We start from the raw sequence: 271,096 nt of genomic DNA, 5'->3' as shown, positions 1-271,096 counted from the left end.
TAATTATACCCTCCATATGGTGGAGGGTATAAAAAACAAGCGTGTTCCTGTCTTAAATAGGTATTGTAATAACTTCACAACATTGTTTCCCAATTGAACAATATGGAACGACCTAGTTCACTACGTAATTCCAGTCGTCCACATTGCCGGTATGACGTTACTCATTCGTTTTGGAACTAGTACAGTGAACTAGGAACTCGATTTTCCAACTCTAATCGAAACAGATGCAAATGTTATAATTAATCTCTCGGATATCTTTTTATTTGTAAAAATCTTCCCCAGTCTGTATCAGCTTATCAGTTTGTTAGTTTTGTGGCAGCTGTTTTCTGTTTATCAAAATCTTATCTTTTTACGGAACTGTAGGTAATATTTTCTTTTCATTAAATCCAATCCGATGTAAAAATATCTTTTCCTACGTCATATATCAAATGTTCTTTTTAAAGCTTTATTCCTATGAAATGCACTTTGCAAAATTTTCCAAGACTTTTACAAGCGATTTAAAAGTTTAAGTTTCTCGTCATTGAACAAAACTAACTCTCAAGTACAAAGTGAACGTTTCCCAACTAAATGTTTGATCCCAATGAAACATATTGTCATCTGTGCAAGTAATTTTGATTTTTTCAACAGGCATCATGATAAGGATGCAATACGATTCACATGCAGATACCCTCTTTTACAGGAGCACTTCTTTAACATATGTTGAAATTGATGTAGCTATGTCCATCCGTCTGTCTGATTGTCTGGCTAATATGCGCGACAACATCCGAAACGTAAAATCAATTGTGTTCAATCTTTTTACATCGTAACATTTCTTCCAAACATAGATCACATTCGAAAATGGACTTTAGTAAACCAACACATTCTGGTATCGACTTCGCGATCACTGGTTGATAAATTTACTTAACTGGGTAGTGCTCTATAAGGACATAGCGCTGAAATATATCAACTTTAATATGTTCATGACCAAATTGGAGTAGTACATAGTGAAATACTAACTTCACATTGTAAAACTTTTATTTGGTTTGCTGGGATTATTCTGCCGTATCGTACCAAACTCTAAAGAATTAATTGCATTTTTTATTTAGAATATTTACTACATAGTATCTTAATTATTAAGCATCTCGCTCGTAGATTCATTAAAAGGAAATGTTTCAAAATTACTCCACAGGGTGCAATTACAAAGGATACAATTTAAGTATCCATTGTTGCAATGGCGGCATGTCAAACTGCAACAGTAAACTTTTTAAATGCAGCAGAAATTTAATTACTCAGCCTGCGATGATAAATATTTACAAACAAAATGGGTTAATTGGTCCCTAAACGCGAACGTTCGCAATGTAGGGAAAACCCATAAATTAAATTCATGAAACTATTTTGCTGGAATATAAAGTTTTAAAAATTACACGTACACACGTGGGTTGAATGAAATAAGATGGAAAGCATGTGAATAGAAACGAGTAAGAGTTAATTTAAAAGCTGCTATGCCAAAATGTATTATCTTGTACAACGGCAAGTATTTTATATTAATCAAACTAGATGAACCGATAGAGAGCATTTGTCATATTAAGCGACACCTGTATTTCATTATTTTGTCTTCAAATTCGCAATACAGTTTTTTAGGGTAAGGAGGGTAAATACTCTACATGTGCCACATCGAGATAATAGTATGTTTGCACGGAATCCGTTTCAGGCAATTTGAAGTCTGACCGGCTATCGAAAGGATCAATCGATTTGGTCCAAATTATGCATCCCATAATATTTTGTTCAAACTTAGATCATGTTCCCCGTGTAGCTCCCCTACAAAAGTTAACACATTTTTCTATACCCTCAACCTTTAAGTTAGTTGATAAAAACGATAAAAATGTTCCTCATCGAAATAAAATTTGGATGTCGTAATATTTTGTCCAAACTTAGATCTACTTCGAAGATGACCCATATCGACCCATATTCACCCACGAAAGTTCAAAACTTTTCGCTGAATTGGTGCGCACGATAACTCGAAGGGAGTTACCGATTTGGTTCGAATACGGACTATATCGGTTTAATTCTTCAGGAAAATTTCGGAAAATTGCAGTTTAAACTGCCCTTGAATAGCTTTTTTTCCCCCTGATTGCGACGGTACAAGTTTTTTTCGGGGGCAAGTTCCTGAGAAAATTGCCGAAAGCCTTACGGTCAACATGTGTAGCGGCTGGTGCGCACGACAGCTTTGACACCGGATACTGGGTGGGTTCAAACTTAGCATATCGTAATATTTCTGCGAATCTTACTTAAAGTTTGACAATTGTGCTGGTCCTTACGGCACCTCCTACAAAAAAGTTATTTTAAATGGAGCAACCGATTTGGTCCAAACTTTGGATCTCGTTATATTTTGTCCAAACTTAGTTCGAAAATTGGCTATATCGGTCGACTCTTAGGGTATCTCCCTCATAAAAGTTCAACATTTTTGTTCAAGTGCAGTTTAAGGTCTGTTCGAGGATCTTTGTGATTCCATGCTTTTTGATATAATGGTCTAAAAGGTCTAAATTATACGGTGCCCTACTGAAATAACCGGTGGGCGCAATATCTATGGAAAGGAATGACTCCCAAGAAAATCCAATTCTATAATGAACTATGTCCCAGCAAAAAATTAGGATCCGTTAGTCCTTATGTAACCCATTACAAAGTAATGTAAACTTTCCACATAACCAGGAAGCTAAAAAATAATGGGTTATTTTTTTAAAAAATTGTGTACGGTGGCACAGAGCTATATTTTTTGCCAGCAAGTTCATACGTAAAAAATAGAGCCACAAAATTCTGAAAATCCCCTAAATACATAATTTTAAGGGAAAATGATTTTGTTTGTGTAACCGGTAATCCATCTGTCCATAGAAGAACCTTCTCGGGTATATCTCTGTTGGCAAAGCCGACTGATATTTTTTTACTTGTTTCACAATAACTCTAGAAGGGATCAACCGATTTGGTTCAAACTTTACAAATCGTAATATGTTTTCAGACATACAACATATTCGAATATGGACTTTATCGATCCACTTCTTCGAGAACCTTTCATACAACATTTCAATTTTTTTCGCAAGAGTACAATTTAAAGAGCTTTCTCGGATAATTTTAAACTATTTTGCAGCAGGTTGTCTTCGCGTTCCTCCAATTAGGATGGAACAGTTTTTTTGGAGAGCAAGTCCCTTCTTCCTGAGGTAACGGCCCAAACATTCTAAAACCCCTGCCTAATATACGACTTGAGTATCCGATTTGGCCGAAACATTACACACGGTATTTTTTTTCCAAACGTGCATAAAGTTCCAAGAAGGTCGGACAACACCTTCGGGTACCTCCCCAACAAAAAGTATCAAGTAACATGTGCCTATTGGTGTATATTGTGCCATTTGTTTTGACGATTCATCTCGTATAAACTTTTGCAGCAGGATGTTGAAGAGGTCACACGAAAGGCTGTCTCCTTATCTTGAAACTCTTTTGGTAGTGAACTGTTCGTAGTGGTTCTTTCCTATTTTAACTGAGGACCGGGTATCAGTTAAAGTCATTTTACAAAGCTGAATGAGTTTTGCGGGGATACCGAATTCAGACATGGTTTGTAATAACTTCGAACGTATGGAGCTGACGAATCGGAAAATCGAAAAAAGTTGGTAGTTATCGATCTGGAGAAGACTTATGCCCCTATAGTTATAGAACACAGGATGCTCAGATTCCAATCATTGGGTACCCGTTCTTTCTGCCAGATAGTGCTAACTAGCTGATGCATACACCTTATCACCGGGTTTGAACAGAGCCGCTGGTAAGCCATCAACTCCTGCTGCCTTATTATTCATCAGCCGGTTTATTGCTCTCTTTACTATCTTCTGGTGTTGGATTTGTGGTATCTTCGTCATCTTCGCTATTATCGGATACAAACAGTATGTGAAATGTTATTTCATATCCTAAGCACACTATCTGTATTTGTTACAAATTACCTTGCTGGTCTCTAGAGGAGTATGTGCTGCTGCACCAAAGCAATCAGTTTAATGTTTCCCCCTGTGCGCTTTTCCACTTCTCACTTTTTCCTGCGGAAGAGACGTTTCTCCTCGCGCCTTTTCGCCTGATACCATCTCGTGCGATACGCGTTGCTACTGATTGTAGACCCCTGTATGCTGCATATTTCTCTTCGGTAGCAGTACGACACTCCGGGTCATACCATGGGTACCTTGTTGGAGTTCTCTGGTTTTCAGGTGTGGATTTTGCAGCTGTTTGCATGGATTGGGCAATACTTTGCCATCGTGCTGTGCAGTCCTTAGGCTAACGAGGGTATATACACTTTCATACGGGCAAAATGTGCTTCATCGAACTAATGGTTTTAGGCCCCAAGTATGTTTGGACGAAATCCGTTTCAGACAATTTGGAGTCGTCCGTCCGTTTGTCTGTCTGGTTGACTGGCTGGAGCGCACGATAACTCTAGAACTGGCCCAAAATTTCGACTTCGTAATATTTTGTCCAAACTTAGTTTAAGTTCAAAAATGTTCGGAAAATTGTGCGAACGATAACTCTTGAAGGTAGCAACCGATTTGATCCATACTTTGCACATAGTAAAATTTCTAAAATAAATAGATGAGGTTCCAATATTGACGATATCGGTCCACACCTTCAGTTTAAAACCTGCTCTCGAATCATTTTGATTTTTGTTGCAACATCTTGTATTCGCTGTCCCCATTACGACTGTACAAGTTTTTTCAGGGGCAAGTCCATACTTCCTTAAAAATAGTCTGAACGTTGTACAAAACGCTTATGGCATCATGTGTAGTGACTCCAGCCCGATAACTCTCGAACTGATCAATCGATTTGGTCCAAAACTTGGCCTTCGTAATATTTTGTTCAATATTAGTTTTAGTTCAATTTAGATTTAAGATGGTTAATATCAGACCACACTTAAAAAATGTTGCTTAAATGTCGCAAACTTTGGATCTCGTAATATGTTGTTCGAAAATTCTTTGGAAATTATACCGATGCTACGCCTTGTGACCGAGGAAATAAAATACTCGGGGGTGATCAAAAACTAGCCTAAAGAATGGCAGCTGGTCCTTTAGTACCTTTGGCGGGCAGAAGCTGTATCAGCTGGTATGGCCACCACTGGAGATCGGTTGGCGTGACAGAAATCGAAAACGGCGTCTGAACAGCGGAGAGCGGATGACGGTCTTGTAGCAAGCGGTTCGCTATACAAACGTACCTTTAAACCTATCCCGTCTAGGTCTCTAAAAGCTGGCAGCCCCAGCACCATCATAGGATACAGCAGGCCAATCACTTGCTTATCCGAAACCACAACCGATTAACGAAACATCTACAAGAAATCAAAATAACAACAATATCCCCACGTTGACGACTATTGGCACACGAAATCGGATTAGAATTGGACAATGGAACGCACAATGTGACCACGAAGCGTTGCCAGGTTGAAATGATTTTGTTTCTAAGTGGCTCAAAGTGTTAAGAATCTAACCCCGATACTATTTTATACAAATATATGACTTCAAAATAGACTTTTTGCCTCAAAAACCTGTCATTGGGCCCAATGTGGAACGTAAGAACGCTTAGGGAGACAACGCGCCTGGCACAACTTGAATCTCAAATAAAAAGGCTTAATATAACCATTCTAGGCATTAGCGAGATAAGATGGTGCAATAGTAATAAGACAACATCCTCAAAGGGTAATACTATTTTACATAGCGGCAAGGAGAATCGCAGTGAAAGTGGTGTAGGGCTCTTGATATCAAAAAAGGTGGCAAATTCGCTTAAATCATGGACTCCTGTCTCGGATCGCATCACATCCGCTCGTTTCCATACAACAATAAAGAATGTGTCACAATAGTACAATGCTCACCAACCGAAGACGCTGACGCTGTAGTCAAAGACGAGTTCTACAATCAACTTACGGCAACACTACATAGTATTCCGAAGAGGGATATACCTATCCTTATGGGGGATCTAAATGCCAAAATAGGTAGCAACAATGACGGTTTGAGCCATATGCAAACATATGCAAACATGCAATGGGTTCAAAAAACAACAACGGTGAACGCTTTATTGTAGTCTGTCAAACCTTCGACTTGGTCATCGGTGGCTCATTGTTTCCCCATAAGAACATACACAAATAGACATTGACATCGCCAACTCGCATAACCAGGAACCAAATAGACCATATATGTATTGGCCGAAAATGGAGAAGCTCATTGCAAGACGTTCGCTCAAAACGAGGAGCTGACATCAATAGCGATCATGAGCTAGTTGTCGATTCAATAAAAATCAAATTAAAAACCATAAAATACAAAAACACGGCAAAAGTGAATAAACGCTTTAATACAACTAGGTTAAAATGCGATGAAGTAAAGGAAGAAATAGGAAACACGTTAAGAATTTGCCTACCAGTAACCGACGACACGTGGGAGCACACATGCAACATGCTACGGGAGATAGGAAACAATAAAATTGGGTACAGGTAATATGAACGGAGAAAACAATGGATATCAGATACAACGTGGGACCTAATATTAAAAAGGAACCGTTTAAAGAGTTTGCAAAATAACAACTCGGACTTCAGATCCCAATGCAAAGAGACTACGAAAGCTGTAAAGAGCTCAGCAAGAACTGATAAAAGAAGGTATCTACTTATACAAAAACCAGCTTATCAAAGACGAACAGGGGAGACTGTTAACAACAACAGAAGACCAAACCCGTAGGTGGAGACAACACTTGGAAGCTATAAGCAACGTAAACGATGTTGAAGACGACAACATAACTACGAACAGCCACGGAAATGAATCAATAAACCACAACATAAACGTTGAAGAACCCAGCATAACTGAAATAAAAAACGCAATCGACAAATTCAAAGCAAAGAAAGCTCCTGGAGAAGACGGCATTCCACCTGAACTCTTACAAACAAACACTCAAGCATCGGCAGAAATACTAGCGCCGCATATACAAAAAGCATGGTTATTAGAACGACTACCAGAGGCGTGGACAAAAGGGACCATAGTAAAACTCCCAAAGAAAAACGACCTCAAGGACTGCAATAACTGGAGAGGTATAATACTTCTAAACACTATATACAAAATATTGGCTATAATAACACTGTGCAACAAAATGGAGCTCAAAGTCTGGGGGGTGGAAAATTCCTTTTGGGGATGAAAGCTCTTGGTGAGTATATACAGAACCCAGAAGGTCAGATCCGCCGTGAGTCGAACTTTTGAGATATGGCGTGTTGAATATTTAGCTGGAGACCCTATAAGCCCTCATATATTAGCGTTATATCTTTATCCGCTGTGGTTTTAGCTTATTTTTGAGATCGCATTTCTTCAGCCAAATCAAATGAGGATTATTTTCATAGAGCATTATTTCCTTCTATCTCGCTTCCTTCAATGTCCTTTTCGTCCTTTACTTTAAGAGCCGCCATAAAAGTACCACAAGATGACGTTTTTCAGCTTCGAAATGTTCTGCAAAAATGTCGCTCAGAAAATTTTAGGTACGGCTCTCATTGACAACAAATCGATTTTGTCGCGTTTTCGTGTAGGTTGCAGTGTATTGAGCAATCTCTTTAAGAAGAGCAAACAGGCTTCAGACCACATATAGAAGCTGTTTTGACCAGACCAACACTCTCCGCATTGTAATCAAACAATCCATTGAATGGCGATCACCACTTTACCTCGTCTTTATTGACTTTAAAAAAGCTTTTGATTCCATAAAAAGAGGCGCTATATGGAAAACTTTGAAAAACAAAGGAACGCCGATGAAGCTTATCCGCTTAATAAAAGCAATGTACGACAACACCGCCCTATACGCACAACACAACGGAACCATATGTGACCCCTGTTTCACCACTACTCTTCGCCGTAGTACTAGATGATATCATGTTGAAGCTGTTCCACAGGAAAAGGGGAATAATATGGGACATGCATAAACACCTAGAATACCTAGCATATGCAGATGACATTTGTTTATTATCTCACATATTTGCTGATATGCAACAAAAATTAAACGACTTAGCTGTAATGGCAAAACAAGCTGGGCTGGATATTAATATTGGTAAATATTTTGCAATGCGAATAAACAACTGGTCCGACTGCAGCTTCACGATCTCAAACCATCCTATTGAGTTTGTCAAAAGTTTTTGTTATCTGGGTAGCATGATGTCGATTGACATCGGTGTTGGCGACGATATTGACAACCGGCTGAAAAAGTCAGGTCAGCATTTGGCCGCTTAAACAAAATCTAGAGAGCAACGCAAATATCCCAGAATACCAAAGTAAAAATCTTCAACTCATGCGTGAAGTCAACACTTCTTTATGTCAGTGAAACATGGCTCATGTCAAAAACGTTAGCCCAAAAACTGCAAACCTTCATCAACAAATGTCTCCGAATAATCTGTGGTATATTTTGGCCAAACACTATTTCAAACATAGATTTACATACCAGGATGAGAGAAGAATATATTACAAAGCAAATGGCTAGACGGAAGTGGAGATGGATTGGGCACACTTTAAGAAAGCCTGTCACCAGTATTTCTCGTGCGGCTCTTGAATGGAACCCTCAAGGATCTCGACGTCCAGGACGTCCAAAAAACACATGACGCAGAACAATCCAAAATGAATTATCACGAATTAATAAATCATTCAATGATTTAAAAACAATATGTATCGATAAAATAAGATATAATTTTCTTGTGGAAGCCCTATGCTGCCAAGAGGAACAATAAAGAAAAAAATGCCTTGTGACCAGTGTTGCCGAATTTGACGATTTATCGTCATTTTGACGATTTTTTGGCCCAAAATTGAAAAATGACGATTTGACGATTTTATGGTCCAAAATGACGATTTTTCACGTAATCCAAAATTGCATGAAATAAAACACGATAACTATATTTTGACCGAAATTTCACGAAAGACTTTAAGGAGAGCAATGTTCCAAACTCGATTTTATGCGATTTTTTTGTAATGTTTTATAGCAATTTCCAGATGGATTGGCTATATTTAGGCACATATCTGGAATACAGGTATTTTCATAGTTTTTGCCTCATCATCGATTTACATCAGCTGAAAATTTTAATTTAGGATTGTTAATAGATGAAAATCTTCCTTGAAAAGTTTTCGAGATAAAATACTTCTTACAGATGCCCACTTTAATTGCAATTTTTGTCGCTTTCCGACTGCCCATCAACGAACATGGGCGATCACAGTGTCAAGCAAGCGACATTTGAGCTAATCTGTCATTCAAAATTGGCAATGTGTACCAAGCTTTACCTTGCTACATTTCTGCAAACTCGATAACCACAGGGAAAACTATAATCTTCTGAAAGCTGTTTTTATAGCGGTATTTAAGTGAGATTGGGTTAGATTTATTTCTGTGGGTTGTATATTTTACGTTGTTAGCGAAAAAGTCGCATTAAACGGTAACCCAACCTAGTTTTGGACCATGTTGACGATTTTTGACGATTTTCCAAATTCTGTTACCGATTTGACTATTTTTTTGAAGATTTCCGACCAAAAACTGTCGGCAACGCTGCTTGTGACCCTTTTTACAGCGATATTATGTTTTTCGTGGGGATTGTGGTCCAAAATCTCTGAGTCATACGGTGACCTACTGAAATGACTGGTGGGCGTGATATCTATCGAATGGAATGACTCCCAAAATACGATCACTTCCACAATGGACTATGTCGGTCCATTCCTTCAAGTACCTTCTCCGCAATACTTTTAAGATTCAATCCAAATATATTTTTAGTCGGTAAGTTCATACATCCACAACATCTGAAAACCTCCTAAATACATAATTATTGGGGAAAGGGACTTAGGAAGCGTAGCAAGTATTAGATTCGATATTGTCAATATGTGAACATTTCAATTCACACAGGCTGAGGGTATACGAGTATCTCTGTAGGCAAAGCCGACTGATACCTTCTTACTTGTTATACCCTATACCACAATGTGGAAAAGGGTATTATAAGTTTGTTTTGGTAAAAATTCATGTAACACCGCGAAATATTCGTCGGAGACCCCCAATGTGGTATACCAATCTTCATATCTCGACGAGATAAAGCGATTTTGAGATGTGTGTCCGTCCGTCCGTCCGTCTGTCCATTATAAATTGTAAACACGCTCCAGGCCGCAATTATGGACCGATCGTCACGAAATTTTGTATGGAGGTCGGGTTTAGATCAGAATAGATCCCTATTCTTATTGGTGATGATCGTGAAATATTTAGCGGGTGAAATGGACCAAAAACATAATATTTATCCAATTTTCTAGCGGCTCTGTAGGTCTCAATAATAGTCCTATCCACACGTAATTTTAAATAAGGTAAGAGTATATCACAAAGGAGAAGCTTGCAATTTGAGATGGCGATCGGATAAAATTTAGAGGGTTAAATGGACCAAAACTTTTGTGTGAAATTGTGAAAATTTTTAATATACAGCTTATATCTTAATTCCTGGAAGTGACATTCCGGACAAGTGAGATATACTTGAAAGTGGAACGCTTGACTTTTCAATTGTTGCCAATTATGTTGGTGTGCATGATCAGATAACAGAGTTACAGCCTAATATATTCCGTTATTTGTTTGTAGTGTAATAATAAACTCGCTAGAAGTCGCAATTATACATCAATAGTCACGAAATTTTGCACCTGGTAAGAGTATAGGTCGAAAAAGATACCTACACTTTTTAATGATGATCTGATATTCTTTAGCGGGTGAAATGGACCATTACTTTTGTATGAAAAATATAAAAATTTTATTTTTGGTCGATATTTTAATTCCTTGAGGACATATATATTTCGCAAAGTAGCCTACATATGGGAAAAAACTACAGACCTATCCTCTGATGTAAATTGCAATAAAGTGTTTGCTAGATAACGGGCCTACTGCCTAATATATAATGGGTTCTGTGTAGAGAACCACATTTTTATCCCATGCTACATATTGTCTCTCCAAAAGTTTATGTAACACCACGAAATATTCGTCCTAGACCCCTTATTTCGTATGCCAAAATTCATATCTCGACAAGATAAAGCGATTTAGCGATGTGTGTCCTTCCATTAAAAATTGTAAACAAGCTTAAGGCCGCAATTATGGACCGATTGTAAGGAATTTTTTAAGGAGGTTGGGTTCGGGGCAGAATACAAATGAGTAGTTTTTGCTGATCATCAAAAACAAAATTTTAACCAATTTTGTAGCGGCTCTGTAAATCAAAATAAAATAAAAAAAATAATAACTGAAGCATTTTTTTTATTGGGATAGCGTTTGCAATTTTGTTTTTTCAAAATAGTCTGGCTTAATCCCATTGTTGTTGTTTTACCAACCAAATTTTGGTGTGTGCATTCGTCAAAATTCGACGACACATACAAGTGGAAGAGGTTTGAATTGTTTTCGCAGACACTTTCGTCGGAGTTGTATGAGGTTGCCAAGGAAAAACTTCTCATTGAACTTTTTTCTTTGCTTACCTTTATACTTCGAGCTGACGATTGATGTTTGGGTATAACAAGTTTCTTGTTGAAGAAGTTATTGAAAAATAACTTCGGTGGAGAATATCCACAAACAAGAAACAAGGGAACTGATGAGATCCAGTGGCGTGGATCGAAACTATAGTATTCCCTGCCTTACCCCTTGGCGAACAATGCCAAATCTTTTCCACTAATAAAATAGTTGTTTTAAAATATTAAAACAACAACAATGGGATTAAGCCAGACTATTTTGAAAAAAAAAAAATAATAATAACCCGCAAAATTTTAAACAAAGTTTGAGTTTATGATGAAGAAGAAGCGTACAAACCAACGTGAAGATCAGATAATACTTAGCGGGTTAAATGGACTGAAACTTTTGTGTGAAATTGGTAAAAATGTCAATAACGTAGCGGTTAAACAACGGAAGTAGTAGTACTACATAAGTGGGTTTCATTACATTTTAGTTTGTGTGAACTAAATTTTCCTTTCCTGCTACAAAAATGTCTTTGTCATGCTAGATAACTTTTTGGTTTTGGTCATAAGTATTATACATTACATCTCTGATATTTGATAATTAAATGTTCACAATCATTGAAAAGAAGTTCCGTGGAGAGCGATTGTCCAGGGATAGTGGTATAGGGTATCCCATGGTCGGCTCCGTCCGACTATAGACTTTTCTTACTTGTTTTTATTTAATTCTCTTTCGAGTTTAGCTGTTATAATCTAAAAGGTACATTAAGTTAAGAGTCTACCGAAGTCCCATACACATAACCATGTATTTGTTCTTTTTCTACGAAAGTTTTGACAAGTTGAGGGTGACTTAGAACGCTAAGACGCCCAAGTTTATCCGCTGCAAAGTCTATGCGGAGAGTGAATTTCCCAACTGTTGGGACAAAGGTATCTCCTTTCCAGTTTTGTCATTAAAATCGCCTACAATAATTTTAATGTCATGGGTAGGACAACGGTGTTATGTTTCTTCTAAGTGCTCGTAAAATATAATGGTCTGTTCGTCCTTGTCTTAAGTGGGAGCATGAGCGCAAATAAAGCTGATGTTGAAAAATTTAGCTTTTATTGGAATTGTAGCAAATCTTTCATTCACTGGGGTGAAGCTGGAGACCAGATGTTTTAACCTCCGACCAACTACAAATCCGCAAACAAACTCATGTTTTGGGTCATGTCAGCTATAATACCGTACGTTACCTTTAGGTGTTGTTATGACACCTTTTCCAATCCATTGTATTTCATATATGGCGGTAACATCGGTTTTATACTTTTCAACTACAACAGCTAACAATATTATCACACGTGACCAATTCCAACGCCTAAAAGTAAATCTTGCTATACAACCAATTATTGCAATATTTTACATTTATTTTAACTAGAAAATAAAATAATCTTAACGAACATTTCATTCATATGATGTTTCCTAATTAATATTGCATGTGTATATGCCATACATACGTATAATGTAACAGTAGCAAGGAATTATAAATTTCTTGTCATGTAAACTAAAATGTAATTATTATTTATGTTGAATCGAATGAAATGAATGCATAGCTCACCCACGTTTAATTCCTTCAGAGCAAAATACGATACTACGAAATGAAATTGAACAGAAACACATTTATGCAAACATGCTGCATATGGTAATAATCAAATTTCTTTTACAAAACCATCTTAAAAAATGCGTATATAAGTAAGGAAAAACTCTGGTATAAAATCTGTTCACGTTCACAAAATTGACCTATGCGCGCAAAAGTTATAGCGATTTTATTCTCCTATAAAGAAAAAATATTTTAAAATTTCTTATTTGCTGTATTGAGAAAATTTATATACTCGTATATGTATATGGCATATCTTTGAAAATTTAACATAGCTGAAGCCAAGGTTTACCCTTCTATAGCTCGCGAATTGTGGTTGTATATTATACAAATTTAATGTTTTTGGATAAAATTAAATGTTTTTAAACTTGGCAAAAAATATTGTCATTAAAAGTTAATTTGCGTGGAAGCTGTGGCTATATACTATAAGTAAGAACGGCGTTAAGTTCGGCCGGGAAGAAACTTTTTATACCCACCACCATGAACTTTATTGTAGTGAATAGGAACAAGCACTTGCAAGAGAGCTCATATAGGGCGTCATCGTAGTTCTTTCCAAAACACGGATCAATATTTACAATTTTCCGAATTGAGCTTTTTAACTCCTGGCAACATACCATATTAAATTACAGCAATCTCGGTTCGAACATTTGAAAAAAAACTCTCGAAATACATAATATTGGTTAATACCAGCTAGATTTAGATCTGGATATATGGACAATATTTTTGCATAGTTGAAGCCAAGGTTTACACTTTTATAACTCGTGTGGTTGTATATTATACAAATTAAATGCTTTTGGATAAAATTAAATGTTTTTAGACTTGGCAACAAATATTGGCCTTAAAAATTAATTTGCGTGGAAGCTGTTTCTATATTTATGTTAAACAAGTAAGAGCTGGTTTAAGTTAGGCGGGGCCGAACTTGTTGTACCCTCCACCACGAGCGGTATTGAAGTAAAATGGAACAATTAGTTTAGTTTCGTTTATGAAGAATACTTAATACCAAATTTCAGAAATTTCGGTAAAACAATGTCGCTAACCTTCAAAATACGAAATTCAGGAGGTACCGTTCTGTGGGGGCTATATGAAGGCGAGGACCCATACAAACAAAATTCTAAGCGAAAATTTTATACCCCAACGAAGGCTAAGTACCAAATTTCAGCCATTTCGGTGTGATAATGAAGCTAAAACCTTCAAAACACCGAAAATCGGGGCTGGGGGAAAGTTTTATGCCACCAACGAAGACTAAATACCAAATTTCAGCCACTTCGGATGAATACTGAGGCCACAACCTTCAAAATACTGAAAATCGGGAGGTACCGTTCTATGGGGCTTCAATTTACTTCACCCTAAATGCGCACGATAACTTATAAAGGAGTTCTAAAACAGACATATCCAGTAGTGAGTAACATTTTTGGATATCCCCAGTGGAAATTTCATCACGATTTTATAAACTTTTGTACACTTCGAGTCATCAAAACTTAAATTTTTGAAAAGAAATGCGGATATCCTGTAGGGGCCGCCAAATTCATTGAAATTGGACAAACGTAACAAAAACATGAAATCGACCGAAAATATACATATATGGGAGATATTTTCCAATATGAACCGATCTCGATATAATTTGGCAAATTTATTTTTAGACCAACTCCCGCCTCACATTCCAAATTTCATAGAAATTGAACATACATAGGATGTTTGGTGCATAAAATACAAGAAATCGACCGAAAATATATATGGGAGCTGTATTCGAATTGGAATCGATTGCGAAATAATTTGGCACATTTCTGGAACAAATTCCGTCACACATTCCAAATTTTAGCGAAATTGGACATATATAGAGTGTTTGGTGCATCAAATACCTCAAATCGGCCGAAAATATATATGGGAGCAATATCCAAATCTAAACCGATTACGATATAATTTGGCACATTTATGTCTAGACACAATTCCGTCACACATTCCAAATTTAATTGAAATTGGACATAAATATCGTTTTTGGTGCATAAAATAAGGAAATCGGCCGAAAATATATGTATGTGAGAGCTATATCCAAATCTGAACCGATTTGAATATAATTTGGTAAATTTATATCTAAATCAAAGTCCGTCAAACATACCAAATTTGGAGATTGTATCTGTAATAGTTCTAAAGATATTTGCATACAAAATCTAAATTTTTTGGAGGTACCTCCGGTTTTGATGCTACATCTCCAGATCAACGCGAAATTTCAAAAAAATGATATAGCCTATTTTCATTCCGGGCCATGTAGCAATGTACTCTAATTTCAGTAAGATCTGTTCAGCGGGTTTCGAGTCTATAAAGCACACACAAACAAACAAACAAACGTACAAACAAATTTCAATTTTATATATATAGACTAGCAAAATGCCCGCTACTTCGTATGCGGAAAGGATATAAAAAACAAATAAACAATATATAATATGGAAATGACAAACACTGAAAATTTGGTCGCACTAATACCAATTTTAATAAATATTTATTTTTATCTTGGTACTGTACGTACCCCTTAAGTTCGATTTTCAAAAAGATCAGCCGTATCTCACCCTTACACATTAACAGCGAGATCAACGTTGCACACCAATACACACCCTAACTCCAAAAAATAAAAATTCCAGCACTGTCCCTACACCCAAAAACAAATTGAGTACCATTAAGTAATCGTATACTTATGGTACGTATTTCGACGACATATCTCAGCCATACACGGACATTAATACAAAATAATTACAGTAAATTCCATAATAATTACAGATCTCAAGATTCCAGCTGTATCCGTTCGTCCAATTCCAAATTGTACCAAACTTAGTATCAAGTCGAACTCTTCGTACCCATAAGTAAGATTTTCCAAAACTACCTCAATCCTTCACTTTAGTAGTAATCTTACTTCAAAATTTCAGGATTCAAACTCTATCCGTTAAACCAAATTAAAATTGTACTAAATTTAGAACAATTTAGAATTTTCGTACCAATTTTCAAAACTTCCTCAACGCAACAGGGCCACAATAACCATACTTTCAAATTGCAGGATTCCACCGCTATCCGTTCACCTACATACAAATTGTACTAAATTTAGTACCATTTAGTGCTTTTCGTAACCATAAGTTTGCTTTTTCAAAACAACCTGAATCCTACTCTTCGACTGTAATCGTAATTCCAAATTTCAGGATTCCAGCTCTATTAATTCACCCGAATCCAAATTGTATCAAATTTAGTACCATTTCTTTCCCAAACAAAAATTTCAGGATTCCAGCTCTACCCGTTCACCCAAATCCATATTGTACCATATTTAGTACCATTTAGTACTTCTCTTACCCATACGTACGACTTTTCAAAATTTCCTCAATACTACACTCCTACAGTAATCTTAATTCCTAATTCCAACACTATCCGTTTACTAAAATTCAAATTGTACCAAATTTAGTGCTTTCTGTACCCATAAGTACGAATTTCCAAAACTACCTCAATTCTACTGTCCGGCAGTAATCTTAGTTCCAAATTTCAGAATTCCAGCTCTATCCGTTCATCCAAATCCAAATTGTACCAAATGTAGTACCATTTAGTACTTTTCGTACCCAAAGGTACGAATTTCCAAAACTATCTCAATCCTACACCCCTACAGTAATCTTAATTCAAAACTTTAGGATTCCAGCTCTATCCGTTCACCCAAATCCAAATTTAGTACTGCTCGTAATCATAAATACGAACTTCCAAAACCATTTCCTTATTTCAACGCCATTTCCCAACCTTGATTCCCATACCAAATTTGAAGATTCTAGCTTTATCCATTAAAAATATGCAATTGGTACCAAATTTAGAAACTTTTAGTACTTTTCGTACACTTATTGGTACATCTTCCTAACTCTCCATCAATGACCATTCGTTCAAAATTTCAGATTTCTAGCTCTTCGCGTTTGCCTAATACAATGGATGCCATATTTAGTACACTTTAGCACTTTTCATACCTTTCTACGACGAATTTCCAAAAACCCCTTTACACAAAAACAAATTGTACCAAATTCTGTACAATTCGATTTTCCAAAACAACCTTAATCCTTCACTTCAACAGTAACCATAATTCCAAATATCAGGATTCCAGCGCTATCCGTGCACTCAAATCCAAGTTGTACCATTTGGTACATTTCGTACCCATAAGTACGAATTTCAAAAACTACTTCCATCTCAATCCTATACTCCAACAGCAGTCTGACCAAATTCCAGGATTCCAGCTCTATCCGTTCCCCCAAATCCAAATTGTACCACAGGTAGTACCACTTAGTACTTTTCGTACCCTTACTACCTCAGTCCTACACTCCAATAGTAATCCTAATTTCAAATTTCAGGACTCAAACACTATCCGTCACCCAAATCCAAATTCTACCTCTATAGCCTACCGCGAACGGGTTGCAAATTCTAACTCTTTCCGTTTACAAAAATTCATACTTTAAAGTAAAATAAATAAAATTAAAATACTTAAAATTCAGGATTCCAGTTCTATCCGTTCACCCAAATCCAAATTGTAACAAATTTAGTACCATTTAGTATTTTTCGTACACATAAATACGAATTTCCAAAATTTCCCCAATCCTATGCTCCAACAGTAATCTCAATTTCAAATTTCAGGATTCCAGCTCTGTCCGTTCACTCGAATCCCTATTGTACCAAATTTAGTACTTTCCGAACACATAAGTACGAATTTCCAAAACCACCCTCATATCTCAGTCCTACACTTCACAGTAATCTAAATTCCAAATTTCAGGTTTCCAGCTACATACATACGTTCACCCAAATCCAAATTGTACTAAATTTAGTACCATTTAGTACTTTTCGTACCCATAAGTACGAATTTTCAAAACTACCTCAATTCTACACCCCACCAGTAATCTCAATTCCAAATTTCGAGATTCCAACTATATCCGTTCACCCAAATCCCCATTGTCCCAAATTTAGTACCATTTAGTACTTTTCATTCACATAAGTAAGAATTTCCAAAACTTCCCCAGTCCTACACTCCAACAGTAATATCAATTCCAAATTTCAGGAATCCAGCTCTATCCGTTCACCCAAATCCAAATTGTACTAAATTTAGTACCATTTAGTACTTTTCGTACACTCAAGTTTCCAAAAACCCTTTGGTGCATCTTTCTTACTCTTCATCAGTGATCCTCAGTCCAAATTTGAGGAAACAAGCTCTATCCGTTCACCCAAATCGAAACTGTACCAAATTTAGTGCTATTTAGTATTTTTCGTACCCTATGTACGAATTTCCAAAACTTCCACAATACTAAACTCCATCAGTAATCTCAGTTCCAAATTTAGAGATTCCAGCGCTATCCGTTCACCCAAATCCCCATTATACAAAATTTAGTTCCATTTAGTACTTTCCGTACACATAAGTACTAATTTCCAAAACCACCCTCATATCTCAATCCTACACTTCAACAGTAATATTAATTCCAAATTTCAGGTTTCCAGCTCTATCCGTTCATTCAAATCCAAATTGTACTAAATTTAGTACCATTTAGTACTTTCCGTACCCATAAGTACGAATTTTCAAAACTACCTCAATCCTACACCCCACCAGTAATCTCAATTCCAAATTTCGAGATTCCCGCTATTATCCGTTCACCCAAATCCCCATTGTATCAAATTTAGTACCATTTAGTACTTTTCATACACATAAGTACGAATTTCCAAAAGTTCTTCAATCCTACACTCCAACAGTAATCTCAATTCCAAATATCAGGATTCCAGCTCTATCCGTTCACCCAAATTCCTATTGTACCAAATTTAGTACTATTTAGTACTTTTCGTACACATAAGCACGAATTTCCAAAACTAGCCTCATATCTCAATCCTACACTACAACAGTAACCTTAATTCCAAATTTCAGGTTTCCAGCTCTTTACGTTCACCCAAATCTAAATTGTACTAAATTTAGTACCATTTAGTACTTTTCGTACACATGATTGGTAATTTTGCAAACCATTTCCTTTTAGAAGCACCACTTCCCAACCTTGATTTCCATACCAAATTCCTATATTCCTATATTCCTGGGGCCTATTATTGATTTCATTAATTATTTAGCGATTTCTTCAAATTACAGATTTTGAAATTGAATAGTTATGACTGTACATCTCCATGTACGATAAAATTCTTAGTTGCAAATAAATCGTGGTAATATGCACAATTTTATTGCACTTTCATTGATTTGCAACATTTAGTTATTACCAAAAAGTGAGGTCCATACAGTTTTTAGTTGTTGTTATTTCTGGCCGATTTCTGAATTTATTCCCCTAATGTTGTCTTCAACAGCAACTCATTTGTTCAACAAACCCAACATCATTTATTGAAAGAATTTTTGTTTTAATTTTAAATTGAAAATCAAAATTTTTACAAATGCATCGTTTGTAATCATCTTTTCTAACTGTATTTTAACGAATGAAAATCTTTTGTGCGACACCTGTTATGTGAAAACTAAATCAGGATCGGTTTGTATTTTTCGCGTAATTGATGTTTATATCATTATCACCAACTGCGACATCTGTTGCAATGGAAGATAACAAATGTCTTGTCTTTCTATTATTTAGTGGTTTACGATAAAATAAGTGCGCCTAGAAGTAAACTACAAAATTTGAAATTATGTGTGATCGTTTACGGTATCATGAAGTTATAGCATTGTTAATTTGACACATGTCTTGCAGAGGGCCAACTAAGTGAATAAGTACGTAATGATAATGAAAAATAAGGAATTTTGTTGTTGTTATTTTTTGTGGTTCCAGGACGAATTTTCTAAAACCCGGCCTTATCTCGCACATTTGCATCAACAGTGACCCACTGGTAAAATTTCAAGCTCCTAGCTTTAGCCGTTTTGGCTGGGCGTTGATGATGAGTCAGTCAGTCAGTCAGTCAGTCAATCACTTATCACCAAGCTCATTTATATATATAGAAGAAGAAGATATAGATAGGGTCTCCGGTGAATATTTCGATATGTTACAAACGGAATGACAAATTTAATTATACCCTCTATATTATGGTGGAGGGTATAAAAATGGGTTGAAGCCAACGTGAATTTTTTTTGTTTTCTCTCGATTTGTGATTAAACCACACTTTTCACGACTTTCCTGTCAACGTAAAAGTAGAAGTCAACTAAATAAGGATCATCTCACCAATGTATAACTTTTCAGATTTTAAGTGTTTTGTTGAATTTTTCTTCTAAATTCATTCCGCAAACACGTTTTTCTAAAAATCATATATAGGATTGTAAAACTCGCGATTCTGAGTTATTTGATATATGTGTCGTGAATGTAGCCTACACAGCTTCACAGAAATCTGCATCGAAATACGAAAATATTATCCGAACATTTTTCTAAAAACCATATTTTTCGGGGCTAATTTTTACAACTGTCATTCGATTTCCTCGTACTTGATTGCAAATTTTAAATTTTTACGTTCCGGATCTAATAAATCACTACTCGTGAAATTCCATCTTATTCCAAAGTAGGAAAATCACCTAAATTGTTGTTGAAAATATCGCGTATTTTATCGCAATGAAAAACTAGTACCTACATCATCTTCGTTTTTGCGGAAACAGAGATTTAAAAACTTCACTGATAAGGAAGCTACATTCATTTTAGCCCAAAAATAGTGTGTGATGCTACATGCACGGTTCTTGATTGATCGCCTTGAAATACATATGGTAATATTCAAAAAAGTTTTACAATCGTTGAAGTTGAGGTTCACCATTTAATAAGTCGCGAACTGTTAATATATTTTAAAAATATGAATATATTTATATTAATTGAAGTGTTTTAGCCACGATCTCATTATATGGACCATAACAAATAATTTTCGTGGAAGCTGCGTTGGTGGTAATATAAAACAAGTAAGAAAAGCGTTAAGTTCGGTCGGGCCGAACTTTTTATACCCTCCACCACAAATTTCAGCCATTTCGGTGGATTAATGTGGCCACAACCTTCAAAATACCAAAATTCGGAAGGTACCGTTCTATGGGGGCTATATGATGGCTTGGACCTACACCTACTAATTTCTGGGGGAAAGTTTTATTCGCCTAAAGAAGACTAAATACCAAATTTCAGCCATCTCGGTGTGATAATGAGGCTAAAACCTTCAAAATATCGAAAATCGGGAGATATCGTATTATGGGGGCTATATCAACACGTGGGCCTATATAAACATTTTATGGTAGAACTGTTTCTTAGCCTCTGGAAACACAAAATACAAAGTTACAACCGATTCGTTGGTCAACTGGTTCTAATACATTCAAAATATATTAAAATGACGCGTACTTTATAAGGGGCCTTATGTGGGGGCTATACCAAACCGTGGACCTATATAACCCAACTTTGGTAGGAATGTTTTCTGGCCTCTGGAGACACAAAATACCAAATTACAACCAATTCTGTGGTCAAATGGGTCTAATACATTCAAAATCTATTAAAATGACGCGTACTTTATATGGGGCCTTATATGGGGGCTATACCAAAACGTGGACCTATATAACCCAACTTTGGTAGGAATATTTTTTGGCCTCTGGAGACACAAAGTACCAAATTACAACCAATTCGGTGGTAAAATGGGCCAAATATCTTAAAAATTCCTTAAAACGACGACGCGTCACGCGTCATTTTGTATGGGGGCTATACGAAAGCGTGGACCTACATAGCCCGCTTTCAATACCAAAAGTCCTACGTAAATATTAAATATTTTCCCAAAATTTCATCAACCTACGTCAATCCGTTCGGACGCTAGAGTGATTTCCACAGACGGACAGACGGACAGACGGACAGACGGACGGACATGGCTATATCGATGTAGAATTGCACGCTGATCAAGAATATATATACTTTGTGGGGTCTACAATGATTATTTCGAGTAGTTACAAACGTAGTGACAAACTTAATATACCCCCATCCTATGGTGGAGGGTATAAAAATGGGAAAAATGTGTTGAAGTAAACATGTTTTTGTGTTCTTTCTTGATTTCTGGCCAAACCACGCAAAGTTCAAACCTGTGGTCAAAGAAAAAACTAAAGAATACCCCTTGGGCAACATGGTTCTAGTGTATGACTTTTCGATATATACACTGCATCCCCCTAAAATCGATGCTGACATTTTGAAGTTTTGATTTCAGCGTTTTTCGATTTTTTCTTATAAATAGAGGGTGCAACTAGATAATAACCCAAACTAGTTAAAGGATTGTAGAACTTGCGATTCCACGTCGTTCGATGTATGTCTCATGAGTGTGCTCCGTACAGCAAAGACGTAAATTTGGTGCGTAAATTTTCTGAAAAAACCTATTTTTTGGCTTTAAAATTTACAACTGTCGTACAGGTACCCCTGAACCCCGCGTGATTTTAGTTTCTTTACGTGCCGGATCTAATAAGCCCTTCCGCGTTCGAATCCATCTACTAAAACGCCGGATATAGATAGATACCTTAAAAGTAGGAAAATCTGTAAAAATATATTTTGACAATTTCGTGAATTGAACCGCAATTTTCTTTAATTAGTTTTACATAAATGTAATCCTTTATACGCGATTATAATATATCCTAACAAGTAAAAAGTCGTTAAGTTCGACCGGGCCGAACTTTTTATACCCTCCACCATAAAATAGTCTTAATTAAAATTGAATAATTAGGGTCCTTTCACAATTTTAGGTGGAACAACTTTTCGACAATGGATAGACTCCTACTGCCTCCAAATATTGCTTAAATTACACTGTGAACACAAATGTTGGGGCAGAAATAAAAACCCCGAAGGACAGATGCACCGTGAGTCGAACTTCCGCGTTATGGCGTGATGTTGTTGATGAAGTTTTTGCAAGAGACCCTGTAAGCCATCATGAATTAGCATTATATCTTTGTTTGTTGTTTTTGTAGAGCACTTAAGCAACAGTGAAAAAAGATATAACACTAATTCCTGATGGCCCACAGGGTCTCAAACAAAAATTTCATCACGCCATAACGCGGAAGTTCGACTCACGGCGCATCTGTCCGTCGGAGTTTCTAATATACTCACCAAGGCCTTTCTTCCCCAAGAGGAATTTTCAGTGCCCCAGACTTTCACCTCAATTTTGTTGCACAGTGTTATCTAATCTAATCTAAAAAAAATGGGTTCAGCTAGGTGAAAGTTACCACCTACGGGACTATATCAAAGAGTCAACCGATCTTTAAATTTTTTGGCGGAAAAGTTTTATAGCTGCAGGGAACTTCAAGAGTCAAATTGAGGGTAGTTTCATCAAAACAATGTAGACCCTCAAAAATGGACCCATGTTGACGAATTTTAGTGAAGAAATTTCGTGACCACTGAAAATTCCCGAAAATCGGGAGGTACAGTTATATGGGGGGATATACCAAAACATGGACCTATGTATATTGACGATTATTTTTGAATAGACAAAATTGTAGCTAAAATTCTCAAAATACCGATCATTACAGCTAGTTCGGTTAAAAATTGCGGCTAAAGTTCTCAAAATGCTATACCAAAACATGGACCTATATTGACGATGTTTCGTTGGAGATGTTTTATGACCACTGAGAACTTCAAATGTCAAATTACAGCTATTTCGCTTAAAAACTGTAGCTAAAACTCTCAAAATACCGAAAATCGGGAGGTACCGCTATATGGGGGCTATACCAAAACATGGACCTATATTGACAATGTTTCGTTGGAGATGTTTTATGACCACTGAGAACTTCAAATGTCAAATTACAGCTATTTCGCTTAAAAACTGTAGCTAAAACTCTCAAAATACCGAAAATCGGGAGGTACCGCTATATGGGGGCTATACCAAAACATGGACCTATATTGACGATGTTTCGTGGAGATGTTTGATGACCACTGAGAACCTCAAATGTCGAATTACAGCTAGTTCGGTTAAAAATTGTAACTAAAATGCTAAAAATACCGAAAATCGGGAGGTACGGTTATAAGGGGGCCATACCAAAACATGGACCTATGTTGACGATGTTTGGTAGAGATGTTTCATGACCACTGAGAACCTCAAATGTCAACTTGCAGATAGTTCGGTTAAAAATTGTAACTAAAATGCTCAAAATACCGAAAATCGGGAGGTACGGTTATATGGGGGATATACCAAAACATGGACCTGTGTTGACGATGTTTGGTGGAGATATTTCATGACCACTGAGAACCTCAAATGGCTAATTACGGCTAGCTCGGTTAAAAATTGTAGCTAAAATTCTCAAAATACGGAAAATCGGGAGGTAGCGATATATGGGGGCTATACCAAAACATAGACCTATGTTGACGATGTTTGGTGGAGATATTTCATGACCACTGAGAACCTCAAATGTCAAATTGCAGATAGTTCGGTTAAAAATTGTGGCTAAAATTCTCAAAATACCGAAAATCGGGAGGTACCGTTATATGGGGACTACACCATAACATGGACCTATGTCCATATCCTTTGGGATATAAGTTTGTTGATCACTAGGAACCCTAAGTGCCAAATTATAGCTAGTTCGGTCTGCAAATGTGGCGAATAACGTCAAAATACCTCAAATCCGGAGGTACCGTTATATGGGGGCTATACCAAAGAGTGGACCGATATAGCCCATCTTCGAACTTGACCTGCCTATGGAAAAAAGACCCTCGGGTGCAAAATTTCAGCACTCTGTCTCAATTATTGCGGACGCTAGAGTGATTACAACAGACGGACAGATGGACATGGCTAGATCGTCTTAGAATTTTATCCTGAACAAGAATATATATACTTTATAGGGTCGCAAATGATTAGTTCGATGTGTTACAAACGGAATGACAAACTTAATATACCCTCCATACTACGGTGGAGGGTATAAAAAGGTGTGTCGCAAATTACGAAGATTCGGGCGTAATATCCCTATTTATCCCAAAATAGAATGTGGTGGGACATCCTCAGTTCTTGACGAATCTGTCTAAAATAATTTATATTGACGTATTTTTAATAGGCGGCCATTCGAATCGGATGCACCTTATAATCATATGCACATCGCGTAATTTTTGCCCACTTGAAGATTTTTTGAATAGTAAGATGCAACTGATGGCACACTTTGGCCGCTGAATGAAACATGGGAAAATCCATGCATATTGATAGACATGGACTCCATGTATCCGAAAAGCACATGCACCTCAACTGATTTAAACGGATTCGCGAATTATACGGTTTTTAACTTCTATGTTTTTTAATTGATTGTAATTTCAATATTTCTCTGTACTTCTTAATTCTATTGCTAATCACACTAAGCAAATATACTTTCATGATGACAAACTATTTTCCTTGAAGAAGTTTTAGAAAAATATTTCAGGCTTTGTATGTAAATTTAGCGAAATAGTAGAATAACGCCTAAAACTGTTTCTCCATTTTTTTGATTTAAACCAAAACATATATTTTTGAAATAATATTCCAACAATAAGTTTTTGTCTTTTGTTGTTGCTGTAATATGCAAGTTAAGAACCAATCTTTAAAATTTTGGTCTCACATTTTTCTGGGCATTGTCTAGATTCTGTAGATATTTTAAATTTATTTTTTTGAGATTTATATGGACTCTGAGTTAGAATAAATTAAATTTACTCTAAGATTTTCTCATTATTTGTTAATTTTTCGCGAAAATAAAAACAAATTTAGAAATATTTTAACATCAGCGGATAGTTATAACATTCTGTTAACGATTTACACATATATTTTCTTATTAAAACCCAAAGGGAATTTTTAAATATTTTTTCTTTATAAGGGAACAAAACCCCCTATAACTTTTGGGTGCAGCATCCAATTTTGTGAACGCGAACATATTTGAAACCACAATTTTTTTCTTAACCTAAGAACGAAAAATCGCGGATGTGCAATGATATTGAAAAGGAAATTTGAAATTTACCATATATGTATATCGATGTAGATTATTTCATTTAAAATTAAATTGATTGTTGTTAAAAGATAGACAAAAAAAGACAAAACTGAAGCATAAAATATGTTTGTGCATATATGTATGTACATTTTTCGCTAAAAATTAAATAAAATAATGCTAAAACATAAATCAATAATAAAAGATCCAAAGAAATGTTTGGAGACAATTAATTTTCTTCCAAAATTTTTTTTTGCAAATTTACGCGGATTTGTTGCTATTTTTTTAGGTGCGAAATATTAAAATCATTTCAGCCGATCTTGTGGTGACACTGAAACCGGATGCGGACAAAAATGGTATGCACTTTGCTCAAAATAGCAATGTTTTATATGTTTATTAATGCTAAGATGCAGCCGACGCTACATCTTAGCGTCCAAATTATATTTCGAAAAATATATACAAATTTAAAGATTTGATCTTGCTGTACATGAAAATCACATGCGGACAAAATGGTTAAGAAGCCTTATGATTTATGTCACCAACCCGATAACTTTCCTCAATGGGAAACCTTCCATGTGAATGTAGATAAACCAAAATCCTCCCATTTTATAAGGAGTTTCAAGAAAAACAAGTAAGAACGGCATTAAGTTCGGCCCGGCCGAACTTGTTATACCCTCCACCACGAGTTGTATTGAAGTAAAACTGAACAATTAGTTTATTTTCCTTTATGAAGAAGACTAAATACCAAATTTCAGCAGGTTCGGTAAAACAATGGGGAGGTACCGTTCCATGGGGGCTATATGAAGGCGAGGACCTGTACGGACAAATGTCGGGGGTGGGGGAGGGATAGTTTTATACAACTAAAGAAGACTAAACACCAAATTTCAGCTATTTCGGTGGAATATTAAAGTCACAACCTTTAAAATACCTAAAATCGGGTGGTACAGTTCCATGGGGGCAATATGAAGGCATAAACCTTCACCAACAAATTTCAGGTGAAGACTAAATACGAAATTTCAACCTTTTCGGTGGGATATTGAGGCTACAACCTTTAAAATACCGAAAACTGGGATATGCCGTACTATGGGGGCTATATTAAGGCGTGGGCCTGTACCGACATAGTTCAAATTTTAGCCACTTTGGTGGAATATTGAGGCCACAACCTTCAAAATACTGGAAATAGGGAACCGTTGTATGGAGGCTATACTAAGGCGTGGACCTGTACCGACAAGTTTCTAGGGGGAATGTTTTATACCCCTAACGAAGACTAAATACGAAATTTAAGCCATTTCTGAGGAATATTGAGGCCGCAGCCTTCAAAACACCGAACACCGAGAGGTACGTTCTATGAGGACTATATGAAGGCGTGGACCTATACCGACAGATTTCATATGGAATATTTAATACCCCAAATGAAGACCAAATACAAAATTTCAGTAATTTCGGTTGACTTTGTGGCCACAACCTTCAAAATACCGAAATTCGGGAGGTACCGTTCTATGGGAGCTATATGAAGGCGTGGACCTATATCGACAAATTCCTGAAGGAAAGTTTTGTACCCCCAACGAAGACAAAGTACCAAATTTCTTCCATTTCGGTGCGATAATGAGGCTAAAACCTTCAAAATACCGAAAAACGGGTGGTACGTGGACCGATATAACCCATTTCCAATACCAAACATTCTTAGAGTAAGATAAACTTCTATATCTTATATCTACCTTAAAAATTGCGAGCTGTATCTTGATTTCAACAGACGGACATGGTTATATCGACTTAAAATTTTACCCTGATCAAGAATATATATACTTTAGGGTCTCCGATGAATATTTCGATGTGTTACAAACGGAATGACAAATTTAATTTTACCCTCCATATTATGGTGGAAGGTTTAATAAAAGAAGTACTCCTATAGATTTTTTCAAATACTTTCAACCCTAGAATGCATATGAAAACTGTTTTTTCGAACCAAAATTAATTTTTTGTTACCCAGATCTGTGCTTAGTCCCAATTTACATTAGGCCATTTTCCTTGCGGCAATTATCAGTTTGAAGGAGAGAGGGGTGAGGCATTTGGCAACCCTATGCCTCTCAACACCCTCCCTCACCTACAAACTGACAATTGCCGCAAGGAAAATCGCCTAATGTAAATATGGACTTATTTTGGCATAAACTATTATCCCGTCCCTTCGTGATAACTTTTTAGTGACAATTGTGCTTATTAAAATAAATAGCGTTTTTATACCCTCAGCATTAATGCTAACGAGGGTATATACACTTTCATACGGGCAAAATGTGCCTCATTGGAATAATGGTTTTAGACCCCAAGTATGTTTGGACGAAATCCGTTTCAGACAATTTGGAGTTGATTTAGCCATGTTTGTCCGTCTGTCTGGCTGGATGGAGCGCAAGATCACTCTCGAACGGATCTCCCGGTTCAGTCCTAAATTTGGCCTTCGTAATATTTTGTCCAAACTTAGTTTAAGTTCGAAGATAAGCCATATCGGTCTACTCCTTCAGGTACCTCCCCCACAAAAGTTCAAAAATGTTCGGAAAAATTGTGCGCACGATAACTCTTTAAGGAAGTGACCGATTTTGACCATACTTTACACATCCCAATATATCTACCAGATATAGATCAAGTTCGAATATGAATTATCTTCTTTCGGGTACCTCCCACACAAAATTTGATTTCTTTTGAAGCAACTTGCATTCGCTGCCTTAATTACGACGGTAAAATATTTTTCAGGGGCAAGCCCATACTTTTTGAGAAAACAGCCCGAATGATCTGCCGATTTGGTCCAACATTTGACATTCGTAATATTTTGTCCAAACTTAGTTTCAGTTCGAAGATGGGCATTGCCGGTCAACAACTTCCGGTACTTCCCCCCAATATTTATAAAAGGTCACTATAATGGTATGCACGATATCCATTTAACGGCGCCACAAAATTCAAAAAAGACCCTAAATACATTCGAGCTGTCAATAGATGAAAGTTTCAATTCACATAGGCTGAGGGTATATCTCTGTCGGCAAAGCCGACTGATACTTTTTTACTTCTTATATAAGCCGAAGTAAAACCGCGATAACATTTGTCCGTAACAACATTTGTACTGTGAATTTTTTTCTAAACCTATGTACCAAAAATCGCTGATGTAGCGCGAAAAGAAAAATTTAAAATTTTCGAAAATTGAATATGAAAGAATTGGCAACATTTCCCATATATGGACGTTTGCGAGTAAGTTTTAATCTTCTTCTCCTATCTTCTGGGAACACAAAAATCCAATTAACGACCAATTCGGTAGAAAAATGTGAATAAAGTCTTAAAAAAACTTAAATGGTAGCTACGCTTATATGGGGGCTATACAAAAACGAGAACCTATACTGGATTTTCTGCAAGGGGTTTTTTTTTACCTGTATAAATGTCTTGTACCTCTAGCGAAGACTAAATACCAAATTTCAGTTATTCCGGTTGAATAATGTAGCTAAAACTTTCAAAACAACGAAAATCGGGTGGTACCGTTCAATGGGTGCTGTATGAAGACGAGGACCCAATTTCACCGACCCACACCGCCCAAAGTTTTATACCTTCAACGAAGACGAAATACTAAATTTCAGCAATTTCGGTGGGATATTGAGGCCACAGCCTTCAAAATACAGAAAATTGGGTGGTACTCTTCTATGGGGGCTATATGAAGGCGCGGACCGATACAGACAAATTTCAGGTGGAAAGTTGTATACCTCCAACAAAGTAACTACCAAATTTCATTCATTTCGGTGTTATATTGAGCACACAATGGGGCTAAAACCTTCAAAATACCAAAAATCGGGAGGTATCGTTCTATTGGGGCTATATGAAAGCGTGGACCTATACCGACAATTTTCAAGAGTAACATTTTGTACCAGCACACAACTTCCAATATACCGAAAATCAGGAGGTACCGCTCTATAGGGGCTGTATGAAGACGTGGACCTTAACCAACAAATTTCAGTTGGAAAGTGTTGTACCCCCAACGAAGACTAAACACCAAATTTTAGCCATTTCGATGTGATAATGAGTCTAAAGCCTTCAAAATACCGAAAATGTAGACGTACCGTTCTATGGGGGCTATATCAAAACGTATAGCCCATTTTCAATACCAAACATCTTAGGAGTAATAGAAATGTTCTTAGTATTAAGCTCTATCTTAAAAATTACGAGATGTATCTTGATTTCAAGAGACGGCGGACGGACAGACATACGGACATGATAATGTGGACTAAGAATATTATGCTGATATATGTATGTATATATAGGGTCTCCGACGAATATTTCAATGTGTTATAAACGGAATGACAAATTTAATTATATGTACTCTCCATATTATGGTAGAGGGTATAAAAACATATGCTGATAAAATAATAATTATACGAGGGTTGCACGAAAATTATCTAGCCGAGACAACACCGTGTGATGCAGGGTGCCATTCAATTTTTTCAAATTGAATCTTTGTATGTCGATAAAGGGCTATGGAAAAATGGTTCAATGGATTTTATCGGGGCCGACACTCGCCAAAAAAGGAAGGTCGGGCTGTAAAAAAACGGCCGTTGTGCCATTAAAAATTAAGCGGTGCTTCAAACGACGTTTATACGATCGTCACAGAATCTTGGATATATACTTGGGAGCCCGAAACAAACCAGGAATCGACCATTTAGATATTCGAAAGCGAGCCAAATTCAACGAAAGTTGTTCATGTAAGAAGTACTTAGGAGCAAATGGTCGCCTGTTTCTTCGGTAGCTATAATATTTAACATCTCCATTTTAGTAATGTTTTTTCATAATGAATTCTTTCAGAAGATTATTTGAGGTCGATTCAAACTGTTTTTGAAATATCTATCGTGAATACGAGTATATATAGGGAAAATATTGATAACCCAGATCGGACTTTGTAAAATTACGTATTTTAGTACTATAAACTAAAATAACGTCATCACGTTGAGTCATAGGTTCCTGATATTGTATGTGAAAATGCGGGTTAAGTCTATGGCTATTGTCCAGTGAATATATTTAACATACGGGTCCTAACATCCATGATTTTGGCATGGTCCTAAATATTATAATGATTGCAGCTACTCCTGCTCTGATAAAATTGACTGAATTATTTATTTATTTTCTTGATATATATTGTAAATACAGTCGAAATCGCTTATAACTAGACATCGGTTTTTTGCATGTTTTTTATTTCTTATCCGATTGGACTCAAATTTTGGATCTAGGCGTTTTGGGTCATATCAAAAATATGCAAAAACTATGCAAAAAATATGCAAAATATATGCAAAAAATATGCCAAAAAATATGCAAAATATGCAAAAAATATGCAAAATATGCAAAAAATATGCAAAATATGCAAAAAATATGCAGAATATGCCAAAAATATGCAAAATATGCAAACAGTTTTTGGGAGAAAATCGTCATAAAAGTCGTAAAATTAACAATTAAAGTTGGAAAAATCATCAAAAAAAACTTTAAAGTGTCCTAAATTAAGACCATTTAACGTCGATTTTTTAGCAGATTATTATGTTATTGATACCTCTTACGACGGTGTGGTGTAGGATATATGGTATTGTAATACAATTTTTGATTGTTAAACTATGCAAAAATATAAAATTTGATTAAACAGCAATCATTTTATGTTATTTTATGTAAATTCAATATTTTCTTTGTCTTAATTTGTAGCTTTAGGCTGGTTTCAACTCAAAGGGAAGAAATCGATGCTGGATTTTTTTAGGCGGGTGTTGCCGCCTGAACTGTTTACTTAGATTAGATTTTAGATAGATTTAAGATTAAGATTGGCAATTGAGTACCATTGGAATAAGTTAACACGTGCTACTGGGGCCTCGAAGTTATGAAAATCTAGTCTCTCTCGGCGGCACATATCTGTGGAACGGTTAAAGCTATTTGCCCGTATTATGCATTAACTTAAAGGCCATTCTGTTCATTTTATGTTCAAAAACAAAATGCGTAAGTATTACTGAATTCGACATAGAAAACCAGTGTCCCGATTAACGTGACTACGTACGTCTTAGGGCGAAAATGGAGCCTATCTGGGTACAGCTGACTACTTGGTTGTAATCTGTGGTGAGCTCGACTCGGAGTTAATGTGACTTTTTTTATGAATTTCGAACAGTTGTTCTCTTGTAAGTTTGGGTCGAATATTTCCGGAGAAGTTTCCATCTTCGCTTTGTCAAGATTTTTGTCGCCATTTGACTCTTTACGGTATTTTGCACTGTCGCACTAAGATGCCACAAGAGTTTTATCATTTTGTTCTTTTCTGTCTTTTTCGGTCTATGTTTTCTTATTTCAATAGATTTTCAATGAGGTCTAGGGCTTTTTTTATGCTAAACGCTTCGTAGAATCTGAAGAACCATCTGTCCCGAAAATAATCAAGCGCGGCTTCAACAAGAACTCTTAACCATGGAATTGTCATTGCTGCTGGACCCCTGTAAAGTGTCCTATAGGAACGTTAGTCGTATCATTTTATCTACAGTAGAAGCTCTCGGAGAAGACCCCAACATATATAAGATCTTTAGAAGCTTTATCCGTTTTTTCCAGAGAATAAACAGTGAAAAATACTCGCAACAGCTTCAAGGAAGGGTTAAGATACCCCAAAACAATGATATTTGCGTGCACTGGCATGGAAAACTATTACCAGGTATTCCCAAAACAGTGCAGAAAGAACGGGTTGCTGTTCTGGTATCATCTGGTGGGGGTAAAGAACAACTCCTGGGCGTTCCTGAAACTGATAGTAGCTCAGGGGAGAAACAAGACTTAGCAGTGTACGAATGCCTAGAATAATGGGGTCTTACCAGCTTGAGCAGATGTTAGGTCGAGAGCTCTGTACCTGCGTACAGACTTATTAAAAGTATTGTTGAGAGGGATTTTTGACTGCAAGTTTGGTAGCACATCCGTACATCAACCAAACATATTCACGCGATTTCTATAAGAATAGTTTGCGATTGACAAATCCATGTTCGATATAGGCGAGAATGTTTAAAACTACTTCCCAGCTGACTTCCCAAAAACAAGAGGTTGTAGAAGGACTTTGTGTTTTCATCTTTCGAGCCTGGTTTAACGCGCCCAGAACGTTTTTTATATTGTTTATTTATTTTGTATTAAACAACAACAACTGAGTGTTATAAATGAGAGTGTGGGTTATTGATTTTACAAAACGTATAATGAACAAGATAATGTTTATATAGTTTTAATATAGGATGTATTGGGTAAACATAATCAAGAGATTGAAAAGGATTGGAGACAATAGATTGAGTTTAATACAAAAAATAGTGAAAACGAAATTCAGAAATATTTTTAGGTTCAAAATAAGACCTAAACCGCATTGAAGATTTATTGAAATACGAAACAAATATCAGATAAAGGAAATAACAAAATGATAAATCATCTGTGGTATCTTAGTCCTGAACTTGTTGGCATGGCATTGTTTGATCTGATAGTTCAAACCACCGTAAAGAACCAAATGCGACAAATATCTTAACAAAAAAAAAAAAAGAAAATGGAAAAAACGACTTGGTGATGAACTCGACTCCTTGCTCTGCTATGTCGTTCACAAATTTCAAGTTGTTTACCATCCTTTACCCTTCCTGGTAATTGATGTTCTGTGGTCAAGTTGCAGGATCTTTTTCAAGAAATTCGGAGTTAATGCTTAATCTCTTGAACAACAAGTAAGTTGTTCTTTTGTTAGTTTGGTTTACCCAGATGACTCCAAAATCACATTATGTCAGTCCCTTATATAAATTTAAATATGAACAAAATGTAAAAGACATTTGTTTTCATTCCAAAAAATTGATAATATGGGAAGAAATAACAAATAATAAAAAAATAAGTTACAATGTTTTATTTATAAAAGCACTTAAAACTAGAAAATAATTTTTAATGATAGATTCTCTCAAATAAAACGCTTGCCGTTTAATATTGCCACAATTTGAATATTGAGATTTCATTATTAAAAATTATTTTCTAGTTTTAAGAGCATTTATAAATAAAACACTGTAACTTATTTTGTTAACAATTTTTTTATTTTTAACTTTTCAGCATTTAATTTTTTTGACCACTGAGAAGCTCATAACAAAATTATAGACAATTTAGGCCGAAATGTAGATAAAAACTGTAAAATACTTGAAATCGTGTTGTACCGTTATATAGGGGCTATAGCAAAACCTTGGCCTGAGTCCAACATTTTTGGTGAGGAAGTTTCTGTACCATTGGGAACCCCAATTGCCAAGTTATACCCAATTCGGCCTAAAAATTAAAACAGAATCCTTAAAATACTTTAATATGGGGGCTCTAAGAAAAAATGGATCCATATTGGTTTTGGTTTCATATTCATGTATTGTCATCCAAGTCTGAGAAGTGTGCAAAGTTTTAGTTCGATTGGTCAACTACAACTGTGTGGAAAATAAGTTACTAGATTTGAACTAAACAGACAAGTTAAATAAAACACTGTAAAAAGGGTTTTTTTCACAATAAACTCCATTTTCACCCTAAGGCGTGTTCAGGACATTGACTTTATTATCTTAAATTCAGTACTATTTAGGTATTTTGTTGTTCGGCAAGAAACATCAAGAAAAGTATGGCATTTAATTTAATGCATAACACGGGAAAATAGCTTTAACCGTTTCATAGATATGGGTCGCCGAAATCGTCAAATAGCCAAAAAATCAAGATTTTCATAATTACGAGGCCCCAGTGGCATGTGTTAAAATATTCCAATGGTGCTCAAACTTTAACAATCTTAAAATCTAACCAAACTAACAAATTTAGGGGAGTGCCGCATAAAAAATCCGACATCGATGTTTTCCCTTTGAGTTAAAACCAGACTAATGCAACAAATTAAGACAAAGAAAATATTGAATTTTACATTAAATATTTGACAATTTAACAAATTTTATATTTTTTAATAAAAAATGGTATTACAATATACATATAACGATATTTTTATATCCACACTGTGGTAAGGGGTCTCAATAGCACAATAATCTGCTAAAAAAAGCGACGTTAAACGGCCAACAATTCTAATCTAGGACACTTTGAAGTTGTTTTGATTATTTTTTCCAACTTTAATTGTCAATTTTACGACTTTTATGACGATTTTCGGCCAAAAACTGTTTGCATATGTTGCATATTTTTTGCATATTTTGCATATTTTTTGCATATTTTGCATATTTTTTGCATATTTTGCATATTTTTTGCATATTTTGCATATTTTTTGCATATTTTGCATATTTTTTGCATATTTTGTGCATATGCAAATATGCAAAATAAATACAAAATATGAACCTGCCATTGAATTTAGATTTCTTTGAAACGAATTTTGGTCCAATCAGAACCTCCGTATCTTTATTATTAAAAAATATGCAAATATGCAAAATCCGATGTCTACTTATAACATCGGTCAAGGGACCGAACAAAATCATAGCGTCCGATAGCGATAGTCGTTATATTATGTAGAGTGACTTTTGGGTATAAATACATTGTTTTATTACTTTTTCATCTATATGCATACGTATGAATGACTTAAAAACAAAAAAATAAAAAATAGTAAATAAATTTTTGAAGTGTTTCTACAGCTAGACATACCTCTGACACTGACGGTAGTTGAAATTCTGGTTCTGTAGTATCCTCAATTTCTTCGTTAGAATTGTCTCCATCTTCCAATATTATGTCGTCATTGAAAACATTGTCATCAATGGGAACTTATTCATCAATATCTTCTACGTGCTGGGAGAAATGAGAATGAAGATAAATGTCTTCAGGATCGTTTAAAGCACCATTGACAATCACGCATGATGAAAACAATTAGCAATGGCAGACGACGTTACATTTTCCCACCCTTCATCTAGCAATAATACGGCATCCAACACATTTAATTTCGTAATTTGATCCTTTTCTATTCTTGCAGGATAGTGGATATTTTCCGATTCCGGCAATGTGATTTTAATACACCTTGGTCCAACCACCAGTGGTTCAACCCCATCTTCGAACATGTTGCGCATATGTTTGGTATTTTGTTGTTGTTTGAGTTTGAAAAATATACATACAACAAAATATAAAGAGAATTTTTTCTTCTTCATATGGTTCGACGTTATATCCGATAGCAAAATTCAAATATTTCACAAAAAACCGACGTTACAACCGATATGACGTTACAAGCGACGACGTTATAAGCGATATTTATTTGTGTGGAATATAAAGGACAGAAATTTGGGACTTTTGGATTTCGTCGTTATAAGCGATATGACGTTATAAACGACGACGTTATAAGCGATTTCGACTGTACATATTTCATTTTTTCGGCAACTTATATGGAAATTTGATGGAGAATATTTTTGTCTTTGACGTCTTCTATCTAGAATGATGTTTTGTGGGACAAAACTTAATAAACTCAGATAAAGTACAACATTAACCCTAAAACGTGACTTTTGGCAGATTCCTGGCGTTTAGGTACGATTTAGAGTTTTGGTGTATTCGGGGACCTATAGTAAAATTTTGTTACAAATAATTTTGTAGAATATTTTGATCTGAAACGATCACATTTTAAATGAGTTTTTAAACGTTTCTGAAAAGGACCAAAAAGACCCCTTTAGTGACTCGCATGAGGGTTCATTTTTTTTCATAAAAAGATACACCGCATTGTTGTCAGTAATATTGCCAAAGACACTTTATACCTAAAATACTAGGATCCCAAGGAATCTGATGTCGAATATTTCAAAACCTGTAGAAATGGGCGGAACTTGTCACACCTATTTAGGTTACTTCCCGACGTAAACTTTGAAAACGCCGATACATGTGTCTTCTTTTTTCGGTCCTCTTTCATAATTTGACCGAATTGTCTTGTAATTATTTTTTGTGTTGTACAGGTTAATATCAGCTGTTCTAATTCATGGCATCACCATACATTTATACACATTCAGCTGTTCTAATTCATGGCATCACCATACATTTACACATGTATGTACGTCATTGTTATTATTCTGGCAGATAAATATTTACTTTAGTTTAATTTTATGAAATAAGTTTCATTGCGGTTTTGAACTTTCATCGAGTCACGAAATGCAGACATTGCTTTGGTTTGCACAAGTTTCTGTCTAGCTCAATATGATTGGCCCATAATAATTAAACAAACAGAAAATTAATTTATTATTAAAACGAACAAAAGAACATAAAACAGATCAAAAGTAAGAGAATAGTCTTTTGTTGTAGTGGAGGGGGAGGTGAAACCAAGTTGGTGGTTAATGAAAGACGTTTCATTTTCAATATGTTTATGGAAACCAAGAAAAGGTCAAAGTCTTTGTTGCAAAACCTCATGGTCTTTTTCCATAGCTGTAGTTACCGTAAGGGGAGAATATAAGACGATTACATGAAACTCTTTTCAATACATAATAACCTACACTTATTTTTAATTTTATAAAATAATATGAAAAATTGATGATAGGAAACATAATAAATGTTCTAAATTTATTTTGCTGTTGTAATGAATTGAAAAAGTAAAAAATATTATATTTCCATGCTAAAAAGGTATGCAAGAGTATAGTTAAATAGTAATTATTGCATTCTAAATAAATTATTAATATAATTTTCGCTGTAATAAACAAAATTATAAAAGTATTGCATTTCAAGATATTTCACTAGTTACACATGTTTCGTTTCTGGGCAATCTTTAGTGCAATTCATGATTACTTCTATGATATGTAATTATCTTAATAAAGTCACATTCCCATTTTGATTCTCATACATATGCAGCATGTTTGAATAAATGTGTTTCTATTTAATTACAGTTCGATGTATCGTATTCTTCTCCGAAGGAATTAAACATAGATGATGTATGCATTCATTTCATTCGATTCAACATAAATAATAATTGCATTTTAGTTAGTTTACATGACAAGAAATTTATAAGTCCTTCCCTGCAGCAAATGTCAATAGTGAATCTATACTGACTTACTACTGACATTGTCAACAGTACTACTGACAAACTGTAGGCAACTCATGTAATTTCCTATAGACACTTTGTATGAACGTGTCATTCGAAAGTCAGTACTGACATTGGAACTAGTATGTCAGTAGTAGTCAGTAGTTGTTGAGGGACCATGTGTTGACATTGGAGGGAGTGAGTCAGTAGAGACATTGGAAGTAGTGAGTCAATAGAGACATTGGAGGTAGTGAGTTAATAGTTCATAAAGGTTCATATGGAGATATTGGACATCTTTGGCCTATTTGGAAATGTTTATAGATTAATAAGACGATAAAATATATTTATATTTAATAAGACGATAAAATTACACTTTTGTTTAATTAGTATATAAAAAACATAAAAAGTACAAATTGCATATTACAGTATTTTTATACCCTACACCACTATGTGGAAAGGGTATTATAAGTTTGTTTTGGAAAAAATTCATGTAACACCACGAAATATTCGTCGGAGACCCCCAATGTGGTATACCAATCTTCATATCTCGGCGAGATAAAGCGATTTTGAGATGTGTGTCCGTCCGTCCGTGTGTCCGTCTGTCCATTATAAACTGTAATCAAACTCCAGGTCGCATCGTCACGAAATTTGGTATGGAGTTCGGTTTCATATCAGAATAGATCGCTATTTTAAATGGGGATGATCGTGAAATATTAAGCGGGTGAAATGGACCAAAAACATAATTTTTATCCGATTTTGTAGCTGTTCTGTAGGTCGCAATAATAGTCGCAAAAATGGCGAAAATTCGAACAAGGTAACAGTATATGACAAAGAAGATGCTTGCAATTTGAGATGGTGATCGGATGATGTTTAGAGGGTTAAATGGACCATAACTTTGTGAAAATTGTGAAAATGTTTAATATACCGGTTATATCTTTATACCCGGAAGACACATTCCGCCCACGTAAATAATATTTGGAAGACCAACTCTTGCCCTTTCCATTGATGCTAATTATATTGATTTACGCGGTCAGATAACAGAGTTACAGCCTAATATATACAGTTTTTTGCTTGAAGTGTAATCATAAGCACACTAGAGGTCGCAATTTTATAGCTCAATAGTTACGAAATTTTGCACGAGGTAAGGGTTTAGGTCGAAGAAGATGCCTACAATTTTGGATGATCATCCGATATTATTTAGTGGGTGAAATGGACCATTACTTTTGTATGAAAAATATACAAATTTTATTTTTGGTCCATATTTTTATTCCTGGATGGCATATACCGGCAAAGTAGCCTACATATGGAAAAATAAATACTGATATTTCCCCTGATGCAAATTTCAATGATGTGTCTGCTAGATAACTGGCCTACTGCCTAATATATAATGGGTTTTGTGTATAGAACCACAATTTCCTCTCATACTACAAATTGTCTCAATCATGACAGAGAAACTGTCAGTTCAGTTGTCGAATTGAATTTTTATACAATTATTGCAGCATGGGGTCGCTTCGCCACCTATTTTATACCCTCAGCCTTTAGGTTAATACAAATACTCCCTAACGGATCTACCGATTCGAACCAAATTTTGCACTTCGTAATTTTTTGCCCAAACTTAGTTTAATTTCGAACATGGGCTATATCGGTTCACTCCTTCGGGCACCTCCCCCACAAAAGTTCAAAAGTTGGTCCAAACTTTCCATATATTATTATTCCTTCCAGATATAGATCGGTTAAGACTATATCGGTCCACACCTTCGAGTATCTCCCACACAAAATTTGGAAAAGTGAAATTTAAGAGTCCTATCGAGTCGTTATGTTTTTTTTCAGCAGATTGTCCTTGCGGCCCCCTTTACCATGGTAAAATTGTAATGGCAAGTCCATTATGGCCGAAAAGGTGCAAGAAACCCTGAAAAACAAGCAAGAAACCTAACTAAAATGGCAAATCCGCAAGGTAACTCTCAAGGGGATTTTCTGATTGGTCCAAACTTTGCACATCTTGTTATTTCTTCCAGTAATGTATCAGGTTGGAATATGGACTATATCGGTCCGTCCTTCGAGTACCTCCTACACAAAATTTGGGAATAGTGCAGTTTGAGGACCAGTATCGGATCTATTTGAATTTTTTGAAGAAGATTCTTTCCACGGTACCTATTGCAACGGTACAATTTTTCCGGAGTAAGTCCATACTTCCTCAGATAATGGTTCAAAGTTTCCAAAAAATAATTCTCAAACTTTTTTAAAAATCAGAAGTTAGCTTACTACAATTGATTTGGTATAGCCTTACATTACGATACCTACAAAATACAATATATATGGTAATATTCAAAAAAGTTTTTCAATCGTTGAAGTTGAAGTTCACCATTTAATAAGTCGCGAACTGTTAATATATTTTATAAAATAGGAATATATTTATATTAATTGAAGTGTTTTAGCCACGATCTCATAATATGGACCAAAACAAATAATTTTCGTGGAAGCTGCGTTGGTGGTAATATAAAAAAATGGGAAAAATGTGTTGAAGTAAACATGTTTTTTTGTGTTCTTTTTTTATTTCTGGCCAAACCACGCAAAATTCGAACCTGTGCTCAAAGAAAGAACTAAACAATACCCCTTGGGCAACATGGTTCTAGTGTATGACTTTTCGATATATACACTGCATCCCCCTAAAATCGATGCTGACATTTTGAAGTTTTGATTTCAGTGTTTTTCGAATTTTTCTTATAATTAGAGGGTGCAACTAAATAATAATCCAAACTAGCTAATAGGATTGTAGAACTCGCAATTCCACGTCGTTCGATGTATATCTCATGAGTGTGCTCCGTACAGCTTCCTAGTAATACGAGTCCAAAGGCGAAAATTTGGTGCGTAAATTTTCTGAAAAAACCTATTTTTTGGCTTTAAAATTTACAACTGTCGTACAGGTACCCCTGAACCCCGCGTGATTTTAGTTTTTTTACGTGCCGGATCTAATGAGCTCTTCCGCGGTCGAATCCATCCACTAAAACGCCGGATATAGATACCTTGAAAGTAGGAAAATCTGCAAAAATATATTTTGACAATTCCGCGAATTGAACGGCTATTTTCTTTGATTATTTTTGCATAAATGTAATCCTTTATACGCGATTATAATATTTGCAAAAAGGTGTGTCACAAATTACAACGACTCAGGAGTAATATCCCTATTTATCCCAAAATAGAATGCGGTGGCACATCCGCAGTTCTTGACGAATCTGTCTAAAATAATTTATATTGACGTATTTTTAATAGGCGGCCATTGAAATCGGATGCACCTTATAATCATATGCACATCGCGTAATTTTTGCCCACTTGAAGATTTTTTGAATAGTAAGATGCAACTGATGGCACACTTTGGCCGCTGAATGAAACATGGGAAAATCCATGCATATTGATAGACATGGAGTCCCTGTATCCGAAAAGCACATGCACCTCAACCGATTTAAACCAATTCGCGAATTATACGGTTTTTAACTTCTATGTTTTTTCTTTGATTGTAATTTCAATATTACTCTCTATTACTTATTTCTATTGCTTATCACAGAAAGCAAATATACTTTCACGATGACTAATTACTTTTCTCGTATAAGTTTAAGCTAAATACTTCAGGATTTGGATCGAAATTTAGCGAAATAATAGAATAACTCCCAACATTTATTTTTCAAATTTTTCGTATTTAACCAAAAATATATTTTTGAAATAATTTCCAACAATAAGTTTCCGTTCTTTGTTATTGCTGTAATATGCAAGTTATAAACGCGATCTTAATAATTTCTCACATTTTTCTACTCGTTGTCTAGATTCTGTATGTATTTTCAAATTATTTTTTTAGAGATTTTTTGGACTCTGATTTAGAATAAATAAAATTTATTCCCAGATTTCTTCAATATTTGTTGATTTTCCGCGAAATAAAAATAAATTTAGCAACTATTTTAGCATCTACGGATAGATATCAAATGCTGCTAACGATTCATATATACATGTTCTTATTACCAAACAATAGGAATTTTTAAATATTTTTCTTTACAAGAGAGTAAAACCGCATATAACTTTTGAGTGCAGCATCCAATTTTGTGAACGCGAACAGATTTGAAACCACGATTTTTTTCGTAACCCATGTACCAAAAATGGCGGATGTGCTCGCCAAAAAAGTTTTTAATTTTTTTTCTATGTAATTATAAAGGAAATTTGAAATTTGCCATATATATTTTTTATACGGCATAATTATTGCGTTTGTTTTTTTTTTTAGATGCTGAGGGTATATCACCGTTAGCGGAGCTGACTTATACTATCTTACTTGGTGTGTAATTGAATATGAATATTTTTGGGATTTATAACTTTGTTTGCATGCAATCTATTTGAATTTCTATTCATTATTAGTTATTTCTATCGATATAAAATATGTATATAACCACAATGAACTATTTTCGAAATGCTGTGAAAATCACAAACCTGCGTGCATTACCAAGCATATGTGAGGACGATAGATCTTCAATTAACCCACAAGCAATGTGAATTTTCCAATTTTGGCATATTGTTTAGAAATGTATAATTTATATACAGTATAGTCTCGATAATCCGGACACCACATGTTTCGGCGATGTCCGGATTACCGAGTAGTCACAAAAACATATAATTTGTAAATTAAAATCATTAATATAGGACGTTTACTAGATAATAAGCTGACATCTTAAGTAAACGAATTCATATTAAGCAAATATCACGGGTTGCGACCATTTTAATTGGCTTTCCTGGCTACCAAATTTACTTCTTCATTTTACTCCTCCAGCGTAATTTAGGTGACATTTCCAATGCAGGGCTAGTTTAAATCTTCCGTATAATTGGTGTATATTTTTTCATAGTTTTTTTTTTCAATGATATAAACTTTGTAGCCCATGTACACGTAATGATTTTCAGTATTCATGGGACAAGAGCCTCTTACGACTTGAGATATAACTTCAAAATTCAAATGCACTCATCTCATTATGGTGAATATATTTTAGCCATTTCTATGAATATCATCAACTGACTTTATCGCGTCGTCGAAACCAAAAAGGGCATTGTTTAATATAATGTTAATTTATTGAAATTTCTATACAAGAACAGCGATTCTTCAACTCATTTTTGAGGTACTGAAAAAACCCGGTAAAATTAAAATGCTTATAATTTCGGTAATTAATTATATTTTCGGTAAGTTAGTTAGTGGTCGTTAAGTTTTGCCTATCAAAAAATTACTTAGAGAATCTTAAAAAATCTAAATCTTAAAACTAAGCTATTAATCCCAACACTTTAAATGTTATAAACATTTCTATGTCACATATCATTGGAATACAATACACAGTTCGAAGGGACTTTCTCACTAATCGGATGCCTAATAAACTAATTCCGTTAGAGGAAAGGAAATCAAACATCGATTTTTAAGGGAACTAGGCTACTCAACACTTGGTTTAAAATAATGTTGCTTATCGTCATCCATCGATGGTTGAAGGGTAGAAAATTATTCGACAGAGTCAAATATCTAGTTAATTCCATATTGACTGTATAATTGAGTCAACAGTGGCTAGCCAGAAAGACGAGATGTGGACCGAAAAACTTAATTTTTCTTATTTATACATCAGTTGCTAGTGCTAAGAACGAAAACGTCAAAGAAATAAATTAAAATCTAATACTCAAGATAGGAAAAAATATTGATGTCCGGATTATCGAGGTACGAAAAATATGAGATGTCCGGATTACCGAGTCTACAATGTAAAAAATTCTAGTGTCCGGATTACCGCGTTGTCCGGGATATCGAGACTATACTGTAATTGTTCCACAAATATCCCAGTATGGACAAGGGAGGCTTATCTTATACCAATGGATTCATGTTATGTCATTGATATGTGACGTATTTTTATCGCCGAATCCGAAGGCGTGTCCTAAGTTGCCACATGTACAGAAGTTTTTCATGGCTGAAATACTCAGGAAATATCGGCAGCATTACAAAGGGGTATTATGCCACCGTTGAAAATTTGATGTGGGCAGGCCTGGGAATCATACCCGGATATTCAGCGTGCAAAGTGGTTGCACATAGCTAATTCCTAGAGGTTGTAGTGTAGGGTATCACATGGTCGGCCCCGTCCGACTATAGACTTTGCTTACTTGTATAGAATTTTAATATAACTTCAATACGGGACCATTCTACATAAGTCTAAGTTAAAATTTGTAACTAACTGTGTTTACTTTAACCCACATATGACGAGTGTACTACATGTAGTACACCTATTATTGGTAGGTTTCTGTGCTTATTTTACGTTAAATTTTCTAATAAACTTGCTGAGGCGCTACAGAACATAACGGTGAACAAAGCGTACTTTGATAAGTTTTGTCTAGAGTAATTGCTTGTACGTATTATTTGGGATCAAAGATTTCAGTTTTGTGAAATTTGAAAAAGTGTGAAGATGCCACGAAATCGGTGCGAAAAAAATGTATATGCATATTTTATTTTTGTTGGTTTTTTTTGTTTTTCTAATTGTAACAGTTGTAAAAATCAATACGTAGCAAAAGTATATGTCAAAAAATTAATTATATGTGATTTTAGTTGACATATTTCCTTGCGTACTACATGTAGTACGTTCGGCACTTGTGTGTAAAAAATAAAAATATTATTTTTACAGATTTTTATCATTAAATGAGATAATATGGGCCTTAGAAGAAATATTTGAACAGTTTTTGCACGATTTTAATGGCATCGCAATTGCGCCCGCCGAAGATGTGAATACGAGGGATACTAGATAAGTTTCTGGCCTAGGCAATATCGCTCAAAAACGGCCGTTGTGTCAGAAAACATTGATGTCGTGCAAGAACTAATAATGCAAAATCGTCATGTGAGATAGAGGCAGCCTTGGTAATTTTTTGTACCAGCATACATTCGATATTGCATGAACATCTGTCCGTAAAAAAGGTTTGTTATCGTTGGAACCTCCACAATTTGACAATCGCTCAAAAAAAACTCGTGTTGATTGGTGCAAAAAAATGTTGAAAAAATACGATAGCGGTGCTTCAAAAGACGTTCATACCATCGTCACAGGTGACGAATGATGGATATATGCGTATGAGGCCGAAACAAAACAGCAGTCGACCATGGGGTCTTCGAACAGGACCCAAATCCAACTAAAGTTGTTCATTGAAGAAGCACTTCGAAACAAATGGTCGCCTGTTTCTGCGGCTAAATTGATCATATGGCGACTATATGGCTTGAAAAACGTACGACGATAAATTCTGAGTGGCACACCACAATTTGTTTGATGTCTTCGGAAACGAAAAAGAAAAGTAGAATCATTGTGCACCATGACAGTGTGAGCTCTTACATATCGACTCAAACCAACGCATTTTTGAGTGGAATTTATGGGTCATCCGCCGTATAGCCCTGACTTGGAACCCAATGTTTTCATTTGATTGCCGCACATCAAGAAAAAATGTGTGGTCAACGATTTTCGTCGCTAGAAGATGCTGTTGAAGCGTTCAAACCCCATGTTTTGGAGATGTCTCATCCGGAGTGGAAAAAGTGCTTCAACAATTGGTTTGAACGCTGGCAAAAGTGTATAAATCATGATGGAGAATACTTTAGAAAACAACAAAATTATTTTTGTTGATAAATATTTGCGTTTTCATTATTAGGCCAGAAAATTTTACAGAAGCCCTCCTAATTATAGATGAAGATCCTGGAGCAGATGAAGCGAATTTTAAAAATTTATCTCCTCCATTATTAAATGTTGAAGTTGATTTTTTTTCGAAATCTTTATTTCACTGTTTCAGATAGCGATGACGATATTGCACTTGCGTTATTGTAACAGATCTTGCTTTTTTATTCTCACTGACGGCTTGATACGTCAGCGAAAAGAGCGAAGCAAAATCTGGAAGACATCGATGCTATGTGATCAGGAAATTTTACCTAAAACCGTGGAATTGTTTTAAAAAAATGTTGATGGTGATTTGGTGGAAGTTATTACTCAATTCTCCAGTGACTATGCCCCAAACATAATAAAACTACATTTGTCTTTTGCATACGTATATGCCGAGTGTACTACATGTAGTACGGCCTTAAAATCCATGTTAGAAAATATTTTTCTTTATTGTTTCTTCAGTTTTGTAATATTATGAGTCAGAATAACACTATTTTCGAAAATCACGAAAATTGCTGCAGTAGTCTGCCCGTCGGCATATCCGGGTTAAGTTAGTTAAGTAAAATATACCTCACATTTTCGTTCAAAATTTAAAATCAAAAATTTTATAAGACAAAAATATAAAAAGACATTTAAAAGTCGTTTTGGGAGCGGCAAATTTCTCGCCGAACGACCTTAAATACGCGTTTTTGTTATCGGGTACTGGTACTGATGTAGCCTGAATCAATTTCGATACATTGATCTCCGTTGAAGAAGCAAATAACCACCACGGGGAAGAACCAGATCCACGTCGTTCCTAAACCAGCACTCCGATATATTCATATATTTAAAGTTTAATTCATGAAAATTGGTAAAATATTTCAAGCGATGCCCAGAAATCATTTATGTAACAGTTGTCTAGCTGAGGTTCTGACACTGATTTCTCACTCAGAAAGCCTCAATACCGGAGAAGATTTGAGAACTCGTAAGAAATCACACTAGAAGATTGTTTTCAAATCAATCACTTTTAACTTTATCCTACATAACATTGGTATTTTTTCCTTAGTACTAGAAATGCGCCAATTCCGAAGAATCGTGTTTTTTTTTAATATGACAAAGAATAATGAATTCAATTCGAAATTACACTAGAATAATTGATATTATTCTTCTTTCGATTATATACAATTAACGATTCTATCTTCCTTATCGAATTTCTAAAGTCACCATCCCCACGACTCTGCGAACACAATCCACGTAATATTCGTATAAGATCAAAAAAGACTGTGTCAATTGCCTCAAATGGAATAGCGACTGTATTTCTTAAATATTGCCGAATCACTCATTCGACATTAACACTTAAATATTCGGTGTTGGATAAAATTATTTTTTTTTTCGACACAAAAAATGTATAAATACTGTTGCTGAAACTTTTCATAATCTCAACGTGATTCTGAAAATAATTGTTACTTACAATAGCTACAATTACTTGAGTAAAAGGTCACGGTTTTTAAATATATGAGGACGAGAAATATTGTATTGAATTCATAATCCACAATTTACAAATTACACCTAATAATACAGCAAACATTCTACGTCGTCCTAAATACATCAAATCTAAGAATTAACTCCAATTTATATTTGACATCTGCAAGGTGATAGCAATCTCATAGAATACATATTTGAACTCACGTAATCAATACCCGTCCGCGAGAAGAAGTTCACCGGGTGCACCTGTCTTAAATAAAAGAATTACTGCTATTTAGGTATGAAAAATAAGCTAAAATACTCAAAACAGCAAATATCATCAAAGCCCGTCCAATGAGGGCTATACCAGAACGTGGACCTGTGCTAACGAGTTTCTGTAGAAAATATTTGTAGCCCCAAAGAAGACTAAATACTAAATATATGAGTAAAACAAATATTATATTGAATTACATATATGTATATGTATGTACATTGTAAACCAACACAAAGATACGTGGATATTTGAATACTAACTCACTTAAACGACTAAAGTAAAGCTATCCCTTAACTATTTAATACGCCATAATTGTTTCGTAACAAAAAGCGTAATAAATCCTCTTCTCTTTCTTTTTATTCTTCTACATGGATTTCATTTCACATTGTTTTGTTTAAAATAAATCCATATTACATTTTTTTGTCGTTAAAATGGCATTATCAACTAATACGCTTTGTGCTGAGCTTAATCGTATTAGCCAGTTTCATATTGCAATATTTTTTTAACAACTAGCAGGATCCTTATGCATGGAAGTAAATATCAGTGAAGTATACCGAGGGAAGGAGCAATACACAGGACACATTTTAAACTCTTCATTAAACAATTTCAGTGGGCCCCCTCAGCTATTCTTTTGACCAGCATTTATTATTTATGGCTAGCATATATTGTTCAACACATGACGGAGGCTAACAAAAATATTTTATACATATTTGTTTGTTCACTTTTTGCCGTTTTGTTGATGTTAAATATTTGTTGTGGCCTATAAAACAAAAATAAAATATTTTTTCAGCTGATTTCGAACCGCAGCTGTTAAATTTAATATCTGCTTTGCGGCCAATTTGCATAATAAATTTTATTATTATCCAAATGTGGATGGGAGATAAAAATGTGAATACGAGGAATTTTTTCGGATTCACAAAAACACACATCGATGCCACAGTGTGTGTGCGTGTGTTTGACATGTCAGCAGATTGTTGCATTCTTCTGAACTATGGTGTCAATATTCAATTTAATATGAAAGTGTAATAAAAATCTTGAAATGTGTGAATATTTCGAACGCTGTGACAACAATCAAAAGTGAAATGTTTGTGTGACTTGAATAAAGTGTCAATTAACTTCACATATGTATGTACATTAGGGTAATGACCTTTTGCCTTTTTTTCTCAAAAATGATTTCCTGTATAGAGGAATGAATGAACTTTTGTCTATTAATGACTAAATTAACGTTTATTTCATTTAAGTGTTAAAGAAGCAAAAAAACGTTAAGGTTGGTCGGGCGAGTGAAAAGTGTTTGCGATTACGAGTATTTGAAGAGTACGAGTTTTGTAAGAAAAAACGAGTGTGAGTGAAAATGCTCGAAAAAGACTACGAGTTTACTCGAAGAGTAAAATCGAGTAAAAATGAATTGATATATTTTTGGAAAAATTTTTGTATAGTGTTGGTGGGAAGTTTATTGGGGGCAAGTTGAGGGGGGGATAAGTTGAGGAGGGCAAGCTGAGTGGATGGGGGTGGGTGGGGGTGCATGTTGAGGTGTGGGGGGGTAGCAAAAGAATAAAAATATGACTAACAAAAAATCAAATTGGTAAAACCATGGCAGAACTACCAGGTAGTGGTATCACACCAGCTGATCGAATATGAAAAGTCAAATCCCTTTATAAAAAAATTATTTTTGTTGTAATTTCCCCAACAACATAAAGAAAGTTTTGACATAACATATTCAAAATTTTACGATGCCACTACCTGGGTAATTGTGCCATGGGTAAAACACAATTGAATAAGATATAAAATTTTAAGAAAAAATTAATATAAGTTTAAGTATGGAAAATAATAATAAAGTTGTAGAACTTTAGATAATAGAAAATAAATGTATTAATTTGTGATGATTTGTATTTCGTTAGGTATATTATTCCAAAGGCGTATGGTTCCTATATACAAATGTCTTTCAGAGACGAAACTCCGTTGTCTGAGGGGAATTAATTTCCTTCCTCTGTTGGATTGAGCAAATTGCAGTTTCTCAAAGAGGTATTTGGGTTTTTGGTTAATAATAATTTTGCTCAAAAAAATAAGTCACTTCGTTTTAAGAAGAGTGTTAAGACTGAATCCGTAGAGGGAATGTGTTAAATGCGAAATATGATGAGTTCTGTTAATACCGTATACATAACGCACTATACTATTAAATGCAACGTTTAATTTTCTCAAACTCTTTGACGTGGTCTGTCCAACTTAAAGAACTATGAAAAACGATACCTAAATTCTTCGCGCTGGCTACAATATCAATTTTTCTTCGATAATTAAAAATATTTACATTTTGGAACTTAACATTTCGATTCTTTTGAATTAACAAGCATTTTGACTTATCAGCGTTTAACAACAAGCCATTCGAAGTAGCCCAATTGTACACACGGTTAAAATCTGAGTTAAGTTTTTCGATTTATATTGTTAACAGGACCACTTAAAATGATCTGGACATCATCTGCATACATCATGACTTGGCTGTGCAATAATTGATGAGGGAGATCATTGGCGTACAGAGAGGAGAGTAGTGGTCCAAGGATAGAACCTTGTGGAACACCCTTTGTTACCAACAGAGGTTCCGAAAACGTGACTCCCACGCAGACAGATTGTGTTCGATAGCAAAGATAAGACATTATCAGGTTTGTAGCTGTGGGTGTAAACCTAAAAAAACGCCGAAGTTTCGTGCAAAAATTAGTATGATCCACAGAGTCGAAAACTTTCGAGTGGTCCAAAAGCACGAGGAAAGTAACATTGTTCATATATATTTTGCTTCTAATTGACTCAGACACTTCAACTAATGCAGTTATGCAGCTGTGGTCCGCTCGAAAACCAGATTTTCTATCAGATAATAAGGCCTCACGTTGTAGATACTCTAACAATTGCGAATGTAGGAGCTTCTCAAAAACTTTAGACAAGTAACATAAGATAGAAATGGGATGGAAGTCATGATTCGATTTTGGAATAGGTATGACTTTAGCATGTTTCCATATGGTCGGATACACACTTAATGTTAGAATTAAACAGATAAGTGAAGTATGGCAACAAAAGAGGAAGAATTATTCTTACGAATTTGGGGTCGATTCCATCCAATCCTACAGCATTTGATTTCACGCGGTGAAAACAATTAATAACTTCATCTTCGGCTAACACATCTGATTTCAAAAATTCCATTTTCTTCTATACCTGTTACTTGATCAATATTTTGTGTGTAGAAGAGAGAGTCAGTTTGGGGAGAGGGTATATCGATGAACTTTAAGTTCATTTAAGTCTCCCATATAATTGTTAGATGATCTAGATTTCCCAATCCCGATATCACGTATAACATTCCATTTACTCTTTGAAGTAAGAGCAAAATTAATTTTGTTTTTGGTCTATTTCACCGACATTTCACGATCATCCCAATAACAATAGCGATCTATTCTGATGTGAAACCGACCTCCATACCAAATTTCGTGATGATCTGTCCATAATTGCGGCCTGAAGTTTGCTTACAATTTACAGGCTGACACACATCGCTATATCGCTTTATCTCTTCGCGATATGAAAAATGGTAATGTGAGATTTTTACAGTTGGTGGAGTTGTTCATTATTCATCCCTGCCCTTTAGTTGAACAGGTGCGATAAACTAAAATTATAATCAGAACCCTCCCTCTATTTAATGAAACGTTTTGTTGCAAAACTTTCTTATCATGATAACCGTTTAATTAAAAACATTTTGGAAAGCGAAAAGGAATTTAGCTGGATAAACACGAACTGTCTATCTTACTTACTTAGCTGGCCCATTACAGAACATTTGTTCTATAGGCCGAACTAAGAAGAGATCTCCATTCCTCTCTATTTGTTGCTTCGCACTCTGGAATACCGCGCCTTTTCATCTCATCATCCACTTGTTTGCGCCATCTATTCCTTGGCCTGCCAATTCTGCGTGCACCGCCAAACTGTCCGTATTTATACGCCTTTTTAGCGGGTTCATCTTCGCTCATTCTTATGATATGGCCTAGCCAACGCAATCGCTGCATCTCGATACGTTTAACAATATTGATGTCGTTGTATAGCAGATACAGCTCGTGGTTCATGCGACGTCGATATTCACCGTCAACGCAGATTGGTCCGTAGATTTTTCGAAGAATTTTTCTCTCAAACACGCCAGGCACTGCCATGTTTGCTTGCGCAAGTACCCAGGCTTCGGAGCCATACATCAGCACGGGTAGTATCAGTGTTTTGTAGAGCGTTATTTTTGTTAGACGAGATGTGGCTTTGTTTTTAAACTGATACTTAACCAAAGTAGCATCTGTTGGCCAATACAACTCTTCTTTTTATTTCACAACTGATGTCGTTTGTTGTGTTTACGGAGGTGCCGAGGTAGATTAAGTCTTTTACTACCTCAATATTATAGGAACCAACTTCCACAGTCGGTCCGAGCTCAATGGACGCATTGCGCGTCGACACCATCAACTTGGTCTTCTCACCGTTTACCGCCAGACCCACTTTAGCAGATTCTCCTTCGACCTTTATAAAGGTATCAGTTACTTCTTTTACTGATCGGCCCATGATGTCTATATCATCAGCATAAGCAAGTAACATGTGACTATTGGTATAGATTGTGCCACTTCTTTTGACGTTTGCCTCTCGTATAACCTTTTCTAGCAGGATGTTGAAGAGGTCACACGAACTGTCTATCAGCCATTGGAATTTTACAGGAACAAATCGATAGTCCAAGTCAAAACTTTTATATATGTTCTAATCCCGGTAGTTTAATTTTTTATCTTTAGTTTAAGTAAAATAAGTAGATTTTATGTTTTTATTCACGCATACATAGATATAACTCTATAAATTTATCTAAGTGCCGGGAACAAGCACTGTTCGCATTATGAAGTTATTGTTAATAAATATTTACAGGAACATCATATGTCTGTGTCAGCGAGTTGCACACTCTTTAAATTATGATATTAAAATAATACACAATAGTTTTAAGAATTCTAATCAATGATTGTTTTAAATACCTTATATTGAAAACAAAAAAGTCTCATTAAATCTAAATCAAATCAAATTTAAATGTTTCTTTTTATACCCTCCACCATAATATGAAGGGTATAATTAACTTTGTCATTCCGTTTGTAACACATCGTTTGTAACAAAACTTCCCCAGCACCATAGACAAGAACCACCCGATTTTTGGAAATTTTGAAAGTAACTCCCAAAAATTTGTCCGCATAAGGTTTACGATTTGGGAACTCCGTGCTTCACTCTTCGGATTTCGAACTTCTTTTTTCTAAATTCCACAAACGACCAGTGTTTGCACATATATATAGTTGATTATCCAACGTTCCAAACACGGCCGGAGGGTAGTTTTTGCTATATCGTTGAACAGCATGACATTTGGCCATTATTGCCTAGCTTCAGTAGCGAATTCTGGACTTCTGGTACAATATGGGTGACGAACAATAAATTGAGGGCGGCACATGGTTATTACTCAACTCCGGGTTCATCCAGTTGCTTAAGCATTACCATTGATATTCCGTTTGGGCCCAACGCTATGGATGATTTCACGTTTCTGCAACATCGCCCATCGTAAGTTGTGGTTGTACCTCCTCGGCTGGAAGGGCTCGTTATACCCTCAGCACTTATGCTAACGAGGGTTTCATCGAAATAATGGTTTTATAGACCCCAAGTATGTTTGGACGAAATCCGTTTCAGACAATTTGGAGTCGATTTAGCAATATAATATAGAAAAATATAAAGTATGGAGAGACGAGAGTAGACGTGTTTTTTTAGTGCTCCACAATTTTGTGAAATTCTGATCGAAAAACTGTTTAATGTGGTTAAAAAAAACAGATACAAATATTTAACACCATACTCGTTCTTATTGTTGTTACAAATATTAAATAAAATAACATTAGAAAGCGAAATTTAAAAATTTGCAAATGCATGCAAAAGTGAATTGAGTAATAAGACAAAATATAACTCCAATATAGAGTTTATGTGATCAAAAAACAAAAACAAAACATATTGCATAAAAAGACGAAGAACCTACGAAAAGAATAAATCAGCAATACTCTCCTAAATTGGTCTTACATGGTTCTCTCATAAATGTTGAAAAGGTGAAGAATAAAAACTATTCAGAGAACAAGTAGAAAGTAGTAACAAATGAAAAAAGAAATAACAAGAATAATTTGTGCCGGCAGTATACAACGAGCGTTTCTCACATAACATACTCGTAATAAAATGAGTGAAAAATTATTATTCTCCCTACTGCAACTACACTCAAACTGAGAATTTATAACTTTGTTGCAATACAAATAACTACTCAACTCTGTGAATTAGAAAAAATATACAAACATAAGTGAAGAAACACACCAGAAAAAGTGATGTAAAAAATAATACTCAAAAAACTGTTGTTTTTTAATTGAGAACATAAACTGAAACAATAAACATAAAGGAAAACAAAATCTGAGAAACAGAAGAATATTAACGAATCAGTAATAGGAACATAATAAAACATAACTATTTAAACTATCTATCAAATCAAAGATTGTGGCATTTGGTTTTATTAAAGAATTGAAAAAAAATACGATGGCCCCAGCAACCCAATGTTCTGAATGTGGAAAAAATATACAAGGAAACTCTTTTATAAATTGTGGAATTTGTTCTTCGCGCTTGCACCACAAATGTGCAATTTCTAAAAATGAAAATCTAACCGAGCCGTTCATCAAACTAATAAAACAGAGTAAAGGAGGCATTTTATTTAAATGTGATAAATGCATTGTCAATAACTCAAACGCCAATAACTCCAATGACCCTGTGACTGACGGTATTTCAGGCAAACTCGCTAGTCTGGAAAATAGTATCAAAATGCTGTCTAAAATTGTATCTGAGGAAATTATGTCTAAACTGGATGGTATTAAAGATGAAGTGGCTACATGTGTAGCAAAAACTAAAGAAACAGAACTGTATGTAAAAGACAAACTATTCCATCTAGAACTTGAAAATAATTCATTGCGAAGGCAACTAAATCGAGGAGATATTCTTATAAGTGGCCTTCCTAACCATCTGTCAACCAATGATATTTATGAAGCGGTATTCAAAATTGGGACTGTTTTCGGAGTAGATATACAACATAGCGACATAAACATATGTGCATATATTAGGATGCGAAAAGTTGTTATTGTAAAATTTAATAGTATATTCAAACGCGATCTTATCTTTAGTAAATATATGGCTGAAAAAAACTTAAAACTAAATCAAATAACTAATTCGGATATTGAATCTAGAGTTTTTATTAATGACAACTTAACACCAATGGCAGCCAAAATGAATTACACATGCAGAAAACTATTTCAACATAAAATTATAAAGAAATTTAGTCTGATAAATAAAAATATCCCTGAAGTGAAACTTTTTCTACCTGATGGAACATCTCACACTTTTAATATTGAAAAATTGTTGGCTTTTGTTAAAGAATCACCTATAGATGTATTTGATAAATAAATTTAATTGTCTCATGATATTTATATAACCTTCGTAATATACTTATAATGCATGAATTCTTGTTGAGATTAAAGTTAAATATTCGATCAAAATTTATTAAAAATACATAAAGAAATTATCTTCTTAAAAATTTTTCACAAAAACTTGGAACGCTAAAAATTATATTAAAATCATTAAAATAATTAAATGGATATGAAATTTTTTATGAGTATTAGTATTAGATTTTTATATATAATTACAATAAATAAATACAATTCTAACACGAATATGGATGGCATTATTTTTTTACAACATGGAGAGTAACCTAGGTGACATCATTAACAATAACACAATGAGGAATTTGAACCTTAATAAAGAGAATTTAAATTTCGTACACTTAAACGCCCAAAGTTTGGTTCCGGGTAGAAATTCATATAAAATAGATGAAATTCGATCTGTTTTTTCTGATAATTCTGTTGACGTCATAGGAGTGTCAGAATCATGGTTAAAGCCGTATACTGCAAATGAAGCTGTTAATATTGAGGGTTATTGCTTGTTTAGAATGGATAGACTCGAAGGACGCGGCGGAGGTGTTTGCATATATATCAAAAAAACGCTAAAAGTTAAGGCTGTTTGCGAAATAACAAATTATTGCGTATCTGAAGGTATGTTTCTTGAAATTCAAATGAATGGGGGTTTAAAGGTGCTTGTAGGTGTGTTGTATCTTCCATATGGAAACATCTTAAGTTGTGAGAGTGTTATTTGTGATCTCTCGTCTCAATATCAACACATAGTGTTGATGGGGGACTTCAATATTAATGTTTTAACAAGAAATACTGAAATGCGAGACCATCTTAGGCATAGTGGATTGGAGATTGTGCATAATTCAGTCCCCACCCACTATTGTGTGCAATCAAGTACTACTTCACTAATTGATTATTTTTTGGTCAGTGACATAAACTTAGTAAAATCTAAAGGCCAATTTCTCTTACCGTCATTAAACTCACATCACGCTGTAATATTTTTGTCCTATGGTTTAAGCAAAACTGAAGTTCCAGTCATTAGAGAAATACGGGACTATACTCAGCTCAATGTTGATAATTGTTTTGAGGACTTAATGTTATCAGATTTTAGTCTTATTTATGAAACTAATGATTGCAATGCCCAAGTGGAAATATTTAATAGTATTGTTCGTAATGCTTATGATACTCATGTTCCGATTAAAGCTTTGAAGCAGAGGAAAGATTTTAACTGGCTAAATCAGCCAAGAATTCGTAATGCTGCAGAATTGAAAGATTTAGCTTATCGTGCCTATCTAGAAAATAGAAGTCAAACTAATTGGAAAGTTTACACTAAGTACCGTAATAGGCTAAAAAGTATTATGCGCAGAGAGAGAACTATATTTTTCCGTAATTTCTTTTCATTGACATCATCAAAAGCTATGTGGACCGAACTTCGAAATTTGGGATATTGCGGCAGTAATGTTGAAAATGTAGACGTCGATGTTAATTCAGCTAATGAATTCTTTGCCTTACCCAGATTGGACAATCCACCGCCAATAGAGTTTGAATTATCTAATGCAAATATGTTTGATGGTTTTTCATTTCGATGTACCAACACAATGGAAATATGCAGAGCTTTGTGTAGTTTTAATTCAAATGCAGTTGGAACAGATGACATACCCTTAAAATTTTTAAAAATTATTTTTCCTGTTGTAGCTGATCATGTATGCCATATTTTCAATACCATATTAACAACATCAACATTTCCAAAAACATGGTGTTTTGCTAGGGTAATACCTATACCAAAAGTTAATACTCCTCAACATTCCAGTGATTTTCGGCCAGTGAGCATTCTTCCAGCTCTTTCAAAAATATTAGAATTTTTAATGAAGGACCAAATCAACGATCACATCGCTGAGAAAAAGTTACTTTCAGAGAAGCAGTCAGGATATAGGAAAGGACACAGTACTACTACTCTAATGATAGATATTGTTGACAAAATTAGGAAGTCCGTGGATGAGAAGAAAATTACGGCATTGATTAGCTTAGACTTTAGTCGCGCTTTTGATTCTATAAGTCATGAAGTATTACTAAATAAGCTGCATCGGTCATTTGAATTCTCACTAGGAGCTTGTCGTTTAATTAAATCATTTTTGTTTCACAGATACCAATACGTTCAAAGTAAGGAAGACACTTCTGCAATACGTCCCTTATATAGAGGGGTGCCTCAAGGATCTATCTTGGGGCCCCTTCTATTCTCAATATATATCAATGACATATTCGATACTATACGGTTTATGGATGGCCACTTATACGCAGATGACCTGCAGCTAATTGCCAATGGATGTGAAGGCTCCGAGTCGTATTTTGAAACTTGCGTAAACTCTGAGTTAGAAACCATAAACCATTGGTGTTTGCAAAACTATATAAGTACAAATCCTACTAAGTCAAAATCTATTATTTTTAAGCCATTGTCGCATTATCCAATCACTTTCACCCTTAATAACTGCAATATACAGAATGTACGGTCTTTAAAAATATTGGGCTTTCATGTTGACGACCAGCTGGATTTCAATGACCACATTAACAATGTGGTTATGAAAACTACATTTCTTTTGCGGAAAATGTACAATACTAGCTCCCCTCTTCCTCTCAGCGTGAGAAAAATTGTTGGGAAATCTTTGATATTACCAATAATCACATATGGCTTAGAAGTGTATTCTGGTACATGTTCAGGTAGTCTAAAACGTTTGAAATTGTGTATAAACCGTATTGTAAGATATGTCTACAACATAAAACGTAACAATCATGTAACACCCTGCACTATTGATTTCTTAGGTTTGACATTCGATAACTTTATAAACTTAAGAATTTTATCCTTATTGTACAAAATTATGCAAACCCGAACACCGATACAGCTTTATTCGAAATTTCAGTTCGGTATCTCAGAACGCATTCATTCTTTTCCCGTTCCTCGTTTCCATTCATTAATTATGCGACGATCATTTCACGTGAGGGCAGTAAGAATTTGGAACAATAGCATACCGTATGAAATGAGACATTTTTCAGCTTCATACCGCAAATTTATAGAGTTAGCAAAACAATATATATAATTTCTAGCATTGTGTTTGTTAATGATCAATTGGTACCAATCAATCTTTTTTTTTTAACTGCTTTTAGATGTATATTATATTCATCCATATTCGTGTTAAATATAAAATTATTTAGATTTAAGTTTGGTTTTTTTATGTAATTTAAACTTAATATCTAATAATGTAAATTATATTGTAAAATTATTTTTGTACGTCTCTACTGTTGCCTTGTGTAATCGACTATGGCCAAGAAGGCTTTAGATTATACATAAATAAAATGAAATGAAATGAAATGTCCGTCCGTCTGTCTGTCTGGCTGTAACGCACTATAACTCTTGAACGGATCAGCCGATTCGGTCCAAAAGTTGGCCTTCGGAATAATCTGTCCAAAGTTAGTTTATGTTCGAAGATGAGCCATTTCGGTCTACTTCCTCGGTTACCTCTCCCACAAAGTTCAAAAATTTCCCCAAAAATGGTACGCGCAATAACTGTCGAAGATAGTAACCGATTTGGTCCATACTTTGCACATCGTAATATCTCTACTAGACATAGATCAGGTTCGAGTATGAACTGTATGGGTCCACTCCTTTGAGTACCTCTCACAGAAAATTTCGGAAAAGTGCACTTAAAAGCCTGCTCATAATTCGCTTGGTTTCTTTTTGCAACAACTTGTATTCGCTAAACCCCATTACGAAATTACAAGTTTTTTTCTGGGACAAGTCCATATTTCCTCAGAAAATAGTAAGAAAGCTGTAAAAATCCCTACGACACCATATGCAGTGGCTGGAGCGCACGATAACTCCCGAACGGATCAGCCGGTTCTGTCCAAAATTTGGCCTTCGTAATATTTTTCAATTTCAAGTTCGAAGATGGGTCATATCGGTATAATCCCTCGGGTACCTCCCACACAAAAATTTCGGAAAAGTGCAGTTTAAGGCCTGCTCTCGAATCACTTTGACGTTTATTGTAACTACTTGTATTCGCTGCCCCCATTTCGATGGTACAAGTTCTTTCGGGGCCAAGTCCACACTTCCTGAGGAAATGGCCCTAAAGCTGCAAAAACCACTATGACACCATGTGTGCGCTCCACTCTCGATTCGGTCCAAAATTTGCCTTCGTAATGTTCAACAAATGAGCCAGGGACGTACGCAGAGGGGGGCACTGGGGGCCCGGGCCCCCCCCCCCCGAAATGGTTTGGTCGACTAAAATTTTTTGAGCTACTTTAACAAATGATTACGATTTTTTCTCTAAAATAACTTTTTTTAAAATTCAAATGAAAACTGATATTGTTCTGAAAGTTCTGTACTGAAAATGTACTTTGTCATCAAGTTGTCTAAGAAATATTTAATTTTTGTTTGTTTGAATACTCTTTTTAGAGAAACTTCCAGTAAAACTGAATTCCTTCTTTATGCCATGCCAGTGTTTTGGAATTCTGTAATGAATATAAAGGTCTTGAGGCTTTAAACTCATTTTGTATTCAAAACATTTACAAATTCAGTATTGTGCGGATTAGAAGTACATAAAATGAAATGTCTATTGGACAATATGTACGACATATCAAGGGTTTTCCGTGGAGTATATCTCGAAAAGCAGTTAGAAAATTGTTTTACTGCCTTAATCAACATTTTGTATTCCTATTTTATATCAACTTTTTGCTAAACAGTGGAATAAAATAATGTAGAAAAATGTTTTGTTGTAAAGTGATAATATCTGCTATATATAGCGTGCCCATCTGAATTTTTTCCTATCAGTAACAAATTTGTAGTAGAAAACAACAGTAAACGAAATTAAAGCTCAAACTTTCGTTATATGGTATTGTATTAAAATCTGCTGTTATTTGTATTGTATATTGCGGTGCTCTTGAACCATCTTTAAATGAAAGAAGCTTAGATGAGAAAATGAAAAACAACAAAAAATTTAATTTTTAGGGTTTTTTTGGTTTTGACGGTTTTGCTGGAAAACCACAAGCCCTATCAAACTGGAACTAAAGAAAATGTTGTAGCAGTGAAATTTCTCTACAATATTGTTCTTATAAGGTATTTGCGCAGTTTTTACCATTCCTGAGATATAGAAGTTCAAATTTGGACAATTCACTCACTGTATCGTCTCCTTATAAAACAATGTCAGGACTACAATTTCCCAACTTAAACTTATATATCTCAAAAATGGTACAACCGAGTAAAAAAATTACGAATCCCAATCTTGTAAAGAATTTTCACAGCTATACGATTTTCTGTAGTCCCATTTCGACAAGACTTACTGTTTTGAAGCAAATCGTGAAAACCTAACAAAAAACCTAAAAATGTGACCTGAACTTCTATATCTCAAAACTGGTAAAACCTAGGAACAAATCAAACAAATTTTCAAAGTCGTGAAAACCAAAAATAAACCTAAAAATGTGAACTTATTTAAAATTCCCTCCAGCGATTTTTTCTTGTTTTTGGATTTTTCTCATCTATGAACATTGTTGTTTCAGAATCCACAAAAACTTCCCAGTTGTATGCTCCATTTGTTTAACGTTGGTTCAAGAGCACCGTGATATTGAACCCTCAGCCATTAAGCTAACGATAAAAATGTACCTCATCGAAATAATGTTCTTAGACTAATCTTATGTTTTGACGAAACACGCGTCAAATAATTTGGAGTCGATTTATCCCAGTTCGTCCGTCTGTCTGGCTCGTGCCCAATATAACTCTCAAACAGATCAACAGATTTGGTCCAAATTTTGGATCTCGCAATATTTTGTCCAAACTTCCTTTGGACACCAGACTTCAAAATGTTTCCCTAAAATCTTGAGCAACGTCTAATCCGATTTTTTCCAGACCTAGAGTAGGTTCGAATATGGATTATACCGATTCACTCCTTCAGATACCTTCCTAAAATTACGCACATATCAAATTCTGAAACTTCTTGGCTATACAATTTATAGAAAAAAATTGGCTATGTAGGCCGTATTCGATCTGTCTATATATAGAAGTCTCAACTCACACAGACTGAGGGTATATCTCTGTAGGCAAACCAGACTGTTACTTTTTACTTGTTTTCCAGAAAACAAAATTTATGAATTTTTATAAGTTTGTCTCCGCTGTGCTGACAGAAGTGATTGGTCGTTGGAAAGTTTTTAAGGTCAGTCCATAAACATCTAGTCGTACAATTAAGATAGAAATAAGCGGGAACAACACCCATTGATGTATCAGATGGAGTTTTTCGTCTTAAATTATTTTTTCAGGATTTAGCTAAAATTTTGCCGAGCTTTTTTTGAAAATATTTTTTCGACCATGTGTTAGCGTAGTCTCAAACAGTACTGCGAGTTGGATTCGGAGTCTATGAGTCGTAGATTGCATTGCCCGGCTCCTAATATTTTTTCTTCTTTTTCTAATGTAATTTTCTGTATTATTAGTTGGCTTTTACGGACTCTATCACTTCTGGTAAAATAGTAAAGTTTTGGTGTTCTTATGCACTTAAAGATATTATTTTCTTACAACAATACAAAACCTTTTTAATGGCACTGAAGTTAGTGTGTGATAAAGAAAAAACGGCGTTATGGTTAGATCGAACTGTTTATATCCTCCAAACAATGTATATATTAGGGTTATGACTTTTTGACATTTTTTCTCAAAAATGATTTCCTGTAGCAGGGATGAATGAACTTTTGCCCAATAATCACTACGCTATCGCTTATTCTATTGAAATATAAAAAAAGTTCACGCACAAATCGATTTTAAAAATATAATTTTTTGAAAAAATGTATGAAATGAAAAAAAAAAAATTTTCAAAAATTAGTTTTTGTTGAGTGAATGAATAAATATAAGCCTACTAATAACTATAATAATGTTTATTTCATTCAAATATTGAAAAAGGTCATGCACAAACCACTTTGAAAAAATTTTAAATTTTTTGTTTTTGTTAAAAAATTATATCTTTAAATAAAAGCGTTAACGACATTTTTACGATTCTCAGAATTGAAGAAAATTAGTGAGAAATAAATGTTATGTCAGTTTAATTATCTCATGTGACTCTAAAGTTTATTTTCAATAGTATATCTGCTTACAGTGACTTCAAAAAATTGTCCATAATTTTGTTAAATTCAAATTTTAAAATCATGTTGTGCGTGAGGTTTTTTCACCGAATCACCTTATAATTATGATTTTATGTAATCTTATGGCAAAACTCTTCACGCTATGATACAGGGATATGAGGTTGTAAAAAAGTCATAACCATAGTATATATCTATTCGACATATTCGCGAATGCAATCCCTGCGTTCGAACGTGGATCTATTTTCACCACTTTTTGCATGGAAGTTCTCTCAACAAAATGATTTCCAAAATCCATATTACTGACGATATTTTTAAAAACTATGCTAATAGCCTCGAATATAGAAAATGTTTCCAAAGCTATTCGCTGCGGGATTTAGACCCCAAAATGCCAAATAAGAGCTAATTTGGTTGGAACCTCTGGAATACACCAAAACGTACATCTATATGGGTAATATTAATTTGAAAGACTTTATAGTTATTGCTTCATTTCTGTTGGAGAATGTGGTTAACAATTTTTGTAAGGAGACTATGCCGAACGTGGTCTGATATGGTTCATCCAAGGACTAATATATTATAATCAGTTCCGAATTTCAATCTTGTATCTAAAATATTGTGATCTCTCTCTTCTGAATGTATATACTTTGTGGCAATACTGAATATACATAAAAATCAATTAAAACTCCTTTAAAATAGTTTTACGTAACGATACACAACATTTTCAATTTTCATGATTTTTGGTCAAGTTGGGCCCCCCCCCCGAAATGAAATCCTGCGTACGTCCCTGAAGTGAGCCAAGGCTATAGTCGGGTCGGGGCCGACTATGTGATACCCTACACCGCTACCCCTGTGCATAAGCTTTTGACTGATAAAATTCAAAATATTAAAATTGGGATAGCTTAGCGCCTTTGCTCTGAATGTCTTCATTAATACAGGTCAATTTTGTTGAAACGCATTTAAGTACATCGTCAGTACAACTTAAATAAAACAAGTGAGCAAAGGCTATAGTCGGGACGGGGCCGACCATGTGATACCCTACACCACTACCCCTGTGCATAAGCTTTTCACTGGTAAACATTTCTTTTAGGGAATATAATCCGACTACCACCCCAAAATTTCGTGACTAACCGATCAAAATTCCAACATGTAGCGTGATTACAAAAAATGGAAACATTGGATATATTACTGCCTTTTGCGATATCTCGGCTGTTTGCCCACTTACGCCAACATACTTTGCATCAATATAAAGGAGATCTTTTCTTCTTTCATTGGCGGGCTTTCCTTTTGGAATATGTACTCCTACCAGAAGCAGAGATATTCGCATACGAAAAAAAAACGTTGACGTTTCTCCACATAAGCTTTTTGCTTATTCCGACTCCTGAGTATTATCCGACTACCACCAAACTTAATAGGCTTCTTCCTCTGAGGGTCCCGCATCAACTCCCAAAAAACGTGACGATCCTGTAGCGTGATTACAAAAAAATCGGCAAATGGGATGCATTACCGACTATTGCGATATCTCTGTTGTTTGACCACCTATGACAACCTAATTTACATCGCTGCAAAGGTGATATTTTCTACTTGCTTTTGATATACCCCGTACAAAAGCGGAGATATTCGCTTTGAAATAAAATGTTAACTTTTGCTCCAAATAAGTTTTTTGCCTATTCCGACCCCTGAATATTATCCGACCATCACCAAAATCAATAGGCTTCTTCCCCACGGGGACCTTATTCAACACCCAAAATTTGGTGACGATCCGATCAAAATTGCGACCTGTAGCGTGATTACAAGGTTTAGATGGACAGACGGACGGACTGACGGACGGACACACATAGCCCAATCGACTCAGCTCGTCGAGACAATCATTTTGGTATATATAAGTATGGGTCTACGACCATTATTTCGATGCGTTACAAACTTTTTAGGCAAAACCAACTTATAATACCCTCCCCACATAGTGGTGTAGGGTATAAAAATGGAAAAGTGGGATGTACGCCAACCATCAATAGGCTTCTTTCTCTGTGAGACCCCCATTAACCCCCAAAATTTCGTGAGGATCCGATCAAAATTCCTACAGGTCCTACCGACTATTGCGATATCTCTGTTGTTTGATCACCTATGACAACCTACTTCACATCGTTGTAAAGGTGACATTTTCTACTTTCCTTGCCAGGGTTTCGATATACCTCTTACAGAAGAGATATACTAGCTTTGAAATAAAACGTTGGCCTTTTCTCCAAACAAGTTTTTCTCAAATTCCGACCCCTGAATAATATCCGACAATTACCAAAATCAATACGTTTTTCCTCTATGGGACCCCCATTAACTTCATTAAAATTTCGTGTATTATCGACTATTGCGATATCTCCGTTATTTGGCCACCTACGCCAACCTGCTTCACATCATTGTAAAGATATGATTTTCTACTTTCATAGACAGACTTTGCTTTTGGAAAGTCCCCAACCAAAGCTGTGATATTCGTCATTATTATTAAAATCGCAAAAATGAAAAGTTGTGTTCTATTATCGACTATTGCGATATCTCCGTTATTTGGCCACATACGCCGACCTGCTTCACATCATTGTAAATATGGGATTTTTTACTTTCATAGTCAGACTTTGCTTTTGGAAAGTCCCCAACCAAAGCAAAAATGAAAAGTTAGGTTTAATTTGCGGCTATGGCGATATCTTCGTTGTTTGATCACCTTCGTTGTTTTCTACTTTCATTAGCAGGTTTTGCTTTTGGTATACCCCTTATGGAAGCTGAGATATTTGCTTTGGAAAAAACGTTGACTTTTTCTCCAAATAAGTTTTTTGTCCATTCCAACCCCTAAATATTATCCGACCATCACCAAAATCAGTAGGCTTCCTCCCCCTCCAGAATCCTCATCAACACCCAAAATTTGGTGACGATCTGATCAAAATTGCGACCTGTAGCGTGATTACAAGGTTTAGATGGATAGACGGACGGACACACATAGCCAGATCGACTCAGCTCGTCGAGACAATCATTTTGGTATGTATGTAAGTATGGGTCTACGACCATTATTTCGATGCGTTACAAACTTTTTGGGCAAAACCAACTTATAATACCCTCCCCTCATAGTGGTGTAGGGTATAAAATTTTTTGCAAAAATGATGTACATGATACCTCTTGTAGGTAATAACCGTTTGGTCCATACATCGTAATATTTATACCACTCCTTCGGATACCTCCCACACAAAGTTTCGGAAAAGTTCAGTTTAAGGCCTGATCTCTAATTCCTTTGACTTCATTCACTGCCCCCTTAACGAAGGTACAATTTCCCATGTTTCCTGAGAGAATGGTAAGAAAGCTGTAAAAAGCCCTACGGCACCATGTGTGGTGAATATTCGAAGTTCATCAATTTCCATCCATGTGCTGTAACGCGTTTTTATCCAAACATAGTTTAAGTTCATCACATAGACCATACCGGTCAGGTACCTCCGACACAAAAGTTCAAAAGTTCCGTAAAATGGTACAAACGAGATATCTAGAAAGGAGTAACTGATTTCTTCCAAACTCCAGATAATGGGCCTAAAATAATGACCCAAAGATCTAAAAACCGCTTCCGATATCAACTAAATTTACTGATGAACACGATAACTTACGAATTTCCAAGTGAGTGGTGCATAAAGTCCTTCAATTACCTCCCACTCAAAGGTTCAATATTTTCGCTTAAGTGATGTTCTAGGAGACATGTCAAATTTTAACTGAAAGTAGACTCTGTGGTCCTGTTTACAGCGATGCACTTTTATTCATTGGCAAGTTCATACTTTCCAACATTATGTCCGGAGAGATCTAAAAAAATCTACGACGACCTACTAAAATGGCTGGTAAAACAGTGTTGAAATTTGATTATAGGGACGCTTTAGACATTTTAGTATATCCGATAGTCCATGTGAGCAAGACAACAAAAGAAGAAGTCAATACTTCCCGAAATATGAGCCGAAATGGTGCAAACGATATATCTAGAAAGGAGTAACTGATTTCGTCCAAACTCCAGATAATGGGCCTAAAATAATGACCCAAAGATCTAAAAACCGCTTCCGATATCAACTAAATTTACTGATGAACACGATAACTTACGAATTCCAAGTAAATGGTGTATAAAGTCCTTCGGTTACCTCCCACTCAAAGGTTCAACATTTTCGCTTAAGTGCTTTTCTTGGATACATGTCAAATTTTAACTGAAAGTAGACTCTGTGGTCCTGTTTACAGCGATGCACTTTTATTCATTGGCAAGTTCATACTTTCCAACATTATGTCTGGAAAGATCTAAAAAAATCTACGACGACCTACTAAAATGGCTGGTAAAACAGTGTTGAAATTTGATTATAGGGACGCTTTAGAAATTTTAGTATATCCGGTAATCCTTGTGGCGTTACGAAATAAGTCCCCAATGAAATAAGTCCCCAAACTGAAAATGAAATAAGTCCCCAAATTTGGGGCGTTATTTCATAATGAAATAAGTCCCCAAAAATTTAAATGAAATAACTACCCAACGAAATGAAATAACTCCCCAAAATAAAATGAAATAACTCCCCAAATTTGGGGACTTATTTCATTATGAAACAAGTCCCCAATTTTAAAAATGAAATAATTTCCCAAAAACTTTCATCGATTGTTATATTTTTTTGTTCGTATGCAGCAAAAATAGTAATTGATAACATATACAGTTATACAACATCAATTAAGATACAAATTTTCTAGGCAACAAGGCCACTTGAAGGCGTTATTTTGTTCTGCAATTGAGTTATTTTTCAAAGATTTTATTTTCATCTGAAAAACAAACTTTTCGAATTTCCTCTTGGGAAATATTTACTTTTGGTACCACATTTGTACACATACCGTTTCTCTCATATATTATCCAAGTTAAAAAGATTTGCACCGTTATCTTAACGTTTTCCAATAACTCTGTTGACTTATCTATTTCTTTGAAATATTAAGAATTTGAATGTAAATTGTTTTGTTGTGAAAATAGGTTGATATTTTGGTATGAAACAAAAATTCGCGCGAATTTTAGTTTCATACCAAAATATCAACCTATTTTCACAACAAAACAATTTACGATCAAATACGATGAATGGCGCGATTTTTTAACTTGAAACCAAGACACGTCCTTTTTACCACAAACAACTACTCGTACTACCATTCATCGAAAACGATTTAATACATATTCAATGCTTTCGAATATTAAGAATTTGAATGTAAATTATTTTGTTGTGAAAATAGGTTGATATTTTGGTATGAAACAAAAATTCGCGCGAATTTTGGTTTCATACCAAAATATCAACCTATTTTCACAACAAAACAATTTACGATCAAATACGATGAATGGTAGTACGAGTAGTTGTTTGTGGGAAAAAGGACGTGTCTTGGTTTCAAGTTAAAAATTCGCGCGAATTTTTAACTTGATACCAAGACACGTCCTTTTTCCCACAAACAACTACTCGTACTACCATTCATCGAAAACGATTTACTTTCACAATAATATTTCCCTATGCTTTTAGTTATATATATTCCTTCTTCATTCTAATGACTAAGCTCCATATATTTTTGTTAAACAAACTTTCCATCTTCCACATTCACTCTTGATTTGCAACCTTTTATGCTGCAAATGCAGGTGTTGTGTGTAAATCATTTTTGGAATATATAATACCTTCGAACTTTTTTCTCAGCGGCAATAATTTCGCTTCCATACTGATCAGTAGACGCTCTTCAAAAAACTACTTGATAAGCAATAACTACATGACAAAGCACAACGACTGCGTGGTAAGTCCAGTGGGATATAATTTGCAATTTTAGAAAAATGAGATAAGTCCCCAAATTAATTTTTGGGGATTTATTTCATTTCTAAATTTGGGGAGTTATTTCATAATGAAATAAATCCCCAAATTTTTGTATGAAATAAATCCCCAGAAAATTGAAATAAATCCCCAAAAAATTAAATTATAGTTGTTGTTGTTTTGTGTATAAAATTTTGGGGACTTATTTCATTTTCAGTTTTGGGAGTTATTTCATTGGGGACTTATTTCCTAACGCCGTCCTTGTGAGCAAGACAACAACAGAAGAAGTCAATACTTTCCGAAATATGAGCCGAAATGTCTCAATATTTAGGGCCACTCTTGTATGCACCCCCAGCACTTTGTAGTTTTTTTTAAAATGCTATAATTTTATTCTCTACGTGCTAAAAGTACCAAAAACCCCTGACTAAATGGTGTTCATGTAATACAAATATAGAAGGATTGCGAATTGTTAGTGTTAGGCAACCAACGTCAACCGGCCAACTAAGTAACATACACTTTGTATCAATAGGCTTCTTCCCCACGGGGACCTTATTCAACACCCAAAATTTGGTGACGATCCGATCAAAATTGCGACCTGTAGCGTGATTACAAGGTTTAGATGGACAGACGGACGGACTGACGGACGGACACACATAGCCCAATCGACTCAGCTCGTCGAGACAATCATTTTGGTATATATAAGTATGGGTCTACGACCATTATTTCGATGCGTTACAAACTTTTTAGGCAAAACCAACTTATAATACCCTCCCCACATAGTGGTGTAGGGTATAAAAATGGAAAAGTGGGATGTACGCCAACCATCAATAGGCTTCTTTCTCTGTGAGACCCCCATTAACCCCCAAAATTTCGTGAGGATCCGATCAAAATTCCTACAGGTCCTACCGACTATTGCGATATCTCTGTTGTTTGATCACCTATGACAACCTACTTCACATCGTTGTAAAGGTGACATTTTCTACTTTCCTTGCCAGGGTTTCGATATACCTCTTACAGAAGAGATATACTAGCTTTGAAATAAAACGTTGGCCTTTTCTCCAAACAAGTTTTTCTCAAATTCCGACCCCTGAATAATATCCGACAATTACCAAAATCAATACGTTTTTCCTCTATGGGACCCCCATTAACTTCATTAAAATTTCGTGTATTATCGACTATTGCGATATCTCCGTTATTTGGCCACCTACGCCAACCTGCTTCACATCATTGTAAAGATATGATTTTCTACTTTCATAGACAGACTTTGCTTTTGGAAAGTCCCCAACCAAAGCTGTGATATTCGTCATTATTATTAAAATCGCAAAAATGAAAAGTTGTGTTCTATTATCGACTATTGCGATATCTCCGTTATTTGGCCACATACGCCGACCTGCTTCACATCATTGTAAATATGGGATTTTTTACTTTCATAGTCAGACTTTGCTTTTGGAAAGTCCCCAACCAAAGCAAAAATGAAAAGTTAGGTTTAATTTGCGGCTATGGCGATATCTTCGTTGTTTGATCACCTTCGTTGTTTTCTACTTTCATTAGCAGGTTTTGCTTTTGGTATACCCCTTATGGAAGCTGAGATATTTGCTTTGGAAAAAACGTTGACTTTTTCTCCAAATAAGTTTTTTGTCCATTCCAACCCCTAAATATTATCCGACCATCACCAAAATCAGTAGGCTTCCTCCCCCTCCAGAATCCTCATCAACACCCAAAATTTGGTGACGATCTGATCAAAATTGCGACCTGTAGCGTGATTACAAGGTTTAGATGGATAGACGGACGGACACACATAGCCAGATCGACTCAGCTCGTCGAGACAATCATTTTGGTATGTATGTAAGTATGGGTCTACGACCATTATTTCGATGCGTTACAAACTTTTTGGGCAAAACCAACTTATAATACCCTCCCCTCATAGTGGTGTAGGGTATAAAATTTTTTGCAAAAATGATGTACATGATACCTCTTGTAGGTAATAACCGTTTGGTCCATACATCGTAATATTTATACCACTCCTTCGGATACCTCCCACACAAAGTTTCGGAAAAGTTCAGTTTAAGGCCTGATCTCTAATTCCTTTGACTTCATTCACTGCCCCCTTAACGAAGGTACAATTTCCCATGTTTCCTGAGAGAATGGTAAGAAAGCTGTAAAAAGCCCTACGGCACCATGTGTGGTGAATATTCGAAGTTCATCAATTTCCATCCATGTGCTGTAACGCGTTTTTATCCAAACATAGTTTAAGTTCATCACATAGACCATACCGGTCAGGTACCTCCGACACAAAAGTTCAAAAGTTCCGTAAAATGGTACAAACGAGATATCTAGAAAGGAGTAACTGATTTCTTCCAAACTCCAGATAATGGGCCTAAAATAATGACCCAAAGATCTAAAAACCGCTTCCGATATCAACTAAATTTACTGATGAACACGATAACTTACGAATTTCCAAGTGAGTGGTGCATAAAGTCCTTCAATTACCTCCCACTCAAAGGTTCAATATTTTCGCTTAAGTGATGTTCTAGGAGACATGTCAAATTTTAACTGAAAGTAGACTCTGTGGTCCTGTTTACAGCGATGCACTTTTATTCATTGGCAAGTTCATACTTTCCAACATTATGTCCGGAGAGATCTAAAAAAATCTACGACGACCTACTAAAATGGCTGGTAAAACAGTGTTGAAATTTGATTATAGGGACGCTTTAGACATTTTAGTATATCCGATAGTCCATGTGAGCAAGACAACAAAAGAAGAAGTCAATACTTCCCGAAATATGAGCCGAAATGGTGCAAACGATATATCTAGAAAGGAGTAACTGATTTCGTCCAAACTCCAGATAATGGGCCTAAAATAATGACCCAAAGATCTAAAAACCGCTTCCGATATCAACTAAATTTACTGATGAACACGATAACTTACGAATTCCAAGTAAATGGTGTATAAAGTCCTTCGGTTACCTCCCACTCAAAGGTTCAACATTTTCGCTTAAGTGCTTTTCTTGGATACATGTCAAATTTTAACTGAAAGTAGACTCTGTGGTCCTGTTTACAGCGATGCACTTTTATTCATTGGCAAGTTCATACTTTCCAACATTATGTCTGGAAAGATCTAAAAAAATCTACGACGACCTACTAAAATGGCTGGTAAAACAGTGTTGAAATTTGATTATAGGGACGCTTTAGAAATTTTAGTATATCCGGTAATCCTTGTGGCGTTACGAAATAAGTCCCCAATGAAATAAGTCCCCAAACTGAAAATGAAATAAGTCCCCAAATTTGGGGCGTTATTTCATAATGAAATAAGTCCCCAAAAATTTAAATGAAATAACTACCCAACGAAATGAAATAACTCCCCAAAATAAAATGAAATAACTCCCCAAATTTGGGGACTTATTTCATTATGAAACAAGTCCCCAATTTTAAAAATGAAATAATTTCCCAAAAACTTTCATCGATTGTTATATTTTTTTGTTCGTATGCAGCAAAAATAGTAATTGATAACATATACAGTTATACAACATCAATTAAGATACAAATTTTCTAGGCAACAAGGCCACTTGAAGGCGTTATTTTGTTCTGCAATTGAGTTATTTTTCAAAGATTTTATTTTCATCTGAAAAACAAACTTTTCGAATTTCCTCTTGGGAAATATTTACTTTTGGTACCACATTTGTACACATACCGTTTCTCTCATATATTATCCAAGTTAAAAAGATTTGCACCGTTATCTTAACGTTTTCCAATAACTCTGTTGACTTATCTATTTCTTTGAAATATTAAGAATTTGAATGTAAATTGTTTTGTTGTGAAAATAGGTTGATATTTTGGTATGAAACAAAAATTCGCGCGAATTTTAGTTTCATACCAAAATATCAACCTATTTTCACAACAAAACAATTTACGATCAAATACGATGAATGGCGCGATTTTTTAACTTGAAACCAAGACACGTCCTTTTTACCACAAACAACTACTCGTACTACCATTCATCGAAAACGATTTAATACATATTCAATGCTTTCGAATATTAAGAATTTGAATGTAAATTATTTTGTTGTGAAAATAGGTTGATATTTTGGTATGAAACAAAAATTCGCGCGAATTTTGGTTTCATACCAAAATATCAACCTATTTTCACAACAAAACAATTTACGATCAAATACGATGAATGGTAGTACGAGTAGTTGTTTGTGGGAAAAAGGACGTGTCTTGGTTTCAAGTTAAAAATTCGCGCGAATTTTTAACTTGATACCAAGACACGTCCTTTTTCCCACAAACAACTACTCGTACTACCATTCATCGAAAACGATTTACTTTCACAATAATATTTCCCTATGCTTTTAGTTATATATATTCCTTCTTCATTCTAATGACTAAGCTCCATATATTTTTGTTAAACAAACTTTCCATCTTCCACATTCACTCTTGATTTGCAACCTTTTATGCTGCAAATGCAGGTGTTGTGTGTAAATCATTTTTGGAATATATAATACCTTCGAACTTTTTTCTCAGCGGCAATAATTTCGCTTCCATACTGATCAGTAGACGCTCTTCAAAAAACTACTTGATAAGCAATAACTACATGACAAAGCACAACGACTGCGTGGTAAGTCCAGTGGGATATAATTTGCAATTTTAGAAAAATGAGATAAGTCCCCAAATTAATTTTTGGGGATTTATTTCATTTCTAAATTTGGGGAGTTATTTCATAATGAAATTTTTGTATGAAATAAATCCCCAGAAAATTGAAATAAATCCCCAAAAAATTAAATTATAGTTGTTGTTGTTTTGTGTATAAAATTTTGGGGACTTATTTCATTTTCAGTTTTGGGAGTTATTTCATTGGGGACTTATTTCCTAACGCCGTCCTTGTGAGCAAGACAACAACAGAAGAAGTCAATACTTTCCGAAATATGAGCCGAAATGTCTCAATATTTAGGGCCACTCTTGTATGCACCCCCAGCACTTTGTAGTTTTTTTTAAAATGCTATAATTTTATTCTCTACGTGCTAAAAGTACCAAAAACCCCTGACTAAATGGTGTTCATGTAATACAAATATAGAAGGATTGCGAATTGTTAGTGTTAGGCAACCAACGTCAACCGGCCAACTAAGTAACATACACTTTGTATCAATAGGCTTCTTCCCCACGGGGACCTTATTCAACACCCAAAATTTGGTGACGATCCGATCAAAATTGCGACCTGTAGCGTGATTACAAGGTTTAGATGGACAGACGGACGGACTGACGGACGGACACACATAGCCCAATCGACTCAGCTCGTCGAGACAATCATTTTGGTATATATAAGTATGGGTCTACGACCATTATTTCGATGCGTTACAAACTTTTTAGGCAAAACCAACTTATAATACCCTCCCCACATAGTGGTGTAGGGTATAAAAATGGAAAAGTGGGATGTACGCCAACCATCAATAGGCTTCTTTCTCTGTGAGACCCCCATTAACCCCCAAAATTTCGTGAGGATCCGATCAAAATTCCTACAGGTCCTACCGACTATTGCGATATCTCTGTTGTTTGATCACCTATGACAACCTACTTCACATCGTTGTAAAGGTGACATTTTCTACTTTCCTTGCCAGGGTTTCGATATACCTCTTACAGAAGAGATATACTAGCTTTGAAATAAAACATTGGCCTTTTCTCCAAACAAGTTTTTCTCAAATTCCGACCCCTGAATAATATCCGACAATTACCAAAATCAATACGTTTTTCCTCTATGGGACCCCCATTAACTTCATTAAAATTTCGTGTATTATCGACTATTGCGATATCTCCGTTATTTGGCCACCTACGCCAACCTGCTTCACATCATTGTAAAGATATGATTTTCTACTTTCATAGACAGACTTTGCTTTTGGAAAGTCCCCAACCAAAGCTGTGATATTCGTCATTATTATTAAAATCGCAAAAATGAAAAGTTGTGTTCTATTATCGACTATTGCGATATCTCCGTTATTTGGCCACATACGCCGACCTGCTTCACATCATTGTAAATATGGGATTTTTTACTTTCATAGGCAGACTTTGCTTTTGGAAAGTCCCCAACCAAAGCAAAAATGAAAAGTTAGGTTTAATTTGCGGCTATGGCGATATCTTCGTTGTTTGATCACCTTCGTTGTTTTCTACTTTCATTAGCAGGTTTTGCTTTTGGTATACCCCTTATGGAAGCTGAGATATTTGCTTTGGAAAAAACGTTGACTTTTTCTCCAAATAAGTTTTTTGTCCATTCCAACCCCTAAATATTATCCGACCATCACCGAAATCAGTAGGCTTCCTCCCCCTCCAGAATCCTCATCAACACCCAAAATTTGGTGACGATCTGATCAAAATTGCGACCTGTAGCGTGATTACAAGGTTTAGATGGATAGACGGACGGACACACATAGCCAGATCGACTCAGCTCGTCGAGACAATCATTTTGGTATGTATGTAAGTATGGGTCTACGACCATTATTTCGATGCGTTACAAACTTTTTGGGCAAAACCAACTTATAATACCCTCCCCTCATAGTGGTGTAGGGTATAAAATTTTTTGCAAAAATGATGTACATGATACCTCTTGTAGGTAATAACCGTTTGGTCCATACATCGTAATATTTATACCACTCCTTCGGATACCTCCCACACAAAGTTTCGGAAAAGTTCAGTTTAAGGCCTGATCTCTAATTCCTTTGACTTCATTCACTGCCCCCTTAACGAAGGTACAATTTCCCATGTTTCCTGAGAGAATGGTAAGAAAGCTGTAAAAAGCCCTACGGCACCATGTGTGGTGAATATTCGAAGTTCATCAATTTCCATCCATGTGCTGTAACGCGTTTTTATCCAAACATAGTTTAAGTTCATCACATAGACCATACCGGTCAGGTACCTCCGACACAAAAGTTCAAAAGTTCCGTAAAATGGTACAAACGAGATATCTAGAAAGGAGTAACTGATTTCTTCCAAACTCCAGATAATGGGCCTAAAATAATGACCCAAAGATCTAAAAACCGCTTCCGATATCAACTAAATTTACTGATGAACACGATAACTTACGAATTTCCAAGTGAGTGGTGCATAAAGTCCTTCAATTACCTCCCACTCAAAGGTTCAATATTTTCGCTTAAGTGATGTTCTAGGAGACATGTCAAATTTTAACTGAAAGTAGACTCTGTGGTCCTGTTTACAGCGATGCACTTTTATTCATTGGCAAGTTCATACTTTCCAACATTATGTCCGGAGAGATCTAAAAAAATCTACGACGACCTACTAAAATGGCTGGTAAAACAGTGTTGAAATTTGATTATAGGGACGCTTTAGACATTTTAGTATATCCGATAGTCCATGTGAGCAAGACAACAAAAGAAGAAGTCAATACTTCCCGAAATATGAGCCGAAATGGTGCAAACGATATATCTAGAAAGGAGTAACTGATTTCGTCCAAACTCCAGATAATGGGCCTAAAATAATGACCCAAAGATCTAAAAACCGCTTCCGATATCAACTAAATTTACTGATGAACACGATAACTTACGAATTCCAAGTAAATGGTGTATAAAGTCCTTCGGTTACCTCCCACTCAAAGGTTCAACATTTTCGCTTAAGTGCTTTTCTTGGATACATGTCAAATTTTAACTGAAAGTAGACTCTGTGGTCCTGTTTACAGCGATGCACTTTTATTCATTGGCAAGTTCATACTTTCCAACATTATGTCTGGAAAGATCTAAAAAAATCTACGACGACCTACTAAAATGGCTGGTAAAACAGTGTTGAAATTTGATTATAGGGACGCTTTAGAAATTTTAGTATATCCGGTAATCCTTGTGGCGTTACGAAATAAGTCCCCAATGAAATAAGTCCCCAAACTGAAAATGAAATAAGTCCCCAAATTTGGGGCGTTATTTCATAATGAAATAAGTCCCCAAAAATTTAAATGAAATAACTACCCAACGAAATGAAATAACTCCCCAAAATAAAATGAAATAACTCCCCAAATTTGGGGACTTATTTCATTATGAAACAAGTCCCCAATTTTAAAAATGAAATAATTTCCCAAAAACTTTCATCGATTGTTATATTTTTTTGTTCGTATGCAGCAAAAATAGTAATTGATAACATATACAGTTATACAACATCAATTAAGATACAAATTTTCTAGGCAACAAGGCCACTTGAAGGCGTTATTTTGTTCTGCAATTGAGTTATTTTTCAAAGATTTTATTTTCATCTGAAAAACAAACTTTTCGAATTTCCTCTTGGGAAATATTTACTTTTGGTACCACATTTGTACACATACCGTTTCTCTCATATATTATCCAAGTTAAAAAGATTTGCACCGTTATCTTAACGTTTTCCAATAACTCTGTTGACTTATCTATTTCTTTGAAATATTAAGAATTTGAATGTAAATTGTTTTGTTGTGAAAATAGGTTGATATTTTGGTATGAAACAAAAATTCGCGCGAATTTTAGTTTCATACCAAAATATCAACCTATTTTCACAACAAAACAATTTACGATCAAATACGATGAATGGCGCGATTTTTTAACTTGAAACCAAGACACGTCCTTTTTACCACAAACAACTACTCGTACTACCATTCATCGAAAACGATTTAATACATATTCAATGCTTTCGAATATTAAGAATTTGAATGTAAATTATTTTGTTGTGAAAATAGGTTGATATTTTGGTATGAAACAAAAATTCGCGCGAATTTTGGTTTCATACCAAAATATCAACCTATTTTCACAACAAAACAATTTACGATCAAATACGATGAATGGTAGTACGAGTAGTTGTTTGTGGGAAAAAGGACGTGTCTTGGTTTCAAGTTAAAAATTCGCGCGAATTTTTAACTTGATACCAAGACACGTCCTTTTTCCCACAAACAACTACTCGTACTACCATTCATCGAAAACGATTTACTTTCACAATAATATTTCCCTATGCTTTTAGTTATATATATTCCTTCTTCATTCTAATGACTAAGCTCCATATATTTTTGTTAAACAAACTTTCCATCTTCCACATTCACTCTTGATTTGCAACCTTTTATGCTGCAAATGCAGGTGTTGTGTGTAAATCATTTTTGGAATATATAATACCTTCGAACTTTTTTCTCAGCGGCAATAATTTCGCTTCCATACTGATCAGTAGACGCTCTTCAAAAAACTACTTGATAAGCAATAACTACATGACAAAGCACAACGACTGCGTGGTAAGTCCAGTGGGATATAATTTGCAATTTTAGAAAAATGAGATAAGTCCCCAAATTAATTTTTGGGGATTTATTTCATTTCTAAATTTGGGGAGTTATTTCATAATGAAATAAATCCCCAAATTTTTGTATGAAATAAATCCCCAGAAAATTGAAATAAATCCCCAAAAAATTAAATTATAGTTGTTGTTGTTTTGTGTATAAAATTTTGGGGACTTATTTCATTTTCAGTTTTGGGAGTTATTTCATTGGGGACTTATTTCCTAACGCCGTCCTTGTGAGCAAGACAACAACAGAAGAAGTCAATACTTTCCGAAATATGAGCCGAAATGTCTCAATATTTAGGGCCACTCTTGTATGCACCCCCAGCACTTTGTAGTTTTTTTTAAAATGCTATAATTTTATTCTCTACGTGCTAAAAGTACCAAAAACCCCTGACTAAATGGTGTTCATGTAATACAAATATAGAAGGATTGCGAATTGTTAGTGTTAGGCAACCAACGTCAACCGGCCAACTAAGTAACATACACTTTGTATCTTTTGTATAATCCGTTTACCAATAAGGACATTGAGTCTCTCTCCCTTGTTTTCTTCTCCCGAAATTTAACAGAACATGTAAATGTGCTGAGATGGAAACATTTACTGAAATTTAACAGAACCTGTAAATGTGCTGAGATGGAAACATTTACTGTTGTTGGCAACTTGCTATAAAAATGTTGGTAACAGTCATTGATTGCCCAGTCAAAATAGATATGCGTATAAGGCGGAAATAGCAAAAATTCCCACAAAGCTGGATTTTGGTGGAGAGCTAGGGTTTCCCATTAGAAGCAATGTCCAAAAAGTCCCCATCGATCCCATGTGTGCTAAAAAAGTTACTCGGGGTCAAAGGTTATTTTTGGAGGCATTATTCAGTTTTTTTATACCCTCCACCATAGTATGGAGGGTATATTAAGTTTGTCATTCCGTTTGTAACACATCGAACTAATCATTTGCGACCCTATAAAGTATATATATTCTTGATCAGGATAAAATTCTAAGACGATCTAGCCATGTCCGTCTGTCCGTCTGTCCGTCTGTTGTAATCACTCTAGCGTCCGCAATAATTGAGATAGAGTGCTGAAATTTTGCACCCGAGGGTATTTTTTCCATAGGCAGGTCAAGTTCGAAGATGGGCTATATCGGTCCACTCTTTGGTATAGCCCCCATATAACGGTACCTCCGGATTTGAGGTATTTTGACTTTCTTCGCCACATTTGCAGACCGAATTAGCTATAATTTGGCATCTAGGGTTCCTGGTGATCAGCAAACTTATATCCCAAAGGATATGGGCATAGGTCCATGTTTTGGTATAGTCCCCATATAACGGTACCTCCCGATTTTCGGTATTTTGAGCATTTTAGCCACAATTTTTAACCGAACTATCTGCAATTTGACATTTGAGGTTCTCAGTGGTCATGAAACATCTCCACGGAACATCGTCAACATAGGTCCATGTTTTGGTATAGCCCCCATATATCGGTACCTCCCGATTTTCGGTATTTTGAGAATTTTATCTTCAAATTTTAACCGAAATAGCTGTAATTTGCCATTTGAGGTTCTCAGTGGCCATGAAATATCTCTACCAAACATCGTCAACATAGGTCCATTTTTTGGTATAGCCCCCATATAACGGTACTTCCCGATTTTCGGTATTTTGAGAATTTTAGCCACAATTTGTAACCGAACTATCTGCTATTTGACACTTGAGGTTCTCAGTGGTCATGAAACAGCTTCACAAAACATCGTCAACATAGGTCCATGTTTTGGTATGGCCCACTTATAACCGTACCTCCCGATTTTCGGTATTTTGAGCATTTTAGCCACAATTTTTAACCGAACTATCTGCAATTTGACATTTGAGGTTCTCAGTGGTCATGAAACATCTCCACGCAACATCGTCAACATAGGTCCATGTTTTGGTATAGCCCCCATATATCGGTACCTCCCGATTTTCGGTATTTTGAGAATTTTATCTTCAATTTTTAACCGAAATAGCTGTAATTTGCCATTTGAGGTTCTCAGTGGTCATGAAATATCTCTACCAAACATCGTCAACATAGGTCCATGTTTTGGTATAGCCCACATATAACGGTACTTCCCGATTTTCGGTATTTTGAGAATTTTAGCCACAATTTGTAACCGAACTATCTGCAATTTGACACTTGAGGTTCTCAGTGGTCATGAAACATCTTCACCAAACATCGTCAACATAGGTCCATGTTTTGGTATGGCCCCCTTATAACCGTACCTCCCGATTTTCGGTATTTTGAGCATTTTAGTTACAATTTTTAACCAAACTAGATGTAATTTGACATTTGAGGTTCTCAGTGGTCATGAAACATCTCCACGAAATATCGTCAACATAGGTCCATGTTTTGGTATAGCCCCCATATATTGGTACCTCCCGATTTTCGGTATTTTGAGAATTTTAGCTACAATATTTAACCGAAATAGCTGTAATTTGACATTTGAAGTTCTCAGTGGTCATAAAACATCTCCAACGAAACATCGTCAACATAGGTCCATGATTTGGTATAGCCCCATATAACGGTATCTAACGATTTTCGGTATTTTGAGAATTTTAGCTGGAATTTTTAACCGAACTAGCTGTAATGATCGGTATTTTGAGAATTTTAGCTACAATTTTGTCTATTCAAAAATAATCGTCAATATAGGTCCATGTTTTGGCATATCCCCCCATATAACTGTACCTCCCGATTTTTGGGAATTTTCAGTGGTCACGAAATTTCTGCACTAAAATTCGTCAACATGGGTCCATTTTTGAGGGTCTACATTGTTTTGATGAAATTACCCTCAATTTGACTCTTGAAGTTCCCTGCAGCTATAAAACTTTTCCGCCACCCGTAGGTGGTACCTTTCACCTAGCTGAACACATTTTTTTAGATTAGATTAGATAACACTGTGCAACGAAATGGAGGTGAAAGTCTGGGGCACGGAAAATTTCTCTTAGGGAAGAAAGGGCCTGGTGAGTATATTATGAACCCCGAAGGACAGATCCGCCGTGAGTCGAACTTCCGCGTTATGGCGTGATGAAATTTTTGTTAGAGACCCTGTGGGCCATCAGGAATTAGCGTTATATCTTTGTTCACTGTTGCTTAGGTGCTCTACAAAAACAACAAACAAAGATATAATACTTATTCATGATGGCTTACAGGGTCTCTTGCAAAAACTTCATCACTCCATAACTTGGAAGTTCGACTCACGGCGCATCTGTCCTTCGGGGTTTTTAATATACACACACCAAGGGCTTTCATCTCCAAAAGGAATTATATCTGCCCCAACATTTGTGTTCACAGTGTATTTTTAGCAATAGTGGGTGGCGGTAGGAGTCTATATATTATCGAAAAGCTGTTCCACCTAAAATTGTGAAAGGACCCTAATTATTCCATTTTAATTAAGACTATTTTATGGTGGAGGGTATAAAAAGTTCGGCCCGGCCGAACTTAACGACTTTTTACTTGTTTTTTTTTTTTAATTTTTCTCAGAAACGGTAAGACCTAGCGAAAGCCGACTAATGTAAAAGTTGTAGATTTAACAATTATCTACAAGAATAATCTTTATGATTTTTAAAAATACTTACCATTTTCGAGATATCTAGCGATCTAAATGCCAAATTAAAAATTAGCCGCGTAAGTACATTATGATTTGAATCAGTTAAAATAACCTCACTATGTGTTAGGTATTTCCATAAGCTTTCAAACGATATACACAGTAATCGGTTCGGTAGAACCGGATCTAACCCGGATTTTTAATCTGGCCTTGCGGGTCAAATAACCGGCGATCCGGATCCGCCTCCCATGAAAAATATACTTTTCCGTAATCAGCGCAACAAACCCTACCTTCGGACACAACTTCAAAAAAAACGGGGAGTTTTCGTTGGGGTCGTTCCCGTTGGGCTTTCGATTACACATGTGGGTTGCGCTGTTTTTGTTGGAATTTGTTTTAAAAGATAGGTATAATTTCGCTCTTTAAGGAAGCATATATTTTTGGGGGGACAGACCCGGTTACTTCTGATACTTTAGCCGGTTCGCCTGACTATGTGCATATTTCCCTTATATGTGCATAAAATCATGTGTTTTTTAGAACAGCTATATCTCAAGAATGGTTCCTTCTAGGAAAAAATTATGAAGACAAAACTTGTAGATAATTTGTATGTCTACAATATTTACTTTAGCCACTTTTCGATTAGATCAACCGTTCTCAAAAAATAAATCCGAAAACTTAAAAAACCCTTAAAATTTACCTTTGACCCCGAATAACTTTTTTTTGCACACAAGGGATCGATGGGGACTTTTAGGACGTTGCTTCTAATGGCAAACCCTAGCTCTCCACCAAAATTCAGCTTTGTGCCAATTTTTGCTATTTTAATGTCTATTTTGACTGGGCTATGAATGAGTGAATTACGTTTACAATTTTAAGGTAAAATGTTAGATTAGTAGCATCTTCTCTATTATATAAAACTGAATGAGGTTCGTACGTTAATCAAAATCTCGACCAATTTACAACCGATTTGTTTCGCGTTTATCTGAAAATGTTTTTATTTATCCAAGTAAGGTTCTGACATATTTTATTTTTTGGATATCGCGAAAAACCGCGGAAATTTGCAAAGAAATATATTTTGAAGAAAGTTAATTGTTTCCTCACATTTCATTGGAGACTTTTGTTGTCGACTTATTTATTTCCACCTTTTTTCAATTTTTTAGCGAAAAGTATATATGGCAAAAACCAAAAATGTTTTGCAATCGATGAATCCGAATTCGCGAACTGTTAACATATTCTATATAGTATGACTGAAATTCTTTAAAATGAAGTGTTTTAGGAGGATGGGATGGGTCGACCATTAAAATAAAGCTGTGTTGGCATCAATGTAGAAAAAAAGGTAAAAATGGGTTGAAGCCAACAAGTTTTTTATGCTATCTTCCGATTTCTGGCTTAACCTTATATTTTATAGACATATGCCCAAAGAAAGACTCAAAAAATACTTAATGGGCAATATGATATTAAAGTCATCTTACAAAGCCGGATGAGCTTTGCGGGGATACCAAATTCAGACATTGCATGGAATACCTTTGATCGGAGGGGACTGTCGAATGCTGCTTTATAATCGACAAAAAGGTGATATGTGTCGATCTGCATCTCTTGGGTCTTCTCTAGGATTTGCCGCAGGGTAAATATCTGGTCAATGGTGGACTTGCCAGGTCTAAAGCCACATTGGTATGGTCTAATTATTTCGTTGACCATTGACTTTAGTCGTTCGCACAATATCCCTGACACTATCTTATAGGCAATAGTTGGATCATACAGTCTTATCTCCTTTCTTGTGGACGGGACATAGGATGCTCAGGTTCCAATCGTCGGGTACGCGTTCTTCCTGCCAGATGGTGCTAACTAGCTGATGCATACACCTTATCAGCGCGTCGCCTCCGGTTTTAAACAGCTCGGCTGGTAAGCCATCGGCTCCTGCTGCTTTATTATTCTTCAGCCGGTTGATTGCTGTTGTTACCTCATCTTGGCCGGGCGGTATACATTCTATACCATCTTCTGGGATTGGATCTGTGGTATCATCGTCTTCGCTACTATTGGATACCATCAGATTGGAAAAATGTTCCTTCCATATCCTGAGCACGATATCTGTATCTGTTACCAGATTACATTACTGGTCTCTACAGGAGGATGTGCCTGTACCAAAGCCATCTGTTTGATGTTTCACTCTTTGGTAGAATTTTCGGACTTCATTCTGGCTCCTGTACATCTCGATTTTTTCACACTCCCGCTTTTCCATTTCTCTCTTTTTCCTGCGGAAAAGACGTTTCTCTTCTCTCCTTTTCTCCCGATATCCCTCTCGTGCGCTACGCGTTGCTACTGATTGTAAAGTAGCTCTATATGCCGCATTTTTCTCTTCGGTAGCAGCACGACACTCCTGGTCAAACCATGAATTCCTTTGTGGAGGTCTCTGGAATCCAAGTATGGATTTTGCGGCTGTTAGCATGGAGTGGGCAATATTTTGCCATTGTGTTGTTATGTTATCGGGACAAGGAGTGCTCGCGTTAAGCTATTGGGCTAGTTGAGTGGAATATGCTGTGGCTATCTGTTGTGTTTGCAGCCTATCGATGTCCAACTTCCGCGTTGTGTCTGTTCGTGCTTTATTTGCAACGTTTAGACGGGTACGTACCTTTCCTGCAACAAGGTAGTGGTCCGAATCAATGTTTGCGCCTCGGAACGATCGTACATCCAACACGCTGGATGAATGTCTTCCATCTATTACAACATGATCAATTTGATTACTTGTTCTTTGATCTGGAGACATCCAGGTGCCCTTATGAATATCGAGATGATTAAATCTGGTACTGCTAACTACCATGTTTTTTGCAGCTGCAAAGTCTATCAGCCTATACCATTGTCAGATGTTTCACTGTGGAGACTGAATTTCCCGACTGTTGGGCCAAAGATATTCTCCTTTCCAATTTTGGCATTAAAATCGCCTAGAATGACTTTAATGTCATGGGCAGGGCAACGGTCATATGTTTCTTCTAAGCGCTCGTAAAATATATCGTTGGTCTGTTCGTCCTTTTCTTCAGTGGGAGCATGAGCGCAAATAAAGCTGATGTTGAAGAATTTAGCTTTTATTCGAATTGCAGCTAGTCTTTCATTCACTGAGGTGAAGCTGGATACCAGATGTTTTAGTCTCCGACTAATTACGAATCCGCAACCAAACTCATGCTTTACGTCATGGCAGCTATAATACAGTGCGTCACCTTTAGGTGTTGTTGTGACGCCTTTCCCACTCCATCGTATTTCCTGTATGACAGTAATATCGGCCTTGCACTTTTCTAGTACGTCTGCCAATGCGAAGACTGCACCTTCTCTATAAAGAGTGCGAACATTCCAGGTGCAGATTCGCAGATCATGGTCCTTAAAACGTTTGCGGGGTTCGTCAACTTTAGAGGGGTTTGTTTTTCTTTTCTTTCGTTTTTTCATAGTAGGTTGTTTTTTCTAGGGGAGGGTTACTAACCCGACGCCCAAACCCAAGTTTTTAACGTTCTTATGGGTGAACGCGCGGCACATGTTAGCTCACTACCTTTAACGGGTGTTAAAGGCAGTTCCCCAGGTGACACCACGGGGAGGTCAGTGTCCGCTTGAGATGAAAGAGGGACTAAGATAAATCCTGGGCTTTGCCATGTTAAAGCCGGTCAAGACCGTTGCTTGGTATCATTCATCCCCTACGTCAATAAATACAATCTACAATATCCAACCATTCCTCACAAGTCTATGTTATATTTTGTAACAAAACGCGTTTATTTTTACTTAAATCTAATATATACAATCTAGGTATTTAGTTCCATTTGACAGTAATAACGCAAAGCCGATGATTTGAACGTGAGCTTCCTTTGGACCGCCAAAAAAATATGTTAGACTGTATTATCAATTAAGGTTCACCTAGAAAAACCTTATCTAAGGAAAACCACAAGACCACATTTCATTGTATTGTTTTAGCACCATAATTAGCAATTCCACTGCTACATTTTAACACATCATTCACATTCAATTAGAATAATTTACAAGAACTCTTGGAAATTTCTGCTGTGGGATTTTCTGTGAATATTCAAGAAATTCCCTGCCAAACAACGTTATTTACAACAACAAATATGCCGACAACGAAGTTAATTTGTACATTAACACTGTGGAAACTGTTGGTATTTATTATTTGCCCCATTTTAAGATGTTTCTCGTAGACTTTTTATGAACTTTACATAGGCAGACTTATTTCCTATGAAAAGGAATGTTCAAGGATATTTTTTATTTCCACATAATGGTATTTAATTCCATATTGAAAAGAAATCGTTGTCATTGTTTCATACCCATCCATATATAATTTCCACTTCAATTATTAAAATTGTAATTTCTTCACTTCACATTCTTAGGTGTTCAGAAGCTAAGTATGCAAAATAAAGCATTAACCAGAACCATGGGAACCGGCTCCATGTAGCACAAAATACATGTAAATATGTATGTATGTATTTACATACATACACAAGTATGTAATTACAGAGGCTGATATTAAGTAAGAATTACACTGTTCAACATAAAAAAGTGAGAAAAAGCTATACCTCTGTGCATTATATTTTCACTCGAAAACATATCTTTTAGGGAGATACGAAAGTTTTCACCTATCTGGCTTTTATACCAAATGACTTAATGCGAACTGAACCAAAATAATTAACATTTTTTAATTTTATATTTGACTACTATCGACATCACCAACATCAATATGCTTCTATCTCTGTGAGAAAATTTCGTGATGATCCGATCAAAATTCCGACCTGTGTAGGCTTTGCTTTTAGATGGTCCCCAACCAAAGGTCTGATATCCGTCATTATTACTAACATCGCAAAAATTAAAAGTTGGGTTTTATTTGCGACTATTGTAATATCTTGGTTGTTTGATCACCTATATGGTGTACCCCATATAGAAGCTGAGATATTCGCTTTGGAAAAAACGTTGTCTTTTTATCCAAATAAGTGTTTTGCCCATTACGACCCCTAAATATTATGCGACCATCACCAAAATCAATAGGCTTCTTCCCCTCCCGGTGATTGTGACGATCCGATCAAAATTGCGACCTGTAGCTTGATTACAAGGTTTAGATAGACAGACGGACAGACGGACGGACACACATAGCCAAATCTACTCAGCTCGTCGAGACATTCATTATATATATATATATAATAGGACGGTGCGATTTGTATGGAAGGAAAAAAGTGATAGTGGGCGCCTGGAGTTTCTGATTCTTGGGATTGTACTGAGCAAAAAAGTCCACTAGACCATATGTCTACGGTGAAAATCGAGCCCCCGGATTTTGACTTGAAATTTTTTTCAAGGATATTTTGGCCAAACCATATCTCAGAAACTTGACCTATCCTGAAAAATTTCCTTTTGCGTTCTTAGTACACTCACCAAGGGCTTTCATCTCCAAAAGGAAATTTCCACCCACTGACTTTGAGTCAAATTTTGTAGCACAGTGTAATTTATCGATATTTTCCGAAAAATGTGCACTTTCTCGGGGCCATAACTGCCTGAAGGAGCGTTCCAATGCTTTTGCGATGTACTAGAAAGTCCTTAATTATTGTCTTGGCTACAATTTTTGTCTTTGTGTTGGAACGAAAATCTCAGTGGTTTGGCTGTTACATACATGCCAAAATATCCAAAAAACCTTGAAAAGAAACTTTAAGTCAAAATCCGGGGGCTCGATTTTCACCGTAGACATATGGTCTAGTGGACTTTTTTGCTCAGTACAATCCCAATAATCAGAAAATCCAGGCGCCCGTAGTGGTGTTCAAATCGCCCCACCCTAATATATAATTATGGGTCTACGACCATTATTTCGATGCGTTACAAACTTTTTGGCCAAAACCAACTTATAATACCCTCCCCACATAGTGGTGTAGGGTATAATTATGCAGGGGTTCACCAAGACAGTTTTCTTGGAGTCCGCGAGTCCTTTGGTTATTTAGGCCACTTCATAAAGTGATTCTATTCGATTTAAACGAGCATAACTTCATTTTTGTTATTTCTAGCTATTTCGACCATTTGGAGGGTCGAATATTACCTTTAAAAAAAGATTCGGAACAATATAAGCAATTTTTCACATCTGAACCCTATTGGTCTCTATGAATCTCCAGTACTGGTTGATTTGTCTAATTTTGGCAATGGGATGATTCAACTGTCTCTTTCATACCTTCGGGATCACGGACTGGTTTTTTGATGACATCAGGATATGTGCTACGTAGTCGTAAGGCTTAGATGGCTTAATCATATTTATTGCTGCAATTACGTCCTCTGGTGTTATATGCATGGAACCTTACTTATTGTGTTTCTTCGATCTCCTGAGGACTGCTCTTTTGCCCCTGTTCTGGTTCTCCGGGCAAAACTTGGTGGTTGAAGAGGTTATTCGTTTCCTCGGGTAGCGTAGGGATTCTTGTGTAAATTTGTCCTGTCAGGCGCGTTGTAGGTGTTGCGTACGTAAGCTACTTATTATACCCTACACCACTATGTGGAAAGGGTATTATAAGTTTGTTTTGATAAAAATTCATGTAACACCGCGTCGGAGACCCCTAACGTGGTATACCAATCTTCATATCTCGACGAGATAAAGCGATTTTAAGATGTGTGTCCGTCCGTCTGTCTGTCTGTCTGTCTGTCCATTATAAATTGTAATCAAACTCCAGGCCGCAATTATGGACCGATCGTCACGAAATTTTGCAAGGGGGTCGGGTTCAGACCAGAATAGATCCATATTTTTGTTGGAGATGATCGTGAAATATTTAGCGGGTGAAATGGACCAAAAACATAATTTTTATCCAATATTGTAGCGGCTCCGTAGGTCGCAATAATAGTCCAATAAATTTTAAATATGGTAAGAGTATATGACAAAGAAGTAGCTTGCAATTTGAGATGCCGATCAGATAATATTTAGAGGGTTAAATGGACCAGAACTTTTGTGTGAAAATTATAGTTCAATAGTCACGAAATTATAGCTCAATAGTCACGAAATTGTGCACGAGGTAAGAGTTTAGATAGAAGAAAATGCCAATAATTTTGCATGATGATCTGATATTATTTAGCGGGTGACATAGACCATTACTTTTGTATGAAAAATATACAAATTTTATTTTTGGTCCTTATTTTAATTCATCGAGGGCATATACCGGCAAAGTAGCCTCCATATGAAAAAAAATGCTGACATTTCCCCTGCAAATTGCAATAATGTGTCTGATAGATAACGGGCCTACTGCCTAATATATAATGGGTTTTGTGTAGAGAACCACAATTTCCTCCCATGCTACCAATTGTCTCTATCATGACAGAGAAATTTTCAGTTCAGTTGTCCAATTGGATGTTTTATACAAATATTGCAGGGTCCCCTCGCCACCTATTTTATACCTCAGGATTTACAGTAAAGGGGATACATACAAAATACGACCAAAGATGTGTCTCATCGAAATAATGGTTTTAGACCCTAAGTATGTTTGGACGAAATTTGTTTCAGACAATTTGGAGTCGATTTAGCCCTGTCCGTTCGTCTGTCTCTCTTACTGTCTACCTGGCTGGTGCGCACGATAACTCTCGAACCGATCTACCGATTCGAACCAAATTTTATACTTCGTAATATTTTGCCTAAACTTAGTTTAGTTCAAAAAATTTCAAACATTTTTCGAAAAATTGTGTGAACGATAACTGGCGAAGTGAGCAATCGATCGATAGATCGGGTAAGACTATATCGGTCCACACCTTCGAGTACGTCCCACACAAAATTCGGAAAAGTGAAATTTAAGAGTCCTCTCGAATCGTTTTGAATTTTTTCAGCAGATTGTCCTTGCGGTCCCCTTTACGATGGTACAATTGCAATAGCAAATCCATACTCCCTGAGATTATGGCCGAAAAGCTCCAAGAAACCCTGAAAACAAACAAGAAACCTAAATAAAATGGCAAATCCGCAAGATAACTCTCAAGGGGATTTTCTAATTGGTCCCAACTTGGCGCATCGTATTATTTCATCCAGTCATGTATCTGGTTGGAATATGGACTACATAGGTCCCGTCCTTCGAGTACCTCCCACACAAAATTTGGGAAAAGTGAAGTTCGAGGACTCGAATCGGATCTATTTGAATTTTTTGAAGGAGTTTTTTCGTGGTCCCAATTGCAGCGGTAAAAATTTTCCGGGGTAAGCCCATACTTCCTGAGATAATGGTCTAAGGGAGGGACAAGGGAGGCTTCTCTTATATCAATGGATTCATATTAAGTTATTGATATGTGTCCTAGTTTTTATCGCCGATTCCGAACGGCGTGTCCTAACTCAAGAAATATCGCCAACATTAGGGGTATTTTGTCACCGTTGAAAATTTGATGTGGCCAGGCCTGGGAATCGAACCCGGACATACAGCGTCCAAGGCGGTTGCGCATAGCTAATTCCTAGAGGTTGTGGTGTAGGGTATCACATGGTCGGCCCGTCCGACTATAGCCTTCGCTTACTTGTTTTTTCCTAGGTTGTACCATTTTTGGGATATATAAGTTTTAATTGGAACAATGCACTATCTTCATCGCCTACTTATAAAGCAATGCACAGTGGTCCCACTTGTATGGGAAGGTGCGACAAAATATTTATAATCGTCGGATCAATCTGATTTTTTCAGTACATATATGCTAAAAATAATTAAAAAATACTTTAGCCAAAAATATCACCAATATGGGTCCAGTTTTTCCTATAGCCCCCATATTTCAGGTATTTTGAAGCTTTTCTCTACATTTTTGACCCTAATTGGCTGTACTTTGGTATTTGGGGTTCCTAATGGCCAACAAATTTCTGCGCCAAAAATTGTGGTCTTAGGTCCAGGTTTCGGTACAGCTCTAATATTACGATACCTCCCGATTTCAGGTATTTTGAAGATTTTATCAACATTTTCGGCCCGAATTGTTTGTGGTCTTAAGTCCAGGTTTCGGTATAGCCCTCATATTACGGTACCTCCCTATTTCAGTTATTTTGAGGTTTTTATCTACATTTTCGGTTCGAATTGGATGTAATTTGCTATTTGGAGTTCTTACTGGCCAAAAAACGTCTCCGACTGGTATCGTGGACATGAAAGGAAACAAATTATTCCATTTGAGGTCAGAATATTTCATGGTAGGGGATATAATAAAGTTCGGTGCGACCGAACTTTGCATTTTTACTTGTTTTTCATATTATATGTAGTATCATACATACATACATACATACATCAAAAATATACAAATATAAAAAATACACTCATAAGTAGATCCCAAAACAAAAATGTCTAAAACTTTAAGGAAAAAACCAAAACAAAGAAGAAACTGAGAATACAGTAATAGGACAACTTCAATTTCGAAAAAAATTATTTTATCCTCAGTTTTGAGTTACTTGCTTTGTAAGAAGTCACTACCTTACTGGTGTTTTTAAAGTTTTTAAGAGATCAACGTAAATGTCAACATCTTCTGTTTTGTTATGTTAAATACCCTTATAAATTACAAAAACAGTGCTGGAATATTAAAATATAATATGTTTAGAGAAAATTTGCTGAATTGTCGCAGAGATTTGCTGATATTGGTTAACGAAATTTGTCGGTAAGTTAGCGACTAAAATAAAGCTGTCGCTAGGTACTACCGATAGTAACAGTGTTGTCAACTTTTATTGGTACTTTTCATTAATAATTTTGCGTTTTAAATTTATCGATTTTTGTCGGGATTGCAGACGGACAGAGTTGAACTCACTGCTATCGGCTTTGTTGTCGGACACACAAAGCAAAAATGGTAAAACCTAGGAGAAAATCATAAATGTCAATCTTGTGGAGAATTTTCACAGCTATAACATTTTCTCAATCCCATTTCGTTAAGATAAGACTTGCCGTTTTCTATAAAAATCTTGAAATCTTAAAAACCTTACAAACGTGAACTTTGATCGCGATTTATTTCAAAATCACTCCGGCGATTTTTTTATTTTTCTTTTGTTTTTCTAATCTATGAACATCAGGAAAAACGTCCACTAGATCCTATGTCTACGGTGAAAATCGAGCCTACCGATGTACTAGAGAGTTCTTAATTATTGTCTTGGCTACAATTTCTGTATTAGTGTTGGATCGAAACTCTCAATGGTTTGGCTGTTATATGCCCAAATATCCAAAAAAAAGTGGATAAAAAACATCCAAATTGGGAAGCTCGATTTTCACCGTAGACATATGGTCTAGTGGACTTTTTTGTTCAGTACAATCCCAGGAATCAGAAACGTGAAGGGCCCAATAGGGTGCTCAATTCGCCCCCACCCTAATGTACAAGCATGCGTAGTAGACTGGTTTTAACTCAAAGGGGAAAAATCGATATCGGATTTTTTTATGTGGCACCACCCTAAAGAGTTTAGTTTTGGTCAATTTTAAGATTGCCAAAGTTTGAGCACAATCGGACTATGTTAACACGTGTCACTGGGGCCTCAAAGTTTCCATAGTAATTTGTATGGGGCCAAAGATTATTGTCTTAAAATCTAACAAAACTAAACACGTTAGGGGGTGCCGCATAAAAAATCAGACATCGATTTTTTAAAACCACTCTAATGCGTAGGCATGTGTTTAAAAACCCTATTCCAATAGAGGGCAAAATAAAAATGCGGAGTGTTATGAAATATTTCAGGTTATTTGTCGACTTTTAGGGCCTGTTTATGTATGTCGATAAGAAAACGAATGCGGAAGAAAAACTACCAAATTTGACCCCCAGTTTATGTATTTCGAAACGAAAATGTGTGCGCATGAAAGACACCCAAACTTTAGTTTTTGAAATATTATTTCATTTGCTTTTGCTCCAAAACAAAAAACAAATTTAAAAAGCACACTCAAATTTGGTAGTTTTTCTTGCGTATTCATTTTCTTATCGACATACATAAACAGGCCCTGAGTGTGTATTTCAAATTTGTTTTTTGTTTTGAAGCAAAAGCAATGAAATAATATTTGAAAAACTAAAGTTTGGGTGTCTTTCATGCGCACACATTTTCGTTTCGAAATACATAAACTGGGGGTTAGTGGTAATATTACATACATATGTACATTAGGGCGGCCCAAAAAAACCACAAATTTGTTTTTTGTTTTTTTTTTTATTTGATCCAAAAACGTTATATATGAAATATTATGGCGATCGGTTAACATTAACCCGTGCCACCCGATTCATCTTTGTTTCCATTGTAATTTGTATGTGGCCAAAGGCGAATTTTCACGAAAATTCTCAAAGGACTTATTTATGGTCCAATCGATGAAAAAACTTTACCAGTTCATTGTTGTGGCTAAAAAACGATTTCTACAAAAATTTACTATGATCGGTTAACGATAACTCGTGCCCACTGACCAATCTTTATTTCCAGAGTACTCTTTATGGGGCCTATAATTGTTGATGTTCTGGCCAGGGATTAAACCGTAGACATTCTGAGTGCAAGGCGGTGCATTAAAAAGAGAAAAATGTTTTTCCTCGGGCTCTAAGCAGCGTATAAAATACCATACAATAAACATACGCAATTTGTAACGTTGGAACACCCCCCGTACGTATGATTGTTATAAATTAGGAAGAAGCCAATAACAATCATATCCACTGGTATATTTATTATTAAAATAAACATGTAAGAACGGCGTAAAGTTCGGCGAGACGTATGTTATCTGATTTTTCCAAGGAATGTTTTGTTGTACCCCTGGCTAAAACTTTCAAAATATCGAAAATCCGTGAGTGTTGTTCTATGGGGGCTATATAAAGACCTATACCGACAAATTGCTTGTGGAAAGTTTTATGCACCCAACGAAGACTAAACACCAAATTTCATCCATTTCGGTAGGCCGTTTAGGCCACAACCTTCAAAATGTTGAGGCCAAAACCTTAAAAAAAAGAAAATCTCCATCGTTGACTAAATACCATTTTTCAGGCATTTCGGTGGGCATTGGGAGGTACCATTCTGTAGGGGCTAAATTAAGGCGTGGAGCTGTACCGACAAATTTCTAGGGGAAACTTTTATACCACCAACGAAGACTAAATACCAAATTTCAGCCATTTCGAAAGAATATTGAGGCCACAACCTTCAAAATACCGAAAATCGGGAGGTACGGTTCTATGGAGGCTATATGAAGACGTGGACCTATACCAACTAAATACCAACTGTTAGCCATTTCGGGGGGATGTTGAGGTCACAACCTTCAAAACACCGAAAATCGGAAGATAACGTTCTATGTTGACTTTATGAAGACGTGGACCTAAACGACAAATTTCAGGTTGAAAGTTTTATACCGCCAACGAAGATAAACTTGAACATTTTTTACATTTTACATTACAATTTTACATTACATTTTTTTGGCAAGTCCATACTTCCTGAGACGACGTCAACTAGTCAGGTTAGTTGTGCCTAAGATAACCCTCGAAGGGAGAAATCGGTTTGGTCTCCCACACATATTTTGGAAAGAGTGCCGTTTAAGGACTCGTCTCGGATTGTTTAAATTTTTTCCATTTTCTTTTTGTCTTTGTGGCCCTTGTATGAGGGTACAATGTTTTGGGGGGTTAAAATCCATTCTTCATGGGAAATTGGTCCAAAATTTAAAAAAAAAAAAAACCATAGAGACGTTATAAGTATTGAGTTTACTTATTTTCTTTGTGTCCGAGGCTGAGGGTATATCTCCGTCGGCACAGCTGACTGATACTTTCTAACTTGTTGTAATAATAAGTAGCGAAAAGGCACCGATTGGTCATTATAAATATACGGAAAATAATACCTTACGTTTCCAGTAATGACGGCGTATATACATATGTATATATGGTCTATATCTCTGGTATGTTACCATGTATATCACCTTATGTATGTATGACCGGACGGCTAAGATATGTCACAACCATATAAAATAAATTCGTTGGAAAATAATGCCCAGGTGTAGTGGAGTAGGGTATCACATGGTCGCCCTGTCCGACTATTAGTCCCAATTTACATTGGGCGAGTTTACTTGCGGCAATTGTCATTTTGTAGGAGAGAGAGGTGAGGCATATGGTAACCCTTTGCCTCTCAGCACCCTCTCTCACCAACAAACTGACAATTGCCGCAAGTAAACTCGCCTAATGTAAATTGGGACTAACCTCCTCTCTTACTTCTTTTTAAATATATTCGTACCTACCTGCCTTTAATTAAATAATAACAAACAGGCTGGTGGCTTTTTTTAAACAAAGGGAAAGTAATAGAAATGACTTTTAAAATACATATTTATGTACATTTCATAATGTATAGGAGTAAATGACCAATAACATAGAGTACTCTCTTTCACTTCGTCTTATACTTTTTTTCTAATCAAACTAATTTCATTGTTTCCACATTTTTCCCATTATTTTCCTTTTCTGATAATTACAGGATGGACAAATGATCAAAGTGTGGAACGGTTCCTACCAATACATTAATTGATGTTAATTTTTGGTTGAATAGTTGCAGAGTTCCTCTAACTTTAACGTCAACAACTGCAATCATTTTCATGAATTCTATATAGTCGTACTTACATTATTAATAAGTATATTTACCTTTGGAGTCCATCAATGTCTGAAAGAGTTTGTTTCCATGTTTATCACTTTAATTGAAACGTACAGCAGCCATTTATGAACATCATAAATTGACATCAATGACACCATAAGACTAAAACAAAGTTCTCAAATAGTCCCGAGAGATTTTCGTCTAAGTATTAGTTGGAATTCTTAATACTTACATACTTACGTGCATATATAAGTATTATTACCAATTATTTTGTACAATGTACAATGTAAATGTAATAGCATTTGATTTTTTCTTAGAATTTGGTGAATATTCATGTAGGTAGTACGAGTACAATTGTAATTATTTATTTATTTTCAGTCGATTAAACTGAATGCACCCACACATCGGTGTAATTCTTTGTGAACATTTCTGTATTCACGTGGAGTTCACCATCCTTTAGTTTAATAAACCATCTAAAACAGGTAAGAGAGGCGAAATATGAACCTACATTGATGCGTGGAGGTTTTCAACCCATTTAGAATTCAGAAATACCAAGTTGACAAAACCACTCAATTAAAAATTCCAATAAACACGATTTTATAAACATTTTGTTCTAACAAAAACTGTATGGGGTTAGTTTTTGACGAAATCGGCATCCTTATATAGAAATATAGAAGAAAATCTTTCCATTTACCCCAAAAATTTTAACCCTCATGCGTTTCATAAAAGGATTCTTTTTGGTCCTTTTTTCGAAAATCTTACAAAAACTCACTTAAAATGTGATCATATCAAATCCAAATATTCTACAAAATTGTTCGTCATAAAATTTTACTATAGGTCTCAGAATACACCAAATCTGTAAATCTTATCAAATCGCCAGAAATCTCTAAAAATGAAAAACACGTTTTAGGGTTAATGTCGGACTTCATCTGAGTTTATTCAACATTGTCCCACAAAATATAATTTTAGAGAGATGACGTCGAAGACGAAACTATTTTTCGTCAAATTTCACTATGGGTCTCCAAAGACCCAGAAGTAAAGATTTTGGCAACCCTACAATGAATAACTTGTAAATAAACTCGCGCTCGTAAAATTTTAAAGAAAAACTTGGAAAACAAAGTTTAATAGTAGTTCAACGTGTTAAAAAAATTAAAAGTGAACATTATTTACGTTGTGCAGATCGAATTTGGATTAAATTCGTTTCAAATTGTATTATAATAAAAGAGTAGTTTTCTTGCTACTGCATCACAAAAAGAAGAAGAAGAAAAAAGGAATAAACAAAAACGATTTGCCGCCATCTAATTGATATTGATGCGTATTGGTTGAAGTTCAAACAGAAACTAATTTTGAAGTCGCAGCTGTGCTGCTGGTAACTTACTCTTTTCCAACGTATTGGTTTTGTATGCCTGCCCACTTTTCTGCATTGGTGGTCTGCATATTAAAAGTTGTCTTGCTGCTTGTACTTTGTTGTTGTTGTTGCTGCTGTTGTTACGTGCAGTCTTGGGAGTCTTTAATGTGACAATTTTTTGTTGTTCCTGCACGCAAAGACAAATAAAGAGAAATATTCTCATATATATCACCCATCCACCCCTTGCCTAATTACCAGTGGATGATCGTCATCTCTGAACGATTGTTATTGTTCCATACGCTGAGAAAATACTTACGTTTGTTTATATATCCATCCTCCCACCCATAATGCCTACTAAAATGCCTGTTAAGATATATACTTGTCCCAAATGCCAGAGGCGAGTTAAGGCTAATGAGAATAGCATTGGATGCTTCATGTGTGATGAATTCTACCACATTGCGTGTGCAAAAGTTACAAAAGAACAACATTCTTTCCTACATAAAAGCAAGATGTTTTTATATAAATGCCCTAAATGTCTCAACAAACCAGTAAACGCAAATCCTATCAAAAACACAACAGATGCGTCGTGCAATAACGCTGTGGAATTGGGCGATGAATGGCGTAAACGTTTTGCTGAATTTTCATCTTCTATTGAAAATAATTACTCGACATTGAATGAAGACATCCAGAGCCAGATAGTCCGAATTAAAGACAAAATGGACGAATTGTTAGATGCAGTAAAAACAGAACTTAATATTAAAATACGTAAAATTGAGGAAGATGTTAAAAATTGTTTTGCCGTTGGTAAACAATTTGAAGCAATGTATGCAAGAAAAATTCAAGATTTGGAAATCCAAAGTGATATACAGCGAAGAAGACTGAATAGGGCTGATATTGTGATAAATGGACTCCCGAATGCCATACATGACTTAAGAGCGCCTGTTATTAAAATTGCGGAGTTATGTAACGTGAATCTGAATCCGTCAGATATACAACACACTTGTTATATGTCACAGGGGAAATCAGTCCTAGTTAAATTTAACTCCGTTTATACCAGAGACTCAATTATGGCAAACTACAACAAGGGATGTCACGTAACACTGTCGGACATTCTTGGTGGTGAGGTGCGAAACAAAGTATACCTAAATGATCACTTGCATCAAGCGGCCTCAAAGCTTCTGTTCTTATGTCGTAGATTGAGAAGAGAAAACAAAATTCAGAAATATAAACTTTACAATGCAGACATCCCAAAAGTGTTTGTGACATTCCCTAATGGTACCAATGGTACTCTCGACGTGGGGCAGTGTGCAGATCTTTTGGATCAAGGCGTTTCTTTTGGAGTGTCAGCGGTGCCTACCACTTCTAGCCCTATGTGAATTGGTTTTTCGAATGTTACAGAGTAGTATTACTTATATGCTTATTACATTTTCTCAATGATCGATTTTTTTTTTTGTTATGCACTTTGCCTTTGTTTTCTTTGTCTTTAAAATTTTTTAGAGCTACATGTTAAATTTCTTTTAGGTAATCATAGCCATGAACTTAAACAATATTGGAGACATTATCCACGATAATCAGTTTTTTCGATCGAATTTGATAAATCTGCAGCAGAACCTTAATGTAATGCATTTTAATTCTCAAAGTTTAAACATTAATCCTAATTCATCAAAACTGTCGGAAATTAAAAGTATAGTTGAGGACAGTAACTTGGACGTTGTTGGTATTTCTGAAACGTGGTTAACGCCGTCTATTCCCTCAGAGATGGTGAATGTCTGTGGGTATTCTTTCTGCAGAAATGATAGGCCCGATCGCAGAGGGGGTGGTGTTGGCTTTTTGATTTCATCGAAATTAAAATATAAAGTTATTTGCGCTGGCAATAATTTTGGCTGTGTCGAATGCTTATTTATAGAAGTTACAGCGAGAACTGGTCCACTTTTAATAGGCGTGGTATATTTACCTAATGGTAACTTCGAAGCTTTTGAAAATGATGTTTCTGACCTCCTGTTGTGCTACAGTAACTTCGTTTTAATGGGTGACTTTAATAATAATCTCTTTGACCCTTCAAGGGCTTATGCTGTGCGACAATCCTGTTTAAGAATGAATATTAAAATTATACATAATAACTGTCCGACACACTATGACACTTTTCACCAATCAACATCTCTGATTGATTATTTTTTAGTGCCTCAATATGACTCTGTTCAGCATTCAGGTCAAGCTATATGTCCGAATATATCCAAACACGCATTGATTTTTCTTTCGTTGAACTATCCTCCTAGGCGTACTGAATCATTTTACGAATATGTTGACTACAATGATTTCTGTATTGAAGAGTTGGAAGAAAAGGCAGCAAATGCAGGTTTGGAACGAATTTTTGCTATTCCACATGTTGACGGCCAGTTGAACATATTAATGGAAGGTCTAACTTTTGTGCACAGTGTTTTTAAAAGGAAAACAAGAAAAGTGAATTACAGCAGTGATAATTGGATACGTTCCCCTCATATTCGTTACAATGAATCTTTGTCTGATTTGGCGTATAAAGCCTATCTCGAGGACAAGTCTGAGGACAAATGGAAGGTATACTGCAAATTACGAAATAGAACAAAAAATATTAAAAGGAAGCTGAAAAGAAAAGCGCATACACAGTTATTCGAAACTTGCAGTAGTCCAAAGCAAATGTGGAACGTAATTAGAAATCATGGCTTAATTAACAAAGACAATTATTGCTCCAATGATGATGGTTTGAATGCTAATGAGATGAATTCATTATTTGTTAATAACCAATTAGATCCTCAAGGTCGAGTTGATGATTGGCTAAGTTTTACTGACCATGAATATGGGTTCTCATTCTCTGGTATAACCTACAATGAAATGATGGAGGCTTTTTCCAAAGTAAAATCTAACGTTGCGGGCAATGACTGTTTTCCAAGAAAGTTTTTTAGGTTGGTCTTTCCGTACATTTCAAGATTTTTTTTACACCTCATCAATACCATTATATTGACTTCTACTTTTCCATGTGGCTGGAAGACTGCAAAAATAAACCCCATCAGAAAGAAAAATCATGGTGCCTCTAGTTGCGAATATCGTCCGATTGCTTTATTGCCAGTTCTTTCAAAAGTTGTTGAATATGTGTTGCGTGGTCAAATAATTTCATACATTGAAAGCAAGAGTATGCTTAATGATTGCCAGTGTGGATTTCGAATTGGTAGAGGAACATCCATGTTGCTGTCTGGTTTAACGGATACTACGAGAAGATACCTTGCCCAACACAAATGTTGTGTCTTGATTTCCCTCGACCTAGAAAAAGCCTTTGATCAAGTTGATTATTATCACTTGGTTAAAAAACTTAGCAGTATTTATAATTTCAATAGGACCGCTTGCAAGTTGTTATACTCCTATCTTTGTGATAGGAAACAGTTTGTATATCTTAAAAACTGTTCATCTAATGTTCTTGCCGTTAAGAGCGGGGTTCCTCAAGGATCCGTTTTAGGCCCTCTTTTATTCATTCTATATTTAAACGACTTATATACGTATTTGGATAGCTGGTGTACTCCTTATGCTTATGCGGATGATGTGCAGTTGCTTTTTGCGGGTGATTACAAATACATTAATGTACTGCAATCGAAAGTTGACCTTGTTTTAAACAAGCTTAGTGATTGGATGTTAAATAATCACCTTTGTGTAAACCCTGCTAAAACTACTGCAATGTTATTCTCAAACAGAGAACTTCCTAGCTTGCAATTAAAATATAGGGGAGTGAATATAGAATTTGTTCATCATATGAAATGTTTAGGGGTAGTTTTGGATGACAAACTTACGTTTGAATACCACATAGACACGGTGGTTGCGCATACGAATTTTGCCCTTCGGCAGTTGTACAATACAGATTTAGTGTTGCCCCGTACTGAAAAGAAGAGACTAATTCATGCCCTTATTATGCCTAACATTCTGTACTGTCTGGAAGTATTTTCGGGTACGTATGAAAGGCAGCTGTCAAAACTGCAACTTGTTTTTAATAGAGTAGTGCGATATCTATATTCTCGACGTCTTTTTGACCACATTTCCCCCTGTGTTAATTCTTTTTTAGGCTGTTCCTTTCAATCATTTGTAAACTATAGACTATTGTTACTGTTTTACAAGATATACAAACAACAACATCCACAGTTTATAACAAACTACTTTAATTTCTTTAATTCGATTCGATTGAATCAACTAATCATACCCGTAGTTGGGCCTTATATGAATGAATCTTTTGCAGTTAGAGTAGCTAGGCTGTTTAATATACTTCCGAATAGTCTTAAAGTTTTTTGCTACTCGTACTCTACTTATAAAAGAAAGCTTCTTCAACATTTTGCTGAAATTGAATTGAATAATTGATGTTTTGATGAATTGAATAATTGATGTTTCATTTTTAGCTTATTTTCCCCTCGTCACGTCGACTAAACTGATTATCTGTATATTATGTGCTTCTTTTTTGCGAAAATTGTTATAAATATTTTCCACTATGAGTAGGCAATAAACCGAGTAGCTATGAAATAATTGGAGTAGCTACGATGTAATGAAGAACTTTATAAAAAAAAACAAAAACGGAAGAGCAAACCGTAATCAAAGTAATTAGATCTCCAATTTCTAGCTTTAACAACTTTTTTCCCTGCACGAAAATTGATTGTCATTTACATGCATACCACATCATATATCTGTTGATTATTATAAACATTAAATTTTTTATATTGTATTATTAATTTGTATTCAATTTACAAGTTGCTTTAACATTGGAGTAGCTATGATGTAATGAAGAATTTTTTCTAGCTTTAACCAGTTTTTATCACTGAGCGAAAACTTATTATCATTTGCATACCACATCATACATCTCTTAATGATCATTTCATAATTTAACTAATAACTTATACGATATACTTATTATTAATCTGTTGCTTTAAAATTGGAGTAGCTATGACGTAATGAAGAATTTAAAAAAAAAAAAAAAAAAAAAAAATTAAAGAATATAATTGTAACCAAAATAATTAGATCTCCAATTTCTAGGTTTAAGATGAATTATATATATGAAATTGTTTTTAGAGTAGCTATGATATTTAGGCGGATTCTTTGTAATTATATAAATTGGCCACAAAATTGGCTTCAATTGCAAAGCAAATAAATAAATAAAAATAAATAAATAAAAATAAATGAAATGTCTACATATTTACATTACTCGTATATATCATAAAACTAGAAGTATATATTTATAATTAGAACTAGAAGTATATATTTATAATTAGGATGAAATTATGTGTTTTAATTTTGGACTGTTAATTTTACAGAATTCCATACTGGATCAAAATCTAGTTAAATAATTTACTTTTTGGGAATATTGTTAAAGAATGAAATGTTCCAAATGAAATTTCATTATGGGTCTCTGAATAAAAGAAATCCATAACATATAACATTCTTAGCAGCCCTTGTTTTTGATATAGGGTTTAGGTCCTAAACTTTAGGGCCATATTTGACAATTTTTATCCAGATTGTCGTTGCGATTGGACACTATAAATATCAAATTGATGGTTTTTCGTTACGAATTCATAAACAGCTTTTGAAGCATTTATGGTGAATATATATTTGAATAAAAAGTAATTTAAAAAAATTAGGATACAATGTTTTATCTATAAATGCACTAGAAAATAATTTTTCGCTTATAAACTATAAACTAAACTAAACCCTATATTAAAAACAAGGGCTGCTAAGAATGTTATATGTTTAGGTTACAGATAACTTTTATTCAGAGACTCATAATGAAATTTCATTTGGAACATTTCTTTCTTTAACAATATTCCCAGAAAGTAAAACATTTTGCTAGATTTTGATCCAGTATGGAATTCTGTAAAATTAACAGTCCAAAATTAAAACACATAATTTCATCCTAATATATATATACATTTGTAATCTAATTTTTTAAGGAAATAGTATACCTAGATATATGGTTTATTCTGAAACTCATAGTGAAATATTGTGTAGAATTTTTCATCTTTTGACCCTTTTCACCTAGAACTAAGTTTCATATTACTTTCATGTATCAACTCGAAAAAAGAAAGAAAAAATTTTCATCAAAAAAAAATTGGGATTAGATAAGATTTACAGGGAGCCTAAAATGTCAAATTACGGGTAGTTCCGTCAAATGTCAAATTACGGTAGTTGGTTGGGAACATGGCACAATTACCCAGGTAGTGGCATCGTAAAATTTTGATTATGTTATGTCAAAACTTTCCTTATGTTGTTGGGGAAATTACAAAAAAAAAATTTAAAAAGAATTTGACTTTTCATATTCTATCAGCTGGTGTGATACCACTACCAGGGTAATTGTGCCATGGTTAGGAAGTTTTATGACTGCAGAAAAATCAAATGTCAAATTTGGGGAAGTTCGGTTAAAAATTGTAGCTAAAATGCTCAAAATACCCAAAATCGGAAGGTACCGTTATACATGGGCGTAACCAGGAATAGCTAGGGAGGGGCAGCTGCCCTCCTAGATCCTACAAAACGACCCTAGAACGACCAAAAAGCATTCGTGGGTACGCCCATGCCGTTATATAGGGTCTATACCAAAGCACGGACCTATATTGACTATTGTAGCAAAAATCCTTAAAATACCGAAAATCGGGAGGTACCGTTGTATGAGGGCTATATGAAAACATGTTGACAATTTTTGGTGGAGATGTTTTGTGATCACTGACAATTTCAAATGACATATTACAAGTAGTTCGGTCCAAACATGTAGCTAAAACCCTCAAAATACCGAAAATCGGGAGGTATATGTGGGCTACACCAAAACATGGACCTATGTTGTAGATTTTTGGTGGAGAAATTTTGTGACCACTGGGAACATGAATTAATAAATTACAGGTAGTTCGGTAGAAAAGTGAGCTAAAATCCGCAAAATACAGAAAATCGGGAGGCTACCGTTGTATGGGCGAAATATGGACCTACGTTGACAATTTTTGGTGGATATTTTTTGTGATCACTTCGGTCCAAAAATGTAGCTAAAACCCTTAATGTACCGAAAATCGGGGTACCGTTTCATGACCTTTGAGAACCTCAAATGTCAAATTACAGCTAATTCGGTTAAAAATTTTAGCTAAAATCCTCAAAATACCGAAAATCGGGAGGTACCGTTATATGGGGGCTATGCCAAAAAATTGACCTATGAACATATATTTTGGAATATAAGTTTCTTACTCCCTAGGAACCCTAAATGTCAAATTATAGCTAATTCGGTCTGAAAATGTGACTAAAAACGTCGAAATACCTGAAATCAGGCGGTACCGTTATATGGGGGCTATATCAAAACGTGGACCGATATAGACCATCATCGAACTTGACCTGCCTGCAAACAAAATACGCATCTTCCCAAAATTTCAGCGTCCTATCTCCATTTTTTGGATGCTAGAGTGATTACCACACACGGACATGCATAGATCGATTCAGAATTTTATCCTGATCTAGAATATATATACTTTATAGGCAAATGATTATTTCGTTGCGTTACAAATGGAAACACAAACTTAATATCCCCTCCATACTATGGGGTGGTAAAAAACAGCGCCAACCATAGGAATACAAACAAAACGAATGCATGTGTGAACTTTGAAAGGAAAAGATTGTAACCCAAAAGAAGGCTAAATATCAATTTTCAGCCATTTTGGTGTGATAATGGAGCTAAAACCTCTAAGTGCATATAGGATCTTCGCTAATGGCGATAGAAGATAATTCTGCCTGTACGATTTGTCTATGTTGACACCCTTACCTGGCTTCAATAGCGTGACTACTAGGGTTATGACTTTTTTACAACCTCATATCCCTGTATCATAGCGTGATGAGTTTTGCCATAAGATTACATAAAATCTTAATTATAAGGTGATTCGGTGAAAACACCTCACGCACAAAATGATTTTAATATTTGAATTTATTAAAATTATGGACAATTTTTTGAAGTCACTGAAAACAGATATATAATTGAAAATAAACTTTAGAGCCACATGAGATAATTAAAATGACATAAAATTTAATTAATTTTCTCGTTTAGAGTTAAGCTTAATGATCTGAAATTATTTGCAAGTGAAAAAGGAAAGCCATGGACTCGAACCCACATAGTCACCAAATTACGTTACCTGGTTTCATTGGTGGTAAAGCAAATCTTCGGACGTATCGACTATGTAATGGCTTCTCTGTCCTAGAACTTATCGTTTTTCAAATGCAAATGTGTTTTTATACATTAACGGATATTTGGCCGTTGAAATGTATTTTCTTCACGACAACCGCTTTTTGCGATGCCTTTGAAGTTATGAGTTTTGGCTTTGAACGCTAACACGCCGTGACAACATTTTTTTGATATGTTTCCAAGGACGTGGGTTCAAATCCCAGCCGGGCTCAGCCTATTTTTTATTTTTTGAAATTTTGCCTGTTAGGGCGAAGATCATTTTTTTAATGATTTTATTAATTTTCTCGTTTAGAGTTAAGCTTAATGATCTGAAATTATTTGCAAGTGAAAAAGGAAAGCCATGGACTCGAACCCACATAGTCACCAAATTACGTTACCTGGTTTCATTGGTGGTAAAGCAAATCTTCGGACGTATCGACTATGTAATGGCTTCTCTGTCCTAGAACTTATCGTTTTTCAAATGCAAATGTGTTTTTATACATTAACGGATATTTGGCCGTTGAAATGTATTTTCTTCACGACAACCGCTTTTTGCGATGCCTTTGAAGTTATGAGTTTTGGCTTTGAACGCTAACACGCCGTGACAACATTTTTTTTTTTTTTGATATGTTTCCAAGGACGTGGGTTCAAATCCCAGCCGGGCTCAGCCTATTTTTTATTTTTTGAAATTTTGCCTGTTAGGGCGAAGATCATTTTTTTAATGATTTTATTAATTTTCTCGTTTAGAGTTAAGCTTAATGATCTGAAATTATTTGCAAGTGAAAAAGGAAAGCCATGGACTCGAACCCACATAGTCACCAAATTACGTTACCTGGTTTCATTGGTGGTAAAGCAAATCTTCGGACGTATCGACTATGTAATGGCTTCTCTGTCCTAGAACTTATCGTTTTTCAAATGCAAATGTGTTTTTATACATTAACGGATATTTGGCCGTTGAAATGTATTTTCTTCACGACAACCGCTTTTTGCGATGCCTTTGTTAATGTATAAAAACACATTTGCATTTGAAAAACGATAAGTTCTAGGACAGAGAAGCCATTACATAGTCGATACGTCCGAAGATTTGCTTTACCACCAATGAAACCAGGTAACGTAATTTGGTGACTATGTGGGTTCGAGTCCATGGCTTTCCTTTTTCACTTGCAAATAATTTCAGATCATTAAGCTTAACTCTAAACGAGAAAATTAATAAAATCATTAAAAAAATGATCTTCGCCCTAACAGGCAAAATTTCAAAAAATAAAAAATAGGCTGAGCCCGGCTGGGAATTGAACCCACGTCCTTGGAAACATATCAAAAAAATGTTGTCACGGCGTGTTAGCGTTCAAAGCCAAAACTCATAACTTCAAAGGCATCGCAAAAAGCGGTTGTCGTGAAGAAAATACATTTCAACGGCCAAATATCCGTTAATGTATAAAAACACATTTGCATTTGAAAAACGATAAGTTCTAGGACAGAGAAGCCATTACATAGTCGATACGTCCGAAGATTTGCTTTACCACCAATGAAACCAGGTAACGTAATTTGGTGACTATGTGGGTTCGAGTCCATGGCTTTCCTTTTTCACTTGCAAATAATTTCAGATCATTAAGCTTAACTCTAAACGAGAAAATTAATAAAATCATTAAAAAAATGATCTTCGCCCTAACAGGCAAAATTTCAAAAGACATAAAATTTATTTCTCACAGTTTTTCTTCAATTCTGAGAATCGTAAAAATGTCGTAAACGCTTTTATTCAGAAATATAATTTTTTAACAAAAAACAAAAAATTTAAAATTTTTTCAAAGTGACTTTTTTCGTTATTATAGTTATTAGTAGGCTTATATTTATTCATTGGTGCAACAAAAAATAATTTTTTGAAAAAAAAAATTTTTTTCATTTCATATATTTTTTCAAAAAATTATTTTTTTAAAATCGATTTGTGTGTGAACTTTTTCTATATTTCAATGGAATAAACGATAGCATAGTGATTAATAGGCAAAAGTTCATTCATCCCTGCTACAGGAAATCACTTTTGAGAAAAAATGTAAAAAAGTCATAACCCTAGTGACTACCCTGCCAACTTTCCAAGTACAATATGGTTGCCTAACGTCAAATTGAGAACACTTGTCAAATACTCAACTCCTGTACATCCACATGCTTAAGCATTACCCTTAAGATTACGTGTGGTCTAACGCTTTGGATGATTTCGCGTTTCTGATGACGTCTGCAACATTGCCCATGTCAAATTGAGGTGGTCCTCTTCGGCTGGGAGGGCTCTTATACGGTGTAGCATGCTTCACTTCGCCCTATCACTCTCGGGGTGCTCCATAAACTACCGGTTAAAATAACATGCGTACCTCTTCGGATCAGTTACTGTCACGCTGTTGAAAGGAACAGCCGTTCTATCATCCCTCTTCCCGGATTCGAGAGTGATTTAAGTGTTGTCCACAATTTACTTAATCCTGCACCAATGTTGCATTCACGTTTTTTTTAGTTCCGTCGTGACAGAATCAGCTCGTGGCTTGCTTTGCTTGCTTTCCAAATGTCAAAATTATTGCTTCACCACGCCGCACAGTGCGAAATATAAGCACTTTAGTGGAACTTTACTAATATCTTTTAATGTAAAGGACGTAGGTTACCAAAATTTTGCAAATATGTTTCTTATATAAGTGGGTAGCATGGGGCTAAATATGAGCCAAATAGATCTATGGTTTCCAGTAGCGCTCATGTAACGGTGGCGACCGTTTTTTATTCAACGGATTTTGCTGCAAATTAGTATTTTGAGGTTTCAGAGGATATAAAACTAATGTACAAACTATTATCAACCTATGTTCGCGTATTGGTGTAGCCCTCATTGAACTGTACCGCTCGGTATGACGTATTTTAAGTATTGACGACACAGTTTCCAAGCTATTTGAATATACATTCCCATTCTTAGTATATAGACTAGCTCTATGTGAAATATTATCGAGGTAGGTCCACGGTGCGATATAGAACCCATAGTGGGGGTCACCAAATTTAAGGTATTTAGTAGTTTACTTAGTAGTTTTTTCTGTACTCTCACATAGTGCTAAGTGTATAAAAAGCCTTCTCAAAAAAAAAAAAATTAAGTTTCTTCAAAATAGTCTGGCTTAATCCCATTGTTGTTGTTTTATTATTTTAAAACAACTAATTTATTAGTGGAAAAGGTTTGGCATTGTTCGCCAAGGGGTAAGGCAAGGAACAATAGTTTCGATCCACACCACTGGATCTCATCAGTTCCCTTGTTTCTTGTTTGTGGATATTCTCCACCGATTTTATTTTTCAATAACTTCTTCAACAAGAAACTTTTTATACCCAAACATCAATCGTCAGCTCGAAGTATAAAGGTGTACAAAGAAAAAACTTCGATGAGTTTTTCTTTGGCAACATAACACAACTCCGACGAAAGTGTCTACAAAACAAACCAAGCCTTTTTACCACTGCTATGTGTCGTCGAATTTCGACGAATGCACATAACAAAATGTAGTTGGTAGCTTGTCGCATCCAACCATACAAACGGTGCCAGTGTTTCTCAAATAGAAATCAGAAATATAAAATATTCTGTTACAAACCTGCTCCCAAAGCTTCCAAAGCATCAAAATATAAGCAGTACTAAAAAAGCATGAAATTTGTCCCGTGAACAACGTCGTTTTCGTATTATGATCATTACCGTCACTATAGGGGCGAAAAGTTTCGTATAATTGTTCATTTCTGAGTTAATTGATGCCCAAGGATTGTATCAGACCATATTACAAGACAATTCAAAACCTTCTGTATGTAATTTGCGCCTAGAATTCCGCTGAATCTATTAACTTCCTGAGAAATCTGAGGAAAAACGTACATTTATCGACGTCCAGGAAGGAATATTTTGCACAAGAACAACTACAAAGCTCTGTAGGGTCTCAAGATTTACAATCTGACACTAATTCTGTGCTTTTTATAAAGTACAATACCTAAAAACGCAAAGAATTTAGCAAGGGCCAGCTTTAATGAGCTATACAAGAGGTCCGACCTTATATAACGGTATTAAGCCCCCAAAAATTTTTTTTCTCTAAAATATATCTCAGACACCCATACACATTCGCCAAAACAATAAAATATATAAATTTTGCTGCTAAGTCTATTAATTGTACGTTAATACTCATATTTCCTTGGGGCGTACGTATACTTTTGTAAGTATCATTTTTTGGTTTTTGTAAAATGTACCGTTACTTATATTATGGAATATACTTTTGTTGTATTCACCCTCGCCAGAGGTAACAATCTTGACGCGATGCGAGGGCTTAAGCCCACAATCCCCCCGCCCAGTCCTCTGGAAGCTCGGCCGAGGAGAGGAGATTGTGGCCGACCAAAGGTTACCCACGTAGTGATCTCCTACGTAACAGAGATCCCCTGACGCCGGGGTGTCAGGCGAACTCGTGCCCATCGGTGTTCTAGGTTTGCAGTTAGGGTACCAACTGTAATAGAACGGAGCCTCATTGAAAACCTGGGCGTCTCAATGAAGTATAGACTTAGTTGTCAAGTCCTTGCCATAGTACAGGAGGGCTATGCCATGGTTGACCTCCATTCCCCCATTAAATCGATGATGTATGGATCCGAAATTTTTAAAAAACCAAAAAACCCCAAAAAACCCTATCCCCAATGATGACAACAAATCCGCAACGCCCATGGACTATGACACTACCACAACTATATCTGACCCGACTCAACCTACGGTTGACAAGAAAGTAATTTCGGGAGGGGACGGACCAGACCTACCAATTATCGACTTCATTGAGGACAGCCTTGCTGAACAGAGCAGGAAGCTCCTGGCCATGTTGGGACGCATGGTTTCCCCTAGTCCTAGTCGGAGATGTGTTTCTGATGAGGCCGAGGACAGTTTATCTGACGACGAACTCAACAACACAGTTGTTCCAGCAGCTGCAGTTGCAGATAAACTGTCCTTGGACTCAGTGGAAACTACAAAACCTGCGGACACGGGACCACAATTAACTCGGGGTACCGATATATCGGCCGAAGCCGATAAGCCAACTCTAAAGAGACAAACTGCCACAGAGGAGGAAACCACGACCAAAGTTTTGGTCGACAAAGTTCCCACCACCTCAAGCAAAGCAGTAAGTCGACTGACGAAGGACAGAGGGGCGTATCGAAGGTCCATGCACTACCTTAGGAAGTGCATCGGCAGGGAAGCTTCGACTATCTCGGTGAGGGATTGCAAATTGATCAGGATCAATCTCAAGGTGGTGGGCAAATTCGAGAAGTACCCTCACCTACCCAAGAAAAATCCTGAAATCGATAGGCTGTCCCTCATCCAGATGGTCGACAAGATCTTGCTGTCGTCAACGCCATCATCTACTCCCACTACCTGCAAAGGTCAAACTAAGAGAGATGGTGACTTGACTCAGCCTCCCGAGAAACCTTCACCGCCGAAAAAGAAGCCCCACAACCCAGAGGAGATGATGACTGGGAGACCTGGCCCGGCAACGGGCTCCGCACCTGGGGGCGTGGAACCTCCCAATCCTTCCTCATCAAAAAATCCGGTGAAGAGGGTTAGATCCACGGAGGAACCACACCCTAGGGCCAAGAGACCCATTCCGAGACTGGACTCCAAGCCACCCAACTCCTCTGCTCGTTACCAAAGGAACGAGAGTGAGAAGTCCACCGCTACTAAGGCAACCTCCCAGGCCAACTTAAGTCACAAGGTGACCCCTCGCTCTCCTCCCAAGAGTAGGGGGACAGGTAAGAAGAAAGACGGACAGACCCTTAGTGCCGGATGAACTGCGCATAGCGGTCATCGATAAATCTGTTCCTGACGGTAGGATCAGTGAAAAACACTGGCAGCTGATTGAGAATCAGCTGCGAGAGATAGTGTTCGCTGGCGAAGGGGAACCTTCCAAACACACACAGTTCGGCAGCGCAGCTCCCTTCAGAGGCATCAAGGTCATCTGTTGTAAGAACAAGGAATCTCTAAACTTGTTAACACAATAGAAGGCCTTGGTGAACTCTGGGAGGGCTGCCAACTGGCGGCTGTGGGTTTAAATGAGATTCCCAATAGAAGGGTATTGTCGGCGTGGGTGCCACCGCCAGCGGTTGACCCAACGAGGATATTGACAATACTCGGTAGACAAAACCCCAACCTCCAGACTAGCTCATGGAAACTCGTCAGCCACAGTCCGGAGGGTGAGGGTTTGGCTATAAGGGTGTCAATTGACATACAAGGGCAGGAGTATCTGCGGACTCGGGAGGGGAAACTGCACTTTGGCCTAGGATGGATCAGGTTCCGTCTAGGTCAAAGACAGTTAAGGAACGACAGCAGCAGCCGCTTCGCATTATGCAGATCAATCTGCATCACTGCAAAGCGGCTGCTGCTGAACTTCTACTCACCCTCTCAAAGTACGAAGTTGACATCGCGTTAGTCCAGGAACCCTACTTATATAAAAATAGGGTTGCTGGGCTAAGCGATAGCAACTATGCCATCTTCGCCACATCCAGCGGAGACAAGGTAAGAACCTGCATAGTTACCAGAAAGAATTTGAATTTAATGTATCTCTCTAACTTCAGCTTAGGGGATATGACTGCTGTAAAAATGCAAGATCGGTCACAAAAATCTACCATCTTTGCGTCAATGTACATGCCTTTTGAGAGCCCCGACCCACCTGGCCAACACGTGGAGAGACTCGTTGAAGAGATGGGAAGTACCTGCCTCATCATTCTGGGGTGCGATGCCAACGCCCATCACTTCCACTGGGGAAGCAGTGACACGAATGCTCGAGGTTCGAATTTATATTAAAATATAATATGAGAATATGCAACACGGGGTGTGTAAGCACTTTTCAAAATAGTATCAGGGAGGAAGTTATCGACAAAACCCTCATTAATAAAGACGAAGGGTACTATCAAAGGATCCGAAAACCATTGACAGTATTAAATGGGACGACGGCACATGGACTAACTCTGGCCTAGAGACTCTAGATCTCCTGGCTAACACTCACTTCCCTAACTGTATGGATGCATCAGAACATCCTGATGTTCCAATGACACACAACCATACCACCGTAGATGTGAGTGTTATAGAGGAAATCATTAGTCAATAAATAATAAAATGGGCCATAAGCACATTCAAGCCCTTTAAATCACCCGGAGCGGACAGAATCATACCTGCAATGTTACACAATGCATTGGAGTCACTGATTCCACATCTGGAACTTATCTTCAGGGCCTGTCTGTGCTTATCATACATACCGGTTATATGGAGAGAAGTTACTGTGGTATACATCCCTAAAGCGGGGAAGTCAAGCCACACACTTCCAAAAGACTACAGACAAATTATTCTTTCCTCCTTGTTATTGCAAACTTTAGAAAGGCTGCTGGATCATGGCATTAGGGCCAAGTTATCAGCCACAGACCTAAGTTCTGCCCAACATGCCTACCTAAAAGGCAAATCAGTAGAAACAGCCGTAAATGAGGTAGTGGGACACATTGAGAGTAATATGGAGGGCTCGGACTACACGCTAGCTGCATTCCTGGACATAGAGGGTGCCTTTAATAACGTTAGTCTCGAATCCATACACAGCTCTCTAATAAACCTAGGTGTCTCGTCCACACTGGTCAATTGGATTGACGGCATGCTTAGCAGTCGAATAATCAATTCAAGTATCGGTGGAAGTTCCATTCGGAAGAACGTCACTAGAGGCACACCCCAAGGTGGTGTTATATCACCACTACTTTGGCTTCTAGTGATAAATGAAATACTCAAGGTTTTTGATAGACTACGTATAAAGACAATCGCATATGCCGACGACGTCGTCATCATGTTCAGCGGGAAGTTTCCGCATAAACTATCAGATACCACGTTTTCTAATAGCCCCCATATAAGGGTACCCCGATTTGGAGTATTTACCCAAATTTTGGGTAAAAACCCTTTAACTGCCGAACCACTTGACGTAGGCTGACAAAACTTGGCATAAATCTTTCTTATATCAAAAGAACTTCTGGTACTGAACATGGGTCTCTGGGTCCATGTTTTGATATTGCCCCATATATCCGTACCTCCCGATTTAAGGTATTTTTTACCTATTAGCCTCATTGTACAATCATATTGGCTGAAATTTGGTATAGTGAGTTCTCAATATGTAGAAAATACCCTTGCAAAAACTTGTCAACATAGGTCCACGTTTTCTAATAGCCCTCATATAAGGTTACCCCGATTTCGAGTATTTACCCAAATTTTGGGTAAAAACTCTTTAACTGCCGAACCACTTGACGTAGGCTGACAAAACTTGGCATAAATCTTTCTTATGTCAAAAGAACTTCTGGTAATGAACATGGGGTCTCTGGGTCCATGTTTTGATATAGCCCCCATATATCCGTACCTCTCGATTTAAGGTATTTTTCATCTATTAGCCACATTTTACAACCAAATTGGCTATACTTTGGCACAGTGAGTCCTCAATGAGTATAAAATATCCTTGCAAACATTTGTCAACGTAGGTCCACGCTTTCTTATAGCCCCCATATATGGGTACCCCGATTTCGAGTATTTACCCAAATATTGGGTAAAAACTCCTTATCTGCCGAACCACTTGACGCTGGCTGACAAAATTTGGCTCAAAACTTTCTTATACCAATAGTATTAAACGTATTGAAAATGGAGTCCCTGGGTCCATGTTTTGGTATAGCCCCATATAGCCGTAACTCCCGATTTAAGGTCTTTTTCATCTATTAGCCACATTTTACAACCAAATTGGCTGTAATTTGGCACAGTGAGTCCTCAATGAGTATAAAATATCCTTGCAAACATTTGTCAACGTAGGTCCACGCTTTCTTGCAACCGCTGGGTCCACTTTTTGATATAGCCGTACCTCCCGATTTCAGTAACCCATATTGGGGCTACAAGAAAACGTGGACCTACGTCGACAAATGTTTGCAAGGATATTTTATACTCATTGAGGACTCACTGTGCCAAATTACAGCCAATTTGGTTGTAAAATGTGGCTAATAGATGAAAAAGACCTTAAATCGGGAGTTACGGCTATATGGGGCTATACCAAAACATGGACCCAGGGACTATATACATATTGGGAACTCACTGTACCCAATTACAGTCAGTATGATTGTAAAATGTGGCTAATAGTTAAAAATACCTTAAATCGGGAGGTACGGCTATATGGGGGCTATATCAAAACATGGAGCCAGGGACTCCATTTTCAATACCTTTATTACTATTGATATAAGAAAGTATTGAGCCAAATTTTGTCAGCCAACGTCAAGGGGTTCGACACTTAATGAGTTTTTACCCACTTTTGGGTAAATACTCGAAATCGGGGTACCCTTATATGGGGGCTATTAGAAAACGTGGACCTATGTTGACAAGTTTTTGCAAGGGTATTTTCTACGTATTGAGAACTCACTATGCCAAATTTCAGCCAATATGATTGTACAATGAGGCTAATAGGTAAAAAATACCTTAAATCGGGAGGTACGGATATATGGGGGCTACATCAAAACATGGACCCAGAGACCCCATTTCAGTACCAAAAGTTCTTTTGACATAAGTAAGATTTATGCCAAGTTTTGTCCGTCTACGTCAAGTGGTTCGGCAGTTAAAGAGTTAAAGAGTCGGGTATTTACCCAAGTATTTACCCACTTGTTTAAAGTATTGTAAAACTATCCATTTTGACTCGATTTCATAGCCTAAACCCAGAAATATGGTCTAAGATGTTGTATTAGCGATTCAATATAGTAAATACCCAAATAAATACCCACAAATGGGTATTTACCCAATTTACCGGGTATTTACCCATTGGGTATTTACCCACTGTCCATCTCTAGCCAAGAACCTGATATAGCTTCAACGAACGGAGAACACGACAAGCACCACCCCTACACAAAACAAACGTTCCTCAATCCTAAACGGGAAACCGTACTCATCACATCAACAATCATCTCTACAACAGCTAATGAACACTACCACAGTCTTAAAACACCAATATCCATCATCTACATAATCTTTGCAACTGTAACACAACCATCAAAACTATATCTCACCAATAATCATTTCATCAACAGCAATCTTCAATAATCATCTCCCCCAATCAACACAACCCCGAACAACCAGGATGATCACAATGGACCATAAGGTCTTCGAGTGGAGTGGCTGCCAGCATAGCAGCCGCGCATCCTAAAACCTAACCTAACCTTTGTTGTATTAAACATTGTTTATTAGTAACATGGTACAAATACACAGGTAGCCGCATCGGCAATTGTTGGTAACATAGGGTGTCAAAATTTGACATCAATTCAATGCAATTGACACATTATGTTACCATCAGCTGGCATGATAATGCTACCTGTATTATTGTACCATGATTAGTAAGAAGAAATGTAACTGTGTACTTGGAATTTCATAAATATCATTATTTATCCTAAAACCCGAGATTTATGAGGCGTACGTATACTTATATAAGACTGTATAGTTCATCATTTGTTAGTGCTGGTGAGCCCATTTTTTCCAAGAAATGGGATAGAATTTTGTCAATTTTCGGTTCTTGTTTCCACTTTTGGAAAATGCAATTAAATGAAATTTCCGAAGACATTTTGAAAGAACTTGAATATCTCCGAAACCCGCGCGTTCCCGTGTCTGTTTTATAGCTTTCCGAACAGAGGAGAATCCAATATTTCAGATTATATATAACATAACACGTGAATGTACGGAAATCACATTTAAAATGTCCACGGAAATCATGGCATACTGACATACCGTTTGTCCGCACCATGAATGAATCGAAAATCTACTTGTTGAAAACAAAAATATGAAAAAAATGCAAATTTTAAGTGCATTTCGAAGCCGTTTCGCGAAGTAAATCGTCAAACCGAGTTTGGACTACTTACGGTGGGATACTTATGGGTACTTTACACGATATGTATTTTACATATGGGTTGTCAATTGCGTATACATTTTTTATATAAAAAGTGACAACCCATATGTAAAATACATATCGTGTAAAGTACCCATTAGCTAACGATTGCAATACAAATATAACGAATTTTATGTTCTTCCAAATTTCCTTAAAGTTCCACTAAAGTGCTCATATTTCGCACTGTGCGCCGCAATTAGTTTTTCCTCAAACATCTTATAGTTTTTGTTATTATTTATCGGAAAAATGTAATTTAAAATGACAATAAGCAAGTCACCGCCAATTGTTGTTGTTAAAATTGATTGTGTTGTGTCACATGAACTGTCAAAATGAAATGTCAAATATCAAGCCGAATACGAATTCCAAAGTTAAACAATTTTTAACTTTGACGCCTGAAATCTTGCTTCGTTGTGGGTTGTTCTATTGAAAACAGTAAAATTTAATTCCTCGCTTTCACGCCAAGCAGGCGGAGCAAGGAAAAAAATCCATTGTGTTTTTACCTTTATGTAACCGTACTAATAGATTCATTCGTTTTAGGATAAATAATATGCTGTTTATATTAGAGCTTTTTGCAGGGTTAACCTTCTTTGAGAGGATTTGTTTGAAATATAAGCAAAGGAATTGACATTTAAAACCCAGTCGGTTTGTTAAATCCGGTTATATATAAACGAGGTATAAGCTAAAATTAACAAAAATTTAGGGGTCTTATAGTACGTTTATATATAACCGGATTTAACAATCCCACTGGGTTTCAAATGTCAATTCCTTTGCGTATACGTCAAATAAATCATCATTAAGAAGGTTAAACCTGCAAAAGGCTATGATATAAACATGGCCTTATTCTACTGACGTGGGGCGTATAATCCTCAAACAATCGCACACACATTTCATCCACATACATATCCATATGCGTTCATCAATAGACACGTCCGCCTTTTGAGGATTTATTTGACGTATGTATGCGCAATGGACTTGATATTTAAAATCCGGGGGATTTATTAAATAACTATATGTAAACGTACTACTATTAACATCTCATTATGGATTTACGCAACAATAACCGTTACGTTCACGTTACGTATATGTAACCTAAACACACGTGAGTTGCAATTGCTATCAAACTGTTGACTCGATTTGACAGCAGAAATCATAACAGAAAAAGAAAAACATTTGGAAAAATGTCGCAAATTCGTCGTGAGGTAACAAACAGCAACGAATATTTAAAGAAATTCTAAATAAAACCATTTTCACTGATTTAAGGTATTCAAAGCTTTTCGTAAGCTTCATCGAACTAGACAATTCATATTTGCTGGAGATGACAAGGCTTTAGAAGCGGGACGTAATGAAATCAATTCACATTTCAAGAAGAACATGCAGGAGACCAATTCAGATGAAATCAAGAAGGTAAGGTGTACATTAAATGGAAAAGGAACATGTCTATAAAATAATTTACTTCAATAACTTCCCACAGATGATACAGCTAGCTTTGGATGTGGATAAGGAATTGCGCACAAATGTTATTCAAGCTAAACAAAAGGATGAGGGTGTCTATGGTAAGTAGCACAAACAAAAAATAATGAATAGTTCCATTTACAGAACTATTGCCTCTCCCTTCTTTAGAACTACGCATAACCCCAGAAACAACCCGCTTGGAGAATATTTTATTCAATCCCGATGCTGTGATAGAACCTCCACGTCGTCGCAAAGGACAACCTGCTCCTGGCTGTTGTGGTGGCGAGGCCACTGCTGCATCGGCCACTAAAAATGTTGAATCAAAGCAAAAGTAATTACGTAGTCAATAATAAATTTTAAGTTAATTGTTGTATTCTTTATTAAAAGCTCTTTCTTGCATACTACTTAATCACTTTTTATGTTTTTTCGATTTACTTTTCTTCGATTTGGATTTTTTCTTCTTTGATTTTTTAGATTTCTTTTTCTTTCTTCTCTCCTCTTCGGAGGAGGAAGTGGAGCTACTACTTTCACTGGAAGATGATGAAGTTTCATTATCAGATGACTCACTATCGGAAGTAGTTTCCTCGCCGCTGCTGCTATGCCTTCGCGATTTCTTGGCTTTCTTTTTTCCATCCTCCTTTTTACGTTTTCTTTCGTCTTGTGGGGTTTCATCTCGTCTACAGTGTTTTCTTGCAGGCGATTCGTGTCGTTTCCTTTCCATAGATTTTCCGTTTTGGGTTCTGTCGGTATTTCTTGGCGGTGGTGATTCACGCCTGTCTCTGTTTTTGCGTTCGTAGTCATCATTGCGCCTCCTGTCATTATAACGTTCATCATTCCTCCTCTTGGGAGAGTGTCTATCATTATACCTGTGAGCTGGAGATCTATCTCTCAAATCCCTTCGATTATCACGTCGTGGTGGTGATCTCTGTCTCGATTTTGAAGTAGATCTTGATCTCCTACGATTCTCCCGTCGAGGTGGTGATCTATTTCTAGATCGTGATGTGGATCTTGACTTCCTATGCTTTTCCAGCTCTTTGTGTCGTTCTTCTCTAGCTTTACGCCTCTCTGCGGAGGTCATGCGACTCCTTGATCTAGATCTTGAACGTGTACGCCTGCGTTCACGTTGTCTATTGTTGTCTCTCCTTGGTGAGCGTTGTTGTCTTTCTCTTTGATTGTTGCTTGATTTGCGATCCCCATTGCCTTTTTCGCGCAAATTATTAAAATCTAAACCCTTAGAATCACCTTCCACTCCACGACCCTTGCCTCGCCACTTGATGCGCGACACAGACTGTGAGAAATCCACATGAATACGTCTATCGTCAATGAGTACATTGTCCATTTTGAAGTAGGCAGCTTCACAGGCTTTTTGATCCTCAAACTCCACAAAGGCATATTGCAGAGAATCGCCGGTCTTACGATCCCTTATTACTTCACAACTTTTGACACGGCCAAATCGACTGAAAATAATTTCCAAATCATCATCTGTCGTTACAGGATTCAATTTACAAACGAATAAAACATTTTCTGGTGGTGCCATGTCAGCATCCGGCAAATCACCCACAATCTCCAAAATTGTTGCTCTGGCCTTGGCCTCACGTTCGGCCAACATTTCTTGAATTTCCTCCATTGTCTTGCCATCGGTATCGTCAATATCCTCATCCGCTGCTATGCGGCCATTTTGCATACGCTCTGCAGATGGTGAGGGTGATCTACTTGGTTCTCGAAATCCTCTGGGATCAGGAAACGGATCTTCTAATATTACTGTATGGGTGATACGTATATCTTGGTAGGGTCTAAAATTTTCATCTACTATGGCTTCGTTTAACTTTCTCAAGGTTTCATGGCCCTCAACCACTTCACCAATGACACAGTGTTGTCCATCCAAAGATGTCAAATTATCACCAAGCGTAAAAAAGAATTGGCTGCCCAGCATTTGTTTGCCGGCTCCAACCAACGACATGAGGCCAGCACTAGAATGATGAATCTTTGGCAGAGTTTCACCTTCGAAGAAACGCTTGTGTTGACCTTCAACAACACCCCATATTGAACTGCCGCCATCACCAGCTCCTGTGGGATCTCCTGTCTGCGCAATGAAACCCTGTTCAATGGTATGGAAGAGATTGTAGTTGTAGTACTTCAGCTTGCACAGCTTCACAAAATTCAGACAGGCCACGGGTCTTTCGTCGATGAAAAGGTCGACAGTTATGTCGCCTATTGTGGTTTCAATGACCACTGACATTTTTGTCCAATAATTAACAAACGTTTCCCGGAATAAACAATAAAACGGGAAAAGGGTAGCAAAAAATTAATTTGTTGATAAACGTATAAACGTCAAATGTCGTGTGCATGTCAGTGTAGCATCAAAACAAATTTCATATGAAGTGTTGCCATATCTTTTTCTCAGATGACATTTATTTTATAAAATATCGAATGTAAACATTGAAAAATACACACAAAAAGAAAGGAATAGAAACAAAACAAAAAATAAAGAATTAAAAAAATGAGCAACGACGAAATTAACTCCTACCAAACCACAGAAAAAGAAAACAATGAAGTCACTAATAAAGACGGTGACGAAGATTTCAGTATGGATGGTTTCAATTACACTGCGGCGGAAGCCTTTGTACAGGGATTAGCTGGCCTTGTTAATCAAAGTGATGTGGAAAACATTATCAGGGCACAAAAACAAATGTTTGTACAGCATCAACATATTATGTTTGTTAATTAAACAATATTCTTTTGTGTTTGCAGGTTACAACGTTTTGAGAAGACCAATGAAATGCTTTTGAATTGTAATGCATTATCTCAGTCACGTTTGAAACAAGCCAACGATGACTTTAAACGACACTGCAAAGTATTGAGTGATATGAAAAAAGATTTGGACTACATTTTTCGAAAGATAAGGTCGATTAAACAAAAACTAAGTCATCAATATCCTCAGGCATACGCTGAAGCACCACAACCGCAGCGTAGCAGTTTGGCTGAGGAAGCTGAAGATGAAACAGAAATGCGTAAAAATAAGGAAAAATCACAAACCCAGCCCGAAACGGCGTCCACTGCATCTATGAGTAAGCCTACGAAAACAACTACTGTGGAATATGTTCAAATGGAGGAGACCATGGACAATGGAAAACCCATTGAAAATGATTTAATTAAACGTGTGTGTTCCATAGAAACAACCAATCCAAATGATTCATCCGATTGTACATCTGAAGATACTGGTTAGGTGAAGGCAACTATTGTACTGTAATATCAAATGAACGTTTATTCTTAAGTTATGTGTTGTTCCAAAGATTTTAAGCTAATTTAGGTTTTTTATTTATTTTAAGAACTCATTATTTTAAACATTTATTTGTCATGTAATTGACTGGTAAATAAAGATCTCAAACAAACCATACATTTTATAGAAAATTTAACTTTTTTCGGCGATAGGAGAAATTATCGTTCTGAAATTTCTACTAAAGTAGATCCATGGTAGATCCTCACATGTAGTATTTTAGCTTTAGTTTAGAAATAAACGTAAACATACATCATTTGCGCCCAGAAGATCAATTAGATGCTGGATGAAAAATCACGTAACCTTTAATAAAACCTATCTCTGCAGCAAAGGAGAAGATAGATGGTCCATAATATCAATATAAAACCATAGATGTCTTTCCAGAATCCCCCTATCAGGCCTCAGTCTTCATTTTCTGCAAAAAATGAAGGAAACGATAAAATGTTCATCGCGAGGCTTAATTAAAGATTTTGTACACAAATGTATGTATATTCTTGACAAAACTGAAATATTTATTGTCAACGCATTTATGTTCCTTCGTGTATTATTTCAGTTATCAGGTTCTGGTTCCTCCGTATCCAGACTCAAGAATTCTGCAAACTGGCTGGTTGCGTCCATAAATAATCAGGAGACAGGTAAGTGGGCTTAGCTGGGCAGATAAACAAATGTAGTGTGTCGTGAGGTCCCAATCCACATGCTGGGCATGTGTTGGGTATCGTGGCGTCAATTCGGGCCCAATATGAATTGAGTCGGCTGCATCGTCCGGATCCTAACTGGGCTAAAACCACTCGTGTTTGCTGCCAAGGCATTTCTGGCATTCTTCTGCAGCGATGGATGGAGGGTGATCTCTACGGCATTCACATTGTATATCTGTACTGCCCAATAGAAAATCGAGTCTATGATGACATTTTCGTCGACGATTCGTTGATGAAATTTCCGAAATTGTCGTGCACGACACGATGCATGACAATTTCTTGCATGTGTCACCAGAAAAAAAAACAAAAATAATCAAACAAAATATGCTATGAAATAATAGTACACATATCTAGGAATTGTTAATATTTCAATACGACTGAAATCGGTCAAACATTGTCGTGACATTTATGTACATATAAAAGTATACTACATAATATAAAAGCATTTCCGCGGCATGTCTGTGTAAATGCTGACATTTTCATTGACGATGCGTTGCCGAAATTTCCAAAATTGTCGTGTACGACAAGTTGCATGGCCATATCTAGCAGTGTATCTTAACAAAAACCCAAAAAAATGCTTAAAAAGCGTGCTTTGAAATTATTGAACACATGTTTATGGAAATAGAAAATTTTCTATTTGTAATAAATGTAATAATATAAAATGCGTAAACCGCGTCACGATCTAAACTGTTTTTATTTATTGTGCATTAACTAGAAAAGGGTGAGTTAGAATAAGTAGAGTAAATTGCATTTAAAATAATTGTCATAATTCTTTAAATTCGTGTATTTAGGTTGAAGTCAAAGCAGAGGTTTGAAAATCTCAATATGAAGCTCAGTAAGATTTTAGAAAATATTAGTGGCAATTTACACAATTGATTTATCATTGTTTCTTTTTGCAGAATCCATAAATAAGGATATGTAGATCGCCCTTCAGTTGGCTGGGGTAAGAAATACGGTGCGCCAAAGTTCGAAGACAATGGTGACTGGCGGAAATATGGGAGCTAAGTATTATTCATTTAAGATAAAATTTGTAAACATATTAAATGTTATAATTTAAAAAAAATTGACACACGATAACGTAAATTAAGTTGTCTTTAGTAGGGTCATCAATGAAGAATAACAAGACAGTGTCTGCAAGGTGTCTTCAGGGATATAGCATTGTCGTCAACGTTGTCTTTAATACACTTTCTACTGGGTTTATGTTTTTGTGAAATATTTGTTAGTTATTTTTGATTGAAAAATGCGTTTTTACAGTAAATTAAGGTCTGATTTCGCCTTTGGATCCCTTCCTAAATTCGCCTTGAATTGAACGATCGAGTTCACTACGCAATTCAAATCGTCCACATCGTTTGTATTAAAAACACTAAGCATACGTAACATCTCACGTTAGTTTGTGTGACGTTACTCATGCTTTTTATAACTGGAACAGTGAACTAGGAACTCAATGTGAGAAGGTACTCAACCTTTCAAATACGAAAATAGAAACACGTATCATTATAACATACGATTTCCAAGGGACCAATCAATGGTTCTTAATAGGTCAAACAGTACCAACCCCTTATGCAGCCCAATTATGAATGTCAACTCCCCGTAAGTTTTCTCACTTACTCCTTTAAATTGAAACTGCAGAAAGGCAAAACTCACGAGGAGTTGACATTCATAATCGCCTTGATGATCTCAGTGGTCAACTAAGATTCGAAGTAGTCAAAAAAGTCTCCACTAACAATTGTGGGCATATTTAGCCCGGCCGAACTTACCGTTTTTTTAAATTAATTTGGAACCAGTTACTAGGTATATAGATAAGAATGATTCTTTGTTGGATTGAATTTTTTTTTAATATTTAACCCCCTGTTTTTGAAAAAAGTATGTTCTCACACAAATTTTGTAGATCGATTTACTCGCCTTAGCGCAAATGTGGATCGCTGATTATTGAAAGAGGGATTCTTAACTATATATAGAACTTGTCTACGAAGAATTATATCTATATGTCATCTAGGGGCCGAGCTATGGATGCCCAAACAATTACGAATATAGACGAATGAACAAAAAGACTTACTTGGTCTGAAAGACTTACTGGCATTGTAATGTATGAATAATAAATGAAATGAAATTAGTTACAAAAACAGGGGGTAAGATCAATACAGATCTATCAATGGTAAAAATGTTAGACGTACCTGAAGTTTTTGGCTTACTGCTATGCCTAAATACGACCGTATTCCCAGGGCGTGTGTCATGGTAGAACAAATACAAGGTAAAGTTAATACTACAACAAATACAACTCGAACAACAACCACAAAGGAATTTGTTTTTGTTTGTAAACCTTAGTGTCAACGTAAATGTAAACAAAACAAGGAAATGTCTATAAATTATTGGAATTTAAAAAACTAATAATTTTTCACATTTGATTGAATATTTTGGAAAACATGAATGAAAACTCGTTAGATTTTCAATTTGAATGTTTCCATATCATTCCACTAAATGCATAATTTCTCGCAGAAAGTAGAATACTTGCAAAAATGTTTCGGGTCGTTGGTAATTCATTGAAAAAAGAGAAGATGTTTCAATCATTTGCTTTTGAAAACAAAAAAGCACATGTTTATTAGGGCTTTATTCTTTTCAAGTTTAACAAAATACCACACATATTAACAAATATTGTACCGCCTCTATAAGCGGTGTTTTAGTGTGCGGCATGTCGTTAGGACCTGGAGGAGGTTACATGTCAATGATATGAAGCCGTCTTTATGGGAAATAGTTTTTTTTTTCTGATGAATAAATTTGTTCTTCAAAAATATATATCCCTAATATACATCGAACATGGAAATAAATACATAAAATGTCGAATGGAATTTTACACTAACACTACAACCCAGTTCAGTCAGCTGGGTATTGCTGCTACCTTTTCTTGTTCTACCATGGGCGTGTGTGGTGAAAAAAGTAGAACACATGTATTCTTATGAGAACTACCGAAATACGTCGAGCGTATACTTTTTGTAAGTTGAACATTTTCAACTTTGACAGAACGTACGATATGTTATTGTATGTATGTATGTTTGTGTGTTTTGTATTTTGAAAACAAAAGCCCAACAAAACATGAAATACAATTCATTGCAAGGGAAAATTATTTATTTTACGAATGAAAACAAATAAGTTTTGGTCGCGGATTTTGTGTTTGAAATGGGATTTCGGATTCAACGTATTTGGGTAATACGGACGCAGAGAGACCGTTGTTGTGGTAGGTAGGTGAATATTTTTTGTACGTCACGACTTAATTTATGTCATGTTCACACGAGCGTTTCAATTACGTTGTTCGCCTGTCGAACGACGTACACGAATTAACCCGTTTCCACGACACCATTCGTAATTAACAGAAACATAAACAAAATTTCCTTCATTTTTTTTTAGTAATTTGTTTCCTTTTTGTTTCTGATTTTTTACACGATTTTGAACTAATGGACAAGAAATGTGTGTGGAATTAAGAAGGAAACACAACCATCTTCCTTTTGCATCTATATAAAATGTTTAGTCCATTAATTTTCATTCATCTTTTTCCTTTTTTTCTAAAAATTTTTGTGTTTTCAAAAAATTTTTCAATTTTGAATTTATACATGTCATAATTTATTTTTTCGATAAATTCTCTCATTTGTTAGGGATGGGACATAGTTATTCGTCGTTCAGAGAGTATTTCTAATCGAACAACGTAGAAAAATCGTCGTTCGTTCATAGAATTTAGTGTGGGGAAATAAGTAATTTATTCGTAGTTATGGGTCGAACAACGAATAGAGAACGAACGACGTACCGTGGAAACGGGATATTAGGTATAGCTGTTAACTATGATATTTTTCTTGACATGTTTGACAAATCGTCGGTGTCATACTTAAGTGTTCCATACGCCATTTGCCTGATTCGAGAAAAACTCAAGTTAATGTTTGAGCCCATACGAATTAAAAGTGGTGCAAAAATCCAAAACTTTAAGAGCTCAGGCCTACTTTACTAAACTCAAAGAATTTATCAGTAGTTTGTTTTAGTCAGTCTAGAAGTTATGGCCGATTTTTATAATTGCAAAAAGTTGCTGAATCGTTCCATGGGATCTTTTTTTCGTGTTTTTTGGCTGTTTGTGTCACATGGAACACATTTTGTCACATTTCAACAGAACCACTTTTTATCAATTGTGTTCCACCTCCCCTACGTAAAGTGCTACTGTGAGGTTAAAAATTCACGGCTTCAAATGATACATTTATATGAGCAAATAAATTCATTAAGGACCATTATTATATGTATCCTTTACATTTATTTATTTGAAATATATAGAAGTAGCGGGAAATGAATTTTGCATTTCTAATGTAACATAAAAACGTTAAGTGCGTTTTTCTCAAAATACCATTTTTGTAATCGGTGTCCACACTAGCTTACATCAAAATCTTGTCTAAAAACGATTGAATTTTTTATAGGAGGCGTTACCGTAATCGAAAAGAAATTGTGGTTTGCATATAAAATTACATTAATCAAAAATATTTAGATTTAAGAACTACTATTCTTCAGTTTTTAAGCCCAGGGGCTCAATTCTGTTTCTATGAAAATATGAAATGAAAACTTTTATAAAGGAAAAAACTGTCAAATGAAAAAATTTTAAAGAATATATTTTTCATTTCAAATTTTCATAGAACAAGAATCCAGCCCAGTCCTTTAAAATAATTTGTTCCATACGCCACATTGTTCGTAACTTAACCAAATTGGGCAATTTTTTGTTCCAAACGCCTTGATTTTTTGGGCGGAACAATTCGTTTTTGTCTCTTTTTGTTCCATACGCCGGGCTTTATGGTTATGGAACAAAAAAGACAGGATTTTTTGCGTCACAAGGCAGATATGGAACATATTGACAAAAAATCTGAAAGAGCATGGTTTAAAATCTAATAAGGTACCTTTATCTCAAAATGTCAAAAATGGCGTATGGAACACTTAAGCATGACACCGACGAAATGTTTCCATACATTTAATATCAAATAAATCCACATTCGCCCACCTGTTGGTACCGTAAGGAAAGAGTGGCCCTCAAATAATGGAGTGACAACTAGAGACGACAATTTATTCTCTGTAGAAGAAATTAGTAATTTAACATTTGAGATTATTCAAAATTTAAGAGGTTGTAAAACCAAAGATGAACAGTTCCATGTTGTCACACAACTGGCTGTTAAATATTTATATTCAGTATAAATGATTTTTTGTTCCTTAAAAATAATGTTTTGGAATTGCAGAAGCATTAAACATAAATATGATGAACTTTTTAATTTTGTATACGAAAATAAAATTGATATTTGCATTCTTACAGAAACATGGTTAACAACATCAGACAGATTCCCTTACAGTGATTTTAAATGCATAAGATATGATCGAAAAGAAAAAATAGGAGGTGGAGTAGCAGTGCTAGTGAATAAAAATATTGATATTATAAACACAATGTCTATTCAAACTTCATTGATTGAAAATATAGGTATAACAATTAATTCAAAAGGTGTAGGAGACATTAATATTATAGGTGTATACTTTCCAGGTGGAGCAGTAAATGAAAGATCACGAGTTCTGTATAGAAAAGATCTGAGAAAAATATTAAATATTAACGCCAGAACCATAATATGTGGCGACCTAAATAGTAGACATAGGAATTGGAATTGCAATAGAGCAAATTCATGGGGTAATATTTTAGTAGATACTATTACAACTCTTCCATATTCAGTAGTCTATCCTCAAACTCCAACTTATGTCCCAACGAGATCAAACGTTCTGCCATCTACATTGGATATCATATGTACAAATATTCCAGAACATATCAATCAACCAGAGACAATAAATGATTTAAATTCAGACCATTTGCCCGTACTTTGCAAACTAAATTTGCAATGCAATCAAACAGAGCACCTGATTTACAACTACAATAGAGCTAATTGGTCTAGATTTAAATCACATATTAACAATCAAATTGCCCACCTTTCGACCGACTTTAAAAACATTTCCGATGTAAATAGCATAGATTCATGTGTAGAGTTTTTCACAAAAACGCTGAATAATGCGGTAGAAAACTCTGTTCCTAAAATCAATCACAAGTTTAAACCTAATAGTCTTCCAAAACATATACGATCATTTATTCAAGTGAGGAATTTCTATAGACGCCAGTGGAAAAGATACAGATATAAGAGTGACTTCAACATGATGAATAAATATTCAGTACATATCCATTGCGAGTTAAAGACTTTAAAAAACAAATCATGGAATAATAAAATAAGTGATCTCGATAAAAACTCTAAACCTTTCTGGAATATTTCCAAGTGTTTAAGGAAGAAAAAGTCTTTTATTCCGCCTCTAAAGAAAGATGAATCCACTTTTTACAGTGACGCAGAAAAGGCTGATCAATTTGCACAAAATTTTCTTGAAAACCACAACATTGCAAACAACCTTGGCGAACCTGGTAATACAAGAGTTGTGCAAACTATATACACTCGTTTTACCTCTTTGAAAATTTACACCGGTTCTGATGAATACATTAGTAAGGATGAAATTATAGCAATAATTAACAATTTAAATATGAGAAAGGCGGCCGGTTTAGATGGTATCAAAAATATCGTCTTAAAGAATTTGCCCCAGTCAGGATTTTCCTTTCTAACTTTTATTGTTAATTGTTGCTTAAAACTTCAATATTTTCCTAAAATCTGGAAAACGGGTAAAGTAATACCCATACCTAAACCCCAAAAACCAACTAATTTAGCCAGTAGCTATCGCCCGATAAGCCTTTTGAGTTCTCTGAGTAAAATTTTAGAACACGTGATAAAAAATAAAATTAATATGTTTACAGAAGAGAAAAATATTATTCCCATTACTCAATTTGGCTTCAAAAGCGGCCATAGTACAACACAACAAATTAAACGCATTACAAATCATATCACAAATAAATTTAAAGAAAACAAATCCACTATATTGGTCACACTGGACATCGAGAAGGCCTTCGATTCAGTCTGGCATCAAGGTTTATTATATAAAATGATTCAATTTAAGTTTCCTTTATATCTGGTAAAGATCATTGAATCATTTTTAATAAATAGAAGATTTTGCGTATGTCTAAATAACAGTTACTCTGAGTTAATTGATATCCCAGCTGGAGTGCCACAGGGCTCAGTTTTAGGGCCTATTCTTTATTCAATTTACTGCTCGGACATACCAAATCTAAACCACAGCTTATGTGCATCTTATGCAGATGATACATGTATATTTTATTCACACGAAATTGGCGACACTATAGTGGAAAGGATTCAAAGTGATTTAAATATTATTGTATCATATTTTCATAAGTGGAGGATCAAAGTTAATGAGAGCAAAACTCAAGCTGCATTTTATACTAGAAAACGCAGTACTTGTTTTTACCCTCACAAAGAAATAGAAATGAATGGTTCATCAATACCATGGTGTGATGAACTTAAATACTTAGGTATAATCCTTGACAAGAAACTACTGTTTAGATCCCATGTTAACTATATTATTAAAAAACTTAATATTGCAAGGATTATGTTATACCCTTTGATAAAAAGAGGATCCATGTTAAGTGTAGAAAATAAAACTTTATTAGGGAAAGTTGTATTTCAAGCAATCATACTTTATGGATGTCCTGTATGGGGAATCTGTGCAAAAACCCATATAAAAAAGCTACAGATATGGCAAAACAAAAATTTAAAAATGATGTACAATCTACCATGGCATTTCTCAACCAAAGATTTGCACAAAAATTATAACATCAAGCTAATATATGATAAAATCAATTCTTTAAACGAAAAATTTAAGTATCGATGTAACAATTCAAACAACCCTCTAATAAATCAATTATATAATTGATTTTCTTTTATAATTTGTAAAACATTTATCTTCCATGTGTTATCAGAGAATTCCTACATATATTTACCTCTGTAAGAACTTACGTCTATGATTTATCTATAAACACTTATATATATATATCAACATATTGTTTCTTAGAAGAAAAGCATACATAGCTAAAACTCTGTAAAAATGTGATAACATAGAATAAGATAAAATAAATTTTAATAAAGAACAAAAAAAAAAAAAAAAAAAAAAAAAAAAAAAAAAAAAAATCCACATTCAATCCATTCAATTTATCATGATGTAAATATGTAGAATAAACGCAATTTTACAGTAGAATATTTCGCAGTTTTTTTCACGTTTGTTTTTTTTTTAACCTAAATAGGTACATATATGAATTTTTGTCTATTCCTTTACTTCTAATAAGTGGTATGTTCCAGAACCTGCAAGAAGCTACTAATTTTTACTACGATAACATTTTTTCCTTTATGTTATCGTAAAAAATGTAAAAATTAGTAGATTCTTGCAGTACTGGAACAGACCAAATGGTAAAAGTGGTGAACTATAGTCGAATTCTGTAACTCATTTTTTGAGTTACCGACAAAAATCCTTGAAATTAAAGTGCAGAGAAGTGCGCAAGTAGCTGATTTTGACACTCATAAGCCACATGCTGAAAAACAAGCGTATGTGCGGCTTGCTACTCTAAAAAATAAATGCAAGTGTTGCTTGCCATTCTCGAAATATGTACGAGTGTGGCTAGCCACTCAAAAAATAAGTTGTTTAAAAATGGATATTTTTTGACACTTGCGTATGCTTTGCCAAGTAGTTTTAAATACGCAATAACAATTTCTGTCTTACTTTTTTGCTCATTGCACATCAAGTATTGTTTTCAACCCTTGTAATTCAACCGATTGTCTCGTGCTCTCCGAGAGAATGAGAGCTAAGATCACTGATTTTCAAACGTTAAAAGAACATGCAAAAACACACATAACATTCCAAGCAAATAAAGAAAAGCATACATAAACGAAACAACAACAAATAAAATTACAATTGTTTATTTTTTGTAGTGTTGTGTGTGTCATGGCACAATTACCAGGTAGATGCATCAGCAAACAACTACAAGAAAAACGAGTTCAGTACTGTGAAATGTCAAAAATGTTTTCCAAAAATAAAGCGATTCACAAATTTGTTTCAACAAAATTTTGTTGGGCAGTTATTAATAAACGAATTATTACAAAAATCCACCAAAAATTCACAATTTTTTATTTAAATTTTTGTTTTTTAATTTTGTGTTTTCAATTACAACAACTTTTTTGACAGCTCACAGTACATCAGCTGGGCTGACGCGGATACCTGTATGATTGTGCCATGGTGTGTGTGCTTCCACTTGATAAGTCACTTGGCAAACTATCTACGATTGCGAGTTTTGTAACAGTGCAAAATATGATGAATACTTGTTTTACTTATTACGCACAAGCAACGGTCTTGATGCGTCGCAAGTGTTTTTGGTGGTGGTGGAAAAAATACCGAGTGCGAGAAAACACATGCGTTAAAATAGCAAAAGGCCCAAAAAACTTGTGCGTGCTCAATTGGCTTACGGGGGCAAGTAACTCATTGATGATCTCTGTTAAAGTGCTTAATTTCGCCAATTAACGAAATTTTTCGGTAAGTTAATAACCAAATCAAAGTTGTAGCTAACTGCTACCGATAACAATAGTGCTGCCAACTTTTATTAATACTTTTCATTAATAATTTTGCGTTTTAATTTTACCAATTTTTGTCGGTAAGTCCGTGTTTAGACACACGGGAAAGTAAATTCAGTTTTTAGGCAATAGGGGGTAGGAAAGAGTATTGAGGAGCTCTTTCCTCTCCGCTCTCTCCCAAAAACTCAATTTACTTTCCCGAGAATTTTGTGTGTCTAAACACAGACTAACCCAAAAAATGAGTTAGTCCCAATTTACATTGGGCGAGTTTACTTGCGGCAATTGTCATTTTGTAGGAGAGAGAGGTGAGGCATATGGTAACCCTTTGCCTCTCAGCACCCTCTCTCACCTACAAACTGACAATTGCCGCAAGTAAACTCGCCTAATGTAAATTGGGACTAACAGAATTTCCCTACAGCTCTCATATAAGCTCTGTTCCAGAACTAAAAAGTTTTTACAATTTTTACACATTTTGCGTTCCCGTACACAAAATTTATATGAAAATCGTTTACGACTTTTACAACTTTTACCACTTTATGAAGTACCGGAACAGGCCAATAAATTGTATCCTTTTTAAAGTAAAGGGCTGTTTACACCATCTATCAATGTCATCTGAGCTGTCATTTCTTTCACCCATTCGACATTCTCTATGTTTGTCAAAATTGACATCATCCATACAACTTTCAATTTGTGCGTTCATACCTACAAGTGTTATTTTCGTATGACATAACCTATAAATATAAAAACATCTGTTTACATTTATTGCTGAGTTGCAAATTTGCGCAAATTTTAATTTTGCCGGGATGAAATCATGATATTGGTAGCGATCAGTAAAATTTTGCAACACTGTCAGTTCGTTTTGAAAAACATTACTCTCCGTAATAGAGGGTAATAAATGAAGTTGAGCCAATGGGGGAATACTCCACTCAAACAATCGAAATGAGATTGAACTTCAACAAAAAACAAAACAAACAAAAAACAGCCGAGGCACGGGCGAATTGGAGCTTTGTTAAAAACAAAAAAACAAAATTCCAATAAACAACCTCACAGGCAACTGTGTTGGTGTTCTTTTCAACTCACAGAATTCGAAGAATTCTTAGTTGATACGTGCTGACATGTTGCAAAATATTTTGATTTTGGTGTTTCTTTGGAAAAACCGAAAAGTGAGTGTGATTCTCATTCATATGGGAATACTAGACACTTAAAGAGTTCGGTTTTTCGCTAAAAAAGGCATCATTTCAAAAACTGAGAAGCCAATTGATAATTCCCTTCGCCGGGATGAAATCATGATATTGGTAGCGATCAGTAAAATTTTGCAACACTGTCAGTTCGTTTTGAAAAACATTACTCTCCGTAATAGAGGGTAATAAATGAAGTTGAGCCAATGGGGGAATACTCCACTCAAACAATCGAAAGGTTGAAGGAAAATGAATATCTAGCATGTTTGTTGTGGTAGAATAGGTTTTTGGGGTTATAGAGGCATTTATGTTTTTGCCACAAAGCAATCATTTCCAAGACTGCTTCTTTCGACCAATCGATCTGAAAATTACATTATGATATATTACATTATGATATGAAAATTACATTATGATATTTCTTTCTTTTTATAAGAATAAAAACAAAAACGCCCATTTGTTTTTAAATTTTTAAGTTGACCTCAAGCCAAATTAAAACCAAAGAAAATAGCGTCCAAAGGTCAACAATAACCTCACAACATAAAAAATCTCTTATTATTTTTTGTTACTTTCAACCTAAAATACAATTAATTATCATTACAGATACAAAATATTCGTATTTTTTAAAATAAATGTTCACACTTAAATTTTTTTGTTCAACTCACTTTGTCCCTGTTTATACAGGGAAAGTTGATGGGAAAGAAAATTGAGTTTATGGGCGAGGGAGTAGAGAGGAATAAGAGGGGGTACACACACCTCTGTACTGGTAAATTCTGTTTTGTTTCGTTTTTCTTCGTATACAACCTGAAGTGGGCTGCAGATTTGTTTTTGCATTTTCTTTCATTTTATTTTCTCTGTCAAGAAACAAACAACAGCGGAGACAATTGAAAAAAAAAACCATTTGGAGGAAAAACTATTTTTTAAGCAAAAACAATTCGAAATAAGTGGAAATGTCAAAATTAAAATGCAATTCAATGGTTCCTTTAATAATTAATTGTTTATCACACACGTCCATTTTTTACTTTTCATTACAATTTTGCCTTGGCTTTGTTTTTGAACGGCGCAATGAGAAAATGAGTGTGAAGAAGAATCAGAAAAATTATAAAATTGACACAAACATGATTTCCGTGTCTAAACAACAAGGAAATTTTAAAAGAAATTGAGAAGAAAAATTTTCTTTCCAGTTTGAGTGTCTAAACACGGTCTTTGATTTCGGTAGTGAAAAATTTCAGCAGAAATTTGCCTCTTTTTCTCACTTTTTTTACATTTGTAATAGCTAATTTTTTCACGAACGTGAGTTTTGCTCACCCTCTTGTTGTTTATAATAAGGGAACAGTGAGAACATAACATCACTCACGGCGATATGATGTTTATAATAGGGGAGGAGGCGAGAAAGAGAAAACTCACGGTGAGAGGCCGTTCATAATTGGGCTGTATAAACACCCTTCGTTTACTTTTCTAAATATTTAAATATACATAACTTTCCATTTTCTTTTTTAAAAGATTTTGTTTTTCTTTTTTTTTGAGAATGCCAGAAAACAGCTGATAAATTTATGTTTACATACAAGAATGCCGTATCAAATAGAGCGCTCCCTAAATGAAAAATTTACATATGAGTTGCCAAATCATTTTGATAGATGAAAATTTTCATAGTGGTCACACTATGTGTACAACATTCGCAGGTAGAAAATTTGACATCTCATACGACATTGATAGATGGTGTAAACAACCCTTAAAACAACACTTTGCGTAAAGGAACACGACTTTTGTAATTACTTTTACCCCTCTTAATGTGTTTTGCCATATGACATACGCTATCATTTGAGAATAATAATAATATATTTATTTAGTGTTGCCATTATTTATATTTCAAAGTGTTGTTGGGTTTTCAAAGTGTTTAAACATAATCATTGATTATAATACCCCAATTTAAACATATTTTCATATTCTAAAAATAATAAAACCAATAATTTCACCAAACATTTACAGCTATTTGTTTGATTGTCTATTTTACTGTCAATAAAATTAAATTCTGCTAATGATAAGATCTGGCAACACTTAACTAGCCAGCTGTGAACGAAAAAATACACAATTTCTTTTTTCTGACATTCTATTCAGTTGTCTTTTTGAACGCGTCGGGGTGTGAAAAAATTCCCGGAAAATTACTTGATGAACTGTTTTTGGTTACTTTGATTTACGGAGCTATTTTCCAATTTGTCACGAAATTTTTTAATGTAAATCAAAATTAATAAATATATAAATATTTGCTGGAAATATTATTAAAAATTAGTGGAGACGAGAGAAAGAAAAAAAATTCTGCCTTATCAGTTGTGTTGTCCGTCTAGCCTAGCCGTAAAAACGTATTTTGAAGCATAAACAGCAACAATAACAAATAAAATAATATATTAAAAGTATAAGCGTGTGTATGTGCGTTTGTAAATTCCAACAAGCGAGACGAAGAAGCAGACGAGAGAGTTTTCTTCCACCAACTAAAAAGTGGCAAAGGTTAAAATAACAAAAGGATATTTGACAAAATCTACATTATATTAAAGCAAATAGTCAAATAGTAATGAATTTGTCCAATTAACTGCCCGAGAAAAGAGGGAAAAGAAAATTGAGCATACAAAGTAGAGAAAATAACAACAACAAGTGTTTGTGACTGTGACTGCATGTGAAGAATGTATCAACAACAAAATTGGGGAAAATTGAAATTCAACTAAAATTTAATTGACCCCCTACCATATATGAATGCTGCTGGTGGCTGCAAGTGATTCTGTGTGTACGTGAGCTTGTGTTTTGATTTGTAACATTCAACTTGTTTGTGAAAAAAGATACATTTTGTTCGGCTGCATTTGTTAAAACGAAACTACATAATTAACTTGAGTGATTTTCATTAAAAAAGTCTGTAATTTAATTCCACAAAAGACAATAAAATTTCATTTAAGCTGGCCACTGTTAGTGACAAAAATCAACTATTCTTCAGCAACATGGATGAAGAAGAGGAAGAAGTCACCGATATGAAACTACAAATATTCCATAACACTGTACGAGAACACATTGTAAGTATATAACAACAAACACACAAGAGTAGAGTATCGAAAGCATAAAACAGGATAACGTGAAAGGATAGGTTGGGGGTAAACAAACAAACCACCAATTAATATTCTAGAAATTGTGTCCATTTCCATTTAATATGATTTCTAGTCAATAAGAGTGGTGGTTGTAGGTAGTCGAACAATTAGTGTTGCTCGAAATATCTATTGGAATTTTCTTTATCATCATCGAGCATGGTACAGTAGATTCCTTTGTATGGTAAAAGATGTCACGGACTCTGAAGTTGTGTCGTTTTAATCGAGCCACATTTTGGCTTAAATTTCCTTTAGAGGCACCTAAGGTAGGAAGACAATATTTGCACCATAGGTAGTCCTCTCTATTCTGATTCCAACGGTGTATAACCTTTGTCCCGGAAATGTATACAGTTGCGTTCAAAATAATAGGAGCTAACCCATTTTGGTTTATTTTGAATTTGTTTAACATTGTTGACATCCCAACAGTTAATTCATCAGCAGAAATGTGGCAATCTGTTTTAAATTATTTACTGTTTACACCAACATTATAAATCGTGTTTAACGTTTTTGTTCAAAAAAATAGGAGTGTGGAAGAAAAAGGACGATAAAAATAGCTTTAGTTGAGTTTAGGATCAAAATTGTCAATATTTTAGTTAACAGTAGTAAATCCAATAGATTTTATGAGATTTGATTGCTGTTTGAAAACAAAAGTCCCTAGGAGGTAGCCAAGAAACTGGCGATTGTCCTTGCAGAAATTGTTTCCATAAATTGAGCACTTATTGGGCAACTCAATGGATTTTGTAGACAAAAGCTTAAACGATTAGATTTATTTGATGCTATGGATGTTATCTCTAACAATATATAATGATTGGTATCCCATAAATTTGTGTATTTTGATGCTTGAGCCAAGTTTAAGGACAGTTTACATTAGCCCTTAAGGCAAGGATCGTCAAAAAAATCGCATCTATAAGGAATTTATTCCCCTAACCAAATAATATTTAAAAGTCCTTAGGATTCTAACCTTGTATATGCAATCAGTTTCGATTCTATTCAAAAATGTTTAAAACGTGAACGGTTGAAATGTACTTTGAACCATTTAGTGATAGGCAGGCTGGGATTGCACTAAGGTTGGTATACGCCGTAATATATTTTTCAATATAAACTTACGTTTTTCACTCAAAAATACTTCATTTAGGTTATTTTCCTTAGAAAACTGTTTATTATACGATGCAAAACCTAATAAAAATAATCTTAGGCCAACTTCAAACGTTTTTCTTTAAAGTTTCCTTCTCAACAAAGCGTTTTGAAAAATGTCTCATATGTGCCAATCATCCAATTATTAAAAAATGAACCATATAATGAATTCTGCGTGCAGTTAAGATGCTAAGGACCTCAAAACATCACTTGATTGAGAAATTAATTCCTTATAAATACGCTTTTTTTAACCGATCCTTACGTAAAGAGGTAACGGAAGCCGGCTTTAACTCGGCTCAAGGATCAAAAACCACAAATTTCTGGGATACCGATCATTATATATTGTTCGAGATAACAGTCAGAGCATCAAAAAACTCTAATCACTAAAGTTCTGTCTACAAAATCCATTGAGTTACCCAATAAGTGCTCAATTTATGGAAAAAATCGCTGCAAGGACAATCACCCGTTTTTAGGCTACCTCCAAAAGAACTTTTGTTTTCCAACAGCCATCAAATCTCATAAAATCTATTGGATTCACTACTGTCAACTAAAATAGAGACACTTTTGATCTTAAACTCAACTAAAAATATTTTTATTGTCCTTTTTCTTCCGCACTCCTATTATTTTGAACAACAAATTTGAAGGCGATTTATAATGTTGGTGTAAGCAGTAAATAATTTAAAACAGATTACCACATTTCTGCTGATGAATTAACTGTTGGGATGTCAACAATGTTAAACAAATTCAAAATAAACCAAAATGGGTAAGTTTAACCATGTTTATTCGACCATTCCCTTGGTGTGGATGAGCACTCCTATTATTTTGAACACAGCTGCGAGATATAGGCCTTGAAAGTTCCACCAAAACCCGAAGTTGGACTTAAGTTAAACACATTTATTAAACTCAATTCGTGTTAAAATTTTTTTAAAACGCATTTATTAAACTCAATTCGTGTTAAAATTTTGTTATTACAGGTAAGTCTTGTCTCTCCGAACACAACAGTAAATAATATATATGGGGACGTTCATACTACCCGAGGTAAATTTAAAAGAACTTTTATTTTTTGAAATTTTGCCTTTTTAGGGCGAAGATCATTTTTTAATGATTTTTGTTAATTTTCTCGTTTAGAGTTAAGCTTGATGATCTGAAATTATTTGCAAGTAAAAAAGGAAAGCCAAGGACTCGAACCCACATAGTCACCAAATTACGTTACCTGGTTTCATTGGTGGTAAAGCAAATCTTCGGACGTATCGACTATGTAGTGGCTTCTCTGTCCTAGAACTTATCGTTTTTCAAATGCAAATGTGTTTTTGTACATTAACGCGGATACTTGGCCACAGAAATGTATTTTCTTCATGACAAACGCTTTTTGCGCTGACTTTGAAGTTATGAGTTGGCTTTGAACGCTAACACGCCATGACATTTTTTGATATGTTTTTCAAGGACGTGGGTTCAAATCCCAGCCGGGCTCAGCCTGTTTTTATTTTTTGAAATTTTGCCTTTTTAGGGCGAAGATCATTTTTTAATGATTTTTGTTAATTTTCTCGTTTAGAGTTAAGCTTGATGATCTGAAATTATTTGCAAGTGAAAAAGGAAAGCCAAGGACTCGAACCCACATAGTCACCAAATTACGTTACCTGGTTTCATTGGGTTTGAACCCACGTCCTTGAAAAACATATCAAAAAATGTTGTCATGGCGTGTTAGCGTTCAAAGCCAACTCATAATTCAAAGTCAGCGCAAAAAGCGTTTGTCATGAAGAAAATACATTTCTGTGGCCAAGTATCCGCGTTAATGTAAAAAAACACATTTGCATTTGAAAAACGATAAGTTCTAGGACAGAGAAGCCACTACATAGTCGATACGTCCGAAGATTTGCTTTACCACCAATGAAACCAGGTAACGTAATTTGGTGACTATGTGGGTTCGAGTCCTTGGCTTTCCTTTTTCACTTGCAAATAATTTCAGATCATCAAGCTTAACTCTAAACGAGAAAATTAACAAAAATCATTAAAAAATGATCTTCGCCCTAAAAAGGCAAAATTTCAAAAAAAAAAAAAAAAAAACAGGCTGAGCCCGGCTGGGATTTGAACCCACGTCCTTGAAAAACATATCAAAAAATGTTGTCATGGCGTGTTAGCGTTCAAAGCCAACTCATAACTTCAAAGTCAGCGCAAAAAGCGTTTGTCATGAAGAAAATACATTTCTGTGGCCAAGTATCCGCGTTAATGTACAAAAACACATTTGCATTTGAAAAACGATAAGTTCTAGGACAGAGAAGCCACTACATAGTCGATACGTCCGAAGATTTGCTTTACCACCAATGAAACCAGGTAACGTAATTTGGTGACTATGTGGGTTCGAGTCCTTGGCTTTCGTTTTTCACTTGCAAATAATTTCAGATCATCAAGCTTAACTCTAAACGAGAAAATTAACAAAAAAGAACTTTTGTTGCCGAAATTTGCATCTGTCCGAAGGCCGGCTATTTAGAGAAAAAATTGAAAATGTAGGAGAAAATTTTGTTATTGTTCCTGAGATTTGCACCTGTCCATAGGAGAAAGTCTTAAACCCCGGCCGAAGGCCGACTATTTAGAGAAAAAATTGAAAATATAGGAGAAAATTTTGTTCCCGTTCCCGAGATTTGCACCTGTCCATAGGAAAAAGTCTTAAATACCCGGCCGAAGGCCGGCTATTTAGAAAAAAAAATTGAAAATTGAGGAGAAAACTTTGTTCCCGTTCCCGAGATTTTCCGGAACTTTCGAGGCCTATATCTCGGGAAGTATACATTTCCGGGACAAAAATTATACATCGTTGGAATCAGAATAGAATGGGCTATATGAGGGGGAAAATTCCGACTTTTTCCGCCAGGTAGCTCTAAAGGAAATTTGTTCCATGTGTGTATATCGCGGCGATTAAATCTTGTGATTGTAGTTGTAGTAACGCAAATATGTTCTTCCGTATATATTTTTCAGTTATCTGGTTATGGTTCCTCTGTGTCCAGATTCAAAAATTCTGCAACCTGGACTGAGTGGGAAACCAAAATGGGGATTGTTGGGCAGTCAAACAAATGCAGCGTGTCGTGTGGTCCCAATCCACATGCCGGTCATGTGTTGTGTATCTTTTTTACTGCCTGCCCAATTGCATCGGTGTGAATGTTATTCACGTTGATCTAAATGTTCTCGCTTGTATCTTTGGACCTCTCTCTCTTTCTAGATCGTGAAGATCTCTCCTAACGTGCCTGTGTGGGGGAAACCTGCCCACTATGTTGTGGCTGTGCTAATGACGACGGCAACATCCGAGCAAAATTACTGCATCGACAACATTTTTTGTGGTGATGTACCGGTAAAATCTTCGTCTCCCCGTGAAGTTGGTCCACTGGCGTCATGAGAAGACTGCCTGTTGCGCCATTCTGGCTGATTTGAATATACTTCGGCTGCATAGCGCGAAAATTTATCACAGTGGCGTTGCATAGCTTACCACAGACCGGTCTATTGCTTTGTAAGAGATCAACGAAGTTTCTTCGTCAGTACCGCAAGTGATGTCTTAGGAACTTGTTCCTAGCTCTGATCTTATCGCAGAAAGCAGTGACTTACCCGGACGATTTAAACATGCTTTCGAAAGTTAAACTCAATATTTTGGGGTAGTTTGTGGTCGGAATCAGCCATAAATATATTCAGGGAAGCCTTTTTTCAGCCCTCCGTGTAGTGAACAGAATTTAGCCGCGAATTTTTTTCAAATTCCTCAGATGCACTAAGTCAGCTATGTAGATGTTTAACCTATCACATGTCTTCGACGATAAGAACAGATACCAAGATCGTACAATTATCCGAATAAACTATGCTCTCTACGTCGTCTGGATGCTGTGGAATTCCAAAATGGTAGAGGTTAAACAATTCTCCATATATCACACCGCCTTCTCACTCCTTCAAAGATATAGTCCATTATCCAACGTTTCCTTATGTTCTCGAACAGCTTGACATGGTTGACGGTATCGAATTCTATAAACTGTCGGTTAAATTAACACGCACACCTCTGTCATGCCGTTGAAAGTAACAACCGTTCTATCATTCTTTTCTCTCGAATTCGAGGGTAATTTAGGCCTTCCCCGTAATTTACAAAATCCTGTACCAATGTTGCATTGCTTCAGGTGGTCTAGCCACTTTTTCGCTTATGGTCGCCTACTAGCCTGTTGACTTCAAGTGTAAGTTCTCTATTTCTTGTGTCGTCAGGGCTCTTACGACGAAGCTGATCACGCTCATTTTCTAGTCCTGTAATCTCAGCTGGTGAAATTTCGGATATTCTACCAGCAGGTATGCGGAGAGCCGCTGCAGCTGTGATGATGTCCCGGAAAATTCTCAGATAAAAGGAATGTGCAGTTCTCTGAAGCGGTGATCGGTATTTTCTCTAAACCCTCGCCAAACAACTTTTCCATGGTTAGGAAAGTACTGCAATCAGAGGTTATGAAGTTGGGTAGTCTGTTAACGGAAACGATGATCGGAATATTGTCTGAGCCAAGGGAAATAACATGTCGCATGCTTCACCATAATGTGTTGCTGACTAGACAGTTCCTGCTGGCATCCTACTTGCCGTGTCATCCCAGCCATCACACTGGCTGTGTTATCACAAAAATGATAATGGGGAAACAAAACAATCCCCAAAACAACACAAAAACCAACGAATTTACCGGGTTAAATATACTATCACTTTTGTCTGAAAATTGGTAATATTTTTAATATATATCTTAAAGCGTTCTTCCTGAAAGGCACGTAGCGCCCACGAAAGTCATATTTGCAAGAATTCTTGACCTTTCTATTAATGCCAGTTATGTTAATGCACGTGGTCAGATAACAGGGTTATACCCTAATATATCCATAGAAAATATATTCTATGGCAGCTTTTGTCTACAACCCACCATTTAAAGTTTGGCACTAGATGTAGCTCATATTAATACTGGATAATCTTGAACCCATGACCTATATTGGAATTTTATTCCCTAGGTAGGCACTGGTGGGCATCATGACTAAAACCTTAGGTCAAATTAATGTATATGATCGAATTGGCATTACAAAATACACTAAGAAAATTACAAAATACACTAAAAAAATTATGCTATTACCTCCTCCTTCAAAATCCATTATAATATTTTGCAATTCGTATTAGTTTCGCGATATTTTGAATATATTTACTTGCACGCAAATTGTATGTTGTACTCACTACAAAAATCAAATGTTCCGACTTTTGGAGCTATTCTTAAGATGAACGCGTTCGAATGAAATAAAAACTAACATTTTTAAAAAGTTCCATGCCATAGCTGTCAGAGTTGCCAGAGCTTGCACCAAAAATGTCACATTCAGTTTTTTATTTTTGGCCAATGGCTGGAAACACTGTGTAATCAGACCGGCAGCCAACATATTGGTGATATCTGGCGAGTTGTGTTAATCTCCTCTTGTCCTCATAGGAGCTTCTTAGTACACTGTGCAAAATGTGCTGTACCTGGTCATTGCCTTGTCCTCTAACACCAGACGTTTTTTACCTATCACATGTTTGTGTTATGATTTGTAGGCCGTTTCGGACTTTTTAACTTTTACAAGAAAACATCTTTTTTTTAAAGGTGCATTATTGATCTCCTTATCCCTTTAAATCTGATTTTTGATTTCACGTGCCATTGCTGGTAAGGTTAGCTAGCTCTACAAAAGTGCAGCAGCATCCTAATCACTCACAAAAAACAGCTGTTTTATCGGCAACGTGCCTATTTCTAATCGATAGATAGCATCGTTTATTGGCATTTGCAACAAAACAAATCTTTTCCTTTTATCAGTTTCTGAACAAAAGTCAATGGAACCGAATTCATTACAAAAAATTTACCCTTGTGACCTTTCTCCCCACTTTTACCTCCCTTAATTTTTATTTGATAGTGGTGGTGGTTTTCTTTTTTGCTTTTGATTTGATTGAGATTTTTCATTACATATTCATTTTTCAAAATTTTTGTACATGTTTTTGGTGGTTTGGTTCGTTGTGCGCCCTAGTATTTTTGACGCCACCAAAAACATTTAGAAGCTTATTTTGTTTGTTTGCTTCGAAACAGCTGTCTGCAAATTCATAGGCATTCTCACTAGTGTGTGTCCTTGAAAGGGAAAGTATGGGTTGCTGTTGTGAATGTTGGTTATGTTGTGAAATATTTGTATATTTGTACATAACTGTACAGTGGCGAGAGGGAGAACGAGCGACGGTTGGGTTTAAAACGAAATCATCTGAAATAAAGGGATTAAAGGGGGTTGGGTTGAGATATGTTTTTGGAGCGATTATGTTTGCGAAAATTCCTCTCCTCTGAGTGTTTGCTAGATGCTGTGTGTAAGTATGTCATTCCTTAAAGTAAAAGGAACATTTTGGAAAAAACTAAAGTTGTTGCCAACTTAGAGAATTCGAAACACTATGATGGGCTTTATTTAAGATATCGTGAATATAAACTTGTTATAGTCTTTCTTGTCTATGGTCGGAGCCTGGAAACTTATAAGACTGATAAAAATACTTTTTTCTAGTCTTTTGTCTATCGATTTAAATCTGGGTACAAGATAAACCATCCAAATTTTGTCATGGCATACAGTTTGTCAACTTATGTTGCTGTTATGACTTTCCCTATCCATCCAATAACCTATAAGGCGGTTATATCTGCCTATATTCGCCTTTTTGCAAAATCGACTACAATTCAAACCAAATCTTAATGCTTTGCGAAACAGGTGAAGATTGAAATTATTAACTTTCAAACAAAAAATTAGCATAACAAGTGAAATTTGCAAATAAATACTCAGCAAGTGACGAAATGTTTATCGCCATACAGTTTCGCCATTGTGTTAATACACAAGTTCTTAAACAGAAAGAAACAAACTAGCCGTGAACATGAATATTCAATTTATCTCATGGTGCGAAGCAAATGTATACATATACCTAGTAGGAACATTTTCGATTAACACATATAGCGCGCAACGTGTAGCATGAACTTCTCCGATGAGCGAACATGCGTTTCTTGTAAGTAAAAAAACCTGAATTGTAAATAAACACCCCAACGGAAAAGAAAATAAAAACAAAAATTTCCACAAGATATTGAGAAAGTGCTTCTTAACACCTTAATGAAATGAATATACATAGCTATCTGAAAAAAACATGTTCATGGAGAAAAACAATTTTGCAATGCAATTTTTTGTATTGTTGTTAAATAAAAACAATTGTTTCGTAAAATTTGTTTGTTTGCTTGCTTGAAGAGAAAAATGATTATCAACAATAAAGAAGTCAATATTTTTAGCTATATGTACCTATTTATCGAAGATTTCAATATCGTTGACACAGATTAATTATTAAATTATGTGGGATCATTCTGAACGAAAGTGAGTTCTTTCACTTTCTCCCTTAAGTTGAAACGGCGTAAAGACAAAAACTCACGGGGAATTTTCGTTCAAAATAACCCCCATGATGTTTTGGGAAGAATAGAAGTAGACATCTTTTTGTTTACTGCACTCCTGCTGTGAACTTTGATCAGCCTTTTGAATTCAAATTTCCAAACAGAAAATAATGTAATAATGGATCAGCACTGACAAGATACGACATCAAGGAAGGTGCAAGATACCGCTGCAAAATGAATTGTGGCTAAGTAGTGCGATTCTGTAACTCTCTACCGATGGAATTAACAACAAATGACAATAGTTAGCGATATTTGTCGGTAAGTGCTATTCTGTATATAAATTTTACATATTTTTGTCGGTAATTATCGAAAATCATCGTCAGTTGCCGACGAAAAAAAGGAGTCGTTAAATCTACCGACATAAAAGAATTTTCATATTTTAAACAAAAAAATCAATGAAAACACAAATTTTTAAGAAATGGCATTAAAATATATTTCATGCAAAGAGGTAAGCAGAGATTCATTTCAGTACAAATAAAAAAGAAAATTGGGAATGGAAAACTTTTATGCCATAATGGATAAAATCGGGGGTCATTTGGAAACCTTCAGAATTGCGAGAAAAATTCCTGAGAAAATATTAATTTTTTCAGTATGAACGAAATATTTTTAAGGAAACATTTCGTTACGGTTGATATCCATATAAAACTGCATTGGTGGTATCGATTGTACGCAATATTAGCAGCAACAATAAAAGAAGGAAGAATATTACCTAGAGTTTGTCGGGTTAACATCCTTTATGAGAATTTATTCGTATAGGCAATAGATGTGATATATTTTCATATCTTTAAACGACAGACATGTTCGCGGAAAAATCATTTTATTGAACAAAATATCACGGTTTTTATAAGAAATTTGACGTTTTTCATAATTTTTTTGTGAAAATGTTCCATCTTATCAGCATCCAAGGCACTCGATTGCATCCGTCGAGATTGTCTGTGTCATATTCTGGGAAGAAATATGACATAACTGCGCGACTCCTACTGATATTCCCAGATGTTTCAATTATCTCTCCAACTGCATTAATTCACTAGAGCGCTCAAGTGCTCCAACCGTATGCAATCAGTCGACTGAGGAGGTGATAGTCATCGAGAAGATAAGTCGTTCAAAGCTTAGACAATAAATACCTTGAAGTTCTTTAAATCACCCGGTCCAGACGGTATCTTTCTTACAATGCTACAAAATACATTGGAGTTATTGATCCCACATCTGGATCACATTTTCAGAGCTTGTCTGTGTCTACCGCTCACTCCGGCTCTATGGAGGCATATATCTCCAAAGCCAAGTCACATATTTTCCTACGACTATAGACCGATCAGACTATCTCCCTCCCTATTAAAAAGCCATACATGCATATATCAAAGGCAAACCAGTGGATACCGCACAGAATGATGTCGTGGGTCTTGTCAAGAGGAATATTGAAGGCTAAACTATACCTGCTAATGTAGAAGGTGCCATTAATAACCTTAAGCTTGAATCATTCCATAGTGCTACACTGATCAATTGAATTGACGGAATTGAATGCTCAGCATTCAGGATAATCAACTCAAATATCGGTGAGAATTCCATTCGGAAGTCTATCACCAGCGGTACATCATAAGGTGGCGTTTTATCGCCACTCTAGAGCTCCCTTTAGAAAGCAAGTTCCACAGCATACCGCCACCACACCACAGTGGAAAAGGAATGTTGAAGAGCGTACCAAGAGAGGTACAATATCCATGCAAAATTCCATTGGAAAGAGTTCGGGACTGAAACCGGAGTTGACAAGTGTCTTCAATTTGTCATTAGCCACCCATATTGCACCAGAAGCCTGGAAATTTGACAGGGTGGTCCCGTTACTGAAGCCCGACAAAATTGCCAGCAGAGGCGAATCGTACATACAGAGCGAAAATTCTAGAAGAACTACTCCTCATAGATTCCGAAAAGTCATGGTGGCTCCTGATCTATCGAAGGCCTTCGATTAAGTCAACCATGCCAAGGATATAGAGAAGACCTTCCTGTAGCCGTGTTTGGTATGATGTATAATCAACTATATCTGTGGACGCCAGTCTGGAAAAAGTTGAAGACCCGACCCGTAGAGTGAAAGAGGGAGTTCCTCAAGATGGGAAGATATCACCGGAAGTGTTTAACCTCTACTTTTCTAAACTTCAACACCGTCCAGACGGTATAGAGATCGTAATGTATGCGGATGATTATACCATTTGGGTAGTATCGTCGATGACACATCTGATAGATTAATTTATATAAGAAAATATTCATATTTTATATAGACGGCTTAAATGATGCTCTCCCTGAACACATTGGCCCTGATTCTGAACAAGATGTTGCGTTTAAGTTTGACAGCATGTTTAAGTCGTCCGCCAAAGCGACAAGATCAGAAGTAGGAAGAAGGTGCTCAAGTTGCTGCCGGCAGCACTTGGGGCTGCTGACAAAGAATCCATGTTGACCTCTAATAGGGCAATAGGTCGGTTAGTTGTGAGCTAGGCGGAGCCAGGGTGGTATGAAAATGTTAGCCCAACGCAGCGGAAGAATATTAAAACCTGCCGTAATACGCCCTGAGGACTGCAACAAGGACGGTTTTATCAGTGCATCGGTACAGCAATATGTTGTTGCCGATCCAGTACATGTTAGGGTGTTATCTTTGTGAACATCCCTCTCGCAACGTCAGAAGAGGTCTTCATGATCTAAGGTATAAGGTATATCATCCACACTGATGCATCCATCGGAGCAGAAGAACCCAACCCAGATAGCAGAAAACGAAATACGAACGAACACATTTGCGCGTTGCTACAACAACACCACAATTAACAGCTGGTTTTAGCCAGAATTCATTAAATCTGAATAAAAATCACTCCTTTCTCATGAAGAAAAATTCATTCTATTCCATGGGTGACCCGCCAGTATAAATCTCCATATGGTCTAGTTTTATAATTTTTTTATTTTGTGAAATTAAGGAATAGTTAAGCTTTATATCCGACATTAACTTTGAATCGGATGTACTGTCACGTAATTATTATGTTCTTGCGTGTCATTTTCATTTTATGAATAAACAAAATTATTAAAAATTCTTGTTAGTTGATTGTGTTTAAGCACTTGTATTAAATTACGAACATGAGCTAATGTTTATTTTATAATTTCGAATTTTTTTTTCTATGTATACTTGCTTTTCACTTCAGATCAACAAGAGAAGTGACAAAGGTTTTTTCTTCGTTATGAATAAAAAAATGTTCGATGCATTTTTCGCTGATTAATGACAGTATTGAAAGAGGTGTTACGTCAATTTTTTCTGTTTTGTTTATTCACCATGAATAAAAGTACAACAAAATATTGTATTTTTAAATGAATGGAACGAAAAAAAAAAAAAAAATAACGACAACTCATCATTTTACGTTTCGTTAAGCGTACAAGATTTTGTCTACAAATTAATTACCATTAATGGTGTGTTGTCTGCGATGCAGGTAAAATGAGCGGGCAATGACTTGAAGCCGGCTATGCTCAAAACGAACATGAAATTATTTTTTTATGTGTTAAGGTTTTCTCAAGAAACATTTTACTGATAGCGTTCATATAGTTTCTTTTTTCCGATTATCACTATCAAATCTAATGTCATTATTCGTTCCTATTTCTTAATCAAGCTACTTGTTTCTTTTCTTTTATCACTTCAAGTTTCAATGTTATTAATTTTATTTATTTTGATTTGAAATTTCACCCGTTTTTTGTTTTATTTTTAAACCTTATCATTGATAATTTTGTCAATTGCGTTTCAGTACCCAATGATGAATCAATAGACAATTAAGAATTCAAATGCTTATGCGATCAATGTAAATGTTTATAAATAAATGTACACTGACCTATCACAATATTAAACTGTCGAACCGACTATGGGTTGTTGAGAATGTAAAGTACAAAAAATCAAGACTTTATGTTGATTTAAGTGATTCAAAGTTAAACACAAGAAAGTGAATACCAAAATAAATGCGTTGTGTCGTTTTAATATGTGTGAAATTACAGCAATTTTGAACGGATCCTCATGAAATTTTACATGGATATAAAGTTCTACTGTCGCCAACATTACACTGGGGGATTTGCCACCGCCGAAAATTTTGAAGTTCTGGTCAGGGAGTGACGGACTGTGGCTCTCTTATTAATAAAACTGGTCGTTATTATTTCGCTTCAATTATCTATTTTTATTAAGAATTTATATATTTTTATAGCACATTTTCCTGCCACTGTAGGTGTATATAAATGCTTCTGACGTGTCCCAATTGATGTGAAACACATACTCTTTGTCATATTTTTCGTATCAGTTATCTTAGTAGTACCAATTGCAGATAGGCAAAACTAAATTTTATCTTTCTTCTTTATTTTTATACCCTCCACCATAGGATGGGGGTATATTAAGTATGTCACTACGTTTGTAACTACTCAAAATAATCATTGTAGACCCCACAAACTATATATATTCTTGATCAGCGTGCAATTCTACATCGATATAGCCATGTCCGTTCGTCTGTCCGTCTGTGGAAATCACTCTAGCGTCCGAACGGATTGACGTAGGTGGATGAAATTTTGGGAAAATCTGTTATTTGTACGTAGGACTTTTGGTATTGAAAGCGGGCTATGTAGGTCCACGCTTTCGTATAGCCCCCATACAAAATGACGCGTCGTCGTTTTAAGGAATTTTTAAGATATTTGTCCCATTTTACCACCGAATTGGTTGTAATTTGGTATTTTGTGTCTCCAGAGGCCAAAAAACATTCCTACCAAAGTTGGTTTATATAGGTCCACGTTTTGGTATAGCCCCCATATAAAGTACGCGTCATTTTAATATATTTTGAATGTATAAGTCCCATTTGACAACATAATCGGTTGCAAGTTTGTATTTTGTGTTTCCAGAGGCTAAGAAACATTTCTACCATAAAATGTTTATATAGGTCCACGTTTTGATATAGCCCCCATAGGACAATATCTCCCGATTTTCGGTATTTTGAAGGTTTTGGCCTCATTATCACACCGAGATGGCTGAAATTTGGTATTTAGTCTTCGTTGGGGGTATAAAACTTCCCCCTCTGAAATTTGTAGGTATAGGTCCGCGCCATCATATAGCCCCCATAGAACGGTAACTTCCGATTTTCGGTATTTTGAAGGTTGTGGCCACATTAATCCACCGAAATGGCTGAAATTTGTGGTGGAGGGTATAAAAAGTTCGGCCCGACCAAACTTAACGCTTTTCCCACTTGTTTTTTCTTTCTGTGATTCAACTGAACATAAATTTGACATCTAATGGCCAGACAGAAACACGACTCATAGAATGTTTGTCTTTTTGTTTGTTTTTGACAAGTAGCAAAAAATGTTTTGATGCGTTATATAGGGTGTGACAAAAAAGTTGATATTAAATGAAATAAATACTTGACATGAAAATGGCTTGTGGTATTCAATAATACAGAAAGTGGCTTCCTGATGATTATACCCTACACCACTATGTGAGGAGGGTATTATAAGTTGGTTTTGGCTTGTAGACTTATACCTTTATATATCAAAATATTCAGGGTTCGGAAAGGGAAAAAAACTTATGTGGAGAAAATTAAAAGTTTTATTCTTATGCAAATATTTCCGCTTCTAGTAAGGTATTCCAAAAGAAAAGCACCCCAATGGAAGAAGAAAATATCACCTTCATAATGATGCAAAATCTTTCTTCATTCTGAGCTTTAAATTGGTCCCAATTGCGTTACCAAAATTGGTCAAATACTTGAGATGTAGAAAAAAAAACGCTCAGATATCCCAATTTCCAATTTGTGGAATTTTATTTCCATGGCGGATACGTCGACTTCTGTTGGACAGTTTCCAAGAGGAGGGCTTGTTAATTAAACTCCACCATTTTCATATGTAATTCGAAGAATTTCAGTTGTAATTTCATTATTTCGTTTAAAATTCGAAACATTTTACTTGTACTTTGAGAATTCCAATTGAATTTAGAATTATTTCATTTGTAATTTGAGAATTCCATTTGAAATTCGAATTATTTCATTTGTAATTTGATTTTTTTCATTTGTAATTCGAATTATTTCATTTGTAATTCGAATTTTTCCATTGCCTTTGCTCACTTGTTTTTATTAAACATTTTGCCATTCTTTTTAAAGAAGTTTAGGCTAACGAAGTTGCATTTTAGGTTTATTTTGGTTTACCCCGTAGAAATAAAATATTTTGTTTTTCCGTGATAAAATTTTCTGAATTATATTTTTATGGTGCAAATAACAAACGCCACAAAGAATTATGTCGATTCTCTGACGTTGACATATAAATAATACCATCTTTACGATATTTATCAACAAAAGATGAGATAATGTTAAAAAAAACACCAACAATGAAGTGTATCTACTGACTGATTTATGCGATCAAAACGAATGGAAAGTTAGAAGCTATTAAAAAAACAACGAGTATAGACCGATTCTTGCCTATAATTTGTCAGACCTTTGCAAAGTTTGGATTCTACGCACAATGAAAAATGTGTACATACATATATAAACATACATATTAAAAACCATTAATGTTTATTTTGTTTTCATACAGATTTATTTGTTTCTGTTTGTTTTTTTGAGACATATGGATTTTCAATTATAAATATTCATAACAAAATATTGAAAAGGAAAAAAGAATAAACAATCATTTGGTGGCATGTGGTATTCTTGTGTCTTCCAAATCAAATAAATTCGTATTGATAAATATTTAAATTTTTAATTCAGAACAATAACGCACTACTTTTCAAATTCGAGGGGTTTGTTTGTCCAACCAGTGTGTGTCTGTTTGAAATCTTAAAAGCTTTCATGTATTATTTACAATATTTTTTATTTACTTGATACATTGACAGCTGTTTGGTTTCCGTTTCCCTAACAAATGTTTTCTCTCCAAATTATTTAGTTACTAAGGTATCCGGTCTTTTTGCTTCCATGTGCGTTTTGAACCAAGTTTAACTTGGTCTTTTGGGGGGATATTTACATTAAAAATTTACATTGCTTCTTGGGACACCCTAATGATGGACCACGCCAAAACGTGGATCTATATTGAAAAACTTATATAAGTTTATATACTATAACGTACAGAGTATAAAGTACACAAATTGGATCTTAACTCTATACGGAGGCTGTGGTCCCATTGTTTCTCTACAAACCTTTTTAATGTTTTAATTTTCCCTTTTTTTAACAAATGATAAGATTTTCGTTTTTTCGTTTTAATATTTGTCCAAAGTATAGTGAGTGGTTTTATTTGTAATTCAATGTGGTTTGTATGTGTATGTACAATTCAATTTTGTGTTGGTTTTAGATTAGGTTTTAGTTAGTGAAATTTTATAGGGCAATATATTTAATTCAGGTTAGGTTCTTTTTTATATACAAATTGGTGGGGAATGCAATATATTTCGTGCAATATTAGATTTTAAGTAGTTTTAGATTCTTTAGGTAGGTTTAGATTTTAGATAGATTTAAGTTTTACATAGGTTTAGGTTTTAAATAGGTTTAAGTAATGTGCAATTTAGGCTAGTTTTCACTTTTAACTGTTCTGTACAAAATGTGTTGTGATTTTAATTAGGTTTTAAGTAAAATATTTTAAACTTTGTGATTTTTGTTCTTGTATGCAATTATGTGTTATATGTACAAAGATGGTTAACAACTTTTATGTTTTGTGTTTAACAAAATGTGATTGTTTTTTGTGTGTAATTTCTAGTTTGTACTTGTGATTCGTTTATGTTCACTTTTGTTCTTTAACAATATTTTATGTTGTAACAAATTGTGTTATTGTAACTTGTGCTCACTGTGAGAGTAACGTGCGCTTGTAATACCGGTGAGAAACTGAAATCCCTTTGCTGCCTTGATCGCTTTTAAAGCATAACTATGTTTTCCAATGCTATTGGAAGGCAGCAAAGGGAATAGACTAGCAGTTGCATAAATATGTAAATATATATGTATATTTGCGAACCGCTAGCCCAAAGTAAATGACAAATTTGACAAACAACAGGTTCGACCAAAGTAATTATGACCGGTATGGTCCTTGACCATACATGCTCCCCCTCACAGTGACACAGTGATAAACTCCGCTTCCCTTTAGCTCAGCTTCTCTCCATGTTTTTAATTGGACCGCTGATGACGAAGCCCAACGCCGTCTCGTAGCCGTAAACATCGCCCAGCCCAGTAAACATTCGGCCTTCTCTGCTTATCGCCGAGTACGTGTCACCGCCTAGTTCCAGTTCAATTGGGAGGTTACCTCTGGGATCAACATCGGCCAGACGGTTTGCGGGGAAGTCGACTGTAGGGTCCTCGATAATTGGGTCGCTATATGGCCGGTATGGGAGCTCATTCGTAATTAGGGCGTTTATCTTCAATGCCCACGTATCATTGGTGTTGCGACTCATGATTTTAAATGTCGTAAATCTTCTGCTTTTGTGCAGGAATGAACGCAAACCCAGGCGCCTGAAGGATGAGTAAGAAATCCTGGACATTGCTGCCCCTTGAAGAACGAGCGCTCGAATTGTCGCGTACGTCTCAATTTCTTCCGCCACCACACGTACCATCGCTGTTGGCACAAAGACAAGGTCCCAAGTGAACCTCACAACTACATCGGGAATCATCGGTTGAGGCTCTTGAATTTGGGGAGCCCCATGTAAAAGGGTGTGGTGGCGGTTGTCGCATTTATGGCAGCTCGTCAATGATGTACAGTCGGGTGCAAGGTGGCTTCTAGCCAGACAGTTACGACAGTAGCTTCGCCTCTCTACTGTCTCGTATCTTTGATGGGGTGACATATCTAGGAAGCGGCGACACGTACTTAGCGCGTGGTCATCCTGACACAGACCACACGCACGCTGCCAGAAGCTGGGGCGATCACGGCGGGCATCTTGCTGGCGACGGCGCTGGGATGAACGGCTTCTGTCTGGTTGCTGGTGATGCTGTTGTCGCTGGCTTCCAGGTGAACGGGATCGGGGTCTTCGGGCTTGTACTGGTGCACCATTGGCTGCTGGCATGTTGCGATCCTGCAAATAGGCTGCCATATCTGAAAAGAGGGAGAGGCGAGTACCAAGATTTTTACAAGTAGGGGGTCCGACTAGTCAGTCGGTAAATAATTTGACGACTTTCGTTATGGGTCGAGTTACTATTCCTCCACTAGTACGTATATCTACAACTCTGACATTGGTGTCTACCCCGTGATATGTTTTGTCGACTCTTCCCATTTTCCACTCATTGGGAGCCAGTCTGTCGTCTTTAATGACTATTAAATCCCCCTCTTTTAAGTTATCTTGCTGATATTTCCATTTAGTTCTACGGTGTAATTCCCTCAAGTACTCTAATTTCCATCTCTGACAAAAATTGTGGGAAATAATCTTGAGCCTTTTCCATCTATTTGCTAAGTTTATGTCGCAATCTGAGAAATCAGGTTCGGGTGGAGCAAGAATTGGCGTGCCAATCAAAAAGTGACCGGGTGTTAGTGGGGATAGATCGTTTGGATCTTCGCTAGCAGAACTGAGGGGTCTAGAATTCAGACATGCTTCAATCCGTATTAAAATAGTAGAAAGTTCCTCAAATGTAAAGTTCATTTTCGGAATTGATTTACGCAAATGGGTTTTAAAGGATTTGACACCTGCCTCCCAAAGACCGCCCATATGGGGAGCTCCAGGAGGAATGAATTTCCAATTAAGATTTTGTTGTATGTTCTGATGAATAACAGAGTTCTGTAGAGTCTTGAAAAAAGCGAGTCTTTCCTTTTTCAAAATTTCCGCAGCTCCCACAAAATTCGTACCATTGTCTGAGTAAATACATGATGGGCAGCCGCGCCGACCAATAAATCTCGAAAATGCTGCTAGGAATGACTGAGTTGATAAATCGCTGGTGGCTTCGAGGTGCATAGCTTTTGTCGCGAAACAGACAAAAACACAGACGTAGCCTTTGGTGATCAAACAAGCTCTACCAGTGAAGTTTTTGATGTTGAATGGGCCCGCGAAATCGACCCCTGTTGTGTTGAATGGGCGCGACAATAACGTCCTTTCGGGGGGCAGAGATGCCATAATTTGCTTTTGAGCATGATTTTTGTATAATACACATGGTTTGCAGTTGTTGATAACCTTTTTTATCAACGGCTTCAGTCTGAATATCCAGAATTCAGATCTCAAAATACGTGTTAATAACTGGTTCCCACCGTGTAACGTTACCTTGTGTGAAAATTCAACAAGCAAATGTGTCAACTTCGCATTGTACGGAAGAATAATAGGATGCCGCTCATTGTAGGTGAGAGCCGGCGATTGTACGAGCCTACCATTTGCACGCATAATGCCTTTTGCGTCTAGAAACGGGTTCAAGGTTAGCAAAGAACTGCTTGATGATATTCGTGAGCGCTTTTGTAAAACATCGTACTCATCGGGAAAGTAGAATTTCTGGGTTCGTATAATGGCGGCTCGTTTTCCGTTTTGAATTTCCTCTGCTGTAAGCTCCATCGATGAAACTCGAAGATGCCGTCTACTTTCACCGGTATTCCGCCAAAATCTCAAAGCATAAGCATATGTTCGATAAAGTTTTGATAGAGAGGAAAAATTCTGCAAGGGATCTTCATCGATATTAATCGCCAGAACTTTTACAGTTTTCGCTTCTAGATTAGTTTCTTCATTAACTTCCTTTAATGGCCAACTGGATTTCTGTAATTTTAACCAATGTGGGCCATGCCACCATAACTGATGACTATTTAGTTCATTAGGCGAGCAACCGCGACTAGCAATGTCTGCTGGGTTATCCTCTGAGTCAATATGATGCCAATTTTCGTTCCCCACATTGTCTAAAATCTCTGATATTCTATTTCCGACGAAAGTTGACCAATGGCACGGCGGTTTCTTGAGCCAGGCAAGGACTATTGTAGAGTCAGTCCAATAGTGTAATGAAAAGTTTGAGATTTGAAGATTTTTTAAGATCGTATGCGTCAACTTCGACAGTAAAACGGCTCCGCATAATTCCAGCCGTGGAAGAGAGATCTTTTTGATAGGCGCAACTCTAGTTTTGGCCGTTAGCAAAAAAGTTTCAATTTCGTTATTCGATTTTTCAATTCTTATGTACAAGGCGGCTGCGTATGCACTCTCTGAGGCGTCGCAAAATCCATGTATCTCGATGTTTGTGTCTGGTGAGAAATGAATCCATCTTGGTATTTTCAAGTGTTCTATCTCGCAACTATTTTTGACGAAGTTTTTCCAATTTAGCATTGTAAGGGGTTTCAGAATATCATCCCAGGTTATCTTATCTAGCCATACTTGTTGCATGACTAACTTCGCTACCACTACAATAGGTGCGAGCCAACCACATGGATCGAATAATTTCGCGATCGTTGAAAGTACTTCTCTCTTTGTATAAGAATCTTTATTTTCCATGTCGGGAGGGTTGAATGTGAAGAAATCTCCTGAGATATTCCAACGTATCCCTAAGGTTTTTGTAGATGCATCCTCGGAAATATCAAGTAAGTTTACAGGAAGTAATTTTTCCGCTGGTAAATCATTAATAATCTGTGGATCATTTGATGTCCATTTCATTAGCTCGAATCCTGCAGATTCCATCGCAGAAATGAGTTCTTTCCGAGAATTGATTGTATCTTGTAATGTGTGCCCTCCGGCTAACACATCATCGACATATAAATTTTCCAATATTATTTTTGATGCTAGAGGGTAAGTATCCTTTATGTCTTCCGCTAGTTGTATTAGAGTTCGCAGAGCTAGAAAGGGTGCGCAATTCACTCCAAAAGTGACCGTAAGTAATTCGTAGTCTTCCACAGGATCATTGAGAGATTTTCTAAATAGAATCCTTTGGAATTGGGTTTGCTTGGGGTTCAATAATATTTGCCGGTACATTTTTGTCACATCGGCATTAAAGACATATCTGAAGAATCTCCATTTCAGTACTTGTAACACAATATCCTGTTGTAAGATTGGTCCAGCAAATAAGTTATCATTCAGGCTCTTCTTGTTTGATGTTGGACTCGAAGCATTGAAAACAACTCTAAGTTTTGATGTGATCTTATCGGGTCTGATAACCGCATGATGAGGTAGGTAATAGTTCGGAGCTTTGCTAATGTCCTGTGCAGAAATCTTTCGCATGTGTCCTAGCTCAAGATATTCCAGGATAGTTTTATCATAAAGTTCCTTAATGTCAGGAGTTTTCATTAGTTTTCTTTCCATCCTATAGAATTGCGCCAGTGCTATATTCCTCGATTCTCCGAGCTCCTCGTATTTTTTAAAAGGGAGGGTAACTATGTATCGACCCTCTGGATTTCTTCGAGTGGTTTCCATGTAATTTTGTTCGCAAAAGACATCATCCTCTGACCTCAAAACCTGTTTTGGGGTTTCTTCCACCTCCCAAAAACGTGTCAATATTTTCTCTAAGGAAACTGTATTGCAAAGTGTAATTTGTCGTTGTTTCTGTGATTCATCTAGCAATGGTCCGCCAATAATCCATCCAAAAACTGTTTTTTGGGCTAATAGAGTACCAATTGATTTCATCGGAGCTCCAATTGTAAAGATAAGTGGTCCTATATCCATTCCAATTAACAGATCGACTGGTTGGCTGATATAGAATTTAGGATCTGCTAACTCCATATTCGTGGCATCTCTTAGTTGAGTCTTATCCAAAGTATATGGCGGCAAATTAGATGGTAACGATTTTAACACGGGTGCCCAAACTTCCAATTTAAAGCTGGGTTCGACTCGTGATCGTAAAGTAAAAACGCAAGATCTATTTGATGTTTCTGCAACAAGTTGATTTATGCCTGAGACGTGTACAAGGTTCTTTCTTGTTGGCAAACTTAATCGATTTTTGAGCTTTTCTGTAATAAATGTAGACTGAGACCCAGAGTCAATTATTGCTCTGGCGTCATAAAATTGGCCATTTGCTTCAATTCGCACAAGAGCCGTAAAAAGCAAGGTTTCTCCAGAACTTTGTTTGTTGTTTCCATTATCCTGGAGAGTCAAAGTAGTTGTATTTAGTGGTTTTTCATTCGAAGTGGACTGTATGAATGTAGTTAGAGTTGAAGTACTTGTACTAGGGCGTTCTCCATCTCGTTCTAGGGTTTGTATTGCGGTTCGGTTCTCCGTACCTTTGTGAAGCATGGTATGATGTCGTTGACTGCAATTCCTACAGCCAAAACGACTCTTGCATTCTTTAACTCCGTGATTGGAAGATAGACAATTATAGCATAAGTGAGAATTTTTGACGACGTGAATTCTGTCATTCACATTTTTTTCCAAAAATTGTGCGCAATCTCGAATAAAATGATTTGCCTTGCAAAGTTGGCAAGTATTTTGATATTGTTGTTTGGGTTGTTGAGAGAAATTGGCTTTATTTTTTCCCATTACACTCTGATTTTGAGGTTTCTGAAATGTACTTGTTTGAAAACTGTTGGTGTATCTCATCCTTTTATTTTGCTCCACTTTAGGTTGACTATATTTTGAAAAGTTCGGCTTAATATTTCCCACCGACTCCATGGTTTTGAATTTATGAGTAAGATATTTATTGAAATCTTCCCATGATGGCAAAGTTTTGCAATCCTCCAGCGAATTTTCAAATTCCTCCAAAAAGGATCTGGGTAATTTGCTGGAACACAGATAAATTAGAATTGGATCCCATCCAGAAACTGGAATTTTGAGTGTTTCCAATGTCTGAACGCAAGTATTTACTGTTCTCTGCAACTTTTGTATTGTGAAACTTGAATCAGTGGTGACGTTTGGGAGATTGAAAAGTATTTTGAGTTGCTCGTTTACCTGCATCCTCCTGTTCTCATATCGGTCTATCAAAAGTTTCCAGGCTACCTCAAACCCGTCATTTGTTAAAGGCACGTGGCTTATAATTTCCTGAGCTTCGCCTGTTGTTTTCTGCATGAGATGAAAAAGCTTTTCCACGTTACTCATTTTGGAGCTCTTTATGTATATGGCTGTGAATAAATCTCTGAAGGTTGGCCAGGCCGCGTATCCTCCTTTGAAAGACTCCGTATCACATGGCGGCAATCTCGAAATCGGGGTGAAATCGGGTTCTGCGCTGGCTTTTTGTTCCATTTGGGATTCTCGTTTGGCCTTTTCTTCCTTCTCATTCAGTTTAACCGTTTGTATTTGTCCGTTTAGTGCACCAATCGCCTTTTTGTAGACGTCTATAGCTTCCAAATAATGTTTCCTTAATTTATTTTTATCGATCGGTTTTTCCTCGGCTTCAGGAACATAGTCTCGACACTCCTCATAAGCTCGTTTGACTTGATCGAACACCGCATCCAGTTTCACTCGTGATGACTCCAGTGAATGTATGTCGTCTATTTGGTTAGCGATTGCTAAAATTGACGTGTAATCACTAAGATCATTCACGCAATTCGCAAACTTTTCGCATAAAGATTTGTCCATTTTGGTAAGTGAAGGGTCTAACTTTCAAACAGATTTTTGCTTAGCAAGAATTTGACAAAGTCGCCCAATGACGAGGACAAATTTGTTCCTTTTGGTTTTACAACAAATCCAAAAAATTTTTGATTTTTCAAAATTTCGGATGTTATTTTCCAAATTATAAAATCAACGACGAATAATTTGGGGAGTCAAAATGATCTTAAATGGTTTTAAAATCACTATCGAGGTTTTTGTGAGAGAAAAAGAAATATTTGTAATCAAATATCTCTTAAAATCGCCAAAAAATTTAACTTCGACAAGAAAAATTCTTCCAAAACGAGCATAAAAAAATAGAGGCGAGAAAAGCAATAGAATTGTATGCAATTGTTCCAAAAAAAGTTGAGTAAATTTTTCCAAATTGAGTCAGAAATGTGCAAAATACGAAAAAAGGCAACGTTTGATTGTCCACAACACGATAAGATGCGCAAATGAGCAAAAAAATCAAAAATTTTAAATAAATTTTATCCACAAAAGATTGTTCCAAAAATGTGTGTTGGGTTGTCACTTCATGGGTTCAGCCACGTGTCAATTTTAGCAGCACAATTTATCAAAATTTTATAAAATCACTTAATATTCCGCTTACAGGAGGATTTTATTTAATTTTAGCCAGTGTAATATCCAAAATTAGATTTTTCCAAAGTTTTAAAGTTTTTTGTTGAGACAATACATGTACTCAACAAGTCCCAGCAAACTGTTCCACAGGTGAAAATGTTTGGGGAAGTAAATGTTCAGAGTTTCAAACAAAAATGTTTCATAAAACAAAAGTAAATGCTTTTGAGCAAAGTAAATGTTTTATCAATTGGTAAATATAATAAAGGATGAAATATTCATAAATGTTGAGTTTATAAAGTGAGGTTATCTAACCTCCAAGTGTGTTCACGCTTGTCCACCAAACGGATTGTATTTACTCGGTTGTGTATGACAATGACGCCACGCTTCTCCAACGGTTATCGGAATTTGTATATAGGGTAATGTAATATGGCGATTATGTAAAGTATTTTCCCTATAGGGTTATGTGTAAACAAAATCCGCAAAAAAATATATGTTTAGTAAGGTTATGTTGTTTTGTATAAGTGACGCCAAAATCTGCGCTTGAATTTCCAAATAGTTGTTTATATTAGGTTTGTATTGTAAGTTATTGTAATTCTTCCAACAAAAGATGGGTTATTTTTATGTAAATTCCTCTAAATGTTGTTGTGTCATCAATATGACGCCGCAAATCCGCGCCAAATTGCAAAAATTTAGTTTGGTTATGAATTTTTGAGAGTATTCCCAGTATTGGGATTGCAAGAGTTAAAAACAAGGAGTTCAATATTCCCAAAAAGCTTGCATGTTTTTATGAGGTTATGAATTTGTGAAATTATGCCGCCAAAAAATGCGCCATAAGTTTCAGATGTACGCTTATGTATTGGTGTATGTAATTTTTGTAAAATTTTTCAAAAGAGAGTGAGAAAAAATATGTCTTTGCAACACTATGATGCCAAAGATTGCGCCAAAATTTTCATATAAAAACTTGTTTGTGTATGTAATGTAAAAAATTCCTCAAAATGAGATGGCAACTTTCCATAGTTATGTAAAATTTCCAAAAACTGTGAGTTTGTATTGTTTTCAAAATGGCTAACAGGTTATGCTTTCATTTAAAGCGTTCAAAAAGGCGGGTCAGATTCCACAGTTCCCACTGTATTCGGACGGACACAAGAGAGTACGAGAGAGAAAAAGTGTTAAAATGTTCCAACTTTCCACAAATAGAGCAAAATTTCCAACAATTTTCTAAATTTCCAACCTTTTTTTATAAATGTTTCACGTTTTGTATGTATGTGTGTCTATTTTGCCAAGATTTTAACACCAAATTCCCAATTTCCAATGTATGTGTGAGCAAGATTTCTAGGTTATGCGATTGTATGTGTAATATTTCTCGGGATTTTAGCTCTAATTTCCAAGCTTTGGATGCTAACTTCTCAAAATTCCAAAACGTTTCCAATAAAATTTCTCTTTTCTTCCAATATTTAGTAAAAACTCCACAATTTTACGAGAAGAGAGCGAAAAGGTCTAGATTTGTACGTGTATGTGTAGGCTTATCCAAAAAAAAAGGTTTCCAAAATTCCAAACAATTGTATGTGAAACAAGTAAAAAGAGAGCAAGTTTCGTATGTGTTTGTGCGGACGTGTATGTGTATTCCCTCGTAATCGTTAATGGGTCAACGTCAGTCCTTTATCCAGAGATTGGGTATTTTTGTGTCTCTAGCGTCAAATTATCCAATACTGGGACGCGTCATCAAGGGTAATACAGAGTCGGTGCCGTATTTTGCCGCACCCTGTATCCTTTGAATCACGCCAACAACAAAAATTTCATGGGTACTCACTTTGTTTCCTTTTTAGTGGACAAAAATGTGTATGTGTATTTGTGTGTGATTTGTTACCACTCTCTTGGCTGCTTTGCTTCTTCTTGACGTGTTCCTGTTCTCCTTTTTGTTGCTGATTGTTGGATTGTGATTTTTAGAATTTGTTTTTTGCGACCCGTACCGTATTATTTGTTGATTTTTGTGTTGTTTGGTTGGTAATTTGTTGATAAAAAATTATTAAAATTTCACTTGTTTTTATAAAAATTGTACTTTTGTCTATATATTTTTTCTTTTTTATTTGTAAAATAAAAATTATCGGTTTTATCAAGGTTCAATGTATGTGGGTTCCACTGTAAATGTATTTACTTTGCACTCTCTTTATGTATTTACTTTCCACAAATTTAAATGTCACTGTTTATGTTGTTGTTGTATTCACTGTCTTTGATGCACTGTTTCGTTGTTGTTGTTGTTGTACATAACCGGCATTAATTTTTACACTTTTATGTTATATTTATTTTGCACAGTTTATTTATTGTTTTTGAAGATTTTTTTTTTTTTAACTTTTTTGTGTTTTTCCACTATTTTTGTATTCCGTGTTCTCACTTTTTCCAATTTTCTCTCACCGATCTATCTGTATGTTTTTGTTGTATATTTCCAATATTTCTATTTCTTGTATTATTCCACTTTTGCACTTGTTGTTGTTATATATTATTTTTGCACTTTTTTCACTGTCTTATGCTTTGTTTGTTGTTTTTATTGTTTTAGCCACTCACTGTTCTATTTTTTCCAATTTTATTTATATTTCTTTTAATTTTTTCGTAATTGAATTCATTTATATTTTCACTGTCACTAATTGTTTTGATGTTTTTATTTATTTCTCTTTATGCGTTCAATATGCCGGTGTTCACTGAACGGTTCACTAGGGGCTTAGTTCAATTTTTATTCTCTTTTATTAAATTATTTTGACAATGAAATTTTTTTATTTTTTTTTTTCTTTTTTCAGCACTATAAGCAATTTTTAAATGATTTTTAAAAAACACAAATCTGGCTCGTATGGACCAAATGTTTCTCTACAAACCTTTTTAATGTTTTAATTTTCCCTTTTTTTAACAAATGATAAGATTTTCGTTTTTTCGTTTTAATATTTGTCCAAAGTATAGTGAGTGGTTTTATTTGTAATTCAATGTGGTTTGTATGTGTATGTACAATTCAATTTTGTGTTGGTTTTAGATTAGGTTTTAGTTAGTGAAATTTTATAGGGCAATATATTTAATTCAGGTTAGGTTCTTTTTTATATACAAATTGGTGGGGAATGCAATATATTTCGTGCAATATTAGATTTTAAGTAGTTTTAGATTCTTTAGGTAGGTTTAGATTTTAGATAGATTTAAGTTTTACATAGGTTTAGGTTTTAAATAGGTTTAAGTAATGTGCAATTTAGGCTAGTTTTCACTTTTAACTGTTCTGTACAAAATGTGTTGTGATTTTAATTAGGTTTTAAGTAAAATATTTTAAACTTTGTGATTTTTGTTCTTGTATGCAATTATGTGTTATATGTACAAAGATGGTTAACAACTTTTATGTTTTGTGTTTAACAAAATGTGATTGTTTTTTGTGTGTAATTTCTAGTTTGTACTTGTGATTCGTTTATGTTCACTTTTGTTCTTTAACAATATTTTATGTTGTAACAAATTGTGTTATTGTAACTTGTGCTCACTGTGAGAGTAACGTGCGCTTGTAATACCGGTGAGAAACTGAAATCCCTTTGCTGCCTTGATCGCTTTTAAAGCATAACTATGTTTTCCAATGCTATTGGAAGGCAGCAAAGGGAATAGACTAGCAGTTGCATAAATATGTAAATATATATGTATATTTGCGAACCGCTAGCCCAAAGTAAATGACAAATTTGACAAACAACAGGTTCGACCAAAGTAATTATGACCGGTATGGTCCTTGACCATACACCCATATTACATTTCTTTATAAAGAGGTTTTCTAGTCTGTGCGTTTCATATGGAACTCTATTCGGTTTGAATATTTGGTGAATAGGGACTATAACAAATCATTGATCTTCCGCGGTGCAGAGATTTAGTTGTTAGAGAACAACTTATTGGTCTTGCTGGAGAACTGTACGGATATAATTGGACTTTCAGCAGGATAATGCCCCGAATCCCCCTGTAGGACCTACAAAAGAGATGTTAAAGGCACGAAATGTACCGTTATTGGAGTGGCCAGCTGTAACTCATGGTCACAAACCCATTGAAGACTTTCGGGGCATACTATCCGCCAAAGTTTTCGTGAAGTCAAAGGTTTGCACCAAGCTGAAAGAATTGAAATGTGCATTATTGGCGGATTGGGAGTATATCACTACTAACACCTTAAGAAACTTAGTCGGTTCTATGACACGAAGGCTACAACAAGTCCTAATCCACAAGGGCAATACAATATCATGTTAAATGTACAACAATTTCGTTCATTATTATGTATTTTTTAAACATTTTTGTTATTGCACATATAATTATTTTCTATGAAAATTTTTTTATAAATTATTTTTCTTTAATATGAAATTAATAAGAACGCAATTTTCTTTTATATTTTAAAAGCAATCGTAAGCACTAACTGCAATGAAAAAAAATATTGGAAATATGTTTTGTTTTCGACAATAAATATCATAATATTAGTTTGCACATATAATTATTTTACATAGGTATGTTCAGATGTTTTGCAGTGGCGGTGTAAATTCTTCTCCTTCCATAAATTTTAGACTTTTCTTTTTGGATCGTACGTTCTCCAATAATTTCGGTCTTTTGGTGTTAGGCAGTCGGCTTGATCGAGTTATCGATTATAACATCATGTGACTCCGAACCGCGACGCGCCATTTCTACCGCCCCTTCTCGTTTCCTTAAATATTGGAGCGACTCGGGACCCAACCTAAAATTACGTTTGATTTTAGGGCCCCTAAAGGCGTTCTTGCAATCGAAAATTGCTGCAGACTTGAAATACTTTTCCTTTAGTTTTTTTTAATCTGCAACGATTTGATTGCGAAGATTTTACCTTGAAGGACACTACAATTGTCATTGAACTTATATGAGAGCATCAGGAATAGATTCCTATACCGTCTAGATGTGGAGTGTTGTAGGTCTAGGGCTACCTGTCGGGTATTTGTTGCTTCAATGCTAATTTGTTGTTATATAATTACCGTTTCCACCCGAGCTTTATGATAATGTTATTCATAGTTGGCTCGCAGCGTTACCATATTCGGGACTGCGCCATAAGAGTGATCTTTAGACCCCAAGTTTGTTTGGACGAAATCCGTTTTAGGCAATTCGGAGTCGATTCAGTAATGTCCGTAGGTTAGGTTTAGGATGCGTAGCTGCCGTGCTGGCAGCAACTCCACTCGGAGACCTTGAGGTCCATTGTGATCATCCTGACTATTGAATTGTGTGTATTGTAGAGATGATGATGTTGTTGTGTACATTGGGTTATTTGCTTGTAGATGAAGAATGTGGCTATGTGTGTTTTTAAAGAGGTGATCCGGTTATTGATTTGGCGATGGTATGGTAGAGATGTAAGATGTGATGCGAGTTATGTATGGGGTGATTGTAGTGCGTCCGTATGTTTGTTCCAAAATTTGTCCTTCGTAATATTTTGTCCAAATTTAGTTTAATTTTAAAGATGGACCATATCGGTCCACTCCTCCGAGTACCCACACAATTTTAAAAATGTTTGTCACAAGTTCAGTTTAGGGACTCTTGTCAGATCGGCATGAAATTTGTTGCATCAGATTGTGCTTGCGGCCCCCTACACGATGGTATAATTTTTTTCTGGGGGCAAGTCCATACTTTCTGAGATAATGTCCTAACAGCTATAAATAACCCTGCCGGCACTAAATCAAATGACTGATGAGCACGGTAAAACTTACGGATTAATTACCCGATTTGGCTGCAACTTTGCACAAACGTACATCAAGTTTCACGAAGATCTATATTGGAAAATGTCTTCGGGTAACTCCCTCATAAAAGTTCAAAATTGTTTACTTAAGTGTAGTTTTAGGGCTGTTCAAGGATCGTTTGCAAATTTTTACCGAAAGAACTTCTTGTGGTCCTTTTTACAGCGATATTATGGTTATAGTGAGCAAGTCCGTGCTTTAAATTTTTAAAGCTCTACAAAATCCACGGTGACCAACTAAAGTGCCTGATGGGCACGATAACTATAGAAGGAGTGATTGACATTGGTCCACATTTGTTCATGTTTCTCTCGCATTTAAATCAAGTACGAATGTGGAATATATTGGTCCAACTCCTTCGGGTACCTCCTAGCCAAAATTTCAACATTTTCAAAACTGAGCACTTTAGGGACATGTCTAGGTCCATTTTGACATACGAAAGTATAAATGTTGTTGGCGTTTTTTATTGTTGGACTGCAGAATTTTGTTTAATTTGCTGGATGGGCTTATTGACCTGTTTATCGATACAGAGTCGGCGGAAAAGGGAACTGATGAAGTTGTTTGGTGACAACTGAAACTATAGTATTCCCTACCCTCCGCCCGCAACTAATCAATTTCATATCCACTGTAAAACATTTTGTTGTTATTCAAATACTTGAATACAACAAAATATGGACTAAAGCTGAAATAAACACAAATATGCGAAAGTATAAATTTTATTGGGGTAAGCCTATATTGACTGAAATAAATACCCTAAAGCTGCAAAACCCATACGTCCACCAGCTATTTTCGCGGATGTATTTTAAACTTTATTTGGGAGGATAGTTCTCGCAGTATTCATTTTGGAAAAACAACCCATACTGGGTTTGCTTCTTTTTAATATGACTCAGGCTGAGAGTATATCACTGTCAGCAAAGCGGACTGATACTTTTTTTACTTGTTTTGGCTCAATTACGTTCGGGATGGTGTACTCTGTTAGTTTCACGCCGAAACGTAACACTATTTTGAATAGTTTTGGGAGTCAGTCACACGTTCAGCTGATATTTTACACATTCATCCTAAAACCAGTTATAGCTTTGCACCTCATACATTGTTGCAATAGTTTATATCATATACAAAAGTTTCTTCACAAACTACTCATTCGCAAAAATATCTTTGCCAACTGCATTATCAATTTAGTTTTTAATATGTTTTGCATAGTTTATGAATTTTTTTCTCTATTTTTAACTTTTCCTATTTACAAGTCATAAATAATCTTGGCATAATGGTATTTGTTCAGTTTCAATGCTCGCCCACTCCAGACATTTTTATGTTTGCCTCCAATCTTTGCTCGTTTCGGTGGTTTTACCAAAAGTCATTGCATTGAAACGCCTATCTGTCGGCCTACAAAGACAAAAATAGAAGAAGAAAAACCGAACATAAAAATTTGATGGCAAAAGAAACGCATGTGTTGAATGAATGCACTTTGAATGCGATATTGCTGCAGTGCAGAAAAACAGATAACTTTTGTATGACGTTGGTGTGTTGATATTTATTTTTAAATATTTTAATTTTTTTCTTAGATTTTATGCGTGAACTGACTTTTAACCACACAAAAAATTATGGTATTCATGGGAGGTTCAATGAACTAAAGGCAGTTCGAGGGGCCATTATGATCGTTGGAGTTTTACATGGTTTTAATGTTCCGGTAAAGAATATTTTGAACCGTATTTAGAGAGATATAATGGATAACTGCTTGAAGTCTTTTAGTAATTTACGAGGAAATTAACTAATTATAAGAAAGAAATACCACTTTTTTAAAGTGCTTTATTGATACGTCACTAAATTTAGGCGCCGCCATGAAGGGCTTTGTTTAAAATATTTTTTTGTTATTTTTGTTTCCGAAACAAACATCATGCCTCCACCAAGGAAGCATTACTTCCGTTCACTTAACATTTAATATGTTTTTTTGTCCACCTGTAGCTAGGGTTACTGGATACATGTGTCTGCCCGAGTTCAACAAATGTCATTGACATTATGTTGTGAGGAGAGCAACAGAAAATGGGGGAAAACGACGAAAGGCAAAAAAAATATATATTTTGAAATTTGTTGACAAAACCACATAATATTGGCAACTAAAAATTAAGAAAATAAACAAATATCAATCGTAACAAATCCACAACCGTGTACACATATACAGTAGATACACTCACAAGCGAATACCTCTGTTATGTTTACATTAAAGAATGGACATTTTTGGGTAGGTACAATTTCAACATTTTTTCGATTTGTGCAGAGGGTCTACTGTATATCTTTCACTGGCAATAGAATTATGCAAATTGTGTGTTTTTGCCCCTCTAAATGTTGTCTTTTATTTTACCCACAATATCATAACAAAAATTCAGATATACATACGTGAAATATGTTCACAGATTTATCACTGATGCTTATTTCGAAAAAATAGAAATAAATAAAAATAATATTGTTGTGGTTTTGCCACCAACTGATGTTGATATTTTTCAAAATATTTTTTGGTTAACTATCTCTCTCCTTCGGTGGTATCTTTCTGTTTATTTTCGAAAAATATACATACCCAGTCAGCATTTTTTGAAAATTTTAATCAAATTCGAGTCTTTTTTGATCCGACTGCACGATTAAAAAGCTAGAATATGAGCTCATTTTCTGATCATAAATGACTCCTTTGTCGGTAGGAAAACATAACCTCAGGCGACTCTTCTAAACAAATCACAAATGCGTCTTTTTCGAGTCGTATTTCAATCATTTATTGGTGTTTTGTTGATTAATTTCGGACCCTTTTTCGAGTCTTTTTAGAGTCATGTTTATAATCATTTATGAGTCTTTAGGGAGTCATTTATGAGTCTTTTTGTTAGACGAAATAAATTAAAAAAATTTTTCTTTTTATTCTTCTTTGTTTCTTTCCTTCGTTTTATAGTCTTTTCTGCTTTGTTATGTCTTTTAATTATCCTTTATGTTGCTTGGTGGTTAGTATACTGCTTCTTCATATCACTTGGCAAAACCTGTTGTGTTGTGTTTGTCTGTACCTTTAATATTATACGTTACATTTATATCAAAATTTTGTAGAAAGTGTATATGAGAATTTTATTTTTTTATTTACAACCAAATAAAAATAAAACAAAGCAATCAGTTTTTAATCACCTAACTGTTCAAAATATGATCAGAGTATACATAATTATAATCACTTTTCAAACACCTGTATGACCCTTTTTTGATTAAGCATTTTTCAATCTTCCAGATGATCAATGATTCATTTGTGATTGCTACACATTTGTTGTTGTATCTTAAATTGAACTCTTTTTAATCATTACAGGGAGTCACTTTCGAGTCCCTTTCTGATCACACAAGCGACTTAATCAATTTTTGATCACCAAAAGGACTCTAAAAAGACTCCTCAATGTGATTTTTAAAAAAACAGTCTTCTAAATGCTATCTGGGTACAAGGTACACATACATGTGTGTACATATACAAACAATATTAAAACCTTGATGCCACAATTTCATTATCAAACGTGCATATAACAACATCAATTTTTTAGATGTTGTTGTTTTTTTTTTATTCAAAACTAATGAGGAACAATTAAATAAAATTAAAATAATACGAACATACATGTCGCATGCGTTCCTTTCATCAAATGTACACTGAAGAAAAATATTGTTCAAAAATACTCAATGTAACGATAAAGAACTTTTTCCAATAAACATCGCACAGGGAACAATGGAGACTTCTCTTATATCACAGCACAGAGGTCGAAATCTCTGATTTATCTAATCGAGATAAGTTGCCAAAAATTGTGCATTGTGTATCCGAGTAAAGTTCCTTTTCGTACCACAAGGAGATACACTTTCAAGTTTCGTATAGGTAGCCGTATTCGGAAAAGGAGGGGCATCATAGGAACTCTAAAAGAAACAACTGGGAGAAATTGAACTCATTAGGTTTACCCCGTCTGTGTGGAATCACAGAAATTCACACAGGAGGACGGTTGACAAGCAGGTCAATAATCTCTCTTCGGGGTTGCTTTGAGAAGTCTTGTCAAATCATTTATCCTCAACCAATTTGGTGGAATAATTAACTGGCTAAACTCAGGAAGATCAGCAGGAGGGCATATAACATGATTAGTAGAACTAAACTTAATACGCATTGGAACTTATATAGGGATAATTTCAATAAGTATAAGAGTAAGGTCATGGACAAAATTAGAAATTTTGCCAGAAAAATACGGTAGTCAGACAACGTAGAAAGAAATTTCGTACATAGAGAGAAATTTCTCACTGATTAAAATGGCAAAGTAATGCGCACAATTACCCAGCAAAAAGTTTGCCTCCAAAGAGGCAGTTAAATGATATGTACAAGTGATCTGGAAGTGCATCAAATTATGCATTTTCACTCATGATTTTTACAAGAGCGTGACTACGGAAAGAGGCACTGCATTTTAACTGACCCTTTGGCACTGCATTTTATTTAACTGACCCTCTGGCACTGCATTTTAACTGACCCTTTGGCATTGCATTTTAACTAACCCTTTGGGGTAGAATAGGAGGCAGTCCAAAGCACGTGTTTTGATACAGGCATTCTGCGGAAATTGTGCAAGCCATTACAAAATATGCCAGAACAAATAAAATGCATTATTTGTGTAAAACAAAAATATTAAGAACTTTATTACATTAACACAAATTATGAAAATTCTCCATTGAATTCAATCGCAAACATGTGTGTTTCCTCCGCTCTCCATTTGTTCCAAGCTGAACAGTTTTGCTAAATGGGTTGTCTTCCCATCACCAGTTAAGATTTCGACATGTACTCCAACAGCACTCCATTCGGAAATTTTTTTCTCTTGAGTTGCCGGAAAAATGTTCACAAATGAAATATTATTCAGTTTGTATTAACAAATGTTTGAAAATATTAACACGCTTATCTCTTATTGGAAAATTTATGTCGCTGCCTGTAGAGATGTACAAACTGATTTATGTACATGTAGGGATCTCTAACAACTGCTAATAATATGTAGCGAACGGAGTGCCTCTTTCACGACTCCGTTTGGACTGCATCCGGATGCTGTTAAATTGTGAGGAATTGGAGTGCCTTTTTCACGACTCCGCTGAACTGCATCCGGATGTTGTTAAAATGTGACAAGTGGATGTGATTCTTTGGATTGCATCCAAATGCAGTTAAAATGTGAGGACTGGAGTGCCTTTTTCACGACTCCGTTTGAACTGCATCAAAACATGCCGTGACAGAACTAGTCCACATTGCACTGCTTCCAATTTATTTTGCTGGGTAGTTCCTAATTTGTAATACTCTCTGAGTATCCCATTCACCACCAAAAGGCTGGGAAGAGGTGAAAGAACTCCTACCTTTGAAGTGCCCCTTACAAAACTTTTCCCAATGTTTGAATTGATAATCCTAACGGATTACGTTAGGATAGAGGACACTCAGTTCTTCCAGTGCCGAATGTAATTATTAAATGCTCCCTGAAGAAAGGCAGCAAAGATATCATTCAAATTATCCATTTTCTTTTCTATAAAACTTCATGTAACGCGGCTTCACTCGATTTCCCTTTTGCTCTTTCTAGTTTTTTTTCTTCGGGATGGCACCAGGAGATTTATAGGGTTGAAAGGTATTATTCACCCATGAAATCCTTGGATTACTTATGAACTCATCAATAAAAACCCTCCCGTCAGGATTACATGTCATATTCGTATATAAGCTCCGGAAATAAGAATTTGTATCCATGCATTCCAGAAAGTGGGTTTTCGCCAGTAAATCTAGAGTTTCTAGAGCAGAATTGGTCCACTAATGCTGCCAATACGTTTCTGATGGTTAATTACTATATAGCCTCACCGATCCAAGAATTCCACTTGAATTTCGAAATGGGGTAGATATGAATTTCTGGCTACGTCCCTACGCTGGACACATGGCCTTGGTGTGAATCCACCTAAAACAGAGGTAGTACTATTCCCCAGGAAAATAGTGCTGACACCGTGCGCCAATAATAGATGGTGGGCAGCTGAATCATTTTACGGTAGCCAAGTACCTTGGTGTGGTGCTTAATCATAGAAAAGGAGGAGGAACACACGAATAAAGACCTGATTCCTTTTTGCAAAGCTGGGGTCTAAGACCACATATATTACACTGGTTGCATAGGACAGTCCCATATTAATTTATGGATATCTTTTCTGGTGGCATGCTCTACAAAGAGCTGCACCGGTTCTCTTTAGTGAAGTGGTACTCCTCCTCCTGCTTGGCATGCAAGCATTCTGCAACGGATAGGTAGCCAATTTGGGCAAAGTGTCAGAGGAGGTGAAACTAGAGTTGGGCAATCTAGTTCCTGGAACGGATCGATCTTTCTAGTTCCTTTTGCCAAAAGGAACTAGTTCCTTAATATAGTTCCATAGTTCCAAATAGTTCCGAGAGCGATATAGTTCAGTGAATCTTTCTCTTTCATCGTTCTTTCTATTTCCTTCGTTCCAAATAGTTCCGAGACCGATATAGTTCAATGAATCCTTCTCTTTCGTCGTTCTAAATAGTTCCTAGAAAGAAATAGTTTAACGAATCTTTCTCTTTCTTTTTGTTTTCATCTTTTGGTGGATGAATTGGCATAAAAGTAAATAAATTGCAGCGAAGTAACGAGGATGTGATTTACGTTTATTGAAAGAAAATATTGTTCTGAGAGTAGTTATTGTATAGCTGTTTTTGGAACCGCTCATGGCCCTATGGGCTAGGTTACTGTGTTTGTCAAATAAAAAAAAAATTAAAAAAAAAAGAAAGATCGAAGTGTGTTACAGTTAAATAAAGAAAATGAATTATACAAATGAATGGAATTATATGCACGGCTGGAACTATATGAACTAAAGGAACTATACAAATGAAAGAGCCGGATATAGTTCCAATAGTTCCTTGTCCGGAATAGTTCCTTGGAACTAGTTCGTTCCGGAACTACCCAACTCTAGGTGAAACAGACTACGATTCGTCGATTCTGGACTTCGATACACAGCTGACACAGTGAAGTGGTGAAAAACCCTCCTCCTCCCCCTGGGCATGCAAGCATTTTGCAACGGCTAGGTAGTCAATTTGGGCAAAGTGTCAGAGGACGTGTAACAGACTACGATTTCCCGATTCTGGACTTTGATACACAGCTGACATAAGGGGGTGCAGGACAATTTAGCCATTTTCACCGATGTGTGGAATATGGAGGAAGGAGCGGGAGCTAGTGTCTACTGTGAATAATTAGAAGTCAGATGCTTCTACAAACTTAGCGATAGCCGTTCTCAGTACTATTTGACGTACGACAATGTGTTAGTTGTTTACAGTGACTTGAAAAAATCACTTTGGTAAGAAATGGAATTTACTTATGAACATTTTTGTCCGATCACAACTTTCGACGTGGATAATCAAGGTAAGAGTACATCGATCAAATTAAATCTTTGTATGCCGATAAAGGACCATCCTATATCACTATGAAAAACTGGTTTAATGAATTCAATCGTGGCAGACAAGGTCGTGAGCGTCGTCCAAAAACTGCCGTTGTGCCAGAAAAAAAATTAAGCCGTGCGTGAACGGATAATGCAAGATCGCCATGTTATATACCGTGAGATAGAGGCATCCTTTGGCATTTATTCCACCAATTAACATTTGATATGGCATGAACACCTGGCGCCAAAACGGTTTTTTTCATTGGTTCAAGAAATCTCGAAAAAAATTCGATTGTGGTGCTTTAAAAGCCGTTTATAAGATGGATCCAGGTGATGATTCATGGAACTATGAGTATGAGCCCGAAAAATACCAGCAATCGCTAGAAGATGCTGTAAAAGCGTTCAAAACCATGTTTTGGAGATGTCTCAATCGGAGTGAAAATGTGCTTCAATAATCGGTTTGAGCGTATTAAACAGGTGTACAAATCATGATGGAGATTACTTAAGAAAACAATAAAACTATTTTTGATGATAAATATCCGCGTTTCCATTGTTAGGCCAGAAACTTTTTAGTATAGGTCTACGTTTCGATATAGACCTTATATAATGGTACCTCCGATTTCTTGTAATAAAACTGTTTGTGCGACAAAATCGATTAGTTGTCAATGAGAGCCGTACCTAAAATTTTCTGAGCGACATGTTTGCAGAACATTTCGAAGCTCAAAAAAGTCATATTGTGGTACTTTTACAGCGGTTCTTAAAATAAAGGACGAAAAGGACATTGAAGGAAGGGAGTTAGAAGGTCGAAGTGCTCTACGAAAATAATCCTCATTCGATTCGACTGAAGACATGTCATCTCAAAAATAAGCTAAAGCAACAGTGAACAAAGATATAACGCTAATTCGTGATGGCTTACAGGGTCTCTAGCAAAAACTTCATCACGCCATAACGCGCAAGTTCGACTCACGGCGGATCTGTCCTTCGGGGTTCTTAATATACTCACCAAGACCTTTCTTCCCCAACAGGAATTTTCCGTGCCCCAGACTTTCAGCTCCATTCTGTTGCACAGTGTAATAAGAGAAGATACATGTTTTAGTAACCAAATTTTAATAAAGAAATTTAACATTTCGATGTGTGTGCAAACGTTATCACAAATGTGGAAAATATAAAATACAAAAATAATTTTTTTATTTTATTTCAAATCTTCTTCTTTATTTGCATATTCGATCTCCGAATATAAGCGACCAATACAATTATATATAATTATCTGTTACAAATTTTAAGGTATGTTCATATATTTTCCATGATCTCCATAAAGGCGTCTCTATTTCTGGCTTCACTCAGTAGGGTTGAGATATTTCCAATGCCGGTCCATTTAAGAATATTGTCAATCCATGATATTTCTTTCCGTCCTCTGGATGGCTTCCCTTCTATTGTTCCAGTGATTATGGTTTGGAGCAGTTTGTATTTTGCGTTCCTCATTACATGTCCAAGATATGATGTTTTTCTTCTTTTTATTGTTCCAATGAGTTCCCGTTGACGGTTAACCCTTGAAAGAACCACAGAATTTGGTGTTAGATGTGTCCATGGAATTTTTAGGATACGACGGTAGATCCACATTTCAAAGGCTTCCAATTTCTTTATTTCAGCGGTTTTTAGTGTCCATACTTCTGAGCCGTACAGCAGAACCGACCAGACATAAGTTTTAATAAATCGTATTTTTGTTTCCATATTTATGTCATGACTACATAAAATATTTTTGTATTTGAAAAATGCATCTCTTGCCATTTCGAGTTGTCCCAGTTTTCATTTATTTTGACGCCAAGATATTTAAAGTTCTGTACTTTATCGATATGTGTATTATTTATATATATTTCGGTTGTACTTTGGTTTCTAGACCTGGTTATCACCATATATTTAGTTTTTGATATATTAATCTTTAACCCATACTTTTCGCTATAGGAGTTTAGCCGACTCAAAAGAAATTGTAGTTCTGATACACTACTCGCAATTAAAGTGGTATCATCTGCATATCTGATATTGTTGACGAATTTTCCACCAATATATACGCCTTTACGAGCGTTGGACATTGATTCTTCAAAAATTCTTTCGGTATAGGTATTGAATAATAATGGCGACAATATACAACCCTGTCTAACTCCTTTCGATATTGCAATGCATTCTGTCAGTTCTCCATTAATGTCGACTTGTGCTGTTTGGTTCCAATATAATTGCTTGATGCATTGTAGTTCTTTTCCTTGGATGCCAATAGATGTGAGGATTTCCACCATTTTGTCATGTTGTACGGTGTCGAAGGCTTTTTCGTAATCCACAAAACATAGGTAAACATCTTTATGTACATTTCTGCATTTCTGTATTAACACTTGAATAGAGAGTAGGGCTTCTCTTGTACCCATGCCTTCTTTAAATCCAAATTGAGATAGTCCCATGGCTCCTTCACATTTTTTATAAATTCTGGAGTGAATGATTCTTAGAAAAATTTTGAGAGCGTGGCTCATTAAACTTATAAGTCTGTAATCGCTACATTGTCTTGGGTGGCTTTTCTTTGGAATTGTGATGAAAGTTGATTTCAGCCAGTCTTGAGGATATCGGCCTGAGTCATATATGTAATTAAATAGCACTACCAAAAGCTGTAGGTTTTCGTCATCTATTAATTTTAACAATTCGGCGGGAATTTCGTCTGGTCCACAGCTTTTTTTATTACGTAGTAATTTTATTGCACATTCCACCTCAGATTTAGTGATTGGGTTCCCAGTGAGCGATTGTTGGTTAGCTGGAACGTTGACCGATCGGTTATTGTCATTAAATATCTGTCTTATGTATTCACTCCACACTATTTTCTTTTCATTTGTATCAAAGACGGCTTTGTTGTTAACGTATAGTACTTTCGGTATTGACTTATATCGTACTCCAGCGGCTTCCTTAAGTCTTTTGTGTAAATTGAAGTCATCGTGAAGCTGTTGGAGACGTTCAATTTCCTGACATTGACTATTTAAGTGCTCAATTTTTGCAATGCGTATTGTCGATTGTATTTCTCTATGAAGCTCAAAATATAATTCATAATTTGTATGTTTGTACTTTCGACGTTCTTCCATTAATTTGAGTATGTCGTTCGTCATCCATTCTTTATTTTTAGGTTTTTTGTAGTTTCCTAGATTGTTGCTGGCAATAAATTTTAATGAGTGCTTGATGGAATACCAAATGCTCTCTACATCATCTCTGTTAATATTGTGTAGTTCACGATTTATATGTTGCTTCACAATTGTGTGTGTATCGTGGTTATCCAGTTTTTCAACAGCAAATTTTTTTCGCCCAATTTTTTCCTTTGATAGGGATATTTTGCAGCACATTTTCGTCATTAAGAGATTATGATCGGATGGTACATCAGCTCCTGGATATGTCGATGTTTTCTTTATGCAAGAGAAAAACCGTTTATTTATGATTATATAATCTATTTGATTCCTCACGATGTTATCTTTCCGATCTTGTGGAGATTTCCAAGTATATAGTCTTCTTTTTGGAAGACAGAAAAATGTGTTCGTTATTTTCATTTTATATTCTTGGCATAGTTGAATGAGTCTATCTCCTCTTTCATTTCGATTTCCAAGTCCATAATTTCCTGTTACACCTGATACAGGTTCTTCTCCAACTTTTGCGTTGAAGTCGCCTTGTATAATGTTTATTTCGTGGGATTTCGTCGTTTTCAATAAATATATGATCTCATCATAGAATGCTTCAATTTCCTCATCGCTTTTATCTGCAGTTGGCGCGTATACTTGTATTATATTTATATTCATTGGTTTTGCTTCTATTTTAAGGAGCATTGTTCTATCTGATTTTGGTATAAATCCTTTTACAGAACTTGCAATATTGTTTTTTACTATAATTCCAACTCCATTCCTGTGGTTGTTATTCTGATTGCCAGAGTGGTATATCTTCATATTGTTGGATGTGAAATCACCATTATCGGGCCACCATGTTTCGCTTACACCCAATATGTCTATGTTATAATGGTTCATTTCGTTTATTGTATTAGCCAGTTTTCCCGGTTCGTAGAGACTTCTTACATTCCAGGTACCGATATTAAGATTTCTTTTTGTTTTACCTCCGGGGATTCTTAGCACCCTTGTGTTGCCGGAGACTAAGGGCCGTGTATTTTCTTCATTGTTCATAATTGTATGGTTTTCGAGGGAGAGATACTTCAGCGGTTTCCCCTTGCCATCTGGAGGGTTTATAGTTTTCCTTCTACATCTTCAGCCGCTCCAATGGAGTACAGACGCTGTTTGCTGCCGCCAATCCTTTGGTCAGACGCTGCCTTTTCCTTTTTTTTTTTTTGGTTCGCCCCGCATATTTTATTTTTGCGGTGCCCGTCATATCTGATGAGCATTCCCCTATCCACCACCTGGGGAGGCGTCCGATGGGAGAAAAAAAGAGGAAAAAATAACTCCACACGGATTTATTTCAAATATTTATTATAATAAAAAATTACAATAAAATTATATAAAAATAGCACTAGCATCTAAGGCTATCGGCTAATATAAATAAAAATAAAAAAATATTAAACAGCTTCACCAACAATTCACATGGCCTTTGAAAGAAAAAGTGGAATTAATAAGATCGTGATTTTTAATTCCTTACAATTGGTAACACTGATCGCAAAAACTATTATTTGCTGAAAACCTGGCTAAGTCATTGAAACTATGCTGCTTATTCTCTTTTCTAATATGTGTTGGTCGTGTATGCTGCAAAATATGAGTATGTGTGGTCCGGTGCTGTTTTATTATAGCAACAATATCAAACAGCATAAGCTTCGCTAGCAACATCTTTGTGTAATGTGTGGCTAAGTATTGCCGTTGTTAATTGTTGCTATACATACCTTTTTCGATGCTTTTGCTAATATGGCGTTAGTATTTTAAACCCTAAAATTCAGAGATTTTTTAGAGATGTAAAAATTCTCAAAAATATCACTTTCATATAATATTTAAAGTTTTCTCACAAAAAAATCTCGATTTCGAGTTCCCAATTCATATCATTTTAAAAGAATTTTTAATTGGTTTATTTTTTCATAAAGTGTTAAACATAATTATGATTTTTGTCATTTTTAAATTCTTTAGTGTCTATTAGTTCTAAAAACGCATGAAATGCTCATTAAGATTTGCACATGTAAATAAGAAGGCCTTCAAAACGTTTTTGTAGGAGGCGGTGCAATTATTTTTTGGCAGTTGTATGTTAAAGGGACCATTTACAAGATTGACCCAACACCTTGTATTGTCAAAGTGATCATAAATAATCTAAAAGCGACAAGCTCATGGTACGATCAGGCTACAGGAGAGAAGGACGTGACATTTAGGGCAAACTAGCTATTAGTTGCAACACTTAGAATTGTCGTACAGAAAAAAGCAACTCGATATGTACAGAAAAGTCAGAATGAAGTTCGAAGGTTTGACTACAGAGTTAAACACTAAGATGATTGTGCAAATTATTAAACTTATACTATTAACGTAAACTTATACTAAAACGAATGTATTGAACTTTGGGCTAACAGTCGTTATAGACCACTGCTAATATTCTGATGTTATGTTTATTTACACTACGCAAGTTGGGATAAGGCCCCACACGATTTCTACTTTGCCTTCTCCAGTTCATTTAGATTTCATAAATATTTTTTTCAGTGTATTATTGAGTTTGTTGTTAGACATGTTATTTCATTGACACGGTGCTCTTGAACCAACTTTAAATGTGATTCTGAAACTACAATGTTCATAGATTAGAAAAATCAAAAAATAAAAAAAAATCGCCAGAGCGCTTTTTATATAAATCGCGGTTAAAGTTCACATTTTTAGGGTTTTTAGGTTTTCACGATTTTGCTTGGAACCCGCAAGTCCTATCGGGAGTGGGACTGAAGAAAATGTTGAAGCAGTGAAAATTCTCTGCAAGAGTGACCTGTATGACATTTTCGTAGGTTTTACCATTTTTGAGATATAGAAGTTCAAATTGGGATAATGCACAATGGTCCCAAATCAAAATTTTTTGGCCAAAACGATTTCAACGTCCATTTTGTATTGAAATTAATTATTATTTATAATAAATGTGTACAAACAGAAATTCTTACGTTTTATCGACCAAAATGACCAAAATCTGCCAAAATTTGTTGAACAGGGTGGTCCCGTTGTGTGGGGTCTAAACCGAAACATTGACCTATGTTAATAATTTTTGGTATGAGGGATTCATATCTTCCAAGAGGTCAAAATGCCAAATTTCAGCCGAATCGGTCATAAAGTGTCGCTAATATCCACAAAATATCTAAAATCGTACGGTCTTTTATGTGGGGGCTATGACAAAAAATGGACCTATTTTCAAAAAAATTATACATACTTGTTTTCTACACTCTGAAACCCTTAAATATGAATTTTAAGGAAAATCGGTTGATAGATGTGGGTATTACCGTTTTATTTCAATTGGATACTACGTACAGTCACAACAGGTATTTACAAAAAATTCTCCCATCTTAAAATAGAAAAATCCACTTTATTTTAACTGTGGCAAAAATTGACGATTTGACTTCTGAATTTATTAGTACGGATCCCCTGCTATCTTTCAAATTCGATTTGGAGCTGGACATATTTGGACATTTTTTTTAAAAGTTTAAGTATATTTAAAAAATAGTTTTAAAAAATAATTTTTAAATATATAAAAAAATTTGATTTTATTACGCTAATTTTACAAATTTCATCTACTTTTTGTAAATATTATGAAAGTACTCATTAACAGCTTCCCGATTCATAATAACTTTGGTCGCATCGACGCAATACAACAAAAATTGTATATTTTACAGCACAAAGTCTGTTTTATTTTTACATAAAAAAGTGTCAACTTTGGTACTGCGCCAATCAACGAATGCTAACTTTATTTACAAAAACTAATTATTTTCAGATGACTTGAGGTGTTTTTTATTATTCTGTGCAAAAAAAAAATAAAATTTCGAAACTTCAAAAATAGGGTTTTGTCCAAAAATTTCCTGATTGAAACCTATGTGCAATGCACTGACTGTAACGCTTCCTTGTAAAACATTGTCATGTACGGTGCACATTAACTAACTTTAAATAAAACCCGCTTACACCTGGGAAGTTTTTGGGGATTTTGAAACAGCAATGTTCATAGGTGAGAAAAATCCAAAAACAAGAAAAAACGCTGGAGGGGTTTTTAAATAAATCGCGGTCAAAATTCACATCTTTAGGTTTATTTTAGGTTTTCGAGATTTTGCTTGGAAACCGCAAGTCTTATCGAAGTGGGGGTTTTACCATTTTTGAGATATAGAAGTTCAAATTGGGACAATGCACTGACTGTAACGCCTCCTTGTAAAACAATGTCGTCAGGTACGGTGCACATTAACTAACTTTAAATAAAAACCGCTTACACCTGGGAAGTTTTTGGGTATTTTGAAACAGCAATGTTCATAGGTGAGAAAAATCCAAAAACAAGAAAAAAATCGCTGGAGGGATTTTTAAATAAATCTCGGTCAAAATTCACATCTTTAGGTTAATTTTAGGTTTTCGAGATTTTGCTTGGAAACCGCAAGTCCTATCGAAATGGGGTTAAAGAAAATTTTGTAGCTATGAAAATTCTCTAGAGGATTGACCGTTATGATTTGTTCCTAGGCTTTACAATTTTTGAGAAATAGAAGTTCAGGTCATAGTTTTAGATTTTTTTGTAAGGTTTTCTCGATTTGCTAGAAAACGGTAAGTCTTATCGAAATTTTAAAGTTGTGAAAATTCTGTACAAGATTGGCTTTCGTAATTTTTTCTTCCAAAATGGTAAAACCTACGAAAATATAAAGGACAATCTTGTGTGGAGAATTTTCTCTGCTACAACATTTTCTTTAGTTCTATTTTTATATGGCCTCCCGTTTTCCCAGCAAAATCGTGAAAAGAATTTTCCAGGTGTAAGCTCCTTTCATTTAAAGTTGGTTCAAGAGCACCGTGTTGACTCATCATAGTATAGTGTTTGTTTTTTGTTTCATTCATTATTGTTATAATTAAGTGGCAAGTAATTGGTTAAAAACAAAAAACAATTTGCACATTATATAACAGTAACCTCAGGCGGCATTCACTCTTCTGACTTACCTTTCGGTGCTGCATTTTTTTCGTGTCATGTTGCTCTTTGTTTTGTTGATGTTGAATGTGGATATTGAAGTGCCGTTGGTTACACAGAACTCACATTTCTTTAAGAGCTACAAAATATACGCTATTAAGTTACGTTTTATGTTTTATATTCCCTTTCATTCACATTTTTTTTATATACACATATTTTTTTAAATTATTACTGTTGAATGAAAAAGAATGTTTGAGAGAAAGTTTTTGATATCATCATCATTTGTATAATATTTTGGTTTTATTCAATATTTTTTCTATTGTTATTTATTTGTAGCTATTCATTGATATTATCTTTGTTGTTATTATTCATTTTTACTATGCTTGTCTTGTAGATGGGTAATACAAAGAAGCAATATTTTTCTTTTGCCAAATGTTTGTATGAGAATTGTTAAAGGTTTTTTGTTTTCATTTCCATTCATCCATTATTTTTACAATATGCGTACGTAGCTCTTCAATTAGACAAAGGCTTTGTTATAAAAAACAATTTGTTAATTGGCGTCAAATTGTTTTGCAAATAAAATCCTCATATAGTTATGGAGGAATTCCGCAAAAATTATGTGAATATTTTCTACTCCTAACTAAAGAAATTAGTTTTGTTCTTTATTAAAATACTTTTGAAAGGTATGGTTCTCAGTGGTCAGATATGATTTGTCAGTGGTTAAATATAGTGTAATATCATCATCGATGACCACTAAAAACATTACCATTAAAGTAGGACCCTAATTGAAAGGATTGTTTTCTTGTAGCTTTTAAAACAAACACCCCAATAATTACTTTTTATGTTTTTGAAGTTATCACATTATTTTTTAGTTTTTTTCACCATATACATTTTGAAATTCGGTTTGTAACAACTTAAAATAAGGATTTAAGAGCAAGTTTCATTGAACAAATACCTTATCGGCGTGTACAAAGTGCTGATTTGGTCAAATATTGTGTGTTGAATCCGTTTAGGTCAGGGATAGGCGATGTGCGCTTACTGAGAGCAAGTGAGCATACATTTCAATGCATTTTACATTGAAGTTTTCGCTCACTTGCTCTCAGTAAGCGCACATCGCCCTGGTTTAGGTCCGCAGAATTTTGGTATTGAAAATAGTTCGCATACTGTGTCTGAGACAGCGATAGGCGGCGGGCGCTTACTGAGAGCAAGTAAGTGTAAATTTCAATTTCTCAGTAAGCGCCCACGGCCACGGTTGCCACTGAGTAAAAAAAATTTCTACCAAAATTTTCCGAAAATGTTACCAAAAAGTTACCAACAAATGTTTAATATAAAAAATTTTGTATACTTAAATTTATAAAATATCGATGTCCGTCTGTCTATTGAAATCAAGATACAGCTCGCAATATCTAAGATAAAACCTTTTAATTTAGAATATAAGTTTATATTGGTATTAAAAATGGGGAACAACAAACATTTTCAGCATAGGCAACACGTACCCAGCAAAATAAATTGGAAGTAGTGCAATGTGGACAAGTTCTTTCATGGCATGTTTTGATGCAGTTCAAACGGAGTCGGGAAAAAGGCGCTCCAGTCCTCACATTTTAACCCCATTTGGATGCAATCCAAAGAATGACATCCACTTGTCACATTTTAACAACATCCGGATGCAGTTCAACGGAGTCGTGAAAAAGGCACTCCGTTCGCTACATTTAATTAGCAGTTGTTAGAGATCCCTACATGTACATAAATCAGTTTGTACATCTCTACATTTTCCAAAAAGCGATAAGCGTGTTAAAATTTCCAAAAAATTTTTAATACAAACTAAATAATATTTAATTTGTGAACATCTTTCCGGTAACTCACGAGAAGAAATTTTCCCAATGGAGGGCTCTTTGAAATCTAAACTGGTGATGGGAAGGCAATATCAAATCCATTTAGCAGATGAAGCAAAAACAGTTCAGCTTGGATTAAATGGAGAGTGGAGAAAACACGCATGTTTGCGATTGAATTCAATGGAGAATTTTCATAATTTTTGTTAATGTAATAAAGTTCTTAATATTTTTGTTTTACATAAATAATAAATGCGTCTTATTTGTTCTGGGATATTTTGTAACAAGTGAGCAAAGGCTACAGTCGGGACGGGGCCGACCATGTGATACCCTACACCACTACCCCATGTGCATAAGCTTTTCACTGGTAAACATTTCTTTTAGGGAATATAATCCGACTACCACCAAAAATAATATGTCTCTTTCTCTCTGGGACCCCCATAAGCAACCAAAATTTCGTGACCATCCGATTAAAATTACGACCTGTAGCTTGATTGCAAAAAATGGAAGAATTGGATGCATTACCGACTATTGTGGTATCTCCCTTGTTTGACCACCTTCGCCAACCTGCTTTACACCAATGTAAAAGTAATATTTTCTTCTTCCATTGACAGGCTTTGCCGTTGGAATACCCCTACTAGAAGCCGATATATTCACAAAGAATAAAACTTTGAATTTGTCTACATATTATCCGACTATCACAAAAATCAATAGGCTTCTTCCTCTGTGGGGCCCCCATCTACCGCCAAAAATTTCGTCACTATCCGATCAAAATTCCAACTTGTAACGTGATTACAAAAAATGGAAATATTTTGTATATTACTGAATTTTGCAATATCTCGGTTTGCTCACTTACGCCAACATACTTTGCATCAATATAAACGAGCTATTTTCTTCTTCCATTGACGGTTATTCCTTTTGGAATACTCCAACCAGAAGCGGAGATATTTGCATAAAAAAACGTTGACTTTTCTCCACATAAGCTTTTCGCTTAGTCCGACTCCTAAATATTATCCGACCATCACCAAACTAAATAGGCTTCTTCCTGTGCGGGACCCGCATCAACTCTCAAAAAATTCGTGACGATCCGATCAAAATTGCGACCTATAGCGTGATTATAAAAAAATCGGAAAATGGGATGCATTATCTACTATTGCCATATCTCTGCTATTTGACCACCTACGACAACCTGCTTTACATCCTTGTAAAGGTGATATTTTCTACTTTCCTTGCCAGGTTTTGCTTTAGATATACCTCTTAAAGAAACAGAGATATTGGCTTTAAAATAAAATGTTGACTTTTCTCCAAATAAGTGTTTGCCCAGTCCGACCCCTAATAATTATCTGACCATCACCAAAATCAATAGGCTTCTTCATCTATGAGACCCCCATTAACCCTCAAACTTTCGTGACGATTCGATCAAAATTGCGACCTGTAGCGTGATTTCCAAAAAAATAGAAAAATGGGATGTATTACCGACTATTGCGATAACTCCGTTATTTGGTTACCTACGCCGACCTAGTTTACATCATTGTAAAGACGGGATCTTCTACTTTCAGAGTCAGAATTTGCTTTTGGAAAGTCCCCAACCAAAGCTGTGATATTCGTCAATATAATTAAAATCGCAAAAATGAAAATTGGGGTTTTATTTGCTACTATTGTAATATCTTCGTTGTTTGATCACCTACGAGCACCTGCTTTACATCATTAGAAAGGTGATATTTTCTACTTTCATTTTCGTGTTTTGCTTTTGGTATACCCCATATAGAAGCTGAGATATTCGCTTTGGAAAAAATCGTTGTCATTTTATCCACCTAAGTTTTTTGCCCTTTCCGACCCCTAAATATTATCCGACCATAACCAAAATCAATAGGCTTCTTCCCCTCCGGGACCCCTATCAACATGCAAAATTTCGTGACGATGCAATCAAAATTGCGACCTGTAGCGTGATTACAAGGTTTAGATGGACAGACGGACAGACGGACGGACGGACGGACTGACGGACGGACACACATAGCCAGATCGACTCAGCTCGTCGAGGCATTCATTTTGGTATATATAAGTATGGGTCTGCGACCATTATTTCGATGTGTTACAAACTTTTTGGCCAAAACCAACTTATAATACCCTCCCTCCCCACATAGTGGTGTAGGGTATAATGACTTGCACACATGTAGACTGCCTCCTATTCTACCCCAAATGGTTAGTTAAAATGCAGTGCCAGAGGGTCAGTTAAAATGCAGTGCCAAAGGGTCAGTTAAAATGCAGCGCCAAAGGGTCAGTTAAAATGCAGTGAAATGGAGTGCCTTTTTTCAGTAGTCACGCTCTTGTTAAAATCATGAGTGAAAATGCATAATTTGAAGCACATCCAGATCACTTGTACATATCATTTAACTGCCTCTTTGGAGGCAAACTTTTTGCTGGTAGTGTTGCCAGACGCCATTTGATTTTATTTTAAGTTTGACAGATTTTACCCTCGGGAATGTTTGACATACGCAAAAAAAAAATGGAATTTCTCACGGCAAGAGTGTATAAATCATATAGTACTATGAAAAACTGGTTTAATGAATTCAATCGTGGGTGACGCTCGCTAAAACACGAAGGTCGTGACGGTCGTCCAAAAACTGCCGTTGTGTCAGAAAAAAATTAAACTGTGCGTGAACGGATAATGCATGATCGCCGTGTGGGCATTTCTTCAAACAACTAACATATGATATTGCATGAATACCTGTCCGCAAAAATTGGGGTTTTCTCGCTAGATCCAGCAAAATTTGTCAATCGCTCAAAAAAGTCTCTTGTGTATTTGTACAAAGAAATTGTGAACAAAAACAATCGCGGTACTTCAAACGACATTTATAAGATCGTCACAGACTACGAATCTTGGATCTATGCTTAATAGCCCGAAACAAAACAGGAATCGACCGTTTGGGTCTTCGAAAGCGAGCCTAATCCTACGAAAGTTGTTCATGGAAGAAGACCTTTGAAGCAAATGGTAGCCTGTTTCTTCGGCAAAACAGACCATGTGGCGACTATACGACTTGAGAAATGTAGGACGGTTAACTCTGAGTATTACACTACAATTTGTTTGCCTGAAGTCTCCTGAAAAAAGAGAAGACGAATCGTTCTGCATCATGACGTTGCGAACTCTCACACATCGATTCAAACCAGTGCCTGTTTCACCTGACAAAACGCGGAATTGATGGGTCATGCGCCGTACAGCCCCGACTGGGGATCCAATGACTTCATTTGGTTGCAGCACATCAAGAAAAAAGGCGTGGTCAACGATTTTCGTCGCCAGAAGATGCTGTTGAAGCGTTTAAAAATATATGTTGACTGCAGCTCACGTAGAACCTGTCTCCCGCTTTTCTATATTTTTAAAGTTTCAGCCCAGTATCTATAAGATATGTCTGAGATTAACAGCACGAAATGTCTGAGATTAACAGAACGATACCGGGCGATTTTCAGTATTTTAAATTATTTTACCACATTATCTAATCGACGTGGCTTAAATTTGGTAATTAGTTTTAGTTGTGGCTAAAAATGATTTCTACTGAGAAATTTGGTAGAGCCCCCATAGTACGATACAGCCCTATTTTTGAAATCTTGAAGGACAGATTGATTGTCCAACTGAAGTAGCACAAATTTCGTATTTACTCTTCACTATGGGTATAAAATATTTCTTTAGAGAATTTCCGTGTAGATCATCATTCTGATGTTGCAGCATTTGATGAGTATCGGCCTACTTTCAGTATTTTAAAGAATGGTAGAATATATTTTGCAGGAAAAAACAGACTCTATAGGTGCCTAATATAAATGTGAACGAAGACCCTAACTATGATATTTGCCTATCACGCCCTTGAAAAATTTGGCGTACGTTCACACAGTAGTTTTTTTTTTTGTATGTTTAGTAATGCGGAAAATTATAAAAGAAAAGTGAAAATTGGATAGTTGTTTAAACTTTAAAAAGTTACCAAACCAAAAACGAAGTTACCAAATTACCAACCCCAAAAAAAGTTACCAATTTTGGTAACATTCTACCAACTGTGGCAACCGTGCCCACGGCCTATAGCTGGTCTAAGAAGAGATTTCCACTCCTCTCCTTTTTTGCTTTATATCTCCAATTTGGAATGCCGCACTCTTCCACTTGTTTACTACATCGAAGCCTTGACCTTCCAGTTCTGCGTGTACCGCCATGCGTCCCGTATTTATACGCGTTTTTAGAGGGTTCATCATCGCTCATTCTTATGATATGCCATAGCCAACACAGTCGTTGTATCTCGATAGGTTTAACTATACTGATGTCGTTATATAGCAGATACAGCTCGTGTTTCATACGACGTCGATATTCACCGTCTACGCAAATCGGCCCGTAGATCTTTCTAAGAATTTTTCTCTCAAACACACCAAGCACTGCCTTATCTGCTTCCGCAAGTACTCATGCTTCCGATCCATACATTAGCTTGGGTAGTATCAGCGTTTTGTAAAGTGTTATTTTAGTTTGACGAGATATGGCTTTGTTTTTAAACTTCTTACTTAACTCAAAGTAGCCTTTTAAGCCAGTACTATTCTTCTTATTTCACAACTGATGTTGTTTTTTGTTGTATTTATGGCGGTGCCGAGGTAGACGAAGTCTTTAACTAACTTTTACTGATCGATCCATGATGTCAATGTCATCAGCAAAGCAAGTAACATGTGGCTATTGGTGTAAATTGTGCCATTTCTATTGGCGTTTGCATCTCGTATAACCTTTCCCAGCAGGGTGTTGAATAGGTCACAGGAAATTCTGTCTCCATGTCTCAAAACTCTTTTGGTAGTGAACTAATGAAAATTGTGACATTTGTGCGGCTTAAATATAAAATCGGATCAAACATATATATGAAACCTATAGCTAAATCTGAACCGATTTCTACCAAATTTTGCAGATGTATTTTTGTGAACATTATAAACATCGGAACGACTTCTTGCCTCAAAAACCTGTCATTGGGCCCATAGTGCATGGTTTGGAATACCTTTGAACGTAGACGGCTGTCTTAGGCTACTTTATTATTATTGACATGCATCTCTTGGTTCTTCTCCAGGATTTGCCGCAAATAAATATCTGGTCAATGGTGGACTTCCCAGGTCTAAAGCCGCATTGATATGGACCAATTTTTTGGTTGACCATAGGTTTTAGTCGTTCGCACAATATTAATGAAACTATCTTGTAAACAATAGGGAGAGGACTTATGTCCCTATAGTTAGAGCATACAATCTACTTTCTTGTGGATGGGACACAGGATGCTCAGGTTCCAATTGTCGGTTACGCGTCCTTATCAGCGTGTCGCCTCCGGTTTAGAACAGCTCGGCTGGTAAGCCATCTTGCTGCTTTATTATTATTCAGCCGCTTTATTGTTGTCTTTACCCGATCTTGGCTGGGCGGTATACTTCTTCTGGAATTGGATACCAACAGTTTCGAAAAATGTTCTTTCCAGCAAGACTCTCCTGGTCATACCATGGGTCTTCCATCTATCACAACGTGATCAATTTTATTTCTTGTTTTCTGACCTGGTGACAGTCAGGTGCCCTTATGAATGTCGAGATGTTTAAATCTGGTCTATTAGCCTCATTTCATTGTCAGATGTTTCACAGTGGGGACTAAATTTCCTTATTGTTGGGCCAAAGATATTCTCCATTCCAATTTTGGCATTAAAATCGCCTAGAATAATTTAATGTCATGGGCCGGACAACGATCATATGTTTCTTCTAAGCGCACGTAGAATATATCTTTGGTCTGTTCGTCCTTGTCTTCGGTTGGAGCATTAGCGCAAATAAGAATGTTGCTTTTATTGGTATTGAAGCAAGTCTTTTACTCACTGGGGTAAAACTGGAGACCAGATATTTTAACCTCCGACCAACTACAAGTCCGCAACCAAACTCATTCTTTGTGTCGAGGCAGCTATAATACAGTGCGTCACCTTTAGGTGTTGTTGTGTCGCCTTTCCCAATCCATCGTATTTCCTGTAAGGTAATAATGTCGGTTTTGTACTTTTCAAGTATATCTGCCAATGCGTAAAGTGCACCTTCTCTACAAAGCACTATAGGTAATTTGGCCTGTTTTTGAGGCAAAAATTAATAGCGGTGGATATGTGGGCTTTTTATACATTTTTATTGCTTTATATGCAAAAGTAAGATAAAACAAAGAATTACAACGTAAAATTCGGATATAGCGAACATCGGTTATAAGAAACTGCGTTTATAGCGAACAAAGTTTTATGTTTCCAAAGAATTTTTCTTAATATTTGTACACACATTCAGCTTCTTAAAACGACCACGACTATAACAAACAAAAGCTGTTACCCCGCGAATAGAATTTTTTACAATTTGTTACGATTTTCAGGCCCGCTTTAAAGCAGAAGCGGATAGCGACGAATTTAAGCACTGTTTCAAATATTTAAATATATGATATTTAAAAGTAGGCTTTAATAAAAATTTTACAGACGAATACGTTTATAACGAACGCAGGATATAACGAACAACTTATCTTTTTCCTACCCCCTATTCTCATTTTACCTATTTTATCCGTTCCAACCCAATAAAAGCGGTTACAATAAAAGAAAAACGGTTACAATGAACTAAAGTACTGATCCGCCAAAAGATTTTTATAAACATTGATATGTTTAAAATATTTATTCGCGAAAAGATCTGTATAAATATTATATTTTTAAAGGACCAAATAAATCACGCAATCATGATCCCTAGTTAGAACTTATTACAGCTATAATTAACAAAAATGTTGACCACAACACGTATGTACATTTTTTGAACACATGGTGAATATTTCTTTAAAGAAAATGTCTTTTTAGGTCAAATCGGATGCTTTTTCGTATTTAATATTTCCTTCACCAAACAAAAAATTAAAAAAATATATATTTTTCTGCAAGGAGGGCACCTTCAAAAAAGTGATATAACTCAAAAAACGCAAAAAATCGCACCTTGGTAATTATGTAGTTGATTCAGAACCCTTTGCTGAAGATATTCCCAATAGCAGAATCACGGCCAAACACGGCCAATTTAGTATAAGTCTATATGAAGTGAGAAATATTTATTTTTGACTTTTTGTGTTTTTTGGTCGCTACCCATAATGTTTAAGCTATATTATATATTAAATAAATTCCTATCGCAATTACCAATCTATTCCATTTTACATATATTTACATTTGGTTTATTTTTCCGCGGTTTTAAATACATTGAAATATGTTTTACAATATATATATATATTTTTTTAGTTCTTCTTCGAAATTCTCACTTTGACTGCAATTTAAACCGCGATAATGACGCTATTTTGAAATATATCATTCATATTAATACATTTTGACATGTTCTTTTTTTAATGCCAACTAAAAAATTATTATTATTAAAAGTTGCAAAATCGACTTTTTGCCTCAAAAACTGGGCAAATTACCTATAGTGCAAAGAGTCCGTTTGCGGGGGTCGTCAACTTTAGAGTAGAGTTGTATAGTTCATGAACGAACTAGTTCAATTGAACGATTCATTGAAAAGAGCGTATGAACTAGATCAGTGGATATAGTTCATTATAGTTCAATAGTTCACTGAACTATAATCAGTCGGTGGCCGTACGATCAACGAACGATTCACAATCTAGTTCAGAGATGCACACGAAGAGCATGCTATTCTTGGCAATTGTATGGGAAAGAGAGTTGTGTTTAACGTTTTCGTAAAGGCGCGTTCATGGCTGATCTAGTTCAACATGTCGTTCACAAATACATAAAGTGACGGCGTCGTCTATCTTGAGGGATGCATTCGTAATGTGATCAGTTTGTTTATGTTTTGAATCAAGGTACATGGAATAGCTGTCCGAAAATGAAGATTTCTACAAAAACAGAGACATAACATATTACAATATGTCGAATCGATTACCTAATGAATCTGTGTTTTTGGATAGAAAAAAGGGAAAGCATAAAAAGAAACAAACACGCACAAAGCTTCTACGCAATGACAATTTCTACACACACACAACATAAGATTTTTTGCCAGCCACCTAAATGAAGGATGTTTTTTTCTAAAATTAATTAATCATTCTTAAAGAATGCAATAAAACTATGTAAATGTAATATTTTTGTTATGGAGTAGTTAAATTATATTAGTCTTTTGTTTGTTTGTATTTGGTGTATGTATGCGTTTTCATCAAACGACCCATTAAGAGCCGGTGAACGATTTTTATCCGAATGATTGAACTGGACAGTGAACTATGAACTAGATTACTGACCTAGTTCAGTTTAAAGAGCTGAGCTATTGAACTAGATCTTTCAAATGAACTAGATTGTACAACTCTACTTTAGAGGGGTTTTTAAAGTATGTTTTCTTTTTGGAGGGGTGGGTTACGTTTAACGTTCATATGGGTGAACGAGCAGCACATGCTACCTCACTACCTTTAACGGATATTAAAGGCAGCTTCCCAGGTAACACCACGGGGCCCCGATCAGGGCGTTGCTTGGTACCTTTCATCTCCTACATCACCCGTTTGGTATTCATATGAAAATTGATAAAATTGTTGTCCGGAACGTGTTATGATATCCAGAAACATGTTTTGACGCGCACAAACAATATTTCTTAACTTATGTCAAAGAACTAAGTTACTAAACTTAACTGATTAATTTTCGACTTGTTCGAATTTTTTACACTTTTTATTGTTTAAACCACCCATAACACATTTGAAATTCTTATTAATTTTTTACACCAGAATAAATAAAACGTTAACTGTTCTTTATACCACTGGGTTAGTAGTGTGGAGGCAATAATTCTCCGGCATGCATGCGAACATTAAAAATGTCAACTCTTATCCAACAACAAAAAGTTAAGTTAACAAATCACGTACAAAACTTGACAAAATATTCAGTGACTGCTGTGGGTATTTGTTGTTGGTAGGTGTCAAAAATGTGTAAACAGCTGGGTTTTCTGTTGTCTTTTTAACGTTATTTTGTATTTATTTTAAAATATTTACTGATATTTTTCACAGCAAGACCGGAAACAACCGTTAAAGTTGTTTTAATAGCAAAAGTGAAAAATGCCATAGTAAGGGGAAAAATACAAGTGTCGGATAGCAAATACTTATTTATTAGTATTATTTTCCTCTGTAATACAATATTTAATGGAAAACAATTCATCGCCATCCCTTTCTCTCTGTCGGCTCTTCCTCTTCAACACTAAACTTGACTGATACCATAACTTTTTCTTATTTTCACTTTTATTTGCTATTTTTACCACAAATAGTTTTGATTTGCTTGTCGCTTTAACAATTGCGTTTTGTCGCTTCGCATGTGAGCCCCGCCATCATCATTGATTTATTCGTTTGCTGTTGTTGTTGTCGTCAATTGTTGGCTGTCATTACTGCATGTGAACGACCTAAAAAAAAAGAAATTGTTAAATTCATTCAAACCAGTAAAATAGAGCAATAAAAGCCTCATCTTTTTCATCTGTGAAGGAATTCAAATCAACCGCAAATTATTCACAAGTTGCAAACGTAATTTTATAGCTTTCTTGAATTGTTTGACATTAAAAGTTAATGTAACAAAATTATAATATTTACGGTTTTTGTCAAAACTTAGCTTAACAATATTTACCCACATATGTACTCTGGGTGCCATTAAAATATTGTCTTAAAATCTTTTTTGAATTGTACAATTTTAGATAGAAATAAATAAATATTTAAATTAAAATGTCTATTAGTGTCATTTTGTAGACTTTAGAAGTCCCTATCCTTGAAATCGAAACCATAACAAATAGGTAAATTTATGTTTAAGCATGCACAGCCACGTAATAACTAATGACAGCTTCATTCGGAGACCTTTGGTTCCATTGTATTCATCATGGATATGCTTAAAGATGATACAGAGAAGATTCTCCATGGTTGTTATAATAATATGTATAATTGTTTATAATATGTATAATTGTTAATAATATGTATGTATGTTTAGAAGTCAGAATGAAGTCCATGAAGCTCTTAATATCGAATATGGGCAGTGATAAAGATACGCCAGAACTAATCGCAAACGACGACGTTAAATGTCCACCTAGCCAAAGCGAGGTTATGACATCAGAAGCAGCTGATGGCCTGCCCCCCGAACTGTTCCAGACCGGTGGCGAAATGCTGATAAGCAGTATACATCAGTTAATTACCGAAGTTTGGCAGGAAGAAAGCATACCCAACGATTGGAGCCTCAGCCTTCTATGTCCCGTACACAAGAAAGGAGACAAGACGGTTTGTACAAACAACAGATGCATAAATCTGCTGCCAATCGCATACAAAGTCCTATTAAAATTAGAGTTGGGCAATCTCGTCCAATTAAACGATCCGGATCAATATCTCGTTCAATGGACACCGGTAATTTCTTTGACAAAACTGCGTATACTTAATTTCACACTTTGATTTTTATGATGTCACTCATTCGTCTTTGAACGAGGACAGTGATCCTGATCGTTCAATTGAACGAGATTGAACAACTCTAGTTAAAATAGGAAAGAACCTCTCCGAACCGTTTGAAACAAAACGAGGTTTCAGACAAGGTGACAGTCTATCGTGTGACCTATTTAACATTCTACTGGAAAAGGTCATACTAGAAGCGATTGTATGTATATACGGATAGAGATAAAAATAGCACTATATACAATAAAGTTATAATACTTCTGTCCTACGCAGACGATACTGACATAATAGGTCGATCAGTAACAGCCACCTTTGCGAAAATTGAAAAAATGTCTGCCAAAGTGGATATGGCAGTCAACGGCGTTAAGACGAAGTTTATGCCATCAACACGCAAGATGTCCAGTTGACTCGGACCAACTGTGGATTACAATTTTCAGGTAGTAAATTACTTTATTTACCTCGGCACAGCCATAAATAAAACTACCAACATAAGTTAGGAAATCAAGAGAAGAATAATATTGGCCAAAAGATGCTATTTTGGTCTAAGTAAACAGTTCAAAGGCAAAACCACCTCTCGTCACACCAAACTTTCAGTCTACCAGACGTTGATACTAACCGTACTTATGTATGGATCTGAAGCATGGGTACTACTTACGAAAACAGATGAGGCATAACATCGTGTATTTGAGAGAAAAATTCTTCGAAAGATTTATGGACCAATATGCGTTGACGGTGAATACCGACGTCGTATGAACCACGAGCTATACCAGCCGACCGACATCGATACAGTAAAACGTATAGAGCTACAACGATTGTGTTGGCTGCTGGGAGCAGGATGGATAAAGATACCCCCTCCAAAAAGGCAGATGAATACGAGTCACTTGACGTTATGCGCCCCAAGGGAAGGCCAAAACTCCGATGGAAAGACCAAGTTAAAGATGATATCACATGACATCCAAGATTGGAGAAGTAAAGCAGCAGCTAGTATAAATTATAATATCCCAAAGGGACAAGGGAGATTTCTCTCATATGAATGAATGCACCCCGATTCATATTAGCTCAATGATACTGTTTATCGCCGAGTCCAAACGGCGCACAGTGGTTCAGAATAGTTTTTTGCTTGTCAAAATTCTATAACTTTTGAGCGGATAGAGCTATTTTCATAAAGTTAAACTTTTGTGTTTTTTTATTTCTTCCTATATATTAAAGATGGTCAAACACCAGTAAATAAACTATAAAAATACCAAAAAAAACTAAAAATAAAATTCGAAAACATTTTTTTCACAAATTTCAAAAAAAAAACTACAAAAAATTTTAATTTTTTCAAAAATTAAAAAAATGTTCCTTGGGTTTTCACAAAACTTATATAACTCGTACAAAAACTCATATACGTAAAAAAAATGTCCATTTGTGTAAAAAAAGTTGTAATTCATATATGAAACTGTCTGGAAAAACACACATTTCACCCATATAATTTCAATAAATTTAAAAAAGTGTTAAAGTATATATGGACTGAAAGAGGAGACTCTCGGGCATCTTTCTGTGAAAACAGAACATTGTTCCATGTTGTTCCCCAAAAGTTCTAGTCCACTAAATTTGCAATTTTATAAAATTTAGTACCTGAGGAAAAATAGTGTAAGCGCTAAGCCCACAATCCTACCTACCTTACAAAAAAACAATGAACACAATATCTGTTCTAGTTTCCCAGATATAGCTACTTCTTTCTCCAGAAATTTGCAAAAATTACATATTTCCCAAAAATGGGAAAAATTTTCGTATTTAGGGGCACCCCCCCTACACCCTCCAATATTTTGATCAAATTTGTTGGTTTCCTTAGTTTACTATCGAATCCCATATAGAAATTAAATATCTTCGACAAAACAAAGTTTTGATTTTTAGCCAGGGAAATCAATTTATTAAGACTTCACTTGTAGAGCAGTTTTACATATCTGAAATACTCAAGAAACATTAATTACAAATTTACAATGAGGGGTATTTTGCCATTGTTGAAAATTTGATGGTGCCTGACTTGGGAATCGAACCCGGGCATTCAGTGTGTAAGGCGGGTGTGAATATCACCACGAATATCGCTCTGGAAGCACTGGTTATTAACATTAATCGATCGTCATAAAATTTCATATATGGATGAAATGGAAAAAATTTGGAAAAAAATATTTTCCCTTTTTTGATTTACCCTACTGTCCAGCTCCATGCTGCGAAGTTGCACTGACTAAAGGTATTTTGGTCTCTTCAGTGGTGACCTCTTCCTTTTCTCGAACTTTGGTCGTGGTTTCAGGTTGGTCGACTGCGGCCTTCGAAGTGCTTTACGCAGTCCCTCTGTTCGCGTTTACACCTTTGTGAGATGGTTTCTCTCTCTCTCTCGCACCTCCATGGGCATGTGGTGTGAATTGGGAAGCGAGACTGCTTAGGAACCCAGTAAAACCGTATTAGAAACTTTTGGAGTTTGCCTAGAGTTGGGTAAGCTGGTTACGAGTTCACTGTCCTAGTTCCAAAACGTATGAGTAACGTCATATAAACTAATGTGTGAAATTACGTATACGCAATTTCCCTTCGGATTCCTCTCGTGTCCCTTCGGCGATGTGTAGGGGAACTTATGAACTTTCTAGAAGTGATAAGGGAAGATTATTCTCTCCTTATTGTTACAAATTTTTATAATTGTATTTTAATAAAAAATTAAAAAAAGAAATGTTTATTGCCGTGCATATATAAAATTTGTTCTTTGCAATATAAGTAATTTCAAAAATATTTTCCGGAACATCGAATGAATGCACTTTGTCTGGCAAATATTGCATTTAAGTTATTGACCAGACAACTTAACATACTAAACAAAAATATCGCCCGTTAACCCACATTAACCTTGAAAATGCTTTTTATAATGATACCTATCAGTTTAAAGTTAGCTACCCAAGGAATTTATATTTTTTTTCGCAAACATTTAAAAATAGATGTGCAAAATATTTCTTTTGTTTGCTATTGGTTTTCTTTTTTTGTGAATTCTGTCGAAAATAATTGTACACCTACTCCACCCCAATATCAGCGTCATCATCAATAGTCACACAGCCAAGATCGCTTAACACAAATATATCATATCAGAGAAATTAAACTGTTGTTGTTCACATTGGTTTCACGTTCAGATAAAGAAAGAAGTCTTTGCCATAAAATGAATGAAAACATTCGTATGTACGTAACAACAATAATAACAACACAGTTTAATTTAATTGAAAGCAACAATGTCCAACGATCAATACCGAACCATCAATTAATTGGTCGATATACCGTCCGACAGACCAAACCGTTTCAATTTGGTCTCGAGATTGGCGCTAATATCAAGAAAAAAAAACAATGAAGAAATATTTTTTTTTTCAATTTAATTTCAATTTACACACGTTTTTTTTGTTTTATGCACCCTATGGTATATTGAATATGGTGACTTAGTTCATTGAAGGTATTGAAATCTGACCAATTGTTCACGTTTTTTATGGTTTAGTCATCATTGTATTAAAATGATCGATTTTGAGTGTCTCTATCATGTCTCTCTTTGGACTGCTTTATACAGATACAATAGAGGTAATACTTTATCGGGGACTAGTTCAAATTTAATTGATTAAAAATGTCTGGGAGTTTAGAGGCAAACGATGATCGCTACCACCTACTACACTATTGCATATTTTTAAAAGAGAAGAAATACCTTCCCCGAGTCGTATGTATTTTAAAAATAACGAAATTTGTTGTGTATATCGTATATACTTATGTGTGTATATATATCATTGTTTACAAACAAACATACTAACGCACACAAATTGACGAATTTCATCAACAAGTGTTTTTCTTTCTTTTTTTCCTTTCGATTTCTTGTTTTGATTTTTTTTCAAATAGTTTGGTCAACACGCCAATTACAATTAGAGCCAAGAAATGAGAGAAATAGGGGAGGGAAACTTGTAGATAAATATTTATGCTTTACAATTCAACATATTTTTGCAATTACTACAGGCGTCAGTCTTATTGTTTTTCATTCAAATACAAAGTCCACTTGGCTCACGAATGGTTTCACTTTAATCTTCTGTTTTTTTTTATCTTTTACTGATAATAATTTCTCTGTTCGATTATTTGGGGGGTTTATGGGCATTATTATTTGATTCATTTATAACCACCAGCACAGCACTACTAGACAAAGATTGTAATCGTTGAGTGATTGCTACAATTGGTGGTCAGGTGTATTAGTTTTTGTTGGTGGAAAATTGGTAATGAACTTCACCATAATTGAGTGATTAATTGACTTTGAGAAAAAAATAAGAAACAACCTACAAAAATGTCAAATCACGCGTTATGAGTACAGGTCTTCTGAAATGCTTTTCTGTCTACTAGGGAAGACCGCAAACGAGGCTTCTGTCTGCTATAGAAGACCTTGAAAGGTCTTCGGTCTACCACATAAGACCTTATAAGGTGTTCTGTCTACTATTTAAGATCTTAAAGAGTCTTCTGTCTACTAATGAAGACTTTAAAAGGGCTTCTGTTTACTAAAGAAGAAATTAAAAGGATTTCAGTCTACTATAGAAAAACTTAAAATGTCTTCTGTCTACTGGAGAAGACATTAAAAGGTCTTCCATCTACTAGAGAATACCTAAAAAGGTCTTCTGTCTAATATGGAGGACCTTAAAAGATCTTCGGTCTACTATTGAAGACCTTTTATAGTCTTCTGTATACTAGGAAAGACCTTAAAAGGTATTCTGTATACTAAAGAAGATCTTAAAAGGTCTTCTGTCTACTAGTGTGTACCATAAAAGACTTCTGTCTAATAGAGAAGACTTGAAAAGGTTTTCGGTCTACTATAGAATACCTTATATAAAGGTCTTCTGTCTACTAGGGTATACCATAAAAGTATTCTGTCTACTAGAAAAGATCTTGAAAGGTTTTCTGTTTACTAGAGAAGACTTCAAATGTTTTTCGATCTACTATAGAATACCTTGAAGGAATTTCTGTCTACTATAGAAGACCTTAAAGGGTCTTCTGTCTACTAGAGAATTTTTTAAGGGTTCTTAATCGATATTAATTCAAATTCTAAACTAAATTTGGTTAAGCCTTTGAAAATGCGACAGAACTCTAACGTATCTTAAGACACCTATGTTCAAGTCTTTTTCAAATATGTTTTCCTTTCCATTCAGTCAATTGTGTGTTCTACAAGTAACATCTGTCGAAATCCTACCATGGTTCTTTAAGAATTTATGACAAATAATGAAAACTCAACAAACGGACTTACGAAATTCAAAACTTACACATGTCCTCAACTCTTCGATAGCCATACATATATTATCGGAAGTCTGATAAGTAGGATGGGTAGTACCAACGGGGTTTAATCGTAATCTGCCGCCAGTAACGAATTCTCTCGACGCATTATTTCTCCCTCCCCATTTACCCATATAAGCAGTCTAAAACTGAATATGTCATGCAACCGAACAGTCATGGTAGCACATGTCCTATGGTAGGCAATCGATAATGTAAACCGCCCAAATCGTGATTGAAACGTTTGATTATCAAATTTATGTGTAGTCATAAAGAGGCGTCCGAAAGTGACGTGATATATTCGGAATTATGATCATAATAGAGATCATAATGTTTCGATCATGGTTTCAGCTTAAATTAAAAATGAATAAAATTTGCGGATTCGAAAGTGATTTAGCCGTTGTCCACAAGTTACTTAATCCTGTAAAATTAACCTTTTGACTTCAAGACTAAGTTTCCTAATTATTTGGTTTTCAGAGTTAGTATGGCACACTCATTTGCTAGTCCCGTAGCCACTCCTAGGAAAATTGATCAAATTTCAAATGTCCTGAAACATTATCTCAGCTACCCGAGGATCTGAGGGAATGGACAGCTCTTTGAAGCGGTGATAGGTAAATTTTCTGAACCATTACCAATCAGCTTTTCCAAGGTTCAGAAAAGTACAACGGTTATGATGTCGGGTGGACTGCTAACGGACATGATGTGAAGAAGGGAAGTAACGGGTTGCAGGACACGTCATACAGGGTGCCATAATGATGTCTGACGACTTATGGCAATCTCCTCTTATATGCCAAAGCTCATGGTGAGCATTGATGTCCCCCAGGCTCCAAACAGTTAATGCGCTCCAAAAGCAAACGTATTGTCGGACATGTAACGCAGGGCACAATTACACCTTTTTCAGATGTAATTCGAATCATTTTAGTTGTAATTTGAGAATTCCATTTGTAATTCAAAACGTTTCAATTGTATATCGAATTTATACATTTGTAATTCGAATTATTTCATTTGTAATTCGAATTATTCCATTTGAAATTCGAATTATTCTATTTGTATTTCGAATTCTTCGTTTGTAATTCGAGTTTTTTATTTGTAATTCAAATTATTTCATTTGTGTATCGTATTAATTTGTAATTTGAAAAAAAAAAAACTAAATATAAAACCAATGCAAGCAATTTTTTTTTTAATTTTTTGTTTCGAATTTCTAATGGAGTAATTCCAAATGAAATAATTTTTTTTAATTTTTTGTTTCGAATTTCTAATGGAGTAATTCCAAATGAAATAATTTGAATTACAAATAAAATAATTCGACTTTCAAATGGAATAATTACAAATAGAATTCTCGAATAACAACTGATTTTTTCGAAATGTTACGAATTACAACTGGAATGTTTCGAATTACATCTGAAAAGGTGTATTCATCGGCGGTATGTACACATTAAACAACTCTACCTCGGGAGTCCCACAATTTACTGCTACCGCCATAGATGTCTTGTATGGGTCACTACACTATTTTCAACTGTAATTCAGAAAATAGCAGTTGTAGCAGTTTGTAATTCAGAATTTCCATTTGAAATTCAGATATTTTGTTTGTAATTCAGATATTCCATTTAAAGTTCAGATAATTTATTTGTAATTCAGATATTCCATTTGATATTCAGAAATTACATTTGATATTCAGAATATTTCATTTGAAATTACTGCTACCGCCATAGATGTCTTGTATGGGTCACTACACTATTTTCAACTGTAATTCAGAAAATAGCAGTTGTAGCAGTTTGTAATTCAGAATTTCCATTTGAAATTCAGATATTTTGTTTGTAATTCAGATATTCCATTTAAAGTTCAGATAATTTATTTGTAATTCAGATATTCCATTTGATATTCAGAAATTACATTTGATATTCAGAATATTTCATTTGAAATTCTGAATATTTCATTTGAAATTCAGAACCCTTCAATTAATTTTTCAGAAAATAATTAATTTATGAAATGTAATTTAAATGTGATGTGATTCGTTTACATCAACAAAGAGACATGTTAGCGCTATTAAGTAATTCTAAATTTCAATTGAAATTTTCAGATTTTTAAATGAAATATTCTAAATTTCAAATGAAATATTTGAATTTCAAATGGAATTTATGATTTTCAAATGGAAATTCTGAAATTCAAATGATATATTCTCAATTTGAAATGAAATATCTGAATTTCAAATGGAATTTCTGTATTTCAAATCGAATATCTGTATTACAAATAAAATATCTGAATTTTAAATAGAATTTCCGAATTACAAATGCAATTTCTGAAATAAAAATCAAATATCTGAATTTCAAATGGATTACAGCTGCAATTTTCTGAATTACAGTTGAAAATGGTGTAGAGGTAAACTTAAACGAAACGATGGAAGGCATCTCCTGCTCCTCCGCTTCTTGAACGATCCTTCAGCAAAGCATTGTAACCACCGCAAAGTAGCAAGCTACAGGAGATGGCGACCATGATGTTTCTCCAACTCATAAAGTCTACAATTTCGATGACTTTGTTGCGGATACCGTTGCAATCGAATTGTGGGAACGATGCATTTCCGGGTCGGTCTGAACAACAATATGTGGGGTTAGATGCTGTGTTTGATGTTTTTGGGGAGACTGGAGGTCATATTCCGACGACGACGTTGAGAGATTCTCTAATACCAGAAGAGCCTCTGAAGTGCACCCATTCCCTCCATCCATCCATTACATCTCACCTATGTTGACAAGAACAAAATTTTAAATTTTTTCCAATTTTTTTTATTTTTTGGTTTGTTTCAAAAACATTCATATTTCTTTGCAAAATATGAAAAAAAAAACTCAAATATTTAACCTTCAAATTCCAAAGTTTTTAATGCATCGGATAGCTGATTATGTTATCTGTCGAACACAAAAAATATCTCTATTCGTTCAAAAGTTACAGAGTTTTGACCAGAAAAAAAAAAACGATTCTGAACAACTGTGCGCCGTGAGCATCCTTGCCACAATCTAGTGGACAGGCTTCTCACAACCAGGCACGTCAATATAGATCTTCATGATCTAGAGAGAGGTCCAAAGGTTCTGGCAGGGCCTCTAAATGAACGAGACAATCAGGCAGGCCTGAATAGCATTTTTTGATGCAGTTGCGCAGGCAGACCACCCCTATCAACCACTGCAGAATTCCAAGTCTAATCCAAGTTTTACATGCGTTGACAATATCAAAAAATTGAAATGTTTCTGAACATTTCTAGTACATGTTTTAAAGATCAAACAATTTTCAGTATAAAACAAAATATACACAATATGTCATCTTTCATTTAACAAATTTCTCTTCGTGCAAAACTTCCATTATTATTCTACTGTTAAGCTCTAAAAATAGACCTCATTACATCCACTCCTAGTAACAGATTTCTATATATTATCTCTATTTTCAGATATTCCTGTTGCTTTTAATAGTTTTATACTTTGCATCGTACGTGTTAATTTCACGGTTCAGACGTAAAGATCGTGATGATCTATTTTCCAATGATGAAGACGAGTTGCTAGTGTATCGAATAAGGTAGGAAGAACATAATTGAAGATTGGATATGGATAAAGTACATTCTTTATTCCAATAAAATTAAATAACTTCTTCATTTTTTACTTCCTATTCCTCATGTACCATCCCGACTACTACTAAATATCAATCAACAACAGCTCATGGCTTTGCACATTTTCAATGGCAATTGCGGTTGGTGCGGCTCTATTGTTGCCCGTTTCAATAGCCAGCAATGAAGTATTGCTACTCTATCCGAACAGTTACTACGTCAAGTGGCTAAACAGTTCATTGATCCAAGGTAAGTGAGTAGTAGTTGTTGTGATTGACTGGCCATCACAAGAGCATTGCAATCAAATGTTATGCTTGATTTCAAATGTTTTTTTTTTCTTCTTTTTCTTCATTGCAGGTCTTTGGAATCATGTTTTTCTATTCTCCAATTTGGCATTATTTGTTTTCTTGCCATTTGCCTATCTATTCACTGAATCAACTGGCTTTTCTGGTCACAAAAAGGGCATCATAGCCAGAGCCTATGAAACTTTTACAGTATTTAGCCTATTGGCATTTGTTGTATTGGGCCTGACATATGTGCTGTCAGCCGTAATGGATCCAGAAAAAATTGGATTTCTCTCATTGTTCAGTAAGTATGCCAATCAAGAACAAAAATCGTTTGCATTACAGCGGAAATTGTTTTTTTGTGGCGTGGTTATTAATTTAGCAAAGCCACACTGCTGCAGTTTCCATTTGTGGGTGCAGTTTCTTTTTTGTACTCTTTTGTTTTGTCTTTTATGCCCACATTAATTACCTGTTGTCTTTTTGCTCTCTTTTTTCCTTTACAGATTTAGGCAGCGTTCATTTGCCATTTTTATATTCATGCGTATCGTTTTTGGGTGTGCTTCTACTACTCCGTAAGTTGAAAAAACATTTTTGTTGCCTTTTGTTTTATTAATTTGACTAATTACATTTGCCACTGTGGGCGGGGGCCATATCAGATTATAAACGACAATTGTGTTGCATTTCCATGAATTATAATCTATTATCGGATATATTCAATCTAAAACAATAAACCGATGTGCATGAATGTGTCCGCCATACCGTACATGCGGTTTTTGTTTTATCAAATAAATTATATTGGTATTTCAGTGGTAGGGTACTAATTAATTAGTAGTAAAAATGGAGCAAAGTTTAATGGGTCTTGTTGCCAGAAAAGTTTTAATAAAAATTATAATTTTTTTTATGACCAGCATCAAACCCACATCGACTATAAAACTTTTTATGTTGACTACGTCATTACTGTTGACAATTTAAAATGTTTACGCAGACATAAAGATAATTGCATCGTCTTTTAAAATAATAATCTGACAATCAGACAAGAAGGCAGCCGAGTCAAGAGCGATTCTTAACTGCAGAATTATTTTGTAATAAATAGAATTTTGTATGGCTTTATGTTTTTCACATAGTACCGTAATGGATAATCAACAAACCAATCGATGTCAGACCCTCGATGGATATGCTACTTAGGCAAACTTCATAAAGTCTACTTTGAAAAGACGTATCATATATAGCGATTGGAATTTGAATGCAGAATATCAAGAGTTGCAATGGCCGCAATATACGTGGAACCCGCAGTATGCTCTACCTCGATAAGGTAGAGGTGAAAATCTTTGTGGGCTTCATTAAAGGCAACAACATGGTAAGGTGGTAGCTTACATGAAGATGGGATGACAGTGCAGAAATGAAGTTAAACGGTTATTGCATGCTGGACATGTGTTCTGCGTTATCTATCCAAGTTCAGTAGGAATTGAGGTGGCTGCACCAACTGGATCTTAGTTGTGCCTAAACAAGTCTCGAATGATGGGTGATCTCCGAGAACGGTATTCGTACGATAGGCTTATAAAGCCTCCACAACAGCATCAGTATGAATACTACTCAAACCAATATGCCTGTTGATCTAGAAGTTATTTTTGGCACCAGTCTCTTTACGTCATGAAAATTTTCCAGACATGCATGAGCTTGGGGTACCCATCTCCTAGATCGTGATTTCGGTGATTTTTTCTATAGCATCCAAGCATATACTTCATCGACAACAACTTATTGTGCCGACGCACTGTCAAGATCTTATCTTCTTCATGTAAGTCGTCCACCGAAGACATGAGGAGACTCACTGTTGCAGTTCTTAGGGATGTATTCTGGAATGTTTTTTTCATTGCGTACCACTTACGTTGACAAGCAACACCGGCGCCGTATAGCTTACCACAGACCAACATATCCCTTTGTATGTGGTTAACGAGGTTTCTTTATCTGTTCCCTAAGCGCTGTCGGTTTGAAGACCTTGTTTCTGTTTCTCTTCTCATCTTATCGTTGATAACTGTAAATTGCGGGGACGACTTATACAAGCTGGCGGATGTCACCCGACATGCTCATTCATTGGAAGCTTTGTTATGTTAGCATTTAGATTGACACAAATGCTGTCAACGGTGGGACCTGACATCATGAGCTTACACTCCCCAAGTGCTGTCGGCAAGGGACTTGAGGACCTTGTCCCCACTTCTCATCTTATCGCCGATAGCTGTGACTTGCAGGGACGACTTATACAAACAAGCTCGGTAATGTGACCCCTAATTAGTGGTCGGAATTATTGACCCATCCGACAGTGGGAGCTTCATTTTACCATTTAGCCTCACACAAATGCCGTCAAAGGTAGGCGACCAGACGTCATGAGCGTACAATCATTCGGATATGAAATTCTCTCAATTATCTGTCGGTAAAGCGAGGAATTGCAGAAAGGTGGAGGATCTGCAATTGTTTCAATCCACGGATTTGGCGTTAGTTTCAGAATTTTATATATGACTGGCGACCACTGATGACTGACCGTATCAAATGCTTTACACAGACACTCGACTCCTGATTCTTCCAGCTGCTTTAGCATCCCCATTGAAATTCAATCAGAACCAAGAGACAAAGAGCTTTGGACGATTTTCGTCTTGGACAACATCTGCAACTGTAGTGGTTACTCCTCGACAGGAAGAGATCGCAAACGACATAAAAAACTGTCGATTTTACAGGCTTCGCGGGTTATTAGGGAGACTAAGGACTTTGTTAAGATACTTGACTTCTGGTTGATCCAACTGCTTTATCATCACCATTGAAATTCAGCCCGGACCAAGAGCTTTGAAATATTCGGAGCTTTCAACTCGGATTGTATCTGAAACCGCCTAGGAAACCAGACGGAAGAGTCCGCAAACGACGTATAACATTTCTCTTCGCCCTGTCGCTTTTGCGGTACTCAAAAAATTGTCGTCTAAAATAACCCGCGTACCGAAGCTCATCCAACTCATTCGCTTATTCCATCGCCTCTGCTGGGAGGTATTCGACCAGCTGGAATATTGCGAGGCGACAGCAGTCACGATGTCTCGGTAATTCTTCGATTCTACCCGAACATCAGAGGGATTGGCAGGTGTCTAAAGCGTTGTTCAGTGCATTCTCTAAATACTTCTCAATTGGTTTTTCCATGGTTAAGGAGAGAATAGGGAGATCAGAGGGATTGGCATGTGTCTAAAGCGTTGTTTGATGCATTATCTAAATCCTTCCCAAATAATTTTGCAATGGTTAAAGAATGTGCTGCGTTCAGAGGTTATGGAGTCGGATTGTCTATTGATGTATATGAGAATAGGGAGATTATCCGACCAAAGGGAAATGCAGGGTCGCCAAGTCACTTTATTTGTCAAACCATGTGATACGATGGATTGTCAGTCGAACTGTGACTGTCTCCACTAACCCTGGTGACAGCGTCCTCGTCCGCGGTGAAAAATATGGGGCTATGTATCTGATCTGAAGAATTGGAACGGCAATATTAGGTGTTAGAGTCTGTGGCTGGTAATGTTCTTGGGTAGATGGCGGGGTGTTGCATAATCTTATGACGACGACAAAGGCTCTGGGGATCAAGTTGGCGCGCAAAAAGGTCAGACCTGAACAACTCATGAAATGTGTGCGTTCACGGCTCCCTTTTCATCTCACCGACACAAACCCATGGTGGATGATACGGTGACAAACGAAAAAAATCCATGATCCAATACGAACCAGGAGAATCTGAGCAGGCACTTTTTCTGACATACCGCTCCAAAAATAAAAATAAAGACGAACACAAACATTTAGGCTGACGTCAATCGTCAGATGCTTTCCAGTTTTTAAGCTTCGTCGAAATATTTCTGTTGTGTATTTAAATTGAAAGTAAGCACGCGTTTGATAATGTTTAAATAATAATGTTTTATTTAATAAAATATATAACAACAAAGAAGAATATAAATCGAATAAAAATGGAGTCGAACGTTTTGATCTGTTTGATGGTTGAAATCGAAGTGAACAAGCTAATCATAACTAGTAAGTAAAATGGCAGTAACTAAAAATGTAACGAATACTAATTAGTACAAAAGATACATTGATAGAAAGAGAATTTATAACATAGAAACAGAGTTGCCATGAGTTTGAAATAACTATTGAAATACACCACAATCTCCCAGGCTTAATAAGGACTTGGTCCGTCAGCAGAGCCGAAGGTAGTTTCCTTAGACTTGATCGTCATCTGGCGCAGCATGCACTTGCTGTCTTCCATTTTGAAAAATGTTGATGATTTTGATTAGTTGATGATGATTTTGATGTTTGAATTGATGATTTTGATTTGATGAATTCGATGATTGGTTATGTTGATGATTTTGGAATGGTTGTGTTGTTGTTGTTGTGAGTTCCAGGAATTTGCACGTTTTGTGTGTATGGAGTTTTTACCCCATTTTGAAAAAGCCGGAGATTTCCCTTTGCACTCGGGAATATGCACTATTTCTCCCGGGCTTGAATATTTTTTTGAAAATGATTGATTTTTGAAGTTTTGATTGATGTTGATTGAATTTTCGAATTGATGAATTTGAATTGATTTGATGAGTTGATGTTCGAATTTGATTGTATTGAAGATGTTGATGCTTTTGTTTATACCAACACACCCGTTGAGGTATGTTCAGTGAGTGCCAAATGATTTGCATTGAACAGCTTATTGCACTGATCGTCCGTGTGTGCATGTGTGTATTGTTGCTTTATTTTCTTTTTGATTTTTTTTCGTCTTCACCTGACTCCGTACTTGTTGTACATGACAACTTCTTCCTCATACCCACATACACGGCACTTTAGCATCGATTTGTTTACTTTAGTCTTCATAAATTTGCAATTTGATTGGAAGATGTTGCTGAAGGTTTTGATGGGTTTTCTTCGCTGTTGCCATTGTCGTAAAGGCATCCAGTATTTGCGCCAATTGAGTTGCATCCATTTTAGGTTATGCGTTTATCGAATTAGAAAAAAATTATTTTTTTGCACAAAATTTTATTGAAAACTCTTTGAACTTGAGTTTATCCTCGTCGCCAATTCTTTGTTGTGTATTTAAATTGAAAGTAAGCACGCGTTTGATAATGTTTAAATAATAATGTTTTATTTAATAAAATATATAACAACAAAGAAGAATATAAATCGAATAAAAATGGAGTCGAACGTTTTGATCTGTTTGATGGTTGAAATCGAAGTGAACAAGCTAATCATAACTAGTAAGTAAAATGGCAGTAACTAAAAATGTAACGAATACTAATTAGTACAAAAGATACATTGATAGAAAGAGAATTTATAACATAGAAACAGAGTTGCCATGAGTTTGAAATAACTATTGAAATACACCACAATTTCATTTGTACACTCATACATTGTTCCTCGAAAAAGCAACTAAATGCATCAGAAATAAAAATAATAATTAGACATTACCATAATTACATTACCATTCCTCAGTCGATATGTCTGAAGAGCTGCCCAACTCACAGCGATACCGGTCACATAATTTGGTCATCAAGCTTAACTTTAAACGAGAAAATAAATAAAAATTATTAAAAATGATCTTCGCCCTAACAGGCAAAATTTCAAATAAATAAAAAACAGGCTGGGTCCGGCTGGGATTTGAACCCACGTCCTTGAAAACATATGAAAAAATTTTGTTACGGCGTGTTAGTGTTCAAAGCCAAAAGTCATAACTTCAAAGGCAGCGCAAAAAAGCGTTTGTCATGAAGAAATACAATTCAACGGCCAAATATCCGTTATTGTATTAAACACATTTGCATTTGAAAAACCAAAAGTTCTAGGACAGAGAAGCCATTCCACAGTCGATATGTCTGAAGAGCTGCCCAACTAACAGCGAAACCGGTCACATAATTTGGTGGCTGTGTGGATTCGAGTCCTTGGCTTTCCCTTTCCTTTTTTCACGAGAAAAAATAATACATGTTTGCTTTTCACCTGCGTTAAAAATGCTCAATTGTCACGTTTCGAAGTACATAGCTTAGCATATGCTAAGTATTACGGCGTTATGAAATACAATACTTAAGACATTTTCATTTCGGCAGTCAGCCTTAATTTCAGGAATGACGACTCTGGCCGACGCGATGCTTCGTACATAGAACCGGCCGTCGTGGTATTGGTTATGCAGTGTTGTTGTTGTACTGTAACATAGCTTCCACAGATACTTGTTTTCAGTAGAGAGGTCTCTAATTAGTTTTAAGACATCGGGTTTAGGGTGGCAAATATGCATTATTGCTACAGTTCTAGTGTCTCTCGTGACATTTTCAGTGCAGACTTCATCTCCGGAAGAAGAAACGAAATCCAGTTCAATACAACGTTTCAAGTAAATATCACACAAGAAACGTAGGTGATGGACGCTACACTGAGCAGACTGATTATGGTTTATTCGCCAGTAGTGAAAACATATCTCTATGCTGTGTTGTACTATTTACATACAGAATAAAGCAATATAAATTGACGTTTCTCATTTTTTGAAGTTTATGCATCTCTTTAGCACTCCCTAACAGACTAAACATTAACAAAAAAACTTAAATATAAATTACAAAAGCACTTTAGTGTATTATTTTTAGTTGTTTTATTTATATTATATTGATTCAGTTTTAAACTTCTCCAAAAAATCATCTATAAATTCACCCTTTTTCGGATTATTCTTTCTTGCCAATTTAATACTGGTCTCGAAATTTTTCTCATCACCCAAACGTTTATATGCCGCTGCACGATATAACCAGCTACGGATATTCTTCTCTTCCAGCTTGTTTAAGACATAATCACAATCCATAATGCCACGTTTGTAGTTTTTTAATCTGTAAGAAGTGAAAAAATTAAGAATATCAATATGAGTTTCTGATATTGAATGGTACGGTACGTCTTTCTGAAGTACTTACTTCATATATGCCAAAGCACGATTATTGTATAAAATGGGACTATCCCTTATATGATCCATTGCCTTGGTATACATATTAATGGCCTTTTCATAATTTTGTTTCCGAAATGCTTCGTTGCCTAAACTAAAATTAAGAATATAAAGAATACGTTTTTACGCATTAAGCATTAAAATATGAATATTAATTAATTAATACAACTTACGTTCTAAAATGCTGTGCAATCCGTTCACGTTCTCTTCGTGCTTTGGCCCTTTCATCGGCATCCTTTTCAAATTGTTGCATAAATGTAAATTTATCCATAACATCTGGATTAGATTTTTTCTTCTCATCTTCATCGTCATTTTCAAGAACATTTCGATTCAAAACTGTGCGACTTTCCTTAACCGTTACAATAAAGTTATTCTCATCTATTTCATCGAAAATATTCTTTGGTCTACACAGGGAATTGAAATTAGAGTTTAATCGAGCTTAATAATTAATTTAGACTTACGCGGCTTTCTTGGATGGGCTAGTACTTTCATCCTCCTTCTTATTAGCATTATTTATATCCTCCAACAATTTCATTACTTGATTCACTTTTGATTCAAATTCCAAAAAGTCTTCATCAAATCCTGGTGGGTTGTTCATGATGTTGGGTATATGGTATTCCTTTGGAGTCTGATTTCAAAAAAATCGTGTAATATTTATTTTGACGAATTTTCAATTATGAAAATTCTTTTTCCTATAAACAATCCTGTCAAATGTTGTTGAATGTAAACAAATGTTGCCATAGTTACTATATGCCCGTTCCAGAACCTGCAAGAAGCTACTATTTTTTACTACGATAACAATTTTTCCTTTATGTTATCGACAAAAATAGTAACAATTAGTAGACTCTTGCAGTTCTGGAACAGACCAATATGGTCTGTATCACATATAGTATATCACATATAAGGTGAGGAACAAATGCTTGATTTAAGCATTTCATATTTGCTCTGTTCCAGAACCTGCAAGAAGCTACTACTTTTTACTACGATAACATTTTTTCCTTTATGTTATCGGAAAAAATAGTAAAAATTAGTAGATTCTTGCAGTACTTGAACAGACCAATTATTGCTGACAGTTGGTTCAGAAATGGGTGACTCACCTCTACTGGAGTGGTTTGAATTTTTTCTCTACATTTACGACTTTGGGTTGATGTCTTGCACACTGTCGCCCAGATCATTTGTTCCGTTTTGTGCTTAGGATACTTCAATTTCTGGGACGATTCACAATTCTAATCTCCTCGACTCCACTGAAAGATTGCATAGTCTTGCAATGTTTCAGAGAAGTGATGCGTTCAGGGATGATAAAGTCGTCGCGGAGTAAAACATTTTCTATAGAAATTATTATTCATATTCATAAATTTACCTCAAATAAAACTAATATTTTGTCCTTTTGTTTTTTGTTACAGTTTGCACCCCATTTGGTTTTGTACGTCTTTTTGGTGTGGTGGGTCAAGTTTTGGTCAAACCACATCTGTTACGCGATGTCAATGAGGAATATATAGCATTTCACATGGAAGAGGCTAGTGTCAAACGAAAATTGGCCAATTTGGAATTGCAAAATGTTAGCATCAATGAATCTCTCAACAGTAACGGCAATGGTAGCTATACAACAACGACAACTACATCAAATAACAGCTACATTCGAGGCAGCTACGATATGCCAAATGGCAATTATCTGGCAAGCACCATAACATTTAGTGGTGGTGGTAATTATTTAAATTCCTCCTCCACACAAACCACATCCAATCATCATCACAGTCACCATGAGTTTCGTAGTAATAATTTTAGCAATTACTACAATCATGTTAGCCATAGAACTCCATCATTGTCACATTTGATCCAAAGAAAACCTTTAAATGGCGATAGTTACGATAATCTTGCTAAACTCAATGAAAGACTGAGAGAATTAGAGTCTGAACGTAAAGAATTGGATAAATTACGGAAATCATCGGCATTCCAGAGAAATTTTGTCTATCCTCTGGCTATGTTGTTGCTGCTGTTTTTCACTGGCATAACAGTTCTATTGGTGGTGCAAAATACATTGGAGTTGTTGATTGGTATCAAAGCATTGCCTCTTAGCACAAGGGTAAGTTTGAATGCCACAATAAGTTATGTGTATGTTAGAAGAAATTAAATAATCATTTTTTTCTTTTATAGCAATTTACATTGGGTATTTCATCATTATCCAAACTGGGACCAATTGGAGCTGGTCTCGAAGTATGTCTCATATTTTACTTAGGAGCCACTTCAGCCGTTGGTTTCTATACCATGCCATTTATGCGCAATGTTCGACCACAACGGCGCAAAACATCACTGTCACAATTGATACTCAATTGTGCATTAGTGTTGATTTTAAGCTCCGCCTTGCCTTTGCTAAGCCGTATTATAGGTAAGTAAAAAATAGAAAAAACAGATGACAAAATGTATTGTAAGGTTTGTCTTCGTACTTACTAAATGTTGCTGAAACACTTTTTTCAGCAACTTTTCCTTTATATAACTGTCAAAATCAGAAACATTAGTAATAATTTTTACAAATTATCGAGTACGCAGACAGGCATATTATCAGTCCTACTGTAAAAATCAGGTTATACAATTTAACAATGTCTAAGGTTTGCAATACCGAATTAATTTGAATTGATTGGGGTTAGAGAAAATGTCTCCGACGAGAAATGGCACTTGGACCTTAGGTGCTCATCGAACAAATAATAGACTTGCGAAATTTCCTGCTAGTTTTATCTCGCCTAAATGTCTGCAGTTGAAAAGTTTAGCACCCGTACATGGAATGTATGGGGACAGCAGTTCGGTGTGGAACTCTTGAGAAAGAGTTGCTGATAGCATACATCCCGGCGGTAAATAGCTGTATTTCAGGTTAAAATCCTAGCATTAGACCGCTATTGGTAGGTCATAACCGTCTGGTCTTGGGGGACTTTAATGCGCATCATGAGTTCTGGTTCAGCGCTAGCTGAGCAGAATTGAGCAGAGTATCATTGTTCGCCAGACCTAACCATCGTGTCACCTGATCTGACAAATGTCGTTACCTGGCAACCCGTCATTTCTCTTGGATCAGACCATCTCCCCATAATTGTATCCATTAGCAGACCGCCCGATTTTAACACCTCTGAACGCCGCACATTCGTCGATCATGGGAAAGCTGATAGGCCGGGTTTCAGAGAGTTAACTAATCACCGCATCAGAGGTCTAGCCAGTCCTTCTGATGTTCGGGTAGCGGAAAGGACATTCCGAGACATCATCATCACTTCCCAGTAGATGCGATGGGATTAGCAAATGAGCGTGATGAGCTTCGTCGAGCCCCAGAGTCAGGGTGCTGACGCTGGAACTTAATAGGTTGGTCGGCGAGCATAAGCGGAACAAGTGGTTAAATCATCTGAAGAGTTGCAACATTGGAGCCGGTATAAGTGAATGGTGGGCAACGATTAAGCCACTCTCGAACCTTGGAAAGAAGAAGGATAGGACCTCAGTCACGTTAGTCGCGTTTGGCGACGTTACGTTGACTGACCCGAAGAGGTGTCCAAGTTGTTCAATCAACAATTTGTCGAGCACCCAGGGAGTGACAGGGCGAAGAGATGAGTACAACGTCACATCAGATTTCTTCCTGCCGAGAATGAACCACCAAAGTTTACAATGGATGATGTTGCGAATGCCATCAGTAACGCTAAATCACCCAAAGCGTTGGGCCCTGAAGGAATTTCCATCGTAATGCTGAAATAGCTGTATGAGCCGGGAGTGGAGCATCTCACTCACTAGCCACCCTCATTGTTCCTGAAGCCAGGCAAGGATGCCAGCAAAGTGAATCGTACAGGCCGATTTCGCTTTTGTCGCCCGTAGCAGAGACCCTTGAGACCTTAATCCTCTCCAATATCAGGAATAGCTATCAAGTTGCCGATCATCAGCATGGATTCCGTAAGCAGCACAGCACGACAACAGCGCTGCACGCTATCTCCACATATATTTGTCGAGGACTCAACCAGGATAAGCCGTGTGATAGAACAGAAATGGTGGCGCCTTTGATACTGTCAAGCACTCCACGCTATTTGAAGACATTGAGCAGACAACCCTCCGGGAAAGTCTGAAATGTTGGGCAATTAATTATATGTGTGGACGCCAGTCGTACGTGGAATTAAGGAACAAGAAGTCCAAACCCCGTAGAGTGAAACAAGGAGTTCCCCAAGGTGGGGTAATATTTCCGGAACTGTTAAACCTCTACCTCTCCAGTATTCCGCCCCCTCCAGACGGCATCGAGGTCGTAACGTATGCGGATGATTGTACGATCCTGACGTCAGGTACCTTCCCTGATGACATCTGTGAAAAACAGAACTCCTGTTTAACCGATCTCAACACCTTTTTTAACTCAAGGAATATGCAGACATCCGCCACGAAATCTACGGCCACTCTGTTTACCACATAGACGGCGCAGGTGAGAAGAGAGTTGAATGTCGTGATCGATGGTAGCAGAATTCCGACCACAAAATGCCCCAAAATTCTGGTGGTCACATTCAACAACACTTTCACGTCGTGCCCTCATGGCGCAGCTATCTGCGACAAACTAAAAAGTAGGAACAATGTCCTAAAGGCAGCACCTTGTTGACCACATATAACGCGACAGGTCGGTCTGTGGTAAGCTATGCGGCGCCAATTTGGTCTCCGAATTTATGTGATAGGCAATGACATCTGTGAAAAACAGAACTCCTGTTTAACCGATCTTACCACCTTTTCAACTCGAGGAATATGCAGACATCCACCAAGAAATCTGCGGCCACTCTGTTCACCACATGGACGGCGCAGGTGAGAAGAGAGTTGAATGTCGTGATCGATGGTAGCAGAATTCCGACAACAAAATGCCCCAAAATTCTGGTGGTCACATTCAACAACACGTTCACGTCGTGCCCTCATGGCGCAGCTATCTGCGACAAACTAAAAAGTAGGAACAATGTCCTAAAGGCAGCACCTTGTTGACCACATATAACGCGACAGGTCGGTCTGTGGTAAGCTATGCGGCGCCAATTTGGTCTCCGAATTTATGTGATAGGCAATGGGGAAAGATTCAATTTGTCAGAATGCTGCCCAAAGAACAACAACAAGGTGCCTCCTCAAGTCTTCAGTGGACATGAGGACACAAAGATTCTTCCAGTACAGCAACACAATGAGATGCTTTCGTTGCAGTACTTGTTTGGGTGTAACCGTGAGACCCATCCCAATCACCATCTGGTGGTTAGACCCGAAACACCCAGGCACATCAGGAAGGATGTCCACTCTCTAGAGGAAGAGGTCCAACGATACAGGAGAGAACCCCTAGATCAACAGGCATATCAAGCAGGTTTAAATAGCATTAACACGGAAGCAGTTGCTAAGACCATAAGCAAATATAGTGTGAATAAAGTCCTCGGAGTACATCCCCATCCATCGCAGCCGAGGAGCGTCAGCTTCCACGACAAACCAGAGTAGTTTTGGCTCAACCATGCTCGGGATATTGCAGTCGCTTAAATTCTTATAGGGCAAATATCGATCGCACCGTGCAAAACATCTGCCCAGTATGCGTCATGGGCCCGCACGACGGACTGTACCTATTCAACTGCCCTGACAAACCTACCAATCTAACTTCAGAGAATTTGTGGCGATTTGGATCTGGAGATATACCCAGAGCCAGATTGAGCAGAAGAGCGAAAACACAAATATACAATAATAAACACTGTTACAACAACAGGGGGTATTTTAGTGTCTCCAATTGTGTTTTTCCACTAGCCTTTTTTGTATGTGCCCAATCCGCAATATAATAATATAATTTGTTGTATAATATATATAATTTGTTGTATAGTGAACAGGACTATGCTATCAATTCGACTATAAGGAAGATAATAATTAAAAAAAAAACCTTAAACATTGAGTCATTTTTAAATATCTTCCATTCTTTCTCTTTTCTTTCAGGCATTACAAATTTCGATCTACTGGGTGATTTTGGTGCCATCGAATGGCTGGGAAATTTCCAAATTGTACTATTGTATAATTTAGTATTTGGCACAACAACGGCCCTAGTTGTGGCCAATAAATTTACAGCCACCGTGAGACAAGAATTGTGTGCACGGTTAGTAGAAAATTATGTAATTTTCACCAATTACATGTCATTCATCAACTGATATTTACTAAAACGGCGCACTAAAATCATTCCACTGTCTGCCATGACTGCAACGGGAACAACAAGTGCAGTTTATCATCCCTCGCTTCATCATCAAATTCATGTGCATCTTAATCATCATGGTGGCCCAGCAATAGATATTGCTGGTAATAGTAAAAGTTCATTACATTCGAAATCATCGCCATCCACCACATCGCCGGCGCTAGTCCAATGGAGACGTGTGGTGGAACAACATTTAAATGGGAATGGTTTTCTTGTGTCGTTTTTAAGAAATTTTGCCAATTTTTATGCAAGACATTTAAAAGTCGAAGCTTAGTTTTCTAAATATTTGCATTATGAAACAAGTGATCGATATTTTGTGTGTATCGTCTACTCCTCCTTAATGAATACTTTAGGTCGATAAATAAAATAAATTATAATTATAACATAACACCCTAATATTATCCCCACATCATTTGTCACTATAAACATCTACTGCATTGTTTTTGTACTAAGAACATTTTTATTTCACATAAATGAATTGTCTCATTGTATTTAGAATTAGAAAATTAATCTATACATTTAATAGAATTGTATGTAAAATATTAACAAAACAAAATTTAGCAACAAATTATACATAATTATAAATAATAATCTTTAATCATATTTATTTGCGAACGAATTTATCATTCATTATTTCTCATTTACTTTTACACGTGTATGTTAATATTTAATTTTATTTATGAATTTTAATTTATATATGAAAGGATTTTTTGAAGTATTAAAAATAATATAAAGACAATCGCAAAGACATTAACATTTTATTTAATACTTACTTTTTCTTGGAACTAATTTTATATAATAATTAGTTCACCACCACCACCATATAAATAATGACACTATTTTGTATTAATTCTTAAAGAATCCTTTTCAAAATTTACATACATTTAAGTTCAGAAAAACATTTAAATTTCGTTTCCTCCTAAAATTCTTACAAATTAAGTAGGTTCCCCTCCCCGCACCCTCAAAATTATCCTTTATGTTTTAAGGTGTCGCAAACTTTCAACATAAAACGAAAGAATGTGTGTCCTTTTCTTCAAAGCTTTATTATATTCTTATTTTATTTGATTTTTATAGTATAACTCTTTAGTATTTAAATTATCCTTTAATGTGTTCGAAATATAAAAAACCATCCATGATAAAATAAATTTACTACTAATTTAATGTTAACCAAAAAAACCTGTTGTTTTGGCTTGTTCAAGAAATTCACAGAACTAAAAGATATACATACATATAAATAATGGGGGTTATCATGAACGGCAATTCCCCGTGAATTTTTGCACTTTCTCCCTTAAGTTGCAACGGTGGAAAGACGAAACTCACTGGGAAATTTCATTCATGATAACCCCCAATGTGAATTATTATTACAGAAAAAAGAAAAGGAAGAGCAATACTTTGCAATGGACATATTGAAAATGATCTAATTGAAAGAAGATTAACAAAATCATGCGGGTATGTTCTGAGACACATTTCACCTCTCACCCCCCATTTACGCTTATTTTTCGAGTATTTTATGGACGGACTAGGGCGTACTCTTCTTTTTAAATGTCCTAATGAATCTTAGCCCCAATAAATTCGCAAAAATAGGAGTAAATGGAGTGAACAAAATGCTTGAGGCGTGAAGTGAGAGAAGTGTGTCTCAGAACATTCGAAATTTCGAACACTGGATGAAAAAATGTTTGAATAGTGGTATTGAGTCTTCTTTGGGCCTACAAAACTTTTTACCGGAAATGTGTCAGTACTGGTGCACGTTTTGGATTACCTCCCTCAGAACGGTACCGCCCGATTTTCGGGGGTTTTCAGGGATTTAGCTGCATTATCCTACAAAAATGGTTGTAATTTAATACATAAATAGTTTTCTTTGGGGCTACTACTCTTTCCTCCAGAAATTAGTCAGCGCTGGTCTATATTTTATATAGCCCCAGTAGAACGGTATCTCCTGATTTTAGGGTTTTTAAGGATTTTAGCCGTACTATCGTACAGATATTGCTGAAATTTAGTCTTCTATGGCACTATAATAACTTTTCTCCCTAATTTGTCAGTACATTTCCACGTTTTGATATAGCCATTGACATATAGAACAAAAACCATATTGTCTCTCCAAAAGTTTATGTAACACCACGAAATATTCGTCCTAGACCCCTTATTTGGTATGCCAAAATTCATATCTCGACGAGATAAAGCGATTTAGCGATGTGTGTCCGTTCAATACAAATTGTAAACAAGCTTAAGGCCGCAATTATGGACCGATTGTAACGAATTGTTTAAGGAGGTTGGTTTCGGGCCAGAATAGAAATGATTAGTTTTTGGTGATGATCGTGAAATATTCAGGGGATGAAATGGACCAAAAACAAAATTTTAACTAATTTTGTAGCGGCTCTGTATGTCAAAATAATAACCCGCAAAATTTTAAACAAAGTTTGAGTTTATGATGAAGAAGAAGCGTACAAACCAACGTGAAGATCAGATAATACTTAGCGGGTTAAATGGACTGAAACTTTTGTGTGAAATTGGTAAAAATATCAATAACGTAGCGGTTAAACAACGGAAGTAGTAGTACTACATAAGTGGGTTTCATCACATTTTAGTTTGTGTGAACTAAATTTTCCTTTCCTGCTACAAAAATGCCTTTGTCATGCTAGATAACTTTTTGGTTTTGGTCATAAGTATTATACATTACATCTCTGATATTTGATAATTAAATTTTCACAATCATTGAAAAGAAGTTCCGTGGAGAGCGACTGTCCAGGGATAGTGGTATAGGGTATCCCATGGTCGGCTCCGTCCGACTATACACTTTTTTCACTTGTTTTTTTATAATTTACTAGCGGACCCGGCGAACTTCGTCTCGCTATTAAGGAATAAAATTTCATACAAAAACTCAATTTTCGATTTTTTCCAATTTTCCGACTTTTCCAGAGAGATTTTCCAAAATTTTCTTCCGTAAAGACCTTCTCCTCGAAAATACGAATAAGTGACAAAAAAATTTACAGAAATCGGCCTAGCCGTTTTCATTTTATAAATTACTATACACCATTTTTATATATATACTAGCGGACCCGGCGAACTTCGTCTCGCTATTAAGGAATAAAATTTCGTACAAAAACTCAATTTTCGATTTTTCCAATTTTCCGACTTTTCCAGCGAGACTTTTCCAAAATTTTCTTCCGTAAAGACCTTCTCCTCGAAAATTCGAATAACTGACAAAAAATTTTACAGAAATCGGCCTAGCCGTTCTCATTTTATGAATTACTATACATTTTTTACACCATTTTTATATATATATAGATAGATATATATATATATATATATACACTCCACGTCAGTAGAATAGAACACCTAAATTTTTGATAATGTTGGCTTATTTATCCCAAAACGAGTGAATGTGCGTTTTTAATCTTGTGGGGATTTAAAGTCTATGATGTTCCGTATCAAACACAGAAAAAATTATGTTTCTAGCTCTTCGCGAAATGATTTTCTGATTATTAAAATTAATTTAAAAAGTATACAAAAATTTAGGTTTCAAAAATATACCCCTACCATCGATGGGGAGGGGGAGTTTTCAAGGGAAGAAGTTTTTTATTTGCTGACAGATGAGACTTAATATATAATATACTAAATCTTGTTTAAAATTTTACCTTTTTCATCCATAAATATTTTTTTGAAAAAAAAAGTAATTTTACTGTTCGAAAAATCTACCTAGTTCCTGCATCTCAACTTGTCGCAGGTAGCTGTGGCATGCGCGGACAACATGAACATGCTGTCGAATGTGACCCCTATTGTTGGCATAGTTAGTGGTCGGGATTCTGCTACAATCAACCAGTGACGTAGTTAGAAATACATCTCAGAACCATTTCGGGGGTGCCCAATGGCACCCGAAATACAGGAGAGGTAAAGGTTAAACTGTTCCGGAGATATCACCACGCCTTGGGGGAACTCCCTGTTTCACTCTAAGGGACTTGGACTTCTTAGCCCAATTATGAATATCAACTCACTTGCTCCTTTAAGTTGAAGCGGCAGAAAAACGAAACACATTTACATTCATAATCATCCTGCTTGTTTCTGAATTCGACGTGCTACTGGCGTCCACACTTATGGGGTTTCTACACGGTATGTTTTATACATAACGACTGTCACTATTTACAAATCTCAATTTTGTACACATGGTGTGAACCATATAAAAATTTTAATGAATCCCCCGAAGGGGATAACAATCTTGGCGCGATGCGGGGGCTTGACGCCACAATCTGCTCATTCAATTTCTTTAGTGTTGAACTGGGGGGTTGTGACTGACCAAAGGTTATCCACTCCTTGTCGAAGACCTACACAATACACTGAAATCCTACAGTGTACTTTTGGGGTGAGTGACATATATTTGGTTACTGATCTCCTACCAAAATAATTCGAGATCCCCTAACACCGGGGTGTTAAGCGACCACGTGCCTATCGGTGTTTAAGGTTTGTATTATAACGGAGCCTCGTTGATACCTGGGCACCTCAACGAGTAGCAGGCTTAGTTGTCAAGTTCCAATCATGGTAGTGGAGGGCTATGCCATGGTTGTACTCAGTTCCCCCATCTAAAAATCTTTCTATGGATGATAATATTAAAAACAAAACAACAAAAACCCAAACCCCTTTGATAACGACCCCTGCTATGACTACGGACACTGCTGCACCTAGTGCAATTAACCTAAATTTGGGCGGGGACGACTGTTCCACACCGACCCTGGACAGAGTTAGCGACTCAATAAACTCGCAGAGCAGGGAATTGCTCAACCTCCTGAGGGAAAGTGCGTCCCTTCACCTGAGTCGGGAAAGTTCTCCCATAAGCAACTGGGATGATGAGATGGATACTACAGTCATCCCATCTCAGAAGGACAAGGAGATGTCCCCCTCTGTTGCTTCTGGGAGCACAAAACCGGATGGGAAGGGAGTAACTCCGTCAGGGGATGTTACGTCGGTCGCGACCGATAGACCCACTCTTCCCAGGCAGGACGCCTTGGTGGATGAGGCTATGGATGAGAAGAATGGAAATTCTCTCACCTCCCCATCCATCAAGAGTAGTAAGGCCCGGGAGAGAAAGGATAAGCATGGCTACAAAAGAGCAGTTAACTACTGCTCTAGATTTGTAGACAAGTCTCCAGGTGAGGTCTCCACGGCGGAATTCCGGGAGATTAGGTTGAAGCTCCGCTTCTTGAGGCGTATTGAGAGGAAGTACCCTCATTTTGAGAAGCTTCCACTTCCAATCGACCGGATTCCGAGGCCGGATCCGGAGGTAGGCGCCAGCCCAACGACTGGCTTGACTTCCCCGGAACCAGCCACAGTACAAAAACCAGTAGTGCCGGCCTGTTCGAACCCTTTGCAGGCCCCTAATGTGTCTGCGGTAGGGGAAGACACCCGGACCACACTGGCCCCACCGACATGGTGCTCGAAGTCGGAGAAGCAAATTGGGAATTCACGGGAGGAGTTGCCACATCAGCCCCCAGCTACTGTGACAACCCCGCCGGTGAATGCCACAAGAGCTGCTGGGGAAAATATAGGCGGGAAATGTTCCAAGGCCGCTGATTTACGGAAGCCTGTTAAACAGGCATCTGCGGTATCAGTGACGAGGAACAAATCAAGCCCCTCGAGGAACAACAAAATTTGCCCGAAAGGGAATATCGGCTCTGCTGGAGGTCGGGCGATTGATGGGACTGACGGCCCTTCAACCTCAAAGCTGGCTAGCGGTCAGAAGACTACTTCTTCACTACAACCAGGTATGAAGAGAGTGAGGTCTTCTGAGGATCCGCATCCAGATGCTAGAGGCTGGGTGGTCGCCAGTCCGACAATCGACCGGCATCGTATGCTAAAATGGCCGCCCGACAGACGGTTAAGGGAGATCAACCAGGGAGGGCCTGTAAAGGCAGCCCGGGCCAAAAACTTCCTAAACCTGCTAGAGAGAAGCCATATGAGCCACGCAGGCCTGCAAGAATGACGGCCCCAGATGACCTTCTGGTGGCAATCATTGATAGAACTGACCCTGAAGGTAGGATCAGTGACGATCACTGGTTGCTGGTAGAAGGTCTTCTGAGGAATGTCATTACTTCCGATGATGTGGATGAGAGGAAGACCGGCTTCGGCAGGGCATCCGTATACAAGGGTGTCAAAGTTATCAACAGCAAGGATGAGGAATCGCGTGATTTCCTCACCCAAACAGTAAATAGCTCTGGCGCTCTGTGGGACGGCTGCAGGCTGGCTGCGATTCCCATCGCCGAGATCCCATCAAGAGTAGCCGCTACATCATGGGTGCCACCTCCAGCTTCGGATGTGGCACAGGTGTTGAAGCTGATCCGGAAGCAAAACAGGCCCATCCAGACTGATAGCTGGAAATTGGTGAGATCCTATCCAGAAGGCAAAGGCACGGTGATGAAGTTCACTATGGACAGTTCAAGCGCAGAGTTCATCAAGAATTGTAAGGGAGAGCTGGACTTCGGGTTGGGTTGGCTTCGGTTCCGCTTCTCGCAGCCTCAATAAGGAGGAGAACTAAAGCCTCAAGGGTCTTTGCTACGGGCGACAAAAGCGAAATCGGTCTGTACGATTCACCTTTGCTTGCTTCAGTAGCGGCACTACCCTACCCACTTTCCAGACTTCGGGAATGATGTGGGTGGCTAGCGACAGGTTGAGAACTCCCGGCACATCCAGCTGGTTCAGCATTACCATGGAGATTCCATCAGGGCCCAACGCTTTGGATGATTTAGCTTTCCTGATGACATTCGCAACATAGTCCTGAGCAGAAGAGACCTAATGCGACGTAGTACTGCCGATGTAACGTTGCCAAACGTGTCTGAGGTCCTATCATCCTTCCTTCCAGGGTTCGAGAGTGACTTAATCGTTGCCTACAATTCACTTATTCCGACTTCAATGTTGCAACTCTTCAAATGATTTAACCACTGTTCCGATTATGTTAACCGACCAACCTGTTCACATCCATTGTCAGTCAGAAATTGTGTACCTTTAATGATTGTATGAATAGATACAAAATCCTAGGTATAATAACACCATGCAACACTGAAAATACAAACAACTTCTAGTATGATTTTTTTGAATGTACAGATTGAGACTACAGAAACCCTATTTGGTTTTTGTCCAGTCAGATCCAATTCGGATTTTATGGCCGGGCTAAAACTACATTTGTTTGCATTTATCGGACCTTTATCTCAGCAACGAATAGGAATTTTGCCTTGCTGTCTTTAGCAATATTGTAGCCCCAAACTAGTAGAACTTATCAGTTGAACAGACAAATAAAAAACTACATCTAGGGCACCAAAATCGATAAAATATAGAAAATTTTACATAATTTGATGAATTCTGTTTAATATCAGCCAAACTATTAGGAGTAGAATGTGAATGTGCAAAAATAATGTTCTTCGAAATATTCTAAAACTCTAAAATGCTTATTTCATGTTGTTTCAGCGGTATTTTGTATCACATCTTTTTCAACACGTACTTCAAACACTGTCCACACGAGCAGTTTACTCTCGCATTTGGGATTTTACACATCATTGACATATTTATTAAATTGTAGTTAAAAAAATTTACTAAAAACAACGCGATAGATGCATTTTACAACAATGGCATGTTCTGTTGTGTTTTACATTCCAGCAAATATTTTTCCAAAAGAAAATATTATTAAATATTTAACAGTTTTGGAGATATGGTGCGAAATGTATACAAATTATGGAATTTTTAGATATATTATAAGATTTAAAGCAATAAAAGCAGTTTTTCGAGTTCATTATTTTTCCAAATATTTAATTTCTTGTCCTTATTTACAAGTTTGCTTCAGAGGTCAGAAGAAGATTTGCAGTGTTTCAGAGATACAGCCCCGAATTGCTTTAAAAAGTCAATCGCCCTTATTACGGTTGGCGTAGTCGTAGACATGCAAGTGTCGTTGGCGTAGTTTACATTTTTCGGCTCGGCAGTCGTCTGATGTGTGGCTCGCCTCAGTGGAATTCGGCTGTTGGTGGCTCGTTGGCAATCGTCGGGTGTGTTGCTCGGCACGGTGGTATTCGGTTGTTGGTGGCTCGTTGGCAATCGTCGGGTGTGTTCCTCGGCTCTGGGTAATCGGATGCCGTCGGATACTGTCGGTTCGTTGGCAGTCGTCTGGTGTGTTGCTCGGCTCTGTGGTAATCGGATGCAGTCGTCGGCAATACTTCGCTTGGCAATACTCGGCTCGACAGAACGATCGGTTTTCGACTGGGTGACGTTCGGGTGAATGGTGATACTCGGTTGTGCGAACAAATCGCAAGGAGCGAACGAATCGCGAGGAGCGAACAAATCGGCAGGAGCGAACGAAGTGCAAGGAGCGAACGATCGGCAGGAGCGAACGCCGTTTTTAGATTCGGTTTAAGTGACTGCGGTCAATGCCACACATCTTATCTTGTACTTCTTTTAACGCCAACACTCCAAAAATTCAGCGACGAAATCCCAACACCTTATCCCTTTGGGTTTACGGAGTGAATGAGAATTATTTGTAAGGCGAATCTACAGGAAATACACTGAACTCAACATTCCTTTTAGTGAGGTAGTACAAATCAGGGGGGTTACTCTCTATTGCGATGCGTAAGGAAATTAAATGCGTCTCTAATTCGTTTTCGTATGTCCTTTCGCAACTATTTTTGTTCCTTTTTCCTTTCTGGCATTGCCGCAATCTGTAATAAAAAAACGTATGTCAAAATCGTACGCTAACGCAAATATCTTGCGCTAACAAAATACCAAACGCAAACGCATCGCAATACAGAGTAACTCCCCAGGAATAGGTAATACAAGTGATATGTGTATGGTGTTGTTGTCTCTACTGCAGTAATGAGACATTAGGGTGGGTAGTATTTATGGTAGGTAGTAGGGCCGATTTTGTTAACGACAGCACATAAAAATAAAATAAATTTCAAAATAATTTTTAGGCAATAATTATTTAAATATATTGGAAAACAACTAAAAGAAATACAAAATTTTACTACCCTTATTTTCGTAAGAATAAACTCGTGTTTTATCAGATGACGAACTTTCTATAGAAAATCCGTTAGAGTCCTCATTTAACAATTCATGCAAAGCAATTTTCTTAATTCTTGTACAAAAGATTATTTCAAGCAATTTGTTTTACGATTAAGCAAATATTTTTTTTTTTAATTTTGTGTAAGAAAAAATTGTCGTTGTCGTAAATGTTTCGTGGTACCAAAAAATAACACGACGACAACGATTACGCCAACCACTGCACAAACATCTACGCCAAACCATTATTTTGATTGTAAAAATGGTTGGATTGGTTTTTCTTTTTCTGGATTAAAACTTTAAAAATGATCTACTAACAATTCAATTCATTTTTGTTTCAAAAAGAATTGTTTAAAAATGTATATTTTATTTGTACAAATACATTCATAATACCAAAAAGTCGTTACGACACGTCAGCTTCCACCTTTGGATACAACGCCAACCGTAATAAGGGTGAATATTTAACCATGTTTATTTAACCATGTTTATTTTGATTGTAAAAATTGTTGGATTGGTTTTTCTTTTTCTGGATTAAAACTTTAAAAATGATCTACTAACAATTCAATTCATTTTTGTGTCAAAAAGAATTCTTTAAAAATGTATATTTTATTTGTACAAATACATTCTTCTTCTTCTTTTATTTGCCCATCCGTTGTTCGGATATAAGCGATCATACATTAAATAGTTTTACAATAAAAGAATTACATTTCAATTTACATTTAAATTTTATTTATTTATATAGTCGGCAGTTCTCTGTTTTTGGCCGCCCTGAACAAAGTCCTTTCATCGTCGTAGCCAGTCCAGTCTTGAATATTCTTTAACCAGGAGAGTTCTCTTCTTCCTCTGCTGGGCCTTCCTTCAATTTTCCCTTTAAGAATCTTTTGGATGAGTTGGTATTTGTCATTTCTCATTATGTGTCCAAAATAATAGATTTTTCGATTTTTTATTGTTTTAATCAATAGTCGATCCACGTTCATTCTTCTTAAGACTTCATTGTTCGTTATTCGAGCGGTCCAGGGTATTTTTAAAATTCTTCTATATATCCACAATTCAAATGCCTCTATCTTTTTTTCATCTTTGGCTTTAATTGTCCATGTCTCTGCTGCATATAGTAGTATGGACCATACGTAACATTTCACAAATCTGATTTTGGTTTGAATTCCGATATCATGGCTTGTTAGTAGCTTATTGTATTTATATAACGCTCCTCTGGCCATCTCTATTCGACATCGAATTTCTGGGCCGATTCCGTACAGCGAGGCGAGTCGTGTCGCGTTGCCACATGCAATTTTTCGATTCCGTATGGCAATATCGCCTGACGTCGTCAAATTTTGTCGCCGAAATGTTCATTTTCCGGCGACAACAAATTAGCTGTCGCCGTACATTTTTACTAACGAATAAAAATAAAATAAAAATAACTTTTTATCGACGATTATTTTCTATCGCTGTACGTAGTGCATTTTTTAAATTTTGTCACAGAGACGATAGACGACGCGACATGACTCGCCTCGCTGTACGGAATCGGCCCATTCATGTGATACGTCCCATTTGTCATTTATCAAAACCCCCAAATATTTGAACGTAGTTACTCTTTCAATTTCTGTATTGTGAATTGTCAGCGATGTGTTATTATAGATGTTCTTTCTGCTGATAATCATGTATTTTGTTTTTGTGATGTTAATTTTAAGCCCATATAGTTCGCTTACGGTTGTAAGTTTGTCTAATGCTTTTTGTAGGCCATTTATACTGCTTGCTAGGATTGTCGTGTCGTCTGCATATCGTATGTTATTTATTAGAACCCCATTTGTTCGTATTCCCATTTTCTCATTTTGCAAGGCCTCTGTAAATATTTTTTGGGAGTAAATATTAAATAAAAGTGGCGATAATATACATCCCTGTCTGACGCCCTTCGATATGCTGATTTCGTCGGTGAGTTCGCCGTTAACAACAATACATGCAGTCTGGTTCCAATACAAATTTTTTATACATTGAATTTCTTTTCCATCTATACCGATTGATACAAGTATATCAATAAGTTTATGGTGCTGGATTTGATACAGCTTTAGCATAATCTATGAAACAGATAAAAACATCTTTTTGCACATCACGGCAGTTTTGGATCAGCGAGTGTATGCTGAGTAGAGCTTCTCTGGTACCCATTCCTTCTTTGAAACCAAATTGTGACTGGCCCATATGGAGTTCGCATTTTGCATAAATTCTTCTATGAATAATTCTTAGGAAAATTTTCAAGACGTGGTTCATTATACTTATAAGTCTGTATTCATCGCATTTCTTTGCATTTTTCTTCTTCGGGATGGTTATGAAGATTGATTTTAGCCAGTCTTGTGGGTATTGGCCGGTGTCATATATATAATTAAAAAGAGTAACTAATATATCAACGTTTTCTCCATCTATTAATTTAAGAATTTCGGAGGGTATTTCATCAGGACCATAATACATTCATAATACCAAAAAGTCGTTACGACACGTCAGCTTCCACCTTTGGATACAACGCCAACCGTAATAATATTTAACCATGTTTAGATGGGGCCACCGTGGTGCAATGGTTAGCACGTCCGCCTTGCACTCAGAAGGTCTGCGGTTCGAATCCCAGGCCAAGCAACATCAAATTTTCAACGGTGGCAAAATTCCCCCTCAGCGAATGCCGGCGAAATTTCCTGAGTATTTAAGCCATGAAAAACTTCTCTACATGTGGTGTCGTAAGACACGCCGTTCGGACTCGGCAATAAAAAGTAGGTCCCATATCATTGAGCCAATATGAACCGGCGCGCACTCATTGATATGAGAGAAGTCTCCCTTGTCCCTTCAGGGATGTTGTGGGAACATATGTATGTAGATGGGGCCATAAAATCCAAGCTGGACATGACACAACAAACCCCAACTAGAGTTTTTGTCGTTTGGGTCTGTACTTTCAAAAAACCTCAGTTCAAATTGTTTGCACAAGATTACCATAAAAATGTTGAACAGTGTAATCAGTGTTCTTTTTTCTTTTTAACATTCAATACAGCTATTTGTCACTTTCATCATTTTTAGTATGTTTTCATATATCAATTAACTGTTAAACTTGTCCACTGTGCTCCTTATATTTATTTTTTGTTTTGTTTCCATTGTTTGTTTTATGTTTAATTTCAGATTAAGTGCAATTTTTACGTTGGGATGATGTGAAGGCGTTGGTTTAAAAATTGGAAGCACAACTATATAGATTTTTTATTTATGTACCAAAAATTTGTTGTAAGAAAATATGTGTGTATATTAGTTTTAACAACAATCAAACGAATCAAACAATAATTTAAAATAATTTATTTTTTATATATATAATTTAATTAAAAATGAAAATAAAAGAAAAAAGTAAAATCGTAATATTATATATTGAAAAGTAGATTTTTAATTTGATAATGGAAATTTTTGTTACACGGGCAAATGATTTTTGAATCCAGTTAGGCCCGAGACTTTTTAATTACCTAAAATCAAAATATTGTTTAACCAAAGTAAAACGTAGCCATCGATTATTTTATAACGTTTATTACCTTTATTTCTTCATTCTTTCATTAATTTATATTTTTGTTTAGTCTTATTTTTATATGTGGTTTTAACAATCTATGTATAAATATGTTTTAAGCCGTTTGCTTCATCTTATTCATCATCAGTTGCATTGTTTTTTTTTACGTTTTGAGGATTATTGTTTGTGGTTTTTACTAGGTTTTCACAAGCTTATATTCGTCTATAGATTTCTGTTTCGAAAAATAGAAAAACCAACTGATGCTGCAATAATAATTACGAATCAATAAATAACAATGTACAGTAGGATCACGATAATTCGAATCCCTACACACTTACAAATTATTATAAATTATTTAAGATGTTTGAGTACGAATTATCGACATTCCACTGTATACAAATTATTGCAGAAAAATTGATAGATTGAAAGTGATTGATATAAATGTGTGAGAGTTGTTGTTATTGTTGTAAAAGGTACTTTTTAAACTTTTTTGGTTTGATTTTAGATTTGTTCTTTATTCATAGTGTGAAAAGGGCGGCAGTTAAATATTTTTAGTTTATTTCATTTTTTTTTTAATTTCATTTTGTGGGGTGTTTTATTTCCCCACTTTATAAAACAGTGACTAGAAAATATATTGTTTGTTGGTTGTTTTGATTAGAGGTCTTTTGCTCTAAATATGTGTATTAGGGGGAAACATGACAGAGCACAAGATATAATAGGATATTGGAAAAAAGTGGGTTAGTTTTGTATTCATGCATTCATAATTGATATGAACTGTTTGGTTTGATTTTGTTAGTAAAGTAAATGTGAATTGAAATATGAGAGGGAAAGAAAGAAATTAATAATAACAACTATGCTTTAATTGGCCTTTATTAAACTAGAACATCCACCAATTGCACCATCTTCACTGTTTAGTTCATCTTCTAACAATTCATCGGCTTCGGTTTCTAAATTCATGGACAAATCTTCTTTGGCCTCGACACCAACATCTTCGCAGACGCCACCAACTACTTCATCAAAATCTCTTAAATCCAACTCATGTAAAGCCTTTTGTACTAAGGCCGCCAGTTCAGGTGGTAGATCTTTTAAATCATCATTACGTTCCTGGACAATGGAATTGGGAAGTGGTAATACTGGCCGTTTACTATCTTTACCTTGTTGTTTTATTGTACGATCAGCAGCCGAACCCGATGTTGAGGAAGCTGTTTTATATGCATACAGTGCGGCATCTGTAAAATCATTAAGGTTTATACCACCCATACCTCCTCCGACAACATCATTATTATTGGTAATATCATATTCAGAGGATAAAATACTTCTACCCGACTCAGTTGACAGAGAAGACATGCCATCATCTGAATTTGTGGCCAGTGGCATTTTCATGGATTCTTCATTTTCCGAAGACATGGTACCCGAATCTTCGGTAACATGACTTTCACCACCACATGATGTGGTGCTACGTGCTGTTGTAGCTGAGGACACACCACCACTGCGTTTAATTTTTGTTTCGTCATCTTCATTTTTGTCCGATTTCGAATTGGCAACGGCATCAACCTTGGATGGACAATAACCTTTTAATAGAAACTCAGAGGGAGAGAACCCGTCATCATCATTCGAAGTTTCAATACCAGCTAGAATCTTCATTCGCTGTTCCAGTTCAGCTATTTTTGTAGCCAGAATCCTTAACATAAAAAGATAAATAATGAAAATAAATAATAAAATAAATGTTTATTCCGCAAATATAACTCACTTGTTGGTTTTCTTTTGATGATTCAATGCCAAATTTTTATCATTCAAGTTATCCAGCAAGGTCAGGCATAACGTTTTCAAATCTTGAATGGTTTCAGTTTTTGTAGGTAAGTCAATGCCACTTTCCAGTAGATTTTTAACTGCAAAAGGTAAGTTAAACGTTTTAATAAAGATGATAACAAGTAATTTAATTACAACAACAAACAAAGATAAAAGAAAAGTAAAGGGGATAACAAGAAAACCAAAAATTATACAAATTAAAAAAATGAATATATCACGGAAGGAAAATCTACACAAAAATATTTCACGTAGCATGTGGTCTTTGTGGTATAAAAACAACCTGCGGTAAAAATTTAAAAACCATCAAAGAACGGAGAGTTACTATAAAAAGGGGAACTATGTATTTGAAAATTTGAACCAAGCCGAAGTGTCCTCTTGAGTGCAAAACGATCGATCGATCTTACCACCTTTTTCTGCTCGAGGAATATGCAAAAATCCGCCACTAATTTTATGGCCACTATGTTTACGACATGGACTGCGAAGATGAAACTTCTCTACAAGTGGTGTCTTAGGACATGCCGTTCGGACTCGGCAATAAACAGTAGGTCCCATATCATTGAGATAATATGAATCGGGGTGCACTCATTCATATGAGAGAAGTCTCCCTTGTCCCATCTGGGATGTTTGTGGAACAATTATTATGATTATGAATGCCATCTCCCCGTGAGTTTTGCCTTTCTGCCGTTTTAACTTAAAGCAGAAAGTGAGAAAACTCACGGGGAGTTATCATTCATAATCGGGCTCATAATAAGCAACAACAACAACAAACCAGAGTAGTTCAAGTCAATCCCACGGTGCCCGGTTCTATGCACCGGATTGACTTGGAGGATTATTCGACCAAGGGCCGCCACATCAACAAGTATTTGTTTCTGTTCGTATATTTTTTTACCATGGGAGCGGCAATGTAGCCGGGAATGCCTGCTCCGAGCTCCTTTGGTCCTTGCCGGGATAGAAGAACCCCGGGCCATGGATTTGTTCTGTTTGTCAAATCCACATCCACCATAGGTCACCATTGGTCAGATGTAATGAATTCAGGAAATGGGTGCACTTACGAGGTTGCTCTGGTCTTAGCCGACTCCAGAACTGCTGGATAGGAGTCAAGTTGTTGCGCCAGATCATGTCCCAGCGTGTCTCCAACTTCGTCGTCGAGTCTTCCCCACAGTTTCCCCAACAACAACATACACAGCATCTAACACCACATTTTGTTGTTCAGTGCCCCGAAAATGCATCATTGCTGCAATTCAATTGCAACGGTCTCCGGAACAAAGTCATTGGAATAGTAAACTATATGAGTCGGAGGAACATCGTGGCCGCCGCGATCCACGAAACAGGTAGGTCGAGTTGCTTAATGTGTACATACCGCCGCTTTTGAAGGACAAGGGGACTAAAATGCTCATCATGAGCTTTGGCATTTCGTCCCAGACAATGACCACAGTGAACAAAGGCTCTCCCGTGAACAAAGACGCTCCTATGACGATAAGAGGAGATGGCCATAGCTCGCCAGACATCATCTTTGTTTTGCCTTGGCTCAGACCGTATTCCGATCATCGCCTCCGTTAGTAGAACATCCGACTTCATAACCTCCGACCGCCGTATTTTTCTGAAGCTTGGAAAAGCTGATTGGCAGGGGTTCAGAAAATTTACCATCACCGTTTCAGAGAACTGCCCATTTCCTTAGGTCCTCGGGTAGCTGAGAAAATTTTCCGGAACATAATCACAGCTGCTGCCGCTCGCTACATATCCAAAATAAGACCAAATTTCCAAGCAGAATCGACGGGACTAGAAAATTAGCGTGATGAGCTTCGTCGCATGAACCCTGAAGATCCAAGAGTCAGAGAATTTACTTTTGAAATCAACAGGTTAGTATGCGAGCATAAGTGGAAAAAGTGGCTAGACCACCAGAAGCAATGTAATAACCCGGTTACACTTAACCAGATTAACCCAGTGGGTTTGAATTTCAAATCAAATATCAATTCCATAGCGCAAACTTCAAATAAATCCTCATGATGTGGGTTAACTCTGCAAAAAAGCCGTACTATAACATTGGTACAGAATTAAGTAAATTGTGGGTAATGGTTAAGTCACTCTCGAATCCGGGAAAGAAGGTACGCATGTTTTTTTTAACCTGCGAAGAGGAGTGTTCTACGCCGTATACGAGTCCTCTGAGTCGAGGGGATGCCACCACAATTTACGATGAGCGATGTTGCAGACGTCATCCGAAACGCGAAATCCAAAGCGTTTGAATGTTATGATAATGGGTGAAAATGTGCCTACTAGAATGCCATAGAAGTCATTTTATAGTACACGGGTGTCAGCGTGGTGCAATAGTATGCGCACCCGCCTTGCATTCAGAATGTCTGCGGTTCGGTACCAGGACAGGCAACATGAAATTTCCAATGGTGGCAAAATACCACTCAGTGTAATGTTGGCGACACACCCTGAGTATTTCAGCCAAATAAAACTTCTCTACGAGTGGTGTCATAAGACACGCCGTTCGGAGTCGGCGATAAACAGTAGGCCCCACATCATTGAGCTAAAATGATTGATTGATAGGAGAGAAGTCTAACTCGCTCCCTCCGAGATGTTTGTGGAACATTAAAAAAAATCTAAAAGTGAATGTTGGAACGAAAAACAAAAAAATAAAAAAGATAGCTAGAAAGGAATTAAAAACACGAAGCAAGAGAAAATTAAAATACTTTGAAATCCCATTACCTTGTTTATGAGAAAGTATATTTTCATCGACATTAACTGGTGTTTGTGCACCTAATTTCATAATACCTTTTTTACGTTTAGCTTCCAACATGGTCTTTTGGTGTTAAAGGATGAGAATGTTAATATGGTTAATTTGTTTTTGTTAGCTTAAACTATAACCAAACCGAATAAATATATGTATTGAATTTACCTTGTATTTGCTTACGGCTTGTTTAGTTAAATCCACTTCACTTTCAATATGTTTTAAACGTTCATTCAGGTACTTGTTCTCCAAAATGATACTATCAATATCAAGGAACTGAAATAAAAGAATGATCCCAATTAAATTTTTTAGTAGCGTCTTAAGAGATTTTCACGGATTTGTTTTTTCAATACGAATTAAATACTCAAGAGGAAACATGGTACAATTTTATTTAGGTAGTGGTGTCACACCAGCTGTTCGAATATGAAATGTCAAATTAAACAAAACTTGCTTAAAAATGAAATAATTTCCAATGAGGAGTATTTGACGGTCTTCCGTATCGTCAGATACTTTACAAATGACTGAAAATCTGCGAAGTATTAGGTTTCTTAACGTCCGTTGTATTTAACAACTGCGAAGCTACGTGTTTCAAAACGTCAAAAATACGTATTTATAACGCAGGTCAGAAGCAAACATATATCATTTTTATTTTTTATACATTTAGTTGCATTTTCGAGGAAAAATGCATGACTGTGCAACTGAAATATTTTGACGAAGTTTAAACAACACAAAGCAAATGACGATACGGATGTCAGCCTTGTATACGAAAGTGGTATACACACGTTAGCGCATCACATTGGACTACTAGAAAATATTCAGAGTTGTCAGAAAGCCAACCCGAGGACTGCAACGGCAGTTGTCTCTGACAGAAGCTTGTATCACAAATGTACATACCATACAGTTATGTGAAAAATAATAAGGACAGTGACGTTCACTACCCTTTGATCTCTCCTAAAATGTGTAAAATGGAAGAATTGGCGATGGAAATTTGTTTTTGAAAATGTACATGTATTGCAATAAGAAATTCCGTTACGATTTTGGTTTATTTCTGTTTTGTTTTTATACAAAACAAATATTTTTCGTAAAATACGCGATTTCTGTTGTGAAAAATAATGACAGTTTTTCGTTTTAATGAAAATAAATTGCTATTATTTTTTGTGATGCCTTCCTGTAAGTACAAGTTTAAAATGAATTAATTTCTATTCATTAAATGTTAAATGTTTTAAATGTTTTTTTTTTAAATATGGGTACGGGTTGTAATGACGCTACTCGAGAAATCACTAAATGTTTACATAAAGAAGGACATTCATATAGAAAAATTACAGGAAAAACTTGGGATTTTAAAACAATGGTGGAGGATGGACTTAAGTGGACTTCAAAAAAGAAACTCGTGGCAGAACACCAAAAATTACACCTGTAATAATAAGACGCGTTATTCGATGAGTAAAAAATATCCTTTTACCACATCATTACAAATAAAAAACGAATTAAATATGAATTTTGACGCATCAACAACTCGTAAAACCATCTTTGGTGTCCACATTAGAGCTCATATTGTCAGAAAAGTATCATTTTAATCGTGGTGTAGGGTATAAAAATATTCAACAAATAATACAAATTGCTAGAAATCACATCGCTTGGTCTAAGAAAAACACGGCAACATGAAACCAGTAAGGAAAGGATCAAAGTCGGGCGGGGCCGACTATATAATACCCTACAACAATGTGAACATGTAAAATATATATGGGAGCTAAATCCAAATCAGAATAGATTTTGATATAATTTTTCACATTTATTTGTAGACAAAGTTCCGTCACATAGTCCAAATTTCATAAAAATTGGACATTTATAGCGTGTTTCGTGCATCAAATACCTCAAATCGGTCGAAAATATGTATGGGAGCTATATCCAAATCTGAACCGATTTCGATATGATTTGCCAGTTATTTCTAGACTAACCACTGTCACACATTTCATTCATTTCATTGAAATCGGACAAATATAGCGTGTTTCGTGCATCAAATACCTCAAATCTGCCTAAAATATATATGAGAGCTATATCCAAATCTGAACCGATTTCAACATAATTTGGCACACTTATTTCTAGGCCAAATCCCGGCAAACATTCCAAATTTTATTGAAATCGTACATATATAGTCGGCCGGGAGTATATATAGGCGCTATAGCCAAATTTGAACCGATTTCTATATAAATAGGCACACTTATTTCTAGACTAAATACCGTCGCACATTCCAAATTTAATTGAAATCGGACATATATAGCGTGTTTCGTGCACCAAATTTCTTAAATCGGGCGAAAATATATATGGGGGCTATATCCAAATCTGAACCGATTTCTATATAATTTGGCACACTTATTTCTAGACTAAATTCCGTCGCACATTCCAAATTTCATTGGAATCGGACATTTATAGCGTGTTTCGTGCACCAAAAAAACTATCTTCCCAAATTTTCATGCGAATCGGACAATAAATGCGACCTGTACTGTGTTTACAAAAATACATGGACAGACGGACATGCGTAAATCGACTCAGAAAGTGATTCTATGTATATCCCTAAAAAGAATTATGGGTCTATCTCGTTTCCTTTTGCATGTTACAAACTAATGCACAAAGACATAATACCCCTTACCACAAGGTGGTGTAGGGTATAAAAAGGGGTTCCAGGACAATTAAGTTAAGTTGTTAGAATGGTCCGCACAATCCCTTGATTTGAACCCGATTGAAAGTTTGAGGAACGAAGTTATAAGATCCAGCAGGGGAAAGTGTCCATCAAATTATGACGACTTTTGGCAATTTATACAGGTTCGTGGGACGCGGTACCAGTACAGGAGTGCCAAATTTTGGTTGACTCAATTCTAAGACGATGCGCTGCCGTTTTAGAAAACAATAGCTCGTCTACAAAGTACTAATGAAACTGAAACGCTTTATCTACCATTATTTAGTAAAAACCTGCATAAATTTCTTTCAAATTTGGTTCATATTAAAAGATGTCATGAAGTTCCTTATTTTTTCGCACACACCAAACTACGTCAATTCGTATGAAATATAAAAGATAAATAAAATATGTTTACAAACAATCAAAATGTTTTTATAAAACTTTTCTTAACATTTTAAGAAAGCTGTTGTTTTTGCATTACGCATTGATCAACAAGGCCGTGCTGATGCCTATTATTGTTGTTGGCGTTTTTTATTGTTGGACTGCAGAATTTTACATCTTTGTGTTTATTTCGGCTTTAGTCCATATTTTGTTGTATTCAAGTATTTGAATAACAACAAAATGTTTTACAGTGGATATGAAATTGATTAGTTGCGGGCGGAGGGTAGGGAATACTATAGTTTCAGTTGTCACCAAACAACTTCATCAGTTTCCTTTTCCGCCGACTCTGTATCGATAAACAGGTCAATAAGCCCATCCAGCAAATTAAACAAAATGAGAAATTTGCTATATGGCCCTAAAACTGATTACCCTACAATTTGAGTCGAACTAAAGAATTTTATATCCACCACTGTTTTTATGTCGTCTTTGCTTTGCAAAGAATACGAACATAGGAGTGTTGCTTCAATAAGCGGGGGTAAAACAACGAGAAAGTTGTTGTTTTTGCATTACGCATTGATCAACAAGGCCGTGCTGATGCCTATTATTGTTGTTGGCGTTTTTTATTGTTGGACTGCAGAATTTTACATCTTTGTGTTTATTTCAGCTTTAGTCCATATTTTGTTGTATTCAAGTATTTGAATAACAACAAAATGTTTTACAGTGGATATGAAATTGATTAGTTGCGGGCGGAGGGTAGGGAATACTATAGTTTCAGTTGTCACCAAACAACTTCATCAGTTCCCTTTTCCGCCGACTCTGTATCGATAAACAGGTCAATAAGCCCATCCAGCAAATTAAACAAAATGAGAAATTTGCTATATGGCCCTAAAACTGATTACCCTACAATTTGAGTCGAACTAAAGAATTTTATATCCACCACTGTTTTTATGTCCTCTTTGCTACTAATCTAAACTAATCAATTTCATATCCACTGTAAAACATTTTGTTGTTATTCAAATACTTGAATACAACAAAATATGGACTAAAGCTGAAATAAACACAAAGATTTTAAGAAAACAATAAATTTTATAAACTAAAATCATTTTCACTTTTTAGTCAGTATTCTACGTTATCTTGGTTATGGATTGAAGTGTCCTTATTATTTTTCACACAACTGTATTTCACAATGGACAAAACTTAAACTTTTGCAAGTAAAATAAATAAAACAATCAGATCGGGGACACCACCAATTATGAAGGACCTTAGTCCTTCTTGTAACTGCTCCAACTACTGGTTCCCGATATAATCCTATCATAAACTGGCAGGTACTGGCCAAAAGTGTATGTCAATTTTGGCACAGAAAGAAACGATGCATAAATCCATTGCATTGCAAAGACACTGACATTTTCTGGATGTGGTTCTTATAGAATCATGGATTCCACTTTTAGGTAGTGTAATATATGGAAACTAACAACAGCTACGTAGACGAAACAAATTACTACTGTACATAATTAAACACAAACCAATGAGTATGGCGGGGGTATTCATAAAATTATGCCCTGATTTTCTTACCTTTGGGTGGGTTTCTTTAGCCTTTAATGCCACCTGTAATTCATGATTTAGCCGATGAGCTTTGCATTTATAGGCATCTCTTTCGTTGGTCAATTCCTCTTTTTCATCGATGACCGCCTTTAAATCAAAAGCTAATTGAGCATTCTGAAAAATAAATAATTATAGCAATTATAAATTGACGAATTAACAGGCACTAGCGTTCCTCATACTTTTTTCTTTAATTGTTCCAAATGGCAAATAAAATTTGAGCGCTCTTGTTTCCACTGCAATAACATTTCCTTTGAGCAACCGTCAAGTATGACATCCTCCTTGTTGTCCTTTCCATTTTGTTTAGAATCTTTTTTACACTCTGCCGCCGTGTTGCCGGTGGCTTTTTGATTTCTTAAAACTTCAATGTCACCCTGAACTTCACATAACTTTTGTTTTAATGCCTCCACCTCTGTTGTTAGTTTTATATTGCGTTCTCTTGATTCGTGTAGAATCTTTGCCACATTTGTCTTTCCACCACCATTTGACATTCCAATACTAACATCACTGGCTAAATCCGAGAAACTACTATTCCGCCTCAAGGCCGCATAACGCAGCTGAAGAGTCTCAGCCATTAACTTGAATTGATCACGTTCTGTACGAAATTTCTCCAGTTCCTTGCGAAGTATTCGCAGGGCTTCCATTTTACTCTGGAGTTTACGATGGATAGCAGTTGTTTCAACACTATAGTTTTCCTCCATATGTTCCAAACCAAACATGTCGTCGTAGTTGTTGGTCGATGTGGAAGATTGTTTACGTTGCGTCCACATAGTGGTATCTTTTAATTTATATTGTCCCAGTGACAGAGATTCGTCATCTGACATTTTTTATTGTATTTGCTGCATTTAAATAAGAATAAATTTCACTACAGTACGAACAGACGTGGAAGCTAGTCGATTTTAAATCGGCGGCGCGCCGCCGCTCCTCATTTTTTAAGGGTTCAGCCGCCGCCGACTACATCGGCTAAAATCGGCTAAAATTCGCCGCCGTCAACTTAAGTGGAGACGCGTGCGCCGATATTTTTTCAATTAATTATGAAATTCTGGATGCTTTTCCAAAGTATTGGAAAATCATATCACGTTTTTTCGTTTTTCTAACTATTTCTTCTTTCCATTCATTTGTTTGAGCTTGTTGTTTTCTTTTTTCCGAATTTATAGTGGTGTTGGCTAGTCATTTGACTATATCGCAATGGTGTGCAACATATTCTTCTATTGCATACTTTACGGGGTGTCATTGTGTGAGTGCCATGTTTTTTCAATCAGTTAAATTGTGTGTGTGAGAAAGTTGTACGCACACAATTACAAATGGGAGCCCCATTGCTTACCCCTGCTATATCGCCACAACAAATTGTTGTTTTCTTCCTTTGTTCTCGTCATAAAGGAAATATTTGGTGCGTTTTCAGACGATGCGGTTTGACTGCTCAAAAACGCGTTGTCCGTTTTGGTTCTCATTCGCAAATTGTGCCAGTGTTGAAACAAAATGTGGAATTAATTGAACGAAAACGTACATAGGTACTTTTTTAATAAATTAGTTAATGAAATAAATTTATGTAAAAATTTGTTCATGTACATGTTATGATTTTGTAAAATTTATTTATTTTTTATTTTATCGTGATTGTTAAATGTTTTGAAATAAAAAATGTATGAATTTTACGCAGTAAAGCAGGAATCTTCTTACCCTCAGGTGTTAACAATTATTACGGAATTCGTTATTAACAATTTTAACCCATTCGTTTTTCCTGATTTTGTGAAATTTACAAGAATTACTCTATTTTAAAATGTTAAAATACAATACACACATAAATATTTTTGGTACGTTTATGTAAAACCGTACTTCTTTTTGTTCAAAAAGTACGCTTGTATAAAATGACTTCAAAAACGCAACACTAGATGTGGAAATTACGAATGAGAGTCAAAACGGAAACCACGTTTTTGAGCAGTCAAACCTTATCGTCTGAAAACGTTCTTGCTTTTGACATAATACGCCGAAATTCAGCCGCCGCCGACAAAAATGGCCGCGCCGCCGCCGCCGTGGGCTTACAAGTAATGAGCCGCCGCCGCCGAAAAAATCGATTCGCTTCGTTGTCTGAGTACGAATATCCTGCTGAAATATTTCCCTAAAAAATAGGGATACGCAAGTCGACTTTCGATTACACGATTAGTCGACTTTTTGATTTGAGAAGTCTAAAAATCGAAGACGACTTTCGATTAAAAAGGAAATCGATAAGTCGATTTTCCGTCGTAAATGCCGACCGGTGTTGCCATAAGTGACGATTTTTGTCCAAAAAAACAATAATGGCGATTTGACAATTTTTACCTCTAAAATTACGTTTTTTTGTTATGACAAGTTCTATAGGATGTCACTGATCTTTTTGGCACACTATCAAATACCCCGTTTGCAGCAATACCCAGCTGACTGAACTGGGCTGTAACGTTAGTGTCGAATTCAATACGACATTTAATATATTTATGCTGTAGTATGCAATACCAACAAATTAGTAATGTGTTTCAAAGACATAAATACAACAAGATAAGACATTTTTTTTGCTATCATTCTTCAGTGAATGGCTTTTGAATTTAACATAATGTTATATCACGATATGGTGATATAACATTTTTTCTTTTATACATTTTTACGTATTTAACCGAATTCAGCGATCCAATTGACATAGAATTATTCTTGAATAGATCCTTGAATTCATAAATTTCGTTTCTGATACCATTACATGAAATGTTCCTCCTTGGTTGCGATTTTGAATTAACTGCAACCTGTTAAGGGTAATGTTTCTATACAAAGTTTCGTAAACATTTTTTTGTTGCATGCATTTTGTCTAGTCTTAGTTGTATTTATGTCTTTGTGTGCTTTTTCGTCGAGAATCGACGACCGCATAGCAGTGGGAAAGATTTGGTTTTGTTTGCAAGTGAAGTTGCTCGAGTTTAGGTAGTGCCAAAGAAATTCTTGATCAGAGTGTTTCTTTGCACACGTATCTATTAGGTCATTTAGATATGACATCATTATCCGGATTTAGCCCATTATCAGGTTTTATTAGCTAAATCCGGCCAAAATTTACCAGATTTCCCATACAAAAATAAATCCTCATATTGAGTGGATTTGTTTTAAATCCGGCATAAATCTTTGTACACAACTCTGTTTTTTGCAACATGTTGCTAGAAAATACAAAAAGTTGCAGGCTGGCACAAGAAACAAGGTAGATGCATCGGTGAATTGCAACAATAAAAATAATTTAAAATGTAAAAATTTGTAAACAAGGTGGAAAAATTAAATTTGTTTTGATGTACAAAGTTGATTTTAATCAACCTAGACTAATATTTACGATGTCTAAACGATAAAATAATTCGTTTACTTATTTTAGATGGGCAGACTGCGATAGAATAATTCTTTATTTGCTCTTTAGTTAGCATTAGTAGCATAATGTGCTGACATTTTCAGTATTAAACAATAAATTTGTAATTTTACGTATGTTTTTTGGGACGAATTCAATTTAAAAAAAAAATCTTTTGACGTTTCTAATTCGATCAGATGGGCTGATGCATCTACCTTGGTAATTGTGCTATGAACAAAAATCAGCTGACTGCCATTTAAATCCTCCAAAATGTATATCTAAATGCAATGAGATTTGTACCAGTCGAGGATTTATAACTAGTCTAAATGAGCTATATGTCCCGGCCCACACTAGCGTGAATTTCATTAAAAAATTTCATGAAATTAGGCGTTCTTAAATTGAATTCCCCACTACAGCAATTTTATGATTTTACTCTACTATGGAAGTCGATCTAGAGACGCATAATTTCATGCAATTTTTTCAATGAAATCACTCTAGTGTGGACCGGGACTATTTGAGCGGGCAATTGACACTTGGGTATAAAAAGTTTCTTGTTGAAAAACAAGAAACAAGGGAACTGAAGAAGATCTGTGGCGAGATCTGAAACTATAGTCTTCCTTGCCTTACCCCTTAATAAACATCGCTATTTTTTCCCACTAATAAATTAAAGTTGTTTTAATAAAATATTAAAACAACGACTATGGGATTAAGCCTGACTATTTTGAAAAGCAAAATAGAAGTCATCATCCCAAATAAAAAACGCCAACCCTCCTTTCTTAGGAAAACAAAATATCATTCTGAAAAAAACTTTTTCCCATAAAGACTTCTTCATATCAGCTGTGTTCCTTTACTTACCTGAGGTTACCATTTTTACCGTTTGTTACCATTTTTAACCTGCAAAGCGTTCCTTAACCCCGAAAAGTGGAAAAACTGGAAGCAATTTTTAAGAGAGTGAGAGTGGAGAGAGAGCGAAACTGGCTTTCTCTGCTACCACAGGCTACCAGCAAAATTTCTGCAGGTAAAAAATGGCAGAACTGATTTTTCGACTTTTGTTTGACGATTATTTCAAGAAACGATTATTTCAAGACGAAAAACAGAAGAAAAAGTCGAACGCTGACACAACTAAATTAAAAACTTGAAATAAAAGACGAAAATTGATTTTTTATGTTTCTTTTTGACATTGCTGTCATATCTACCATTTTTCCGTTCCTTTACTTTTCTGGTAAAAATGTTCATGAGAGAGCAATTTTGAGCAATTTTGACACTTTTCTCTTTTACCACCCTTACCATTAAAAAGTAAAGTTAAACATCTCTTACTAGGCGTTTACACACAGACAGTATTGTCAAGACTTGCAAACCATTTTCACCAATACATTCATAGTTGTGAAAAAGGTTTGTTTTTTTGCTATTGTCTTGCCAATACTGGCATTTGTAAACGCAGGGTTAAGACCTGGGTACATAAGCTACCTCGCCTGCTTGCCTTGCTTGCTTCTGATAAAAGAATAAAAAAGAAAAGGCAACCCAGTTCGAAATTTGCTCGGCCTTCTTTATTCTTTTATTTTTATTATTTCAGAAATGAAGCAGGAAAGGAAGGCAACCAGGCGAGGCAGCTTATGTTAATATGTGAGATATTTTGTAAAATTTGAAAAAAATAAAGCCCTAATAAGCATGTGCTTCTTTGATTTCAAAAACAAAAGTTTGAAACATCTTTTCCTTTTTCAATGGATTTCCAGCGATCCCAAACATTTTTGCAAGAATTCTTCTATTAACTGTGAGAAGGTATGCAGTTAGTGAAATAATATGGAAACATTCAAATTGAAAATGTACCGAATTTTCATTCATGTTTTCCAAAATATTCAATCAAATGTGAAAAATTATTGGTTTTTTAAATTCCAATAATTTATAGACATTTCCTTATTTTGTTTACATTTCCGTTGACACTAACATTACAAACAAAAAAAAATTCTATGTGGTTCTTGTTGAGTTGTATTTGTTGTAGTATTTACTTTACCTTCTTTGTTCTACCATGCCGTTTGCACTTAATCGGATTTATTAAACCAATGTCTGTCTATTCCATAGCGCAAACGTCAAATAAATCTTCAATTAAGAAGGTTAAGCGTAAAAAGCTCTAAGACAAACGCCGTTTAAGACAACTATACATGGTTTAATAAGAAAGGTTAGCCAAAGCTTTATGTCAATTTAAATTTTTTCATTCGAGTATTCCCAAAACTTCAAAACAATATACACAAACTGTGTATGTGTGTGTGGTGTTTGAATAATATGTCAAACAATTTTAAAAACAATAGAATTCAATGATTTTTAAAATTATTCTTTGAACATTTGTATGGAAATAATTCGACAGGTTATCATTGAAACAAACATTTTATCATATCCACAACTTGATTATGCGGAGAAACATTGGTCCTTCATTCATTTTTCTCAAAATTGGTGTTGTAAACAAAACCACTTGTTGCTTAGTTTTGAAGTTTTAGGAATTCAGGAAAAACAAGGGTTGTATAGATTTTTTTCATTTAAATCTACCTCTTTACTTATACCATGCAACTATACATAAATCCACACCAGCTGTTCGAATATGAAATATCAAATCCCTTTATAAAAAAATAATTTTTATTGTAATTTCCCCAATGACATAAAGAATATTTTGCATAACATTTTCAAAATTTTACGATACCCCTATCTTGGTAATTCCCAGCAAAAAGTTTGCATCCGCGGATGCAGTTAAATCACTAGAACAATTGCCGCTGGAGTACATCTTTTCCTATGAATTCACCTATGAATTTTACAAGAGAGCGCGCAGCTAGGATGCACTCCATTTTGCTTCCACGGCACACATCTAGGATGCACTCCATTTTCGATCCAAATCACAGCCTTTGATGTAGTGTTTTGGATTGAATTTAAATGCAGTCTAACGATGTTATAAAATGCAAGCCATTGCAAATATCCCAAAATAAATAAAATACATTGCTTATTCGTGTAAAACAAGAATATTAACTTTATTACATTAACATAAAATTATAAAAACTCTCCATTAAATTTGATCGTAACTAAGTTTACTTCCTCTACTGCTTTTTATGACATCGAAATTGATATTGCTTCATCATCCAAATGGTTTTTCATTTTTCCTCCTACTTCAGATTAGATTTCCAAAAAACTCCAACTCCACTTCAAAAATAATTTGCGTCTCGTGAATTACAGCAATGTTCATAACTTTAGTTTGTATTTTTTTATTTTTTTATAAAACAAATTCTTAGAATTTTAACACTCGTTCTTGTGTTCAGAAAAAAATACTGCGACTGTAGGGATCAAAAAATTGGTTTGCTTGGCTAGGGATCTTGGGAAGGGATTGCTTCCAAAATGTATCGAGCGCAGTGCATTTTCATAACTCCGTGTGGACTGCATCGAAGGATGTATTGAAATCATAACTCTGAATTGCACTACTTCCAAACTTTTTTGCTGGGTTGTGCCATGGTCTAATTAGAAGGGTTGGTTATTCTAAAGCCACACGATGAAACTTTCCCATTATTTTGGCGTTCTTAGGTCGAGTTTCCCAATACAGTGATTTCATAAAATTACTTTAGTATGGAACTCGATCTATAAACGCCAAAATAATGGGAAAGTTTCAGCGTGTGGCTTTAGAGTTTATGGGGTTTCTACACGGTATGTTTTATGCATAACGACTGCCACTTTTTACAGATCTGAATTTTGTACACATGGTGTGAACCATATAAAAATTTCAATCCACCAAAGTGATAGGGGTATCAATGTGACCATAGGTCTGTCTGGTTACCCTAAAATTTGTAACAACTTGTACCAATTGTTGCTGGAAGTCGTCTGTTAACACAAAAAAACCAGCAAAAGAGAGCGATTCGAGAGAGACATTTTGACATTTCTTTCACTGAGAATTGCAAATTCTTGCTGGACAAATTTCTTCTAGCAAGCACTACCAATTCTTCCTGAAAACAGTCAATCATCTGTTTTTAGTTTTTTGTTGATTTATGTTTGTGAAAATTAAAAACTATTTTATTGAGGAAATAACATATTCTAATTGTATTGTTTTATGGAGAACAAATTTGTAAAGTGGAAAAATACCTTTTTGTTTCATTTTCTTTTTTATTTTTAATAAAATACAACGTGTTTGCTTCCTTTATTGGCGGACAAATTGTTTTTTTTTTTGGCAAGCCAGCTGATTGCTTGCTGGTTTTTGCTGGGAAGGTGTCTGTTTACTTTTTACAATTTTCTAGCAAAAGAGAATAAAAACCCCTTACTCTCTGAGAAAGTTCTTGCTGGGAAAGTAACCAGACAGACTTCATTTTAGCATTTTTGCAGCTAAATTTAGCATTATTTTTTAGTATTTAGCCGCAAAATTCTATTTAGCATTTTTCAATTTTTAATTTAGCATTATTCTATCCACAAAATCCCAAATATTTTAGTACTTTTTATAAACAAAACCGATTTATAAATAGTGATTAAAAAAAGAAAATGTGAGCAAAAAATAAAATATAATAAAACAACTTTAGGTTTGGCAGGGCCGAACTTGTTATACCCTCCACCATGAAATATTCTGAACTGATATGAAATAATTATGTAATTATGTATGTATGTAGTTCTTCATTTTGTTGCGAAAGTTCCAATGTCATTATTTCAGATGGAGAAGTTTTTTGACCACTGGGAACTATAAATATCAAATGACTTCCAATTTGTTGAAAACCATAAATGCTAAACTACAGCTATTTCTGAAAATGTAGCTAAAAGCATAAAAATACGAAAAATTTGGTGGTTCCGTTATACTAGGCTATTCCAAAAAATTAACCTATGTCCGCAATTTTTGGTCGATACGTTTTTTGACCACTAGGAACCCTAAATGCTAAATTATAGGTAATTCGGTCTGAAAATTTAGCTATAAAGCCATAATACCAGAAATCGGATGGAAACGTTATATGGGAGCTATTTCAAAACGTAGTGTCTACGTCCACAATTTTAGGTGGATAAGTTTTTTGGAACCTTAAATAAATTATATTTATAATTATAGCTAATTCGACCTGAAAATTTAGCCAAAAACAGCAAAATACCTGAAATCGGCCGGAACCGTTATATCGGGCTATACCAAAACATGGGTCGATATAGTCCATGTACGAACTTGACCAGCCTGCAAACAAAAGACTCATTTTCCCAAAATTTCAGTGTCCTATCTCCATTTTTGTGGATGCTAGAGTGATTACCACAGACGGACAGACCGACGGACGCACTATAGGTAATTTGCCCAGTTTTTGAGGCAAAAGTGGGAAAAGCGTTAAGTTCGGTCGGGCCGAACTTTTTATACCCTCCACCACAAATTTCAGCCGTTTCGGTGGATTAATGTGGCCACAACCTTCAAAATACCGATAATCGGAAGTTACCGTTCTATGGGGGCTATATGAAGGCGCGGACCTATACCTACAAATTTCTGGGGGTGGGGGGGGGGGGGGGGTTGGGAGTTTTATATCCCCAACGAAGACTAAATACCAAATTTCAGCCATCTCGGTGTGATAATGAGGACAAAACCTTCAAAATACCAAAAATCGGGAGATATCGTCCTATGGGGGCTATATCAAAACGTGGACCTATATAAACATTTTATGGTAGAAATGTTTCTTAGCCTCTGGAAACACAAAATTCAAAGTTGCAACCGATTCTGTTGTCAAATGGGACTAATACATTCAAAATATATTAAAACAAGTAAGCAAAGGCTATAGTCGGGACGGGGCCGACCATGTGATACCCTACACCACTACCCCTGTGCATATGCTTTTCACTGGAAAACATTTCTTTTAGGGAATATAATCCGACTACCACCAAAAATAATATGCCTCTTTCACTCTGGGACCCCCATAAGCAAAGCAAATTTCGTGTAGCTTGATTGCAAAAAATGGAAGAATTGGATGGATAACCGACTACTGTGGTATCTCCCTTTTTTGACCACCTTCGCCAACCTGCTTTACACCAATGTAAAGGTAATATTTTCTTCTTCCATTGACAGGCTTTGCCGTTGGAATACCCCTACTAGAAACCGATATATTCACAAAGAATAAAACATTAAATTTGTCTCCAAATGAGTTTTTCCCCATTCCGACCCCTAAATATTATCCGACTATCACCAAAATCAATAGGCCTCTTCCTCTGTGGCGCCCCATCTACCCCCAAAAATTTCGCCACTATCTGATCAAAATTCCACTTGTAGCGTGATTACAAAAAATGGAAAATTGGGCATATTACTGAATTTTGCAATATCTCGGTTTGCTCACTTACGCCAACATACTTTGCATCAATATAAACGAGATATTTTCTTCTTCCATTGACGGGTATTCCTTTTGGAATACTCCAACCAGAAGCGGAGATATTCGCATAAGAAAAAAACGTCGACTTTTCTCCACATAAGCTTTTCGCTTATTCCGACTCCTGAATATTATCCTGAATATTATCCTTCTTCCTCTGTGAGACCCGCATCAACTCCCAAAAAATTCGTGACGATCCGATCAAAATTGCGACCTGTAGCGTGATTAAAAACAAATCGGAAAATGGGATGCATTACCGACTATTGCGATATCTCTGTTGTTTGAGCAGCTACGACAGCCTACTTTACATCGTTGTAAAGGTGATATTTTCTACTTTCCTTGCCAGGTTTTGCTTTTGATATACCTCTTAAAGAAACAGAGATATTGGCTTTGAAATAAAACGTAGACCTTTTCTACAAATAAGTTTTTGCCTATTCCGACACCTGAATATTATGCGACAATCATTAAAATCAATAGGCTTCTTTCTCTGTGGGACCCCCGTTACCCCCAAAAATTCGTGAAGATCCGATCAAAATTGCGACCTGTAGCGTGATTAAAAACAAATCGGAAAATGGGATGCATTACCGACTATTGCGATATCTCTGTTGTTTGAGCAGCTACGACAACCTACTTTACATCGTTGTAAAGGTGATATTTTCTACTTTCCTTGCCAGGTTTTGTTTTGATATACCTCTTAAAGAAACAGAGATATTGGCTTTGAAATAAAACGTAGACCTTTTCTACAAATAAGTTTTTGCCTATTCCGACACCTGAATATTATGCGACAATCATTAAAATCAATAGGCTTCTTCCTCTGTGGGACCCATTAACCCCCAAAAATTCGTGACGATCCGATTGAAATTGCGACCTGTAGCGTGGTTACAAAAAAATCGGAAAATTGGATGCATTATCGACTATTGCCATATCTCTGCTATTTGACCACCTACGACAACCTACTTTACATCGTTGTAAAGGTGATATTTTCTACTTTCCTTGCCAGGTTTTGCTTTAGATATACCTTTTAAAAAAACAGAGATATTGGCTTTGAAATAAAACGTTGACCTTTCTCGAAATAAGTGTTTGCCCATTCCGACCCCTGAATATTATCCGACCATCATGAAAATCAATAGGCTTCTTTCTATTTGAGACCCCCATTAACCCCCAAAATTTCGTGACGATCCGATCAAAATTGCGGCCTGTAGCGTGATTACAAAAAAAATCGGAAAATGCGATGCATTATCGTCTATTGCCATATCTCTGCTATTTGACCACCTACGACAACCTACATTACATCGTTTTAAAGGTGATATTTTCTACTTTCCTTGCCAGGTTTTATATACCTTTTAAAGAAACAGAGATATTGGCTTTGAAATAAAATGTTGACTTTTCTCCAAATAAGTGTTTGCCCATTCCGACCCCTAAATATTATCCGACCATCACCAAAATCAATAGGCTTCTTCATCTGTGAGACCCCCATCAACCCTCAAATTTTCGTGACGATCCGATCAAAATTGCGACCTGTAGCGTGATTTCTAGACTGCGGAATCCTATGCAAATGCATATATGGTTAGGATGGTCGTAGAAAAAATTTGATTAGACAGAAACTCGTTTTATTACAAAATAAAACGAATTATGCCCAGAAATTTTTGCATATTTTGCATATTCTGCATATCGTGCATATTTTGACATATTTGTACATATCTGCATAAAATGAGCATATGCAAAACCATATGCAAATATATATTCAAGGGTTTGTGGTCTAAATATCCCACCGAAATGGCTGAAATTTGGTATTAAGTCTTCGTTAGGGGTATGCAACTTTACAACTGAAATCTGTCCGCATAGGTCCACGTCTTCACATAGCCCCCATAGAACGGTACCTACCGATATTCGGTATTTTGAAAGTTGTGCCCTCAATATCCCTCCGAAATGGCTGAAATTTGGTATTAAATCTTCGATGTGGGTATAAAACTTTCCACCTGAAATTTGTCGGTATAGGTCCACGTCTTCATATAGCCCCCATAGAACGGTACCTCCCAAATTCCGAAATTTTGAAGGTTGTGGCCTCAATATTCCACCGAAATGACTGAAATTTGGTATTTAGTTTTCGTTGGGGGTAAAAAACTTCCCAATTGAAATTTCTCGGCATAGGTTCACGCCTTCATATAGCCCCCATAGAACGGTACCTCCGGATTTCTGGTATTTTGAAGGTTGTGGCCTCAATATTCCTCCGAAATGGCTGAAATTTGGTATTAAGTCTTCCTTGGAGGTATAAAACTTTCCACCTGAACTTTCTCGATATAGGTCTATGTCTTCATATAGCCCCCATAGAATGGTACCTCCCGATTTTCCGTATTTTGAAGGTTGTGGCCTCAATATTCCTCCGAAATGGCTGAAATTTGGTATTAAGTCTTCCTTGGAGGTATAAAACTTTCCACCTGAACTTTCTCGATATAGGTCTATGTCTTCATATAGCCCCCATAGAATGGTACCTCCCGATTTTCCGTATTTTGAAGGTTGTGGCCTCAATATCCCACCGAAATGACTGAAATTTGGCATTTTGTCTTCGCTGTGGGTATAAAACTTTCCACCTGAAATTTGTCGGTATAGGTTCACGTCTTCATATATCCCCCATAGAACGGTACCTACCGATATTCGGTATTTTGAAGGTTGTGCCCTCAATATCCCTCCGAAATGGCTGAAATTTGGTATTAAATCTTCGATGTGGGTATAAAACTTTCCACCTGAAATTTGTCGGTATAGGTCCACGTCTTCATATAGCCCCCATAGAACGGTACCTCCCGATTTTCGGTATTTTGAAGGTTGTGGCCTCAATATCCCTCCGAAATGGCTGAAATTTGGTATTAAGTCTTCCCTGGGGGTAAAAATCTTTCCACCTAAAATTTGTCAGTTTGGGTGCAGGTATTTTGAAGGATGTTGCTGTGGTTATACATTTCTCTATTTTATTGACTTGTCTGAAGAGAATTTTAAACAGAAAAATTTTACACACAAAAATTTTTGTACCTATTATTGAAATATTTGTTGCATAAGAAAATATGTAAAATGCATAAATTTTGCATATGCAAAAATTTATGCATTTTGCATAATTTTGCATATGTCATATGTTTCGATTGCAATGTAATCAGAAGCCAAAAATATGCCCAGTCTCAAAATTTGACATGAATCGGACCAAAAATAGGGGTTGCATAAAATTCCGCTGTCTAGTGATTTCCAAAAAAATAGAAAAATGGGATGTATCACCGACTATTGCGATATCTCCGTTATTTGGTTACCTACGCCGACCTAGTTTGCATCATTGTAAAGACGGGATCTTCTACTTTCATAGACATGCTTTGCTTTTGGAAAGTTTTCAACCAAATCTGTGATATTCGTCAAAATAATTAAAATCGCAAAAATGAAAATTGGGGTTCTATTTGCTAGTATTGTGATATCTTCGTTATTTGATCACCTACGAGCACCAACTTTACATCATTAAAACGGTTATATTTTGTACTTTCATTGTCAGGTTTTGCTTTTGGTAAACCCCATATAGAAGCTGAGATATTCGCTTTGGAAAAAACGTTGTTTTTTTATCCACCTAAGTTTTTTGCCTTTTCCGACCCCTAAATATTATCCGACCATCACCAAAATCAATAGGCTTCTTCCCCTCCGGGACCCCCATCAACACCCAAAATTTGGTGACGATCCGATCAAAATTGCGACCTGTAGCGTGATTACAAGGTTTAGATGGACAGACGGACAGACGGACGGACACACATAGCCAGATCGACTCAGCTCGTCGAGACATTCATTTTGGAATATATAAGTATGGGTCTAGGACCATTATTTCGACGCGTTACAAACTTTTTGGCCAAAACCAACTTATAATACCCTCCCCACATAGTGGTGTAGGGTATAATGACGCGTACTTTATATGGGGCGTTATATGGGGGCTATACCAAAACGTGGACCTATATAAACCAACTTTGGTAGGAATGTTTTTTGGCCTCTGGAGACACAAAATACCAAATTACAACCAATTCGGTGGTAAAATGGGACAAATATCTTAAAAATTCCTTAAAACGACGACGAGTCACGCGTCATTTTGTATGGGGCTATACGAGCGTGGACCTACATAGCCCACTTTCAATACCAAAAGTCCTACGTACAAATAATAGATTTTCCCAAAATTTCATCCACCTACGTCAATCCGTTCGGACGCTAGAGTGATTTCCACAGACGGACAGACAGACAGACGGACGGACATGGCTATATCGATGTAGAATTGCAAGCTGATCAATAATATATATTGGGGGTATTTGTGGGGTCTACAATTATTATTTCGAGTAGTTACAAACGTAGTGACAAACTTAATATACCCCCATCCTATGGTGGAGGTTCCCTCAACCAAAGCGGTTGAATTTGTTGGGCACACATCTATCCCTCTCTAGATAAACATCGTGTGCGTTAATGCATTGCTAAAACAAAGAAGATGATCGGTGGTGAGCAGTGTTGCCGTTTTGGGCATTTCGGCCCAAATTTGGGCCGAATAAAAAATAATTTTTAATTTTGGGCCGTTGGGCGGCCCAGATCCCTTTTGGGCCGTTTTCGGGCTAATAATTTTAAACAATATTTTATAAAATATCAAATATTATATTACATGCTTACTTTTACTATTGGATGGATTTGAAAACGTAAAATAAAGCAATTTGGTGGCATTACAAATATAATTTTAACATTAAAACTTAATGCCAAGAAGGTCCTCCTAGTAGTTTAATTGTCACTTTTAACTTTTAGTTACCCGGGTTTTAAAATATATTTTTCATGATACTTAAGTATTTGGTAAAGATTCATGCATTGTGTTCATAAATAAAAAAATTTAATAAAAAATTGGTGGCAACGGAATCATGCCAAGCTAGAGGTTTTTTTCTATTTTTGGCATATACTTTACCTATAATTAACAACCTTAAGAATGAATTTCAAACAGATAGTTCAGGTTTATCCTATTTATATCCGAGTGCCAACTCAAATTGTCTTTTTTTATAAAAAAAATAAAAAAGAGCATCAATATATTGACATTGACTCATGGCAGAACTACCAGGTAGTGGTATCACACCAGCTGATCGAATATGAAAAGTCAAATCCCTTTATAAAAAAATGATTTTTGTTGTAATTTCCCCAACAACATAAAGAAAGTTTTGACATAACATATTCAAAATTTTACGATGCCACTACCTGGGTAATTGTGCCATGCATTGACTACAAAAAAAATCGTACCAGCTCGAAACTTCATAAATATTTGTTGGCACAAAAGCAGACAATTACATTTATGCACTCTTACTTAACAGAAAATGAAAATTTTTAAATAAAATTTGCTGTTTTGGAGTTTTATATTAAATTACTAGATCAAAATAATAAGAGAATAGACTATAAAAGTGACCCAAATACCCCCTTTATTACAACTCTTCTTTTGTTGTAGTTTGGATTTTGCGTACAGATTTAAAGTGTTTCGGCTAACTTAAAGTTGAAAGTAATGATTAAAATTGAAGGAGGACCTTCTTTGTATTAACGTTAAGTGCGAAAATTACACTTTTAATGCATGCAAATTGGTATTTTTGGCGTTTTCAAATCCATTCAATAGTAAAAGAAAGGATGTAGTAATGGCCCTTAAACTACTAAATACAATAACTCCATATAAGGTAACCTCAAACGAAGTTTTGCCTATTATGAACTAGGTATTACATTTTCTCAGACTTGTAGAATGTGACCCCGATTTAATAGTAACATATTGGAATTTGCTGACTTGGTGAAACTATACTTTCTTTCATCTCAAAGAATACATCTTATATTACCTTTGGAATTTTTGTTGTTGAAAAATAGTGCATATTCTTGAGGTAAATGGCTATCTGCGAAACCATCTTTTTGTAAAAGCTCGAAAACGGATGGGCCGATCATAGTATATTTTTGTAAGCATTTTAGGAACCTAATAAAACAGAATTAAAAAAAATATTCTTAAAAAAAATTGAGCTGTCAAAGTCAAAATTTCGACTTTACCGAAAAAATTTAAAAATTGATCTGTCTCGCTTAAAGGCAAGCGTTTTATGTATTTAATAAGCTCACATGAATAATATAATAAGTTCATATGAAGATCGGTCAATTCGTTTTAGAGCTATCGTTGGCACCGACTTCAAAAACGCCGTTTCGAGAAACACGCATATAAAGTTTATATGCTACATTCAAATCACAATAAATTGTTGCCTTCCAATCATTATATCTCAGACAATGTTTTGCGATTTTTCTAAAAGTAATAAAAGGTATCTATTAGAAATATGTATATATTTTTGTTTTAATTTTTAATGTTGGGCCGTTTTAGGTCGTTTTGGGCCGTTTTTAGGAACATTTTGGGCTGAAAAAAAATTTTCGAACGGCAACACTGGTGGTGAGAGCAACGTTCAAACTCACCACAATTGAGATTGTGTGTGTTCACACAGACACGGCTCGCGAGCCCAGAGGTGAATAACACTGTTTTAAATTAATTTTTTTTTGGAATTTTAATATTTATTTTAGCATTTATCTGCAACACTTTTTTTAGATCTGGGCCGTATTCCACGAAACAACTTATCGCTTTTCACTTTGCACTTATCAAAAATTAGCAGAAGAAAACGTTGGTGGAACAGACATTAAAAAGAGAGCAAATAATTGTTAAGAACTAAAGGGGTGAGTACATAAGCTGCCTTGCCTGCTTACCTTGCTTGCTTCTGAAGGCCGAGGAAATTTCGAACTGGGCTGCCCTTTTCTTTTTTATTCTTTTATCAGAAGTAAGCTATTGCTTTGTTCCAGAACCTGCAAGAAGCTACTTGTTTTTACTACGATATCATTTTTCCCTTTATGTTATCGGAATAAATAGTAAAAATTAGTAGAGTCTTGCAGTTCTGGAACAGACCAAAGGTAAGCAGGCAAGGCAGCTTATGTACGCAGGCCTTTAGGCACTCAATTAATATATCACTTACCAAAAATAACGGTTCTGTGGAACACAAAAATGTGAAAATGTTCAAAAATATTGCTAAGTACAAAGTGAAAAGTTGATAAGTTGTTTCACACCGATTATATTTTATAGCAAATTATTAAAATTTAGCGCTAAGGAAAAACGCTATCCTAGAAAAGAGAAAACTGGTTATATTTCATTATAAAAACGGCAAAAATAAAAGGAAATCGAATATAGTTGAAATCCTGTGCAAAAGTCACGAAAATATAGAAATAATAGATTTCGCGAAACGCATAAGCCAGCCAAAACCAAGGACTGGGAGGGAAGGTAGAGGAATCTCATGAAAAATTACGGCTGAACCGCCCTTAAATTTCTTGAAATTGGTCACCGAGTCCTAAATGACTTTCAGAAGATAGAAAATATGCACTTATGGGTACTTTACACGATATGTTTTTTACATATGGGTTGTCACTTTTTATATACAAAATGTATACGCAAAGTGACAACCCATATGTAAAATACATATCGTGTAAAGTACCCATTAGGTCATGTTTATATTAGCTCTGTTCCAGAACTAAAAAGTTTTTAAAATTTTTACCACTTTTACACATTTTGCGTTCCCGTACACAAAATTTATATGAATATTTACGACTTTTACAACTTTTACCACTTTATAAAGTACGGGAACAGGCCAATTATAGCCTTTTGCAGGGTTAACCTTCTTTATGAGGATTTATTGGAAATATACCCAGCAAAATGTTCGATGCCAAAGATGTCATTCAATCATGGGTGCAAGTGAGCTGGCATGTCATCTTCCCAGCAAAATGTTCGATGCCAAAGATGCTATTCAAGAATGGGTGCAAGTGAAATGGAATGTCATTTTTTCAGCATCTTCACTCATTCTTTTTACAAGAGCGTGAACCCCAAAAGATGCAATTCATTTTCAGATCCTAAGCATGTCATCTTTACTAAATCGATGGAATGGCATCTTCAACAATTCTTTGGAATGGCATCTATACCAATCCTTTGGCATGCCATCTTAACCAATTCCCAAGAATAGCATTTTCACTAATCTTTGGCATGTCATTTTCACCAACCCTTTGGCATGTAATTTTCACGTCTTGTTCGGAAAATGGAAAATGCTGTATTGAAAAATGATTTTAATTTTTTTATTTTATTAATTCAAAGGAATTAATGAAATAACTATAATTTATTTATCATCATAAAGTTTACATCTATATTTGCAGTTTGTTCTCGTTGTTGTAACAGTAGTTAATATGTTTGTATTCTCATTTTTCTGCTTAATCTGACTCTTGGTCTATCAGTCGTAAGAATTTCGCTATTTATATGGTCTGTAACCACAAAGCGGCAAACTTAAGTTTCTTAGCAGGATTGGTAGGGCAATTGAAAAGGAGCAGTGTGTCGTGGGGGCCTGTGCTGTATGCTGGGCAGATGTTTTCCACGGTGTCATCAGTACTTGCCCTATAGCTGCACCATCCCGAGAGTATTGACCCAAAAGTGGATGTTCTCCAAGGACCGCATTCACACGATAACTGTTTACTGCATCTGCGACTGCATTCGTGTGAATGCTACTTAAACCTGGTTGAAAGGCTTGTTGATCGAGGTTCTCTCTTGTAACGTTAGACTTCTCTTTCTAGATTATGAAGACCCCCTGGCTGCCTGGGCCTGTGGTCTGAATTCGGCTATCATCGACCATGACATTCAACTCTATTGTTCCCAACTCGGCCGCCCAGGTAGTGAACAGAGAGGCCGTAGATTTATTAGCTGGTATTTGCATATTCCTCGCGTGGAAAAAATGGTAAGATCAGACAAAAAGGAGCTCAGTCTTTCACAAATGTCGTCAGGGAAGGCACCTGACGCCAAGATAGTACAATCATTCGCATACGTTACGATCTCAATGCCGTCTGCAGCGTTTGGAATTCAGTAGAGGTTTTCTTCAGTCTACGGGTCTTGGACTTCTTGATCCTAAATTCTACGTACTACTGTCATCCACACTTAAAATTTATTATCCAACGTTTCAAACTTGGGCAGTGCGTAGTCTGCTCGATGGCATCAAACAACGAGGGTGCTTGACAATATCAAAGGGCTTTGCTAAATTAAGTGTCACTATCACTGTTCTATCGCACAGCTTGCTCTGAGTGAGTCTTCGGCTAATATGGAGATGGCCTTCAGCGCAGTTGTTGTGCTGCTTATGGATCCTATGCTATTGATCGGCAACTGGAAAGTTATTTCTGATAGTGGAAGAACTAAAGCCACAAGGGTCCTTGCTACGGGCGACAAAATCGGCCTGTAAGATTCACCTTTGCTGGCATCCTTTTCGGGCTTCAGTAGCTGGCCTATTTTCCAGACTTCGGGAACGATGTGTTTAGCAAGCGACAGGTTGTAAATTTAAGTGAGAAACTTGACTTCCGGCTGTCCCAGCTGTGGCAGTCTAAACACCGCCGCTGCACCGCAACAGAGTTTACTTCGTCCACTCTCAGCCACTGATTTTGTTTCATCTTACAAAAGCTTTTCTATTATCTTCTCATCACCAGTTCAGATTTCGACATGGACTCCAACAGCACTCCTTTAAGAATTTCTAGTTCGTGAACCTACATTTAATTTGTAATTTTATAACAAAATTTTTGGAAATGTATACTCTTTTGTTTTGATGTCGCTACATGTAGGGATGTACAAATCGACTTGTTTTTTTTTTGTAGTGATCTGTAAAAATGATTCAAATGCTGATGAAAAGATCGGATCTTTCACGACTTCCTTTGCATGGGTTTAAATGCTAATGAAAAGATCGGATCTTTCACGACTTCATTTGAACCAATGCAAAAGATCCAGTGAAATCATGGCATCTCATGGAACCACTTCCATAAAATTTTGCTGGGTTTTTAGCATCTTCATCGATGAATTTTATATGAGCGTGGACCCCAAAAGATGCTATTCATTTCTGGATCCAATGCATGTCATTTACACCAATGCTTTGACATGTAATTTTCACCAATGCTTTGGCATGTCATTTCCACCAATGCTTTGGCATGTCATTTTCACTAACCCTTTCCAATGACATTATCATTGCGAAGAGAGTTTTAACAACGTTGGTAGTGATTTCGAGTGTTCGACAACATTAAGCCTATTGTAAATACTTAATCTTATATATTTAGAAAAAAAATTGTATAAATAAAAACACAAAATTCATTTCTATTGGATCGATGGAATGGGTTCAAATGCTGATGAAAAGATCGGATCTTTCACGACTTCCTTTGCATTGGTTCAAAGGCTAATGAAAAAAACGGATCTTTCACGACATCGTTTAACCCAATGCAAAAGATGCCATGAAATCACGTCATCGCATTAAACCCCTTCCTTCAAATTTTGCTGGGTAAGCAATAAAATTGACATTTGAAACCAAGTGGAGTTGTTAAATCTGGTTATATATAAACGTACTATTACATTCCATAAAAATCATAACTGTCCATCATTTTTTCAAACACAGTCGGGTTAACAAATTTTTGACATTTTTGTGAAAAAGAAGTGAGATGATAATTCAAATGTGCTGAAAACAAAAGAATATGTACAAAAACAAAATAAGAGAACGGAAAACGAAAACACATCGATGATTTTCATTCATAATTTTACATCTGTTTTTGCAGTTGTCTGGACGCCTACAGGCAAGTTTTGGGGTTTTGACAATCAGTACATGAACTCAACTGTCCTGTCATTTGTAAACGCAGGGTAAGGTTAAGGCCTCGACACATAGTCCATATTTAGACGTTCAAAGTTAATGGGAAAGAAAATTGAGTTTATGGGCGAGGGAGTAGAGAGGAACAAGAGAGGGTACACACACCCCTGTACTCGCAAATTCTGTTTTGTTTCTTTATTATTTGCAGGTTTTTTGCATTTTCTTTCAGTTTATTTTCTCCGCCGGCAAATAAACAACAACGCATACATTTGAATTAAAAACTTTATAATTAAACGTAGTTTAATACAAAAAAATTTAAAGAAAATCGAAGGGGTCGAACTTCTTTAAAATTAGATTTTAAATATTAAATCGCGAAAATAGCATCCAAGCCCACTGTGCAAATTTTTTTGCTATTTTTTATTTAACAGCTGATAAAACAACAAAACATACAAAACAAGATTTTTTCAAATTGGACCAATATTAAAGAAGTTATGAGTATTTCTTTGCATGTAGTTTTTACAGAATTTGACTTTTTCAAGGCGCGATATCTCTGGAACCGATAGTCCAAAAAAATCTGAAAATATACTAAAATGTTTTGCTAATGAGCAGCATCACCGCAGCAAAAAATAAAGGAAATCAAAAACCTCATCTTGAAAAAGTGTCGGATTTCACTCAGAAATCCCGATATGTACTTATTTAATTTTTAATGAACTTTAATTTAATTTCTATAAACATTATCGCCTTAGTATTGCCTTTGAATGATCAAACGAGAAAATGAGTGTGATAAAGAATTAGAAATTTGACACAAATCTTATTTGCGTGTCTAAACTGCAAGGACATTTTAAAAGTAATTGAGAAGAACATTTGCCATTCCAGTTTGAACATCTAAACACGGACATAAGAAGCATGGAATTCTTGCTTAACCCTGCGTTTACACATGACAGGACAGTTGACTTCATGTATTGATTGTCAAAATCCCAAAACTTGCCTGTGTGACGTGTCTACGTCCAGAAACCTGCAAAAACAGTTGTAAAATTATGAATGAAAATCATCAATTTATTTTTGTTTTCCGTTCACATATTTTGTTTTTGTTCATGTTCTTTTGTTGTCAATACATTTCAATTATTATCTCTCTTATTTTTAGAAAAATGTCAAACATTTGTTAACCCTTCTGTTTGTGAAAAAATGATGGACAGCTGGAAGACAGCCGACAAATGTATGTATGTGTTAGTAAATCAGAGTTATATTTGAAGACAGACTGTCAGGTGTAAACGCCAGTAAGTCATATCTGGTAAATGACTAAAGACCAAATTCGACGTAATTCAAATGTGATTCTGAAATCTTTTTTTTTTATGTCGAGTTTAGCATTTAGGCACATATACCGGTACCTATTGATACATATACCGGCACCGCCCGGTTTCAGGTATTTTAAGTTTTAATATATATTTTCGGTTTATATTGGCTGTAATTAGTGTAGTGATCAGAAACGTCACCGCCAAAAGTTGTGGACATAGGTCAAGGTTTTGGAATATGTCTTATAAAACGGTACCTGCTGATGATTTAAGGTACTTGAGTGTCATTTCGGTTCAAAGTGGTTAAAACACTGTGCCATAAATCGCGGACACCTGGCCACGTTTCGGTGGCCTCATATAACGGCACTACTGATTTCAGTTTTTTTTCTCTAAATTTTCGGGCAAAATTGGAAGTCATTTGATATTTATAGTTACCAGTGGTCAAAAAAACTTCTCCATCTAAAATAATGGCATTGGAACTTTCGTAACAAAAACAAATCTAATTACTCTATATCAATTCAGAATATTTCATGGTGGAGGGTATAACAAGTAGGGCCCTGCCAAACCTATATTTATTTTTTATATTCTATTTTCTTATTCACATTTTCATTTCCATATTTTATTTTTTAATCACTATTTATTAAACGGAACTAAATAGAAAAGAATTATGCTGAATTTAGCTGCAAAAATGCTAAATATTTTTACACACAGGAACAATTCGCAGTTATTAAAATGTATACTAATATTGCAGAAAAAGTTCGATAATGACCTGTTTTTGGTAAAATATTTAACAAATGTTACAAAACCCCAATATTTTTGACGCATAGAAAAGAGGGTTTACAAACTTTTCTTTGTTTTTCACGCTTATAGGGTTGTAATGGATCAACGATATATACATTTTTTAATTGCCACAGGACCAACATTTTTTAAGTATTTGGTTTGTTAATTATTGGGTATGGACTTATGAATTACTGAGGTGTTATTATTGGTAAAATTGAAAACCGAATATTTTTGACACTCACTGTACATCTCTTTCTATGAATAACTCAATGGATGAAGCACTCCATTTTGCTTCTCAGCACGCAGTTAGGAAGCAGTCCATTTTTAATCCAAATGCAATGATGCAATGCTTTGAAATGAATTTAAAGACATTCTTCTGAATGTGTAAGCCATTGCGGAAAAAAGGATTACTTTTTTGTGTAAAACAAGAATAGAAAGAACTTTATTACTTTAACATACATACATTATAAAAAGTCCCCTTTAAATTTAATCGCAACAGACTTTACTTCATTAGAGTTGTGTCGTTCCGGAACGAACTAGTTCAAAGGAACTACTCCACAAAAGGAACGACCGGTACTAGGTCCGACTATGCGGTTCAGCTAGTTCCTTTTGCTCCCTCGTTCGTTTTTCTCCCATTCTTTTTGCCCTTCTCTTTCAGTTAGTTCCATCAGTTCATTTAACATCAGCTGTCTCTCTCTCCCTGTCTTTTATTAGTGAATAAGAAATCTCATAGTGTAATTTCGTTTTTCATTTCTTACTAAACTGATCTTTGCCGAATTAAAAAAAGCAATTTAATCCCCTGTTTTTGTAAATAATTTTATTGCTTTCACACGAATTGTCAAAGTTTGTAGATCGATTTACTCGCCTGAGCGAAAATGTAGAGCGTTGATTTTTAAATGAGGAATTCTTAACTATATATAGAACGCGTCCAGGAATAATTAGGTCAGTATGTCATTTGGGGACTGAGCTATGGATGCCTAAATTATTACGAATATAGACGAACGAACAAAAATTAGTTACAAAAACAGGGGGTAAGCATGGTATAAGTAAAGAGGTAGATTTAAATGAAAAAATCTATAGAACCCTTGTTTTTCTTGAATTCCTAAAACTTCAAAATAAAAGCAGCAAGTGGGTTTGTTTACAATGCTTTTTTGAGCATTTTATAAAAAACGCGAAAAATGAATGAAGAGTTAAGTTTTCTCCACATAGTCGAGTTGTGAGTATGATAAACTGATTGTTTCAATGCAAATCTCACCAATTTCTTCCATACAAATCGTCTAAAAACAATTTTAAAAATCATTGAATTCGATTGTTTTTAAAATTGTTTGGCATATTATTCAAACACCACACACACATACACAGTTTGTTTATATTAGCTTCGTTCCCGTACTTTTTAATAGTAAAACTCGTAAAAGAGAGAACTGCAAAAAATTTGTTGTCACACACAAGTTTTTTGAAATAGTTCGGGAACGGTAAAATGGAAAATACGTCAAAAAAACTGGAACAAATGTCAAAGTCGGCGTATCAGCCAATCAGACGCCGGCAACCATGTTACTATTTTTTTACTCGCCCAAATTTGTCGTGTAAAAAGTTTTTAAAGAGAGCGTCATTCAGCGCCATTTTTGTTTAAAGAGAAGTGAACATTTTACAACTTTTTTGTGTACGGGAACGGTTTTTGGAGTAAAATGTGTAAAAGTCGTAAAAGTTGTAAAAACTTTTTAGTTCTGGAACACAGCTATTGTTTTGAAGTTTTAGGCATACTCGAATGAAAAAAATTAAATTGACATAAAGCTTTGGCTAACCTTTCTTATTAAACCATGGGGGTAAGTATTTTTAATTAGCAAAACCATATTAAATTTGTTTTAAATATTTGTAATCTACCATGAAGAAAGCCGAAAACAATTTAGCTCTGTTCCAGAACTAAAAAGTTTTTACAATTTTTACCACTTTTACACATTTTGCGTTCCCGTACACAAAATTTATATGAAAATCGTTTACGACTTTTACAACTTTTACGACTTTTACCACTTTATAAAGTACGGGAACAGGCCTTTTATTTTTCTTTTGTTTTGATGAAGAAGAAGCACGAACGATATGAACTGAGTGAATGAGTATGAGTGTGGGTATACATATAAAGGTTGGTACTAAAAGGAACTATGGAACTAACTGAACGACCTAGTTCCTTTTGCGGAACGGAACGGAAAAGATCGAACCGCAAAAGGAACGAGATTGCCCAACTCTATACTTCATCCGCTCTGCATTTTATACAAGCGCATCTAATTTTGCTTTATCGGCCAAAGGGTTTTTTATATTGTCCTTCCACTCCAGTTCATATTTCGACACGGGCTCCAACTCCACTCCATTAAGATTTTCTGCCTCGTCAATTAACGGACCAATGTTCGTAACTTTAGTTTGTACCTATACATATCTTTATTTTATATTCTTATTTATACATTCTTGTTTTTATAGCGACTACGTTGCAAATTATAAAAGTGATTTCGTGCGAAATCCAGCCAAATTTATCATTTGGAGTTGCACACACAAGACAATAGAAGACGTGGAAATTATACCTGAATACAAGCTATGTTCCTTTACGTGCAAGAATCCTCAAGTTTTGCCACTTTTTACTCGAAAAGCGTTCCTTTACTTCTGACACCATACAATTCATATGTCAGCAGTTTACAAATTTTAATACTTTTGCCGGTTTTACCATTTTCAAAAGTAAAGGAACAGACCAACAGTTAGTAAAATAAAGAACAAGGTTTGACCCCTAGAATATGATTTTTTCATACATACCCCCATTATTATAAGTCTTCTTTTGTTGTTGTTTGGATTTACCGCACAGATTTATAGCGTTCCGGTTAACTTAAAGTTAAAAGTGATGATTGAATTTCAAGGAGGAGCTTCTTAACATTAGCTTTCAATGTAAAAATTATATTTTTAATGCCTCCAAATTGGTTTATTTTGCGTGTTGAAATCCATCAGATAGTAAAAGAACACATACATATAATAATGGCCCATATTCTTTTAAACAACATAGCAACTTTTTTCAATATACATATCTAGTATATCTTCTAATATAAACAAATCTGTTAAAGAAAATAAAAAATCACATTTCGTAATATAAGGAAACCTTACAATTCATTTTTCCCTCTACTTTAGCCTGTTGATTTTCTGCATATCATTTACAATCCAACAGGTTTTCTCTTCACCATTTCCCTAAACTGTCATATCAAAGTTCTTGACAGCATGTAGCTTTCATCTTCAGCAAAGCTATTCAGCATTTGTTTTTGTTTACAAACAAATCCTAACGGAATAATCTGTTCAATTATGAATAAACTGTTGCTGCAATTTGTTGGGAGATTTTATTGTTTACAAACTATAAATGAAAAGAAAAGACAACAGCAATAACAACAAAAGTAGCAACAATAATGCACTGGGGATATTACCATAGTTATCTTCCTAACTAACCCCGGTGTATAAACAAACTTTTTCATGAACCATTGAACCTGAATATGTGATGTGGGGCGTTATAATGAAAAGTTCATACAAACCCTTTACTTTTTCGATAAATCCGAAAGGCCAATGACGGATGAGGTAAAGAAAGAAGCAATGAGCAACAGTTGAATTGTAAACAATCGTTGGGAAGTGCGGCAAATAAAAACGGATATTTAAAGGTAGGGGTAAACAATTTTGTTTCTCTTTGTTGAAAAATAGTTTTTATTTGGAACAAGTTCAAGGACACTAATACCACGTTTGCACTTAACAGGATTTAATGGGATTTGTTTGTAAACAAAACAAGTAAAAAAGTATCAGTCGGCTTTGCCGACAGAGATATACCCTCAGCCTGTGCCGACAAAAATGTTTATTAGGATTAAAGTTCAAAAATTTTGCGGAAAAGGTACTTAAAGGAATGGACCGTCATAGACCATGGGGGTGCCATAGGGGGTTTTTACACCCTTCGGGCTGTTTTCTCAAGAAGTATGGACTTGCCCCTGAAACAACTTTTACCATCGTAATTGAGGCAGCGAATGTAAGTTGCTTCAACAAAAATCAAAATGTGAACTTATCCAAAATTTTGTGTGGGAGGTACGGGATGGAGTGGACAAATATAGTCCATATTCGAACCTGATCTATATCTGGTAGATATTATGAGAATGTGTAAAGTATGGACCAAATCAGTCACTCCCATCAAGAGTTATCGTGCGCACAATTTTTCCGAATATTTTTGGACTTTTGTGGGGTAGGTACCTGAAGGAGTGAACCGATATGGCTTATCTACGAACTTAAACTAAGTTTGGAAACAATATTACGAATGCCATTTTTGGCCGGAATCGGAATTTCCGTTCGATAATTATCTTGCGCTTCCACCCATAAACATGGTGTCATAGGGTTTGTTTTTCAACTTTCAGGCTATTTTTTCAGGAAGTATGGACTTGCCCCTGAGGAAACTTGTACCTCCGTATAGGGGACAGTGAATACAAGATGCTACAACAAAAACCAAGGCAATTCAAGAGCAGGTCCTAAACTGAACTTTTCCGAAATTTTGTGTGGGAGGTACTCGAAGGAGTTTACCGATTGAGTCCATATTGGAACCTCATCTAAGTCTGGTAGAAATTTCATAATGTGCAAAGTATGGACCAAATCGGTTACTTCCTTCAAGAGTTATCGTTCGCACAAATTTTCCGAACATTTTCGAACTTTTGTGGGGGAGGTACCGGAAGTAGTGGACCGATAAAATCCATCTTTGAACTTGAACTAAGTTTGGACAAAATATTACGAAAGCCAAATTTTGGACCGAATCGGCAGATCCGTTCGAGAGTTATCTTGCGCTCCAACCACTACACACGATGTCATAGGGTTTTTGTAACTTTCAGGTTATTTTCTCAGGAAGTATTGGACTTGCCCCTAATAAAAATTACAGCGTCGTATAGAGGACAGGGAATACAACTTGCGTAAACAAAAATCGAAGCCCTTCGAGACCAGGTCCTAAACCGAACTTTTCCGAAATTTTGTGTGGGAGGTACCCGAAGGAGTGGATCGATTGAGTCCATATTAGAACCTCATCTAAGTTTGGTAGAAATTACACGATGTGCAAAGTATGGACCAAATCGGTTATTCCCTACAAGAGTTATCGTGGGCACAAGTTTTGCGACAATTTTTGAACATTTGTGGGGGAGGTACCTGAAAAAGTGGACCTATATGGCCCATCTTCGAACTTAAATCGAATCTGGACAAAATATTTCGATGCCCAAAATTTGAACCGAATCGATTAATCCGTTCGAGAGTTATCGTGCGCACCAGCCAGCCAGACAGACAGACGGACAGACAGACAGACAGACAGACGGACGGACATTGCTAGATCTACTCAAAATTGTCTGAAACGGATATCGTACAAACATACTTGGGGTCTAAAACCATTATTTCGATGAGGCACATTTTTGGTCGTATCAAAGTGTAAATACCCTCTTTAGCCTAAAGGCTGAGGGTATAAACAAATGCTGAATAGCTTTGCTGAATATGAAAGGTACATGCTGTCAAGAACTTTGATATGACAGTTTAGGGAAATGGTGAAGAGAAAACCTGTTGGATTGTAAATGATATGCAGAAAATCAACAGGCTAAAGTAGAAGGAAAAAATGAATTGTAAGGTTTCCTTATTTCGTTAACAAATTTTTTTATATTTGAAGATAGCCATATCCCAAACTTCAAATAAATCCTCATAAAGAAGGTTAACCCGACAAAAAGCTATAAAGCAAACGCCGTTTTAGCGATAGTGGATAAGTGGTTTTGAGAATGTAAATTCATACCCAGTAAGTTCTTTTGGTAATACATCTGTTCCACAACTTGCAAAAATCTACAATTTTTTACTACTATAACATTTTTTCCTTTGTGATATCGAAAACAAGTAAGAACGGCGTTAAGTTCGGCCGGGACGAACTTGTTATACCCTCCCAAGAGGTGTATTGATGTAAAATGGAACAAATAATTTCCTTTCGTTTATGAAGAAGACTAAATACCAAATTTCAGCAAATTCAGTAAAACAATGTGTCTAATCTTCAAAATATCGAAATTCGGTATGTACCGTTCTATGTTCTATGACTCAAAGAAGGCTAAATACCAAATTTCCGATATTTCAGTAAGATAATGTGGCTAAAACCTTTAAAATATACCGAAAATCAAGAGGAACGCTGCTACGGGGGATATAGGAAGACGTAGAATTTATAACCCCATGGAAGACTAAATAACAAATTTCAGTCATTTCGGTGGGATGATGACGTCACAATCTTCAGAAATACGAAAATCGGGAGGTACCGTTCTATGGGGGCTATATCGAAACGTGGACCTATAACGACGAATTTCCTTCAGAAAGGTTTTTATCTATACCGTATACTAAATACCAAATTTCAGCCATTTCGGTGGATTATTGTGGGCATAACCTTCAAAATACCGAAAATAGTTAATATAACCCCCATAGAAGGACTATGGAAGGCTTATGTGTCCATTTATTTAGGTTACAAGCAATCTGCAATTCTTAAAGACATACAAACATAATACATATAACCCCAACGAAGACTAAATACCAAATTTCAGCCATTTCGGTGGAATATTGAGGCCACAACATTCAAAATAACGGAAATTGGGAGGTACCGTTCTATGGGGGCTATATGCAGGCGTGGACCTGGAAAGTTTTATACCTCAAATGTAGACTAAATACCAAATTTCAGCCATTTCTGTGGAATGTTGAGGCCACAAACGGAAATCGGAAGGTACCGTTCTATGGGGGCTATATGAAGGCGTGGACCTATACCGACAAAATTCTGGAAGAAAGTTGTGTACCCCCAACGAAGACTAAGTAGCAAATTTCAGCCATTTCGGTGAATGAAGCTGAAACCTTTAAAATACCGAAAATCGGGTGGTACCGTGTTATGGGGGCTGCATCAAAACGTTTTCTATAGAAAACAAGTAAAAAAGTATCAGTCGGCTTTGCCGACAGAGATATACCCTCAGCCTGTGCAAATTGAAACACTTTTTTCACAAAAAACATGTATTTTAGTCCGGTCAAAATAGACATTGAAATAGCAAAAATTCCCACAAAGCTGAATTTTGGTGGATAGCTAGGGTTTGCCATTAGAAGCAACGTCCTAAAAGTCCCGATCGATCCCATGTGTGCAAAAAAAAAAAATTATTCGGGGTCAAAGGTCAAAATTTAAGGGTTTTTAGGGTTTCGGATTTATTTTTTGAAAACGGTTGATCTAATCAAAAAGTGACTAAAGTAAATATTGTAGACCGAAAAATTATCTACAAGTTTGACCCTTACAATTTTTTTCTTAGAAGGAACCATTCTTGAGATATAGCTGTTCTAAAAAACACATGATTTTTATGCACTTATAAGGGAAATATGCACATATTCAGACGAACCGGCTAAAATAAGCGAAATAATCGGGTCTGTCCCCCAAAAAAATATATATTTTCTTGAAGAGCGAAATTATAGCTATCTTTAAAAAAAATTCCAACAAAATCGGAGTCTGTTTAGTAGAGTTATTCAATGTTAGAGTCATTTTATGCAAAAATAGCCCATTTAACCCACATGTGTAATCGAAAGCCAACGGGAACGACCCCACGAAAACTCTCCGATTTTTTTTCAAGTTTTGTCCGAAAGTAGGGTTTGTTGCGCTGATTACGGAAATGTATGATTTTCAACGGTTGCGGATCCGGTTCGCCGGTTATTAGACCCGAAAGGCCAAATTTAAAAACCGGGTTAGACCCGGTTCTACTGAACCGATTACTGCAAAGTGGATATCGTTTGAAAGCTTACGGAAGTATCTAACACATAGTGTCGTTACTTTAACCGGTTCGCCTCATAATGTACTTACGCGGCTAATTTTTTATTTGACCTTTAGATCGAGATATCTCGAAAATGGTAAGTCTTTTTTAAGAATCATAAAGACCAATCTTGTAGACAATTATTGAATCTACAACTTTTACTTTAGCGGGCTTTTGCTAAGTATTACCGTTTTTGAGAAAAATTAAAAAAAAAACTGAATAATGTCTCCAAAAATGACCTTTGACCCCGAATAACTTGTTTTGCACACATGGGATCGATGGGGACTTTTAGGACGTTGCTTCTAATGGCCAACCCTAGCTCTCCACCAAAATTCAGCTTTGTGGGAATTTTTGCTATTTCCCCCTTATACGCATGTCTATTTTGACCGGACTATTTAGGGGGTTTCAAAATTTTGGTCGTATGAACCGACAAAAATGTTGATTAGGATTAAAGTTCAAACATTTTGCGGAAAAGGTACTTAAAGGCATGGACCACATAGACCATGGGGGTGCCATAGGGCGTTTGTGTAAAGTATGAACCAAATCGGTCCATACTTTTTGGGGTAGGTACCTGAAGGAGTGGACCGATATGGCTTATCTACGAACTTACACAAAGTTTGGAAACAATATTACGAAGGCCAAGTTTTGGCCGGAATCGGCATATCCGTTCGAGAATTATCTTGCGCTTCCACCCATAAACATGGTGTCATAGATTTTGTTTTTCAACTTTCAGGCTATTTTTTCAGGAAGTATGGACTTGCCCCTGAGGAAACTTGTACCTTCGTGTAGGGGACAGTGAATACAAGATGTTACAACAAAAACCAAGGCGATTCGAGAGCAGGTCCTAAACTGAACTCTTCCGAAATTTTGTGTGAGAGGTACTCGAAGGAGTTTACCGATTGAGTCCATATTGGAACCTCATCTAAGTCTGGGAGAAATTTCATAATGTGCAAAGTATGGACCAAATCGGTTACTCCCTTCAAGAGTTATCGTACGCACAAATTTTCCGAACATTTTCGAACTTTTGTGGGGGAGGTACCGGAAGGAGTGAACCGATATAATCCATCTTTGAACTTGAACTAAGTTTGGACAAAATATTATTAAGGCCAAATTTTGGATCGAATAGGCAGATCCGTTCGAGAGTTATCTTGCGCTCCAACCACTACACACGGTGTCATAGGGTTTTTTGTAACTTTCAGGCTATTTTCTCAGGAAGTACGGACTTGCCCCTAATGAAACTTACAGCATCGTATAGAGGACAGCGAATACAACTTGCGTAAAGAAAAATCAAAGCGATTCGAGACCAGGTCCTAAACTGAACTTTTCCGAAAATTTGTGTGAAAGTTACCCGAAGGAGTGGACCGATTGAGTCCGTATTGGAACCTCATCTAAGTCTGGTAGAAATTACACGATGTGCAAAGTATGGACCAAATCGGTTATTCCGTACAAGATTTATCGTGCGCACAAGTTTTGCCACAATTTTTGAACATTTGTGGGGGAGGTACCTGAAGGAGTGGACCTATATGGCCCATCTTCGAACTTAAATCGAATCTGGACAAAATATTTCGATACCCAAAATTTAAACCGAATCAATTGATCCGTTCGAGAGTTATCGTGCGCACCAGCCAGCCAGACAGACGGACAGACAGACAGACGGACGGACATTGCTAGATCTACTCAAAATTGTCTGAAACGGATATCGTACAAACATACTTGGGGTCTAAAACCATTATTTCGATGAGGCACATTTTTGGCCGTATCAAAGTGTAAATACCCTCTTTAGCCTAAAGGCTGAGGGTATAATTACAAAGCTCTATCTTAAAAATTGCGAGCTGTATCTTGATTTCAACGGACGGATACGGTTAAATCAATTTACAATTTTACCCTGATCAAGAATATACATACAAATATACTTTATAGGGCCTCCGATAGGGCTATAAAAATAGTGCAAATTTGTAGATTCTTGCACCTCTTGAACAGATACACATGGTGTATGAATTTAAGCGTTAATGGGCTCGTAACTCCATCACACTTATCCAAATGTATCAGAAATGTTTGAAAATTGGTATGGAAGAAAGCATTTCGTTTAATTTTGACGTAGAAAATTGCCTTTCAAATTAAATTTCAACACTACAACGACCCCAAACCTACAGCTTTAGATGTGAAATTATGGATGCTATATAATACGAAACATATCCCCACCCCTACCCAGAGCCCCGACTTGAATGTCATTGAAAATCTTTGTGCGTATTTTTGCAGAACATTTCGAAGCATAAAAACGTCATCTTGTGGTACTTCTATAGCGACTCTTAAAAGAAAGGACGAAAAGGACATTGAAGGAAGCGAGTTAGAAGGTCGAAGTGCTCTACGAAAATAATCCTCATTCGATTTGACTGAAAACATGTTATCTCATAAATATGCTAAAACAACAGTTAACAAAGATATAACGCTAATTCCTGATGGCTTACAGGGTCTCTAGCAAAAACTTAATCACGCCATAACGCGGAAGTGCGACTCACGGCGGATCTGTCCTTCGGGAATCTTAATATACTCCCCAAAAGGAATTATTTCCGCCCCAAAATTTGTGTTCACAGTGTAATAAAAACCCAAAATACTTTTTTGAGGTAATTTTTGTTTTTGTTGATTTCATGCAATATCTTAATAATCAATAAGAGTTTTGTGGTGGTTCTGGCAGAAGATGTGTTTTAACATACCAGCAGTCATATTCTCGCAAAAATATTCTATTTATTTTTGTAAACTTCCCTGATATAATCTTAAATTTTTTAATTTTGTTCATTTTTTATAGAGGCAGAATACTTATGTAATTGACTCACAGTATGTGTAAAATTGTATGGCATACATATGTACATACAGACATTTGTTTCCACAACATCGCCGAAATGACAAGGGAGACTTCCCTCATATCAATGAGTGACCTCCGATTCATTTTGGCTCAATGGTATGGGACCTATTTTTTATCGCCGAGTTCGAACGGCGTGTCTTACGAAACCACTTGTAGAGAAGTTTTTCATGGCTGAAATGCTCAGGAAATGTAAACCGAAAAACATTGCACTGAGTGGATTTGCCACCGCTGAAAATGTTGTTGTTGCATTCTGGCAAATTTGAATCTAATTCCAATGCGTATCACATAAATTCGGAGACCAAATTGGCACCACATAGCTTACCACAGACCGACCCTACATTTCAGCATGTCTCAGATAGCTGTGGCATGAGCGGACGACGCGAACGAGCTGTCGATGTGACCCCTAGAATTTTGGTGTATTTTGTGGGTGTATTTTGTGTGTGTCGGAATTCTGCTACCATCGACCACGAAATTCAACTCTCTTCTCATCTGCACCTCTATGTAGTGAATAGACTGGCATTAGATTTAGTGGCGGATATCCGCAGATCGGTCAAAAAGGAGTTTAGTCTTTCACAAATATCATCAGGGAAGGTACCTGACGCCAGGATCGTACGGTCATCCGCATATGTTACGATATCGATGCCGTCTGGAGGGGCGGAATACAGGAGAGTTAGAGGTTAAACAGTTCCGGCTTGGGGAACTCCCTGTTTCACTCTACGGGATTTGGACTTCTTGTTCCTGAATTCCACGTACACCTGGCGTCCACACATATAATTGATTATCTAACGTTTCAGACTTTGCCCTAGGGTTATCCGCTCACTGTCCTCAAACAGCGCGGAGTGCCTGACAGTATCAAAGGCTTTTGATAAGTCAAGCGTCACCATCACTGTTCTATCACACGGCCATTCATGGTTGAGTCCTCAACAAATGTATGTGGAGATGGCACTGTTGTCGTGCTGTGCTGCTTACAGAATCCATGCTGATGATCGGCAACTAGATAGCTATTTCTGACGCTGGGAAGGACTAAGGTTTCAAGGATCTTTGCTACAGGCGACCAAAGCGAAATCGGTCGGTAAACCTTGCCTGGCTTCAGTAGCGGGACCACCCTGCCCATTTTTCAGACTTCGGGAACAATGAGGGTGGCTAGCGACAGGTTGAGAACTTTAGTGAGATATTTTACTCCCGGCTCATACAACTGTTTCAGCATTACCATGGAGATTCCATCAGGGCCCAACGCTTTGGATGATTTGGCGTTCCTGATGGCATTCGCAACATTATCCACTGCAAACTGAGGTGGTTCATCTACGGCAGGAAGAGATCTGATGCGACGTAGTACTGATCTCATCGCCCTGTCACTCCCGGGGTGCTCGACAAACTGTCGATTGAAATAACTTGCGCACCTCTTTGGGTCAGTCAACGCAACGCCGCCAAACGTAAGTGAGGTCCAATCTTCCCTCCTTCCAGGGTTCGAGAGTGACTTTACCGTCTCCCACTATTCACTAATACCGACTACAATGCTGTAACTCTTCAGATGATTTAACCACTTGTTCCGCTTATGCTCGCCGACCAGCCTGTTAACTTACAGTGTCAACGCCCTGACTCTGGGGTCATTGGGGTTGGCTCGACGAAGCTCATCACGCTCATTTGCTAATCCCGTCGCCTCTGCTGAGAAGTTTGGTCTTACTTCTGGTATTCGACCAGCAGGTATATGGCGAGCGGCTGCAGCAGTGATGATGTCTCGGAACGTCCTTTCCGCTACCCGCACACCAGAAGGATTGGGCTGTTCTCTGAACCGCTGATTGGTGAACTCTCTGAAACCCGTCCAATCCGCTGTATTATAATGGAATGGAGACAATTATGGAGAGATGGTCTGATCCAAGGGAAATGACGGGTTGCCAGGTAACGTCATTTGTCAGACCAGGTGACAGGATGGTTATGTCTGGCGAACTGTGACATTCTCCTCTAATTCTGGTAGGAGCGTCCTCATTGACCGAGCAAAACCTAGAGCTATCAATCTTCTCAGCCATCGCTGTGCCCCTCTGGTCGTCCCGAGGGCCGAATGCCACATCTAATGATGCGCATTAAAGTCCCCTAAGACCAGAAGATTATTACCTTCTAAAAGCTTGCTAATGTTAGGCTTGTAATCTGAGATACAGCTATTTCTCGGCGGAATGTATACGTTCAGCAACTCTATCTCGGCAATTCCACACCTAACTGCCACCACCATACATTCCATGTACGGGTCATTAGAGTCAGTCTCAAGCGAGGTAGGCCTGTATTGAACAGACGGGTGCAAAAGGAAAGCTAATCCCCCACCTCCACTTCTGGTGCGATCCTTCCTCAATACGTTGTAACCATTACAACGTTGTAAGCTGCAGTTGTTGTTGAGCTTGGTTTTCTGCACCGCCGCAACCTTGATCTTCTTCCATTCATAAAGTCCACTATTTCCTTGATCTTACCTCGAAGTCCATTGCAATTAAATTGCAAAAAGGATGCATTTTCTGGGATTGGAACAACAACGGCTGGTGTTAAATGCTGCGCGTCCGGTTGATGTAATGGGGACTGCGGGGGAGTTTCGTAATCTGACGAGGACGACTCACTGGGGCTGTGATCGCACAGCATGCAGCAACATAGTCCCTGTTGTGGGTAAGTCCAGAGCAACCCCTTAAATGCACCCACTCCTGACATCTATTGCATCTCACCGAAGATTGGATATGGCTGAAGATGCGGATGTGACAAACCGAGCACAAATATATTGGTCCTGGTTTTTCCTCCTTCCCGGCACGGACCAAAAGAATCCGGAGCAGACATTCCGGGATATGTCGCTCCCAGCACAACGAAAGAAATACAAACACATGTACACTGAGGTGGCAACCCCTGGCCGAAACACTGATGTTGTGTGGTTCCGGGTCAATCCGGTACGAGACAACCGGCTGCCGTGGGATTTTGATGTTGTGGTCAGGGATTGTAACACAGAGCTTCTAAGTGGAAG

The 271,096-nt window shown here is 36.1% G+C and overlaps 7 protein-coding genes across 8 annotated transcripts; 3 read left to right on the top strand and 4 right to left on the bottom strand.

Annotated features, from left to right (window-relative positions):
* Nucleotides 1–115,664: 115,664 nt before the first annotated feature.
* Nucleotides 115,665–116,402, top strand: LOC141403869 (complex III assembly factor LYRM7-like). Its single transcript, XM_073986924.1, has 4 exons — nt 115,665–115,740; nt 115,802–115,945; nt 116,013–116,094; nt 116,162–116,402. The coding sequence occupies exons 1-4, from the start codon at nt 115,720–115,722 to the stop codon at nt 116,326–116,328; spliced, it is 414 nt and encodes a 137-aa protein (XP_073843025.1). The 5' UTR covers nt 115,665–115,719; the 3' UTR covers nt 116,329–116,402.
* On the bottom strand, nt 116,348–118,349 carry LOC141403854 (peptidyl-prolyl cis-trans isomerase sig-7-like). Its single transcript, XM_073986899.1, has one exon. The coding sequence runs from the start codon at nt 118,230–118,232 to the stop codon at nt 116,403–116,405; it is 1,830 nt and encodes a 609-aa protein (XP_073843000.1). The 5' UTR covers nt 118,233–118,349; the 3' UTR covers nt 116,348–116,402.
* Nucleotides 118,350–118,404: 55 nt separating this feature from the next.
* On the top strand, nt 118,405–119,387 carry LOC141403863 (kxDL motif-containing protein CG10681-like). The gene is made up of 2 exons (XM_073986911.1): nt 118,405–118,684; nt 118,745–119,387. The coding sequence occupies exons 1-2, from the start codon at nt 118,494–118,496 to the stop codon at nt 119,217–119,219; spliced, it is 666 nt and encodes a 221-aa protein (XP_073843012.1). The 5' UTR covers nt 118,405–118,493; the 3' UTR covers nt 119,220–119,387.
* Nucleotides 119,388–132,756: 13,369 nt separating this feature from the next.
* LOC141403881 (protein Lilipod-like) lies at nt 132,757–225,681 on the top strand. 2 transcript variants are annotated; one of them, XM_073986956.1, is made up of 9 exons: nt 132,814–133,759; nt 199,661–199,785; nt 199,923–200,062; nt 200,171–200,401; nt 200,601–200,669; nt 208,459–209,138; nt 209,210–209,441; nt 212,996–213,152; nt 225,426–225,681. In XM_073986956.1, the coding sequence occupies exons 1-9, from the start codon at nt 133,688–133,690 to the stop codon at nt 225,451–225,453; spliced, it is 1,734 nt and encodes a 577-aa protein (XP_073843057.1). In that variant the 5' UTR covers nt 132,814–133,687; the 3' UTR covers nt 225,454–225,681. The 2 variants fall into 2 exon arrangements, with proteins under 2 accessions (XP_073843049.1, XP_073843057.1); XM_073986948.1 differs by lacking the exon at nt 225,426–225,681 and having other exon boundaries at nt 132,757–133,759; nt 212,996–214,623.
* Nucleotides 148,964–161,140, bottom strand: LOC141403893 (uncharacterized). Its single transcript, XM_073986969.1, has 2 exons — nt 159,210–161,140; nt 148,964–151,452 (listed from the first exon to the last, which is right to left on the bottom strand). The coding sequence occupies exon 2, from the start codon at nt 151,448–151,450 to the stop codon at nt 150,515–150,517; it is 936 nt and encodes a 311-aa protein (XP_073843070.1). The 5' UTR covers nt 151,451–151,452; nt 159,210–161,140; the 3' UTR covers nt 148,964–150,514.
* LOC141390721 (tetratricopeptide repeat protein 12-like) lies at nt 206,712–207,762 on the bottom strand. Its single transcript, XM_073963658.1, has 4 exons — nt 207,517–207,762; nt 207,229–207,459; nt 207,027–207,149; nt 206,712–206,945 (listed from the first exon to the last, which is right to left on the bottom strand). Exons 1-4 carry the CDS (start codon nt 207,651–207,653, stop codon nt 206,726–206,728), a joined length of 711 nt encoding a protein of 236 aa, XP_073819759.1. The 5' UTR covers nt 207,654–207,762; the 3' UTR covers nt 206,712–206,725.
* Nucleotides 225,682–225,799: 118 nt separating the features above from the next.
* Nucleotides 225,800–236,850, bottom strand: LOC141403875 (uncharacterized). The gene is made up of 6 exons (XM_073986937.1): nt 235,175–236,850; nt 234,966–235,109; nt 230,504–230,611; nt 230,314–230,407; nt 227,543–227,681; nt 225,800–227,473 (listed from the first exon to the last, which is right to left on the bottom strand). Exons 1-6 carry the CDS (start codon nt 235,814–235,816, stop codon nt 226,651–226,653), a joined length of 1,950 nt encoding a protein of 649 aa, XP_073843038.1. The 5' UTR covers nt 235,817–236,850; the 3' UTR covers nt 225,800–226,650.
* Nucleotides 236,851–271,096: the final 34,246 nt, after the last annotated feature.

The sequence above is a fragment of the Musca autumnalis genome, unplaced genomic scaffold (genome assembly GCF_047663935.1).
Source record: "Musca autumnalis isolate F117 unplaced genomic scaffold, ASM4766393v1 scaffold_1, whole genome shotgun sequence".
In the NCBI taxonomy this organism is placed as follows: Eukaryota; Metazoa; Arthropoda; class Insecta; order Diptera; family Muscidae; genus Musca; species Musca autumnalis.
This window is presented reverse-complemented; position numbering and strand designations above follow the sequence as displayed.

What these genes read in the sequence shown, in the direction of transcription:
- LOC141403854 (XM_073986899.1), bottom strand. Translation starts at nt 118,232, where the DNA reads ATGTCAGTGGTCATTGAAACCACAATAGGCGACATAACTGTCGACCTT.
- LOC141403893 (XM_073986969.1), bottom strand. Translation starts at nt 151,450, where the DNA reads ATGGCAGCCTATTTGCAGGATCGCAACATGCCAGCAGCCAATGGTGCA.
- LOC141403875 (XM_073986937.1), bottom strand. Translation starts at nt 235,816, where the DNA reads ATGTCAGATGACGAATCTCTGTCACTGGGACAATATAAATTAAAAGAT. An exon ending in CTAAAGAAACCCACCCAAAG is followed by an intron (nt 230,612 to 234,965) that starts GTAAGAAAATCA and finishes CTTTTATTTCAG; the next exon opens with TTCCTTGATATTGATAGTAT. An exon ending in AAGCCGTAAGCAAATACAAG is followed by an intron (nt 230,408 to 230,503) that starts GTAAATTCAATA and finishes TAACACCAAAAG; the next exon opens with ACCATGTTGGAAGCTAAACG.
- LOC141390721 (XM_073963658.1), bottom strand. Translation starts at nt 207,653, where the DNA reads ATGAACAACCCACCAGGATTTGATGAAGACTTTTTGGAATTTGAATCA. An exon ending in AGCCCATCCAAGAAAGCCGC is followed by an intron (nt 207,460 to 207,516) that starts GTAAGTCTAAAT and finishes TTCCCTGTGTAG; the next exon opens with ACCAAAGAATATTTTCGATG. An exon ending in CGTGCTTTGGCATATATGAA is followed by an intron (nt 206,946 to 207,026) that starts GTAAGTACTTCA and finishes CACTTCTTACAG; the next exon opens with ATTAAAAAACTACAAACGTG.
- LOC141403869 (XM_073986924.1), top strand. Translation starts at nt 115,720, where the DNA reads ATGTCGCAAATTCGTCGTGAG. An exon ending in ATTCAGATGAAATCAAGAAG is followed by an intron (nt 115,946 to 116,012) that starts GTAAGGTGTACA and finishes AACTTCCCACAG; the next exon opens with ATGATACAGCTAGCTTTGGA. An exon ending in AAAGGATGAGGGTGTCTATG is followed by an intron (nt 116,095 to 116,161) that starts GTAAGTAGCACA and finishes TCCCTTCTTTAG; the next exon opens with AACTACGCATAACCCCAGAA.
- LOC141403863 (XM_073986911.1), top strand. Translation starts at nt 118,494, where the DNA reads ATGAGCAACGACGAAATTAACTCCTACCAAACCACAGAAAAAGAAAAC. An exon ending in ATCAGGGCACAAAAACAAAT is followed by an intron (nt 118,685 to 118,744) that starts GTTTGTACAGCA and finishes TTGTGTTTGCAG; the next exon opens with GTTACAACGTTTTGAGAAGA.
- LOC141403881 (XM_073986948.1), top strand. Translation starts at nt 133,688, where the DNA reads ATGGATGAAGAAGAGGAAGAAGTCACCGATATGAAACTACAAATATTC. An exon ending in ACACTGTACGAGAACACATT is followed by an intron (nt 133,760 to 199,660) that starts GTAAGTATATAA and finishes CTCTATTTTCAG; the next exon opens with ATATTCCTGTTGCTTTTAAT. An exon ending in GGGTGTGCTTCTACTACTCC is followed by an intron (nt 200,670 to 208,458) that starts GTAAGTTGAAAA and finishes TTTTTGTTACAG; the next exon opens with TTTGCACCCCATTTGGTTTT.